Genomic DNA, 288,358 nt, shown 5'->3' with positions numbered 1-288,358 from the left:
ACACAGCTAGTAGCCTTCGCTTTGGTTCACACCTGTGTAAACCAAACTGCTCCCTCCCAACAGCTGAGAGGAATGCTTAGTATGAGTTAGTTGTGTTTGTTACCCATCTATTTCTGTCATACTCATAATTATGTAAATTACACAAATTGATAAAAGTTGAGTCTGCAAAGAAAAGGAATTGTTTCTAAGAAAACCAAAAATGCTCTGGAAAGACTGGATAAAGATGAATGCTAATAAAAAAATAACTATTGAATTGGGTGTAGGCAAGGTGGTTATGAGAGACTAGAAAGACTTTTTTTTTAAATGTTTATTTTGAGAGCGAGACCATGAGTAGAGGAGGGGCAGAAAGGGAGAGACAGAGACTCCCAAGTAAGCTCCACACTGTCCGTGCAGAGCCCAACACGTGGCTCGAACTCACAGACTGTGAGATCATGACCTGAGCCGAAACCAAGGAACCAAACACTCTACTGACTGAGCCACCAACGAGCCCCTAGAAAGACTTTGTAAAGCCCCAGGTCTAGTAGGAGTCTGCATTTGATTTGATTCACAAGTCTTTAACTTGTCTCTGCTTTGAACATAATGAAACTGAAAATCAAATGCAAAGAACTAGGCATATAGTTTGTGTAAGAAAGAGGACCCAGAATTCCAATCAGACAGACTGTACTCAAGAGAAAGGCCTTGGAGAATGACAAGGGAATATGTATCTAGGTAAAGATAAAATTCTTAAGGCATATATATTGACAAGGATACAGGTTAGGCTTCTTGTGACCGGTACCCAAAATCATAGTGGTTTACTCCAGAGAAAAGTTGTTCTTTCTTTCCCATAAAAGTCTTAATTAGCATGGTTGTCTGTGGTCACAAACCCCCAAATTATAATGACTCCAACACAGTAGAAATTCATTTATCACAAACAGTTCAAATGGATGATCCTGGTCATTGAGTAGCCTTCCTCTGTATGGTGATTCAGGGATCCAGGTTTTTCCGTCTTGAAGCTCTGCTGTTTTCATAACTTCCTGTGTTTTGTCTAGAGGAATGGGAAGGGGAATGGAACCTGCATAGCCACATGTTAAAAGCCTTGGTCTGAAAGTTCCATACGTCATCGCTCACGTTCTGTTGGCTATAACTCTATTACCTGGCCACATCTAACTGTTAGGGAGGCTGGGAAACAGCATGGTAAAAAATAGACTGGAAGTTTATCTGTTCAGTTAAAATCAGAGTTTCTATAGCTGTACTAGTTAACTATTGCTTTGTAACAAAGCCCCCCAAAATGTAATGGCTTAAAGCGGGAAACATTTGCCTCACAGTTTTTGTGGATCAGGAAGCTGGATGCAGCTTAGTCAAGGTGTTGGCCAAGGCTCTGTTTGGAGAGGATTGCTTCTGGGCTCACTCCATTGGCTGTCAGCATCCTCAGAAGATCCACTTCCAAGCTCAGTCACAAGGCCATTGGCAGCCATCAAGTCCTTGTTGGCTGTTGCCAGAGAAATCGATTTCTTGTCCTATGAGGCCCTGCAGGGGGCAGCTCATAACACACAAGGTGGAACAGAGCAGGAAGGGAAAAAAGCAAGGGAAAGAGCAAGACAGAAGCCAGAATCTTTTGGTAACTTAATCTCAGAAGTGATATTCTTTCTATCACTTTTGCCATATAATTTTTGTTAGAAGCAAGTCACGGGCCCAGCCTACACTCAAGGAGTGGAATTTCACAAGACATGGATACCGGAAAGCAGGGAGTCCTAGGTAGTATTTTAGATGCCCTCGTTAATTACTCAGAGAGAAGGGAAAACAGATCTTGAGATGCAAGCAGCCTATTCCACTGTATTTATCTTTCTCTTTTGTGACTCCACACTTCAGTAAGCTTTTTCGATTAACCAACCAATCCCAAATATGTTGGATAATAATAAAAACTAACACTTTAACAAGCATCAGGCACTATGTTTAGTCCTTTATTTGTATTATCTCCTTAAAATGGTGACACCAACCCTTTGAGGTAAATACATTTATTTTTGAGCAATTTATGGAGCAAGAAATTGAAAGCGCAGAGAATTAAAAACAGCTTTTTAAAAAAACTTTTATTTGTTAGAGACACAGAGACAGAGCACGACCAGATGAGGGACAGAGAGAGAGAGAGAGAGACACACAGAACTCGAAGCAGGCTGCAGGATCTGAGCTGTCAGCACAGAGCCCGACGTGGGGCCAAACCCGCAAACTGAGATCGTGACCTTACCGGAGGCCAGCAGCTTAACCCACTGAACCACCCAGGTGCCCTGAAAGCACAGAGAATTTAAATAACTTGGCCAAGGACACACAACTTACAAGAATTAGAGGAAAAATTAGGAGTTTTTCTGAGCTGGCAGGTAAGTAGATTCACCTGTGTGACTGTTGGGCCCTTTCACACAGTCTGACCCTCTTGGATGGATTTTCTCCCAGGCCTTAGGTCTTGGGTAGCTTCCTTGAAGGTAGGTGCTGATCAGAGCTCACCAAGGACCCTCGGCAGCTCTCTCCTCTCTGGCATTCTGCCCGTGGACTTGAGCTGCCTTGCTTTCTCCACACTCTGTGCTCTGTCTCCTCAGCTCAGGCAGTCCATTGGACCCTACCACGGTTCTATCCCTGCACCACAGCCTAGACACTTTCTCAGGTCAGAAAACTGGGGCGGTCATTGGGCTGATTCATTCGTTTGCCATTTCTCAGGCAATACTATCCTTCATTACTTGACTTCCTCACAGGTGACCTCACTGATGCTGACCAGGGCGTCCCAGGCTGATTGGTTTAAAATTCCACTCCTGGCGGAGGCTGAAACTGCAGCTCACTTGAGTATGAAGCCGTGGTGGGGACTGCTGTTTCTTTTTAGCTCTCCCTTAGATGGATTCCACAGCAGAACAGAACATAGGACCATTCACAGGCATCCATGAGGCACACCCGTAAGTTTTCAGAAATAACACAGGAAGAGACTTTGCTTAAGACAGTATGTGAAGGACCAGTCAGTCCGTGACATTTGAACTGTTAATGTTGAGGTGTTGTCATTCTGAACCATAGGCTGGCGGTGCCTGAGGAAATTTGAGTTCTAAATAAAAGATATGTTCTGGAATAGACGTGTGCACAGAGAGGGTTTTGACTTTCTCTGAGGAACTCTACGCAGCTTCACAGACTTGAGGGAGAAATAGAAGTTCACCAGTGTCCGGTGACCGGTAGGCCTAGACGGGGAACGGAATCGTCTGTGCCGTGGGGGACAGCATAAAAGACCACAGCATGTTCTGGAATGTGAACATGGAACTATACAGCTTGAGTTGAGGGGCGCCTGGGTGGCTCAGTCATTTGAGCATCTGACTCTTGATTTTTGGAATGATCTCATGGTTCATGGGATCAGGCTCTGTGTTGGGCTCTGGGCCGACAGCACAGAGCCTGCTTGGGATTCTCTCTCTGCCCCTCTCCCACTCTCTTTCTCTCTCAAAATAAATAAACATTAAAAAAAAAACCCACTCAAGTTGAGAATTATCTTATAAACTGGTGTCTAAATGGAGTGTCTCTCAATCAGATGGGGGCCCCCGAATGTGGGGCAATGATCAGGTGGAAGCAGGTAGCACAGGAGGTGAAAAGATTCACCTGAGGCAAGACAAAGGTGACGGAAGTTTATTGAATACCTGGCAAGGGAGCAGTGGGCAGCAGAGGAGGGGCTGTCTGAAACAAGGTAGTGGGAGGGGGCTCTTTTTAAGGGGGGGAAGTGAGGAGGTAGGGCGAGGTACCCTTTGTGGTAACTATGCCTGGTTGTAAGTAGCCCATTGGCCAGTTAGGGCCAATGGTATTTTGAGGTGAGTCTCTTGATGGGCCTGTCTGTATCACGTCTGGTGGCTGCTGTGGGCCCTTTCTACATTCCGTCGCTCAAGCCTGCCTGCCTCAAAGTGACCCCTGCGTACATCTAGAAACTTGGAAGGAGGGGCTGATGATTGGGTTCTATTTGTTGGCATTCTTTGAAGTTTGGGATGAATTTCTCCTTGGGAGGATTTAATTTGCATCTGCTGAGTTTCTGAGGAGTCAGCTAATCCAAGATCGCTCTAAAATTCTCAATTTGAGGTTGTTAATACTACCAAAACAGTAAGAATATGGCCTGTGGTCTGGCTTTCAGTTCTAAAGTTTTGTTGTTGTTGTTTTTTTAAGATTCTATTTTTAAGTTATCTGTACATCCAACATGGGGCTCAAACCCACAACCCTGAGATCGGGAGTCCCATGCTCCATTGACTGAGCCAGCCAGGTGACCCTCAGCTCTAAATTCTTGTCTGTGATTTCCTCCCTTTGCTCAGCACCAACATTTGAATTTATTTACTTCTGTGGTCTCCTGGAGCCAAGGGTGGAAATTTTTTAGTGAAGAAGTTTAACCAGATACTAGGTCACCAAATAATCAGAAACAGAATGAAAACCACCCTTTGAAGGGGCTAGCATTTTATTTACTGGCACCTTATCTGTTAAGAAAACTATTTCCAAATTTCTTTGCTTTATAAAATTTGGGTAAAGGAAAGAACATGGAAATGGCTAGTCCAATGACAGAGAGTGGGACTTAACAAACATTTTTTATCTACGTACGGCTTTACTAACCAGTGGACTTTGAATCCCAGAGCGAATTTAGTCTGGTCCCTAGGTTAGTGACAAGAACAGTAATTTTGAACACTTGCATCCAATGCCAGCATCGTTACACATCAAGTTTGTAACTTTGGGGATTCATTCCTCCTCCATAAAACACAGGATACAACTACATACTGTACCAATTACTTTCTAGGGCTACCGTATCAAAATTCCACAATCTGGGTGGCTTAAAACAACAAATTTATTATCTGACAGCTCTGGAGGACGAAAGTGCAAAAGTTAAGGTGCGAGCAGGGTCATGCTCTCTCTGAAAAATGTATGAAAGAATCCTTCCTTGCCTCTTCATGGTTTGAGGTAATGGCTCTCAGTTCCTTGGCAGTAACCTCACCTCAGTCTCTGCCTCTGTCAGTTATGTGGTGTTCTCCATGTACGTAGGTCCAAATTTCCCAGCTTAGTAAGGACACCAGTTACTGAGAATTAAGAGTTCATACTACTCCAGTAGGACCTCATTTTCATTAACTGATTATTTCTATAACAATTCTATTTCCAAATAAGATTACATCCGAAGCACTGGGAGCTAGGACTCCGTTACTTTTTGTGGAATTCAAACCATCTCATAACTACTATCTTCTAGGTCATTCCCTCCTCTATTCCTTACAACACATCATGGGTACTGTATATACCTTAGTTATAGCACTTCTGGTTTTTTGTTTTTTTTTTTTAAGGCTGCCAACCTTTTTAAAAAATACCAGTATAATTAACGTACAATGTTATATTGGTTTCAGGTGTACAGTATAGTGATTCAACAATTCTAAATGTAGGGGTGCCTGAGTGACTCAGTCGGCTAAGTGTCCAACTTCTGTTCAGGTCATGATCTCATGGTTTGTGAGTTCAACCCCACATCAAGCTCTGTGCTAAGAGCTCAGAGAGACACTCTGTGACTCTCTCACGAAAATAAACAAACATTAAAAAAACAAAAAACAACAATTCTAAACATTACTCAGTGCTCACTAACATAAGTGTACTCCGAATCCACTTTTCCTGTTACCCATCCTCCCACACACCTTCCTTCTGGTAACCATCTGTTTGTTCTCTGTAGTTAAGACCCTGATTTTTGGTTTGTCTCTTTTTAAATTTTTTTGTTTTGTTAAATTTCACATATGAGTGGAATTATATGGTATTTGTCTTTCTCTGACTTACTCCACTTAGCATTATACCCTCTATATCCATCCATGTTGCAAATGGCAGTATTTCATTCCTTTTTTATGGCTGAATAATACCCCACTCTGAGTGTGTGTGTGTGTGTGTGTGTGTGTGTAGACCACATCTTTGTTATCCACTCCTCTATCAGTGGATACTTGGGCTACTTTCATAGTTTGCCTATAGTAAATAATGCAATAAACATAGGGATGCCTATATCTTTTTGATTTGGTGTATTCATATTTTTTGGATAAATACCCACTAGTGGAATTACTGGATCATATGGTAATTCTGTTTTTCATTTTTATTATTTAAAAAAAATTTTAATATTTTATTTATTTCTGAGAGAGAGAGAGAAACAGCATGAGCATGGGAGGGTCAGAGAGAGAGAGGGAGACAAAGAATCTGAAACAGGCTCCAGGCTCTGAGCTGACTGTCAGTAGAGAGCCTGACGCGAGGCTTGCACTTACGAGCTGTGAGATCATGACCTGAGCCAAAGTCGGACACTTAACTGACTAAGCCACCCAGGCACCCCTGTTTTTCATTTTTTTTGTAAAGAACTGCCGCCATACTGCCTCCCACAGTGACTGCACCATTTTGCATTCCCACCAGCAATACACGAGGGTTCCCTTTTTTCTACATTCTTGCCAATTCTTGTTGTTTCTTATGGTTTAGATTTTAGCCATTCTGACAGGTGTGAGGCAACACCTCATTGTATTTCTGATCTGTATTTTCCTAATGATGAGTGATGTTGAACATCTTCCCATGTGTCTGTTGGCCATCTGGATGTCTTCTTTGGAGAAGTGTCTGTTCGTACCTTCTCATTTTTCAACTGGATCATTTTTTTAGTATTGAGTTGTATCCGTTCTTTGTATATTTTGAATACTGATCCTTTATCAGCTATGTCATTTGCAAATATCTTCTGCCATTAGTAGGTTGTCTTTTTGTTTTGTTGATTGTTTCCTTTGCTGTGCAGAAAACAGCATTTATTTTGATGTAGCCCCAGTACTTTATTTTTCCTTTTATTTCCCTTGCCTCAAGAGATATATCTAGAAAGAAGTTGCTACGGCCAATGTCAGAGAAATTACTGCCTATGTTCTCTTCCAGGCTTTTTATGATTTCAGGCCTTATGTCTATCAGGTCTTTAATCCATCTTGAGCTTATTTATTTATTTATTTATTTTTGGTGTAAAAAAGTGGTCCAGTTTCATTCTTTGCATGTAGCTGTCCAGTTTTCCCAACAATGTTTTTTGAAGAGACCATGTTTTTCCCATTGCGTATTTCTTGCCTCCTTTGTCAAAGATTAATTGACCATATAGTTATGGGTTCTCTATTCTTTTATTTTAATCTGTGTGTTTTTGTGCCAATACCATACTGTTTTGATTACCACAGTTTTGGATTATATGTTGATACCTGGGATTGTGCTAACCTGAGTTTTGTTCTTCTTTTGCAAGATTGCTTTGGCTATTTGGGGGTCTTTTGTGATTCTGTACACACTTTAGGATTATTCTAGTTCTGTGAAAGATGATGTTGATATTTTGATAAGAATTGCATTAAGCCTATATATTGCTTTGGGTAGTATGGACATTTTAACAATATTCTCCCAATCTATGACCATGTAATATCTTACCACTTATTTGTGTCCAGTTTCTTTCATCAGTGTTTGATAGTTTACATAGTACAGGTCTTTCACCTCCTTAATTAAGTATAACTCAAGCTATTTTATTAGTTTTGGTGCAGTTGTGAATGGGATTGTTTTCTTCACTTCTTCTACTTCATTAATGTATAGAAATGCAGCAGATTTCTGTATATTGATTTTGTATCCTGCAAATTTCCTGAATTCATTGATCAGTGTTAGTAGTTTTTGGGTGGGGTCTTCAGAATTTTCTATATATGGTATCATGTCATCTGCAAATAGTAAGATTTTTACTTTCTCCTTACAAATTTGGATGACTTTTCTTTCTTTATGTTGTCTAATTGCTGTGACTTGGACTTTCAGTCCTATGTTGACTAGAGGTGGTAAGAAGTGGACATCTGTGTCTTGTTCTTGACCTTAGGGGAAGAGCTCTCAGTTTTCCCCAATGGAGTCAGATGTTAGCTGTCAGGTTTTCATATGTGGCCTTTATGATGTTGAGGTATGCTCCCTCTAAACCTACTTTGTTAAGGTTTTTTTTTTTTTTTTTCCCCATCAGGAATGGATATTGTACCTTGACAAATTGTTATTCTACAGCTACTGAAATGATCATGTTTTTTATCCTTTTTCTTGTTGATGTGATGTATTGTGTTGATTGATATGTAAATATTGATCCATCCTTGTATACCTGGAATAAATCCCACTTGATTGTGGTGAATGATTTTTGTAATGTGTTGGTGGATTTGGTTTGTTAATATTTGGCTGTGGATTTTGCATTTATGTTCGTCAGAGATTGTTGGCCTGTAGTTCTCTTTTTTTGTAGTGTCTTTATCTGGTTTTGGTATCAGGATTAATACTGACCTCATAAAATGAATTTGGAAGGTTTCCTTCCTTTTCTATTTTTTGGAATAGTTTGAGAAGAATAGGTATTAACTCTTCTTTAAATGTTTGGTAGAATTCAGGGTGTGTGAGTGGCTCAGTTGGTTAAATGTTCGACTATGGCTCAGGTCATGATCTGAATTCATGAGTTCGAGCCCCACATCAGGCTCTGTGCTGACAGCTCAGAGCCTGGAGCCTGCTTCGGATTCTGTGCTTCCCTCTCTCTTCCCCTTCACCACTCGCTCTTTGTCTCTCTCTGTCTCTCAAAAATGAATAAACATTAAAAAAATTTTTTTTTAAATGTTTGGTAGAATTCACCTATGAAGCCATCTGGTCCTGGACTTTTGTTAATGTTGAGTTTTTTGATTACTGATTTAGTTTCATTGCTAGTAATTGATCTGTTCAAATTTTCTCTTTCTTACTGATCCAGTTTGGGAAGTTGTATGTTTCTAGAAATCCACTTCTTTTAGGTCGTTCAGTTTGTTGACATAATTTTTCATAATACAGTACTCTCTTATATTCCTTTGTATTTCTGTGATGTGATTTCTCCTCTTTCATTTCTGATTTTGTTTATTTAGGTCCTCTTTCTTTTCCGTTTTTTGATGAGAGTGGCTAGAGGTTTATCATTTTTGTTGACCTTTTCAAAAATCATCTTATGGCTTCATTGATTTATTCTATATTTTTTAAGTTTCTATTTTGTTTATTTCTGCTCTAGTCTTAATATTTCTTTCTACTGGTTTGGGGCTTTGTTTATTCTTATTTTTTCTAGCTCCTTTAGGTGTACGTTTAGGTTGTTTATTTGAGGTTTGTTGGTTTGTTTTGGCTTCTTGAAGTAAGCCTGTATTGCTAAAACTTCCCTCTTAGAATAGCTGTTGCTGCATCCCAAAGATTTTGGACCATCGTGTTTTCATTTTCATTTATCTCCATGTTTCATTAATTTCCATGTATTCATTTTCATTTATCTCCCTGTGTTTAAATATAATTTAATGTCAAGCTAGCTAACATACAGTGTGTACAGTGTGCTTTTGGCTTCGAGAGTAGGTTCCCATGATTCATTTTTACATTTTTTACTCAGTGCTTATTCTAACAAGTGCCCTCCTCAATGCCCATCACCCATTTTCCTCTCTTCTCCTGCCCCCTCCATCAACCCTCAGTTTGTTCTCTGTGTTTAAGAGTCTCTTATGGTTTGCCTTCCTCTCTGTTTGAAACTATTTCCCTTCCTCTCCCCCATGGTGTTCTGTTAAGTTTAACAAATTCCACATATGAGTGAAAACATATGATATCTCTCTTTCTCTGACTGACTTATTTCACTTAGCATAACACCTTCCAGTTCCACCCACATTATTGCAAATGGCAAGATTTCATTCTTTCTCATTCCGTTATATATATAAACCACATCTTCTTTATCCATTCATCAGGTGATGGACATTTGGACTCTTTCAATAATTTGGCTACTGTTGAAAGTGCTGCTGTAAACATTGGGGTACCTATTCCCCTATGAATCAGCACTCCTGTATCCTTTGGATAAATTCCTAGTAGTGCTATTGTTGGGTCGTTGGATAATTCTATTTTTCATTTGTTGAGGACCCTCCTCACTGTTTTCCAGAATGGCTGCACCAGTTTGCATTTCCACCAACAGCACAAGAGGATTCCCATTTACCCACATCCTCGCCAACATCTCTTGTTTCCTTTATTGTTAGTTTTAGTCACTCTGATTGGTGTGAGGTGATATCTCAATGTGGTTTTGATTTGTATTTCCCTGATGATGAGTGATGTTGAGCATTTTTTCATATGTCTTTTGGCCATCTGGATGTCTTCTTTGGAAAAGTGTCTATTCGTGTCTTCTGTCCATTTCTTCACTGGATTATTTGTTTTTGGGAGTGTTGAGTTTGGTAAGTTCTTTATAGATTTTGGATACTAACTCTTTATCTGGTATGTCATTTGAAAATATCTTCTCCCATCCCATTGGTTGCCTTTAGTTTTGCTGATTGTTTCCTTCACTGTGGAGAAGACTTTTATCTTGATGAGGTCCCAGTAGTTCATCTTTGCTTTTATTTCCATTGCCTTCGGAGACATGTCAAGTAAGAAGTTGCTGCTGCCAAGGTCAAAGAGGTTTTTGCTTGTTTTCTCCTCTAGGGTTTTGATGTTTTTTTCTGACATTTAGGTCTTTCGTCCATTTCGAGTTTATTTTTGTATTTGGTATAAGAAAATGATCCAATTTCATTCTTCTGCTTGTTTCTGTCCAGTTCTCCCAGAATCATTTGCTAAAGAGACTGTCTTTTTTCCATTTGATACTCTTTCCTGCTTTGTGAAAGATTAGTTGGCCATACATTTGTGGGTCCAAATCTGGGTTCTTCTATTCTATTCCATTCTATTCTATTCTATGGGTCTGTTTTTGTGCCAATACCACACTGTCTTGACGGTTACACCTTTGTAGTTGAGGCTAAGGTCTGTGATTGTGATGCCTCCCGCTTTGGTTTTCTTTTTCAACATTACTTTGGCTATTGGGGGTCTTTTCTGGTTCCATACAAATTTTAGGATCGTTTGTTCTAGCTCTGAGAAGAACGCTAGTGCAATTTTGATTGGGATTGCATTGAATGTATAGATTGCTTTGGGTAGTATTAACATTTTAAGAATATTTGTTCTTCCAGTCAATGAGCATGGGATGTTTTGACATTCCTTATCTTTTTCAATTTCTTTTGCAAGTTTTCTATAGTCTTCAGCATACAGATCTTTTACATCTTTGGTTAGGTTTATTCCTAGGTATTTTATGGTTCTTGGTGCAGTTACAAATGAGATCGATTTCTTGATTTCTCTTTCTGTTGATTTCTCTTTCTGTTGTTTCATTATTGATGTATAGAAATGCAACCAGTTTCTGTACATTGATTTTGTATCCTACAGCTTTGCTGAATTCATGTATCAGTTCTAGCAGCTTTTGCTGGAGTCTTTCAGGCTTTCCATGTAGAGTACCATGTACTTTGTGAGAAATGAAGGTTTGACTACTTCTTTGCCAATTTGGATGCCTTTTATTTCATTTTGTTGTCTGATTGCTGAGGCTGGGACTTCCAATACTATGTTAAACAGTAGTAGTGAGAGTAGACATCCCTGATCTCAGGAGGAAAGCTCTCTGTTTTTCTCCATTGAGGATGAGACTATTGTGGGCTTTTTGTATGTGGCTTTTATGATGTTAAGGTGTGTTCCTTCTATCCCAACTTTCTTGAGGGTTTTTATTAAGAATGGATGCTGTATTTTGTCAAATGCTTTTTCTGCATCTGTGTCCCAGACTATGAGTCTGGAGTTCCCTCTTGTCCAGCAAGAGAGTAGATGCAGAATTGAATACAAGAGAGGCTAATGTCCAGAAGGAGACAAGAGCCCTAAGCAGGGGTTTTGTGTCCATATTTATTGAGCACTCAAAATCTTCTACATATGGTGAACATGAAGAAAACAATCAGTTGGTAATCATTAACTGGTGTGTGTATGAAGCAAAGGCTCCGGGGGTGGGGGTGGGGGGGCAAGTGGAGTTTGTGATCAAAGTATAATAGTATATTGATGTCAGATGGAAAGTAATTTCCTGCAGGTGATATTACAAGTTACTCGTCATCTCATTACAGTATCTCACTAGCTAATCTCAGGTGCTCTCTACCCATGGTGGTGGATTTTTGCCCTAAGTGTTTTTCTAGCCCATTAAGTAGAACTTATTTCCCCACACATCTATTGACAGGATCATATCGTTCATATCCTTTCTTCTATTAATGTGATGTATCACATTGATTTTGTGAATGTTGAACCAGCCTTGCAGCCTAGGAATGAATCCCACTTGATCATGGTGAATAATTCTTTTAATGTAACTGTTGAATTCTATTTGCAAGTTTCTTGTTGAGAATTTTTGCATCCATGTTCATCAGGAATATTTGCCTGTACCTTTCTTTTTTAGTGGGGTCTCTGTCTGGTTTGGGAATCAAGGTAATGCTAGCTTCATAGAATGAGTCTGGAAACTTTTCTTCTTTTTTATTATTTTTTGGAACAGCTTGAGAAGGATAGTTATTAACTGTGTTTAAAATGTTTGTTAGAATTCCCCTGGGAAACTATCTGGTCCAGTACTCTCATTTGTTGGGAGATTTTTAATAATTGATTTAATTTCTTCACTGGTTATGGGTCTATTTAAATCTTCAGTTTCTTCCCATTTGAGCTTTGGTAGTGTGTGGGTGTCTAGGAATTTGTCCATTTCTTCCAGGTTGTCCAGTTTGTTGGCATATAAATTTTCATAGTATTCTTTAATAATTGTTTGTATTTTGGTGGTGTTGGTTGTGATCTCTCCTCTTTCATTTGTGATTTTATCTTTGGACCCTCTCTTTTATCTTTTTGAGAAGTCTGGCTAGGAGTTTATCAATTTTATTATTTTTTTTGAAGAACAATCTCTTAGATTCACTGTTTGTTTTTTTTAATTCAGTATTGTTTGTTTCTGCTCTGATATTTATTATTTTTTTCTGCTGCTGGCTTTGAGGATTCTTTGCTGTTCTGCTTCTAGTTCCTTTAGGTGTGTGGTTAGGTTTTTTAACTGGGATTTTTCTTGTTTCTTGAAACAAGCCTGGATTGCAAGGTTATTTTCCTCTTTTGTTGTATCCCAAAGGGTTTGGACTGTCATGTTTTCATTTTCATTTGCTTCCGTATATTTTTAAATTTCTTCTTCAATAGTCTGGTTAACCCATTCGTTCTTTAGTAGGATGCTCTTTAACCACCATGCATTTGGAGGTTTTCCAAATTCTTCCTTGTGGTTGATTTCAAGTTTCATAGTCTTGTCATCTGAAAGTATGCATGTTATGATGTCAATCCTTTTATTGGGGGATGTTTTGTGACCTAGTATGTGATCTATCTTGGAGAATGTTCCATGTGCACTTGAGAAGGATATGTATTCTGCTTTTGGATGAAAAGTTCTGAATATATCTGTCAAGTCCATCTGGTCCAGTGTAACATTCAAAGTCATTGTTTCTCTATTGATTTTGTGTCTAAATGATCTGTCCATTGCTGTAAGTGGAGTATTAAAGTCCCCTGCAAGATTGCTTATGTTTGTGATTAATTGATTTATTTATTTGGGTTCCTCCAAGTTCGGGGCATCTACATTTTTCTATTGTTAGCTCTTCTTAATGGATAGACCCCATAATTATGATATAATGCCTTTCTTCATCTCTTGTTACAGCTTTTAGTTTAAAATATTTTTTAATGTTTATTTTTGAGAGAGACAGTGTGAGTGGGGGAGAGGCTGGAGAGAGAGAGTGACAGAGAGAGAGAGAGAATCTGAAGCAAGCTTCAGGCTCTGAGCTGTGAGCACAGAGTCTGATTTGGGACTTAAACCCATGAGTCACAAGATCATGAGCTGAAGTCGGAAGTTTGACTGAGCCACCAGGGCACCCCTACAGCCTTTAGTTTAAAATCTAGTTTGTCTGATATAAGAATGGCTACCCCAGCTTTCTTTTGACTTCTGGTAGCATGATAGATGGTTCTCCATCCCCTCACTTTGAACCTGAAGGTGACCTCGAGTCTAAAATGCATATAGCATATAGACGGATCTTGTTTTTTTATCCATTCTGATACCCTGTGCCTTTTGGGGCATTTAGTCCATTTACATTCAGAGTTACTATTGAAGGATATGGATTTAGTGTCATTGGGTTATCTGTAGGTTTCTTGCTTGTGGTGATGTTTCTGATCCTTTGTAGTCTTTGCAGCATTCCACTCAGAGTCCCCCGTAGGACCTCTCGCAGGCCTAATTTAGTGGTCATGAACTCCTCCAGTTTGTGTTTGTCTGGGAAAGCATTTATCTCTTCTATTCTGAAAGACAGCCTTGCTGGATTCTGGGCTGCATATTTTTCCTATTTAGCACATTCAGTATTTCCTGCCACTCCCTTCTGGCCTGCAGTGGACAGGTCTGCTACTACCTTTATATGTCTACTCTTGGAGGTTAAGGCCTGTTTGTCCCTAGCTGCTTTCAGAATTCTCTCTTTATCTTTGTGTTTTGCCAGTTTCACTATGATATGCCATGGAGAAGGCCTATTCTTACTGAATCTGAAGGGATTTCTCTGTGTCTCTTAGATTTGGATGTCTGCTTCCTTCACCAGATTAGGGAAGTTCTCAACTATATTTTGTTCAAGTAAACCTTCTGCTCCTTTCTCTCTCTTCTTCTTATTCTGGAACTCCTATGATATGTATATAATTATGTTTCATTGAATCACTTAGTTCTATAATTCTCCCCTCATGGTCTAGTATTTTCTTATCTCTCTTTTTCTCAGCTTCATCATTTTCATAATTTTATCTTCTTTTTCACTTACTCTCCCCTCTGCTTCCTCCATCCTTGCTGTCACGGCATCTAGTTTATTTTGTACCTCATTTACAGGATTTCTTAATTTGTCGCGGCTATTAGTTCCTTGATCTCTGCAGCAATAGATTCTCTGCTGTCTTCTATGCTTTTTTCAAGCCCAGCTATTAATCTTATGATTAGTTTTCTAAATTCTTGATCACATATATTGTTTATATGTGATATATCTGTTTTGAGCAGTTCTCTAGCTGTCATTTCTTTCTGTACCTTCTTTTGAGGAAAATTCTTCCGTTTTGTCATTTTGTCTAATTTTCTGTCCTTTATGTGTTTTAATGGCTTGTTATGTGTCCTGCCTCTGCAAGCACTACCACATTAAAAGGGAGTGTGTAACATGCTGTCTGTTGTTACTCTGGTTGCTTTACCTCCCTACTCGTAGTGGTGATTTGGACCTTCCACCAGGTGTGCTTTGATTTGTTCATTGAGGTAACCATGGAAAAAATTTAGAAGGGGGTGGTGGTAGAAAAAGCCTTATCTTATACAAAGAAATGACAGGGGCAGAGAAAAAGAAAAAGAAAAAAGAAAAAAAATTGACCAGTCAGAGAATCAGAGAAACTATATGGCTTAATCCAGAGACAGAGACAGAGACAGAAACAGAGAGAGAGAGAGAGAGAGAAGGCGATACAGAAGAGGTGTGAAAAGAATAGATTAAAAATGTCTGCCAAATAAAATAACAACCAGAATAGAGAAGGGAAGAAATAAGAGGAGGAAAAGAAAGACAGAAAAAATATATATGTATAAAATAAGAATCAACCAAGAATCGAATCCAAAACTGCAAAGCCACCGACTGATACCTGACAGTCCCTTGGAACCAGTGTGTGCTGGTCTGGAGGAGGGGCAGTCTGTTTGGTCAGTGTCAGCCTTGTTCCCTTAGATATGCAATTACCAGGTACGGAGGGGCGGGGTTTGGTGTGGGTAGGTCCCACCTCCACTGTGAGCTTGCTGTCTTGTTCCTTGAAGCCCCACCTTGTTGGTGATGGGGAGACAAATGGTGACCCCCTACTGTCTCCTCCCCTGACTGGGTGTCCCAGACCACTCTATTCAGGCCATCCTCACAGTGCTGCACAGGCATGAGTGGGCTGGCCTGTCTTGCTGCACAATTTCCAGTGCCCCCCAAGCACTTGGCTGGGATCCAAACCCCAATGTCTTAAAGGATCCTGCTCCACGCACCCTGATTCCAGGTCCACCCAGCTGACAAAGGGCCTCTGGCTGATGGGTGCCTGTAAGGTCTTTTGTCCTTAGAGCAGGTATATACCTTCTTCCCAAGCACTCAAGGGAGGGCACTGCTCTCTCCGACTGAGCCTCTGAGCTCGCTACCAAGCCCAGGGATGGCTCCCGTCCCCACTAGGTGTGTGCACAGGGCAGCTGGTCCCAGTCTGGAGGAAGACCCACAATCCTGGATCCTTACCTTTAAGGGTATTTTCAAGTTAGAAATTGGTTCTTTCTCCATTTTTTTTCTGTTCGCTTGTCTGTTCCATGGTCTGGGGAGGTTTTCCTCTTGCCCAGACACAGTCCTACACTTCCACAGCCTCTCTTGCTCTTCCTTTTGTTTCTCCGTGAGAGAGAGACAGGTTCCAAAGGTGTGGTGATGAGAGAATTGAAAAGCAAGGGGTAAGACTCCCCAGGATTGGAAGTACTGGTCTCCTGGTCCAGGCCTCTCTTACTTTGCTATTTGTCTGGTAACAGCAAGCACATACAACATAGCATTTGGCATCTTAGAGCATTGCAGCTCATGCAGTGTATTCCATGCTGGGTCATGAGTACACCTGGTGCCAGACAAAACCTTCTTGCCTGGCCTGGCACCCGTAATGATGTCCTTCTGGAGGGAATGAGCGGTCCCAGTGGCTTTCTGACCTGGGAATGGGACTGTTTTCAGTTCCTTGCTGCTCTGTCCCTTTCCTTCAGGACATTCTCACAGTGCCTCTGGCTTCTTGTTCTCCAGCATCTCCCCCTTTTTGTGTGTATACAATGGACCGTAGGAGAAATTGTATAACCGGACCTGTTGGTCAGTACGTTGACAGGCTTGTGGTCCCCAGTGCCAGACTGCACATGCAAGGACAAATACACTGCATATTAATATAAACAGAATAGCAGTAGAGAAACTAAAATTCTTAATATGTTTTATAGGGTTTAGTTTTCCTAATCTCTTTGATATACTTTCTAAGATCTTAGAACTGGATAATATGTCCAGATCTGTTTTAAAAGTCTCATATTTCTGCTTGCAGCTGTTGAATGTTTTTATGGACATGTTAGATTGCCCGAGCAAACGTCTCTCAACATCATCATTTTATGGAAATTTAGTGTTACTAAACAGTTAAACTACTAAGGGGTTACACATACTGATGTAGCATTCTGGTTACATTTTTAGCCGGCCGGGGCAGCGTCGGCCAATCCTATGGCAGAGTAGAGGAAAAATCACAATAATAGAAACAAGGTGTGACAGTGCACCACAGGAAGGAAACATAAAAATAAGGACAGTTTTTTGTTTCACTGGACTGTCAATTCCTCAAGCTTCTGCTAAGATCAGTCAGCCCCTTCTGGAGGGGCTAAAGTAGGGCTGTCGTCTTCCAGAGCCTCTTCAGTTGCAGATTGTTTCTTCTGTATGGTCAGCTTGCACAGCATTGATGGATCAGGAACGTACTCCCAGTGTCAAGATACTGGCTTCACTCTGCTGCAGTGAATCCAGAGACCCGTTTCAGCTACCTTTACTGCAGTAGGGGTGGACAAAATGACAGTGAATGGGCCCCTTCAGGTATATAAAGGGCAGCAGTTAATTTCCATATATGCTTTTGTAATGGTCTTTATTGTAAATGAGGACTGAGTGCAGAAAATCCTTTACTGTGCCAGACAATTGAGCCGTTAGCAGTGGTGCTGATAGTTTGATTATGAACAAACCCTCACAGATTTTAAGTCAAGCTGAGCCTATAGGGCTTTAATCAATGATGCTCCCATAGGAACTGTTTGAAAGAACTTACCCTGTCTCCCCTCTACATGCGTCCCAAGTCACCCATCCATCCCATTCTAATAATATACGAGTAGCACAAGACGGAAGCATTGGAGGAGTATCATTAATTCTAAGATTGGAGCCAATCAGAGAATGGGCTGATTGAATGACAAATTTGTCCTTTAAAATTATCTCACCTTTAGAAGTGTCAAGGGGATAGCCATATACTTAATGAGAGCCTCCCTCAACTTCTACAGAAAGGCCATTGGGCTCCCATTTTGTGTTTATAAAATAGTGGCTAACTTAGCGTAATTTAAGGGCTAAATCTTAAACTTTCTTAAAAATTTTTTAAACGTGTCTCATTAAGAGTCTGATTTAACAAAAGCATTATATCTTGATTTTTTTAAGGCCCAAAAACAATGAACATAGGGGACTTCTCCCCATTTCCTTTACATTTGTAAAACACATCTGATTGTAGGTTAATATTGTTAGTGATATTTTCCTCTGGCAGCCAGGTTCCCTCTTCCAATTTATATTGGGACCAAGCCTTTATGCAAAAGAAAATGGATCACAATGTATTTCAGTGGAGTAATGGTCTTGGTTGGGGAATTACCCATCTATAAGAATAAGGGAGAAAGTTGTCCCGTATCTCAGTTTTGTATAGTTGGCCAGGAAAAACCTCATCTCCTGGCCTCTCATTTTGGCCGGCTCTGAGACTGGCAGCCAAAAGCCCAGTCAGTCTTGCGAGGTGCTGGGAGTAGTTGTTTTTACCCAGGCTTGACTCTACCTCTGAGAGCTGGCCTCATCTTTCCTGTGTTTTTATGTTTTGTTTTGTTTGTTTTTTATCTCTCCATTTCCCACCTGTAGGACCTGGGGGTGTGGACTGTGACCAAGAAAGACTCTTCTGGTTGTCGTCAGATGCACCAATTTTATTTTGGCTCAGCAGTAACTTACGTATTGATCACTAGCCATTGAAGGAGGGGGTTAAAGGGCCAAAGTCAAGGTCTATTTCCCTGTCTTTTTTAACAGTGTCTGCGTGAATGTTTTCGCCATGTGGATAATCATCTTGGCATACAATGGGCTAAGCTTAATAAAATAGTCCCCTTCATATAGTAAAAGCCCTTCGTAGATCATCCATTCCTCTGCTACACAGGAACAACACAAATGTGAAGTATTTGGAGGCCAGCACTAAGGGTATTGCCATCTTTGTTTTTGTTTTTGTTTTTTGCCTTAGGATCAAAAGAGGAGGAACTTTAATCTTAACCCTGTATATTTTTTAAATACACATTTCTCTTAACCTTAGTCTGTCCTGACCACACATAAAAAAGAATTTTTTTTAAGATTATCCTTTATGAACCTTCTACCACTTTTCTTTTGTATTTAAATTTTGTCCTAAGCCATTTTTTTTGTAAACAGTCTCATTTAGGAAAAAAAAATTATTTTCTTTTACCTTTAATAAAAATATTTTTTATTTTTTATCTTTTTAAATATTTTCTATTTTTTAGAGTTACTTTTCCTATTTTCATCAGTTTTAACTACATGTAGCAGAATTTTAACTCTTAGAAACCTTGATCTCCAGTGAAAACTAAGTAGTAACTGATTGTTAACTCTATGTTATATCAGAATTTTTTAATGGCAAACTTATGAAAACATTAAGCACAAAGAATGTTTTCCCAGCAGTTCCTAATATCCTCAGGTTTTTGTTTTGTTTTTTTTGCAACAAGCTAGAAGCATAAACCTACATCTAGTAAGTAGTGCTTTAGCCTCTTATCTCATTAGCTATCCGATGAATTTAATCTCAATTTATCATGCAAGCCAAACTTTAATGTTTTAGGTTACCAAAGACTTTGAAAGCTATCTTAACAATTACCCATGAAAACTTGGGGGCCGACAAAATAAACCATCACTTTAAGTCACCCTTTGTTAACAAATTGGAATTGAGATAACATAAGCTTATTGGACCTTCAGCAAATCTAGATAGAATAAAAAAAATTTTTTAATGTTGATAAACATTGTCTCAAACCAACAAACTTAAATTAGCTTAAACACTGAATACATTTTACTTGAGTCCATGTAAGACAATTTGCTCTCCATGGTTGGATTTTACCTGGAACGTTGGTCGGGAAATCTGATGTCAGTGGTCTTCACCTCTGGACATCTAGGGTGGGAGGAGGAGCTGATGGTGCCTGAGGCCTTGAGGAGCCAGTTATGTGGGCCGCCCCCCAGGGGGTGCAGATACAGGACGGGGAAAGGGAGGGCAGGAGAGATGAGGTGCCTCCAGAAAGGAAAGGCAGAAGAGACGAGGTGGCCCCAGAAGGCAGAGAAGGAGAATTCCCAGTTGTAAATCTTGTCAGCTCAGACAGAGGAGGTGACTCCAGGTTTCTTTTGTTTTGTTTTCCATGAGTAGAATTAAGCTATCAGTGTCAGTCCAGAGAAGACCAGGAATTTCCTCGAAACAAAAGGAGTTTTGGCAGCTGCTTGGGAATATTTCTTAAAGTCCCCGTTCTGAGGTAGAATAACCAGAGACAGGTGGCTCTAACTATCATGGTCATTGACGCAGAAAATGAGAGATAAGTGCCCGTAATTACGCTGAAGAGGTAAAGGTGACTCAAAGGTGCAGTGACAAGAGAATTGAAAAGCAGAGGGCTAAGACTCCCCAGGAGCCAAAGCGTCAGTCTCCCAGCTCAAGTCTCTCTTGCTAGTTGTCTGATAACAGCAAGCACATACAACGTAGCATTTGGCATCTTTTTTAAAAAAATTTTTTTTAATGTTTTATTTCTGAGAGAGAGAGAGAGAGAGCTTGAGCAGGGGAAGGTCAGAGAGAGAAGGAGACGCAGAATCTGAAACAGGCCCCAGACTCTGAACTGGCTGTCAGCACAGAGCCCGACATGGGGCTTGAACCCATGAACCATGAGATCATGACCTGAGCTGAAGTTGGACACTTAACCGCCTGAGCCACTCAGGCGCCCCTAGCATTTGGCATCTCGACAGCTCATGCACCTGCAGTGTATTCCATGCTGGGCGAGTACACCTGGCACCAGACAAAACCTTCTTGTGCCTGGCCTGGCACCCGTAATGATGTCCTTCTGGAGAGAACAGGCAGTACCAGCAGCTTTCTGACCTGGAATGGGACTGTTTTCAGTTCCTTGCTGCTCTGTCCCTTTCCTTCAGAACATTCTCACAGTGCATCTGGCTTCTTGTTCTCCAGCATCTCCGCAGAAAGGGATCCCTCCCGTCCATGCCTATGCCACCTGTTTTATCTCTCCCAATTCCAAATCACGCACCTATGGCCCACCAGGTTGTTCGTGGGCCTCAGGAGATGTTTCCATCACCCTGTAGCCTTGATTCCTGGAATTCCAACACTTCTGGCCTTAATACTGCTATGTTTGAGGGACGAGGGAAGTTCAGGTCCCTGTACTTTTCCACCATGTTGGCTCCCCTCCATGTATTTTTTAAATTTCCTCTTTGAAATCTTGGTTGAACCATTTGTGGTTTAGTAACATGTTATTTAACCTTCATATACTTGTGTTATTCCAGATTTTTTTCTTGTGGTTGATTTCTAGTTTCATACCCTCGTGGTCAGAGACGATGTATAGTATGAGCTCAGTTTTTGTGGGTTTTTTTTTTTTTAATTTGCTGAGACTTGTTTTATGATCTGTTCTGGAGAATATTCCGTGGGTGCTTGAAAAAGAATGTGAATTTCATTCTTTTAGGATGGAATATTTTGAATATACCCGTTAGATCTATCTGGTCTTATATGTCATTTAAAGCTACTACTTCCTTGTTGATTTTCTGTCTGGATGATCTGTCCATTGATGTCAGTGCAATGTTAAGGTCCCCTATGATTATTGTTTTACTATCCATTGTTTCCTTTATGTTTGTTTTTAGATGCTTTATGTATTTGGGCACTCCTATGTTCAGTGCATAAATATTTACAAATATCATATCTTATTAATTGTTTTGGTTATGCAGTGTCCTTCTTTATCTCTTTTTACTGTCTTTCACTTCCATTTGTATGATAAATGCTTTTTCATTCCTTCACTTTCAATCTTCATGTGTCCTTAGGCCTAAAATGAGGTCCTTGTAAGCAGAATATAGATGGTTTTACTTTTTTTTTAATGTTTTATTTATTTCTAGGAGAGAGAGAGAGAGAGAGAGACAGCGTGAGCAGGGGAGGGTCAGAGAGAGAGGGAGTCACAGACTGAAACAGGCTCCAGGCTCTGAGCTGGCAGTCAGCACAGAGCCCGACGCGGGGCTCGAACCCACGAACCGCGAGATCATGACCTAAGCGAAAGTCGGACGCTTAACCAACTAAGCCACCCAGGTGCCCCTAGATGGTTTTACTTCTTTATCCATTCTGTCACCCTATGATTTTGGTTGGAGCATTTGGTCCATTTACATTCAAAATAATTATTGATAGGTATGTATGTATTGCCTTGTTGCTGCTTGTTTTATGGTTGTTTTTGTAGTTCTCTGTTCCTTTCTTGCTCTCTTGTCTCACAGTTAGTTGGCTTTCTTCAGTGTTACACTCGGATTCCTTTCTCTTTATTTCATTGCATATCTATTAGGAGCTTTCGTTTCATGCTTACCATTAGGTTTATATTTAACATCTTCTGCATATAGCAGTCTATGTTAAGTTGGTGGTCACTTAAGTTTGAGCCTATTCTAAAAGCACCACAGTTCTACTCCTCCCCCCCCCATTTTAGATATATGGTGTCATACTTTACATCCTTTTATTTTGTCAATCCCTTGACTGATTTTTAATAGATATACTTAATTTTACTGCTTTTGTGTTTTCCTTACTCTTACTTATGGTCTTTCCTTTCAACTCTAAGACTTCCTTTTAACATATCATGTTAGGCTAGTTTAGTGGTGATGATGTCCTTCAACCTTTTTGTCTGGGAAACTTAATCTCTCCTTCTATTTTGAACGGTAGCCTTGCCAGATAGATACTCTTGGTTGGAGAGTTTGTTTGTTTTTTTTAATTTACCTTGAATATATCTTGCCACTCCCTTCTGGCTTGCATAGTTTCTGCTGAAAAATCAGCTGATAGCCTTATTGGGTTTCTCTTGTATGTAACTGTTTTCTCTTTGCTGGTTAGAAATTCTCTCTTTATTGCTACTTTTTGCTATGTGTATTGGTGTATACCTCCTTGGTTTGATTCTGTTGGTAGCTCTCTGTGCCTCTTGAATCTGGATTTCTGTTACCTTTCTCAGGCTTGGGTAGTTTTCAGCTATTTTTTATTCAAATACATTTTCTATCCCCATTTCCTCTTTCTTCTCTTTATGGGATTTGCAATATACTGCAAACGTTACTATGCTTGATTGTGTCACTGAGTTCTCTAAGTCTATTTTTTGTTTTGTTTTGTTCTTGTTTCTCTCTCCCATTTAGCTTGATTGCTTTCCATTGCTGTGCTCTCAAGGCCACTGACCCATTGTTCTGCTTTATCTAGTCTATTATTCATTTTTTGTTTATTTAATGTTTTTAATGTTATTTATTTTTAAGAAAGAGAGAGACAGAGACAGAGTGTGAGGGGGAAAGGGGCAGAGAGAAAGGGAGACACAGAATCTGAAGCAGGCCCCAGACTCTGAGCTGTTAGCACAGAGCCCAACGCAGGGCTCAAACTCATGGACTGTGAGATCAAGACCTGAAACAAAGTCAGACACTTAACTGACTAAGTCACCCAGGTGCCCCTCTGTCTAGTGTATTTTTAATTTCAGTTACTGAGTTCTTCACCTATGATTTTTTTTTGTTTGTTTTTTTCTGTATCTTTGTTGAGGGTCTCACTGAGGTCCTTCACTCTTTTGTCAACTGCAATGGTTTTCTTTATGACCATTACTTTATTTTTTTAAATGTTTATTTATTTTGAGGCAGGGGGAGGGGCAGAGAGAGAGAAGGGAATCACAAGTAGGCTCTGTGCTAATAGCACGGGGCTTGATTCCCTGAACTGTGAGATCATGACCTGGGCTGAAATCAAGAGTCAGACACTTACCCAACTGAGCCACTGGGCTCCCTTGACCATGCCTCAATCAGGCATATTGCTTATCTCCATTTGTTTCTCTCTCTTGCTGTGATTTTGACCTGTTCTTTCATTTGGGACATATTCTTCTGTCTCCTTGTTTTGTCAAACTCTCTGTGTCTATTTCTATGTGTTAGGAAACTCACGACTGTCTTCTACTCTTCTTATGAAGAAGAGGTCCTCTGGTACCCTGTAGTGCAATACCCCCTGTTCCCCAAATCTGGCACTTCATGGGAATTTCCTGTGCATGTTGCATGGGCCCTACTGTTGTGGCTGAGCTGCTTTACTAATAGTCTAATCAGCCACAGTGGCTGTCTTTGTTGTGGGGAAGGTTTGGTCCCTGTGTTGTTAGCGGGCCAGTGTGGGACCACCTTGGACTTGAGTTGAGTCAGACCATGTATTTGCCAGACCTACAGTAGCACCAAAGTACAGGGCACTTTCCCTGTGTTGTCTCCTAAGAAGCTTTTGTTGGCACCAGGGCAGGGGTCGGGGGGTGGGGTCTGCAGTCAGACCAGATATTTGGCCCCAGCCCACTGCTAGCATCACAGTCAGACTGATGTACGTGGTTATCTTTCTCTCTCTGGTGCAGGAGTCACTCTAGGATGGTGCTGGCCCCTGCTGGGGCTGTTTGCAAACTGGCAGGCTTGTGGCATCACCTTGGGTAGACTCCCACCAAGGGTGTGTTGGAGCTGGTATACCTGCAGGAGAATGCTGGGACGTGGTGTGCCAGTCCACTGTGGGAGGGGAACTGCAGCCATTGGGAAAATTTCTGCCTGGCTGGGATGGAGGGGATTGGGTCTTCAGGAAAGCACGGGGGCGTGGTTAGCAAGTTGGGTGTAGAATGTTCACTCTGAGCTGATTCCCACAGGTATCCATGTATGTAGGCTGGAGGGTGGAGGAGGAAATGGTGTCCACCAGCTCTTTTGTTCTTGGAGAAGTCTTCCAAAGATCCCGTGTCTGGTGCATATGCTCTGAGATGAGTAAATAAATCTTCCTGTAACCCCCAGGCAGTTTTCAAATTACTGCTTCTCTGCTGTATCTCAGTGGGGCTGTTTGTTGTGCAGTCCCTTTAGGGGTAGGGACTCCATTTCCTGTCATTCTCTCCTAGACCTAAGCTTGATGATTTTTAATGTTCTAGGTATTAAGCCCCACTAGTTGTAAAAAGTCACGAGGTTAGGCCTCTCTGGTTTGGAAAGCCAGATGTTATGGGGATTTGCCTTTCCAGTTATAGGTTCCCCATGCCTGTGGCACCTGGTGGGGGCCTGTTCCTCTCCCCTTTCCACACTCTTGTCTTCCCTCCCTCCTGCAGACAGTTCCATGGGTTAGTTTGGCTCTGGAGCAAGTGTCCGCCCTTCCTACCTTCTTTGATGTGGTCTCTTCTCTACATTTGGCTGTGGAGTCTGTTCTGCCAGTCTTTGAGTTGTTTTCTGGGTTATTTACACTGATGTGGATGCTATCTAGGTGCACTCATGAGGCACGGTGAGCCTTGGATCTTCCTACTCTGCCATCTTCCTTGGGAGTCCAGCATACTTATCATTGTTTAAAATAAACTGTTATTGATATATAGCATACGTACAGGTAAAAACCTACAAATAAGTAGAAGTTCTCTCTTCCTAGGTTGGTCCTTGTACATATTCCCTGTAGGATAGGGAATTAGTAAATTCTGCTCTGTGAGCTACTTGTTTCTGTAAGTAAAGTTTTATCAGAATACAACCATGCCCATGTTTTTTAAACATATTGTTTATATCTGCTTTTGCCCTAAAACAGCAGTGTTGAATAGTGGTGACACAGACTATGTGGCCTGCAAGCCTAAAATGTTTACAGTGTGGCATTGTAAAGGGCACCTGGGTGACTCAGTCAATTGAGCCTCCAGTTTCGGCTCAGGTCATGATCTCACTGCTCTTGGCTTCAACCCCCACATCAGGCTCTGTGCTGACAGCTCAGAGCCTGGAGCCTGCTTCAGATTCTGTGTCTTGTTCTTTCCCTCCCCCTTCCCCACTCACTCCTTCTCTCTCTCTCAAAAATAAACAAATATTAAAAAATAAAACATTAATAAATAAATTTTAAAAATATATGGCTTTTTAAGGGACAAAAATGCCAAACCTGTCCTAGGTTATGATGGGCTATGACTCTAATTATATATCTAGGTGCAATGGGAGATCATGGGGGTGCATTTGAGGAGAGCCCGAATATGCTTTAAGTGAGAAAATTACAGGATCTTTAAGCCTGGGAGGCTAACCTTCAATGGGAAGACGGGCTAACTCCACCAGAAGGGAAGTATACAGATGTTCAAGTGTCTCAGTCATTGAAGTGCATAGAAATGCCACCATTTCATTCAAGATCCCACTTTTTTTTTCAATTAACACCCAAAATCTGATGTAAGAGACTTGACAAGGCTGTGACCACAGTCTGTAGTATAATTTTGTAATAAGTATCGATTTAAATCTGGTTTTGTTTTTGTTTTTCTTGACATGTCAACTCCCAAGACTACAAGGGATAAGAGACTTTCCCAAGGGGTTCTTGGATGTTCTTTGGTGCTCTAAGAGTGCTTTGACCCAAGATTTTAAAGAAATGAGCTTGCCATTTTGCTTCTGTGGATGTTTAATCCGAAACAGCCAGCCTGCCCTTGTAGTTATTGCAGTCCTCATCTCTACCTGAAGGTTCTGCCATTTCAGCTATGAGTTATGATTTTTGTAATGTTTATGTACTTTTGAAAGAGACAGGGCACGAGTTGGGGAGGGTCAGAGGGAGAGGGAGACACAGAGTCTGAAGGAGGCTCTAGGCTGTGGTCTGTCAGCACAGAGCCCAACGTGGGGCTTGAACCCACAAACCATGAGATCATGACCTGAGGCAAAGTTGTACGCTTAACCAGCTGAGCCACCCAGGTGCCCCAGTAATGATTTTTAATAGTTACTTCTCACTGAATTCCATGGATTACTAGTGTTATTTCTACTAGGAAGGTCATCCCTGATTACATGTATAATCAGGAAGGAAAACCAATTCTAGATGCTCAATTCTTAAGGATCTGTTTTTTGGAACCTATACTGACATCAAACTCCTTATTAGTTAGGATTCAGATAGGAAATCAGAAAAGAGATATTTGACAAGAAGAGATTGAATACATGTATTTAGATACCTGAAAAATTACAGGAAGATCTGGATGGAGTAAAGGTCAGGGAGAATGGCTGTGAGCTTCCAGAAAAGTAAAGACTGTGGACTCACAGGATGCAGCCATAGATAATATTAGCTACCTACAGTACTGACACAGGAAATTGACAAAGGGCTCCTGGAAACTACTGCAGACCTTATATCTGTCCTCTGCCCACAAGCTACGTGCCACTTCTGGTGTAAATAATGGCTTCTTCATCTCTTCTGTTCTTCAGGTGTCCCACAACTGCCTTACATTGGCCAAATCTACCCTCCTCCCTGCCCCCAGGAAGAGATTCTTGGGAATGTAATGAATATGCTTCTGAATTTTGCAGGAAAAGTGATGATTCCTCCATCAATAAAGCATATCCAACTACTAGGGAATATTAGAATTAACAACAAGAAGAAAGCTTCTAAAACCCACTGAAAGAAGCCTTTCAGCTGACAACATAAAACCTTGAGGGAAATGGTCCTCAGTTGGCAGCACACTGCATAAATACTTCCCCGAATATTCTATGGGATGTTAGTGCTATGATCCAATCAGTCAGTAAAGGATTTTACAGCCAGATATATTTGAGAAAATCTTAAAACTCCAACTTGTTCTTTTTTTAAAAAAATACTTATTTTTGAGAGAAAGAGAGAGTGTATACAAGCAGGGAAGGCGCAGAGAGAGGTGGGGGGACAAAGAATCCAAACCAGGCTCTGTGCTGACAGCAGACAGCCTGATGCAGGACGCGAACTCACAAACCCTGAGATCATCACCTGAGCAGAAATCAGATGCTCAACTGACTTGAGCCACCCAGGCACCCCAAAACTCTAACTCATTCTTAGAGAATTATATTAAAGAGTCTGAGAAAACCTGCAATAAAGAAACTATCCTTTTTTCTTAATACAGATTATCAACATTGTTAACCACTCTGGTTTCCCCATTAGTGTCTAAGAACATTCTGAAAAACACACTTAGTGAAAGGCCAACAATGAACCATTTCTTTGGTTAGTTTTGTGGGCTTGCGTAGGTCACCATTGACAAGGAATGCTAGAGTGAAATAGGAAATTGCAAATCTCGAAATCCCAAGCCACCGCATTAGAAATAGACTGAAGCAATATTGAGAACCTCTTGTGGAAAGACATTGATCACATTGCAACAATTTGTATCCAGGAAGTAATATAGGGTGTGCGCCTGTCTGCAAGCAAAAGTTGAAGGAACGCTTCACATTCGCTGAGACATAAGAAACACTATAGCACTTTGCATCAGCATTTTGTAGACAAAGTATGTTGTATAAAACAAGGGGAGTATCTGAAAGTGTTCCTCCCGGAACTCTGAGGACAAATAATGAGACTTTGTTCTGCTGATCTAGGGGTGGGTTCAAGTGTATTTCATTACATGCTCCCGAAAAGTAATAGCTAATGCAAAATCAATACTTGAGAGAGGCCGTTGAAAATGACCGTAAAATATGGAACTGAATCTAAGTGAAAGAAGCCAGAAACAAGAGGTCACATAGATTTAATTTACATAAAAAATATAAGTAAAGTTTATATAAAATAAAAGAGTGGGTATATCCACAGAGAGAGAGAGCCGATGAGCAGTTGGTAGGGCCTGCAAGAAGGAGAAAATGAAGAGTGGCTGCTTCATGGATATGAGTTTCCTTTTGGGGTGATGGAAATGTTTTCGAACTAGGTAACAGTGGTGGTTGCACAACATGGTGAATGTACTAAATGTCACCGAATTGTACACTTTAACATGGTTAATCTTACATGAATTTTATACTGATTGTTTAAAAAAGAAAATATGGGGTGCCTGGATGTCTCAGTCAGTTAGATGTCCAATTTTCAGCTCAGATCATGATCTCACAGTTCATGGGTTCGAGCCCCACATCGGGCTCTGTGCCGACAGCTCAGAGCCTAAAGCCTGCTTTGGCTTCAGTGTCTCCCTCTCTCCTTGCATACCCGCACCCGCTTGCACTCTGTTAAAAAATTAAAAATTTTTTTTATGTCTTTATTTTTGAGAGACAGAGAGTGAGTGGGTGAGGGGCAGAGAGAGAGAGACACACACACACAGAATCTGAAGCAGGCTCCAGGCTCTGAGCTGTCCGCACAGAGCCTGACACAGGGCTTGAACCCATGGACTGTGAGATCATGACCTGAGCCGAAGTCGGTAAAAAAAAACTTTTAAAAAAGAATATAAAACTGATTAAGTCAAAGTGGATGAGAGGACTTCAAGGAAGACCCTCCATCCAAGGTGGGAAAGCTTAACAGAACTTGTTCTGTGCCCAGAAAAGAAGTTGGTTAAGACATTGTCCTCTTTTCTTGGTTGTTCTAGACAAGAGGACCCACCAAGCTAGATAGCACTTGGCGATGTGACAGTCAAATAACTTGCTGCTGGAATGCTAGTCTTTCTTTCAGACTATAGTAAAAGCCAAAGAGAGAGCCAGAGCGATTGATTTGTTGAGAAAGTTGCAGACTAAGCATATAGGCAACCACAACACAGGCATGTAACCTAAATAGGGAAAAACCTCTCTGTTCACAGTGATTGATCTGAGGTTGCTGGCTCAGAGTCAGGAAAATGAGGATCTTTTTGAATTTCAGCAGCCAAACTGTGACACCCTAAAATTAGCATGGTGATTATTAGTGAACTATGGGATATTAGTAAACGGGAAAGGGGATCTCCGTGTGTATAGTGATCTATTGCTGCTGTGTATCCACAGCCCCTGAACCCCTACCCCTGCCCACTGCACCCAGCCCCCACCCATCATTCCCTGATGCATTCATTGCTCTACAGCTGGTACAGGACTCTGCCTTCTTTTAATTGAACTGAGTATTGTTTATACCTGTTTGGGGAAATTTTTAGTGGTGTTTTAAAGACTACAATATACATCTTTAGCTTATTACAGCTTATTTTCAAATAGTATTGTACTATTTTGTAAGTAACGTAAGAACCTTACGATATTATTTATCGCCTCCTAGTCACATTGCACTTTTTGTGTGTTTTACTTCTACACCTGCTACAAACAGTACAAAATCTATTGTTTTGCTTTAATTTTTTTTTATTATTTCTGAGAGAGAGATTGAGAGAGAGAGAGAGAGAGAGAGAAAGGCAGTGTGAGCAGGGGAGGGTCAGAGAGAGGGAGACATAGAATCAGAAGCAGGCTCCAGGCTCTGAGCTAGCTGTCAGCACAGAGCCCGACACCGCACAAGCTGTGAGATCATGACCTCACAGCCTCACAAGCTGTGAGCCGAAGTCGGAAGCTTAACCGACTGAGCTACCCAGGCATCCCTGTTTTGCTTTAAATAGTCCATAGTATTGTATTTTTAATTTTAAATTTTTTATGTCTGGTATAGTTAACATACAATGTTATATTAGTTTCAGGTGTACAATATAGTGATTCAGCAATTCCATATATTACTCAGTGCTCATCAGGATAAGTGTAGGGGTGCCTTGGTGACTCAGTCGGTTATGCGTCTGACTCTTGGTTTCGGCTCAGGTCATGATCTCACCGTTTGTGAGATGGAGCCCCACATAGGCTCTCTGCTGTCACTGTGGAGCCTACTTGGGATTCTGTCTCCCCCTCTCTTTTTGCCTGGCTCATGTGCATGTGTGTGCATTCGCTCTCGCTCTCCCTCAAAATAAGTAAACAAGCATATATTTAAAAAAAAAAAAGTATATTCCTCATCCCTTTCACCTATTTACCCCATCCCTCTCACTCACCTTCCCTCCAGTAATCACCTGTTTCTTCTCTATCATTAAGAGTCAGGTTTTTTTTTTTTATCTGTCTCCGTTTTTCCCCCGTTTGCTCATTTGTTTCTTAAATTCCACATATGAGTGAAATTGTATGGCATTTGTCTTTCTTTGAATTATCTCGCTTAGCATTATATTCTCTAACTCCATCCATGTTGTTGCAAAAGGCAAGATTTCGTTATCTTTGTGGCAGAATAATATTCTATTTAGATAGATAGATAGATAGATAGATAGATATCTCACATCTTCTTTATTTTGGACTGATTCTCTAGTTTGGCTATTGTAAATAATACTACAATAAACATAGGAGTGCTTATATCCTTTTGAATTAGTGTTTTAGTATACCTTGGCAGATACCCAGTAGTGGAATTACTGGATCATACAGTAGTTTATCTTTAATTTTTTAAATTTGTTTTTCACAGTGACTGTACCAGTTTACATCCTTGTCAAATATTTCCTCCCATTCAGTAGATTCTTTAGCTGTTGGTTGTTTTCTTTGCTGTGCAGAAGCTTTTTTATTGTGCTGTAGTCCCAGTAGTTTATTTTTGCTTTTGTTTTCCTTGCCTCACGAGACATATCCTGAAAAATGTTGCTATGGCCAATCTCTGAGAAATTACTACCTGTACTACTCTCTTCTAGGATTTTTATGGTTTTAGGACTTGCATTTAGGTCTTTAATACATTTCTAATTTATTTTTGTGTATGATTAAGAAAGTGATCCAGTTTCATTCTTTTGCATGTAACTGTCCAGTTTTCCCACCACCATTTGTGGAAGAGACTATCTTTTTCCCATTGCATATTCTTGCCTCCTTGCTCGAAGATGAGTTAACCATATAATAATGGTTTTATTTCTGGGCTTTTTAAATGTTCCATTGATCTGTGTGCCTGTATTTTGCCAGTTGGCAAACCATACTGTTTTGATTATTACAGCTTTGTAGTACATCTTGAAATCTGGAGTTGTGATACCTACAGCTTTGTTTTTCTTTTTAGTGATTACCTTGGTTATTTCTATACAAATTTTAGGAATATTTATTTTAGTATTTATTGCAATGCAGCTCTTCTGGAGATGAAATCTCTCCATTTTTGTCTATCTCAAAACATACTTTTCATTTGCTTTTGGAGGATGTATTTTGCTGTATACAGAATTTTTTGTTACCTTTTTTGTTCCCCTTCAAGCATATAAAAGTTGTCTTTCCATTGTCTTCTGGCCTACTTGGTTTCCAGTTAGAAGTCAGCAGTATATCTCACTGTTGTTTCCCTGTATGTAATACATGTGGCGGCTTTGAAATTTTATCTTGGTTTTTAGTAGCTTGAGTCTGATGTGCCTAGATGTGCTGGGTACTCTGTGTGTGTGTGTGTGTGTGTGTGTGTGTGTGTGTGTGTGTATATACATGTGGGCATGTGCGCATACACACTTGGAATTTGCTAATTGACCTCTTTAAGCCATTCTGGAAAATGCTCAGCCATTGTCTCTAACAATTATTTCTGCCCCATTCTCTTTTCCATATATATTCCAGTTATATATATGGTTCATAGATTGCAGATATTCATTGCATTTTCTGTCCAACTTCTGTATTTTGGTTTATATGATTTCTACTATCTTTAAGTCATAGGTCATTTTCTTCTGTGTCCAGGCTGCTTCTGATCCCATCGAATGAATTCTTCACTTAGGATATTATGTTTTTCATTTCTAGCACTTCATTTGATCATTTTTATTGTGTTTCAGTCTCTCTTTCGACATTCCCCATATGTTTATGAATGTTGTCCAGCTTTCCTATTAGATCCTTTAACATATTTTCTTTAAATTTTTTGTAATGTTTATTTATTTTTGAAGGAGAGAGACAGAGCATGAGCAGGGGGAAGGGCAAAGTGAGAAGGAGACCCGGAGTCTGAAACAGGCTCCAGGCTCTGAGCTGTCAGCACAAAGCCTGACGTAGGACTTGAACTCATGAACCATGAGATCATGACCTGAGCCAAAGTTGGACGCTTAACTGACTGAGCCACCCAGGAGCCTGTAACATGTTTTCATGGTTATTTTAGAGTCCATTTCTCATTATCCCAGTTTCTGACTCATCTCCTAGTCTGCTTCTTTCCTCTCATGATTGTAGGTTTTATTTTCTTCTTTGTATGTGTCATAATTTTAATTGTACTTGGCACAAAGTATGTAAAAGAATAGCAGAGGCTAAAGGAAATGGTATTTTCCCCCAGAAAATTGCTCAGTCCTTCTGTCAGAATCCCTAGCCCTGCAGAGGCAGCAAGTAAGTACCAGTAAGACCTCAGAAATGTCACTGTTAATTTGCAGCCTAGAACCAGCTTTTTAGAATCATGAGAGAGTTCTCTCTGCTTCACAGCCTGTATTCTAGTGTTTTGAGTCAGTAGACATTTCTATTTGCTCTTTAGTTCCATCTCTTTCTTTATGTACCCAAGAAGAGCTCTCTCTGCACTACTCTTCTGCTTCCAGTCTTCGGCAGTGGCTGCTTTGCACTCAAAAGTGACTGAGAAAGAGTTCTCTCCTCTTTCTGCCTTGCTCGTACACTTCATTGAGCATTCTGTTTACTTAGGAAAGGTCTGAGCACCTTATATGGGATCTCTCTAAGCCCTTCTGTTCCTCTCTCAGCCTTTAGCATATTATCCATGTGCCCTTGGTGAGGGTCTATGGTAAATAGAAGGTAGGCACATACTCTGTGGCTGGGGCTCCTTGGGATTCTAGTTCATCATGGTAGTTCACTTACAGTCATTAAAAATCCATTAAAATATGGCTGGCTTCTCCCTATCACCTACTATGATTTATTCTTTCATCTTTCAGCTTCTCTACTAGGATGAAACAGCTATAGGTCTTTACTCTTAAGGGAAGGACTCTTTCAAGATTTTAGTGTAGTTAGGTTTATTATCTGGCCTCAGGTCTCTGGTAGGTTTAAAAATGGATTTTGTAGCTTATCTGATTTGTTAATATTGTTAAGATAGCAGTAACAATCTTTTGTGAGTCAAAATTGGAAGACCTGGAACTTGGATTTTAATGGCCTCTAGCAGACAAGAGACAAAATCAGGATCCAAAGAAGGGTAGGAGGTAGAACCCAAGATTCTAATATAAGATGGAACTCTAAAAAAGGGTTGATGTAGAAACTAACCACTCAAAGGGGAACTTACCTGTTTAGGCTGGCTATAGGCTGAGTAGGAAAAGAAAAAAAGAATCTACTTGAGAATTTGAACCACAAGCTCACACTCATGCTTTTGGGGACAAAATTCACTCTGCCCTTGTGGTCTGAATACCACCAAGCCAGGTTTCATTTTAAAGTGACCATAGGTTGGTATTGTCCCTATGTGTCTGGCAGGAGAAAAACAAGTCTTCCCTGTGTAAGTAATATAAACCATGGATTTCAGCTCCTTCTGTACCTAGAACAGTCATGACTCATGGTCCTGAAGCATGTAGCAGCTCCAAAGCACGAGATGCGAGACATACTAACTGATGTTTTTGTCCTTTGTGCATCCACTGGGCCCTCATTATTTTACTAAAGAACAGACTCAAGTGTGCTCTGAGAGAAAGCAGACCTACAGGCAGTGGTTCCTCAAGATTGATGGCAGACTGTATCCTGATACACAGGGCACCCTACTAGTTTTATGGATGTCTTCAACATTGACAAGAGTGGTGAGAATTTCCATCGAATCTATAACCCAAGGGTCATGTTGCCATTCATCAATTACGCCTGAGGATGCCAAGTATAAGTTCTGTGAAATGAGAAAAATCTTTGTAGGTACCACTCAGATTGACATCTTCTAGATTGATTTGGAGCTTGGCCACATCAATGAGGCATTTCATCAAGTTCTGCTAGCCTGTGTATGTTGACTGAATGTGCTAACCTGGACACCAACAGGGACAGAGACAAGCTGCTCCTGATGCGGCTCGTGTGAAAGATGGCAATAGCTGTGCCACCAGGCCTTCTAAAATATTCCTCTTTTTTTAATTTTTAAAATGTTTTATTTATTTATGAGAGAGAAAGAGACAGGGTGAGCAGGGGAGGGTAAGAGAGAGAGAGAGACACAGAATCTGAAGCAGGCTCCAGGCTCTGAGCTAGCTGTCAGCACAGAGCCTGACACAGGGCTCAAACCCACAAACCATGAGATCATGACCTGAGCCGAAGACAGATGCTTAACTGACTGAGCCACCCAGGCGCCCCTAAAATACTCCTCTTTGGGGTAGACCGTAAACCATGGATTTCCCTGCCCAAAAGAAAGAGCACTTGCCTCATCATTGCTCCAAACAGAGCAATGGGTGAAATAATTTCCAGTAAGAAAAATGGAGAGCTCCTTGCAGTTAATTAAGGATATATTAGCAAGGGTGTGAAAACAAAACACTATTTTAAGAGAATTTCTGGGGTGCCTGAGTGGCTCAATTGGTTAAGTGTCCAACTTTGGCTCACATCATGATCTTGGGGTTTGTGAGTTTGAACCCCGCGTTGGGCTCTGTGCTGACAGCTCAGAGCCTAGAGCCTGCTTCTGATTCTGTGTATCCCTCTCTCTTGCTGCCCCTCCCCCGCTTGCACACTCACTCTCTCTTTCAAAAATAAACATTAAAAAATTAAAAAAAATAATTTCCATCAAAGAACATACACTCATAATTTTTTAAAAATTATCAAAGACCATGAAGAAACAAGCCCAAGTAGATGAAAGTCAACAGTAAAATAATAATAAATTGAAGGGTCAGATTCCCAAGATTGATATTGGAATTACTAGATATAGATTACATATCAACAATGTTTAGTCTGTCTAAATTTTGTCTGCATAATGAGTATCTTAAAATCATAATGTTGAATGGAAAAAAGGCAAGTCTAAAATCCTTAACACAGATAAACAAATTTTAGTCTCCTCATACAGCACCATATAATAGAGCAGTTTGAAAAAGCATATCCCAACATGGATGAATCTCAGAAATAGAATAAAGAGGGGCGCCTGGGTGGCTCAGTCTGTTAAGGGACCAACTTCAGCTCAGGGCATGATCTCCCGGTTCCTGGGTTCAAGGAACCGTGTCAGGCTCTGTGCTGACAGCTAGCTCAGAGCCTGGAGCCTGTCTTCGGATTCTGTGTCTTCCTCACCTTCTGACCCTCCCCTGCTCATGCTGTCTCTCTCTGTCAAAAATAAATAAAACATTTAAAAAATATTTTTAAAAAAGAAATAGAATGAAGAGTGAGAAAAGCATTTGAAAATACATATAATAGATGTTCTTTTATATAAGTTTCAAGACCTAGAAAAATCAAACATTTTATTGTTTAGTGATACATCATATATTGTAAAACTAAATTTTTTCAACATTTATTTAATTTTGAAAGACAGATAATTTTTTAAAATAGCTGATAATTGGGGCACCTGGGTGGCTCTGTCGAGTAGGCGCCCAATTTCAGTTTAGGTCATAATCTCGCAGTTCATGAGTTCGAGCCCCCTGTCAGGCTCTCTGCTGTCAGCACAGTGCCCGCCTTGTATCCTCTGTCCCCCTCTCTCTCTTTAAAATAAACAAACATTAAAAAATTAGCAGATAATTTATAATTCAGAATGTTGGTTTCATATGAATGGGAAGGAATTGAAGAAGATCAGAGAGGGAGTTCAGCTGACTTAACAGATTTATTTGGTTGTGTTTTATTATTTAAAGTAGGAGGTTTAACACACAGGTATTTGCTTTCATTAATGAGCATATGAATATGTTTCATTCATTGTTTTATATGACTGAATTGTTTTATTTTTTTAACTCAAATCTTGTTTTAAGATCAGTGATCTAAATCCTTGTTAGGAAGACCTCACTGAATATAAAGCAGTTTTTATCTCTGAAGACAAAATATCAAATAGGTCCATCTAGTGGTGGATTAGAGAATCTTAAACAGGGACTAGACAAATAATACATGAGGATGTAAGGCTTTTGCTCGAAAATAGCCCATTCAACAAATAATCCAGCTAAATGATGGGCAGAAGACATGAATAGATATTTCTCAAAGGAGACATCTAGATGACCAACAGACACATGAAAAAGGTGCTTAATATCACTTATCACGGAAATATAAATCAAAACTACAATGAGATACCACTTCACACCTGTCAGAATGGCTAAAATTATCAACACAGGAAACGACGGGTGTTGGGGAGGATGTGGAGAAAGGGAAACCACCTTATACTATTGGTGAGAATGCAAACTAGTGCACTCATTCTAGAAAACAGAATGGCGGTCCCTCAAAAAGTTAAAAATAGAATACTCTACGATCCAACAATTGCACTACTAGATAGGTACCCAAAGGATACAAAAATATTGATTTGAAGGGATATGTGCACTTTGAAGTTTAATAATAGTATTATCAACAAGAGCCAAATTATGGGAAGAGCCCAAATGTCCATTGACTGATGAATGAATGAAGAAGATGTGGTGTATGTATACAATGGACTATTACTCAGCATAAAAACGAATGAAATCTTGCCATTTGCAATGACGTGGCTAGAGCTAGAGAGTATTATGCTAAGTGAAATAAGTCAGAGAAATACAAAAAGCATGATTTCACTCAGATGTGGAATTTAAGAAACAAAATAGATGAGCATGTGGGGGAAGAGATGCAAACCCTTTTACCTGTCATAGGCAGATTTTTTTCCCTGACTTCCAGTGCTGTGGCACTTTCCTCCAGACCTCTTATTCTTTATTGAATCGTCCTTGCCTGAGTATTGGAGAGCTCCTTCCTACCCCCCACCCCCTGCTTTTTTTTTTTTTTTTTTTTTTTTGCCTTAACTCAAATGCAGCCCTCACCTTGACTCGAAGAGATATATTCATGCAGCTGTTCAAGATTTAGGTCACTCTAGATGTGTGAATAAATTGTTGAATGAAAATGCTCAGAGTACAGAACTGTTTGTAGCATATGTTTCCATTTGTATTTTTTTTTAAGTTTGTTTATTTTGAGGGAAGGAGAGTGTGCACACGAGCAGGGGAGGGGCAGAGAGAGAGGGAGAGAGGGGAGAGGAGAATCCCAAGCAGGCTCCATGCTGTTCATGAGGGGGTTAGTGAGTCTCAGTGCGGGATTCGATTCCACAGAGTATGAGATCATGATCTGAGCCAAAATCAAACCAGATATTTAACCAACAGAGTCACCCAGGTGCCCCCATTTGTGTTTTTCAAAAGGATGTGTGTGTGTGTGTGTGTGTGTGTGTGTGTGTGCGTGCGCGCGTTTTCATATATCTAGAATATCTGGGGAAGGTCACACAAGAAACCAATAACCTAGGCCTTTGGAGTGGTGAGGGGAGGATTCTTAGGGAAATTGAGAAAGAGGCTTTGTTTTTCTTTTACTGTTAACTCATTGATGCTCATTGAGTTTTGTTGTGATGTGCATATATTACTTCCTCATACAGATAAAGAGGAAATACTATGTATTCTATACATGTAGATGCCATCACACTGATAAACTTCCTACAGGTAAAGCACATTGATGCTTTCTAACATTTTATATCTTATGCACTGGATATATGTGTATAAACATGTATATGTTTATGTGCTGTGACTGTGGCATAAGACAAACAGGTTGTCAGGAGAAGGGTCTTTCTTGGATTGAAAGGCTCTCTCCTGTGTGTCTTTGGACATACTCATTGCCCTTGATATTTGGCTATGACTTGTAGCTTAAAATGATTTATCATAAAACTGACTCTTTTTTCCAAGTTGAAAAAAGATCAGTTTACCCTTTTTGTTCATGTTTGAGTCTTGATACTTTATAAACCGTGTGAAATGTAACAGCAATCTCAAACTGGCACATAACCTTTGCAAAGATCAACTTCAGACACTAACTGGAAGAAACACTATAATTTCCTTTTATCTTTGCAAACTCCAAAATGAGTGTGCAATCAAGTATCACCAGTGAAAAGGAGTGTTTTCTGAGCAAATCTTTTGTAGTGGATGGAGAGAGCTTGATGCCTCAACATTCGCTCCCCCTTCCCATTGTAAGGCAGCAATGAGCTTCTGGAGCTCCACTGATGGGCCCTGGTTAGGAAGGCAGGACCTAGCCCTACCATTGTTTTTGGGGAAATGTAAATTCGCCCCCAAAGACTGAAGATAAAGACTTCCTTTTGGGGGCTTAGGGAGAGGTAATTTCTCGCATCTGCTGGATGTAAATAAAGGAGTAGGCAAGCCTTATTATAACTGGTAGCTGTCCTACAAGCTGGAGGGAAACCAGACATGGATGGATATAGATGCTGTAGCTATAGAGCAAAGAGAGAGAAAGAAGCTGTGTACTTGATAATACAGTCGAGTCACTCAACCAACCAACCCTGGAGCCTGCCCCGTCTCTGGGCCTCATGTAAATGCCAGCTGGTCGGTCTTTTATTGTTTGAGTCAAATTGCTTTGGTTGGTTTTTCTATTACTTTCAGTTGAAAGCTTCCTGATGCATATTTCATAGAACAGTAAGAAAAACCCTCAGTAAGTAAATGACTAGTATTGAGGCTAGATTTTGAGTACTTTCTCCTATTGAATTAATTGAATATTTTAATTATAAATTATAAAAGTGCAAATCTAGAATCTAGAAACTAACCCTATGATTCAGAAACTACATGTAAGATAGTTGGCTTTTTATCCATGTATCTAGCTACTCTGTTGATTGTACGTTATAAATTCCTAATTCAGTTTTTTTTCATGTTTTTAGGTATATTCAGGTTTTCTATTTTTTTGAGTCAGTTTTAATAAATGCAATTTATATTCATAGGAAATTGTCTATTTTGTCTACATTTTCTGACTTAAGGCAGAAAATTATTTATAATTTTCATTTATTTCTTTTTTTTTTTAATCTTTTTTTTTTAATGTTTTTATTTATTTCTAGGAGAGAGAGAGAGACAGTGTGAGCAGGGGAGGGTCAGAGAGAGAGGGAGTCACAGACTGAAACAGGCTCCAGGCTCTGAGCTGGCAGTCAGCACAGAGCCCGAAGCGGGGCTCGAACCCACGAACCGCAAGATCATGACCTAAGCGAAAGTCGGATGCTTAACCGACTAAGCCACCCAGGCGCCCCATATAATTTTCATTTATTTCTAAAATCCCTGCAGCATGTGTTTGTTACATGCCTTTTATTCCAACTATTTTTAATTTTTTCCGAGTCTTTTTCATTACCAGTCACATCAGGATTACCATCTTGGTAATCCATCTTGATGGTAAATATTCTTAAAACAAGCAAACAAAAAGTAAGGAAAAGGGAATATTTCTTCCACGTGTTAGAATGCCTTTTAAATCTAGAACTGATCCAAAACAGACACTACAAAGACTAGGACAAAGTAGAAAATATGTTAGTATATGAAATTACACATAAAATATACATGAGTGTCATAAATGAGATTAATATGTGTTTACATATGTTTGTGCTTATATATGTATATGCATATCATATATATACTTTGTAAACTTCATCAATAAGGTACATGAACAGTTGAGTCACAGAGAAGGAATATCAGCTAATAAACATTTTAAATCTAATAGTGTTAATCATAACACAAATCTAAATGCTAATAAGATATCACATCTTATAAATAAAAGAAAAAGTAAACAAAGGTAATAATTTAGGTATGTCTTTAGGATAACTGGTTAGCTCAACATTAGTAAGAATTATTCCTTAATTCATTTTGGATCTCTATTGGACGATATGCATTAAACCCATAGAAATTATATCCACATTCATTGTTCTGAGGAGTATCAAAAAGGTTTATTTTAAAATAATTCAAAAGGTAAAACTATATTCATGATAATGTTTAATGCACCATTAATTGTAAAATTGAAAATTGGTAAAACTTTAAATGCTCAACAATCAAGGGAGCAGTCAGGAATAGGATACTCTATAAACTGGGTTAAACATTACATGCTTCTGAAAAATTAAAACTGCATAGTTTGATATGTGTATCACCATTTATTGAGCACTTATTGTGAAGCAGATACTTTATATATATTCCCTCTAAGTCTCACAATCAGTCTGCAAATTAAGTACTTTTCCTTCTCAGTGTAAGGCTTCTAGGTCCAGTGCTTTTTATGAGCTGTGCTGACAGCTCAGAGCCCGACGTGGGGCCTGAACCCACGAACCAAACTGTGAGATCATGACCTGAGCTGAAGTCGGACACTCCACCGACTGAGCCACCCAGGCACCCCTAGATCTGGTGCTTTATGAAATTAAGTCACTTGTTCAGGGCGGCACAGCTAGCAAAGTGGTGGAGTGGGGTTTGAATCCCATGCCAGTGCCGGGCCTGCCACACCTGTGGCCCAGTGAGAGGGGAAAGGCCCTCCTCACAATCCCTGCTGAAGGAACGGCCTTCGGCAGCCACATTCTGTACTTTGTGATTTCTGCACTTTCACCGCAACCACCTTTCCTATTGCCATCAGGGTCGGGGTCTCACTCAAGGGCAGCCAGTCCAAGCTCAGGCTAGTGGCTTCTGATATGGTCTCTGATGGATTGTTCTGCTAGAGAAGAGAGGGATTATCTCCTTTCTTACTCTTTTTGTCCACTTTTAGGAATAATGAGCAAATCAGGCAGTTGTTGGGAACTGAACTGGGAGAATGTGAGATGAGCTTCGAGGGCATTTCATAATGTTCTCGAGAGCACTGCTAACTGGGTGAGACAGAAGTCAACTGCTAGATCACCCATGCCAGAAAGACAGGCGGGTTCAAATCAGGAAGAAAAAAATAATCAAAATACAAAGTAAGGAGAAATGGTTGCCAGTTACACTAAATTCTGCAAATAATGCCTACATCTATAAAATCATGCTCATTACACAATCTCATCCCTTCATGATCTTGTCACTTCTCCAGGCTCCTCTCTCAACTCCTGCTAAGTCAGACAACTCATGTGGCTATAAGCACACTAAGCTGGTTATCAGTATATTGCTTCTCAGCTCCAGATTCGCCCTTCGCCTGAATTAATAAGTGTATCACGCCGTCCTCTCCATAGAATGCATTTTTGTGTGTCTAGCTTATTCCTTTGCATCTTCCTAGACTTGGTTCAAGAGAAACTTGCTTTGAAAGCTTTCTGTGATCTCCATCACACTGAATCCACCTGAGCACAAGTCCATGGAGACCCTCTTGGCTATAACAGCTTCACACCAGGAGTTCATTTGAGTAGCAATCAGAATGGAATAAACAGGAAACAGAAGAGAGGATTAAGTAGCAGCTGTCACAAGCAGGGGCTGAGGAACCAATGTAATGCCAGCTCCTAAAAGTGTTCCCTCAAGAGAGACAAGCAGACACATGAGTTATAATTGTTCATACATCCTTATTTTACTTCCTGAGTTAAAGTAGATATATATTCTATATCTACACACACATGTGTATATAAAATAGTTATTATACTCCAATAGATATGTATATTTGAAAGCTTGAAACGGATAGACTTGTTATCCATTTGTAACTGGGGCAAAACCAATCTGGCTCTACATTAATGGGAATGACACACTATAATCGCAATTTGTGTTACAAACTGTTCTTAAGGCAACCATCTGTACTACACAAATAAATTTGCCTCTGAAACTGCAAGACCACGCTTACCCAGAGTCCTACAGAGAATCCAGATGCAAATTTGCCTGGCTCGCTGCCTTTGCTGTATCTCTTTGGCTTACCAGTTTGTGAGCAAATTTATACATAAAATTTAGAAAGCTGGCTCAGGACTCTGGTGTGAGGCAGAAACATAATAGCAGCAATCTGTATTTATGTAAGTAGAATATTTGTCCCAGATGATCAGATCATTTCAAAATATGCTCTCACTCATTTATACCACATTATCAGCAGTAAATATTTTAAAGCGATTCGAAGTAAGAAGTGCTTGCAGCAGTCTGCATTAGCCTGAACCAGACATGGGTGTTGTAATTTGTGTGTCCTTTAGGAAATGTTCCTTAGGGAATAGCCCTTTCCATCCAGACATTTTGTTTTTCACCAACTGATTGTTTGAAGTCCCATGAGGTTTTATTTCTTCACCTATGATGCCTAACTAAGGTCTACCAAACACTGAGCTCAGAAGTAGAAATAAACAAAATCATAAGACTCAAACTTTGGAACGCATAAAACTTACAGCTTAACTATACTTGTCTTCCCCCAGCTTTGCTGAGATATAATCACCTATAAGGTATATATAAGTTTAAGATGTTACCATTGTGATGGTTTGGTACACATCCCTTTTGCGAAATGTTTACCACAAAAGAGTTAGTCAATACATCCTTTACATCACATAACGCCATTCATTGGTGTTAATATGAGAGCATTCAAAATCTACTCTGTAGCCACTTTTAACATACAGTACAGTGTTGTTAACCATGGTCACTGTGTTGTGATTAGATTCCTGGAACTTATTCCACTTATAACTTGAAGTTTGTACTCTTTGATCAATATCTCAATTCCCATCTCTGGTCCTTTGGAATCCATGGTTCTACTCTTTGACTCTGTGGGTTTACCTTTTTAAAATTCTACACTTAAGAGAGATCATATAGTATTTGTCTTTTCTGTCTGATGGAATTCACTTCGTCTAGTGCCCTCCAGGTCCATCCATGTGATTGCAATGGCAAGATTTCCTTCTTTTTATTTATTTATTTTTAAAAGAATTTTCTTAATGTTTTATTTATTTCTAGGAGAGAGAGAGAGAGCGTGAGCAGGGGAGGGTCAGAGAGAGAGGGAGTCACAGACTCTGAAACAGGCTCCAGGCTCTGAGCTGGCAGTCAGCACAGAGCCCGACGCGGGCTCGAACCCACGGACCGCGAGATCATGACCTAAGCGAAAGTCGGACGCTTAACCGACTAAGCCATCCAGGCGCCCCAAGATTTCCTTCTTTTTAAAGGCTGAATAAACATTCCTGTGTGTGTGTGTGTGTGTGTGTGTGTGTGTGTGTTATTTATTAATCCATCAACAGACACTTTGGTGGTTTTCATGCCGTAGCTATTGTAATTCTGCAGTGAGCACAAGGGTACGGATGCTTCTTCAAGATAGTGATTTCATTTCCTTTGAGTGTACACTCAGCAGTGGAATTGCTGGATCGTAGGATAGTTCCATCTTTTAATTTTTTCCTATTTTTAATGTTTCCTATTTTAATGTCCACACTGTTTTCCATAGTGATTGCCACCAAGTTACATACCCATCAACAATGCACCAAGCATTCCCTTTTCTTCACATTCTCGCTGACACTTGCTTGAAGTTATCTCTTGTTATCTCTTGTCTTTTTGATACTAGCCACCCTACCAGGGGTGAGGTGATCTCTCATTGCAGTTTTGGTTCACATTTCCCTGATGATGAGTGGTGCTGAGCACCTTTTCATGTGCCTACTGGCCACTTGTATGTCTTATGTCTAAAAGTGTCTATTCAGGTCCTTTGCCCATTTTTTAATTGGATTGTATGTGTGTTTGTGTGTGTGTTTTGCTGGTGAGTTGTATGAGCTCCTTTTATATTTTAGATATTAATTTCTTGTCAGAGAGGTGGTTTGCAAATATTTTCTGCCATTCCATAGGTTGCCTGATCATTTTGTTTCTTATTTCTTTTGCTGTGCAGAACTTTATATATTTTTTAAATTTTATTTTATCATAAGTGTACTCTTTCATCTTCATCCCCGCATCCACCCCCCCACCCCCACCCCGGTAGCCATCAGTTTGTTCTCTATAGTTAAGAGTCTATTTCTTGGTTTGTGTCTTTTTCTTTGGTTGTTTGTTTCTTAAGTTTCACACATGAATGAAATCATATGGTATTTGTCTTTCTCTGACTGACTTATTTCGCTTTGCATTATATTCTCTAGCTCCATCCATGTTGTTGCAAATGGCAAGATTTCATTCTTTTTTATGGCTGAATAATATTTCATTGTGTGTGTGTGTGTGTGTGTGTGTGTGTATACACCACATCTTCTTTATCCATTTATGTATTGATGGAGAGTTGGCTGCTTCCATAGTTTGGCTATTTAAATAGTGCTACAATAAACATAAGGGTGCATGTATCCCTTTGAATTAGTGTTTTTGTATTTTGGGAGTAAATACCCAGTAGTGCAATTCCCGGATCATAGGCTAGTTCTATTTTAAATTTGTTGAGGAACTTCCATAATGTCTTCCACAGTGACTGCACCAGTTTACATTTCCACACTGTGCAAGAGGGCTCCTTTTTCTCCACATTCTTGCCAAAACTTTTTGTTTTGTGTGTGTGTGTGTGTGTGTGTGTGTGTGTTTTAATTTTAGCCATTCTGACAGATATGAGGTGATATCTCATTGTAGTTTTGATTTGCATTTCCCTGATGATGACTGATGTGGAGCATCTTTTCATGTGCCTTTTGACCATCTGGATGTCTTTGGAAAAATGTCTGTTCATATCTTCTGCCCATCCTGCCCATCTTTTAATTGGATTATTTATTTGGGGGGTATTAGGTTGTATCAGTTCTTTATATATTTTGGATACTAACCCTTTATTGAATATGTCATTTTTAGATATCTTCTCCTATTCAGTAGGTTGCCTTCGTGCAAAGCTTTTTAGTTTGATGCAGTCCCACGTACTGATTTTTTTTATTGTTGTTGCTTGTGTTTTTGGTATCATATTGAAAAATCCTTGGCAAGACCAATATCAAGATTTATCTTTGTGTTTTCCTCTAGGATTTTTATAGTTTCAGGATTACATTTCAAATTTTAGGATTTGTTTTCTATTTCTATAAAAAATACCTTTGGAGTTTGCCTTCGATATTATGAACACTTTAACAGTATCAGTGCGTCCAGTCCATAAATTGGAATGTCCTTTCATTTATTTGTGTCTTCTTCAAGTGCTATGATCAGTGTCATCATCGTTTTCACTTCCTTGGTCAAATTTATTCCTAAGCACTTATTCTTGTTGAGACTGTTATAAATGGGATTGTTTTCTTTATTTTTCAGATAGTTTGCTGTTAGTGCACAGCAATGCATTTGACTTTTGTATTTTGATTTTGTATCCTGCAACTTTATTGAACTAATTTCTTAGTTCTAACAGTATTTTTGGTGAAATTTTTAGGATTTTTCTATATACAAGATGAAGTCATCAGCAAAAAGAGACGATTTTACTTCTTCCTTTCTGATGTGGATGCCTTTTATTTGTTTTTCTTGCCTAACTACTCCATTAGGACTTCCAGTGCTGTGTTAAATAAGGTCTTGTCTTGTTCCTGATCTTAGAGGGAAAGCTTTCAGCCTTTCACTGTTGAGTGTGATATAACTATGGGCTTGCATGTATGGCCTTTATTATGTTGAGGTACATTCCTTATATATTCACATTATTGAGAATTTTTATCATGAACGAATGTTGAATTTTGACAAATGCTTTTTCCGCAGATAGTCTGCATCATCTGTGCATCATTTTTAAGATGACCTTATGATTTTTATATTCTAGTCTATTAATATGGTGTATCATATTTATTTACTTACATATGGTAAGCCATCCTTGCATCCAGGGATAAATCCCATCTGACATGATGCATAATCCTTTTAATGTGCTGTTGAATTCAGTCTGCTAGTATTTTGTTGAGAATTTTGCATCTGTATCCACTGGGGATATTAGCCTGTAGTTCTCTCGTCCTGTCCTTGTGTTGGTATCAAGGTAATGCTGGCCATTTCAAATGAATCTGTAAGTGTTCTCACATCGTAAGATTTTTGGAAGAGTTTGATACTGACTGATATTAATTCTTTAAATGTTTATAGAATTCATCCATGAAGGCATCTGGTCATGGGCTTTTCTTTGTTGGGAGGTTTCTGATTACTGTTTCAGTCTCCTTGTTCACTCTTGGTCTATTCAGATTTTCTATTTCTTCTGATTCAGTCTTGGTAGGTTGTATGTTTCTGGGAATTTATTCATTTCTTTTAGATTGTCCAGTTTGTTGGCATAATTGTTCATAATTGTCTTATGATCTTTATCTCTCTGTGTATCAGTTGTAATGTCCCCTCTTTCATTTATAGTATTATTTATTTGAGTCGTCTCTTTTTTCCTTGGTAAGTCTAGCTGAAGGTTTATGCATTTTGTTTACCATTTCATAACACCAGCTCCTAATTTTGGTGATCTTTTCTATTATTCTTTTCTTTATTTCTGCTCAGATATTTGCTATTTCCTTCTTTCTGTTAATTTTGAACTCTGGGCTTAGTTCTTTTTCTGGTTCGTTGAGGTATAAAGTTCGGTTGCTTATTTGAGATCTCTCTTTTTTCCCTTAATGTAGGCATTTACCACTATAAGTTTTCCTCTTAGAACTGTTTTTGTTATATCTCAATAAGTTTTGTTTTGTTGCTTCCATTTCTGTTTGAAGATATTTTTTATTTCTCTGTTGATTTCTTCTTTGATCCAATGGTTATTCAGAAGCATGTTGTTTAATTTCCACATCGTTATGAATTTCCTAGTTTTCCTTTTTAAAAAAATTGATTTCTAGTTTCATACCACTGTGGTTGAAAAGGTTACTTGGTATGATTTCAGTATTTTTTAAATTGCTAAGACTCGTTTTGTGGTCTAGCATATGATCTATCTGGAGAATGTTCCAGGTGCATTTGAGAAGAATCTGTATTCTGCTCTTGGATGGAATATTTTGTATATTTCTGTTAGATCCATTTGGTTTAAAATATAGTTCAAGTCCAGTGTTTCCTTACTAGCTTTCTGTCTGGATGCTCTGTCCATTGTTGAAAATGGGGTATTGAGTTCCCTACCTTAACTGTATTGCTGTCTATTTCTCCCTTTATATCTATTGATATATATTTAATACATTTATATATATAACTTTATATATAATTATAGGTAACTATATATATATAACTTTGTATATATATAATTTTTTTTTGTATATATATATAATTTATGATATTTCTTTGGTGGTGGCATGTTTCCCTGATTCTTCACCATCCCTCTAGACTAATATAGATATCTGTACATTTGAAGACACAATCACCTCTTCCAGACTTTATGGACTGTCTTTGGTTAGGAAAGACCACTCTCCCTATGGGTGGGGACAAGCTGGAGCATGTTGGAACCCTGGCTCTAGTGGTACAGAGCACCACATGTAGGGGCTTGTCCAGATCCAGTGGTTGTGATGTCCATCTTCTCCGTCCACGACAACAACTACATGATTCTAGACAAGGACTGCAGAGGGATTGCATGGCTACAAGGCCTGTTGGAGTCTGCAGCGGCGCCTTCAGGTCCAGTGGCTAGGGACCAGCGTAGGCAGCAGTGGTGCCCAGAGCTGGTGATGTGCAGATACTCAGTTGTGGGGAGCACCTACAAATGCCTTGTAGTGGCAGGGGTTGGACCAGACACAGTGGCGGTGGCCTTAGCCAGCAGCAAGGTACCATAGCCAACTGCAAATACACTAGCAGCCACAGGGGCTCCAGCTGTCCGCATGTGCTCCATAGCTGCGGAGTCCCCTGTAGGCACAGCAAAGCAGGATACAAGCCAGTGATGGGAGTTAGCCTGGGGACACGCACATGCATAGTTAGAGGGGCTGGCTGCAGGGGAGCCCGGCAGTGCAGGCCAGTGCCAGGAGACAGGGCTGGATCCAGGCCCATCAGCAGCTGCAAGGGCCCTGGCTGTTGGCGTTCACTCTAGTGACTGCGGGATCTCTCTGTGGGTACCAGCATGTGCTGGCAGAGGCTGGCAGGGGAAATCAGGCCAGCAGCATGTAGGTGCACAGGTGGAGGGGAGCCAGTGTGGTGAGGGTCATCCTCCAGCATCCAGGCTGGCGTCTTGTACTCTCACAGCCACAGAGGCCAGGGCTGGCTGCTGGCACGGATGGTAGTTCTGGAAGGGATTGGGATTGGGGACAGTAATGGGGGCATTCGGTAGCTGGTCTCCGTGATTGGGGAAACCTTTTGGGGAACCCTCAGTGGTGAACTCTGTAGGGGTCCGCAGTGGCTGTGTCAGTCACTGGTTTCTTCAGTGGCAAAAGCTGCTGCTGTCCTCTGCAAAGCAGGTCACTGGGAACCACAGTCACCTCTGCTGTGTGGCTACTCCAGGTAGCTCTGCTTTCTTGTTCCTAGCCACCTCTATATGTCTCAGCCTTTTCAGTCTCTGTGGCATGAGACCAAACTGGGTCCTTTGTGCAATGCCCCAAAAGACTAGGGGAGCTAGTCATAGTTCCTGCTCTCCCTTGGCCTGTGAGAGAACCCTTGATGCTGGGCCCCCAACTCTGTGTGGTTGTTCTCACGTTTTTTGTTCCATTGTGTTGCTTGCTGAAGTTTAAGTGGACCCTGAACTCTATGAGAGCCATTTCTGTTTGTGGACAGCTAATTGTTGATCTTTATGGGTGGATGGAGGGTGGGGTCTCCGACTCTGCCACAGTGGTGAGGACACTCAGCTTCATTTTTAAAATTTTTTTTAAGACAAGCTCAGGCTAGTTTTATTAAAGAAAAATTTTGTGTGATTTACTTTTCACCATTCTGTTCTGGCATGTTTCTAATGCTATCAGAATCACCTGGATCAATGAGAGCCAGTGTGCATATTCTGTAGTATTTCCCACATGCCTTGCCCAACTCAGTATTATTGCCACTGTAGTGATGGACACCAGTTTTGGCCAACATGGCGGAGGGGTCTATTTCAGATCTCAAGGCTGGGCGGTTGCAGGTGAGGATGACCAGTTTCGCTTTGCCATGTCTGACCATTTTCAGAGTCTGCTTGTACCCCAGCATGTACTTTCCACTTTTCATAACGAGTTGGAGCCTAGAATTGATCAACTCCAGTAACTTTTTTGTCTTCTTTGTGGCCACCATCTTCCTGCCTTAGGTGTGGAGTGGCCCCAATCTAGAACATACAGAGGACAGGACAGGAAGCTTAGGATTGGAGCTCAAAATGGTAACTTGCTGGGCTCCCCATGCCGCCTAGCCTCAGCCCTGCAGAACCCATCACCAAGCCGGCTTATTCTTAACAGTAACTTGGCTCCTCTTCTAAAAATAAGACATTTGTTGGGGAGCCTGGGTGACTCAGTTGGTTAAGTGTCTAACTTTAGCTCAGGTCATGATCTCATGGTTTGTGGGTTTGAGCCCTGCGTCAGGCTCTGTGCTGACAGCTTAGAACCTGGATCCACCTTTAGACTCTGTCTCCCTTGCTCTCTGCCCCTCCCTCACTCATGCACTGTTTCTGTCTCAATAAGCATCAAAAAATAAGACATTTGTTTTCTAGCATGCTTTTAAAATCATCTTATTATAGAATTAATACAGACTAATTATAAAAAATGGAATGTATAGAAAAACAAAGGGAAGAAAATGAAGCTATCTGTAAGCTAAAATTTGGGAATAGCTACTGTTAAATGTGGTACATTTTTCTCTCAAAGTGCTCCTGTTAAAATATAAATTTTATGTAGTTTATACAGATCTTGTTTCCCAAATGAAACATAATGTGAATTTTTTAAAGTGGCAAAATATTCTTTATAAAGTCTATTAAACATTTTTTAATGTTAATTTTTGAGGCAGAGAGAGAGAGCACGAGTGAGCACAAGCAGGGGAGAGGTAGAGAGAGAGGGAGACACAGAATCCGAAGCAGGCTTAAACCCCTTAAATCCTGACTCTCTGCTTAAACCCACGAATTGTGAGATCATTGTCTGAGCCAAAGTCAGACGCTCAACTGACAGAGTCACCCAGGCACCCCCACAAACTCTATTTTAATGACTGCATGGGAATTTATGTACACAACCATTAAATACTTCTTACACATCTTATTATGTCAATTTCTAATTGTTCACAGGTTTAAGTACAAACTTGGCGTGGCTTCCAGGACTGTTCTTAAAAATTACCTTGCCTCACTGCCGGAGGCCCGCTCCAGCAGGTCCAGGGGTCCCTGAAGGATGGACGGTGTCGGCGAGAGAGAGTAAGAGAGAGCCCTGAGATTCTTTCTGATCACCAGGCAGGTGTCTCTGTCCTGTCGGTTTTGGTGTCTTTATTTAAAGGTCCAATGACAACATGAGATCAGAAAAAGGAATGTTTACAATGGAAAGCTCTTTGTGATAAAATATTTTGAAAAGTATATAAGAACAAGTTTTTCAGAAATATTCTTGCAGAATTACTCAATCACAGTGAGGTTGAGTAAATCTTACAACTAAGGAAATAGCAGGATGTTCTTAGTGAAAAACAGGATGACATACATATTTGTTCTAAGTTAATAATGCTAAGGTTAGGACATAGGTTAAGTTGTATATAGATAGGCTTGGAATCATTTTGTCTGACTCACAAGAGGATGAATGTTTTTGAGCTGGTTAATAAGTTGTTTGTGGAAACCTTTTTGACTTGATGCTGAATGTGTAAACACCATGGAAGCCCTAAATGTGTCAGCCCTTGTTTGTGGGTTATGTTTTAGCTACTCTTATCTATCCTTATCCCAGCCGCCAGTGTAAGGAAGGGTGTTTGCAGAAAGAAGGCGTTAGGGAAGGGACTGCCATCCATCACCAGTTAGAAAAGGTGTAGGTATGAACTTAAGTTCTGCCCTTATCTGTTCCTTAACTTAAATTAGGCTCTTTGTCTCGGGGCCAGGCTCAATTGTAACTCCTGTGCTCTTAGCCCCCTTTATTATCTAAGTCTGATCGGCAAGGCCCATACGAAGAGCCTTTTGACAATCATCCACAGTGCTTTCATCTAAAATCTCTTTTGAAAAGACAAGAATATGCTTTTCCTTATGAGGAATCTGTGTGGGGAATTTTCGGTCTGATCTGGAATATTGTAAGGCCTGGTCAAGACCCGCAGGCTTATTTCCAACACGAGCCAGTAGTAGCAGAAGGAGACACCAGTTTTCGTTTCTGATGGCAGGAGCTGTGCAAACACTGCCATCTCCTCGCTGTGACTGTCATCCAGTGAGGCTAGTGCAGCTCCCAGCACCTCACCTCGTGCTTTTCTCCTTCACATTCTAGACTTCAGCTATATGTAGTTCCCATGCATTGTATTCTCTCTTATCTCCTGGGCTCTGCCACTGCTCATCATCCCGAGACATTTTTATTCTTTTTCCTCTCCATTCCCTCTCTCTACTTCTCCCACTCTTTTTTTCTAATTAACACCCACTAATCTTTGATGAAGGGAGGGTGTGTAGATAGAAAAATAGAGGGAGGCCTAGGATGAAGTCCTTGATACCTCATTTATAAAAGCAGAATACCAGGAGAAGGATGTTAAAAAAAAATGAGAACTGGCCCAAAACCAGGAGAATATAGCATCACAGAAAGCAAGGAAATGTCAATATTTATAGACCAACAGAACAGAATCGAGTCCATAAATAGACCTATGCATATACTGCCGATTGATTTTGACAAAAGAAATAAGGTAACTGAGGGGGGAAAAACTCTTTTCAACAAAGAGGGGCTGGAATAACCAAATATCCATATAGAAAGGAAGAACCTTAACTTTGACCTCACACCACATATAAAAACTCAAATAAATCATGGACCAAAATGTAAGCATTAAACTACAAAACTTCTAGATGAAAACACAGAATATAATCTTTGAGATTCCAGAGTGGGCAAATAATTCTTAAGACACAAAAGCATGAATCATAAGAGAAAACATTTCATAAAATGAGCTTCATCAGAATTAAAACTTCTTGAACTCCATTAAGAAAATGAAAAGAGAAGCCATAAAGTGGGGGAAAAAACAGATACATATATGCAGCCCAGGATTTATTTGGAATGTAGAGAACACTTGCATCTCAATAAGACAAACAGCCCATAAAAAATAAGCAAAAGATTTGAACACTTTATTCAAAAGAGATGCAAATGTTTAATGAGCACACAAGATATTCAGTGTCATTAGTCATCAGGGAAATGAAAACTATAGCCACAAGATACCACAAAACATCTATTCGACTAAAAAAAGACAAGCATTGGTGAGGTATGGAGTAACTGGAACTGTCATCATTGCTAGTAAGAATGTAAAATGGTACAGCCATTTTGGAAACAGGTTGACATTTCTTATACATTTAAACATACATTTGACTTTATGATCCAGCAGTTCCATTCTAAGTATTTATCTAAATGAAATGAAAACATATGCCCACACAAAGACTAATACATGAACATTCATAGCAGCTTTATTTGTAAAGGCCCCAGACCAGAAACATCCTAAATGTCTATCAACAGGTAGATGGATAAACAAATTGTAGCTTGTCTATACAATTTCCATACCACTCCCTAATAAAAAGGAATGAACCAATGATATACGCAATAACGGAAATCTCAAAAACATGCTGAGCAAAATAAGTTAAAAAAAAAGAATACATCATATATGATTCCATTAATATGAAACTCAGAAAAATCTAAACTATACTAACAGTGTGTCCTAGGGTCAGGACGATTGTGGGATTAGATTGGAAGGGGCAAAAGGGTACCCTTTAGGGTGATGGAAATGTTCTAAAATTTGATTGTGGTAGCGGTTGGCACAGAGATGTGTATCAAATTATACTCTTAATATGTGTACATTTTATTGGAAATTATACATCAGTAAACTTGATTTTTAAAAATTGTTTCAATTGCTATTGAGACTTTAGGTAAGTTAAAAACAGAGAAGGGATTTTGGAAATGGCAATATTAGAAGTCATGGGTGACTTCATTAAGAACACTTTCAATTAAGGAGGGATGAAGACCAAAACCTGATTGAGGTGGATTTATTTTGTTTAATATTTCTTTTTATTAAGCTTTTAATTTCAGTATCATTAACATAGTGTTGTATTAGTTTCAGGTGTACAATATAGTCATTCAACACTTCTGTACATTTCTCGGTGCACCTCATGATAAATGTACTATGTAATCCCATCACCTAGTTCACCCATTTCCCCCACCCTCTGGTAACCATCAGTTTGTTCTCTATAGTTAAGTCTGTTTCTTGGTTTGTCTCTCTGTTTCCCCTTTGCTTATTTGTTTTGTTTCTTAAATTCCACATATGCATGAAGTCATATGGTATTTGTCTTTCCTGACTTATTTCACTTAGCGTTATACTCTCCAGCTCAATGTTGTTGCAAATGGCAAATTTTCATTTTTTATGGCTGAATAATACTCCATTGTATATATGTATCACATGTATATCCATTCTTCTTTATCCATTCATCTGTCAATGGACACTTGGGCTGCTGCCATAATTTAGCTATTCTAAATAATGCTGCAGTAAACATAGGGGTGCACGTTTCCCTTTGAAGTAGTGTTTTTGTATTCTTTGGGTAAATATGCAGCAGTGCGATTACTAGATTGGAGGGTAGTTCCATTTTTAACTTTTTGAGGAAACTCCATGCTGTTTTCTAGAGTGGCTGTACCAGTTTGAATTCCAATCAACAATGCACAAGACTTCCTTTTTCCCACATCCTTACCAACACTTGTTTCTTGTGTTTATATTGCCATTCTGACAGATGTGAGTTAATATCTCATTGAACCTTTTTTTTTATGATGGTTTTTGAGAGAGAGGGAGTGCACACAAGTGGGGGAGGGGCAGAGGTGGGCACAGAGGATCCAAAACAGGCTGTGTGCTGACAGCAGCGAGCCCCATGTAGGGCTGAAATTCGTCAACCACAAGACCATGACCTGAGCTGAAATTGGACCAACTGACTAAGCCACCCAGGTGCCCTGATCTCATTGTACTTTTGATTTTAAATTCCCTGATGAATGATGTTGAGCATCTTTTCATATGTCTGTTGGCCATCTGTAGGTCATCTGTGGAGAAATGCCTGTTTGTTTTCTCACCCTTTTTAATTGGATTATTTGGTTTTTGGGGTGTTGTATAAATTCCCTATATATTTTGGATACTAAGCCTTGATCAGATGTGTCATTTGCAAATATCTTTTCCCTTTCAGTAGATTGCCTTTCAGTTTTGTTTCCTTTGCTGTGCAGAAGCTTTTTATTTTGATGTATTACCAATAGTTTATTTCTGCTTTTATTTTTCTTGCCTCAGAGACATATCTAGAAAAATGTTGCTAATGGCAGAGAAATTACTGCTTATGTTCTTTTCCCATATTTTTATAATTTCAGGTTTCACATTAATCCATTTTGAGTATATTTTTGGGTATGGTGTAAGAAAGTGGTCCAATTTCACTCCTTTGCATGTTGCTGTCCAGTTTTCCCAACATTATTTGCTGAAGAGACTTTTTTGCATTGCATGTTCTTGCCTCCTTTGTTGTAGATTAATTGACCATGTAACTGTGGGATTTTTTTCTGGGCTTTCTATTATGTTCTATTGATCTATGTGTCTGTTTTTGTGCCAGTACCATACTGTTTTGATTAGTACAGCTTTGTAATATAATTTGATGTCTGGGATTCTGATACCTCCAGTTTTGTTTTAATTTTCCAAGGTTGCTTTGGCTATTCAGGGTTTTTGTGGTCCCATACAAATTTTAGGATTATTCCAGTTCTGTGAAAAATGGTGTTGGTATGTGATAAAATTTGCATTAAGCCCATAGATTACTTATGGTAGTATGGACATTTTAACAATATTTTTTCTCCCAACCATGAGCATGGAATAACTTTCCATTTGTTTGTGTTGTCTCAATTTCTTTAATCTTTATGGTTCTCAGAGTACAGGTCTTTCACCTCTTAAGTTTAGTCCTAAGTATTTTATTGTTTTTGGAGCATTACAAATGGGATTGTTTTCTCTTTCTTTTTTTAACTTTTATTTATTTTTGAGAGAGAGACAGAGCATTAATGGAGGAGCAGAGAGAAGGAGACACAGAATCTGAAGCAGGCTTCAGGCTCTGAGCTATCATCACAGAGCCCAAAGTGGGTCTTGAACGCACAAACTGTGAGATCATGACTTGAGCCAAAGTCCAATGCTTAACCGACTGAATCACCCAGGTGTCCCTGGGATTGTTTTCTTAATTTCACTTTCTGATGCTTCCTTATGAGTTATAGGAATGGAACAGATTTCTATACATTGAATTTGTATCTTGCAACTTTATTGAATTCACTTGTCAGTTCTAGTTTTTTGGTGGAGTCTTTATGGTTTTTTACGTACAGTATCATGTGAAAGTTTTACTTCTTATCAATTTGGATGCCTCTTATCTCTTTTTGTTGTCTCACTACAGTGGCTAGGACTTCCAGTATTATGTTGAATAAAAGTAGTGAGAGTGCACATCCCTGTCTTGTTCCTACCTAATCTTAGAGGAAAAGCTCTCAGTATTTTCCCCTGGTTAGCTGTGAGTTTTTCATTTAAGGCCCTTGTTGTTGAGATATGTTCCCTCTAGACCAACTTCGTTGAGGGTTTTTACATGAATGGATGTTGTATTTTGTCAAATGCTTTTTCTATAACTACCAAAAGGATCATATGGTTTTTGTCCTTTCTCTTACTGATGTGATGTGTGATGTTGTTGTGAATATTGAACCATCCTTGCATGCTGGAAATAAATCTCACTTGATTGTGGTGAGTGATTTTTTAACGTGTATTGTCAGATTCAGCTTGCTAGTATTTTGTTGAGGGTTTTTGCATCTATGTTCATCAGAGATAATGGCCTTTAGTTGTCTGTGTGGCTGTGTGTATGGTGTCTTTATCTGGTTTTGGTTATCAGGGTATTACTGGTCTCATAGAATGTATTTGGAAGTGTTTTTTCCTCTTCTATTTTTTTGGAATAGTTTGAGAAGAGGTTCAGTTCTTCTTTAAATATTTGGTAGAATTCATCTATGAAGATACCTGGTCCTGGACTTTTGTTTGTTGGGAGTTTTTTGATTACTGATTCACTTCATTGCTGGTAATTGGTCTGTTCAAATTTTCTATTTCTTCCTGTTTGTTTTAGTAGGCTAGATGTTTCTAGGAATTTGTTTCTTCTAGGCTGTCCAATTTGTTGGTATGTAGTTTTTTATAATCTCGTACAATTGCTTGTATTTCTTTGTTGGTTGTTATTCTCTCTCATTTGTGATTTTATTTGGGTCTTTTTTCTTTTGATGAGTCTGGTTAGAGGTTTATCCATTTTGTTGATCTTTTCAAGGAACCAGCCCCTGGTTTCATTGATCTGTTGTATTTTTGGTTTCTGTATCCTTTATTTCAGCTCTAATCTTCATTATTTCCTTCCTTCTACTGACTTTGGGTTTTGTTCTTTTCCTGCCTCCTTTTGGAGTAAGGTTAAGAGATTCTTCTTCTTGAAGTAGGCCTCTATTACAATAAAATCCTTGTAGAACACCTTTTCTGCATCCCAGAGATTTTGAAGTGATGTATTTTCATTTGTCTCCACTTTGATTTCTTGGTTGACCCATTCATTGTTTAGTAGCAAGTTATTTAACATGCATGTATTTGTGCTCTTTCCAGCTTTTCTCTTGTGGTTGATTTCTAGTTTTATAACATTGTGATCAGAAAAGATGCATAGTATGACTTCAGTCTTTTTCTCAAATTTGTTGAGACTTATTTCGTGGTCTAACCTGTGATCTCTTCTGGAGAATGTGGGTTTTTTCTTTTTTTAATGTTCATTTTTGAATGAGTGAGCAAGTGCGTGCACGGGAGGGGCAAAGAGAGGAGGAGACAGAATCCCAAGCAGGCCCCAGACCCACAGTCATGAGATCATGACCTGAACTGAAACCAAGACTAGGATGCTTAACTGACCCAGGCACCCCTAAATTTTTTTTAATGTTTATTTTTGAGAGGGAGAGAGAACGTGCATGCAAGTCTGAAGTGGGCTCCGTGCTAATAGCAGAAAGCCCAACGTGGGGCTTGACCTCACAAAACACAAGATCATGACCTGAGCCAAAGTGGGGTACTTAACCAACTGAGCCACCCAGGTGACCCCATCCCTTCCTTCTCAATCTGCCTGTGTCTTTAGGTCTGAAATTATAGACAGGTCTTGCTTTTTGTCCATTCCATCATCATATGTCCTGATGAGGACATTTAGTCCATTTACAGAAAAATGGGCATTTTAATAACATAATGTAGCTATTCTGGAAAGCAGACTTGCCTCATTCTCAGGATTTGTTGTTGCTTTTTGTCTGGGGTTTTTCTGAATGAAATATGTAGTCTATAATCTCTTTGTGTGGCTGAAGTGTCTGCTTGATTAGCTTATTGGTGAGCTAATAATTGGACATAGATTTCTTTAGATGCCAGAACCATTAAGTCTTCCAGTCCTTGCAAAAGGGCTGTGTGTGTTTATTGGGCATGCCTTTACCATTCAGCCAGGCATTTATAACTCTGTTTTTCCTTTAGCCTTGAGGCTCTATTCAAGCAGAATGTAGCCAGAAGTGACAATTTAGGGCCTTCTCAGCAATTTCCTGAGCATGTACATGGCTCTGGCTGTGCACACAACCTTATGCATCTGCGTGGACTTCTAGAGTCCCAGGAATAAGTCAGAGCATTTCAGAGCTCCGTATAGATGTCTTACTTCTCAGTTTTTCTTTTACCCCAAAGCTTTTTGGTCATCCTATTTTTTGAACACCAGCTCCTTTCTGCTACTTCCAGTGGTTGCCAGGCCACTTGGTTTTCATGGCCACCATAGATGTGGGATGGGAATAGGGCAAGTTACAGTGTCATAGGGCTCATTGTTCTTGCCAAGATTCAGCCAGATTTTGTCTTGAAAAAGTTTCCCAATTGCTTAAATCTTTGATTAGTTTCCAGAGCTCTAGTTGACTGACAGTTTTTGCCAGTGTCTTCATAGCTTTTATAGAGTTTTTAGAGGTCCTTACTGTGTCATTTTCACTGATATTACCCATATCTTCTTAAACTTAGACCTCTTAAAACACTTGACAATATTATTTTCAGCTTAAAAATCTATTTATAAAGAACATTGATATAGATCTTCCAATAGGCAAATATTTTATTGTGAAATAAGATGTTGGGGAACAAAGGGAATGATGAATTTAATTTATATCCTAATCCTATAAGTGCTCTGACTAGGAGGTGTGTGTAAATATCAGCTTGGAATGAAGTTTCTGTATTAAAGTAGATTAAATAGCCATATTCCTATGATTAAGAGAAAATTGGGAATGTTATTAGAAATTAAAGTGGCCTCTGGCTATGTTAAACACTGCCTATTTTTAAGAGCCTAAGCTTTGGGGCATTTGATCTTAAAAAGGTGTACTGGGTCATACTATCATCTGGCTGGTAGGCAATTAAAATAAATGCAGAACTGCAATGTCTACCCTCTAAAGTAATGATCAGCTCTGAGACTTTGGCTGCCAGGACATGCTTGATATGATTCTCTCATGTGGGAAACACTCTCAAGGGCACGATCATATTTTGCAAACAGCTCCCAAATTTGGAAGTCATGCACTGTGATAACTTGTAATCATCAGAACAGTTTAACTGCCCATCTATAGTGGTGGCTCTTTGTGATGTATTGCAGAGATGAACTTAGGCTGTGGGGCAGGATGGTTCTCAGCATTCTGGCTATAATGCCATTCTGCTACATCCCAGTATTCATAGCTGTGTATATATTTCTAATTTCAGCACTTTGGGCTCAGAAGGCTTCTAGAAGAGGACATCTACTCAAAAACTCATTCTCACCTAGAAGACAATCTGGGAAATATTTGGTAAGTTTTCTCTTAAATCTAGTCTTGTCGTTGAGTCTAAAATTCGTTTGTCTTTTTGTATTTACTATTCAGAGAACTAAGACAAGTTTCTGGTGAAGCGTGACCCTTTGTATAAGCAGATGTGGAAAGGGGAATTCTTGTTTTCCACACTTGAGAAGCAAGAACATAAATAGAAGTTCCTGTCAATGGTTTTCATTTCTGTTCCTTTTAAAGCATAATTAGAATGGCTCGTCTATCATGTAGGTTACAGTGTTTGCTAGTAAACAAGTTATTCATACGTTCCCTCTGAAATGATAAGAGTTATGAAAATGCATGAGACTTTTCTGGAATGAATCATTCAAGCATCATTTTTGATGATGGGAACTGAATTAGAAAAGTGAATACTTGCCCAAGTTACATTTCAGTGTAAAATGAAAGGACAGATTTCCCCAGTGGGGGGATGATGTCCTATTATTATCATCGAGGGATCCCCAAATTCACTGCGGGTGGGCAGTAAACATTAAACTTGTATTTATATTAATATTTTTAGCTAGCAAGTTAGACTTCACTAATAATGAAAATTAGGTAGAAGTGACACCCTTACTTGATTTGTAAGTCAAACGCTTACCTGTGATATGGTGAACCTGAGTGTTTAGAGGAAAGAGAATTATGTATGCCACAGGATAGCCAAGGCATTCTGATAGAAACTGTCAGGGAACAAGAAGTCCTGTCCCCTTGGAGGTCCTAGGTGGACTAAGAATCAAATTGACCAGAGAAAACTCTAATTTAATAGTGTACCTTCCCAGACCTGGAAATTCCAGAGACAGGCAAAATGAGGTCATTCTGAACTAAAGAGAAAAGGATAGGAATCTGGGATTTCAGAGGAAAAGATTGCACTTCAGAAGAGCAGTTCAGTTAATTAGATGTTTGCCCTGCCGTATCAATGGCTCACTCAGACAAAATTCATCTCTGCTAATCACCCTTGTTCTGGGAAGACTGCCCATTTAGACTCATGTAGTTAAGGGAGGAGCAAAGATTTCTCCTGAGCCCGCAGGGTCTTATTTGGCCTAAAAGGTTAGTCTGAGCTGAATGCAAAGTGGTTCATCTTGGGACAGCCTGCCCTGGACCTTTTACCTCCTCTGAAACTTCCCTGCTCGCAGACGCACCTAGGTCAAAGCCACATCTGTGTACCTAGTCCAGAAAATCATAAAGAGGCCACACTGAAAATGGTAGGAAGGGTGGAGATGCAGGCAGGAACCAAACTCATCTGTGAACCTAACAACAAATGGAAGGGATATCACAAGCATGGAGCAGACCCCACACCAGGCACCCCGGCCACAGGGGTACCTGCACTGGGAAGGCAAGTCCTCATTTGGTTTTAAAAACCAGAGGGACTTAACTTCGTCAATGTTTAACAGTAAGTGGGGCTTAGCATCATGAACTTTAAAGAAAAATAGGCTCGACTCGGAGACCTGGAGAGCAATAGGAAATGGAGTCTCCACGCTTAAGGAGACAGCATAATAACCCTTCCCAGGTACAGGATAGAAGCAGCAGTTTGAAAAGAGCCTGAGGTATATGGGAAGGATCTTTGGGAGACATCAAGAACAAAAGAGCTAACAGGGTCTTTCTCTCTTCTGCCCCCAGGCACGGACCTGTAGGAACCAGTGAGGAACACTTAGCACCCAGCTTGCTAACAACTTGCCTTGCACCTAAGTTCTGCTGTAGACTGCCCCACTCCACAGGAGTTCCTCCAAAGCAAATCCACAGGGTCTCATTGCACAAGCAGCCTCAACAGGGGCCAGTACCACTCCAAAGTGACTCTTGCCCTGGGAAGAGAAGATAACCACACACAGCAGTTCAAGGACAGGCAGCAGGCATCCAATCTGACTGACTGCCCCACTAACCAACAGAAACCTCACAGGGGGCAGCACAAAGAGAACCCAGCTAGTTCAGGGTCACTGCAATCACTGCAACCCCAACAGAAGACTGGGATAGACATCTGCTCTGATTGCCGACCCTGCCCACCCCTGAAAGCCTCGTGGGGACAACATAGGGAGAGCCCTGTAGTTCGGTGTAACCACAGTTTCATTAAATGGGCTGAAGGCAAGGATCCAGTTTAACCCAACTCAGGCCCAACGTGGCTCAGACTGGCTCTTTAACAGCACAGAGACCAAACCCTGATGACCTCTGCAGCCAACTGGACTGAAGGCACATGCAACACATACAGGAGACACCTCAGAAGCCCCAGGTCCTAGTGAAGAGAAGACCCTGCACTGCAGGGCTTTTCAGGGTCTCTTCATAAGGCCACTACTTTCAGATCAGGAGACATAGCTGACTTTCCTAATACACAGAAACAGAATTAGACAAAATGAGCAGGTAGGAATTATGCCCCAAATAAAACAACAGGAAAAAAAACAGAATTCAAAGTAATTGTCCTAAAGATACTTACTGGAAGATTGAAAGATCTCTATTAGGCCTCCATCAAAGGTAGAAAATATTAAAAAAAGATGAAGAATCTTGAAATTAAAAATACACTGAAGTGAATAAACAGTAGACTGGAGGAAGCAGAACAACAGATAAGCAAGCTAGAAGCCAGTAATGGAGAGCAACCGAGCTGAACAGGAAAAAGAAAAAAAATGAATAAGCTAAGAGAACCCTCAGCAGGACCGTCAAGTGTAATAACATTCACAGGGATCCCAGAAGGAGGAGAGAGAAAAAAGGGGGCAATAATTTTGAATAAGTGTCTGAAAACTTCGCTAATCTGGGGAATTAATCAGAAATCTAGATCCAGGAGGCACAGAGAGCCACCAAATACCAACCCAAGGAGGTCCACATCAAGACAATTAATTAAAATGGCAAAAAAAAGTAGTGATAATTTTTAAAGCAGCAGGAGAAAAACAATTACATACAAGGGAAATATAGGGGGTACCTGCGTGGCCCAGCTGGTGGAGCATCCGACTCTTCATCTCAGGTCTTGATCTCGGGTTGTTAGTTCAAGCCCCTCACTGAGTGTAGAGCCTGCACACGCACAGGAAATTCCATAAAGCAGTCAGATTTTTCAGCAGAAACTTTGGTCAGAAGGGTGTGGCAGGATATATTCAAAGTGCTGAAAGAAGAAAACCTGCCGCCAAGAATACTCTAGTCAGCAAGACTATCAATCAGAAAAGGAGGAGAGATAAAGAGTTTCTCAAATAAAATCTACAGGAGTTCATGACTGCTAAATGAGCCCTACAGGAAACACTCAAGAGAATGCTTTGAGTAGAAAAGCAGGCCATAATCTTTTTCTTTGGAAAGGAATAGATTTCTCAGGTACATGCAAACATAATAATTTTATAAGGTATTAATCTACTTCTAATACTGAGGTTAAAGCACAAAAACATTAAAATCAGATCTATAAAAAAATCAATAAAGGGATTCACAAAGAATGTAAAGTATGACTGACATAAAGCATGGGCGGAGGGAGTAAAAATGTAGTGCTTTTAGAATATATTCAGTTGATGGTTGTGTAAGTTTGAACCAGACTGCTGTATGCATAGGATGTTATATATAAACCTAATGGTAACCACAGTTCAAAAACTGATTTGCTTGGATTCTTTTCTGTTTTTTTGTTTGTTTTTGTTTTTTGCAAATCACTAAAGAAAGGCATCAAACCACCACCAGAGAGCAAGAGAAGAAAGGAACAGAGAAGAACTGCAAAATGACCCTAAAACAAGTAACAAAATAGCAATAAGTACATACCCATCAATGATTACTTTGAATGTAAATGGACGAATTACTCCAATCAAAAGACATAGAGTGACTGAATGGATAACGAAGGCCCATCTATATGCTGTCTATGAGACTCCTTTCAGATCTAAAGACAGATTGAAAGTGATGAAAAAGAAGATGAAGATGGGTATGAAAAGAAAACTAGGGTAACAGTACTTAGACAAAATAGACTTTAAAACAAAGACTGTAACATGAGACAAAGAAGGACACTATATAATAAGAGGAACAATCCAACAAGAAAGTATAACAGTTGTAAATATTTATGTACCCAATATAGGAGTACCCAAATACATAAGGCAACTATTAACAGACACAAGGAAGAAATTAATAGTAATACAATAATATTAGGGGACTCTAACACCCTGCTTACATCAATGGACAGATCATCCAGACAGGAATATCAACAAGGAATCAGTAGCTCTTAATGCCTGGACCAGATGAATCTAACAGATATACTCAGAACATTCCATCCTAAAACAGGGGAATACACATTCTTTTCAAATGCACACGGAACATTTTCCAGAATAGATTACATGTTAGGCCACAAGTATCCACAAATTCAAGATGATTAAAGTCATAGAATGCATCTTTTCCAGCCACAATGGCATCAAACCAAAAATGAATCACAAGAGAAAACCTGGAAAGAACACAAATATATGGAGATTAAATAACATGTTAGTAAACACTGAATGGGTCAACCAAGAAATCAAAAATGCACGGAGACAAATGAAAATGAAAACATAACAGTCCAAAATCTTTGGGATGTAGCAGAAAGAGGGAAGATGATAATAATTCAGGCCTACCTTCAAGAAGCAAGAAAAATCTCAACCTAACCTCAGACGTAAAAGGAGCTAGAAGAACGAAAAGATTAGGGCAGAAATGAAATAGACTTAAACAATAGAACAGATCAACAAAACCAGGAACTTTTTCTTTGAAAAGATCAACAAAATGGATAAATCTTTAGACAGTTTCATTAAAGAAAAAAAACAGAAAGGACTTAAATTCAGGAACAAAAGAACTACCAACACCACAGAAATACAAAGGATTTTAAGTATTATGAAAAAATTGTATGGCAAATTGGACAACCTAGAAGAAATAGGTAAATTCCTCGAAACAGAACCTCTCAAAACTGAAACAGGAATAGAAAATTTACCGGTTACTGACAGTGATTGAATCGGTAAACAAAAAGCTCCCAAAAGTCCAGGACCAGATGTCTTCCCAGATGAATTCTACCAAACATTTAAAGAAAAGTTAATACCTATTCTTCTTAAACTATTCCAAAAAATAGAAGAGGAAGGATAACTTCTGAGTTCATTCTATAAGGCCAGCATTATTCTGATACCAAAACCAGATAAAGATGCCACAAAAAAAGAACTATAGGCCAATATCTCTGATGAACTTAGATACAGAAACCTTCAACCAACCATTAGCAAACCAAATATATTTAAAAAATTCACCACAATCAAGTAGGATTTATTCCAGAGATGGAACGTGGTCCATTATTCACAAATCAATGTGATATATCACATCAACAAAAGATAAAAGCCATGTGATTGTTTCAGTGTAGAAAAAGCATTTGACCAACTACAACAGCTGTAAAAAAAAAAAAAAAAATCAAAGATTTAGAGGGAATATACCTCAACATAATAAAGGTCATTTATGGAAAAACCCACAGCTAACATCCTACCCCCTGATGACAAACTGAAACTTTTCCCTCTAAGAAAGAAAGGTGTCCATTCTCACCACTTTTATTCAACATAGTACTGGAAGTCCTAGCCACAACAGTCAGACCAGAAAATAAATGGAATTAGAATCAGTATAGAAGTAAAACTTTCACTAGTTGCAGAAGACATGATATTATATATAGAAAATTCTAAACAATTCACCAGCAAAATGCTAGACCTGATCATTCGGTCAGGTCACAGGATACAGAAATCTCTTGTGTTTCTGTATACTAATAATTAACCAGAATAAAAATTAAGAAAATGATCCTATTTACTGTTTCACCAAAAACAGAATACGTAGTAATAAACTTAACCAAAGAGCTGAAAGACCTGTACTTTGATAACTATAAAACATTTATGAAACAAATTGAAGATAATAAAAACAAAAGGAAATATATATTCCATGCTCATGGGGAGAATAGTATTTAAATGTCCACGATACCCATAGCAATGTGTACATTTACTACAATCCCTATCAAAATACCAATAGCATCTACCAAAGAACTAAAACAAATAATCCTAAAATTTGTACAGAACCATAACCACAAAAGACCCTGAATAGCCAAAGCAATCTTGAAAAAGCAAAAACAAGACTGGAGGTATCACAATTCCAGATTTCAAGATCTACTACAAAGCTACAGTTATCAAAACAGTATGCAACTCAATGGGACAGAATAGACAGCCCCCAAATAAACCCACAATTATGTGGCCAATTAATCTGCAACAAAGGAGGCAGGAATATATAAAGGGAAGTCTCTTCAAATGATATTGGGAAAACTGGACAGCTACATGCAGAAGAATGAAACTAGACCACTTTATTACACTATACACAAAAACCCAAGATGAATTAAGGATCTAAATGTGAGACCTGAAGCCATAAAAATCATAGAAGAGAACACAGGCAGTAATTTCTCTTCTGTCAGCTATAACATTTTTCTAGATAGGTCTGGAAGCAAGAGAAATGAAAGCAAAAATAAATTATTGGGATTACATTTTTAAAAATATACTTCTGCACAGTGAAGGAAAACTAAAAGGTGAACTATTGAAAGGCAGAAGATACTTGCAAGTGACATATCCCATAAAAGGTTGGCATCCAAAATATATAAAAGAGCTGATACAACTCAACACACCCAAAACAACTAATCCAATTTAAAAATGTCAAAAATGGATAGAAGACATGGACATTTCTCCAAAGAAGACATCCAGATGCCCAAAAGACTTATGAAAAGATGCTCAAAAATCAATCATCAGGGAATTACAAATCAAAACCCCAATGAGATATCACCTCACACCTGTAAGAGTGGCTACAATCAACAATACAAGAAACACCCAAGTGTTGCCAAGGATATGGAGGAAAAGGAACCCTCTTGTACTATTGGTGGGAATGCAACTGGTGCAGCCACGGTGCCTAACAGTATGAAGAGTATTCAAAATAATTAAAAATAGTAGTGGAATTACTGATTATATGGCAATTCTGGGTACCCACAGAAAACTAAAACACTAAATTGAAAAGATATATGCATCCTTATGTTTAATGCAACATTATTTACAATAGCCAAGATATAGAAGCAATCCAAGTGTCCATCCATAGATGAGTGGATAAAGAAGATGTGGTATATATACAATGGAATATTACTCTGCCATTAAAAGAATGAGATCTTGCCATTTGCAACATGGTTAGATCTAGAGGGTATAGTTCTAAACCAAGTCAGAGAAAGACAGATCCTATGATTTCACTGATAGGTGGAATTTCAGAAAGGAACAGAAAAACAAAGAAACAACAAAAAAAATACTCTTAACTATGAAGAACAAATGGATGGTTACTGGAGGGGAAATGAGGAAGTGAAATTGGTGATGGGGATTAAGAGTACACTTATCATGACGAGCACTGAGTAATGTATAGAATTTTTGAATTGTATTGTACACCTGAATATTATGTTAATTACCTTTGGATTTAAAATAAAAAATTAAAGATACAATGAGCTGGTAAGTGGTTTCAACTCACTGAATCAGTCTCTTGGTCCTGACAAGAAGCCAAACTCCTTTCAGGAGGCAGTAAAGCAGGTGTATTCTGGTTCAAGTAATCAGATATTAAATACAAGGCATTTCTATTTTCTATGTATGAGGTACTATGGTGATTTCTCTGAAATTTGCATCAAGTCATTTATACTTAGTTCACAGGGCTTCAAGACAAAGGACAGTTTTAGTTCTCAAATGATTTGAGGTCAGAAAAGTGGGAGAAAAATAAAAATGTTAGCTTGAAGAATTGTAGCCAGACATTGGAGGATATTTGAAGGAATCAGGACCTAGTCCAGTTTACAATGAGTAGCCTTAAAATCTAATATCTACAAAGATGTGTTATCAAAGTATTTTCTCTTTCTAACCACCTCCCCCCCCCCACCCCTTTTTTTACACAAAAGATAGCCAGGTTAACACTAGTTTGCAAAATAAGTCTAGTTTCCAAAAAAGCCCCAAACAAACTAGCTGGCTCAGTCAGTAAACCATATGACTCTTTTCTTTTTAAGTTTACTTATTTGAGGGGCAGGGAGAGAGGAAGAGGGAGAATCCCAAGGAGGCTCCACACTTGGTATCAAGAGTCAGATGCTTAACTGACTGAGCCAGCTAGCCCAGGCACCCTGAGCATATGGCTCTTGATCCCAAGGTCATGTGTTTCTGTGCCCAATGTGGGGCTCAGATTACTTAAAAATAAAATCTTAACAACAACAAACTTGGTCTGAATGTTTACATAAATGTAGCAAGAATAGTGGTTGACCATACAGACTTTTTAAACCTTGCTTTACTGGAATTTTTCATAAGGAATCTCTAGACTGAACTTTTAACAGTATCTCATGTCTAGAAGCCAAGCCAAATACTTCCCATCAGAATTTGCCTATAATACCTGTGGATTTGGGTAAATTCACCTCTTAGAGGTCCCTCAAATATCGTGAGGTTTCTGCACCTGCCAGGAGGGGACCTTCTTTATTCACCTGATTAAATTGCTAGGAACTCTGTAGTGAAAGGTACCAGGCTAATATTTCCAAGGGGCTCCATTGGCTCCATAAATCTTAGTTTTTTAAAGCTGTCTGGTGATATCTAAATCTATGTGTGTCTCTCTTAAATAGGACACTCCAGTCAAAGCCTTCTTTCCAACTATGTCCTGTCATAAGGACAACATGCTCTTATTCAGGTTATGCAAATAAATATATGGCCATGAAAATAAAGGAATACTTGAGAGTCTGAGGTATTGAGAGTTCAGTTAGGGAGAAAAGATCAGTGTGTTAGTTTGTTCAAAGATGTATTTTATCAAATCACTATAAGCCAGATAGCTTAAGAGAAACAGTTCACTTAAATCAGGAGAAAAAGATTGCTGGGAAGATGGCACAGTAGGAGGACTCGAAACTCACTTTGTTCCATGGATACAACCGTGTAACACCCATGTTAGTGTAAATAACACAGAAAACGACATGGATGCTGGGAGAACAAACTCCACCACTAAATACAGAGACACCACATTTAAGAGGAAACAAAGGGCAGAGTCATGGTAGGGAGCTAAAAGGACCAGGGGCCGCCTAGGGGAGGGAGGGACTCATGGATGCAGAGTGGGGAGAGACCATTACACTGGGGGAGCCCACAAGGAGAGAAGACGAATTGCCATCACGTTTGGCTTTTAAACACCAGAGGGGCTGAATTTCATGACTTCTTACAACCAACATGACTTTAAGGCCTGGGATTTTACAAATGAGCAGGCTGTTCTGAAAGAGTCCAGGGAGCGGTAGAAAGCTGAGTCCCCACCCTTAAAAAGACAATACAACAAACAGAGTTTGGAGACCGCATAGAAGCAGCAGTTTTGAAAATGCCTGGGACATTCGGGAGGGAGGGTACTCATTTTGGAGCATGTCCCAGAGGAGCAGAGACTGCTGAGAGAATTCACCAGGATCAAAGGAGCTGGCAGGTGCCGTCTCCCTCCCCTGACTACCAGCATAAACACGCTGCTGCCTATAGGAACCCAGAGCAGTGTCGACAGTTACTACCCAAGTTGCTTACACCAAGGCCTGCACCCTGCACTTTGGCAGATCCGCCCTTTCCAGTTATGTCTGCCTCCAGCCCAGCGCTGTGGGTTCCCTCCCACTGGTGCAAACACTGGTGCAATCCTTGCCAACACCCGACGTATTTTGTGGGGCCTCAGTCCTGACAGCAGGCCCTGCAGAAGCTGGAGGCATAGCTTGTTAACATTGCATGCCTCACCCATGCACGCTTTGCAGATTTTTCCAGGCTGGCCCTGGTCCTGGTTGTGGCAGTAGGTCTCACTTCACAAGCAGAACAAGCACACACCTTGCTAAAACTACAACTACACCCCAGCTGGGGACCAAGCACAGCCCACAACAGGCAAAGAGCACTTCTGCAGGTTAGTGGACTGAAGGGCAAAGTGGCCAGGACATAACAACAGGGCACAAACACAAATAGACAACCTCTGACGTGCCCAATTCTGGGGAAGAGGGGGCGCTGCACCGCAGGGCACTACAGGACCTCTTCTTCATAAAGCTCTTATTTCAAGAGCAGGAAACGTAGTGGACTTTTCTAACACAGAGAAACAGACACAGAGTGAGACAAGATGAGGAGACAGAGGAATCTTTCCCAAATGAAAGAATAGGACCAAATCACAGCAAGAGGCAAAATAGACATAAGAGGCCTGATAGAGAATTTAAAGTAATGATCATAAAGATGCTAACTGGACCTGAGAATATAGGATATCAATGAGACTCTTAAAAGAGACTAAAAAAAAAAAAAAAAAAAAAAGGACCGAGGCACCTGGGTGGCTCAGTCATTTACATATCCAACTTCTGCTATGGTCATGATCTTGCAGTTTATGAATTTGAGCCCCAATTGGGCTCTGTGCTGACAGCTCAGAACCTGGAGCCTGTTTTAGATTCCGTATCTCCCTCTCTCTCTGTCCCTCCCCTGGCTGCTGTCTGTCTCTCAAAAATAAGCATTTTTTAAAAATGAAAAATAAAGAACCAATCAGAGGTGAACACAATAAACTAAATTAAAAACACAATAGATGAAATAAATAGGGTAGAGAAGCAGAGGAATGAATTAGCACCTTGGAGGACAGAGTACTGGAAAGTCATGAAGCTGAACAAGTAAGAGGGGAAAAATTATGCAAATTGAGAACAGACTTAGGGAACTCAGTGACTCCATCAAGTGTAATGACATTCACATTATAGGGATCCCAGAAGGAGGAGAGAGAAAAGGGAAAGGGGTCAGAAAATTTGATTGAAATAATAACTGAAAGCTTCCTTAATCCAGGAAGGAAACCAATCCAGATCCAGGAGGCAGAGACATCGCCCAACAAAATCAACCTAAAGAGGTCTACACCAACATACATTGTAATTAAGATGGCAAAAAGTAGTGATAAAGAGAATTTTTAAATATTTTTGAGACAGAGCAAGACCGGGGGAGGGGCAGAGAGAGACGGAGACCCAGAATATTAAGCAGCCTCCAGGGCTTGAACTCCCGAATCATGAGATCATGACCTAAGCCAAAGTTGGACACTAAACCGACTGAGCCACACAGGAGCCCTGATAAAGAGAGAATTTTAAAAGCAGCAAGAGAAAAGGTGAGTGTTACATATAAGGGGATCCCTCTAAGGCTGTGAGCAGACTTCTCAGCAGAACATTTGCAGGCCAGAAGGGAGTGGTAGGGTATATTCAAATTGTTGAAAGAAGAAAAAAACAAAACAAAACAAAATAAACTTCAGACAAGAATACTCTACCCAATAACACTATCATTCAGAATGGAACGAGAAATAAAGAGTTACTCAGATGAATAAAAAGTAAAGGAGTTCATGACCACTAAACCAGCCCTACAAGAAAAGTTAAAGGGGACTCATGGAGTGGACAAGAAAGACCACAAATAAGAACAAGAAAAGTAGGAAACACAAAAGCAGTAAAAATAAGTATATGTGTAAAAATCAGTCAAGGGGCTCACAAAATAAAGTATGTAAAGTATGGCGCCATATACCTAAAATGTGGGGTTGGGGGTTGGAGAGAAAGAATGCATTCAAACTTAAGCAACGAACTAAATATAGACTGCTATATGCAGAAGATGTTACAGGAAAGCATAATGGTGACCAAAAATCAAAAAACCAATAATAGATGTGCCAAGAATAAAGAAAAAGATTTCCAAGTACATCACTAAGGACAGCCAGCACACTGAGAGAGAGCGCAGGAAAATAAAGGATCATAGAAAAAGTATAAAAACCACAAAACAAATAACAAAATGGCAATACATGCGTACATTATATATACATATAAATACATATATAATTACCTCATATATGTGCATTAAATGCATTAAAAGACATCCAGTGATAGAATGGATTAAAAAACAAGTCCCACTCTAGAAAACAGTGTGGAGATTCCTCAAAAAATTAACAATAGAACTCCCCTATGACCCAGCAATAGCACTGCTAGGAATTTACCCAAGGGATACAGGAGTGCTGAGGCATACGGGCACATGTACCCCAACGTTCATAGCCACACTTTCAACAATAGACAAATCATGGAAAGAGCCTAAATGTCCATCAACTGACAAATGGATCAAGAAGATGTGGTTTATCTATACAATGGAATACTCCATGGCAATGAGAAAGAATGAAATCTGGCCATGTGTAGCAATGTGGATGGAACTCGAGGGTATTATGCTAAGTGAAATAAGTCAGGCAGAGAAGGACAGATACCATATGTTTTCACTCATGTGCAGAACAGGAGAAATGTAACAGAGGAACATAGGGGAGGGGAAGGGGAAAAAAGAGTTAAGGAGGGAAAGGGAGGCAAACCATAAGAGACTCTTAAATACTGAAAACAAACTGAAGGTTGATGGGGGGTGGAGGAGAGGGGAAAATGGGTGATGGACATGGAGGAGGGCACTTGTTGGATAAGCACTGGGTGTTATATGGAAACCAGCTTGACAAACTATAATTTAAAAAAATTTTTAATAAAATAAAAGACAAATCCCATTTATATTCTGCCTCCAAGAGACTCATTTCAGACCAAAGACCCCTGCAGATTGAAAGTGAGGGAATAGAGAAACATTTATCATGCAAATGGATGTCAAAAGAAAGCTGAGGTCTCAATACTTCTATTGAACAAAACAGACTTTAACACTAAGACTATAATGAGAGATAAAGGAGGACACTATGTAATAAATAATAATAATAATAATAATAATAAAAGGGACAATTGAACAAGATCTAACAGTTGTAAATATTTATTCACCCAAACCTGGAAACACCCAAATACATAAAACAGTAACATGAAGGAACTAATCAATAATAACATGATAACGAAAGGGAACTTGAACACCCCTCATACATCAATGACAGATCATCCAAACATAAAAATCAACGGGGAAACAGTGGCTTTGAAGGACACGCTGGATCCATTGGATTCAACAGGTATCATACTAAAACAGTGGCACACACATTCTTCTCAAGAACACACAGACTATTCTCTAGAATAGAGCACAGGTTAGGCCACAAAACAAGTCTCAACAAATTCAAGAAGACTGAAGTCATACCATGCAACTTTTCCAACCATGGTAGTATGAGACTAGAAATCAACCGCAGGAATAAAAAAATCTGGAAAAAACACAAATACAGGGAAATTAAGTAAAATGGTAGGAAACAATGAATGGGTCAACCAAGAAATCAAAGAAGAAATAAAAAATGACAGAAATGAAAATGAAAACACAATGGTCCAAAATCTTTGGGCTGCAGCAAAAGTTAAGAAGGACATTTATAATAATACAGGCCCACCTCAAGCATCATAGCAAATACTCGGTGCACAGGAAGAGACAAGCCACACTCACTTGCACTGGGGGAATCAGGAAAAGACTATTGTGCACCAGTGCTGGCCCGGCAGAGTCACCTCCAAAGGCTGAGCCCCAAACCATGGCATAGGCTTCCTTTTATGGCTGGGATGTTAGGTGGTTGAGAGACAAAAGAAAAAGGGGAGGGGTCCTTTATCAGTGGTACTGCGAGCAGTTGGTGGATACAGGAAGCAAAAAAGATGACAGAGGCCAGAAGTATGCAAGGGAGTATCCAGCCTCAGGCATCTGGCTGGCCTCTTTTGCTTTTACTAGCTTTTCTTCTCAGGAGAAGCAAGAAAAATCTCAAACCACCTAACCTTACATCGAAAGGAGCTAGAAAAAGAACAAACAAAACCCAAGACCAGCAGAAGAAAGGAAATAATAAAGACCAGAGCAGAAATAAATGGTATAGAAACTAAAAACAATAACAACAGATTAAGGAAACCAGGATGAACCGCAGAAATAAAAACAACTGTTACAGAATATTATGGAAAATTATGTGCCAAAAGATTGGACAACCTAGAAGAAATGGATAAATTCCTAGAAATATACAATCTACCAAAACAGAATCAGATCTAGAAATTTTGAACAGACTGCTTATCGCCTATGAGATTGAAACTGTAAAAACAAACAAACAAATAAAAAAACAACTCCCAACAATTGAAAGTCTAGGACCAGACTGCTTTGCAGACTATTTCAACCAAACATTAAAGAAGAGTTAATACCTATTCTTCTCAAACTATTCCAAAAAAATAGAAGAAGGAACACTTCCAAATTCATTCTATGAGGCCAGCAACACTGGTACCCAAACCAGATAGACACCACACACACAAACAGCTACAGGCCAATATCTCTGATGTACATAAATGCAAAAATCCTCAACAAAATACTAGCAAACTGAATCCAAGAATACGTTTAAAAAAAATCACCACAGTCACGTGGGATTTATTTCCAGTATGCAAGAGTGGTTCAGTATTCACAAGTCAATCAATATATATCACATCAATAAGAGAAAGGATAAAAACCATATGATCCTTTTAGTAGACGTAGAAAAAGCATTTGACAAAATACAACATTCATTCATGAATAGCCTCAACAAGGTAGGTCTAGAGGGAACATACTTCAACATACTAAAGGCCTTATATGAAAGACCCATAACAAACATCATACTCAATGAGGAAAACTGTTAGCTTTCCCTCTAAGGTCAAGAACAAGACAAAGATGTCCTTTCTCACTACTTTTATTCAGGCACAGAATTCGAAGTCCTAGCACAGCAATGAGACAACAAAAAGCAAAGGCATTCAAATTGGTAAGGAAGGAGGAAGTAAAACTTTACTACTTGTAGGTGACATGATACTATATAGAAAACCCTAAGACTCCATAAAGAACTACTAGAATTGAGAGCTCGACCTGGAGTGGCCGCACGGCGGCTGCTCCTTTGTGCTTCTGGCTCGGCTGGATCCCTAGAGGGGAGGCAAAGGGCTTAAAACTGGGAGATTTGCCTGCGAGTTCATGTTTCGGGTGACGACACACAGAGGGACCTGGTTTCCCGCTCTCCAGCTGACCCTAGGCGGGACGCACTCAGGCAACCCCCGGATGAAACTGCTCTGCGATCACCAACCCGACCTGGAGGAGACGGGGAGCAGCGGCTTCTGGCTCGATCCCCAGGGGGAAGGCAAGAGGCTTGGGGCTTCCCTGAGGGGCTCACCAGCGAGTCTGTGTTTCCAGCAATTTCGGTGAGGTGCGCGGACTGAGATCTGGAAACGAGGCCTGGCCTGGGATATAGAGCACGGCCCACCTTGGCTGCACCCCCAACACAGGGAGTTTAGACACAGAAAAATGTGAGTGGCAATGCTTGGTTCAAGAAGGGACTGGGGCGCCGCCACTCTTCTCCCCACACCGCCAAGGCAGACTCCCATGGGACCCATTGGATCAAACCACGCCCATCACTACATGAGAGCTGCCCCCCCCCTTTTTTTTTTTTTTTTACCAGAGCCGGGGCAACACCAAGATGGATGCACTGCCCTGATTAGTTCTGGTCACTGGCTTGCGTAAACAGTCACATTTAATCCATTCTCTAGATGTAACTTCTACACCTACCTACCTTTTCATCTCTTTCTCTCTCAGGTAATCAGACTATATAGTTTTTTGGATAGCATCATCGCCATTTCTTTCACCTCTTCCCCAACCATATCCCACTTTCGCTCTTTGAAAAAAGCTTCTTATTCCTTCTGCCTGCTCATTTCATTTCCAATTTCACCTCATCTCCCCCCTGTCATTTCTCTCTCGTTCTCTATGATCTTCCACGAGCACTGCATACACCCGGCTATTTATTTGTAGCTGGGAAATTCGGTAATGTGCTTTAAACTGTTCTTTGTCTATTGGGTTGTTTCTTTTTTCCTTTTCTTCTTTTTTCTTTTTTATGTATTTTTATCTCTGATTATTTGCCTTCCCTCCTCCTTCTTTTCTCTTTTTCGTTTTCCCTTTCGGTTTGCGTGTTTGTTGGATTTGTCTGTGTGTTTGTGTGCCTTCGTTCCCTGTGTGTTTGTCTGTTATCTTCTCCAGGGCTACCTCAAGAAACAAGCCAAAGTACACATGGTGGAGAGTCACAAATACCACTACAAGTAGGAAAATAAAATAACCAAGGTCTCAACAAGAGAGACCAAGAGATACCATTCAAAGATCACTTTCTGTACAGATAGTCCTTTGACAGTTAAAGAGCCTTCTTTGGTACAGCAGCGCTCACAGGTGCAGAGTGCATAACAAGCTTTTAAAACTAACAAGAGATAGAAAGCTAACCAAAATGATGAAACGAAAGAGCTCTCCTTCAAAGAAATTCCAGGAAGAATTGACAGCTAAAGAACTGCTCAAAACAGATATAAACAACATAATGGAACAAGAATTTAGAACAATAATCATAAAATTAATCTCTGGGCTTGAAAAAAGCATGGAGGACATCAGAGAAACTATGGCTACAAACACCATGGAGCTTAAAAATAGTTATGATGAATTTAAAAATGTGAAAAATGAGATACATAATAAACTGGAGGCGTCCAATGCACGGGTTGAAGAGGCAGAAAGGAGAATAAGTGATTTAGAAGACACAATTATAAAAAAAGAAGAAACCGAGAAGAAAAGAGATAAACTGATCCAGGCCCATGAAAGAAGAGTTCGAGAACTCAGCGATTCAATCAAATGGAACAATATCCATATAATAGGAATCCCAGAAGAGGAAGAGAGAGGGAAAGGTGCTGAAGGAGTCCTGGAACAAATTATAGCAGAGAACTTCCCCAACCTGGGGAGGGAAGTAGATGTTGAAATTCAAGAGGCACAGAGAACTCCCCTCAGACATAATTTGAATCGATCTTCTGCATGACATATCATAGTGAAACTGGCAAAATATAAGGACAAAGAGAGAATTCTGAAAGCTGCTAGGGAGAAAAGGGCCCTAACCATACAAAGGGAAACCTATCAAAGTGGTGACAGACCTATCTACTGAAACGTGGCAGGCCAGAAAGGAATGACAGGAGATCTTCAATGTGATGAACAGAAAAAATATGCAGCCAAGAATCCTCTATCCAGCAAGCCTGTCATTCAGAATAGAAGGAGAGTTAAAAGTCTTTCCAAATAAACAAAAATTGAAAGAATTTGTCACCACTAAACCAGCCCTACAAGAAATCCTGAGGGGGACGCTCTGAGGGAAATGTTGCAGGGAATGCAAGATGCTAGAGACACACCACAAGCATGAATCCCACAAAAGACACAATGGCTCTAAACCCATATATTTCAATAATAACACTGAATGTAAACGGACTAAATGCCCCAGTCAAAAGATATAGGGTAGCAGAATGGATAAAAAACCCAAAATCCATCTATTTGCTGTCTACAAGAAACTCGTTTTTGACAGGAGGACAACCTCAGATTGAAAGTAAGGGGATGGAGAAATATCTATCATGCTACAGGAAGTCATAAAAAAGCTGGAGTAGCTATACTTATATCAGACAAACTGGACTTTAAAGACAGTAACAAGAGATGAAGAAGGGAATTATATAATAATTACAGGGTTTATCCATCAGGAAGAGCTAACAATTATAAATGTCTACACACCAAATATGGGAGCACCTAAATACATAAAACAATCACAAACAGAAACAGTCTTATCGATAAGAACGTGCTAATAGCAGGGGACTTTAATACTCCACCTACAGCAATGGACAGATCAATTAGACAGAAAATCAAGAAAGACACAGCGGACTTAAATGACACATTGGACCAGATGGATTTGACAGATATAATTAGAACTCTACATCCTGAGGCTATGGAATTCACATTCTTCTCAAGTGCACATGGCATATTCTCCAAGATAGATCACATACTGGGACATAAAGCAGCCCTCAATAAATATAAAAGAATTGAGATCATACCATGCACACTTTCATATCACAATGCTATGAAACTTGAAATCAATCACAGGAAGAAGTCTGGAAAACCCCCAAAAACATGGAGGTTAAAGAACACCCTACTAAAGAACGAATGGGCCAATCAGGCAATTAGAGAAGAAATTAAAAAATATATGGAAACAAACGAAAATGAGAATACAACAATCCAAACTCTATGGCATGCAGCGAAAGCAGTCCTAAGAGGAAAGTACATTGCACTCCAGGCCTATTTCAAGAAATTAGAAAAAGTGCAAGTGCAAAATCTAACAGCGCACCTAAAGCAACTAGAGAGAGAACAAGAGCACCCCAAACCCAGTAGAAGAGGAGAAATCATAAAAATCAGGGCAGAAATGAACACTATAGAAACTGAAGAAACAGTTGAACTGATCAAAGAAACCAAGACTTGGTTTTCTGAAAAAATAAACAAAATTGACAAACCTCTAGCCAGGCTTCTCAAAAAGAAAAGAGAGAACACTCAAATAGACAAAATCATGAATGAAAATGGACTGATTACAACCAACCCCTCAGAAATACAAGCAATTATCAGGGAACTATGAAAAATTATATGCCAACAAACTGGACAACTTAGAAGAAATGGACAAATTCCTAAACACACACTCACTACCAAATTCACACCGGAAGAGATAGAGAACCTGAACAGACACATAACTAGTGAGGAAATCGAATCAGTTATCCAAAATCTCCCAAAAAATAAGAGCCCTGGGCCAGATGGCTTCCCTGGGGAATTCTACCAGACATTTAAAACAATATTAATACCATTCTTCTCAAACTATTCCAAATAATAGAAATGGAAGGAAAACTTCCGGACTCATTTTATGAAGCCAACATCACTTTGATTCCCAAGCCAGACAGAGACCCAGCAAAAAGGAGAACTACAGGCCAATATCCTTGATGAATACAGAGGCAAAAATCCTCAACAAGATACCTGCAATCTAATCCAACAGCACACAAAAAGAATTATCCACCAAGATCAAGTGGGATTCATTCCTGGGTTACAGGGCTGGTTCAATATTCGCAAATCAATCCATGTGATACATCACATCAACAAATGAAAAGATAAAAATCATATGATCCTGTCAATAGATGCAGACAAAGCAGTTGACAAAATACAGCATCCCTTCTTAATAAAGACCCTCGAAGAGTTGGGATAGAAGGAACTTATTTAAACATCATAAAAGCCTTCTATGAGAAGCCCTCAGCTAACATCATCCTCAACAGGGAAAAACTGAGAGCTTTCCCCCTGAGATCAAGAACACGACGGGGATGTCCACTCTCACCACTGTTGTTTAACATAGTGCTGGAAGTCCTAGCATCAGCCATCAGATAACAAAAGTAAATAAAAGGCATCAGAATTGGCCAAGAAGAAGTCAAACTTTCACTCTTCGCAGATGACATGATACTCTACATAGAAAACCAGGAAGACTCCACCAGAAGCCTACTAGAACTAATCCAGGAATTCAGCAAAGTTGCAGGGTACAGAATCAATGTACAGAAATCGGTTGCATTTTTATACACCAATAATGAACAGAAAGAGACTCAAGAAACTGATCCCATTCATAATAGCACAAAAAAACCATAAAATACCTAGGAATAAACCTAACCATGGATATAAGAGATCTGTATGATGAAAACTGTAGAAAACTTATGAAGGAAATTGAAGACGACACAAAGAAATGGAAAAACATTCCATGCTCATGGATTGGAAGAATATAGTTAAAATGTCATTACTACCCAAGGCAATCTACACATTCAATGCAATCCCAATCAAAATTATACCAGCATACTTCTCAAAACTAGAACAAACTATCCTAAAATTTGTATGGAACCATAAGGACCCGAATAGCCAAAGTAATATTGAAGAAGAAAACCAAAACGGGAGGCTTCACCATCCCAGACTTTAGCCTCTACTACATATCTGTCATCATCAAGACAGTATGGTCTTGGCACAAAAACAGACACATAGACCAATGGAATAGAATTGAGAACTCAGAGTTGGACCCAAAAGTATACAGCCAACTAATCTTTGACAAAGCAGGAAAGAGTATCCAATGGAAAAAAGACAGCCTCTAACAGATGGTGTTGGGAGAACTGGACAGCAACATCCAGAAGAATGAAACTAGATCATTTTCTCACACCATACACAAAAATAAACTCAAAATGGATAAAGGACCTGAATGTGAGACAGGTCAAAATCCTAGAAGCGAAAGCAGGAAACAACCTCCTTGACCTCCACCGCAGCAATTTCTTACTGAACACATCCCCAAAGGCAAGGGAATCAAGAGCAAAAATAAACTATTAGGACCTCATCAAGATGAAAAGCTTCTGCACGGCAAAGGAAACAATCCATAAAACTAATAGGCAACCGACAGAATGGGAAAAGATAGTTGCAAATGACATATCAGATAAAGGGTTAATATCCAAAATCTATAAGGAACTCACCAAACTCCACACCCGAAAAACAATACAGTAAAGAAATGGGCAGAAGATATGAACAGACACTTCTCCAAAGAGGACATCCAGATGGCCAACAGACACATGAAACGATGCTCAGCATCCCTCCTCATCAGGGAAATACAAATCAAAACCACGCTGAGATACCACCTCGCACCAGCAAGAGTGGCTAAAATGAACAAATCAGAGGACTCCAGATGCTGGCAAGGATGTAGAGAAACGGGTACCCTCCTACATTGTTGGTTGGAATGTAAATTGGTGCAGCCCCTCTGGAAAACAGTGTGGAGATTCCTCAGGAAACTAACAATAGAACTCCCCTATGACCCAGCAATAGCACTGTTAGGAATTTACCCAAGGGATATAGGAGTGCTGATGCATAGGAGCACATGTACCCCAAGGTTAAGGGCAGCACTCTCAACAATAGCCAAAACATGGAAAAAGCCTAAGTGTCCATCACTGACGAATGGATCAAGAAGATGTGGTTTATCTATACGATGGAATACTCCATGGCAATGAGAAAGAATGAAATCTGGCCATGTGTAGCAACATGGATGGAACTTGAGGGTGTTATGCTGAGCGAAATAAGTCAGGCAGAGAAGGACTAATATCATATGTTTGCACGTATAGGACAGATTGATGCAATTCCTATCAAATACCAACATTTTTCACAGAACTGGAACAAACAACCCTAAAATTTGTATAGAACCAGAAAAGACCCTCATGGCCAAAGCAATCTTGAAAAATTAAAAAACTGGAGGTATCACCATTCCAGACTTCAATCTATATTACAAAGCTGTTGTAATCAAAACAGTATGGTGTTGGCACAGAAATGTAGAACAGACTAGAAAGCCCAGAAATAAACTCAAGATTATATAGTCAATTAGTCTTTGTCCAAGGAGATAAGAATACACAATGGGAAAAAGACCGTCTCTTCAGCAAATGGTGTTGGGAAAACTGGACAGTGACACGCAAAGGAATGAAACTTTCATAGACCATACAACAAAATGGATGAAGGACCCTAACATGAGACCTGAAAAAATTAAAAATCCTAGAAGAGAGCACAGATAGTAATTTCTCTGATATTGGTTGTAGCAATACTTTCCTAGATATGTTTTCTGAGGCAAAGGAAACGAGCAAAAATAAACTATTGGGACTACATCAAAATAAAAAGCTTCTGTACAGCAAAGGAACAAAACTGAAAGCCAGCCTATTAAATGGGAGAAGATATAAGCTGATAAAGGCTTAGTATCCAAAATATATAGGGAATTTATACAACACCCAAAAAACAAAAGATCCAATTAAAAGTGGGCAGAAGACATGAACAGACCTTTCTTCAAAGACGACCTACAGACACACGAAAAGATGCTCAACATCACTCATCAACAGGGAAATGCAAATCAGAAGTACAATGAGCTATTACTTCTCACCTGTAAGAGTGGCAAAATAAACACAAGAAACTAGTACTGGCAAGGATGTGGATTTAAAAAGGAACTTTTTGTGCGTTGTTGGTGGGAATGCAATCTGGTGCAACCACTGTGGGAAGCAGTATGGTGGTAACTGAAAAAGTTAAAATAGAGCTACCCTATGATCCAGTACATTGCGCTATTGGATATTTACCCAAAGAATACAAAAATGCTAATTCAAAGGGATACATGCACCTTTATGTTTATTGCATCTTTGCAATAGCCCAATTATGGAAGCAGCCCTGGTGTTTATCAATAGCTGAATGGATAAAGAAGATGTGGAATACATAAACAATGGAATATTATTCAGGCAAAAGAATGAAATCCACAACATGGATGGATCTGGAGAGTATCTAGAGCAAAATAATCAAAGAGGTCAAAATAAGTAAATAACAAAATAAGCAAATAAGCAAAGTAAGGCAGAGAAAAAGAAATTCCATATGATCACTCATATGTGGAATTTAACAAACAAATGAACAAAGGGAAAAAAAAACACAAACCAAAATGCTTAAAAAATATATTAGGGGCCACCTCAGTGGCTTAGTCGGTTAAATGTCCAACTTCAGTTCAGATCACGATCTTCTGGTCTGTGGGTTCCAGCCCCGCGTCAGGCTCTCTGCTGACAGCTCAGAGCTTGGAACCTGCTTCAGGTTTGTGTCTTCTCTCTCTCTGCACCTCCCTGCTCATGCTCTCTCTCTCTCAATGATAGACATTGAAAAAAAAATTATTAAATATTTTTAATTTAAATTCATTAACATACAATGTAAGTATTGTTTTCAGGAATAGAACCCAGTGACTCATCATTTACATAGAACACCCAGTGTTCATCCCAACAAGTGCCCTCCAATGCCCATCACCCATCTAGACCATTCCTGCACCCAGCTCCCCTCTAGCAACCCCAAGTTTGTTGGTTGTATTTCTCTCATATGGTTTGCCTTCCTGATTTTATCTTTTCCTTCCCGTCTCCTATGTTCATCTGTTTTGTTTCTTAAATTCCACCTATGAGTGAAATCATATGATATTTGTCTTTCTCTGCCTGACTTCTTTTGCTTGCCCTAAATTCCATCCATGTTGTTGCAAATGAAAAGATTCCATTCTTTTTGACCACCAAATAGTATTCCATTGTGCATATATGCCACATCTTTATCCATTCATCAGTTGATGAATATTTGGGCTCTTCCCATAACTTGGCTATTGTTGCTAGCACTGTCCCTTTGAATCAGCACTTTTGTATCTTTGCATAAATACCTACTACTGCGATTGCTGGGTCGTAGGGTAGTTCTATTTTTAATTTTTTAAGGAACCTCCATAATGTTTTTCAGAGTGGCTGCACAAGTTTGCATTCCCACCAGCAGTGCAAAAGAGATCCTCTTTCTCTGCATCCTCACCGACATGTTGTTTCCCGAGTTGTTCATTTTAGCCATTCTGACAGGGGTGAGGTGGCATCTCATTGTGGTTTTTAAAACATTTTTTGAATGTTTATTTTTGAGAAAGAGACAGAGTGCAGGTAGGGGAGAGATAAGAGAGAGAGGGACACAGAATCTGAAGCAGGCTCCAGGCTCTGAGCTGTCAGCACAGAACCTGATGTGGGGCTCAAACTCACAGACTGAGATCACGACCTGAGCCAAAGTCAGACTCGTAACCAACTGAGCCACCCAGGTGCCCCTGATTTGCATTTCCCTGATTATGAGTGATGTCTTTTCATGTGTTTGTTAGCCACCTGGATGTGTTCTTTGGAGAAATGTCTCTCATGTCTTCTGCCCATTTATAATTGGATTATTTGTTTTTGGGGGGTTGATGTTGGTAAGTTCTTTATAGATTTTGGATACTAACCCTTTGTCTAATAAGTCATTTGCAAATATCTTCTCCCATTCTGTCAGTTGCCTTTAGTTTTGTTGATTGTTTACTTCATTGTGCAAAAGCTTTTTATCTTGATAAGATCCCAATAGTTTGGTTTCACTTTTTTCTTGTCTCCTGAGATGTGTCTAATAAGAAGTTGCTGCAGCTGAGGTCAAAAAGGTCGTTGCCTGTTTTCTCTACTAGAATTTTGATGGTTTCCTGTCCCACATTTTGAGTTTATTTTTGTGTATTGTGTAAGAAAGTTGTCCACTTTCATTCTCTTACATGTTGCTGTCCAGTTTTCTCAGCACTATTTGCTGAAGAAACTTTTTCCATTGGATACTCTTTCCTGCTTTGTCGAAAATTAGCTGGCCATACATTTGTGGGTCCATTTCTGGGCTCCCTATTCTGTTCCATTAATCTCTGTGTGTGTTTTGTGCCAGTCCCATACTGTATTGATGATTACAGCTTTGTAATACAGCCTAAACTCTGGAACTGTGATGCCTTCAGCTTTGGTTTTCTTTTTCCACATTACTTTTCTGGCTCTACACAAATTTTAGAATTGTTTGTTCCAGCTCTGTGAAGAAAGCTGGTGTTATTTTGATAGGGACTGCATCGAATGTGTGGACTGCTCAAAAAGCAAAGAGAGGACCCAAAGAGAAAATCACGAATGAAAGAATAGAGATCACAATAGCACAGAGATAAAAACAATTACAAGAGAATACTATGAATAATACATGCCAACAAACAGGATAATCTAGAAGAAAGGGACAAATTCCTAGACACCCACACACTACCAGTACTCAAACAGGAAGAAGTGTTTATTTTTGAGAGCGCAAGTAGGGGAGGGGCAGAGAGAGGGACAGAATGTGAAGCAGGCTGGAACCCAAGAACCGTGAGATCATGACCTGAGCAGAAGTCTGACGATCAACCGAATGAAGCACGCCGGGGCCCCTAGCTATTTTACTCTTAAGCTTCAGTTTTCTTGGGGCGCCTGGGTGGCTCAGTCGGTTGAGCATCTGACTTCAGCTCCGGTCTTGATTGCACGGCTCATGAGTTCGAGGCCTGCGGCAGGCTCTGTGCAGACAGCTTGGAGCCTACACCCTGCTTCAGATTCTGCCTTCTCTGCCCCTACCCTACTGGTACTCTGTCTCTCTAAAATGAATAAATGTTAAATAAAATGCTTAAAAAAAGACTCAGTCTCAAGTAATCAAAGATCTGATAAATACAGCAAATTATGGCCAACAGAATCATTGTATTTTAGGTAGATAAAAAAGTAAAGAAAAACTTGTTTATTATGGTTTCCTTTTTTAAAAATGTTTTATTTCTGAGACAGAGACAGAGACAGAGACAGAGAGAGAGACAGAGAGAGAGACAGAGAGAGAGACAGAGAGAGAGACAGAGAGAGAGACAGAGAGAGAGACAGAGAGAGAGCGTGAGCAGGGGAGGGTCAGAGAGAGAAAGAGAGGGAGACACAGAATCTGAAACAGGCTCCAGGCTCTGAGTTGTCAGCACAGAGCCCGAAGCAGGGCTCGAACCCATGAACTACAAGATCATGACCTGAGTCGAAGTCAGACACTTAACCAACTGAGCTACCCAGGCGCCCCTATTATGGTTTCTTAAGAGCAGACAGTAGTTCAAGAAAACTTTGTATTTTAACAAAGAGAAAACAAAAACTTTGCATCAGTGTACTTTTGATATTAAAACTCCTTTACTTAAATTTAGTCTAATCTTAGCCAATACTGACCACACACAAAATTTCTTCCCAAAGATTCATGCTATATAAAGCATTTCAATTTTTTTTTCCAATATTCAGCTTTTGTGCTCCATTTTCCCCTCTTTCAACAACCAGTCTCCCTTTAGGAAAATATTTTCTTTTCCTAACAAATACATTTTATTCTTCAGACTTGTTCTCAAAAAGCAAAGAACATCTTACTTACCAGAATTGTTTCCCTCATTAGCAGTAGTCTTACATTTTTTAGAAAAATTTTTAATGTTTATTTATTAATTTTTGAGAGAGTATGAGCTGGAGAGGGGCAGAGAGAGAGGGAGCCACAGAATCCAAAACAGGCTCCAGGCCATGAGCTGTCAGCACAGAGCCGAACACGGAGCTTGAACTCATGAATGCTGACATCATGACCTGAGCTGAAGTCAGATGCTTAACCAACTGAGCCACCCAGGTGCCCTAATTTTTAGAATTCTTAATGCTTAGTAACCTTAATCTCTAATGGAAACTAAACAGTAAGTGACTGTGAGTGCCAATGTAAAGAGTTCTGGTGTAACCAAATTTATGAATATATTTCACAATTTTTAGAAATATTTTTTTATCTTTCAGTAAAGCATGTTTACTAACAGACTCAATTTAGATTGACTAGAGAATCTAAAGCTATATATAGAGAAAAAGTAGATAAAATCATGCAACATTACTGAACACACTTCATCTTATTTAGAAATGACCTCAATGAGCTATGAAATTTACTCATCATTTAACTTAACAAAAAATATAAGGTTACCAAAGACTATGTAAAAGTTTCTACAAAGCTTTTTGGTTTACATCTATTTAATTTTTTTTTTAATTCAAGTTAGTTAACGTATAGTGTAGTCTTGGCCTCAGGAGTAAGGGGTCATATAGTAAGAGGTGAATCACTGGGTTCTACTCCTGAAGTTGTTAGCTTTAATACCAAATGTTTTCCCAAATCACATGAAATTGAGAAACATTTGGGTTAGTTTCTATCCTTCTGAGTTTTTGAATGCCCAATTCTTACAAGTGCTTGCCTTTAAACCAACTAAAGAAAGCTTATTTACAAATTTTAGCAGTACCACCTGGAGGTAGAGAAAATCTCATTTAGAACATACATGGACACACAAAAATACAAGGTGCAAACAAATCTTAATTTTGTTTCTACTGATATTTATAAAGAGAACATTACAGGTGTAATTTTTAAATACTTCCCTCTTTTTCTTCAGCCTTAGGATACTGTGAGCTGGGTTTATATTCCAAGGACATAAGATTTATCATGTTAATGGACAAAGAAGGTTAAAAAGAAAAGAATTTCTAGAGTTTCAGGGTAATTGTTATTTGAACTTTACTTTAAAATACAATTTATTGTTAAATTTGCTTCCATATAACACTCAGTTCTCATCCTGAAAAGTGCCCTCCTCAATGCCCATCAACCCCCTTTCCCCTCTCACTCATACCCCATCAACCCTCAGATTGCTCTCTGTATTTGAGAGTCTCTTATGGTTTGCCTCCCTCTCTAACATTTTTCCCTCTTCCCTTCCCCCATGGTCTTCTGTTAAATTTCCCAAGATCCACATAGGAGTGAAAACATATGGTATCTGTCTTTCTTTGACAGATTTCACTTAGCATAATACTCTCCAGTTCCATCCACGTTATTGCAAATGACAAGATTTCATTCTTTCTCATTGCCAAGTAGTATTTTACTGTCTACATAAACCACATCTTCTTTATCCATTCTCTCAGTTGATGGACATTTGGGCTCTTTCCATGTTTTGGCTATTGTTGAGAGTGCTGCTATGAACATTGGGGTACACGTGCCCCTATGCATCAGCACTCCTGTATCCCTTGGGTAAATTCCTAGCAGCGCTATTGCTGGGCCATAGGGGAGTTCTGTTAATTTTTTGAGGAACCTCCACACTGTTTTCCAGAGGGGCTGCACCAGTTTACATTCCCACCAGCAGTGTAAGAAGGTTCCCGTTTGAATTTACTTTTAAGCCATAGTGTAATGGTTAGCACTCTGGGTTCTGAAATTTACTTTTAAGTACAATTTTGTTCCAATATCCTGATCTTTTATCACATTTATAAACGTTCCGAGAGGAATATTTAAGGTTTGGAGGTTGGTAGGGATAGGCAGGCTCTAACTTGTTTCTAGAACTGTAGTTTTAGTTTGTAGATATTTATAAAATAAAGACAGCTGTTCCTAACTCCAATGACTGGATCATAGCCTGCATATCGAAGGATTGGCCCATCTTTTAAACTGAAGTTGCCTCTTTTATTATCAGGAAGAAATTTAAAGTGGGAACCAAAAGACTTAGGCCTTTATGAAGTCTGTATAAAGCATTTTAACAAAATGCCTTTTTTCTGGGTACTTAATTTTGGCTAGTAGTCCTTGAATACTGGCCTTTTGCACATCAACTGTAGGAGACCTTAGGAGGAATTTTGGTCATTTGTTTCCTCTGCAAAGGGAAAGTTGTAAATATGATCAAATAATTTTTCTAGTTACTCTCTAAATTTAGTAGGATATTTTCAAAGTAGAGGGCTTTATAGAATTTAAAAGCTCTGCTGCTGTCCAGGGATGCAAATTCCTTTGCAGGGGGTGGGGGTGGAGTGGGTAGGATACACCTGTAAGGAATGTTGGTTACAAATGGCCAAGGCTTGGGGCGCCTGGGAGGCTCAGTTGGTTAAGCGTCTGACTTCAGCCCAGGTCATGATCTCACGGTTCGTGGATTCAAGCCCCGTGGCAGGCTCTGTGCTGACAGCTAGCTCAGAGCCTGGAGCCTGCTTCAGATTCTGTGTCTCCCTCTCTCTCTGACCCTCCCTTGCTCACACTGTCTCTCTCTCTCAGAAATAAGTTTAAAAAAAACATTAAAAAAATTTTTTTAATAAAAAAAAAATGGCCGAGGCTTGGCAGAGCCTGATTACAGAGCCCTCCCTGGAAGGTCCAGCACTTTAAAATTTATTTTCTAGCTTTCAGCAGTTACACATGCAACTTAGCACTTTGAACCTAGAGATTAGGCCAGAGTGATCTCTATTAATCTAGTAGGGAAAGGGAAGTTAAAACAGGCAGATGAGGCCAGATTTTAAGGGGAATTTACGTTGGATGGGGACATTTCTTTCTGTCTTAGGTCTAATTTGTTCTTTTATCTACCTAAGGGCATCCCCAAGGTTACACTAATAAGAAAATGAAGACCTCTGTATTTTAAATATAGCCAGTTTAGGGGCTCCTGGGTGGCTCAGTCAGTTGAGCATTGACTCTTGATTTCAGCTCATGATCCCAGTGTTGTGGGATCGAGCCCCGTATCCGGCTCCGTATTGAATATGGAGTCTGCTTAAGATTCATTTTCTCTCTCTCTCTCTCTCTCTCTCTCTCTCTCTCTCTCCCCCTTCTCGTGCATTCTCTCACTCTCTAAAAAAAAAAAAATAAAGACTATTTAAAAGACTCATCATCTGACCATTGACAAGTAGATCTATTAATACCAACTCAAAACAATTAGCCTTTTAATGGTTTAACCCAAGAAACAAAAGGCATCCAGACAAGGCATAAATGATGTAGCTCCATGATCCAAAAGTTTACTCCTGAAATTAGCCTAAGAAAGCAAAGACCTTTGTTGCACAGGCTCTAAGGATGATGTAGTAAAAATGAGATCTCTGGTTTCCCATGAAAATGTAGGACACCTCCAGTCATAGACCTGCTCACCTATGACACAGGCAAATGCTTCTGCAATGAAATTTTCCCTGCACTAACCAGCAATGAAGGCTGAGATGACAAAGGTCCCTATAGGCCGAAACCTCTCAGGATAAACATGCCTGAGAGTTGGCATGACCATCCAGGGAGATAGACCCCAATCCATAGTCTATAAAAGTACCAAGGTGCTCCCCAGTGAATGCAGTGGTGGAGACCAAAGAGCATATTCTCACTGGTCAAGAAACCAAGCTCTGAGGTCATAGATCTTTTCTTTCATCTTATTCTAACAGCTTTATTTAAGCCTTGGGTCTCTTGGAGCCAGAGCAGAGATGTGCAGCAGGGTTGAGAATTGTGTGTTATTTTACAACATATCCCATGGCACGCAGGTTTTCTTCATGTTGGCGGGTGACCTAGAGTCACTCTAACCCCTTCTGTGATCAACTTAGTCCATCACTGGGGTCTTCTTGAGGTGGTGAGCACTCTTACAGTTTTTAAGTGCTTGACCCATGCCTGCCAATTCTGTGGCTTTTGCTTACCAAGATGTCCCCTTAGCAACAGATGACAAACAACCCAAGACACAGAGTGAAAAAAGACCATCTTCAGGAGGAAATGCATTGGTAACCAAAGAGCTCTCTACCAAATTTAAACAGAGTCACTAAGCCCAAGGAACTAGTTCCACGAACATTTTCTCCTGCTAATCTAAATACAGAAAGAGAAAAAGGACTCTCACCACTCTTGCTCCATCGGACTCTGCAGACAGATTGTGGGAGGCTATCATGGGAAGAAACCTTACCTTCTGCTGGCTGTGGGTCCTATTTCCCAAGACCTCTCAGCTGCAGCCGAGTCAGGCAAGTGGCATCCAGCAAGTTCAAGGGTCTTGCTGACTATGCCAGCTGTCAGGGAGCAAGAATTACTACTTCCCACCCCCCAGAGGTCTTTCTAGCTGGACTAGGAAATGGACATGAAACAAATTCACAGGGGAAAGCCAAAGTTAATAGCATACATATGGGGAATCCACACAGACATGAAAATTCCAAAGATAGTCAAGCAAAGTTAGGTCATCCTGAACTAAGGAGAAGGAGGTAGGAGTCTGGGACCTCAATTGAAAGGAATCAAATTCTCAGGGTGTTAAGAGCAGTTGCCCTGCTATACAGATTTGTCACTCAGATAAAATGTATCTCTGCTAATAATGCTTATTTAGGGGAAATCTGCCAGTTTAGATTCATCTATGTACTTAAAGGCAAAATTTCTCTTGAGCATAGAAGGTCTCAGTTGACTTCAGCTCAAAATAACCTTCATACCAAAGTGGTTCATCTTGCAGTGGCCTGCCTTCAGCCCCTAGAAAATGGAAGGAGCTGTCCTTCTAAGTGTCAGGGTTATAAAGCCATAGTAATTAAGACTATGTGGTTTTAGGGCAGGGACAAAGAAATAGGCCAATGGATAAAAGAGTTCATAGAAAGCAGGCATCACCAAAACATTGTTTAAGAAGGTGGAGGTGAGTCAGTGAAGTATCCTCCAACCTGAGAAGTCACCTTAAGACTGAAGAACAAAGCAAGCTACTCCATACCGTCTACAGGGTTTTAGTCAGGGTGACTTACTGACAGGTGGGTTCAGGCAGACAGACAATCCAGGTAGTACTCATTCTCTGCCCAGTCCAGACCTTAATCCCCAGTGTGTATGGAGCGAGGGGCATGGTGGTCTGTGCACCAGTCAGCTCTACCAGTTACCAAAAGTGAAGCCTTCTGTGTGGTACCTTAGGGAAGATCAAAACAAGCCTTCTCCCTTTCTGATTAGGGAATACGTCAACCTCCACGTAACCTGGAACACATAACACCAAGGGAAATGATCTCCTAGGCATGAACATGACAGAGGGCCAAAGATGGGGTCGGTGTCATCAGCACTCCTATACTCCACCCATGACATCTTTATGGCCATGCAATCTTTTTTTTTTTTTTTTTTTTTAGTTTTTTTTATTTTATTTCTAGGAGAGAGAGAGAGACAGCGTGATCAGGGGAGGGTCAGAGAGAGAGGGAGATACAGACTCTGAAGACAGGCTCCAGGCTCTGAGCTGGCAGTCAGCACAGAGCCTGACACAGGGCTCAAACCCACGAACCACGAGATCATGACCTAAGCGAAAGTCGGACGCTTAATCGACTAAGCCACCCAGGCGCCCCTGGCCATGCAATCTTTTACGTACCATCCTTCCACGATGACCCTAGAGCCAAATACTGGGAAGGGACATGCATCCTTACACAACAGCAGCAATAAAAACAGCAACAGGAGATTAACCAGTACCACTCCTGTTTTCTCACCGTTCATCATTCTTGAGAAATAGGGGTGACATTCACTTTAGCTGCTTCTTGCTGGACAGGGGCATAGATCAGGATTTGAGAAATTAAACTGCCTTGCATCCCATTACAGATATTCCCGAGTACAAAGTTGAGCCCCCATCTTTGGAAACTCATTATTTTGGCGCTCTCATGTTTAATTTTAGCATCTTATTCTGCATTTCATTACCAGCTTGATTAGGTCGTTTCAGTTCAACAGTGGCCTTGTTTCAGAAGGTGGTCCTGCCAGTGAGCTTTCAAAGTCAGGTCTACTGTATGCAAGCAGTCAGGTAAAAAGTTAGCCAGATATCCTGGGAAGCCAGAATTTAGGATCCAGCCTGGTTTTATGGGTAAACAATAAACATACAAGGACAATTACTCAGTACTAGAATCTATATAAAGGTGTTACTGAAATCATTTTTTCCTCTAAAGTCACCTTCATCTCTAGACATTTATAAAACAAGTCCAGTTTTAACATACATGGCCTATTTATATAAGGGCAGCAAGAAAAGGGACTGGTGGTTCAGATTCTTTTAAGTCTCAAAAGAAATTTCAGATCGAGTCTCTAACAGCCTTTGAAGACTGACAGACAGACACTCACCAGCAGACACAACTTCAAAACCTATAGATTTGGGTTACTTCCTCTCTCTAAAATATCCTGAGGTCCCTAAGCCTCCCAGGACCTTCCCTTCCTTACTTACCTGGAAAGGCTCCTGGGAACTCTAAGCAAGTTACCAGGGTGATATTTTCCCCAGGGAGCTTCATTGTCACCATGAAAAAAAAATTAAAAAAATAAGTAAATCAACCTTAGTTCCTTCAAGCCATCTGGTCATATCTGAACCTATGACCATCTCTCTCAACTAGGACATTCCAGTCAAAGCTTGGGTAATATGACCAATGTTTCCAATGGTGTCTTAATAATAAGAACATGTTCTTATTGAACTTCTGCCAATAACCAGAATTTATTTCCCATTTAGCCATTGCCAGAAACCCCGGCCAAACTTTCCTGGATATGAACTTACATCCAATTCACAACTGTTATCTGGCATTAATACCCCCAGGGCCTCTCTTGATTTACTACCATTTTGCCTTTAAGAGCTTCTTTCTGGCTAGCACCCCAATCCCATTGGCTTCCTTTCTTTACCAAGATTTGTTTATTTTTTTAAATGTTTATTAGAGAGAGGGGGAGAGGGGGAGAGGGGGAGAGAGAGAATCCCAAGCAGGCTCTGTGCCACCAGCACAGAGCCTGGTGTGGAGCTCAAACTTACAAACTGCAAGATTATAATCTGAGCTGAAACCAACAGTGCAATGCTTAACTGACTGAGCCACCCAGGCACCCCTCTTAACCAAGGTTTACAGAGGTCTTGCTATCTGTGCTAGATGATGAATAAAAGGTCTCCAGTAGCCCAATAAACAAAAGCCTATGAATTCTTTACCATTTTAGGGATTGAGAAGGCTTATATTTTATCAGTGACCATGCCCGGCATCACTTTGATCTTGTCCATCCAGATGACACCCAGGATCTTTACCTATTGACCCAGTTCTTGGATCTTATTGGTATTTATTTCCCATCCTAATGACTAAGCACACCTGTAATGATACAGCTGTTGAGACAGGGAGAAGTCACCAGTTAACATAAAGTCACCTATACCACAATAAAGCACCATGTCCACTGGCAACATTTGTTCAATTCGCTGGCTACCATGCTGTGACACACAAATTGTGGGACTAAGGAGATACCCTGAGGCAGTGCCTGAAAGGTCCATGCTCTCCTGTTCCACATAAAGGTGAACTGGTCTTGGGATTCAAGTCCTAAAGAATTACTGAAAAAGGCATTACATAGATAGACCCAATACAAATGACCCAGACTTAATGGATACCATGGTTTTTTCTTTTTTAAGTTTAAGGTTTTATTTATTTTTGAGAGAGAGATAGAGACAACGTGAGCAGCGGAGGGTCAGAGAGAGAGGGAGACACAGAATCTGAAGACAAGCTCAGGCTCTGAACTAGCTGTCAGCATGGAGCACGATGCTGGGCTCAAGCCCACAAACCATGAGATCATGACTGGAGCTGAAGTCAGACACTTAACCAACTGAGCCACCCAGGTGCCCCAAACAAGAAGTCCATATTAGGTTGCTTGGAGGGATGCAGTAAATTTGTGGTTTCATATAATCTGTTGTCATTCACCAGGTCCCAATAGATTTAAAAAAATTTTTTTTAATTTTTTTAATTTTTGAGACAGAGATACAGAGCATGAGTGTGGGAGAAGCAGAGAGAGAGAGACAGACAGACAGACAGACAGACAGACAGAATCGGAAGCAGGCTCCAGGCTCTGAGCTATCAGCACAGAGCCTGATGCGGGGCTTGAATCCACAAGCTGTGAGATCATGAGCCTGCATTAGACAGACACTTAACTGACTGAGCCACCCAGATGCCCCCTAATAGGTTTCTTTATAGAATGAACCAGATTACTGAAGGACTTTGAACAGGACTGATTACCCCTGCCTTTTCTAGTTCTGTCATGGTGGTAATCTTGTTATGCACACCAGTCCGTAGGTAGAGACTAGTTGGTCTGACTTTGATAGTTTGTCCCCTATAACCATCAGTAGCCTTTATTTCTCCCTGAAATGTTTTTTTTTTAATTTTTTAACATTTTATTTATTTTTGAGACAGAGAGAGACACAGAGTATGAGCAGGGGAGGGACAGAGAGAGAGAGGGAGACACAGAATCTGAAGCAAGATCCAGGCTCTGCAATGCAGGGCTCAAACCCCACCAATTGTGAGATCATAACCTGAGCTGAAGTCAGATGCTTAACCAACTGAGCCACCGAGGTGCCCCTTCTCCCCTGAAATGTTGAGTAGTGTCCATAGATAAGTGAGCTCTGGTGTCTATAAGAGCAGTAGAGTTCGTTTGTTATTGTGACACCAATAAATGGTTAATTCCACATAGGGCCTCAGGTGGCCCCCTACCGGACACACTAGAAGGCAAAGTTGTCCTAGCCCCTAGCTTTGAGGGGTAGGGATGTCCACCCCTGAAATTCCTTCATTAGAGGAGGGGCACTCAGTGACACAGCTGGCTTTTTTGAGCTTTCTTTCAAGGGAGAAAACTGTTTTCCTTTGGGCAAGGTCTTCCAGTCTTAGCAAGACTGAACTTGGTTGTTGGTCGAGATTTCCTCTTGGGGCCCCAAATGACATTAGATCATGCCACAGTTGCTTACAAGACGCCGTGATGGGCCCCCTTTTCACCATTTTGTTGTCGGCAGGACTCTGTTTTTCTCTGCTTTCCAACCTATTTCCCGTATGATGGATTCTTTTGGTTTCACTTAAGTCAACCACCACAGCAGCCATTGTCACATGGGCCAGTTAGCCACAGGGATAAGGACAGACACTCAAGTCCTGAACCATGCCCCCAGGGCTGACTGAGACTCTGTCTTTCCTACCAGAGGAAACCAATTCTTTGTCTGGACTTCTATAATGTTGGGTGTAAACGGTAGCTTTCATCCCCAGTTCATGCACAATTGCATGTGGTTCTTCCATAACAGAGGGGAGGGACCATCCCTTCCTTGTGTCAGGTTATCTTCATGCCAGCATTTATCCAATCAATCACATTAGCTAAGCGCCAACGACTCTCACCCATGCCTTCCACAAGGCAGGTGGAATAGTGACCGAGGCTGTCTCTGACATCCCTAACCCATTGAGCACAATCCCATCTCTTCCAGAGCTCCCCTGGTCTCAACAGCCAAGCTGCCACCCCCTCCTGGGCCCCTATCCCCACTTAAAGCAGCTGGTTAGCTCCACCAATTCAGCGGCAGAACGTTCCCTGTCTAAAGCCTACACTTGTCCATCCAAATGCTCTCCTTACAGCTCCCAGGCTGTGGGGACTCGCAACACACAGATCAATGGCCAGGCTACACCCAGAAGAGCTTATTCAGTTCCCTTCTCCATTTCTTTCCCCCCTCCTGTTTAGGAGAAAGTAACAGCCCCCCATGTGTCCTAGGTGTCCTGAGGGCATCCTCTACTCGCGCGTTGGTTTCAAACACTCCAGGGACCTGGCTGTCGCCCCACTTAGCTGTGACCACCCAACGGCAGCCTCTCCCCCAATTGGCCCCCCTACCCATGCTGTTCCCATTTGGCTCTTCTTCCTGACCCGCCAATTGCTAGAAGGTGGAGGGGGACCAGGAAAGTATCCTCCAACTTGAGAAGGCACTTTAAGACCAAAGAATGGACCAAGCAACTCCATACCACTACTGCAGTACTGTGCAGGGTAACTTACTGTCAGGAGAGTCAGAAGGGCAATGATTCAGAGAGGCAGCCTTCCTCCGCAGCTCTTCTCCACCCTGACTGTAATTCCCAGCTTCATGGAGGAGGTGCATGGTGGTGAGGTCACAGAGTGGTTATCCAAATGGGCACCACCTGTGCACCAGAGGCCCCAGGCTCATCACCTAAAGTGAGGCCTTCCGTGTGCCACTGTAGGGAAGATCAGAATAAGCCTTCCCTCATTCCAGTCAGGGCACACGTGAGCCTCCTTGGGGCCTGGAACCTGTAGTCCCTAGGTGGGGGGTGGGTCATCTCAGGGACATGAATGAAACGGTGGGTCAAGGATGGAGTCAGTGTTGTGAGGCCTCCTATAGATGGAGAAAGGATAATTCTATAAATGGTGCTCGGACTATTTGTTACACAATGGGAAGTAAAAGTAAACTTATCACAATCTCACACAAAAATAAACCCGAGTAGATTAAAACTTAAATATATAACTTGAAATTTTGAAACGTTTAGAAGAGCTTTATGAACTTGAGGTAAGAAAAGATTTATTTTGAAGTTTATTTATTTATGTTGAGAGTGGGAGGAGAGGCAGAGAGAGAGAATCCCAAGCAGGCTCTGTGCTGTTAGCTGATCCCATCAACTGTGAGATCATGACTTGAGCTGAAATCAAGAGCAGGGCGCTTAACTGCCTGAGCCACCCAGGTGCCCCAAATGAAGATTTCTTAAAATACACACAGATGTGGGGCACCTGGGTAGCTCAGTTGGTAAAACGTCTGACTTTGGCTGAGGTCATGATCTCACGGCTCGTGAGTTTGAACCCTGTGATGGGCTCTGTGCTGACAGCTCCAAGCCTGGAGCCTGCTTCAGATTCCGTGTCTCCCTCTCTCTCTCCACCCCTCCCCTGTTCACTCTCTGTCTCTCAAAAAGAAATAAAAACATTAAAAAAAATACACACAGATGCTGTTAACCATTGATTAGTAAATCAATTACATTAAAATTAAGAATGTATAGTCCTCGCAAAAATATATAGGGTAAAAACAGTTCACATTGGGAGAAGATACTTTCAACCTATGTAATCATAAAAATTACAGTCCAAAATAAAAGCAGAATCTATGAATTAACAAAAATGACAATTTATTGGAAAAATGAGCAAAAGACAGCCACAGATGGCATAGAAGGAGAAACACAACTGAGTCATAAATTTATGTAAAGATACTTAACCTTAATAGTAATCAAGAAAATTTAAACTAAAAACACAAGATACTGTTTCACACTCAACAGATTGGCAAAATTAAAAAGGCTTTTCGAAACCAGGTGTGGGCGAGGATTCTGGTCAATGGCAACTCTCATGCGTTGTCATTAAGGGAAGAGTTGGATACAATCACTCAGGGATACTGTTAGCATCATATTGTAAAATTGAACACCCCCTATGGGTGAGCCCATCCACTCCTGGATATATACCTTGAGAAACAAAAAACTGCATTCTAGCACTGTTTGTAGTAGTAGTAATAATAATAACAACCATAATGGTAATAATAGAAATCTGAATGCAATTAAAATGTTCTTTCAAGGGGCGCCTGGGTGGCTCAGTAAGTTAAGCGTCTGACTTTGGCTAAGGGCATAATCTCACGGTTGGTAAGTTCGAGACCCTCATTGGGCTCTCTGCTGTCAGTGCAGAGCCTGGAGCCTGCTTTGGATTCTGTATCTCCCTCTCTCTCTGCCCCTTCCCCACTCATGCTTTGTCTCTTCCTCTCTCAAAAATAAACATTTTTGAAAAATGTCCTTTTATAATAGAATGGTACATAGGTTGTGGGTTATTTCTCTAAAGAAGCAGTGTGCAGAAGAGCGAATGAACTGGAGTGCCACCTGTTAGCATGGAGTATTCTCACAATTATGATTTGAGTGAAAAAAGCAAGTCAGTAAGTGCATATAGTATGATCTATTTTATATAAGGGTGAACACAAAAAAAAGGAAGTACATTATTTGGGGATACAAACCACCACTACATAATGGTAAAAATATAAGGAAAAAAGAATGAGTGATTAACAAGATAATAGCTACATACAGAGGAGGGTTAAGTGCATAGGTTTAATTGGGGAGGGCCATGCAAAGAGGGTTTGAGCTATTAGCAATGTTCATTTTGTGACCTTCATGGTTGGTGGAGCCTTTGGTTTATTAGAATTCTTTTTAAAAAAATTATTATTATTATTATTTTGAGAGATAAAGAGCAAGTAGGGGAAGGGCAGAGAGAGAGGGAGAGAGAGATCCCAAGCAGGCTCTAGGCTGTCAGCGCAGAGTGTGATGCATGAACCACAAGATGGTGACTTGAGCCAGAATTAAGGGGTGGACACTTACCCGATGGAGCCACCCAGGGGCCCCTATTATAGCTCTTTATTTATCTTTATTCATTAATATATATAATAGATATTATTAAATATGTATAATATATTTCACAACAAAAAATGTAATTAAACATTTATAATTCTGCAAAGTGCACATTTGGGTATTCTTTGCAAACATGCATCTCAAAGCTTTTTAATAAATTACAAGTCACATTCAAAAGCAAGAAGAACATGAATAGTAGAGAATCTTATTCCTTTGCTGGTATTTGCCTGCTGATTCTAGAATTCCTGGGTAACTACCTAAACTTTTCAAAGATCATGAACCTTAGGGGCACCTGGGTGGCTCAGTCAGTTAAGCCGCCAACTCATGGTTCGTGGGATCAAGCCCTGCATCAGGCTCTGCACTGATGGTGTGGAGCCTGCTTGGGATTCTCTCTCTCCCTCCTTCTCTGTCTCTCTCTCTCTCTCTCACTCTCTTCTCTCCCTCTCTCTCAAAGTAAATAATAATAATAATAATAATAGTGAAACTTATTCTATCACTTTGCTTCTACTCAGATATTACTACTACATAAAGCCTCATCCTGTAAAACTTTATGTGTGCTTTATAATATACATAAGAGTAAGCTAGTACTGAGATCTCATTTGTCCACCCAAACCTCAATACTAAATTGAAGGGGCATGCCCCCCAAATGGCTCACTGGTTGGGCAATCAAAACATTTAGAGACCACTGTTCCAGAAACAAGCAGTGTTTCTCTAACTGCAGGTGCCTAAGAGTCTCCTGTGCACCTGTTTAAAATGCCGTCTCCTGGACAAAACCTCCAAGATTCTGGCTAAGTTGGTATGAAGAGAGCCCTCAGAACATGAATTTTTAAATTTCTTTTTTAAATGTTTATTTACTTTTGAGAGAGAGAAAGAGAGAAAAGGAGAGAGAGTGCAAGTGGTGGAGGGCAAAGAGAGGAGACGCAGAATCTGAAGCAGGCTCCAGGCTCTGAGCTGGCTGTCAGCACAGAGCCCTACACGGGGCTCGAACCCATGAACCGTGAGATCATGACCTGAGCCGAAGTCAGATGCCTAATCGACTGAGCCACCCAGGCGCCCCAGGAACATGTATTTTTAATCCACAGTGCGGGCTATTCTGCTGGAAGCAGCTCACCTGCCACAATTCTGTTGTGTTTCGACAACAGCTAAGCCACAGCTTTAAAGAGCTCTGTCCCCAGACTGTGCAGAACTGCTTTTACTGAACTGGACTTCGGCACGATACCACTGACTTGCACTGAGGGGCTCTGTAAGAAAGAAATGGCCCTTTTCACTCTGTGCCAGTACCTGGAATGAAGCTGTAATTGATGTTATAATGCGTGTAGAGGGCAGATCACAGAGCCTAGTGTGGAGTGTGTTTTCAATAAACGGTGGCTTCTTATTGTTATCATTCTGTTTTATGTATTAATTCTTCTGATGAGACCCCTTAGGAGCAAGTTCTTTCTTTTAGTCTAGAAGAATTATGCTATTCTTTGTAACACAGCAATTTGACAGTCTGGTTCAATTTATATTGATACGTGGTTTAAATGGTTGTCAGAGCTGACAAAACGTACCTCCCGCGGATATGTAGATCTTAACAGAGGCAGGGAATCATTGGTTGGGCTTAATAACTATACCTATTTTTTTCTACCTCATTTACCAGTTATTCTAAGCAGTTTGATTTTTTTTTTAACAATAGACGCTCAATGAAGTGACTTTTGCATTGTTTTCTAGGGAGCTTGGAACAAAATTAGTGACTCTTAACCACGTAGGTAGACTTTCCATCATATGCAAAAAAGCATCTAATTTTTCAAACGATTTTACATTCTTACCCTTTTTCCCTCACCTACTCTTTTTTAAAGTTTATTTATTTTGAGATAGAGAGAGAACAAGCAGGGGAGAGGCAGAGAGAGAAGGAGAGAGAGGGGATCCCAAGCAGGCTCGCACTGCCCTCTCAGATCCCATCTTGGGGCTCAGACCCACAAGTAGCAAGATCATGACCTGAGTCTAAGTCAGATGCTCAACCTACTGAGCCACCCAGGTGCCCCTCAGCTACTTCTAAATAATGCTACTTTTTGGTTATTTCGTTGGAAGGCAGCAAGAGGAAGGAAGGAAAGAGAGCATGAAGAGGAACATGGCTGAGAGCAGACATGAGCAGACAGAGGTCAAGCTCATTCAAGCCCCAGCTTGTACATGGTCTCCACCTCCCTCCCCAACCCCCCCGTTGCAATAATCAGAAATCCGGGTCAGAGATCCAATCCATGTTGCAGTCCTTCATGGGATTTCATTTCCTCTCTGATGGACATTTATCCATAAGTCTATATTCATCACATAAATTTAGCCAAATTAATAACCTCTTTTGTGGAGAATTACCTGTTACTTTCGCATATAAAGTGGTCTCCATTGCTTCATAAAAGGTTTTGAGATGCATCATTTTTGATTGGGGGAGATTTCTAAGTGTCCAAAGAGGAGTAGTTCCCACCCATTTCTCTTGGATTCTTTTCGTGAACTTAGAAAAACTAATTTTAATTAATCTTTAAATTTTAATTGCTTGAATTTTCGCAGGCTAAACTAATTGTTATCATTCCAACTAGTCTTAAGAGAACTTTGTGAAGACCACTGTTTTGAAAAGAAGTTTCTATTTTTAAATGCTAGTTCAGAGCACATTGTCATCTCGTATTTCTACCTGCTGGTAACATTCAGCCAAAAATATCCAAGTGCAATAATAATGGATCTGAAAGAATTGTATTTACATAACTTTTAATAAATGAAAGTTACTCATTTTCTTTTCATCAGCATGTCACTGTTTTTAATAGTTTTTAATTTCTCATGTCTTTTTGGAAAGCTTGCATGCTTAATCATTTTCCTTTTTAAATTTTTTTTAACATTTATTTATTTTTGAGAGACAGAGACAGAGCATGAGCAGGGGAGGGGCAGAGAGAGAGAGGGAGACACAGGATGCGAAGCAAGTTCCAGGCTCTGAGTTGTCAGCACTGTCGAGCACCCTACATGAGGCTCGAACTCACGAGCCATGAGATCATGACCTGAGCCGAAGTCAGCCGCTTAACTGACTGAGCTACCCAGGTGCCCCTCCTTTAAAAATTAAAAAAAAAAATTTTTTTTTAGAGAGAGTGTGCATGTGAGTGGTGGAGAGGCACAGAGTGAGAGAATCCAAACGGGCTTCATGCTCAGCACAGAGCTCCACATGGGGCTTGATCCCATGACCCTGGGACCATGACCAGAGCTGAAATTAAGAGTCAGGCCTTCCCTCTACTGAGTCACTCAGGCATCCCAATCATTTTCTTTTTTAGGTAGTACTCCAGCATTCAGAAACATCAGCAAACCTTTGGGAGAATATTCCCCTAAGAGATATCTATATATGAGTGCTTTACAGCAAGTGACCTAGTATTTATTTTTAATTTTTATTTATTTTTGTGACAGAGAGGGAGAGAGAGACAGAGTACAAGTAGGGGAGGAACAGAGAGAGAGGGAGATATAGAATCCAAAGCAGGCTCCAGTCTCTGAGCTGTCAGCACAGAGCCCAATGTGGGGCTCAAACCTGTGAACCGCGAGATCATGACTTGAGCCAAAGTTAGAAGCTTAACTGACTGAGCCACCCAGGTACCCCAGTGGCTTAGTATTTTTAAGATATTAACAACTTCGCTGATTTGGTCTTCCTCAGGTTGCAGTTAAAATTAAGTGGAGGAAAAAAATGACTCATACAGTTTACAGGGCAGCTGAGTAGTATTAGAGAATGTTGGACGAGTAAAACAGGTTTTGAGGTAATTAATGGTATGCGCTCCCACTGACCATGAAAAGTAATTTTATACTACAAGACGACATTTATTCTTCTATCATTTTAGCAGTTGATAAGGTCAGGAAGGAAAGAGAACTAGTAAAAGCCAGTTCATTCTTATAAACACAATTCTCTACCAGCTTCTTTCGGGCACATCCAACAGACAAGGTTAATTGATGACGTTTGATGATAAAGATTGGAAAATCTACTGTGTGCTTACTGTATACAAAGTCTCACGTGAAGTAACTTAGATTGGTCTCTTCACTAAACTCGGAACAACCACAGGGGATAATAGTATTATCCCTATTTTATAGAATCTATAGGTTCTCGGGAAGATTACATGAGTTGCCCAAGATCTTCTTGAACTTGACATAGTTGGTAACCGGGTCCCACTTGAAATACCCTCTTTCCTGGCTGCAGTCATACTTCCTCTTGAATTTTCCTTGGCATTTTCTGGCTATTTCTCAGTTTCCTTTGATAATTTCTCCCTCCCTTCCTAACCTCTAGATGTTGATCCTGTAGATTCCTAGACCCCTTCAGACTGAAGCTCTTCTATTCTCTCTCCATTCTGTCTTAAATTTAAAATGCCATCTAAATGTATATGATTCCTATATATGTTTTATCACCACTCCAGACTAGCCTGACGAGTTCCTGTCATATATCTTACTGCCTACTTGACACCTTTACTTGGATCTCTTACAGACATCTCATGCGCAACATGTACAAAATTCAACACTTGATTTCTTCCTGAGACTATTTCTTACCAAGTTTCTCCTTCTCGGTAAATGACATCATCATCATCCACCCAGTTGTACAAATCAGAAACATTTTTATTTCTATCATTCTCCTGTCTTCAAATCCAATATATGACCTTGTTTCATGACTGGCTCCTCTTAAATGGAGCTCAAAGCCATCCATTTCTTTTCACCTGTTTAGTCCATGGGCTTTTGCCAACGCTCCAGCCCTACACTAATACAGTAGTCTCTTATACATCCTGCTTCCTCTTCTCTCCAAAGCCATTCTCAATATAGTATTTGGAATTTTTTAAGGGGTGGGGGTGGGGGCACAGGGAAAGAGAAAGAAATAGAGAGGGAGGGAGAGAATCTCAAGCAGGCTCCACACCCAATGCCGAGCCTGATGCAGGCTCATGACTGTGAGACTGTGACCTAAGCCAAAATCAAGAGTCGAACGCTCAACTGACTGAGCCACCCAGGTACTTCAGTCTTTGGAATTATTCTTAAAATGTAAATGGGGGGGGGGTGAAGGATAAATAGAGCATGGAGGATTTTTAGGATTAGAGGGTTTTCTATATGACACTCTAGTCGTGGGTACATGTCATTCTACATGCTTCAAATCTGCCCCTTGTCAAAACCCATCGGATGTACAGCACCAAGATTGAGCCCTAATGTAAACTAAGGATTCTGGGTGATGCATTACTGTAGGGCCATGGGTTGTAACAAATGAGCCATTCTGGTGAGGGACATTGATAGTGGGGAGGCTGTGAAAGTGTGTGGGCAGAGGGCATTTGCGAAATCTGTGCACCTTCCACTCAGTTTTGCTGTAAACCTAACACTGCTCTAAAAATATTTTCTTAAAAAATAAATCGGATGATACCACTCTCCTGCTTACACTATTCTAGTGGCTTTTGTCTGCCTTTGAAATAAAATCCAGACACCTTTTTGCTGCTGACAAGACCCCTACCCTTTATTTCCAACCCCAGCTCTGCCAGCCTAGAATTTTCCACCCACCCTCATCTCTGTGAACAGACCACTCTCATGCCTTCAGACCTTGCCCTTCCTTCAGTGTCTCTCTGAAATGCCTTTTTGGACATCCCCTCCTTCATCCTTGTTTCCTTCTTTTTTCCTCAAGTCTGGGTTGAAGTGATGCCGTCTCAGAGGGCTTGCCTGACCACTGGATTGAAATGAGAGCTCCACCTCATTTTTTCTTGTAACGTCCTATTCATTTCTTCACAAGACTTTTCTCCACTGGAAATTCTATCTTCACTCATTTACTTGTTTATTATTGCTCTGTCCCACTAAACTGTAATCTCCATTAAGGGCAGGGGCTACGCCTGTTTTCATTTACCATTGTAGACCTGATGTCTTGTACAAAGTAGGCAAGTGGTAAATAGTTGATGAATGAATGAATGAATGAATGAATGAACATCTGGCTAGTAAGAGGTGAAGATAGGATTCAAACCCAGAATCTGTCTGACTCTAGAACCTGTATTATGAACTATAATGCCAGAGTAAAAGTAATTGTCTTTTGTGGAATTGCAGTGTGAAATTAATTTTATTATAAAATCTAAAATTCTTTTAAAATACAATAATCCAGGGGCACCTGGGTGGCTCAGTCGTTTGGGTGACCAACTTTGGCTCAGGTCATGATCTCACTGTTCATGGGTTTGAGCCCCATGTCAGGCTCTGGCTGACAGCAAGGAGCCTGGAGCCTGCTTCAGATCCTATGTCTCCCTCTCTCTCTGACCCTCCCCTGCTTGCATTTTGTCTCTCAAAAATAAATACACGTTAAAAAAATGTTTTTAGTGCAATAATCCATATGCTAACCCTTCAGTGACAAGAGAGTCGTGCTTGACTGGCCTGTATTCTGCAAACAAATAGAGTTGTTGGATAACATAAGTATGCCATATTTGGCATTTTGCTCATTACTGAGATGCCCAGACAAGGACCCCTGTAATGATTCTATCAACTCTACCAAGTTTTCTGTGAAATCACATCAAATGACTTTGGGAAGTTACTTAGCCTATTTAGACTATTAGTTCTTCATCTACAAAATGGGGAAAGAGCTATTTCATGGGATCATTTAGGAGGACTGAAGGAAATCATAGATGAAAAGTCCTCACCACAGGGTTAGTATATGGCTAGCAATTAGTAACTGTAGTTCTCTCTTTCTCTCTCTTTTTTTAAAGTCTTAATTCTTCAGTTGACTAAAAAACGCTAATCTCTAGGGCTAAGCAACAAGGGTTCCTTTTTAAAACTATTTCTAAGTTCCGACATAGTTCAGAGTTGCTGGATTGACATGCCAAGTCAACGAAGACTAATGATATAGGGAAAGGTAGGAAGGAGGGTCCCCTACCTAGGGGACCTTCGATATCTGGAGGCAGGCTCTAAATCTGGATGAACCGGATTCTAAATCAACACTGAGTTTAAACTTTATGGCCCCAGCAGCTACAGCCCCCGTTTGAAGTCAGTACCATCTCTGGAATTTGCGTTTGGTTCCTAAGTTTACATTTCCCACCAAGGCACAGCTTTGAGGAATGTACGAGAAAACTAGAGGAACCTACCTGTTCTTTTCTAAGTTACTTTTCAAGAGAAGTTTGATGCATTTCATTGATTCTGCCTTGAACAACAACAAAAACAATGTAAGACAAACACTGATATTTAGGGATGGGACATTTTCTTTTCTATTGTCTCATGGGACTTTGTTCTCTAGGATTTGTCGAGTCCCCCATTTCATGTGCTTAATGAAAGTCTTGGGTCTACTGTTGAGATTGATTAGAGAGGATCATACTTCTTTCTTTTTTTATGTTTTTTTTTTAAATTTATTTTTGAGAGAGATAGAGACACCACGAGCAGGGGAGGGAAAGAAAGAGATGGAGACACAGAATCTGAAGACAGGCTCCAGGCTCTGAGTTAGCTGTCAGCACAGAGCCTGGCACAGGGCTCGAACCCACGAACCTCAAGATCATGACCTGAGCTCTCAGTTTTTCCCCGTTGAGGATGATGTTAGCTGAAGGCTTCTCATAGATGGCTTTTATGATGTTTAAGTAAGTTCCTTCTATCCCAACTTTCTGTAGAGTCTTTATTAAGAAGGGATGCTGTATTTTGTCAAATGCTTTTTCTGCATCTATTGACAGGATCATATCTAGGAATTTACCCAAGGGATATAGAAATGCTGAGGCACAGGAGCACATGTACCCCAATGTTCATAGCAGCACTCTCACCAAAAGCCAAAACATGGAAAGAGCCTAAGTATCCATCAACAGACGAATGGATCAAGAAGATGTGGTTTATCTATACCATGGAATACTACATGGCAATGAGAAACAATGAAATCTGGCCATGTGTAGCAACATGGATGGACCTTGAGGGTGTTATGCTGAGCGAAATAAGTCAGGCAGAGAAGGACAAATATCATATGTTTGCACGTATAGGAGGATTAGGAGGAACTTAACAGAGGACCAAGGGGAAGAAGAAGGGGGGACATGGTGGGGGAAAGGGAGAGAGACAAACCATGAGATACTCTTGAATGCTGACAAAAACTGAGAACTGATGATTGTAGAGGGGAGGGGGCATGGGCATGGAGGAGGGCACTCGTGGGGATGAGCACTGGGTGTTATGTGGAAACTAATTTGACAATAAACTATTTGTAAAAAAAAAAAAAAAAAAAAAGATCATGACCTGAGCTGAAGTTGGATGCTCAACTGACTGAGTCCCTCAGGCGCCCCTGCTTTCTTAAGAAAAATGTCAGAATTTCTTTTCTGTGTCTCAGGTTTTGGATGTTATCATGACAAAACTAGACAAGATGGTGGAGGAAGCCACAGAATTTTTAGAGAATCTGGAAATGTAAAAAAAGAAATTGAATGGATTAAAAAAATTTTAACTTGTAATTGAAGTATAGCTGATATATAATATTAAATAAGTTTCAGGTGTACAACATAGCAACTCAACAATTCTATACCTTATGAAATGCTAACCACAGTTGCCGTATTACAGTATCATGGGCTCTATTCCCCATGCCGTACTTTTCATCCTCACAACTTATTTATTTTATAACTGCAAGTTTGTACCTCTTAGCCCCCCTCACCTATTTTGCCCACACATCCCCCCTTTGGCAACCACCAGTTTGTTCTCTGTATTTATGAGTCTGTTTCTCTGCTGTTGTCATTGTTGCTGTTTGTCCCTTTGTTTTGTTTTTCAGATTCCCCATATAAGGGAAATCATATGATATTTGCCTTTTTCTGTCTGACATATTTCACTTAGCATAATATCCTCTAGGTCCATCCATGTTGTTGCAAATGGCAGGATCTCATTCTTTTAGTGGCTGCATAATATTACACCACATATATAATCACTCTTTTTCTTTTTCTAATATATATACACCACATATATATCACTCTATTTATTTTTTTGAGACAGAAAGAGAGCATGGGAGGGGCAGAGAGAGAGGGAGACAGAATCTGAAGCAAGCTCCAGGCTCTGAGCTGTCAGCACAGAGCCCAACACGGGGCTAGAACACACGAATCTAGAGATCATGATCTGAGCTGAAGTCGGATGTTTAACGACTGAGCCACCCAGGCTCCCTGATATATAACTCTTCTGTATCCATTCTACTATAGATGGACACTTGGGTTGCTTCCATATCTCAGCTCTTGTAATAATGCTGCCATAAAGATAAGGATGCAATGTATCTTTTCAAGTTGGTGTTTTCATTTTCCTCAGGTACATATCTAGAAGTAGAATTACCGAATCATATGGCACTTCTATTTGCAGTTTTTTGAGGACATTTTATAGTGGTTTCCATAGTGGCACAATAGATTCCTAGTGCCTTCTGACTCCAGGACAATTAAATAGACTGTGTGCTAAATATTTACTCGTTTTGGAGAAGAAAAACTTAGAGCTAAGTACTACAAACTTTAAGATTTATCATAATGATATTATTTCCTTACAAGCGACCCTGAGGCTTTACACTGTGAGACATACACACACACTGTAAAATTAATGGAGCCTTAGCTTCCCTCATTGACTGGAACCTGGGCAAAGGGGAATGGCCAAGGAAATGGTTTTATAACACCCTAGGGCAAAATTATTGGTGTTTCTGATGTTTCTTATGGATTGGATTTAATATTTATTTACTTATTGTTCAAGGTAATCAATTCCGTTTTTTTGATTTCTAAAATCAGCAACAATTTTCCCAAAGGTAACTGTATCAAAACACTTTGTACTTTTCTTCACATTAGTTTAGTGTCTGTGAGAAATGTCTTATTATATTCAAACTCTCCTCCTCGAGATAATCCTGTTTTTACATTTCATTTTGTGGTTCTGGGCTCCATTCGATTTTTACTCACAGAATTAAATCTGAGGGAGTCATCATTCTGCTTTTTATAGTATTTCTAAGTATCTCAGAAAGACAAGATCATTTTCGCTTACCTTTTAATAAAATCTACAGAGGGGTTTTAGTAAAAGTGAACTTTCCTTTTTTGACATTTTGGAAAGGGGAGAAATGCTTTTTTTTTTTTTTTAATGTTTTTTATTTATTTCTGAGAGAGAGACAGACAGCGTGAGCAGGGGAGGGTCAGAGAGAAGGGGAGACACAGAATCTGAAACAGGCTCCAGGCTCTGAGCTGTCAGCACAGGTCCCGATGTGGGGGTTGAACCCACAAACTGTGAGATCATGACCTGAGCAGAAGCCGGACGTTCAACTGACTGATCCACCCAGGTGCCCCTGGAAAGGGAAGAAATGCTTTTGATGCCATCTACTCAGTCTGGCTCCCTCAGGTTCCCAGGAGAAGTCAAGACCAGCCCTGGCCCCCGAGTGCTCACTGCTGCCCTCACTAGCGTTTTGTTAATGTGCCAGATGGAAACGTTTCCTGTCCTGCCTTCACAAGGCTGAAAGGTTCTGATAGCCTCATTTTTCCAGTCTGGGTGCATTTACACCCTTCTGGTAGGAGAGGAAAACCCCAGAATGGGATTGGAATAAATAATGCGGGGACCGGTGAAAATTCTTTCATTGACAATTGTTTGCTCAAGTAAAACAACCCCAGGATGACTTTGCCAGTTATTGGTGACTCCAGTTCACGTTTTGGGGCAGCATTTAAAGAACTCGCTTTTTTTTTTTTTTTTTGTGTTTATACATTTATTTTGTTTTTTTTTAATAGTTTATTGTCAAGTTAGTTTCCATATAACACCCAGTGCTCATCCTCACAAGTGCCCTCCTCCATGCCCATCTCCCCCTTCCCCTCCCCCCACCCCCATCAGCCCTCAGTGTGTTCTCAGCATTCAAGAGTCTCTCATGGCTTGCCTCCCTCCTTCTCCCCCACTATTTCCCCCTTCTTCTCCCCCCTTCAGTTCTCCCTTCTTCAGTCCTCCGTTAAGTTCCTCCTAATCCTCCTATACATGCAAACATATGGTTTCTGTCCTTCTCTGCCTATTTCGCTCAGCATAACACCCTCAAGGTCCATCCAGGTTGCTACACATGGCCAGATTGCATTCTTTCTCATTGCCATGTAGTATTCCATGGTATAGATAAACCACATCTTCTTGATCCATTTGTCCGTTGATGGACACTTAGGCTCTTTCCATGTTTTGGCTATTGTTGAGAATGCTGCTATGAACATTGAAGTACATGTGGCCTATGCATCAGAATTTCTGTATCCCTTGGGTAAATTCCTAGCAGTGCTATTTCTGGGTCACAGGGGAGTTCTATTGTTAATTTTTTGAGGAACCACCACACTGTTTTCCAGAGGGGCTGTACCAGTTTACATTCCCACCAACAGTGTAGGAGGGTGCCCGTTTCTCCACATCCTCGCCAGCATCTGGAGTTCTCTGATTTGCTCATTTTAGCCACTCTGACTGGCGTGAGGTGGTATCTCAGTGTGGTTTTGATTTGTATTTCCCTGATGAGGAGGGATGCTGAGCATCGTTTCATGTGTCTGTTGGCCCTCTGGAAGTCGTCTTTGGAGAAGTGTCTGTTCATGTCTTCTGCCCATTTCTTCACTGGATTGTTTGTTTTTCGGGTGTGGAGTTTGGTGAGTTCCTTAAAGATTTTGGATACTAGCCCTTTACCTGATATGTCATTTGCAACTATCTTTTCCCATTCTGTCGGTTGCCTATTAGTTTTATGGATTGTTTTCTTTGACGTGCAGAAGCTTTTAATCTTGATGAGGTCCCAATAGTTCATTTTTGCTCTTGATTAAAGAACTCACTTCTAAGATTAGTCTCAAAAAGAAGGAATTTTGTTGTTTCTGTAACAGAGCACCTCAGAATGATACGTTTTGGTAGAAGACTTAGAATTTACACCCACACATCTTGTGACATTTTATGATGAAATTTTAAAAAACACCATCCAGTTTTAAGTTCTATAGTTGCATCCTCCCCTCAAAATATAGAAAACTCAAAAGCAGAGGAAATAGAAAGAGTACTGATGTAGCTGTGAGGTCCTTTGGTTTCTATGAGTCATGGGTGCCTCTTTGGAGATCTACCAGAAAATCTGAGTTTTGATGAATTTGTGTTTCTAGAGTATAATGCCTAGAAATACAACAAGGTCTTCACATGTTATGACTGTTGGAAACTGCTTTTCCTAAAATAAAAAAAATATTTAGGCTAAAATTAACAACTCTTGGAACAACAAATGTGGGTGAGGATGCAGAGAAAGAGGACCCTTCTTGTACTGCTGGTGGGAATGCAAACTGGCGCAGCCACTCTGGAAAACAGTATGGAGGTTCCTCAAAATGTTAAAAATAGAACTGCCTTGCAATCTAGAAATTGCACTACTAGGAATTTATCCAAAGGATACAAAAGTGCTGAGTCGAAGGGGCACTTGCACCCCAATGTTTATAGCAGCACTATCAACAACAGCCATATTATGGAAAGAGCTCACATCTTTCCATATCGGCCAATGAATGGATAAAGAAGATGTGGTATATATGTACAATGGAATATTACTTGGTGATCAAAAAGAATGAAATCTTACCATTTGTAACAATGTGGATGGAACTGGAATGCATTATACTAAGTGAAATAAGTCAACCAGAGAAAGATAAATATCATATGATTTCAGTCATATGTGGAATTTAAGAAACACAATAGATGAACATAGGGGAAAGGAAGGAAAAATAAGATAAAAACAGAGAGGGAGGCAAAAACCATTAAGAGAGTCTTAAACACAGAGAACAAACTGAGGGTTGCTGGCAGGGTGTTGGGTAGGGGGTGGGCTAAATGGGTGATGGGCATTAAGAAGGGCACTTGCTGGGATGAACACTGGATGTTCTATGTAAGTGATGAATCACTAAATTCTACTCCTTAAACAATTGTTACACTATATGTTAACTAACTTGGATTTAAATAAAATTTAAAAATTTTTTAAATAAAAAATAAGAAATATTTTTTCTTGTGTGTTTCCCTATGATTTAGACAGCCTAGGCTTTCAGGACAATTTGCCTAAATAGCGTGCATTTAAACTGATCGCAATCATTGAGTAAATGGTTCACTGTGGTCCACGGGTAAGATTTCCCTCCCTCTGTTGACTTGGTTCTTGGATTCCACTTAACTAATGAAATTAATTGCTTATGAAACGGACCAGGATAAAAGTATGATTTGAAAATGCTAACACGTGGGAGCTGTAAACAAATTCACAGTGGTCGAACATCGCTTGACTCTGCTAATCTTGAATTACTATTCAGAATACTCCTACAGCTCTTCTCTGTTTCATTTTATGCCTTGAATATTCGGATAAAACACCAAGATCTTTCACATTATGTGCTCAATCATTTTGTCCTTGTCGAATTAGTTTGCCAAATTGCTTACTGATTGGGACTCTTCAGGAGAGCAGATTCCCTCCTTGGCGTGGACGCAGATATTCCTTAACAGCATTTTGCTGTCATCAATACAGAGACACATGGAGAAGGGGACTGAATATCCACTTGTAACACCTTGATTTGAATGGTCCATGGAGATATGGACCAGATCAGCCTGTCGCAGTAAGCGTGTTATGGCAGGTAAGAGAAAAATACTGGGAACCACGCATTTTTCTGCCTTTGGTTAATATATAACTAATAGCATATTTCTATGTGAAGATAATCTTTACATCAAAAATTTCCATGAGTTGTGGATAGGCCCAATGCAAGTATTTTCAAGGCCTGAGTAAAAAATTATGTTCCCCATTTTTTTAAATGTTTATTTTTGAGAGAGAGAGAGAGAGACAGAGAGCGAACAGGGGATGGGGGTGCAGAGAGAGAGGGAGACAGAGAATCCAAAGCAGGCTCTAGGCTCTGAGCTGTCAGCACAGAGCCCGATATGGATCTTGAATTCATGAACCGCCAGATCATGACCTGAGCCGAGGTCAGATGCTCAACCAACTGAGCCACTCAGTCTTCCCTGTTCTCCTTTTTGTTAAAAATAGATTTCTGCCCAACCACAATAGGGTAATATCTGTGGAATTTTGTGCCCTTAACTATTCTATGAACAAATTCAAGAGTTAGGGGGAAATTTCAAGACTTCCGAGTTCAGGTTCTTTGTTCCTAAAAAGGCTTCAAAGACAAAAGGCTGCTATCATTCTAATTGTCTCATTACAAGTTGGAAATGATGAGATAAACCTACAGGCATGAGAACACATGTGTGGGTGGGTGGGTTTTTTTCTTCAGTTAGTACTTTAGGCTGACAATTTGTGCCATACGACATCAAGTTAGCACTCTTCCTCCGATCTGTCTGTCAAAACTCGGTATGATTTAGCACTGAACAATATTAAATATACGTAGGAAAGCATCGAAAGTTACGGAAGATGCTACATGGGCGTAAGGTATTGAGATTTCATCTGATGAGTGAATATCTTAGTTTCAAAACCCTTTCGCAATCAGTGTTATACACTAGCAGATAAAACAGTAGCTAACCCAGAGGCTACGTGCAAACAGCAACAACAAAATGTACAGTGAACATTCTTCCTTCATTTGTTTTCCTTAGCAAATAGAATTTTATTGTCAAGTTCTTCACACAACGTTGAGTCTTTTGTGTTTTATTTCTATCTATAGACACAGAGATCTGTCCCTCTGCCATGGAGATGTTGTCTTATATGAGGATTGTATTTCAGCAAACATAATTAAACCATCAGAAAGAGAAACTTCCATTAGTCAGACCAGAATTATCGCTGTTGTCCCTCAGACGCATATGAAAGTATTTCACATGCTGCTGGGGGAAGAGAAAGACCGCTAAATATTTCATGGGTTTTTCTTGATCAGATTGTTTATTTCTCAACATTTTAAAGAGATACTTAATTTTTCCCGACAGCTATTTTTGTCAGCACGTTAGAGAAATAGATATTAAGGGCAAAATTTGCATGGGATGACAAAAGCTGGTATTTTCCTGGAATGATGTTTACTGTGTGCATTAAAATAAATCTCACACTGTTCTCCAGAAAACGTCCTTGGCATTTGATGTGTTCTCTAAAGCTATATTCTGGTAATGTTCTGCATCTAAGGTTTCGAGCAGGGGGAGAAATCATATTTTGATTGGTGCGGTTCAATATACATTTGGGTTTCATGCAAAAAATAAAATGACACTAGAGGGCGCTATTTGATTTTCTTTTTCACTGTGATGTGCCGCACTGCCAGTGCATGGGGGCACTGAAAATGCCCTGTTCTAACCAGGGCTAGATCGCAATGATATACAGGCTACAGAAATCGCCGAGTTCCAGGAGTGAGCCTAGGAGCTTCACAATGGGGTGGAGGCTGAATTCAGAATTAGTAAATAAGTAATTCTTTATTACCCCAAACCTACAGGATTGTCATCTTTAGATAATTAATTCCTTTGGCTGAAAGAAATTATATTAGATTTCAAGCTCTCGCTAAATGTCAAATGGTTCTAAAAATAGTTAGAATATTAGACAATGTAAAACAATTAGTGCTCTCAAGTTTCGCCATCAGGATGTTGAGTAGAGCATGTATCTACTACTAGTTAAGAAACTAATTCTAGAATTCCCAATTGTCAGAAATGCCAGACCCCACGATGTTGTTTCTTTTGATATCAGACAAATACCAAGTTAATGAGATCCCCAATTAACTTCCTTTTTAACCTTTGCTAAGCAAGTGCTTTTCTTCTCTCCCCTTTCTTGAGGCAAATCTTTTTGAGTGGCAGGAAAAGGCAATGTTCTGGAGTTAACCTAAATATATACTGCTGTATGATTTACATTTGTATGGTGTCATTTTCTAATACAAGAATATTTGAAAAGAAGCTTAATATTCTCCTTTTACAGAGAGGAAAATGGAGGTATTACCCTGTCGAATGGTTTGTTTCAAGCAGAGAATTAGTAGAAGTATCAGGATCACCTTCCAGTTCTGCCTTCCTGACAGTCAACTAAGGGGCCTGTTTGGTTTTAGTTCTGTAAAAATATTTCCCTTTAACACAGACGGCAATGATTGACTCACAGATAACATGACAGCTGTCACCCTGCATTTCCAGGTCTTCTGTCCTTCAGGCTCACCGGAAGCTCCTGTTTCCCTGCTCTCAGTTCGTTTACAGCCATGCAAAGTGCTTTGGACAATGAAACAGGAACAGAAATGATTTGGTGTCCTTTCCAGGGTGTGATTCTCCGCATTCTCTCCCCTTGCTTGCTGAACCCCCAAGCCTTGTGTTAAGCTGGCAGCACCAAAAGATGATGAAGCCTCAAGAAATAACAAGTGTTGGTGAGGATGTGGAGAAAAAAGAGTCTTGGTGCATTGTTGGTGGGAATGAAATCAGTGCAGCCACTGTGAAAACAAAATGGTGGTTCCTCAAAAAACGAATACAGGAACTAAAGTACAACCCAGCAATGCCACTTCTGGGTATTTATGCAAAGGAAACAACAATACTAATTTGGAAAGATATCTGCATCCCTATGTTCATTGCAGCATTACTTACAATAGCCAACATATGGAAAAACTTGAGTCCATCAATGGATAAATGGATAAAGAACAAGTGATACACACACACACACACACACACACACACACACAGACGGTGTCACAAAATTCAGTCACAAAATAAAGAAGGAAATTCTGCCATTTGCAATAACATGGATGGACCTTGAGGGCATTATGCTAGATGAAATAAATTAGAGTCAAATACTGCATAACCTCATTTATACATGGATTTCTTTTTAGTTTATTTATTTATTTTGAGAAGGAGAGAGTGTACGCGCATACATGTGAAGAGGGGCAGACAGAGAGGGAGATAGAATCCTAAGCAGGCTCTGCACCACCAGCACAGAGCCTGACACAGGGCTTGAACCCACAAACTGTGAGATTATGACCTGAGCCGAAATCAAGAGTCAGGCATTTAACCAACTGGGCCACCCAGGATTCTTTAAAAAAAAAAAAAAAAAAAGGGAAAAAAGAGCTCATAGATACACAGAATTGCCAGAGGTGGGGAGGGGTGTGGTCAGTGGGCAAAATGAGTGAAGGTGGTCAAAATGTACAAATTTCCGGTCATAAAATAAATAAGTCCTGGGCATGTAATGGACAGCATGGTGACTATAGTTCATAATACTGTGTTGTATATTTGAATATCAGTAAGAGAAGAGATCTTAAAAGTTCTCACCATAAGAAAAAATATTGGTAACTGTGGAAGGTAACAGATGTTAATGAGTCTTCCTGTGGTGATCATTTCACAGTATATACAAATAGCAACTCATGCTGTACACCTGAAACTAATATGTTATATGCCAATTACATCTCAAAAAATTTTAAAGTGTGGTTCTGATGCAGGAACAGAAAAATCAATGGAAGAGAATCAAGAGGTCATAAACAGACCCACAGAGACTAAAACTTGCTATATGGTAAAGGCAGTATCACAGTTCTATGGGGAAAGGATAAATTGTTCAATAACTTCTGTTGAGGAAAAAAAAAAGAAATAATGAAGTCTCCATCAACCTGTCCCAGGGTGAGAGTAAGAACTGGATCCCACTGGCACAGGCAAGAAAGAAACCTTGGTGTGTAAGCCACTTAGATTCTGGGGTATTCTGTTATGCTACCACGACCTACCTTATCTTAATGATGAGACCAGCTAAAGATGTCAACCAAGTAAGAAAACCTAAGACCAAAAAAAAAAAAAAAAAAAAAAAAAAAAAAAAGAAAGGAAGAAAAGAAAACTAAAGTCCAAGAATAAAAGTGTAGCAAGAACAGGTTTAAGGAACTAAAAAACAAAACAAAACAAAACAAAAAACCCTAAACCCAACACACTATAGTTTTAATTTAGAAATTTGGAAGTTTTTCATGACTTTGATAAGAAAATCAATAAATGGAAGTTATTAAATCACTTCCTCATGTGTTTTTAGGTAACATTCATCTCAGGAAATCAAGTAAAAGAATAAACAAGACAAAAACCATAAAATACCTAGAATAAACCTAACCAAGGGTACAAGAGATCTGTATGATGAAAACTATAGAAAACTTATGAAGGAAATTGAAGAAGACACAAAGAAATGGAAAAATATTCCATGCTCATGGATTGGAAGAATAAATACAGTTAAAATGTCATTACTACCCAAAGCAATCTACACATTCACTGCAATCTCAATCAAAATTACACCAGCATACTTCTCAAAACTAGAACAAACTATCCTAAAAAAATGGAACCACAAAAGACTCCGAATACCCAAAGTAATATTGAAGAAGAAAACCAAAACGGGAGGCTTCACCATCCCAGACTTTAGCCTCTACTACATATCTGTCATCATCAAGACAGTATGGTCTTGGCACAAAAACAGACACATAGACCAGTGGAATAGAATTGAGAACTCAGAATTGGACCCAAAAATATACAGCCAACTAATCTTTGACAAAGCAGGAAAGAGTATCCAATGGAAAAAAGACAGCCTCTACCAGATGGTGTTGGGAGAACTGGACAGCAACATCCAGAAGAATAAAACTAGGTCATTTTCTCACACCATACACAAAAATAAACTCAAAATGGATAAAGGACCTGAATGTGAGACAGGAAACCATCAAAACCCTAGAGGAGATAAGAGGAAACAACCTCCTTGACCTCCCACCGCAGCAACTTCTTACTTGACACATCCCCAAAAGCAAGGGAATCAAGAGCAAAAATAAATGATTGGGACCTCATCAAGATTAAAAGCTTCTGCACAGCCAAGGAAACAACCCAGAAAACTAATAGGCAACCAACGGAATGGGAAAAGATAGTTGCAAATGACATATCAGATAAAGGGCTAGTATCCATAATCTATAAGGAACTCACCAAACTCCACACCCGAAAAACAAACAATCCAGTGAAGAAATGGGCAGAAGACATGAACAGACACTTCTCCAAAGAGGACATCCAGAGGGCCAACAGACACATGAAACGATGCTCAGCGTCCCTCCTCATCAGGGAAATACAAATCAAAACGACACTGAGATACCACCTCACGCCAGTCAGAGTGGCTAAAATGAGCAAATCATTTTAAATAAAAATAAATAAAATAAAGTTCTCTTTCAAATAAAAGAGAACTCCAGATGCTGGCAAGGATGTGGAGAAACGGGCACCCTCCTACACTGTTGGTGGGAATATAAACTGGTGCAGCCCCTCTGGAAAACAGTGTGGTGGCTCCTCAAAAAATTAACAACAGGACTCTCCTATGACCCAGCAATAGCACTGCCATGAATTTACCCAAGGGATACAGGAGTGCTGATGCATAGGAGCACATGTACCCCAATGTTCATAGCAGCACTCTCACCAATAGCCAAAACATGGAAAGAGCCGAAGTGTCCATCAACAGACGAATGGATCAAGAAGATGTGGTTTATCTATACAATGGAATACTACATGGCAATGAGAAAGAATGAAATCTGGCCATGTGTAGCAACATGGATGGACCTTGAGGGGTGTTATGCTGAGTGAAATAAGTCAGGCAGAGAAGGACAGAAACCATACGTTTACACGTATAGGGGGATTAGGAGGAACTTAATGGAGGACCGTGGGGGAGAAGAAGGGGGGAAATATTGGGGGAGGGGGAGAGAGGCAAACCATGAGAGACTCTTGAATGCTGATAACAAACTGAGGGCTGATGGGTGTGGGGGAGGAGAGGAGAGGTGGGCATGGAGGAGGGCACTTGTGGGGATGAGCACTGGGTGTTATATGGAAACCAATTTGACAATAAACTATTTGTAAAAAAAAATAATAATAAAACAAGACATTCTTGTGTTCAACTCAGGATCTGTCTGATTGTGAACCCCTAAACCTTCAACTGTGTAAATGACATGGTTTTTCATGTGAAGACAGAACACGCACATAACATCAGTTTCTCTCTTGGTGAGGAAGCACATTGTGTCTCATTTGCACTAAGCGGCTGGGTCCCTTAACCTACCTCAATGCTCAGCACTTTCCTGGAAGACCTCTAGAACTCCAAGTCGAAGCGGATGCACATTTGCCCCGGCCATACCAGATGCCCTCTCAGCCACATGGCATGTGTCACTGGCAAGACAAGCTCGAATTTGTTGACCCTCCCAGAGGGCTGGGAGATCAAAGCACCTCAGCACAGACTGCGTCTACACCCCAGCTTCCTCAACCCAGTGACAGTTGCCTGGTGCATCCAAGGCACTAATCATATCCACACCCACGGTCAAGGACGCTAGGATTTATGCTCCGCTTTTCAGAGCTCCCAGAAAAATACAAAAATACCATCAGCTTCAATCCAAAACAACTTCAAAATAAACTTGAAGTGGGTTTTGCTTTGTTTTTAACCTCAAACAGAGAGGCAGCCTAGGGATATATTTAGCAGGCCCCCCGTTTTACAGTTAATTACAGCAAATGCGAGTTTGTGTACCATGTACAAGAGCGGACGCTCCCTGCTTCTCTTCCACACCGCCCAGGAATGTCCTGCTGATGCTCTGTAAGTCCACACGAACAGCCATATAACAAAAACCCATGAAAGCTCTGGCCAGAAGTATCTACCTGGTCCAACCGCTGCTGATTCGTGGAATCAGAGCACGCTATTTGGCACACAAAGCCCAATATCAGCAAGAATTCTTTCAGTCACCAAGTAACGAGAATATGTGAACACAAAGTTTATTTAAGTGTAAAACACATTAAAAATTATTTGGTTGATTTGTAAGAGAGAAGGGTCTGGGTTTGGGATAGGGAGTGGGATTTCCCAGGTCTGCAAACAATCTCCCAGGCAGCCATGGCAAGGTTGAGGGACACCGGGGTGGGGGGAGGGAAGGAGAAGCTCATCATAGACAGAAGTGAGCAACATGTACGTATCATAGATCAGACACTTCCAAACCTTCGAAAGATTCCTTAGAGAGACTCAAACCTTCCAGTCATTGCTTCCCAGTATTGTTCCAACAGGCCCTTTCTCTGAAAAACTAAGATCCAGAAATGGCACTGGCTTGACAGATTTCTCTGGTTAGATTTCTGGTCAGACTTCTTCAACCAACCAAGATTTTTTTTTTCCCTGTACTGGTTTTTCAAGTGAACCAAAGTTTCTAGTGACAACTGTTTGGAAATTTCAGGCAAGACACAAGCTTTTTCCACAACTAGCTCTTAGAGGCCCTGCTGTGGGCTTTGTAAGTGGAGTTTGGAATGTCACTCATTTCTGGGACTCAGACTATTTGAGGCAAGTGGTAGCACTTTGAGAATTGCTGGACACTTTCAAATAGGTTTTGACTTAAGGGTGCACACCTTTTACCCTACGGGGAGTGGGGGTTGAAGTAAGTAAATTACAGTACGTTACATAGCAACCTTTAGTTAATTATGAGGTCGTGCCTGATTTATAGACAAAATGCCATAGTAAAATCTGGGTCATGATGAGAAGCAGCATCCAAACTTGAAGTTCAATGGAAGAATTAGGTGCTGTGAACAGAGAGGAACATAGTAAGTCCTGTGAAGAAAAATACCTGTTTGACATGAATCAGAAATCGTTGTGGTACTCAACCAAATAAATGAAACCACTTTCGTTATGGCCAAGAACTCGCTTTATCCAAATGGTATTGACTGAGGCAGGAAAGAGGCAGAATTAACTTAACCTCTAGAAGAATCCTGCTAGACTCAGGGAAACCATGGGCTAAGGTGACCACAAGAAATCTTGCTTGTTGGATCTTGGATCCCAGTCCCAGCCACAGCCCAGGTAGACTTGGTGACCTTGATTTAACATCAATATTTGGTCCTTCAATAGTTGGATATCTTTTTTTTTTAATCACCTTCATCTTTTAGATGAAAGAACAGGACCCAAAGGTCAAAAATATATGTATATATCCTAGATGGCGTTACTATTCCTTGGCACTTTCTCCATCTTTCCATCTTAACTTCTGGGATTTAGGCCAGTTGCTGACTGAGTGGAGGTCACATATGAATGTCTCCTACTCAGGGAAAGAGCTCCCAGTGCTCCCCACCACCTGCCTTGAACAGGCGGTTACATTTACCTCGGCAGCTCTTGCCATCCTCCTGAAGGGTTCCCGTCACACAGCTACACAGAGGCCCATCTACCCGGCTCGTGCAAATCTGCTCACACCCTCCGTTGTCCTCACACCAGTCTAGTCCTGAAAAAAGAGCAGCTGGTCACATCAACTTCAGACAGGTCAAATCTTCAACTCCTATTTCAGGGTGAGACTTTAAACAGAGGAGAGGAAGACGAAGAGCCCCAAGTTGTTGTGGGCATTTTAAGAGTCAATGAGAAGACTTCGTTATGGAAGTGAGTTGTCCTCTCCACCTGGTGTCTTCCACTTCCTCATCCACCAGACTCACACTGTAGTTGACACACACCCAAGAGTTAGTCCAAGCCTTCAAATCCCATTGTTTTAATAATGTATAATGTGTTTGGGGGGGACATACTTACTTTTTCTCCTAATAGGTCCCACTGAAATGATCTGTTCTTTACGCTCTTTGGTATAATCTGTAGCAATCCTGGAATTTTGTGGGCAATTCTGAAAGACAGAACACCAGAGGGAAAATTGTACACAATTAAGCTGATAACTTATTCTTCGCCATGTTTCTACCTCTGAAAGACGCAGTGGTCCCAGCCTGGAGCACTATCGCTGCTCGGATTAATTAGAACCAATGCATTCTTGATCATGGAGCCCACTGGGACTCCAGGCTTTATGTTGAGCAGAATTAAATATAGTCCTTGCACAAGAATTAGATTCAAAGACGCTCCCTTCCCAGGAACCAGGATTGTTGTATCACATCGGGGGATGCAGCAGCATCTGTAAGTAGCTCTGACCATAATTCACGGCATGATGCTGCAAACATCGGACAAGCATGAAGCTGGAATATTAAAGGTTAGGGAGCCGATACCACTGCTATAAAATCTTAGGGACACCCGTACTTGGCAGGGGTGTAAGCCTGGCATGGGAGAGATGATTGGCTTGTCACTTCCTTCTAGCAGCACCTCCAGCAACCTCTCCAGAGCCATCGGCCATTGTGGACCCGGATGAGTGGCAGGGAAGTCACTGTCTGAAGAACATCTGGCTGAAGTATCCAGGGGTTTGCCTCTACAGGACAGTGGAGCTGGGTCCGACTGTTCCCATCAGGTTCAGGTAGCCTGACTCTTTGAGTGTCTGGTCTGGTGGTTCTCAAATGGGGCCAGGTTTGCCCCTCCCTCCTCCAGGGGATGTTTGGCAAGGTTGGTAGGCATTTTTGGGGTGTGACAGCTGGGGAGGAGGTGCGATTTGTATCTAGTGGGCAGAGGCCAGGGGCGCTGCTGAACACCCTACAGTAGTGCCCAGAACAGCACCTATGACAAAGAATGATTTGGTCTCAAAGGGCAATAATGCTGAGGTCTGAGAAACCCTGAGCTAAGTGCTCATGGACTCATAGCTCATGGGCTATGCTCATGACTGACTGACATTTCAGAGACAGAGAAGAAGAGGAAATGGATATCACTCTACCACATCCTCTCTCTTATTGTCTCCCCAAAGATGAGCCATGCCTGAGCATCTGGGGATGATTCCAATTTAGCCACGTCCAGGTGCTGTGAATCCCAAAGAACTCTCAGGAGCCACACAGATCCTGGTGTTCACAATCCCCATGTTGGGAAAAGGGAGGCAGTGAGAAATAGGGCCGGGCCAATTCACTTTCATGCTCTCACTTACTATTTTACAGGAGTACTTTTCTGAATCACACAGTGACACTGCACAGTGAAGATGTACTTCATCATAATCCCCAATGAACTTGAAGACGGTGACGTGAAAGCGACAGGTTAGGGAGACACCATTCTCCTCGATGCCAATGGTGTTATCTTTAATGTTCTGACACCTGTTCAGAAGAAAGTGGAATCTTTGCTTCACACATTTGCTTCTATTTCATATAAAACCATCATAATAGGTAAAAACGTCTCTGCCTTTGAGAGTGACCTCTGGACTGTGTGGGTGTCTCATTTACTACCACTCCTATCTATTTTCACAGTTTGTTTTAAAAACATTGAATAACACCTCAATCTAGTATCCTAAGTGCATAAAAACAAAATGACCTCAGGAACTGCCCCCCAACTTCTCTATACCTCAGTTTCTCATTCTGCCCCTCACAGTGTCATGCTTTACCGATATGAACTCAACATGCACATGATCAGTCCTCACTACAGCTGTACTTTCTCTGGTTAATTATCAATCTGTGGAGGGGCCCCTGATCAAAACCCTCTTGGGACATCTTCCTACATATTAAACTAGGTGGGAGCTGGAGAAGAAGGAAGAGCGGTCCAGGATGACCTAAGACTCCTTTTGCTGCAGGTGACTACCTCTTCTCTCCCTCTGCCTCCAACCCTTGTGGTATTGAGCCACCAGCCTCCCTCAGGCACACACCTGCATCCACTACTTAGAGTTCCCCAAATGCATCATAGCCTCCTAGGCCCCACGGTCCTTCCACATGAAGCCTCCCCAATCTGGAAGTCTTCCCATGCATTCTTCCACTCTTTCCCCAACACCAGTCTATAGCTCCCCCTTCTCTACAAATAACCCCTTGTACCGCCCTGACCACATAGGAACATGTGGCTTTTCCTGGATTCCTGGAGCCCAAAAATCAGGTTGTAATCCTCACTGTGTCTCTCTCTAACACACTAGAGGGCACATAGAAAGTATCTAAACATCTCTGTAAATGAATGAATGAGTGAGTGAATGTGCCGCCATCGCTAAGGTTGGCCTATAGGAGCCAAGCAAGAAGTTATCTAAAAATGACAAAGATAAAAAGGGTGACGCCTTTTTTTTTAATTCGTTCTTTCCCTGAACCCACAGGATTCAGTAGCTCAGTGATAAGGAAAATGAAAAACTGAAGTTATCCTTCAGCACCCCCACACCTATTAGGCTTTGTAATTAGCCTTCAAGGCAATCATCTCTTAAATGCCTTGAAATGAAAACTTACTTGCCATACTTTTCCTTGTCACTCTTTTTCATTTCAATAATCTAAATGGGTTCAAAGTTTCTAAAATGTTCACAGCACTCCAGTCTTCACACAGGGCTTCCCTCTTGGCCAGACCACTGCCTCCCAGAGAGATGACTTGATATCTGGGTACCAGAAACACATGGAGCAGAAGGAACAGCTCTGGGGAGGCAGGGACAGGCCATGTGGATACCTGCCTTGGTGTTAGCACACAAGCCAAGCACTAGAATCCTTTGTCCATGATCAGAGGAGCACCTGTCCTTTCCTCTGTCCAGGTGCACAGAGGAAAGAGCAGTGACCTGCATGTTGGGTCTCCTGAATCACTGGGAGATGGTGGTACCATTACTGTCCTTACAGAGCCATGGAGGAACACCAGGTCCCCCCAAAATACTAAAATGAACCCATCTTGCTGCTCATGCTTTCACCCAGATGAGTTCACTGGGAAAACAATAATCACATTCCTCCAAGAAAGGTCAAAGGACTCAAGATTTAAATTCCCTCCTATGATGAAATCAAATAGCCATTTCATCTGAAGGCCTTTTGTTCAGACCCTGGGGGAGGCTGAGATTTACGAACATGCTCACTCACTCACTCGCTCTCCTCTCTAGGTCAAGTCTATTAAACACTATTTTAAAACTGCCAAACACCGGGGCACCTGGGTGGCTAAGTAGGTCAAGCGTTGGATTTTGGCGCAGATCATGATCTCATAGTTCATGAGTTCCAGCTCTGTGTTGAGCCCTGCACTGTTGGTGCAGAGCCTACTTGAGATTCTCTCTCTCTCCTCTTCTCTCTCTGCTCCTCCCCCATGCACACTCTCTGTCTCAAAATAAATAAAATACTTCAAAAAACTAAAATAATGAAACTGCCAAACACCACTGTGTCCTTCAAAGGAGGCACAGACCCTACATCCCGGCTTGCAAATGTACAGGTGCTCAGATTTGAGCTCTTTCCCTTTGGGAAAGGACTATGGTGGGTCTGTGAGCTACCCAGTAGTCACCAAGTCCCTCCCTTTGCCTCGGAGGAGGCTAACAACCAGCTCAGGAAGACAAATCCCTCAGTGACCTCTGTCACAAGCCCCGTCTGGCCACTTAGGATGGTGGTGTGTCCCAATACTTGGGAGGATTGTTCTTCTTCTGTCCCTGGTTAGTTGAGTGGCCTTGGGTAAGCTTTGTACCTAACATCTCTGAATCTGTTTCATCTGCAAAAATAGTGGATATTGAAGGTTAGCCCAGAACCTCACCTTCTTTTGGGAAACTATTCCTTTTCAACCTTAAAGCTAATTACAGTATCCGTAATGCTCCCTAACCACCCCAGGGTAGGCACTGGTCCAGGCTGGAGACAGGATTCTGGAATGCTCCCCCCCTAAGGTGGTGCCCTGGCATATTTAATATTTAAGGTGAGGGAGTTTGAGAAAAGCAGAAGCAGAAAGGTCACTCTGACCTTTCCCGGAATCTTTGCCCCTGAAACAGGTCACAAAGTCCTCATGTGACAGATACTGTTCCTACACCAGAAGGAAAGGAACACCCTTATCTCCAAAGACAGAGGGACAGCAAGGAGAATCCTAACAGGCTTTGCTAAGTTTCTCCCATTATCATACCGACCTCTTCTGCTTTGACCTCTCTTACTTATCTGCGACAGTCTGCTCTTCATCTAACCTAGCATAACATACTTAGGTTCAACCACTTCTTGAGATTCCCATTTCCTCAAGGAAGCTTTCGATGTCCCAGAAAATTTGTATTTAATAAATTTGTAGGCTTCTTCTGTTAGCCTGCCTTTGTCTGTTTTTCATAACCAGCCAGAATTATCATCGCTTGACATTACCCGTATGTGTTTTATAAAAAGAAAAATAGGGGCACCTGGATGACTCAGTTGGTTAAGTGTCCAACTTCGGCTCAGGTTATGATCTCATGGTTGGTGGGTTCGAGCCCTGCAGAGCCTGGAGCCTGCTTCAGATTCTGTGTCTCCCCCTTTCTCTCTGCCCCTCCCCTACTTGTGCTGTCTCTCAAAAATAAACATTTTTTTAAATTTTAATAAATAAATAAAAAAGAAAAATAATTATTATTGGTCTATAGTCTTTTCTTCTTATTCTTCATTCATTCAATAAATTTTGTGGTATAACTACTATGTATCAGGGACTCAGTAGGTGCTGGGCACATAGCGGTGAATAAAGAAAAAGTCATTGATTTTATAAACTATTCTAGTTTACTCTGTGCTTCTGTTTCATCTATTCTACTATACTAGCTCTTTTTAAATTCTGATAGATGTCCTATTCACCAACCTGTAGGTATGGCATTCTTCCACTTGCAGGTGATCCACATTTCTCTCGAACTACAATTCAAAGTAGGCAAGGCAGAATCCCTTCTCTGATCACAGTGAGAAGAAAGCATGTTGTAGTGACTCCTGCAGGACTTGGGGGCCTATCACAAGGTTGCTGTGTGACCTGCAGCAAGTGGCTTGGTCCCCCTAAGCCTCAGCCTGCTCATCTGTAAAGTGAGGCTCACAGTGTCTACCTCACAAATTTGTTTGTAGACTTAAAGTTCATGGACGCACCATGCCAACATTCATTCCCATTCTCTTCTCTAAAGACTGGTACTGGCTAACATTACACTGAAGGCTCTGGGACTGTCCTCTGATAGGAGTCCACTCACCCCCCTTCGATGATGAAGTATCGGAGTTTGTCATTGCTGTCACGGGACGGGGTGGCATAGCATTTGTTCAGAGTCAGGATCAAATGTGTTGAGTCGGCACCAACCACGAAGACCCCAACATACAGCACGTCCCGAGTTGTCAACACCACCTCACCCTGGCGGTAAGGGTGTTTGTAGGAGGCATTTTTGTAGAGTGCCATCTTGGTGATGAAGCTGCCTTCTTGGGTCGGAACTGTGAGGTTAATGACACTAGAAGGGAAACAATCGTGCAGTGAGGAACCCCAGCCATCCTATTTATCCAGTCACTACCAGTTCCAAGCAGAAAATGCAGAGGGAAGGCAAAGCAGATGATAGAAAAGTCTGAGTCCAAAATGGTACTCGCAAGCCACATGTGGCAATTAAAATTAAATTAAATTAAAAATTTAATTCCTCAGCACCTCTGGCCGCATTTCAACTGCTCAATTTCCATATGCAGCTATTTTATTGGATAGCACGGATATAGTACATTTCCATCATTGTAGAAATTTCTATTGCACGGTGTTGGTCCAAGGCATTTAGGTGCAGAAAGGAGGAACTATTTCTTCCCTAGTGCTTCCAAGACAAATGCTAGCAATTTTGATTATGCTAACCTTACCTGTCAAGGAAAAGACAAAGCAATGTGCACAGCCCATGAGATTCTTTACCTTAGCATAGGCTTCACAACAGAATCTAGAGAGATCTTGATATCCAGCTCATAGGCACACGAAAATTCCACATTGATTGTCCGGTCCCTAGTGATGATGTTGCCAGTGTTGTTGGCACTTTCGATCCAGATTGTGTTTTTATACATGATATGAGTGCCATTGGACTGCAGAGCAAAGGAAGGTCAGAAATCATTAAATGTGGGAGTTTGTATGTGACTTGCATTTCAAATCCACAGCCCCAAAAGTAGAGAAATGGCTTCATTCTATACATAACCCAGAGGCTGGTATAAGTCAGTATCAAGCTAGCTTCAGCATTTACTAACAACAACAATAACAACAAAAAATATTGCAACAGATGTCAATAGCACCCTTCAGTCTGATAACCTTGAGTGTCCGTGGAGGGTACATTCATGTACCCTGAATTCTAATTACAACCAACTCCAGTTATCTGTGGGAATGCAAGCTGGAGACAGCATGAAGTATTGCTACCCCAGGGTAATATAAATCTTTTTCAAGTCCGAATTCAAAATCTCTCCTCCACCAGATCTTCTACTGGACCTTCCCACAAGTACCGAAAGAAACAAATGCAGGTTTCACCTGCTCACTCCTTTTACTCCCCGATACGGTGTTAATGGATGCAGTTTTATATATATATATATTTCTAGGAGAGAGAGAGAGAGACAGCGTGAGCAGGGGAGGGTCAGAGAGAGAGGGAGTCATGGACTGAAACAGGCTCCAGGCTCTGAGCTGGCAGTCAGCACAGAGCCCGATGTGGGGCTCAAACCCACGAACCATGAGATCATGACCTAAGCAAAAGTCAGACGCTTAACCGACTAAGCCACCCAGGTGCCCCATATATATTTTTAGAAAGACAGCAGGAAGGAACGGGAAGAAGAGAATCAAGATGGTTTGCCAGCATATAAATTGGATAATCTGACACTGAAAGGTGGGATCTTTCTGTATTTCTTTTTTTTTTTTTTTAATATTTTTATTTATTTCTAGGAGAGAGAGAGAGACAGCGTGAACAGGGGAGGGTCAGAGAGAGAAGAAGACACAGACTCTGAAATAGGCTCCAGGCTCTGAGCTGGCAGTCAGCACAGAGCCCGACGTGGGGCTCGAACCCACGAACCGCGAGATCATGACCTAAGCGAAAGTCGGACGCTTAACCGACTAAGCCACCCAGGCGCCCTGGGATCTTTCTGTATTTCTGCAGCCAACTGTTAAAGGATGTGTGGGACATTCTTGCCACCCCCCCAAAACAGCTGAACCCAGCTGTATTTACCCAGAAGAACAAGAGAAGTAGGGGCAAAGTAACAAAAATTTGTCAACATGCTGGGCAAAGGACGACAGCAGACAGTGCAAATCAAGGACAGGAGCCTGACATGTATCATGATCTTTCAGTTCAATGAACTACGTAGCACCAGACAATTATTCTCCTTGATGTCTTTTTTTTTTTTTTAACATTTATTCATTTATTTTGAGAGAGAGAGAGAGAGAGAGAAAGAGAACATGCATGAGCAGAAGAGGGGCAGAGAGAGAGAGAGAGAGAGAGAGAGAGAGAGAGAGAGAGAGAAGGGGCAGAGAGAGAGAATCCCAAGCAGGCTTCATACTGTGAGCACAGAGCCTGATGTGGGGCTCGAACTCATAAACCAAAATATCATGCCTTGAGCTGAAACCAAGAATGGATGCTTAACTGACTGGGCCACCCAGGTGCCCCTATTCTCCTTGATGTCTTTCATTTTATATATGCCATGTGTTGTTTTCCAGGGAGGATTTTTTTTTTAAGTAGACCACCCTGAGGTTAGCTTTAAGGACAAGCCACGTGCAAACACCCAGAGCTGTCACCACCTCGGCCAAATGTTCTTTCCAGCCCTGGTTTCTCACCTGTACAATGTTGCCACAGTTCCCTTTGGTGTTGTTGATCTGAAAGGAGATAAAGTCTTCCCCCTCAATGTGGGAGCACCGTCTGTCATTGATCCTCACGCCCTCTCTCTCAAAGCCGAGCTGGAAGAGTTTGCACTTAGATATGGACACTTCCATCTGGGCCGCCTTGCACGTCACCTCTGCATCAATAATGTCATGTGAGTCTGTGGGGAACAGTTATTATGAAAGGCCAGTCAGTGGGAGCTGCTCGTGCTCCAGGGGTGGGGGGAGGCGTCACACTACCCTTTCCTTTAGAAGCAGCTAATGATCTTTACACAAATGCTGGGGCATTTCTAATTAAGCTTTGATCCAACCAAATGAGGGTAGGCATTCATTCAAAGCAAAAACTGGGGCATTGTTAAGCTTTTCTTTTTTTTAAAGATGGAAACACTAATAGAGTGTGTTCTGTCTTTTCTTCACAAACTCAGGCTTCGCCCCACTTTGGCGGGAGCTACTTTTGGGTGAGGTCAAGGTGGAGTGTGGCTCCCAAGCGCACCCCCAGGTGGGAGCAGCACTGGGCAGCCCATTCCAAGGCCCCTGCGGATTCCCAGGCTCCCAGATAAGTGCCGGGAGCTCTTGCTTTTTAATGCACCAATTGACATTTTCTCTGAGTACATAAACACAGGCTAATGAGCACTATAGAAACAGGGAAACATTCTATCTGCTCAGGTGAAGCCCTTGAACAGCACCCTCCTATGGAGTCTTCCAGGCAGTGATGATGTTACATTGAGCATGGGCCTCCTGAATTACTTGGTTCAGACAAGGGCAAGGAGCTGGGGGTGCAAAGCAGCCCCCGTTCAGGCCAACATCACGGGTGCGTCTGGGCGGGGACATGGCCACAGCCGCAGGGCTGTGGTTAGGAGCAGGATGCGGGGTCCTCATTATGTGCTGTTGGCTTCAGACACTGCACTTGTTTATTCAGAACCAATTAATCTGCCTTTAAAGCACCTGACACTCTTGCTCTGCGGCTTACATGTTTTCATCAAACAACTCTACTTCCCCGCGAGTCTAAAAGATCAATTTGGATCTCTGTGATGTTGAACATGGCCTCAGATGGAAGTGGCTGATTCTATTCATGTACAAATTTAGGTGTTATAATTTATTGAAGAAAAAGATGTAGCCAGGAGGAAATGAACATTAGCCTACTTTGAAGATGTCAGATTGCTTCCTTGCTCTGCTCCAATGTTTGTGAAAGCTTCGTTATGTGGGTCCCTAACTAGTGCAGGACGCATGGGCTCCACCCCAGGAGTCCTACTCCGGGGCCATCAGACCTCCCGGGTGGGGTCTGTCTAGATGGGGAGGTGGCAGGTGTCACTCACTGTTTCCATAGGGGGGCGGCTCGATGCAGCCACACAGCTCTCCTCCGTTTTCCAGCTCACAGGTCCGGTTGGGACAATCTGCCCCGACACAGGGATCTTCAACCACTCCTGCTAAAAAGGAAACAAACAAAAACACGCACAACTTGCTTTTCACACCCACGCTTGCTAGCGCAAGGCTGTTCTGTGGACTTGCCATTTGCATGGAATTGTTGGTGGTCGGAGGGCAGCTGGGAATTAACAGACAGAGCCACCTTCCAGAAAATGATGACAAGAGCTGGTGGTGGGGCCCCTGCTCCGGGCTTGGCACTGGGCTTCTTGCTTTGGTTGCATTATCTCCTTCAACCTTCATGTGTGCTTTGCAAGCTAAGTATGGTAGCCCTCATTTCACAGCTGAAACTTGCCCAAGGTCTGCACACTGGAAGGTAAGTGGTGAGGATGGAGGGCAGAGACACGTCAACTGCCAAGATCCAGCACGATTAATGTGCTTACTACATTGTTCTACCATTACACGCATTTGTATCTTTATACTTATACAGAGCTGGGTCCAATCATTTATCTCCATACTCCCAGCACCCAGACGCCTTGTAGTTGGGTGTTCAATAAATATCTGTCAAGAATGAAAATGTTAGGGCCAGTAAAGTTCCAGAGAGGTCCTTCAAATAGGACATCCTAGTCTGTTCTGATTCATGGTCTCCTTTTCCCATAAACATGTATGTACTTAATTTTATAAAAACAGACGCACCAAAAACCTACATATAACTCGCCAGCAATGACTTAGATTAATTGTAGTATTTTGCCAACAACGGTAAAACTGTAAGGAAAAAACAAATGTCTGTGGTGTACCATCATCGTCATATTATAAATAATTATTTCTGTAGCAGATGAGTCCACAGACCACCTGCAAGATCGCCAGATCTTCGGTTTGAGAAACACTAATTGAGAATGTCTTCTTTTAGATGCACATTTCTTTATTTAAAGAATCTCTCCCCCTGTCAGATGGAGGAATCCTCCTATTCATCATGGCATGGGAGGGCGAGTGCTTAGAGAAACAACTGTTCAATCCCAGCGTGCGCCAAGTTAGCCTCAAGAATTTAAAAATGAAGCAAAACAAACCCCTGTGTGTCTCAGATGCCTCTCCCTGACCCAGTTGCTTTGCACCTTGGCTAATGGCTTAGCCTCACTCTGTCTTAATTCCCGGAAAGATAACTAAAGGAGAGCCACCAGCATAATTTAAATACGTTCCTTTTTTAATGGCTTCCTTTTATAAAGATCCTTTCATGTGACCAATCCGTGGACCTACACAGTGCTAAGCCCACAGCAGCCAGTCAACAAGTATTATGGGCAATTAACACAACTTGCAAACAACCCAAGAGAATAATAGAAAGAGTGGAGCTTACAGCCTATGAATACGATGGTCCTTATACCAGCTGGCAAATAAGACATGCCCTTAAACAGAGGGAAGGTTTTAAAGTTTCCAAACAGTTCATTTTAAACTCAAAGTATTGCTTATTAACACAACAGGGCAAAATATCAAAGTTATCCAAAAGATTTATGTTTGTTTCCAACAGAGGCTAGTAATTTGCTTTTTAAGAGTTTCTGAAATCATTGGATACACATTTGGAGCCACTATGTTGTGTTTAGGTTCTGAATTAAGCACAACCCTACACTGGATCAGGTGTCGTCTGCAAATTTACTGAAATGCATGCATTTCAACGTGCAACTTGCAACGTGCCAGTTTTCACGGTGGGACCTGTATGCACACCGGGTTGGTGGTGTGCGTCCAGGAACATGCACACATTCTGTTGGCCACAATAGCATGCTGCATTAATGGGACAGGTGACCACTTATGTGTATGGACACAGATATGTATAAGACAAATTTATATACACATTTGCTCCATCTGTTTGATTAACAGTAAGAAAATGGACAAATAGTATATTGGGACATAAATCTCAAAATAGTTTTCTTACTACAGAAAAAATACAAGAATCTAAAGATCTTTATTTTGGGGCATCTGGGTGGCTCAGTCGATGAAGTGTCTGACTTAGGTTTAGGCCATGGTCTCATGGTTCGTGGATTTGAGCCCCACATCGGTCTGTCTCTGTGCTCTTAGCACAGAGCCTGCTTGGGATCCTCTCTCTCTCTCTCTCTGCCCCTCCCACATATACCCTCTCTCTCAAACATAAATAAACATTAAAAACTATATAGATCATTTTTACCACCTAATTTAATATATGTACAATCCTCTTATAAATCCAGCCACAGCTTCCTTTCAAGCCAGGCAGGAAGAGTCAGCTCAATGCCAACTCAGCTCGCCACTCACCACACACCTTCCCTTTCTGAGCTAGGCTCTGACCTACAGTAAAGGATCCAGCAAAGAGCTGAATTTGAGGTCTGACATCAATCAGGATGCCGTACTTTATCCCTCTACCTCATAAGTCACTAAACTGGTGCTCCTCCAACCCACAGAACCTCATCTGCCCATGCCGCTGTCCCACATTCCAGAACTGGACAAGGAACCACAGGCACGTGAGGCTTCCCTGAAATGCCCCCTGTAGAATCTCTGGGGATAGCTCTTAACCTCCCATCCCTGGGGATGAGGGCTGTGGCTAAAGGTGGGGGCCGACCAGCCAGCCCGATAGCCAGCAGTGTCGCCAGCAAAGTTGTGCTTTTAACAGAAAAGAATCCGCAGGAATAAAATAATTCTCTTACAGCAATTCTCCTTCTCAATCCACTCAGTGCTGAGGATCCCGAAGGAGCGACAGGACTCCCCGTAGGCAGCCAGGGAGCCGCACAGCTGGAACTTCTTGTGGTTGTAGCAACCGTCCAGGTAGCAGGACTCGTAGAAAGGGAGGGGGTCGAGAAGCCCATAGCACGGCTGGAAGAAGCCCTTCATGTCCGTGAGTTTCAGGCAGTAGCCGTCGCCCTGCATCATCTGGATCTGCACGTTGTCGCACATGGCCGCATACTGTGAGAACTGCAGCTCGTTACAGCTGGGGGCAACAAGTCTGGTCAGATAGCGTGACACCAAAACCGCCGCCTGAGATCCCCAGTGGAGGGGAAGACCCTACCTGTTACCTCTTCTGCTAACCCAGAAGTGAGTCAAGTATGAGGATTCCAACACTACTTGGCCATGTAATCTTATATAAGCCAGGTAGGACTGGTCTCAGTCTCTCCATCTCGGAAAGCAACACAGTAGTTTCTACTTTTTTGGGGGAGAGGGGAGGGATAGAGAGAGAGGGAGACACAGGATCTGAAGCAGGCTCCAGGCTCTGAGCTGTCAGCACAGAGCCTGATGCTGGGCTCAAACTCACAGACTGTGTCATCATGACCTGAGCCAAAGTCAGACACTTAACTGACTGAGCCACCCAGGTGCTCCAGGAGTTTCTGTTGTTGATATCACCGGAAGTGGGGGTAAACTAAAATAGTAGGTGGGTGGTCAAAGTGTCAGACGAAAGACAGATATTCATACAACTGTTAACCTCTTGTATAACCGATACAATATCCCTGAACAGGTATTGATAAAATAACCACTTACAACCATAATAAGAATGAGAGTTACTATTATTATTAACCAATAATAATAATGATAGTTGGTAGAACTACTTCCAGTATAACTAGCAGAGACCAAAAGCAAAACCTTTGCAAGAAAATTTGGATCCAGGTGAAATAGTTTATAAAGGAAGAAGGAGGAAGGAAGGAAGGAAGGAAGGAAGGAAAGAAGGACGGACGGACGGACAGGAGGGAGGGAGGAACTCAAACAGATTCATAGTTCTTCAGGAGAAGATTTTAGACTTTGCCACTTATGCAGCCCCTCACATAACAAATTCTGCTCTAGCTTCCATTTCACCTAGAAAGGGAGGAGATTGGACTAGATATCGCCTAGGTTTTCTCCCAGCTCTGGGTCCCATCATTCAGGGTAGTCTAATTTATGAGATAGTATTAAGTTTACACCTGCATCATTTCCCCATCATGGTATTTAGCTGATGTTCGGTAGGTTGAAGTATAAGAGATTGAGCCATTATACAAGGAAAGAAATACCATGAAAAAGGAGCATTATCTATAGATCCAGAAATGAATTAACATAATGCAGCAGCTCAGAGGTGACCTGAATTAAAAACCTTTGGAATAGCTTGTGCAGCTCATTCTGTCTCTGCTAGCGAGAGAGGGGTCTCATAATAACCTTGGTGACTTCTGTTTTTACAAAGGCTTTCCTGATCTCCACCAACCTCTAGCTATACTACCTCAATCAAGCCTTCTAGTGAGAGTCACAGGTACACAATGAGACCCTAGCCCTGGGGAGCAAGGGTGTAGGCAGTCCTTCTCCCAATTCCCAGCAGGTGGTTGCTGGCCAAGGCCTCAGTGTTCTAATCCTGGGCACTGTCTTCTCTTTGGCCAGGGGATGGATGCCATGACCATTCAGAATCATATCATCCGAGCCCAATCCCTTCCTCTGCCATTCAAGAAATTACTGAGGCCTCTGAGGTGCCTCTGTGTCTCCTGGAAACTCCGACGATCTGGGGGTCAGCCCTCTGCAGCAGGGAAGAGGGGTTGCTATGGAAAGTGCATCCCTCATCAGCAGCTGTCATGGACGCGGGAGGATTTGCGCCACTGAGTCCAGCAGCTGGAACCCTCACCTCTTCTGCATGCCATTGGTTTTCCAGCTCTGGGCCAGCACCACGCTGCTCACCACTGGCTTCCCCCGCAAGGTCACATAATCATCGGTCAGGTCTCCATTGAAGTTGCCACAGAGGCCACAGACTTTGTTCTGCAGTCTCTCACTGATGCTGATTTTTATGACGTTGAAACCATTGTAGTAGATCTGGATGTCGGGGCTGGTGTCAATCACCAGGAACCCCTCACTGCTGTAGATTTTGGTTGCCAGCCCGGTTATAAATGGAACATTCACCTGTGTGCCATTCACCTATTGGGGGGAAGAAAAGTAAATTACCTTTACAGCAGGGGTTGACAAACTGTTACAATAAAGAGCCACTACAGATGTTTTAGGCTTTGTGGGCTATATCATTTCTAGTGCTTTTCAACTCTGCCATCATGATATGAAAACAGCCACAGAGGATAGATAATTAAATGAATGAGGCTGTGTTCTAATAAAGCTTTACTTAAAAAAACAATAGGCAGCAAGTGGATTTGGTCGAATTCTGTAGTTTGCTGACCAGTACCCTAGAGTGTAAGGGCATTTGCTTATCTTACTGACCACAGTTCCTCCCAAAGAGGCAAAATATGGAGGAAGAAAGATGAAAAAACATTAGAAAAGTATAGTTCCCTACAAATGGCTGGATTTTGTATAAAACTTTCCCCAGCATAAACCAATTACTAAAACGAAATCCCAGTCCTGTGCTAAGGAGTGTCTAACATGGTTAAAATGAATTTGGGGAACATTGTTTATTATTTTCTTGTGTCTAATGTCCAGACTAGAGGTTCCCCCCTCCACCCCAAAAGGTCCCATAGGCACAATATTTTCTGCATTCATCATTTTCCCACTTTCTAACAGTTTCTTTTCTTAGCCCTTAGGACAGAACATAATACGCTTTTTCTGTACAAAATCAATTGAGTTCACCCCCGGAAGTTATTAGTAACTTTTGTTTCTTTAAAAAAAAAAAAAGCAAAACAGAAGCCTGTTTCGAAAATGTGATTCTTTACAATTTTGGCCAGCTTGGAGTATTTTATTCAGCAATAATGTCAGTTTTACTCTCTCAGGTGGTCACTTTCCCTTTCTAGCTCCCGTATTCGGGAGCAATGCAGTTGTGTCTATGTGGGCCAATTTGCAAGAGGAATTGGGAGTGTCAAAAACAGTTGCAGCTTTCACTGACGTTCAAAACCACTATTAAAATCCAGACTCTTCCTTTTAGGCTTGCAAAATACTGCCAGTCTTTTACCTAATGCTGGACACCAAGCTATTCGATGACTCTTCAAATAAAGATACACTCAAAGCATGATTATCTGAGCCAATGGCAGAGAGCAGAATATACACAATAGCACTCAATTCTGAAAAACGTGAACCATGTGTGTCCTGGCTCTCCACCTGTCCCCTCTCGGCTGGAATCACAGCACTGGAGACTGGCTCCATCTTTCAGGTCTGCCTGCTTGTGAGCAGCCTGGTTCAGCTGAGAGGCTGGGGGGTCACTGTCAACGACAGCTCTGTTCATCAGATCAGAGTATTTCTGAAATGGAAGGGGAGCCAACTGATACGGGAGCCTGGTGGGTTGGAAATTCACCTTTGTTTACATGCAAGTCTAAAGTTCACCAGAAACCAGCCAGCCAGGCTCAGAGAAATCCACATACCCAGTCTCCCATTTCCTTTCATTTTGCTATGTCATCACAGAGCCCTCTGATAGAGGGGGGTGCTCGATCAGGTTTTTAGCCAGGCAGTTTTACAGGAAAATGCTCGCCTCTCTTGCCTTATAGAAAGGATAGCAGAGTTAAAAGAGCTTGCCTTGGTACAGCTGAGCTGAGCCAAGAACACTTTTAAAGGCTCTTGAAAACAAACGAGATGTTGTTTTGGAAATTAATCCAGCGCAGGGGCAGATTTATCTACCATTTTATCACCAGGGACTCTATTAGCACCCATGCTGTCATTACTGCCCTGAAACTGAACATTTTCTGCCAGGCCCTCGGAATGGTCAGCGAAGGGCTAGACCAGGGCCATTTCTTATGCCTGCAGAATCTTTCTACCATTCCTTAAAATCTGGCCATCTGTGTAAGGAACCCAGGGAGCAACACCCCGTCATCCCCAAACGTGGTTATCTGGGAAAACCAGAAGGTCCCTTAGCCACGCCCTGGTTCCCCGGGAACTGTTCTCAAGAAGTAACGACAGGCTCGTCACCTTGACGGTGTTGCGGTCGTTGATGAGAATCTGCTCTTCGTTAATGTAGAAGTAGACGGGCGAGATGACCGTGAGGTTGGGCGCCGACCACTTGTCGAAGTTGATGATGAGCTGGAAGGAGATGTCGGGCAGCTTCTGGCAGATGGTGGAGAGCACGAAGGCGCAGTTGGCGGGGAAGCGCAGGAAGGCGCCATCGAAGGTGCGGAAGACTCCGCCTCCGGCCGCCAGGCAGTAGGAGGTCTTGGTGCTGAAGCAGCCGCGCACCCCGTTGCGCAGGGCGCACTCCTCGTCCGACTTGCACTGGCGCGGATCGCACTGGATGAGGTTGCGCCGGAAGCAGCGGCAGCGCCGCGTGCAGTCGCTGTTCCAGAATAGCTGCTTGGGCTGGAAGAGAGGCGCCGCGCGGGCGTTAAAATCCCGGCAGTGGGTGAAGTTGGGGGCCCCAAGGCCTCTCCATCCGGACCCTCTTGTGGGCAGGGCAAGCCTACCTCTAATGGGGCTGGAATTCGCAACAGGGAGCAAGCAAATAGGACATCAGTTCCACGGAAGTCAGATACCAGACAATATGCAATTTAGTCTTTATTAGTTTCAATCAAGAACTAGGAATCTTTACGGCTGGATTGTAGAACTAATCACAGCCAACCTGGGAACGTGCAGCTGTTCGGGGAAGTAGGTGAAGAGGAAAAATATTTGGTAGAAAATGATCCCAGCAAGTACCAGCTCCACTTTGAGGATGAAATTTAAATTTGCACAAGAATGATAAAACTGGCCCTTCATATCTTAAATGGGTTAAAAGAAAGTTATAGCCAATTCCTAGGATGAACCATTTCAACATTTCACTGAACTCACCATTCCAAACTTTTTCCTGATACCTATCTACTTAAAATTTTTTTAAAACATTTATTCACCTATGAGAGACAGAGCATGAGCAGGGAAGGGGCAGAGAGAGGGAGACACAGAATTCGAAGCAGTCTCCAGGCTCGGAGCTGTCACCATAGAGCCAAATGTGGGGCTGGAACTCAGGAGCTATGAGATCATGACCTGAGCCAAAGTTGGTTGCTTAACCGACTGAGTAGCCCAGGCACCCCTGATACCTGCCTACTTCTAATTTACTTCTGTTGCAAGTACCCCCATTCCTACATGCCCCCCACAGTGAGAGATGTAGAGAACGGGGGTTCTGGGTTTCCAGCCCAGCCCTGCCACCCTGCAGGGGCCACCTTGAGGAGCGTCACCAACCTCCCAGAGTGTCTGTTTGCTAAGCTCTAAATTGGAGATTATAATAAAGTCTTGCCAGGTAGCTGTGAAGATTAAATTAAATAAGACGCATAAAGCATGTTTCCTGGCAAAGAGTAAGCACTCAATAAACAGTAGCCGCTGTTATTCCCGGAGAAGAGTCCCTCATTCTCATTTGAGAAGGTGAGAAAATATATACTTATAGAAAATACCTCTAACAATGTATATCCTCCATGGTGGTGGCTATTATTATTTCCTATTCTTCCTCAAACAAGCAATAATCTGTAGACCCAATTCTACTTGGAGTTTGAGCTCTTGAACTTGCACTTGTTCTAGCCTGAGAACTCCAAGGAGTTCTGTTGGAAACTGGCTATGATTGTCCAGGTGGGGCATGATCTCAACAGGCAGACTGCGTCATCCAGATGTAGGCACGGACTCAGTTTACTGGAACAGAGCAGTGCTATCCAGAGGAGCTGTTTTAATGACACAAGAAAGCCTCTGCTCCTGTCTGGTCACCACTCTTCGCTTTATCTGCAGACTTATCAAAATCCTGGCTATCGCATACAGATAAGACTCAGATTCAAAGGTAAACAGCAGGATCTTCAAGGACGAGTTTCATCGGTGCTATGCACTTCAAGATGCCACGGCCGATTCTCTCATTCTCAAAGTGAAGAAGTTCCCGGAACCAAGTCTTCCCTCCTCCTAGACCTGTAAAATATTCTGGGTGCCAGCAGCCTTGCAAATTGACTTCATTTCCCTTATCAGATTTGCAGAATAATTGAGTGGCTGGTCTGGCCTCTCTCTGATAAGAAGACAGACATTACATGGGTGGAAAGAGAAAACTAAGCTGGCATATGTGGAGATGATAAAGGGTAAAGAACTCATCCCACAGGAGAACTTGATCACAAAGCTAGCTCCCCAGTGAAGTCGCTGGGCCCAGCATGGCTTTCTTTACCTTAATTAAACCTGGCAATGACAGCTGGGTGATTACTCTACATGCTAATGGCTAGATGTGTCCTTTCTCCCTTTACTTCTGAGAAATTTGTTGTATAAACAAGCCCCCAAGCTTGTTTGAATTGGGGCAAGTAGATGTGAGTTATTTGTTCTCTGAGTTTGCTGCTTCCCAGATATAAGCAGTTGTCAAAACCTACTGACTGTCTGATGAAAATCAGATTATGTTTATAGCACTAATAGCTGCTGGGAGCTGTACCTGCCCTTCCGAAGAGTTCCAAGGGCTTTCATATGCATCATTTCATTAACACGCCTGGATTTTTTTTATTTACAAAATGCTACTCAAGGAATAAAAACAACAAAAACAATAGCAGCTACCAATTACTGAATGAATAGGTGCCAGCACTAGGTGAGGCATGTGGTGGAGATGATTTATACAACAGCCTCGTGAGCTGGTATTATTACACATCAGATAGAGCACCTGAAGCTGAGGGAAATGACATAGTTTGCTCATGTCACACCACCAGGGGGTGGTTCCATGAGGCTCAAACCCAGGTCCCATTCCATCATGCCACAGACCCTTGGGATCCCTGCTGAGGGTGACCCTGTGGATGGAAACATTTCAGTAAGTCTCTGGACGTGGGAGCCGAGATTTCAAAAGTGCTTTTTCAGCCTTGAGCTTGGTTACCTCTCCTCTGAGACTGTGAGGAAAATGAATATTCTGCTATTTTTTTTCTCACCTGCTTTGTCTTTTCCTTTCAAATAATTGGTATTTCTTTTTTTCAATGTTTATTTATTTTTGAATAATCGGTATTTCTAAACCCACCCCTCCCAAGAAGTCTTCTTTGATTCATTCTAATCTTCTATTCCACTTCTGTCTTTCTACTAGAACACTGAAACAGATTTCCCACTGAACATGAAACTAAGTCCCTTCCACGTGACTTCTCTTTTATTTACTCTCAGCTTGGTTGTTCTTGAACAAGTCAACGCATTTTTACAAAAAGGGAGCCTTTCTCTGTTTTTTGCCTAATTTATTTCCAATCCAGACATTTCAATTAGACTTTTTTCTAATGCTGTGATTCTTTTTCATTTAAAATGGATTAGTTCTGTAGGGTGTTATTTTTCACTTGTTGATACATTATTGTGTAACTGTTCTCGTGTTCTTTTTTTAAAAAAAAATATTTTCTTTTTAGAAAGAGAGAGAGAAAGCAGGGGGAAGGAGCAAGAGGGAGAGAGAGAATCATAAGTAGGCTCCATGGTCAGTGCAGAGCCTGAGGCAGAGCTTGATCCCAGGACCCTTCATGACCTGACTTGAAATCAAGAGTCAGATGCTCAACCGACTGAGCCACCCAAGTGTCTCTTTTTCTTTAAAGTGCATATTTCTCTCTCCTTAAAAGACTTTTAAGATCCTTAAGGTAGGGAACGTGCTTTCTCTTTCTCAGCAGCACCGTGATCTCCAAATAGCAGATACTCGATACTTGACTTGTTCCCTGGCAACTCACCAGTATAAGATCTTCATGTCGTTTAAAGAGACTGGGCTTGAGGCAGAACCACAGACTAAATACTTTCCCCAGGAAGGGCCTTTTCTAGCTTTGTATCATGGCACATAAAGAAGGATTAGAAACTACAAAAAGGAAGAGATCCAGTGATCTATCATATAATGTTTTACTGAGCGGCATCTACAAAGGGCATCTTCATCAGCTCTATGCTGAAGCCCCCATGGAGAGGGGAGGAGAGGCGAGAAGGAGGGGAGGGCACAGTATTAAACAGCCCAGACAGAACTTTCCAGAGATGGTACTGAGTGACGAATGGCACACGAGGAGATGATAGCCTTCACACGCTTTCATGGAGCATCAATAGCCCGAAGAAGAAAGGCCATTCCTCTTGGCCTCGAGTGCCATATTTTCCAGTTAAAAATGTCCTTAACCAAGACAGCTACAAATGTCAGATTCATAGCCACCATATTTCCAAACTATAGCTATGTCAGAAGCTTTCAAACTAAGATTTACAAGAGAGGAAATCAGAAGAGCCTAGAGAAAGGCAAGGTGGGGAGAGTGCAGGAGGCCTTGCTGATGCCAAGGACAGAGGACGGAAGGTGAGGAAGGCCCAAATGGGCATTTCCTCACCAGATACTCAGTGAGCAAGAGCCTTACCTGACCCCTCCTTAACCTCTCTGCCCTGTCCCCGCAGATAAGCACCATCTCCTCATAATGAAGTGGGGACACCAGTCAACTGGGAGTCGGAGAGAAATCTAACAGCGGGCAAGGGCAAGGAGGGCCGGGCAGGGCTGGGCTGCCTACCTCGTAGTATTTGCCATCTGAGTAGCAGCCACAGCTGTGGGGCAGGATGCAGCTCTTGCCATTGAGGACGTAGCCGGCGTCACACTGGCAGCCCTCCACACAGTAGTGGTTGCAGTCACTCTTGAGGCGGATGGCCGCGCAGCGTGGCTGGCAGACGCTCACGCAGCTCTCGTAATGGCTGTTGGGAGGACAGGTGACGGCTGGAAGAGAAGGCGCATGTCAGGCCTCGCACGCTCACAAGGACTGTACTCAAGGTTTCCTTCTGGCCACCGCTTACCCACTCGGGGAGGCAGAGGCCTGACCGGGAGTGAGTTTTGCCATCCTGTCCTCACTATGACCCCCTCTCCTTCTGAAAAGCCTTCACCTGACTCCTTACTGCTTACATCACAGACCCAGAGCAGATGAGGTTACTGGAGTTTCCTCACAGAATCTTTGTCTCCTGCTCGGCCTTGTTTTTTGAGGTGCACTGGAACCTGTTATTTTAGCCTCAGCTCCCAACATGTATCTCGACTTCAGTCAGGCACCCCTCCTGGCTCCCTGGGGCACCTGGCACTTATGCCTGCTTTTAGATCCTCACTCACACTGGGCTTCCTTATGCATGCCCTCCTCATCTGCTTGGCCTACCCAAACCCCCTACTCTTCTAACCCTCGGTGGAGGCCCCTCTTATTGGTAAAGCTTCCCCTCTTATACCAATGGCAACCTGTCTTCATCCTGGAACTTCCACAGAATCTTTTCTAAGCCAGTAGTGCACAAGCAGTGGGCCTCTGGGGCTCCAGATTTCTGAGGAGGCAAGTATGTGCTATGTGTGCACATACATAGGTGTATCAGCTATGTTCTACAGTTTTCAAAAATTTTTTAATGTTTATTTTTGAGAGAGAGAGACAGTGCAAGTCAGGGAGGGGCAGTGAGAGAGAGGGAGACACAGAATCTGAAGCAGGCTCCAGGCTCTGAGCTGTCAGCACAGAGTCTGATGCAGGGTTTGAACTCATGGACCATGAGATCATGACCTGAGCCCAAGTCTGATGCTTAACCGACTGAGCCACCCAGGCGCCCCTGTTCTACAGTTTTCAAATGCATGTGGATGCTGTTACGGAAGGCAGTTAGGGTCCTGGTGAGGAGTGTGACTCTGGAGCCAGCTGTACGAGACTGGAGTCAGTCACATAGCCTCTCTGGGCTCCAGCTCCTTACCTGTAAAATGCAGATACTTATAGCACCTACTTCATGGCTCAGTGGGAGGAATTATGTGAGTCTGCGTGCCTGGAACAGTGCTGAGCACGTATGTGTTCAATGTTAGCCAATCATTAAAGATAGGTTTGCTTAAAAGTTTTATAGAGGCTATTATTTTAATCAATGTATATGAAAAGCATAAGTACTATTATATCAGAACTTCTCTGTACCATATATAGTATATATTTAGGTCACATTTTATTTTTTAAATATCTAATAGTAAGGGGGCACCTGGGTGGCTCAGTTGGTTGAGCATCCAACTCCTGATTTCAGCTCAAGTCATGATCCCAGGGTTGTGGGATTGAGCCCTGCATTGGGTTCCAAGCTGAGCATGGAGTCTGCTTAGGATTCTTTCTTTTTCTCTCTGCCCTTCTCTCTCCTCTCTCTCAAAAATTAAAAAAAAAAAACCCACAATTTTAAATTATTAAATGGTAAAAATAGACTTGTTGGTGCACAGTTCTATGGACTTTAACAGATGTATAATTTATGTGTCCAAAACCACTATCTACTATAGTTTTAAAAACATTCAATTTAAAAGATAGTACCTACATGTGGTAGATACATGTAACAGAAACAGTGCAACAGAAAAGCAACCTCTGGTAACAAATTGTAGTCCAATCTTCCAGAAATCTTCTATGCATATACAAGCACCCATCTATGTGCGTGTGTATACGTGTGTGCACGCACATGCATGTGTGGATTCCATCTCCACTGTTATCACATGAATGGGAGCATAGGATACATATTTTCCTGCTCATTGCTTTTTCATAACACCATTCCTTCCATTACCCTTGAATTATTGTTTCTTCCCTGCTACATGGGTGTGTATTTTCTGTTTATGATGCTGCTGCAGTGAACATCCTTGGACATGTATCTTTGATCATGGATCATGATCATGATCATAACTGGATCAAAGGTTATGTACATTTACCCTAAATAGCCTGTGCCAATTTACCCTCCCACCAAGGCTATATGAGGATGTTTACTTTCCCACATCCTCATAGACTCTTTAGCACCAAACATTCTGATCCTTGGAAGTACCAAAGATTAAATATCATATATGAATATGACATATGTATATCTCCATTATAGATAGGATTACTGATGAGAATATATAGAGAACTCTTAACACTCAACACAACTGCAAAAAAATCCAATTCAAAAAATGGATAAAGGGCTTGAACAGACATTTTTCCAAAGAGAATAACATATGAGTAGCCCAATATATGCTCAACATCACTCATCAGCAGGGATATAAATATTAAAACTATAGTGAAAGGTATACCACCTGACACACATTAGGGTGACTACTGTTTAAAAAACCCAGAAAACTCATTGTTGGCAAAGATGTGGAGAAATAAGAACACATGCAATTTGGCTGGAATGGAAAATGATACAGCTGCTGTGGGAAACAATACGGAAGTTCCTCAAAAAATTAAAAATAGATTTATTATACGACCCAGCAATGCCCCTTCTGGATGCATGCTCAAAAAATTTGAAAGAAGTTTCTCAAAGAGATCTTTATACACTTATGCTCACAGCACCATTTTCCACAATAGCTAAAACATGCAAGCAATCCCAGAGTCCCTGGATGGATTAATGGATAAGCAAAATGTGGTGTATACATGCAGTGGAATATTATTCACCCTTAAAAAAGAAGGAAACTGCAATATAGCACAACATGAATGAATCTTGAGGGCATAATGCTAAGTGAAAAAAAAAAAACACCCACAAAAGGACAGATGCTGTTATGATTCCACTTATAGGAGGTATCCAAATTCTTCAAGTTTATAGTGACAGAAAACAGAACAGTTAATTGCCAGGAGCTGGGGTGGTTAGGGAGCTGGAAAGTTAGTGTTTCATGGGTGTAGAGTTTCAGTTTTGCAAGATAAAAAGAGTTCTGGAGAGGGATGGTGGTGGTGGTTACACAACAATGTGAATACAACAATGTGAGTACTTAATGGCCACTGAACTGTACCCTTACAAATAGTTAAAAGAGTAAATTTTATGTTCTATGTATTTTGCCACAGGAAAAGATTGGAAAAATAATTACTAGACCTATGCTTAGTTTCCATTATTTATGAGGCTGATTATCTTTACATTTGTTTATAATCCATTTATATGTCTTCTTCTGTGAATTACCTTTTCATATCCTTTGCACATTTTGTGTTGTTGAACTTTTTTTCTTATTAAATTGTAAATGCTTTTTAAAAACACTTTTTTAAAATGTTTTATTTATTTCTGAGAGAGAGAGACAGCGTGAGCAGGGGAGGGTCAGAAAGAGAGGGAGATTCAGAATCTGAAGCAGGCTCCAGGCTCTAAGCTAGCTATCAGCACAGAGCCCAACGCGGGGCTTGAACCCACGAACCGTGAGATCATGACCGGAGCTGAAGTTGGACGCTTAACTGACTGAGCCATCCAGGTGCCCCTGTAAATGCTTTTTAAAAATAAAAATAGACTTTTGTCTGTCATGTGTTAGGAAATGTTGACCATTTTGTCTCTTAAGTTGCTTCTTCTTCTTTTTCTCTTTTCCTGTATATGAAAAAGATGCATATCTTTTTCTGTATATGATTATGCTTTTTTTGCCACGGAGAAATTTAAAATTTTAAAGTTGTCAAATTTCTCAGGGTTTTCGTATGGCTTAGAGCATTTTGCTGAAAAAGGTCCTCTCTACTACAAAGGTTAACAAAAACAAAGATGAAAACACCTTTGTCTTCTCTGAGTGCGCTTATAACTTAACATTTTTATGTTTGATCTTGGTTCTGTCCGGATTTTATTTTGGAGTGAGGAGTGAAAGAAAGATTTAGCTATTCCTTCCCTTCTATTTTATCCTTTGTCCCTTTCCTATTTATTGAAGAATACATTTTCCCCCCAGTAATTTGAAATGCCAGTTTTACTGAATACTAATTTTTCTTCAGGGTTTGGGCCTATTTCTGGATTTTCTCAACTTCCCACTGGTTGATCTTACTGTTCATGAGCCAGTGTTAACTTGGTTTTGTTACTGAAGCTCTACAATACATTTTCATATCCGAGAAGATACACTACCAAATTAGCCTATTGTTTGTTGCAAGGATGCTGATCCTATGTCCCCAACAAGACTCTAAACTATTTTATACTTCTGATTCTTCCACGATGTCAAGAACAGCGCTGAGATCAGGGCAGGTGGTTAAGAAACATTTGATTCTTGAAAGCAACCTTTACAATTCCTAATACGGATTGTCTCCACCCACATGATATACCCAAGAGATGCAGGGGGATGATGCCTCTACCCTTGGACTTCTACTGTGATCATCAAGGTGACTCTTGTCCTGGGCAGTGCACTGATTTATTTAGCCTATGTGCCCCAGTTGGGCAGGACACGTGGATTCTCCCTTAAAAGCAATGTAGTACGATACAATGGACAAGGGCCGGGGGATTGGACTGACTGGTTTGAGCCCTGGTTCTGCGACTAACTAGCAGTGTCACCTGTGCTGGGTTGCCTGCACTCTCTAAACTTCTGTTTCCTCCTCTGTAAAATGGAGATAACATTTCCCTCATCCAGTAGTTGTTAAGATAAAATGAGGTGTAATTTGCAAAGCTCTTGGTCCAGTGCCTGGGACCTCAATGACAGCTACTGCTCTCAATGGTGGGGACTGTTGTAGTAGGAGAATTCATTCAACAAGAATGAATTGAATCTGTCGAAAACTGTGTAAGAGAACCGTTAATTACCAGACGTTGGCCCCAGGACACTGGATAAAAGGGAGAATGGAAATGACACTCAGCTCTGACTGAGCGCTCACCAGGTGTCAAGCATGGGGTGGCACAGATCACCAGCCATCATCACATTTAATTCTCACAGTGGCCCCCACAGACCTGATCCTGTAGAGGTCCTCCTGTACACCTGCTATAGCAGCTGGGGGGTCCCCAGTCCCTGGGGCCCCCGATCTGTCAGGGTCGGAGAGGCAGCACTACCCAGATAAAGAGCGCTGCCTGTGGCCACTTCCCTTGGGAAAGTTCCTGCATTTCTCTGAGCTTCACTTTCCTCCTCCAGAAAATGGGACTATTAATAGTACCTGCTTTACAGGGTTGTTGGGAGGAGAACATGAGTGAGGACTCATATGGCACCTAGAATAGTGCCTGGCACACAGTCAGAGCCAAGTCACTGTTATGCATATGATTTTATTCTCCTCCTGCTTACTGCAGACTCATCATCTACAAAGCTAATTTAAGTATCCCATTAGGGGACTGAAGAAATGATAGACTCAGCTGACTGAATGTTAAGGAAAGGTTAGTAATTAAGACAACTGACCTCCCTCTCCCCTTTGTCCAACTTGCACCCAATGCACTTACAAATGTGGTAATTGAGTAATAAATTATCACATTGATAGGAATAGCCAATATCATTAAAAAACAACAGCATTCTACCTTGTCACCAATAAGGGGTAAGTTTAACAGACAATTTCAGACTTTTTTTTCCCCGAAAACACGATTTCTCACATCTCAACATGTGAATGTTGAATTGGATTAATTCTTGCAGGTGGGGGGCAGGGGATGGGAACCCTGCCCTCACTGCTCAGAGGTTAACATCGAGTCAGATATAGTTACTAACAACCCTATTCACGACAGGCTTTCTGTGTTCACCAATCTCTCGGATTGAATGGCTGAGTTAGGACTTCGTCTCCTGCGGCTTTTCTCTGCTTCTGAAATTCAAAATGGAAAACTCAGCTGCCTCCAACTGTGCCCGCCCCCTATCCCCACCCACATACCTCCTTTAAAGTACAATTTTTTTCCTCTTAATTTAGCATTTCTTTTTCCTAGTCGCTACCATCATCCATCTCAACAGAAGCTGTCTTTCGGATCTTTACTCCCCTCCCATCCTGAAATGCCAAGGTAGGGGAAAGTCTACCCCCGTTAATGATGAGGACAGTTGGCCATGAGGCATCCGTCTAAGCCCTGCTGGCAGGCAACTGGTCTTGGCAGAGATGGGGCCGAAGGACAAGGGTAAAACAGGACAGACTCTGCTCTGAGTGCCCATGACTATATATAAAGGAGGCAATCAAAGTCTGTGCAGAACTTTGAGGAGGGGAGAGAAGAGCGTTGCTGGTGGAGAGGCAGAAGTGCAAGAAACAAATGGTCTTTGTATCCTAAAGAGTCTTCTTTTCAAAACCCTTTCCCCATCCTGCAGCCTGCACATTTTTAGCCCTATGGGTTCAGGCTTGATAGATGTAGGAGGGGGAGACTTTCTTCTTCACAGGTAAGGAAGGGGCTTGCTAACTCCATTCCTTTTCCTTCCCATGAGTGACAAAAATGGAGACCCGTAATTTAAGGTGAGAGTCCCTGACATTAGCTTCCTCCAAAAACAGTCATTGCCTATGGTTTTTCTGCATACTGCAGCCAGAAGCAATGGCTTTTGGCAAATACAATGCCCTGGGTGACCGTCCCAGCCACCCCAGCGAGTGGTACAGTCGCCATGACATGGCCACAGGAAAAGAGAGAACTCCCTAGAGCAGGTCTCTAGAGGAAGCAGGTGGTCTCTTTCCCAGAGGAGTTTCTTGATCCTGCCCCGTTTCTAGGCCCCTGAGTCCAAAGCCTGGTTTTCTGAGTTAGGTGAAGACAAGCTCTCGGGCTCTACCATGCCGACCCCAATGAATCCAGGGTAGCTCCGGGGACGTATCCAGACGCTGACTTTTTTACAGGCGTATTTATCTCACTGAAGTTGCCAGAGATCAGTTAGTCTGGATAGTCACTCCCGCTGACATCCTCCCCACCACCTCTCTCTCAGGACTGAGCCTAGATAAAATGGTACTGGCATCTTTTCCCTCCCTCTCCCTACTTCCTCCCATCCTTCCCCCATGTCTGACATCTCATCATGTGGGATATAAACTAGCCGTGTGCGCATCGAACTACAGCACTGTTACTGGGTTTTCATCCAACTCTCCCCTTTCTCAGGATGGAAAGGGGTTTATTCTCTGGGACCCCCACTGGATCACTTATTTAGAGCGTTGAGCATTCAGCATCCATTTATAGCCTTTTCATACAGTTAGGCCCAAAAGAAATTTGCCATAGCTAATGAGATGGAGATGGGAAAATGAACCAAGGCAGACTGGCCAAACCACTGGTGGTTTCTCCTTCCAATCTTTTCTTATTACAATGTGCTAAATGCAGGCAAATTATGTGTTCCAGTACATAGAACACCAGCATCATGTATATGAGTTGAAAGCAAGAGCTTTGGGGTTAGAAGGTCAAATCTTGACTTTGCCACCAAGATCATATGACCTTAGGCAAGTTATTTAACTCCTCTGAGTCTCTGTTCCTCCCTGACTAATTGGGTTATTGAGGAGAATAAACGAGATAATGTTGATAAAGTGGTTAGCACTGGGCTTGGCTCAGAGCAAGCGTTAGTATAACAGCACCACCACTTGGCATGCACGAAGTGTGTTATGCGTACAATTACCTAATTTGATCTTCTGGATATTTCTGTAGCATGAAGGGTGTGGGCAGCAGGTGTTATCACAGCATTATCAGGGGGAAACCAAGAACCAGGGGGGAAAAGCAACATGCTCCAAGGTCACACCAGCCCTTAAGGAAAGAGCAAGGCTAGAATCCAGAGGCTCTAATTCTTCTGCTAGTCCTTTTAACCTTCTGCTGTTACATAAACACAAAGATTGATAGGTGACATATATGAGCCAAACAGAATGGCACAGAGAAAGCATGTAAGTTACCAGCACAGGGAGGAGCCTGTGAGGTTCTAGAACAAACTAACGAACCTCCTCACTACCTCTTCCCCCATTACTCCTTTCTTAAAATTTTGCTGTGCCCTTGCTGAGTCCAAATGCCAAATGTGGTGCTCTGTGCTGTATGCACGTGACTTTATTTCCTCCTCAGAGCGACACATGAAATGGGAGGTAACATTCCCATTTCACAGATAAGGAAATGGAGGCTCTGGGAGGTTACACATCTTGTTTTAGAGGTCACACTCAAGTCTAAATGCGTATCCTTCGATTGCTCAGTAGACTTCTATGGGGCTGGAATACTGGTCCACCCACAGGCAATCAAGACAAGGCGAGAGGGGGAGGGAAGGACTCACAGCAGGATGTGTAATTCCTCCAGCCAGTCACGGTGATCCCCTGCGTCTGGCAGGTGCTGGCGTAGTTCTGCAGCCAGCTGCACGCCGTCTGCACTGCGCCGCCATCGATGCAGGAGTCAAACAGGCAGTTCTTATAGAAGAAGGTGGGGTTGACTTTGCTGTGACACTTGGTGAAGCCGGCATTCTGGTTGGGGATCAGGCTGCAGAGCTGTTGCACCTTGGAGAACCCTTCCACCTTGGCACATGCAGGGCAGCGGTCCCCACAGCCAACCTGGCAGAAAGTGTCCCTCTTCACCCAGCTCTGCCCAAACTCAGTGACACTGGAAGCAAGCAGGCCCATGGGCATCTCCATGTCGTCATCAGGGTTGCTGTTGTAGCGGCCGCACAAGCCGTAGGTGGCGTTCTGCATGCTCCGAGGGACCGTGATGGACAGGAAGGTCTTCCAGTCATACACCACCTTCAGGCCAAACTCAGTTTCCACCACCACGTGGAAGCCAAAGGAAAAGATATTTATTTTCCCTTGTCCCAGCTTCAGGGGCAGATATAAGCGTTCGTTGTTGACCTACAGGAGAGAGAGGGTTGCAATGGAGGAATATAGTCAGCCCAGGGAACGCCCACTTCTCCTAATGATCTGTCTTGAGAGCAGCAGCCCCAGAGGGGGGTCTCAGCGGATTGAATGCAATCTTGGCATGCAGTGTCGTTTATGACAGTCAACTATTATTATTAGGATTTGAACAGACTTAAATGACTATCCTTTGTACACTAATACACCTATTTATTTCGGTGCCTTCTGTTTACATAGCATTATTTCCCCCAGGAGTTCAAACTGTTTTCTCAAGGTAATGAGAGGGTAATAAGAATTCAATTAAAGTTTAGATGAAAAGACCGAAATCTAAAACGCCAGTGTTTCTATTTCCAGCTCTGCTGTGGATTTGTTTTAGGTAAGACCCAGTTTATTAATCCCTTTGGGATTTTTCCCCCTATGACGAATGACTTGACTTTGCTGGTCTCTCTACCTAGGATGCCATTCTTCACCCGTCAGCCTCCCTCTCTCCTCCCAGACCCCGCTCAGATGTCACCTGTCCTATAAAGCAAGACTGTTTGAGCCTGTTGTGAGAATTAATCACCCTCTCATCTGGGCAACCAGAAGGTTATTTATATTCGTATTCTTCTTCACCTTTGGCCAAGATCAAGCACCTGTACACTGCTGTTGAGGTGGCACACATCACAATCTGCCTTATATTCTGGTTAGTTGTCTGCATTTCTGTCTCGCCTACAAGATCATGAGCAACTTGAGGGCAGGATCCACACTTTATTGATCTTTATATCCATCTTCCCCTCGTTACCCGCCAGGTGCCTAGCACAATGCCTCATGCTGAGAGGGACCTTGACACATGTTTCCTCTCTTATATTTTTAATTCATAAAACAAAGAAATCCCTTAACATACAACTCCAGAACTGCACTGCCTTTGGACTGCCCCTTTCTTGATTCAGATGAGCCGAATCCTGTAGCCCTTGGCTGGATAGATGCATAGACATTACTGTGAGGGCGAAGGGGAGAGCTGGTCTTCTCGAGAGAGAGCCAGGTGACTGTTCCTCTGGGGGTGTTCAAAGATAGCTCTCTGACCAGAGACACCTTCCCTTCTGACCTTAATCTCTCCTCTATCTGAAACTCCCCCATCTCCACTGCTACTGCTTTGGTTCAGACTTTTACCAACTTCACCTTGACTAATGAATACTTCCCTTACTTGTCTCCCTGCTCTGGTATTACCCCTTTCCTCCATTCACTCATTACTGCCACTCCACCATTTTTTAATGCAATTGAAAGCCATTAATTCAATACTTCAAACCCTTTTCATGGCTTGAGCAAAATGTCTAAGACACTCAGCATGTTACAAAGGGCTCTCCCAGAGCGGCCCCCATGTCTCTCAGACCCAGTCCACTTACTTCCCCCATTCCAGCAATACCCAACACTTGGCAGTTCCCCAAATGGACCAAGTTGTGCCATTTCACCATGCCAATTCCTTTGCTGCAAGTGTGGTGGTGCTTTCTAGGTCCTGCCTGGGGCCCTCTCCCTCAGCCACTGTGACTGTGGGCTAATGATAACTCACACCTGGTTTGGCCAAATGGAAGCCCAGAAAATTAGGACCTCCACTCTAATGACAAATCATCACAGGGGGCCAACTCTGTATGCAGGTCATGTGCCAGAGCTCGTGGTGGCCCAGGGTGAAGCTGGACAGTACTTCAGACCACATCCTTGCTGAGTCCTCTTAGTGCTTACTTCACTTTCCTAAGAATACCCATGTCAGACTCTGCCTCTAGAGAACCTGACCCAGGCCAGCGATGACATCTTTCCCCTTGCCCTCCCTCTCTGTGGGGCAATGTTCACCCTTCATGTTGTAACTCAGCTATCTCCTCTTCTGTGAATACTTATCTATGCAGAATTCATTCATTCATTTGGCGCTGCTGTGTTTCAGGCACTGTGCTAGATGCACAGGGCCCTGCCCCTAGTTGTTCACAGGTAAGTACCTAAACAGATACTAATAACATCATCTGATAAAAGCAATGATAAAGATAAACAGATGCACAGGCACCAGACTCAGCCTGGGGACAGAACTGATGATGATCTGCACACCTAGTCCTAAAGGAAGACAGTCAGGGAGGAATGAGATGAATAACAAGGAATCCCAAGAAAAGGGCACAGCCCAAGCACAGGCCGACTAGAGAGAAAAAGCCTGATAAATATGAAGATCCACAGCAAGTTAGTGCTGCAAGAGCATAAAATGTGGCCTTGGGTGTGGTGGGAAATGAAGACGGGGAAGGGTGGAGGGGGTCTGGATCATGGAAGACCTTATGTGGAATGTCACTCATGGCAGAGGCCATGAGATCATGCCTAACAAAGACCCATTCATTTTGCAGAAAAGAAGCATTGGTGGCCATAATAAAAGAACTTCAGCAGAGCACGGAGACCAGAAGTCAACACAGTTCAACAGCAAATGGGAGATTCAGAAGCAGGGGTGGCTCTCTCCAAGAAACTGGAAAGGGAGGGAGGAGGGAGACTGAGTAGAAGCTGGAGGTGACTCAGGGTCAAGGTTTGCACTAGAACGAACATGTTAATGGGTTGAAGAGAAGGCCCTAACACAGGAGGGAGAGGTGATGACAAATAGGTGAGATCCTGAGATGGTAAAACAGAGATAGACAGGCAGAGGGGCCTATGGAGGGGAGAGGATGCCTCTTTCTCTACACCCAGAAGAGAGGAGGTGACCCAGGTAATTTCGGGGGCCAAGTACAGGACGGAGATGGCGCCTGGGGAGCATGACTTTGTGAACCAAGAGGCCCAGGGGTATAGACACAGAACACAGGTGTGGAAGGTCACTGAGGGAAGCGGAGGCTACGGGACTCCCACCTGCCTTGAAGCCCCACACTGAAAGCTGTGCACCCAGAGGCTCACCTGTGCCAACTTGCTTTCCCTCCTGAGTCTCCTTGTGTTCTGTATTCTTGGCTACAGAGTGGGTGTCAAGCAGGAGGCAATGTTTTGGGGGAGGCAGTGTAACCAGATTCAAACCAAAGGGCTTGCAAATTCTGTCATGGCCCAGGAGCACCCAGAGAAAGAAACCACCTTCAACTCAGCTGGGCAGGCACAGCCTCTGTCTGCCTCTGAAGCCCCATGAGTGCCACCCCCATTCCCAATGTCACTGCCTCCCCTCCTTAATCTTTCTCCTTCTCTCTCTTTGGGTGACAAATGGAGAGAGAGAGGAAGCAGAGGGAAAGGAGACACAGGAAGGGAGAGGTTGGGTTGGGAGAAGAGTCGGATGGATGAGCAGGAAGATCCAGAGGAAAAAGAGAACAGGGCTTGGGGTGGGGTCAGGAAATCTATTTCAAACACTTAAGCATCAAGAATAAGACCACATACCAGATCTTTAGCAAAGAACTTTCTTTTACACCACTGGCCCCAATTTGCTTCTGTGGCCTCATCAGCTGTCTTGAGGTCCCCCATACTGCACACTTTGCTAGCCCTCTGGGTCTTCACTAATATCTTCCTTTCCTAGAATACTTTTATCTCATTGTCAGCTTGGCTAACATACTCCTTCAAGGCTCAGCTCTGGGTTACCTCTTCCAGAAAGCCTTCCCTTATGCCCCCCAGGTTGGCGCAGGCCATCTGTGCTCACGACTCTCCGCGAGACACATTTTCAGAGCACTTCACATTACATCGACGTAACATACTAGCACGTCTTTGTCTCCTACTAGACTCTGAGTTCTCTTGGGACAGAACTCAGAATTTGACTCATTTTTCTACCCCCTAAAGCTTGGCACAGAATAGGCATCAATATAAGCCCCCCAAAACCAAACTGAGTCAGGGTGATGCTCAAAACCTCACTCTTCCCTGGTGGCCACAGGATTGTCAGTAAGATATAAAGACACTGGCTGTGAGGGTCCTGAAGGCCTTCCCCTTGTCCTAGACCATGAAGCTGTGCTGAAGCCCAGGGCACAGGGCAGAGGAGTTCTGGCTGTGGGTGACTGAGATGTGGGCTGCTGTACTGTCCCCAGGAGTGGCTCACCTTTGGTGGCCCACACCCATAACTCCAGGTGGGATACAGATATCATATTTATTTCTAGCGTCTCTTATCTTAGTGGATTTCCCTATATCCTTCAGTACCACTTTACGCAAAAAGATCAGAGTCACAGAAGAACCCTGTGTCCCAAGGAATCACTTCCATGTCACCTCCATTTCTGAGAGCACCAGCAGTGACCCATGTTTTCCCCACACTTTATTGCACGCTGTCATTGGGATGGCCATTATTCTTTTCTCAGGGAGAGATGGTGACTAATAATAACATCATGGGAAAAACAAATGCAAATCATTGAACAAGCAGATCTTGTAATGCATATTAATAATTCAAAGTAAATGCTAAATCTATCCCTCAGGCCCCCAAAGAAAAGAACCTTCAAGCATCCTGAATTTGATCTTCATGTCAGAGATTTGGAAGCTACATACTCTGAGTTCACAGCTTGGGCACTCAGGACATCTGGGTGACTTAGAAAGTTGGGCCTTGGCAAGGGCTCCTCCTGCCCCGTCCCTCCACCCCTTTAATTGATTCCTCCTTGATGACCATTACTCACTACCCCTTGTTGTGGGTTGAATTGTGTCCCCTCCCCACCCTTCCCAAAAGATAGGCTGAAGTCTTAACCCCTGGTACCTGTGAATGTGACGTTGTTTGGAAATAGGGTCTTTGCAGATGTCATTACATTAAGATGAGATCATACTGGACCGGGGTGGGTTCTAAATCCAATGAGTGGTGTCCTTCAAGGGGGAGAGACTTGTCATAGAGAAACAGAAGGTGCAGAGGGAAGAAGGCCACGTGAAGACGAAGCAGAGAGGACAGTTATGGTGCCACGGGCCAAGGACCACCTATGACCACCAGAAGCTAGGAGCTGATTTTAGATTCTTAGCCCCCAGAACTGTGAGAGAATAACTTTCTGTTGCTCGAAGCCACCTTGTGTGTGATGTTTTGTGATGGTAGCCCCAGGGAATGAATATTTCCTTCCCTCCCCATCTCTTTATGGGGGAAGAGATGAGCTGCCATACTTCCCATGGCTCTTGCCATATCCCATGAGACCAGGGAAGGACATGTGCCTGGAAGGTGAGCTGCTCTGTTAGGGCCTTGGCTCTAGAGCGGGAAGCAAGGGAGAGAGGCTCCCAGTGAGAGCAAGGAATCAGCTACCACGAACGAGAGAAGGGACGGCACAATAAAAAGAGTAAGTGTTCATGAGGCTCCAATGGTGTACGTGGGAAAATAACTGGGTCAGAAAACAGCACGCACGTCTCAGGAGTCCATATACCTAAATGCCGAAGAGCATGTAACACAAGGCAGAATGCAATTTCATCATACACTGGTTGGGACAGGACCTGTGAGTAAGTTCTATTTTTTTTTAAAAAATATTTTTATTTATTTCTGAGAGAGAGAGAGAGACAGCGTGAGCAGGGGAGGGTCAGAGAGAGAGGGAGACACAGACTCTGAAACAGGCTCCAGGCTCTGAGCTGGCAGTCAGCACAGAGCCAGACGCGGGGCTCGAACCCAAGAACCGTGAGATCATGACCTAAGCGAAAGTTGGACGCTCAACCAACTAAGCCACCCAGGCGCCCCGAGCAAGTTCTATTTTAAAAGAAGAAAATAACCCTACAAGGTAGGATGGTAGAAGAATGCTGAATGTCAAGGAGATAAGGAACCGCATGAAAATGTACAAATTTAAGGGTAGAAGTAGATCAGATGAGGAGACAGGGACAAATAGGATGCAAACCACATGGACAAAATGACTGATAGGCTTGTTTTGAGACATATGATGATAACACGGAGGAGAGGGCTGTTATTGCATGGGCAGCTTCAGCAACCTGGACATCTACTGGAAACCTCACACGGCTAAAGGGAAGGCATCTGATGTATTCCTACCTCACCTCTGTGGCCATTTAATCTCACAGATCGATGAAGAAGTGACCGGCAGCAAAATGAAAGTCCTAGGATCCTTAGTAGAGAAGGTTATTACGCCACCTCGTTCATCCATTTGACAAACGTACGGAGCCGTGAGTGGATGCTATGAGTTCATTTAACATAAAGATGAATTCAGTAGGGCTCCTGCCCTCAAGAAGGCCCATGACTAGTGCTGAGCAAGTTAGACAAGAACATCCCCCCAAATTACAGTATGATTCATACCATCATGGATACAGGAACCTACAGTTCTGGGAAACACTGAGGAAAGCAATCAGGGCTTTGGGTATCATATCTAAGGAAGGGAAGAAACATGGGCACAGTGAGACCTCTGCCTTAGATGCTAAGAAGGCACATTTTCAGATAAATGCAAAGGGGCAGACAATTAGGAAGCTCAGAAGCCTCTGTTTGTCAGAGAAGGAGGTTAAGGTGATTCTAAGGAAGGAATGAGATCTGGAAAGTTGCTCAGGAAACTCCCCAGTAACAGTTCAGAATTTTAAAAGAGAATGTATACAAGATGAAAAGGAGTCCCCTTAGAGATAAATGATGCTGCAAATCAGCGGGGATAATGGTAAAAGGCTCACACCCCATATCGGCTCCTCCAAAACCCCAAAGCGAAGCTGCTGGCCAGCTCGTTAATGCTCCCAGTTGTGCCCAGAGCAGAACCTTGGTCTGTTGCCGGGGTGGTGTCCTCAGGCTGGATGATAAGCACACAGAGCTCCTCACCCCCCACTTGCCCCTGTCCTTATCAAGGGAGGGGAGGGCAAAAGGAGGAAATGGACACCCAACTGAGTAGGGAGATTGTAGGAGAGCCCCTGACGGGCTCCGACTGTGTGCAAGACTCCTGAAGTCCCGGATCCTATGAAGGGCCAACAGGGAGACTGGAAGAGGTGGGAGGCCAGAGAAGGGAAATACCATCCTGATCTCAACAAAGGGGGAGGTAGTTTGGGCAGTAGGATCACTTATAGACGCCTAGCCCTTGCTAGACATGTGTTCTCTTTTACAGATGGAGTGACTGCCCGAGGACACACAGCCCTAGCCAAGCTGGGATTCGAATCTAGGTCCGTGCTGCCTCCAATACACTCTGCGACATTACGAAGGATACCATTTCAGTTCCCAATTTGGTGCCTGTATTTGGGCAGAATGTTTTTCTGAGGCTCAGTGCCCTTATCTGTAAGATAAAGCGACAGAAAATCTCCAGGGCCCCTCTCTGCTCCAACATCCCATGCTTCTCCTGGGATTCTAGGCCAGCCTGATTCAGCTGCAGTCTGGCCCATGGACCCAGGATCCTCATCCTCACACCCCCTTGCCCACTGTCCGGCCCATGACTACTCACCAGCACCGTGTGCTTGTAGGCCCTGTGAATCACAATGCTGTAGCCAAACACAGTCACATCCACCTGCTTGACCCACAGGGCCAGCGACGGGTCCCGGTCCTCGTTCTTGGCTATGACGACGAACTTGGGGAAAGTGTCAGAGCTTGGCCTGTTCCCTGTGGTGCACAGGATGAATGGGCAGCTGGTTTGGAAGTCAAAGGGGTAGCCATCAAAGGTCAGATAGTGGCCGTAGCCTGAGACGATGCAGGAGGCATCAGTGCGGGGCTGGCAGTAGTACAAGCCACCTTCCTCCATGCAGAACTCATCATCCCTGCACGGGATGCTCTCGCAGTGGACGCTGTTGTCTGTGCCGTTGCAGTAGCAGAAGATCTGGCAGTCCAGGTCCACCCAGAAGGTCTCATTGGTGGCAAGCTGGTGCCCCTCGAAGTTGCAGCCACACTCGCTCCGGGTGACACACTGGCTGCCTTGTAGGGCATAGCCCTCATCACACTGACATGCCTCAGAGCAGGTGTCCACACAGATGGGGCCCAGGGCCAGGGTCTCACACGTCTCTGTGCACGTCACACACTCCTCGAAATGACTGTTCTCCGGGCATTCCAGAGCTGAGGGTGGCCAAGAAAAAGACAGGCTTGAGAAAGGGACAGAGGTCAGGGAGAGTATGTGTGCCCTCGCTTGATGCATGGGAGTGTGTGCACGCTGTACGTGTACTCTTATTCGTACAGCAGAGTGAGCTCGATGAATGCTGGGTGCTCAGCACTCCTGTCATCCTCATTTGGGGAGACCAAAGGTTCAGTGTACCCCTTGTGCCTCTGTGCTCCTGGTGCACTTAGCTCTCTGTATAGAAGATTCAGAGATGCTGAGCCTTAGCAAGCAGCCCCTACGTGTCAGGCACCATTGTTGACAGTTTGGCATAACTTTGCTCAACAACCCGGGAGGTAAGCAAAATCTTATCATCCCTATCTTACAGACAACTCAAGTTCAGTGACTTAACTTAATCCAGCCCATAAGTACCAGAGAGATTCAAATCTGGATCTCCCAGTGCTAAGTCCCCTGACTCAAGGACTCTGGAGAGAGACAGTGTTCTGGAAAGAATTTACACTTGGGGACCATAGAGACTGTGGATACTATCTGTGAGGACAATACTTACCTAGTACAGTCATTCTGAGGGTTAAAGACCTAATATACAAAGTCTATAATACAGTCTCATTAAATAGTATGCCCTTCCCCTCTTCACTCTCCCTTCTTTTAGGATTCACATTATGTAGGCATTTTTACTCTACAACTTGGCTCTCTCTTTGCCTTTCATTTCTCTGCTCTTTGTGCCCTCTGACTTCCTCTACCTCCTCTGCCCTCCTCTACCTCCTCTGCCCTCCTCTACCTCCTCTGCCCTCCTCTACCTCCTCTGCCCATGATCACTGCCACCTTCTTTGCTCACATTCTTTCCCTTGCCTGGATGGACCTCAAAAAGCCAAATCCTACCCATTTATCAAGATGCATTTCAACTTGCCCCTCTGTCCAGAAGCCTTCCCTGATAGATCAAGTCTCTGAGTCACAAAGTACAGCACACAGAATGCTCACAGTATGTGCTGCTCACCACCATGAACACCAGAGCAAGCTCTGGGCAACCTTTCCATGTCTCTTTATTATTTTAGTCTGTCAGAATTTGACCTGGCCCGGGCATGGATGAATCCAGGAGCCAGAAGGAATTCTACCTACATGTCTGTGTAGTCTAAAGATCTGTTAAGGTTCCCATCATCACCTGGGAGAATAGGATCTTGCCTTTTTAAAACTTTCTTTAGCTTCTATGCATACTATCCCTCCTTGATAGTGTTTTACAATCCAAGGACAGAGAGGACAGAGAGGACACTACAGAGAAATAAATTGCATGGTAATGAAAGCTCTGCCCACAAGTACCAACTCCACGATTCTGCACTATGCGCTGAAAGCCAATCCTTTTCCTCTGGGCTAAAGTACCATCTCCACTCCCGTTGACTACAATACCATACGGCTTTGGAGTTGAAGGCTAGTTCAGCACTGATTAAATATGTCTGTATGGAGGGATTTTCACATTTGTCTCTAAATTATGAACATTATAACATTGACTGTAGGTTTATGGTGATAGCAAATAACATGACTTATTTAAATGGCTCTCACTTTATGACTTATTGTGTTGTCTGAATTTGCCTGAAAGTCTGGAACATACAGACGTGAAGTGATAAAACTTCCACTGGCCCCTGGAATGCCTCTGTGAAATTATTTAATTGGGCAGCCTGGCTCTGCCGACAAGAGGGTAGGTTAAAAATATTTGAACACAGAAGCAGTGTTCGTCTGTCTCTGAGTCCAAGGAATACGGTGTTCCTGATTTGCAGCTGTTGCCCGGTCCAATCCCCAGGCTACGAGATCCCAACCAGATTAACCCCTTAGCACCTGAGTCTCCGTTAATCAGATGTGCATGCCCCCATCCTTCTTGCCAGAGCCATGTATGCAAGGTATGGCTGATATGTGCTGGGGGTGTCTCAAGCATGAGCCCTGACCCTCCACCTGAGGAAAGCGTCTTCTCCTTTGCTGCTTCTGTCCACATGACTCTCTCTAAAAAGGCATTTAAAAGAACTCTTCCAGCTCTGCAGAAAGGGGTGCTGAGAAGCTATTCTCGGCAGCCATCACACCAGGAAGAGAGGAAGTCATCCCCATTCTACCGCACTTAGCGCCAATGATGCTACCAAATGGCTCTATGCAGTACGAAAGCAATCCAGGAACACTTCCTGCTGGCTGGAGGACACAGTGTGAAAGGACAGTGGTCATGGCCTGGCAACCAAATGGATTTGGTGTGGGGCATACTCAGTAACCCTGTGCCGGGAATGAACTGCAACCAGAAAGCTGAGGGCAGGAACAGGAACAGAGATCACAGTAGATAAGCTGCAGAGAGGCCAGGAGAGGATGTGGAGGCAGGTTTTTAAAAAGGCTTTGGGGGGGGGGGGGCGCCTGGGTGGCCTAGTCGGTTCAGCGTCTGACTTTGACTTAGGTCATGATCTTGTAGCTGTTGAGTTTGAGCCCTGTATCAGGCTCTGTGCTGACAGCTTGGAGCCTGGAGGCTGTTTCAGATTCTGTGTCTCCTTCTCTCTCTCAAAAATAAATAAACATTAAAAAAATAAACAATTTTTAAAAATTTTAAAAAGGCTTTGGGGACATATTCTAAGGTCCCTCTGGATGTGGTATCAGGGAAAACCCTGGAGCTTTTCTCCCTGTAGGTGACATATGGATGCATCCAGAATTCCAGCTGTAGGATTCACAGCATCTGCTATTAATCCCTTCCCAGTGTGGCTAAGGGTCACCAAGAATATCATAGCCTTTCTCCAGGATGACAGCCACTGAAGTAGCCACATGCTCCTTGGGCGAAAGAGCTCAGAAACTAGAGATTTAAAAAGACAAATAGAGGTGCCTGGGTGTCTCAGTTGGTCGAGCATCTTACTTCAGCTCAGGTCATGTTCTCACACTTCGTGAGTTCGAGCCCCACATCGGGCTCTGTGCTGACAGCTCAGAGCCTGGAGCCTGCTTCAGAGCCCCTCTTTCTGCCCCTCCCCTGCTCATGCTCTGTGTGTCTGTCTCTCAATAAAAAATAAATGTTAAAAATTAAAAAAAAAAGACAAATAAATATGTAATGTTTTTTGCCTATAGGTAGGTATGCAATGTTTATGTGTGTGTTATTTCTTAGCTCTAAGACGTTTCTGTTGAAAGGGCTTAGTGGCAAAGCAGGAATACTCCAATAGCAATGGATAAGCCTCACCCAGATCTTGGTTTCTAGCAACATTCTTCACCCAAGGGAATTAGGGCTTCTTGGAGTAATGGGGCAGAGAAGGCCACAGGATGAATGTGGGGCATCTTGTTACGCCAGAAAGTAAGAAAATGACAAAGGCATGACGAAAGGACACAGAAGGCAACTCGAAGGGCTCCCAGAGGCCAAACATGAAATAATTTTAACATCAAAATCATTAACAAATGTAATAGGAAATATAAATAATTGAAAAAATAGGAATCTGTGCATCCATACTGATAAGATAGATGATTTACATTCAGGTTGCTATGTGTTCATCCATAGCTGAATGGATAAAGAAGTGGTGTGTGTATATCTGTCTATATCTATATCTATATCTATATCTATATCTATATCTATATCTATATCTATAATCTCTTTCTATATACTTACCTATATATAAATATATATACACACAACAGAATATAATTCAGCCATAAAAAAAAGAATGAAATCTTGCCATTTGCATGGATGGGTCTACAGGGCATAATACTAAGTGTAATGAATCAGAGAAAAACAAATACCATATGATCTTCTTCATATGTAGAATTTAAGAAATAAAACAAATACGGGGCACCTAGGTAGCTCAGCTAAGTGTCTGACTCTTGATTTTGGCTCAGGTCATGATCTTGCAGTTCATGAGTTTGAACCCTGTGTCAAGCTCTGTGCTAACAGTGTGCAGCCTGCTTGGGATTCTCTCTTTCTCCCTCTCTCTGCCCTTCCCCTATGTGCTCTCTCTCTCTCTTTCAAAATAAATAAATAAAAACTAAAAAAAAAAAAAAAGAAACAAAACAAATGAACAAAGAAAAAAAAGACAAACCAAAAAGAAACAGACTCATGAATACAGAGAACAAATTGGTGGTTGTCAGGGTGGGTGGAGGGAGGAGCGAAATAGATCAAGAGAATGAGAAGTATTCTTATAGTGATGAGCACTGAGAATCGTATAGAATTGTTGAATCATACTGTATACCTGAAACTAGTATAATAGTGTATGTTAATTATACTTCAATAAAAAAAAAGATGACTAAGATAGATAAGTGGATGGCTGGCTAGATAGATATAAATAGATGGCAAGCAAACACACAGAAGAGATGGAAGGCTCTTACTTATAGTAGAATGACACCTATTGTTTGGTAAAAGTGGACAGAGTGCTGGAGCTGGAAACCATCCATTTGTAATCATCATGCTAAAGATTGATACAAGCAAAGATATCAATGGGCACTAAATTGAGGAGGGGGATTTTGATATCAGCCTACAGTTAGCATTTTTGCCCCATTTGTTTTATCAATCTTTCTCTCTCTCCCTGCAAGACACTTGCACAGTCTTAAAGTGTCTTCCCACAGGGTGCTCATTAGTTGCAAGAGAAAAAACATTGTGCCTGCAGAGTGGAGACATTTGATACCTGCCCAGGGGACTAACGTGCCTATCACCACTGAAAGGAGGCTGGAAAGACACAGCTCCCACATGGGATGTGATACCATGAGAAAACCACACATCACCTCTGCTGGAGTGTGAGAGGGGATGCACAGCAGAACCTAATCATGAGGAAACCTCAAATCCAAATGGGGAGCCTTTCTATTTTAAAAGGTGGGAGGCTGGGGTGTCTGGGTGGCTCAGTCAGTTAAGTGGTTAAGCGTCCGACTTCGGCTCAGGTCATGATCTCATGGTTCGTGGATTCAAGCCCCGCATCAGGCTCTGAGCTGACAGCCGGCTCAGAGCCTGGAGCCTGTTTCCGATTCTGTGACTCCCTCTCTCTCTGACCCTCCCCTGCTCACGCTGTCTCTCTCTCTTTCTCTCAGCAATAAATAAAACATTAATAAATAAATAAATAATAAAAGGTGGGAGGCTGTCATCTTTAAAAATGGTAACAAAAGAGAAAGAAAGTTAAGGAACTCTTCCTGATTAAGGGCGACCAAAGGGATGTGACAGCAGTAACCACAATATGTGGTCCTAGCCTACATTCATATTGAGGGGCAAAAAGCCATAAAGGACATTATGAGACAATTGACAAAATTGAAATATAGATATTAAATAATTATATCAATGTTAAATGTCCTAAGGTCAGTGACTATACTGTTGTTCTGTAAACTACAGTCATTATTGTAAGGAAATACACACTGAAGTATTTAGGGGCCAAGGGGTATGATGTATGTAACTTACTTGCAAATGCAGAGAGAGCACGTGAGAAAGAATGATAAGACAAATGGGGCAAAATGCTAACCATAGGTTAGTCTGGGTAATGGGCACACAGATATTCTTGCAACTTTTTTTGCAACTTTGAAATTACTTCAAAATAAAAAAATTTGAGAAATAAACAAACTTAGAAAGAGACAGAGTAGAAGCAAGATACACAGACGTAGATGATGGAATCTTAATGGTGGCATTGGTTTGGGTTTAGGGCTGATCTTCTTGGTGGGAAAGCCATGGGTGCTGAAGTCCAGGTGGGGTTAGTCCTTGCTCCAGGCATGGGTCCTGCCCTCTCAGCCACTCCTCCTGCCTTTATACATCACTCTTCCCACTGGTCTCCCCCATTGCCCAGGGTGTGAGATGTCAGGTCTTCTCAGCAACTATTCTAATTACTACTAGTACTGCCACTGCCCTGCTGAGAGAGGTCAGGTACTCTGGGCACAAAATGAAAAAACAGCAATGTGGGACTCTCTTCATGGCCATTGTCAGGCTTGCCCCAGGGAGCAGTGCTAATCTCTACTCCATGAAAGGCACCCTGACTGATCACCTTCTGTTGAAAGAATGGAGCCCTTCTTTGCCAAGAAAGAAGACACCGATGGGGCCATCACAAAGACTTCTAGTCTTTGATAGGATGTGTATCCTGCCCTAGATAAAACCAGGAGTCAAGAGGATGGCTAATCCTTCAACAATGAAGAGATACTAATGAAGAGATACTATGTGATTAGAAACAGAAATAAAGGTGAGGAAAAGGTTGGTTTGGGGTGATGGGCCTTCCAAAGGACACATCAGATGAGGAGGGGACACACAGGAATCAGGCTGTCCTGGAGCTCAACTCTCCCACCCCCCAGGTGACCTCCCACATCAGGTAGCCCCGACTTACGGCAGAAGTCATAGGTCCGCCAGGGGCCCACCTCCACATCGGCGTTCTTGCACGCGCTTGCGTACCGGGCCACAGAGTCGCAGAGCTCTGACTCGTTGCCTCCACTCTGACACAGGCGGAAGAGGCAGGTGCGGTAGTAGGCGGTGACGTTGACCACCCCATGGCACTCGAGGAAGGAGCTGTTGGAGGGGTCATTGATGATGCCACACCTGGAGCGGCTCCGGTAAAATTTGAGCAGCTCCGAATCATTGTTGCAGGCCTTCAGCAGGTCCCCACACTCCCCGTTGCAGATCTCTTCGAAGGTCGTCCAGCTTTCCAGGAACACTGCCAGGTTGTCTGTGCACTTGCCGTTGGGCAGACAGAACTCATCACTCGCGTTTGCATTGAAGAAGCCACATAACCCACCGGTGCAATTGAAGTAGGCGGTGGAGAGCCGGATGTACAGCAGTCCAATGTCGGTGTATTGGACTGTCACAACACCCTTCGACTCTATCGTCGTGCTGTTTTTGTTGCGATAAATTTCCAGCTTCCCAGAAGGATGGAAAAATGGTAATTCCACTTCCTGACCATTCAGCTGAAAAAAATCAAATCACCATCATCGATTCCAGATGCACACAGAGTACCCACGATTTCCTAGGCTTTGAAATAAAGACATGGTTCTGCCTGGTGACTTGCCCTTTGAGAAATGTCAAGAATCTGACAGTCTATGGAAACCACACAGACAGACGCAAACTGTGTTCTCATCGGCACCTCTGTTTCTTTCTTTCGACTCTTCTGATTCAACACATTTGCTATTGATTTGTGTATGCATACACCCCTAAGCTGGCCCAAAACAAAAGTGAAACGTGAGCAAAAGTGGTCTTGATATATATGTGGCTTCCTCCTTCTGTGTGATGGCTCCTTTTCACTGACGGTGCCCCTTCTTCCCTACCTTTCTGGCTCCTTCCATTCCTTCAAATTTGACTGTTCCTGTGTCCTAGCCCTTTGGAGGCATACAGTTATTTAGCTGTCCATTCATCTTATCTACCTTTTACATTGTTTTAATAAATTAATCTCTGCCAATGTGTCAATGGGAATGAAAACAGCCTTGTGGATGTGCATTTTATCTTCTTGCACATTACAGCACCACATTGACTTCTGTCTTCTAAATTAGACTTCATGTTGGGCCAAGAGTAGGGAAACCCTCCTTCCATCATGCCAGCTCTGCCACCACTCAGGTGTGAGCTCCCCACCCTCCACTTAGCCCTTTGGGGTCTTCATGTATGAACAAATAGTTGAACTAGATGATTCCTAACTGTCCTCGTACAACTTATGATGTGGATGCCTAATGATGAATCTATTAGACCAGGCCAGAGGGTCAGGAGGTATGACAGCAGGTACCCTTTGCATTACCCCAGTGGGTTCTCATCTATAGGTAGGAGAGTCAGTATAGTACAAGGTAAAGAGCACAGACTTCGAAGCCAACCTGCCTGGGCTCACATATCACTTTATGGCCAGGTGTCCTTGAGGAAGTTACTTAACCTCTCTGAGCCTCAGTTTTCTCATATGTAAAAGGTAAATGAGGATGAAAACATATCCCCCATAGGGTAGGTGTGATACTGCTGAGAATAGTGCTTGGCACACAGTAAGCCTCCAGTAAGCATTGGCTGTTGTGAAGACCTAGTCCTGCTTTAGCCATATCTAATTTGAGAGACTCCAACCTCACTCCATTTCACCCCCCAAGAGACTGATTTGGTGCCGAATGTCAGACAGTGCACCTACTTCAAAGTCACTGCCTTCCTGGAATCCATGCATGGTCAGAGGCAGAAAGGTACACCCAAAGAGCATGGCTCCTTCACTTGGCGAGACGCATCAGAAAACCCCCAGGGGCAGCAGGAGTCTTACCTTGACTTCTGAAGCCCCAACTCCTCCGACCTTGACCTCCTGGTCAGCCACCAGGATGCGAATTCCCCGCAGCCAGGACGGCCCTGCGTCGGGCTTCTTCTTGTTGATGTCAATTTCCAGATATTCAGGCCGCTCGGGGCAGGTCTTGAGGAGGGTGTAGGAGAACTCAGCGGGGAAGGCGTAGGCCACGCCATCGAAGGTGTGCAGCACCTGGTTCTGGCTGAGCAGGCATACAGTCTCCCGCTTGGGGAAGCAGCCCTGGTAGCCGTCCTCCACAGCGCACACCTCGCCACTGTGGCATGTCTTGTTGAAGCAGTAGACATCCCCGCCCTCCTCACATAGGCACTGCACCGTGCAGTTGGCCGTGGCCCAGAAGAACTCCCCCATGGTGTAGTAGTGGCCGTCGAAGTCACAGCCACACTTGTGCAGTGGGACACACTGGCTGGTGCTGAGGACGAAGCCTTCATTGCATTCACAGCCCTCAGTGCAGGGTGTGGCACAGTTCTGGGAGGCTGTAAGGTCGGAGCAGGTGTCTGGGCAGCTGCTGGTACACACAGAGTAGTGGCTGAAGCTCGGGCACTGCACCGTGGACACTGACGTGGGGGAGAAGAGAGAGTGTGACAACAGATGAATGGCCCAGGTGCTGACCGTGGGGAGCCACCACACGTCGGGGGCCCCTGCAGGGAAGGGCACTCATTGGGGAAGAGACTTTGTGGTTGTGCCTGTAGGAATAAGCTCGCTGCTTTGTGACAACTATAGGGCAATGTGATTGAATCATGAACTTTTTTTTTTTTTTTTTTTTTTTGGTCTTTGTTTTACATTTTATTTTTGTATACTTTCTCCACCGTGAGATTCTTAGCATCTTTTTTTTTTTTTTTTTTTACAAATAGTTTATTGTCAAATTAGTTTTTACATAACACTCAGTGCTCATCCCCAAAGTGCCCTCCTTCATGCCCATCCCCCCCTCCCCCCCACATCCATCAGTCCTCAGTTTTTGTCAGCATTCAAGAGTCTCTCATGGTTTGCCTCTCTCCCTTTCCCCCACCATTTCCGCCCTTCTTCTCCCCCTTGGTCCTCCGTCAAGTTCCTCCTAATCCTCCTATACGTGCAAACATATGGTATTTGTCCTTCTCTGCCTGACTTATTTCGCTCAGCATAACACCCTCAAGGTCCATCCATGTTGCTACACATGGCCAGATTTCATTGTTTCTCATTGCCATGTAGTATTCCATGGTATAGATAAACCACATCTTCTTGATCCATTCGTCTGTTGATGGACACTTAGGCTCTTTCCATGTTTTAGCTATTGTGGAGAGTGCTGCTATGAACATTGGGGTACATGTGCTCCTATGCCTCAGCATTTCTGTATCCCTTGGGTAAATTCCTAGCAGTGCTATTGCTGGGTCATAAGCTTTTTGACTCTCCTCTTGACTGAAGTAAATTTCAGGTGGTGATCCTAACTGGACTACACTGATTATTCAACGTTGATTTATTATTGGGTGATCTACAGCCACTAAGATTGCTCTAAGATCTTCAGCTGATGGACACAGAAGTTGATCTGATCTTAAACAGCATAACCTATTCTTAGGAGGAAATAAATCCAGTTGTAAGAGAAACGAAAAGATGAAAAGGTGGGAGGAGCCATTTGAAAACATGACATTTCTGGGGCACCTGGGTGACTCAGTTGGTTAAGCGTCCACCTTTGGCTCAAGTCATGATCTCATGGTTTGTGAGTTCGAGCCCCATGTCGGGCTCTGTGCTGACAGCTCAGAGCCTAGATCCTGCTTCAGATTCTGTGTTTCTCTCTCTCTCTGCCCCTCCCCCACTTGCACACTCTCTCTCTCTCTCAAAAATAAATAAACATTAAAAAAAAAAGAAAACATGAAATTTCTAACAGGGAGGTACTTGAAATACCTAAGTGAAAACTATGGAAGACTATGAAAATGAAAACTCTAGGATCTTAAAAATAAGAAAGGACCTTGGTTACAGGAAAGAATCTGTGTGCCTGCACCTCCAGGAGACTGGGTTGGAGTTAGATGTCTCCTCAAAGCCCATCTTGCCTCAGAAGCCTCTGGTTCTCATTTTAAGAACGTGGGAGTTTACATAAATGCTTGAGTCTGGTTGAATCCAAGAGGCAGGGGCTCGAGGGACTGCTAACCTAGCTGAATTAACCAGAATTCATACCACTAACATGGGGGGAGGGAATGTGGGAGATAGGGCCACTAGGGGAAAAAATAGCCATTATACACAATTTAGTTAGGTAATTTGGATGTCCTTAGATTATACAAGGATTTTTAAAAAAGCCATATTCAATATCAACTTGAGTATGCTTCCAGCATACTTAGAGGCCGGTCAGTCATACAACGAGCAATAAGAAAACACTGTCTCTGAGTAGTTTGATCCATTCTCTAAGAATTGAATCTGATACATGATGATTTCATGAATCCAACCTATACTGAGGGGGACGACAAAGCTCCCTTTGGTCTTGGAACTGAAAGAAGCTTTGAAACCTTCTCACCTGCATGGGAACCTAAAACGCATGGATATACTGCTCTATGTACTCATGCGGAAAAAAACCAAGACCAGGAGAGAAACAGAATTCTGAGAAGCTGGGTTGTTTTGGTTTGTTTGCTTGCTTGCTTGTTTTAAACGTTTATATAATTGTGAAAAGAGAGGTTACACGGGATAGAAGGAGAACACGAGACAACTAAATCGTACAAAATGCTTAATGCAAAAAGGTAATTCAAAAGAAGTTGAATTTCCCCCACGCTGTTGGGGTTTTTCCTAACCACTTAGTGCTTCTGAAAAAGGGCTTTCTTTCCTGTTGTTCTGTGCTCCCTGGCTGTATCCTTTATCCCACTGGCACCAGTGGGTCAGCAGAAATGTGACAGAGCAAGAGACACAGAACCTGGAGGCACTGTGGAAGAAAGAGTCAAGGTGGAGAAGAAAGAGTCAAGGAATGGGCGCTGTTGTTTCCCCTTGGGAGGTGAATTTCTCCCAAAGCTGGTTTTGATTACTCAGACCAGCGTCTGTGTTTACTTGATGGCCACAAAAATAGCCACCCCCACCTCTGAAAACCCCACCTCCTTGCTTAACTTGGGGATAACCATCCTTGGGACAGGGCCTTCCCCCGGCTAAACATTGCCTGCCACTCACTCCATGTTTCTGGGCCATTTATGCTCATCAATGGTTTCTTGTTTTCTGGCTATGGTATCGGGTGGGCAGGAGAAGTGAAGATGATTTTACTGTTGATTCTTCATAATGAGTGGCTATTTTAACCTCACCCTCACTTTTGGGCAATGTGTCTTAACAAGGAGATTTTTGAGGAGGCTGAAACCCTCTCCCTGGCTCCCTGCACGGGCACGGCCTTCCATTTAGATGAAATGCCAGCTTACCACACCCAGTCTGGACCCGCCAGTCTCCGATTGGAATGCCAAGGGCCTGGCACACGAGCGCGTAGGCTTGGATGGCTTGACAGAGGAGTGTCCCGTTGTCCCTCACGCTGCACAGGTCATACACACAGCTGTGTACAAAGGCTGTGGGGTCCACGACGGTGCCACACTCCCATAGGGGGCCGTCCGTCTTGTTGAGGAAGCCACAGTAGTCTGAGCCAAAGAAGAGGGCTTCCGTGGCTGTGTCACACAGGGTGCAGTTGTCGACGCAGCCGGAGTCGCACTTCCAGTCGGCATGGTAAACCCGCCAGCTCTCTCCTAGATCTAGGACAGACATGGCTGGCCTGCCATCAGGGCGGAGGAAGTCGTCCAGTGGGTTTTTATTGTAGTTCCCACAGAGCCCACACGTGGAGTTTATGTAGGAGCCCGGGATGGAAATGGAGGCGTAGTGCTGGCCATCAAATGTCACTAAGAGCCCGAAATCCGTTTCCACGGCAGTAGACATGCCACTCTGGTAGATTTTCACTGCCCCCAAGTCTAAGGTGACCGGCAAGGAAGTCACTAGGTCATTAACCTGCCAACAACAGTAATAGTAAAAGGCAGGTCAACAGGTGCCAGGGCAATGGGTCCAGCAGAAGTCGGGAAAGGGAGGCAAAGCCACTCAGTCTCCAGAGAGAATGGTCCCCCCCAAATGGCCTGGGCTCCAGCAAGCTTGCCTTCTGTTACGCAGAGTCCTGGGGGAACCCACAAAAGCAGGGTGGCGTGGGTCAGCTGAGCACTGTGCGTTTGAGCCATGATAGGCGTGCATTGCCACTACCACTCTAGACTCAACTGGGGACCAGGTCGTTGTTGACCCTTCCTGGCTGGCTCTAGGGCTGGCTTCAAGTCTCTTCGTGAAAGACTAGTGATCCTGTTTTCCTTTTTACTTGTCTAAATTCATTCTTTAAGTCTCAACTGAAGTCACATCTATTCCATGACCTTGTCACTGCTTATAGCACTCCCTGACCCCTCCTTCAAGCTGAAATGTGTACCATGCTGCCCTGGTATTATTCTCTGAATGTGTCACCCTGTCACCTCCTAATACCAGGACTCTGTCATGTAATCATTGAGCAACATGAACAAATGTTAACACCTACTGTGTACCAAGCACTATGCTAGGTGCTAAGGAATAAAGAATAGAGAAAGTAATTGTCCCCACCCCTCATGGAGGTCTCAGTCTACTGAGGAAGAGAGACACAAACAGATATTTATACTGTTTTAAATATGCATTAATGGATCATTCAATGGGAGGATAGCAAATGTCCACTATATCCAGCCTAGGAGCATCATACAAGACTATTTGTAGGCAGAAGTCTGCCCTGGGTCTTTAAAGATGAACAGAAGTGGCCAAAGGAAGATCAGGCACAGGGAATTCCAGGACAAGAGAGTAAAGGCAGGGTGGTTAGAAACAGCTATGTGAATATGGGTATGCTCATCGGGAGGGGTGGCCAGAGGTAGAGCTGGAGACATGGGCAGGGTCCACAGTCCATTCATTCAGCAAATGGCGATTTAAGGCCTCTCTGTGTGCCAAGCACTGTTCTAAGAGTTGAGGATTTGCTTTGAGTGAAATGGACACAAATATCTGCCTCACGAAACTTACATGTTAGTTGAGGAGACCAAAACCAAACAAAATAAATAAGTAAAATATATAGTCATGCCAGGTGAAGTGCTATACATAAAAATAGAGCAGGGAATGGGGAATCAAAAGCACCAGGGAACAGGGTTTTTAACTTGAAAGAGGGTGGTCAGGGAAGGGGATATTTGAGATGAGGAAGCAAGCCATGAGCTTATCTGGAGTGAGAGTGGATCACATAGAGGTGACAGCCAGGCCTGAAGGTGGCGTGTGCCTGGGTGCTCCCCGCATGTCTGGAGCAAAGACAGCGAGGAGGGGGCAGTGGTAGATGATACCAGAAAGATAAGAGCAGCCAGAACAGATGGACCTTTGTCGGCCATTGTAAAGACTTTGGCCTTGACTCTGAGCAAGATGGAGAGCCAAGAGGGTATCTAGGGCAAATGTTGGACATGATCTGACTTCTGTTTTAAAGGAATTCCTCTGGCTTTCTTGTTGGGTTGTAGACCCTGGAGGGCTACTTTTAAGCCACACTTTAAAACAAAACAAATTCCACAAAAACAAAAACAACTTGGGTTTCTATGCTGTAGAGAAAGGCCCAAAAGTTTTGAAGTAAGGGAATGACATAGTCAGATTTGCATTTCAGAAAGCCCACTCTGGCCAACGGGTCAAGATTCGAAGCAGAGAAACTAGATGGGAAACTGATGCAAAAATCCAGGGGGCAGTGGAGCCTAAGGGGCCTAAACTATGCACAGACATGAGAGAGTGGGACGAGCTGATAGAGTCCACTCAGTAGAACCTCGTGTGTTTACAGTGGGAACCAAGAAATGGGGACAGTCAAGAGCAAATCCCAAGCACCTGGCTCACGTGAGCAGGTGGCTCGAGAAGCCTCCAACAAAGAGACCTCATTTTCTTCCTTTTCACATTTAACATGCCCAGTGCCTGTAGACATCATGTTTGGGATGGGAAGGTTATCCTAGATCAGTCGTAGTGGGACACACGGTAAGTGCACAGTCAATACACTGGAGCTATACTGATTTCGGGCACATGGGAAAGAAAAGGGCCTTTACAGCCACCATTGCTGCTAGTTCCTGAGTCTTCTAGGAAGTGAGGCTGTAGCCTGTCCAAGCATATCTCCAAGATTTACCATGGCAGATGCCATGTGCAATCACCTGTGTCTAATAAGAGGAGGGACAAAAAAATAGGCTTGAGAAATAAGCTATCCCACAGAGAGCTACAAGTAGAGAGAACCTAGGGATTGACTGATCAATCCTTATCTCCTAGGTAGCAGTTTAGCCAACAAGGATGAGAAAAGCCATACAATAAGGAAGGTCAGCCAGCAAGAGCCCTGAATGACTACTATGTACTGTCCATGCTGCGATGAAGAATGAAATCTTCCCCAAGGTTAGTATAACTGTAAGTGCGAAATATGCCCATTGCTGAGTACCCTCCTCCACTCTCTCTCATGCTCCTGCTAACAAGGGCAGTCTTTTGTATCTCGAAGCAAATGCCATGTGGTGAACTGTCTCTGGATATTCTGACAGTCCCTGCAGTTTCTCTGTGTCGGATCTTGTTCCACTTAGACCGCCTAGGCTGACCACAGGCACCGCTATTGCCCTGTTTATGCCTTTCTTCTTGGCGTAAGTGTTCATTGCAGGCCTGTTCATTCCCAGCAGAAAATGTGTCTCTGTTTAAACCACCAATTAGAGAGACATTGCGCTTGTCCCCTACAGTGCTCAGGGGAGGAGCTCTTGAGTGATTTCTTATTGCATCCCACCGGCCTCAGCTCTCTACTAGCCAACCATAGATGAACCTCTTCTCTTCACTTCCCTTCTTCTGCCTGAATTCTAGCCACTTCCCTCTCTGATGCTGTCTCTTCCAGGATGTGGGTACTGGGTGGGGGGCGGGCAGTGGTTAGGAGAGAGAGGTAGACATGTAGAAGCATAGGTCTTAGAATTAAAGGGATTTGGGTGGCAGTGGCAACGTGGGAACCAGCTTATATTAGGTGCCCACTGTGTGCCAGGCTGTGTACTAGTCACATGTGTGGCTATTCTAGTTCCTCTTCATGACAAACTTAGAAGGACCTTATCTCCTTCCCCTTTTGCAGATGAGCACATTGAGGTTCAGAGCTCACATGGCCGGTAGGTGGCAGGGCCTAACTCTCGCGAGCTGGGCTCCAAAGCCACTGCTTTCTGCTGCCTTTATCCCAGGGCTGAGGAGAGGCAGCCCATACTGCAGCCATAGAGCCCTGCCTCCTCGACTCTATTATCCCATTTTACAGATGTAAAACAAGGAGCTCAAAGCACACTAGCCACCAGTGTCACACACGGACTGAACAGATCTGACCCCAGAGTCTGAGTTCTTCCTCCCCATATGCCATTTGGCCTTGAAGCTCTTTTCACCAGAGCACCCCAAACTACTTGAGTTTATCTGGGGGGGAAATATGAAAACTGGTAAGTATTAGCTAGAAGGAGACATTTATTATATTATGGAGGTTAGTTGGTTGTCTTTAGCCCCCATGAGTGTATACAATCCTAAATTGTTTGTTTTCTTATTTGAAAACAATCCAGATGGGGGAAATCCATATATAGGCACCAGGCCCCAGCATATGGAGAAAGAGGATCTATAACATCACAAGAACAGATCTTGCTGGTCATTCTGGCCAGGCTGAGTGTGTCTGGAGAAGTCAGCTGTTTCACAGGCATTTCAAAAGCTCCTTCTAGCTTCTATCCCTCTCCCTGCCTGTCCCCACTTGACCCTGGGTGGGTGCTCCCCTGTCCATGGAGTCACACTCCCCACCCTGCCCGCCCTGCCCAGCAGAGCAAGTGTATCCAGAGACGCCTGGAAGCCGGGGGAAGCCGTTTGGCCAAAGGAAAAGGAAGCCATTGTTAGCTCACAGTTGGAGTCACATAACCTTTTCTTTCTGAAACATTTACATTCACGTCCACATCTCCCTGTCGCTACAGAAATTGAGGAAGCCATGCCCTATGCTTGGACGATGGAAAAGAGCCACACAAAATTAGCAGAGCTGCTGAGCCTGAAAGAAATGGCAATGCTCCTCTCCTTCTGAAAAAAAAAAAAAAAAAAGTCTGATGTGAGTGAAAAAAGATTTTTAATCAAAATGGAAAATAGAAATAAAGCATAAACCTTTCTTCCTCAACTACAGATATCATACACATCCATCCCCAAAGTACAGGCAAGCAGGAGAAAGCCGGGGAACATTTTTCTAGCTTGAAATAGTAGCATCTATCTACAAGAATAAGTATTGTGCTCAACAGCACAATAGAAATTTAAAAGGGAAAAACGCCAGACTTCCTTACCCCAACTTTTACCTTGATTTGATAAAACTGTCCCTGGAGAGACTAACCAAGTAACCGGCAAATTGGCACACAAATTTCAGACACAGTAAAAGCTCCCTTTTCTAATTATGACCGTGATAAGCTGCACAGACCTAGGCCGGGCAGAGCCAGAAAAAGTGGAATTAGTTCCTCAGTCCTGCCTTTGTTGGACATGCTGAGTCAATTAAAACTACAACACATATTTTTTTTTAAAAAGAAAGAGATCCCCACACTGGCATCAGTTCTGGTTTGTAATCTCTGTAATGACCTCTGTGCATGGGGATTAAGGATGGCATGGGGTGGCGGTAATCAACCCCTTGTGGTCTGGGTTATTATTGCGTGAATAAATACATGGTGGCAACAAGTTTTTCATTAACGTGAAAATTGGGGCCTCCACAAATTGAGTAATTGCTAGTGGCTTCCTGCTCTCCCTCCTTTGTAGATGTACTTGACATCCAGGTGGGCAGAGATGGGAATCATTTGCATATGCTAATTAGACCAGGAGAGATGCACCTTCCTCGCTCTTATTCCAGGCAGGAGTGGGAGTCTGTTAGAGGGTGTTTGGGCAAAGCCTTCTCAGAACCTTCCCACCCAGCCTCATGAAAGAGCTCAGCAAGCCTACACCGGGGACCCTCCTGGGCTGTGCCTCTGGAAACATCAAGCAATTTGGAACTTTTTCCAACAATGAAGCAACAGCTTTGAGGCAAACAGGATGGGGGATGGGTGGGGACGGTTAAGGAAAAGGCACACTGAGTTATGGGTATAGTGCACTCTGTGTTGGTACCATTTCCAGGGAATGACCACGTGGTTACTGCAACTGCAAGCCGGGTCCCTGAGGAATTCAGCTGACCTCTCTTCCCAGGTACTTCTGAGCTTGGACATGGGTGCACGTAGGTGTGTATGTGAGAGCGTATATGTGGGTACATGTGGGTACACACATGGGTGCATGTGTGTGTGTATGTACCGTGTTTATGAGGTAACTAGGAATATCAGTGGACTTGATGTTATATAGCAGAAAGAAATATCAAGGAGAGAGCTTAGGTTCACTCTTGTACAAATAAAATTTAGCCTAGTAAAAAAACTATTATAAGCTATTTGCAAGGAAAGAAGAACCACGAATCTCTTCTGTACAAACATCAGACAGTACAACTGGTAGATCTGAGGAAGTCTTCCCCCGGCTGAAGATTCTCCAGCTTCTCCATCTTCCCAGGAGGGGTGGAGAGGGCCTCACCTTAACTTTTCCATAGCTTCCTTTGGGGATGAGAATCTTGTAGCCATTCACCTCCACAGAGAGCTCCTTCACCCAGGAGACGGCTGAGCCCCCACGGTGCTCGTTTTTGGCCTCCACACTGAAGAAGGGGAGGCTGGAAGTCTGCAAACACTGTCGGGCCAACAGGTAGGCACAGGAGCCTTGGAAGTGGAAGAGGAAGCCATCAAAGGTGTGGTAGTGCGGCTCCCCAAATACCACGCACGTGCTGGTCTCCACAGCGCTGCAGTAGAAGAATTTGCCTTTGGGTTCACACACTTCATAGGGGCTACAGGAGGCCTCCTGGCAATAGATCTCATTGTTGAAATCCAGACAGCGGCATTTGATGGTACAGTTCAGGTCATCCCAAAATACCTCCCCTCGCCGAAGGAACTGTCCTGGGGAAGAAGGACATTAGAGCCAACATTTACTGAGCAATTACCCTCTGTGCCAGGCATTGGGCTGAATGCTTTCCCTGCATTATACCATGGAATCCACATGAGAACCCTATCTGGCAGGTATTATTGAACTCACTTGGCGAAAGAGGAAACTGAGGCTAAGGGGAAGTTGAGTCATCAATTCAACCAAGAGCGCTCAGCCACTCAGGACCGAAGCTGGGGTTCTAAGCTGAGGCTGTGGGAATCCAGTCTCCCTCTTGGCATCATCGTCTCCACGGCTGGTGAGCACACTCTCATTCAAGGAAAGACACATCATCTTAATCCATGGCAAGGGCTGTGACACACGAGAGTCATAGCCTTCTTTTCAGGAAGGAGAAGGAGAAGAAGGAGAAGAAGGAGAAGAAGAAGAAGGAGAAGGAGAAGAAGAAGAAGAAGAAGAAGAAGAAGAGGAGGAGGAGGAGGAGGAGGAGGAGGAAGAAGAAGAAGAAGAAAAGAAGAAGAAGGTATTCCAGAAACAGGCCCAGCTTTTCCTGGAAACTTAGTAACACAGACTCTTCATGCGCTAATAGTTCACTCATCCATTCATTCAGCAAATACTTGCTGAGGGCCCAGTATGTGCCAGAAGAGATCAATAAGCAAGCATGAATCAGGAGTCAGGCACACAAGTTTAAATCCCAGGCTTCCTGGGAGGGTTCTGGAAAGGGCTGAACTCTGGCTTCAGGGGCTCATAAATTGTGCAGACATCACTTAGGCAGAATGTACATGAAAACAAGTTGTCTTCTCTCTCATCCCACACTCTGTGAGAATCCAGGTCAGGAGGAGAGTGAGGTTGAGGGAGGGATGTCCTTTATGGGATGTGCTAATTTTAATATGTACTGCTATTTATTTGGTAGATAATCAGTCTTTAAAACAATTCCCTAGGGGTGCCTGGGTGGCTCAGTTGGTTAAGTGTCAGATTTCAGCTCAGGTCATGATCTCAGTTTGTGAGTTCGAGCCCCGCATCAGGCTCTGTGCTGACAGCTCGGAGCCTGGAGCCTGCTTTGGATTCTGTGTCTCCCTCACTCTCTGCCCCGCCCCCACTCACACTTTGTCTCTCTCTCTCTCAAAAATAAGTAAACATTAAAAAAAATTAAAAATATATAAATAAAAAATAAAAACAATTTCCTAAATCAATGATCTCTCCCCACCAAAAACTTCTAACTTTGCCAGTTATTAATATCAACCCTCAACTGAAAAGGAAGCATCTCCGGGCTGGGGCTTGTGATCTTCTCCTTGGTTGGGCGTCACAGCCAAGGGACTTAGAAAATGGCCACAACCCCACAAACAATTTCCAAGACCACTGGCTTACTTCTGTCTGCCTCAGTGTTCTAACCTGGGGTGGGGGGTGCAATGCTATTTTCTCATCCCTATCCCGCCGGGAACAGCAATGTTGTAACAAGTCCACACATGTTGATAGAGGTAGAGACATTTATAAATTGAGACAAGTCTGAAAAGGAATGTATCAGAAGCACAACATGAAGAAAATGCAAATAATGCCATACATCAGGAGTTAACTGTTTGGAACTATGGTTTGGAAAGATATGTCAAATTCGTCCAAGCAGAGAGCATGGGTGTGTCAGGAAGAGTCTTTTCTGTATCCATGCAAAACGAACAAGGATGTCTCCACAGGCAATTATGTTTCGTACCTGTTGAGAATAGAGCCCAAATATGGGATAATAGACTTATTCTCATTCCCAGCAGGTCATAAGCATCAGCCCTGAAGACAGGCCCCAAACCTCAATGCTCTTTGGCCCTGGTCCAGGCTGCATATATTTTAACAGTCTCCACTAAGTATGATTTCCAGTCTCTGCTTTCAGGCTTCCAATAAATGGGAGGAAAACGCCTTTGAATAGAGGAGGATTGGACCAAAAGATAGACTCTCTGAGATAATTTTGTTTGCAAAACAATGATATAATAAACCAGCTCTATGCAAATTTACCCCTGAAATCACCCAGGCCAAACCTGATCCTCATTAGATTGATATATATCCAGTGGCACATAAAAATGCACAGCAGTCTGTATAAGGATATTGAATTTGTCTTGTATGGGAAACCCAAACCCATAACTCAGGGGGAAAAGAATGAAGTCAAAGTGGAGACTTTATACACGGCTGGCATCCAACCAACTCCACAGCTCTACAAGCCAATGTTTTCCATTATCGCGGCATTTCATTCCCAGGGCTCAGGCGAGAGGCTGTCGCTGGGCACTCAGGTTGCACGGCCACAGCCAGCCAGCTCTGTGATGTGTGGACATAGGGGCAGAGGCACTGGGTGGATCCCCAGTCCAGGCCGTAAAAGGAAGAGAGAGAACGTGGTATTAGTCTGGTATCTCTCATAAGACCTTATGTGAAGCTGTAGTTACATTCCGTATGGGCGGGGGTGGGAGGGCATGATCTCTGCAAGACTGGTGAGCTCAAGAGCTAGATTCTTTCCCAGCTGGTTTCATACTGGCTTAGCTCCAAATCTTTTATGTGCTAATTTGGAACATTAAGGACTTCATAGAGTCTACAGAGACAAGGATGTCCAGGCAGGCCATCTTTACAAAGGACCTTTTCATTAGAGCTAAGTCAGGAGGTTTGATAAAGCCTGACCATGGTGCGGGGAATGGGCAGGGGGCGTGGGCATCTCAGAGCAGGTGAATATGGGTCATCTATATATCACACAAATGGAAACTGAGTCAAACGAGAACCCCGAGGGCTCCCAGGCTGCTGAGACAAGTAGGTCCCCAGACCATGTTTTCTATCAGAGGAGGGCAAGAGACCTCCTGAAGACTTCATCCTGGCCCAAACTTTCTTAAACATCTGCCTTTCCTCCCCGGAGTCTTCCTCTGTGTTTCCGCAGCCCCCCCTATTCTCTTGTCCATTACAATGTAGCCTAGACTGAGTCATCACTACCCCCCTGGCTGTCTCCTCTACCACAGCACAGTCACGGGAGCCAGACTCCTTCATTTCCAGCACCTGATGGAGCGGCCAGCACCCTGTTGGGACTTTCAAATGTTCTTTGGAAAGAAGCAATGAATGGCTTGCTGGCTACATGGATAGATGGGTTGACAGTTGGGTGGGCGGACAGAAAGATAGATAGATGGGTGATTTCCTAATTCTAGTTGTAGGAGCCTCCACTCCAGAAGCAGAAATACTAACAGAACTATGGTTTTCTGAATACCTTCACACACCTAAGGAGCAGCAATCTATAAGCCAGGATGTTCTTGTGAGAGTCCCGGGCTGTTTTGCACATCCAAAGAGGTTTGGGATAGTTCAGAAAAGGCCCCACACTTTGGATGCCAACATAAAGGAAGAGAGGCTCAGCTACAGCTTGTCCTCACAGACCCAAAGCCAGCTTGGAGTCTCCCCAAATTCCTGCCTGTTTTGCTGCTGCGGACAGGAGTTTAGGAGACGCTACCCTAAAGACAGTGACACTCCTTCCCCCCTTTCTTTCTCCTCATACTAGGAAGTGCCGATTTAATCCTGGGGGGACCCGGCAACACTCGGATTTCTCCACCTCCTGCAGATCTCCAGGGTGCAGATGGCAAAACAGGAGTGAAGAGGAGAAGAAAAATGGAAGGGGGGGGGTGGTGAATGGCAGCAGCAACAACAAAAATAATGTCAAACAGGAGGGCTCCCTTCTGTCCCTCGGGCTGAGCAATCGCTCAAGGGCCAGGTCCACTTTTGTGGAGTTATTTCGAAGGGGAGGCTGTGTTCACAACCCTAGGCAAGGACTTCGAAAACCGCTGTGGAGCAAATGCAGGGTTTCAGCTCCCGGTGTGATGAATGTGCATGCTAAAATTACCTTGATCTCCATTACCCAGCTGAGAGATGTCTAAAGAGTAAGGCATCAGGAACGAGCCCGCCCCCGTGGCTTAAAAGCCTGCCTGTCAATCTACCCTAAGCAAACCCCGCTTTGCCGTATGGAGACGAGGAAAAGCCTTTACCTCTGGAGGTACAGCCATTGGCTGGGTCAATTTCCTTCCCGTCAACTTTGAACGCCCAGCGGCCTGGAACATTGACGTTTGTGGTCTCCTGGATATTCACAATATCGGGAGTTCTTGACCCCGGGAGGCTGAAGAAATTGGTGAGGTTTCCGCCATTAAATCCTGCCTGGAGCACAAAAGGAAGGCGAGATTTGAACACAAACACCACCCTTGTGGGTTAACTGGCCCCAGTACCTTAATTTCAGAATCCAGCACATTGAGATCCGGAGACCCCTTGTCTTGGAGTCCCCGGGGCCACTATTCCAGGCGGGAAAGCCCTGCCTAATTCATGCCACACCCACATCAAGGTATCACAGATGGGCAAGATTAGCCTCTCGGTCCACCTGCAAAATCAGACATGTTTCTCTAGTTCAAAGCAGTTGGCAGGGTTCCCTCCAGGATTCTGAGCAACCTAAGCAAAGAGAACAGTGCTTTGGAAACATGATGGGCATGAAATGGAAGCCACCTACCTGTGCCATCACTCCCCCCAGGCCAGTCAGGGGGTCACCGCCGCTTGCCGTGCCAGTGGTCCAGTTGATTTCATAATAATTGAAGAGCGTGAATGTATAGGATCCATCAGACACCAGAACAGCCTGGAAGGTGTTCACCTACGGGATGGCAGTGGATGGTCTCATGACTTCCTTCCCAGAAGCTCTTCTCCCCAGCCCCCTCCCTCTCCCCTGTACCCTCCCCACTACCCCCCGGCAGCTCAGAACTGCTCCAATGCCAGCCCTCACACTCTGCCTCCTCTCTGAATTTGTTCTCACCCTCACTGGGAAAAGCAAGACATGTGGAGCATGCACCTGAGAGAGAAATTGCCTGGGGAGAACCTCCGGGCTGACTCAGCACCCCTCTCACAGCTCTGATTCAAACCAGAGAAGTCAGAGGCCCCACTTGGCTTGTGATAATGCGTGAACACCTATAGATGGCAGCATGAGAATGAAGTATAGGAAGTGGTCCAGGCAGGGGAAGGGCCTCAAGCCCCTGTTCCCAGAGCAGGTTGGATGGGGCGCGGAGAGGTGGGGAGCAAAAGCCATCCACTGCCTGTCAGTGTTGAACAAGGGCCAAAGCCTGCCATGTGCTCTCTTGCATCCTGGAAAACACCTGCTGATCTTGGTGAGATGCCTCCCCCCTTTTAAAATGGAAGTTGGGAAGTGATTTTTAAATATTTTTTGGATGCGGCACCTGGGTGGCTCAGTCGGTTAAGCATCCGACTTCGGCTCAGGTCATGATCTCGTGGTTTGTGGGTTCAAGCCCTGTATCAGGCTCTGTGCTGACAGCTCAGAGCCTGGAGCCTGTTTCAGATTCTGTGTTTCCCTCTCTCTCTCTACCCCTTCCCCACTCATGCTGTTTCTGTCTCAATAATAAATTAAAAAAAAAACCATAAATTTTTTTTTGGAAAGTGATTTTTAAAAAGCACTTGGTAGGGGAGAAATTGCTCTTCTAATTGAGCATTTATATATCACATTATGTCTGCAAAAATCTCAACACCCATGCTAAGGTGGGCAGTTTTTTTGGCCCTTTCCCGTCTGATAGCTTAAAACCCGAGGGCTAAGAGAAATGAACTGATGAACATTTTGCAAGGATCCAGCAACAGAAAATGGGATTCAAGCTGGAGTCCCCAGTCTCTCTCTTAGTGCACTGTCATTACACACGTGGTCTTAATTTTAACCTTTTTAGGATAGAGATGTTAAATAAATTCAGACAAGCTTCACAGTTTCCAGAAACAAGCTGTGGCAAACTGTCCTTTACTCTTTCCCTTGGTGAATCCCTACCCCTTGACACGGGTTTTCATGAAATGCAAGTAAAAGTAGGTCTCAAGGAGAGGCTGCTCTGACCTTTTCGATTCAAGCCTCGCACTTTCCCCAGCTGCCTGACACCAGCCTGGCTAACATTCCATCAGACACAGAGGAAGACCCAAATTCTTATCCTGTGTAATCAGACTGGGGTAGAGGATCTTGGAAGCCCCAAATATCCCATCCTAGACAGTCCCGGGGAGGGAGACAAGGTGCAAGTAAAGAAAAGCCCTTTTTGTAAATGGAAAGTCTCTTCTCAAGCTCTGTGCTTGCCACAGCCGATGGTGTTTGTGATAGAGTCGTGCAGGTATATGCCTCTGTTCTTTGGCCCAGCTCAACAAAAGAGTTAAGTGGGGCATCAAGATGCCTGCTCAAGATTTTGCTGTAAGGTCACCACAGGGTCAGGCTCTGGAGACAGGCATAAAGTCAAGGTCATGGGAAGTCTAAAGAGTGACCCTCCTCCAGACCAGGATTCTCCTTCAGGTAGTAAATCTCTGCTTCTGAAATAAAGATGGAAATATCTCTGGTGCAGGCAGGTCTTGAGAACAAGCCAGAAGTCACCCCAAAGCCAACCAAGCACCCTAACCACCCTACAAGGGCTGGCTCATGCTCACTCATGAGCTTTGCTCTCTCACACGTTCTGCCCTGCTCTCACACACCCTACAAGTATGTATCTCCTCAGCATTGGCTCTTAGACTCCTCCAGATCTGTTTTTAGTGAAACTGTTTTTTCAATTCTTGAACAGCCTTCTTATGTTGCAGAGGACTTTCGGTGATGCCTGGAGGAGGCAGCTCGGGAGAAGAGTCCAGGAATTGGAGTTAGGGGACATTAACTTGAACCTTGCTTGGCCTCCTGTGAGGTTCGAATCTCCTCACTTGCCACTTGGGGAGGTCACTTAACTTCCTGGGTGTATTCCCTCTCACCTTTCAGGTGGAACGAGTTCTGCTTACTACATAGCATCCCTGTGGGGGCTAAATGAGATGCACAAATAGCCTGTCACAGCCTGGGCTCACAGTAAGCTCTCAGTAAACATTAGCTTTCCTTCCTTAAAGTAAACAAGCCCCCTTCTCTCTTCCTGGCTATCGAGCAATGGTGCCTTCCACCTCTAAGAGACTTCTCACGCCGTGTGCTTATTTGGCCCAGTAATATGTGTTCCTACAGAGGAGGGGAAACCTGGGGTGATGACAGATGGGAGAGGAGTCAGTTTCAAAGATAGGGATAGATGGACACATCAGAAGGCTTGTACTATCTTTTCTCCAAGGAGAAAAGCACTTAGATGTTATCTCATCCATCCTCATTGAACGAGTTCTTACCTAGCCCCAAAACTTACTCCAAAGTACAAACCAGAAAGTATCTAAATTATCTTGCCATTTTTATGGCCAATGGAAGTTTTTTGGGGTAAAAATGGTGGTCAGCATTTGATGGGCATTTCTTCTCTCCCCCTGCCCCCCACTAAAATGTGTTGATCCCTGGTATCCTGCATTTTAATGTTGTAAGGTATGAAACTTAAAGGACATAAAACATCACTCCAGGAGCTGTTAGCAATCCATAACGTGAGAGAGGCAAATGTATGCTTCTTGAGAGGTTATTTCTAGCCAATGCATCCACTGTTTAAACTTGTGTCTTTCTGTCTTCCAGAACCTCTTAGCGGTAAAGTGTATCTTCATGCCCTGGGGTCGGAAGGTTCTACAACACACCGTGCTTACTGTGGGGCAGCCATGAACAGCTGGCCCAGCACTTTTCTACCTCTGCTGCTAACTCGGCCATTTCTATTCCATCCCTAAACAACTGACTCATTGCCAAGGAAATTGGAAAACAGATGGAATTGGAAATAACGCTAAGAAAGCAGAGGGCAGGTTTTTGAATGTCTTTGCTTCCTGGGAATTATACAATTGGAGACGCGTCTGCTATTTCAAAAATCTCCACTGCCAAAGTCACCCAAACGAGCTACAGACTTTCGTGAAAACTGTGTTCTGTCCCTTTATGTGGAAAGTTGATTATCTCTACGATAATGCCAGTGATAATCTTTCTTATTTGACTTTTATTTGCCTGCTCATTTGGGATTTCAGAGCAGATGTTGAAACTTTATTCATGAAACGCTTTAACTGCCCACTTCAATTAGCATCAAATATGAATAATTCCAGACCTGGTCACAATAAAAAAAAAAAAAAAGGTCATAACATAATAAAATGAACCAGGTCATTTGTACCCAAATCCAGTCCCCTATTTTCCACTTCTTACCAGGCTTTGTGAAAACAGAAAAAAAAAGGGAGAAGGGGGAAGGGAATCAGCTGATGGAAAGAGGCATTTGTGCTCCCGGCAAGAAAAAAGGACTTTTGGGTTTCTGATGGGTCCCTAATCATGTGGCCTGGATGAGGTCACAGGGCCTCAATCACTCTCCTGCAAAATAGGAATGCTACCTTCCACAAGAAAATTATGGAGAGGCTCTTTTTAGATATTCATAATGATAAGTGATAGAGATGACACATGGGAGATATCATTACAGCTGCCTGGACTGCTCAGGTATGATATCTCCCTCTGTTTCCTGGAAAGTGGGTGGCAAGACTCATTAGTTTAACCCAAGAAACTGACACTCCTCAGCTCTAACAATTAGACTCTGTCATAGCAGTGAAGATGGACAAGAATGAGATGTCAGGATATGAAGTGGAAAAGAGAAAATTTGAATGATTACAGGTGTGGTACTGCTCCCTCCATAAAACGTGACTTCCTCCCATGTCACAATGAAAACCCAAGTGGCAGAGAAGGTTGCCATGTCTTTGAAGTACTTCCTGATGTCCTTGGTGGCTCTTTTCAGGATGACAGGGTCCATGGTCTCTCTGTAATAGATCTCTCCCCGGATTCCATTGTGCACATCTGCCCAAAAGGGAGCAATGAAGGCCCTCCCATCCGTCAGGGGAAAGGATTCTGGTGTGAACTGGCTCACTAGCACATTGAAGGAAACTACTCCATTGTTGTTGACCTGCAAAAATAAGAGAGGTTGGCCACAGTGGATCCGCAAAGGTGACGTCAGAGTCACAAACCAGTACAGACATTGGCCTCATCATATGGATGAAAACAACTTTTAAACCACTGAATTGGAACCCCCAAACACCAGCTTCCAGCACTCAACAAGGAGGTCCATTTACTCCCAGACAAATTCATTGCTTTTCTTTCACTTCCAATTTGTGGTCAGCTTCATTTCTTATTAATAATCAGTCTCATTTTCATGTTCTTTATCCTATCTCTATTTACACTTATCAAATGCTACTGGTGTGTATGTGTGTGTGTGTGTGTGTGTGTGTGTGTGTGTGTGTTGGGCCAGGCAGGAGGTAATGTGGACCATAAAGAAGATTCAGCATGACAGATGCAAAATAGAACAGCAGCAACAACAACAATAACAACAAAACCACGGAAGAAACAAGTTAAATGAAAACACTGTTGAGCTGTATATTAGACCTTGATTCCTAGTAGAAGAGAGTCAGTAAAAGACAAATAAAATACTCCATTATTGAACTCCAATCTCAGGATCAACCATATCCTGTTCCAGATGAGGCATTTAAAGGACTCCTATTGATTCGATTGACTTCACAACCACTCTGTACCCACAACAAGGACGAGGTTACAACCTACAGATGCCCAATTCCATGATAGCTCTTGCAGTCTGATGGCTTCTTTGTATGATCTCTGCACAAAAATGGAAATATGAAATCTTTACAGTGTATATGTAAATGGCTATCTTATGGTGATCTCTTCATGATTTGCAAAAGGCTTTGTAAATTACTAAGCCTACTATAAATCACAGCCAATATGTACACTCCTTTGATGCAGGACCTGTACACAATTCAGTCTCTGCCTGTGTCTGCAGCTCAGTGAGACTGATTTAACCTGTGGCTTGTACGATGGCTTCAATAGTAGAAACGTCTGGGATGGGAACATTTGCAGTTCCTGGATACAGAAAACCTGGAGATTACTTTGCTACATTTCAATTGTTGGTTGCATTCCCCTTAATCAGTAATATTATGGACATTAACTGTGACCCGGATCCCAGAGGTAAGTTATCCATGCCTGGGCCAAGGGTGCGTCAACCTGTTTTGGTAGCAACAGTGTGGGTTTAGAAAGGAAAGGGGCACCTGGGTGGCTCAGTCGGTTAAGCATCCTACTTCAGCTCAGGTCATGATCTCACAGTTCGTGGGCTCAATATCTGCATCAGGCTCTGTGCTGACAGCTAGCTCAGAGCCTGGAGCCTGCTTGGGATTCTGTGTCTCCCTCTCTCTCTGACCCTCCCCTGCTCACGCTGTCTCTCTGTCTCTCAGAAATTAAAAAAAAGAAGAAGAAGAAGAAGAGGAAGAAAGGAAGGAAGCCAGAGACTCAGCTACAAGAACGTTACGAGTCTCTTCTCTGCAAGAGATAGTGAACAACCCAGAGCAGAGGCTTGAAAAAGACTGCATGACTCAAAGGACTGGAAACCCAGGGAATATTTTGCCCTAAAATAAGTCTACTCCAAATTAAGGACCCTCCTTTTGTAAGGGCAAGAATTGTTCAGACTCTATGGTACAATAGAGGAGAAAGAGAAGCTTGATGAAACACATTTTTTCTAGAGGTCTGTGAGACTAGGGCTTCCAGAATGGAAATCCTGGACACCTCTCTCATCTCTAAAACCAGCGCAACACATTCTGAACTTATAATCGGCTATTAGAGACTAAGGAGGCTCTGCTGTGAGTGGAGCCCAAAAGGCATTTCAGGATGCCAGAGCAATGCGTTCGCTAGAGACTAACAGCTGTCATTAAAACACAGACTAGCAGATGGAGGTGGTATTGAGTCACATGTGTTTCGCTTATAGTCTGTAGTGAAGATCAGAGGTTCTCAAACTTTTGTGGGTATCAGAATCCCCTGGAGGGCTCGTTAAAACACAGATTACCAGGCTCCCTTCCCAGCTTCTGATTCAGCAGGTTAGGGGAGGGCCCTGAGAAGTGGCATTTCTAACAAGCGCATGCTGCAAGTTCAAGGACCACTGGTTAGATAGTGGACAAAGGAACCGCTTTCTGATAGGTGGCAGTCCTGAGCGGTACATCAAAGTGGGAATACAGAGGTCCCAGATGCAGAGATGGCCAGAGACAGAGGCGTTGGAGTTTCAGTTCTTCCTTCAGGGCAAGACACAGAATAGAATAAGATGTGATGGAATCGACATATGCCTCATCCCATGCTTTAAGGCCAAAGATAAAGACAGGTTCAGTTTCTCTGAACCTTCTCAACGTGCAACCATTCACTAGCAACAAACTCAAAGAGCTCAGAAAACAACCTGAGAACACAGGTACCCAGGAGAGCTCTGACAGCAAATGGTACCATTTTTTCATGCAGTCTTGAAAACGGAACCCCGTGGCATCCCTCAGACCCAACAAGGACGACCAGTTCTGCAAACAACTTATATAGAATAGTTGATTACCCCTTTACTATGCTCTGTCTCTATTCCAAATTGGTAGGAAGCTGAAGAACAGCAGATGCCTAAACTTTTTACACCCCCAGAAGGGAAAGAAAAATGATATTGCCCCCATTGTGGTTCATTGTATCTTTTTATCTTGTCGAGTAGCAGAAATAATGTTCATGGCATTGGGGCCTCTGCTTCACTTCTGTGTTTAATCACCCACAAAAGCAATTTATTGCCCTGTATACTCCTCTACTATGAACATTAGCCATTAAATATACCTTTGACTTTCTTAATCATAAAACCTATCAGCTCATGAAATCTCAGAACTTGTCGTTGCAGCTGGTGATAAATCTTCCATTCCTGGTGCCCTGGACGAAGGTATTTAAAATGGTTTCCTTAATGATAAACAAAGAGCAGAGCCACGGAGCCACAGCCGGGCTCCCCTCCACTTACATAGACGGTGCGGTAAGGAACGCCAAAGAAGAAAATGGGGATGGCCAACTTAATCTCAGACGAGCTTCCATCATCTACTTTCGGGGTTTTCGTGTCATTCTGCCAGAATGGATACATGAGCTCCCTGGGCTGAGCTGTCGAAAGTGACAGTGGTTAGATAGATGGCAGAGCCCTTTTTGCTTGGCAAGCCGCTTCCCTCCCACCCACTAAAGCCAGCTTTTTTCAGGAAGCTTTACAGACTAAACGCAAGCCAGACTGCCTTTTCATTTATCCTAAACCTAAGCCGTACACAATGCATTATCTTCTGCCTCTGGAAAGGGAAGTACGGGAGTAATGCCATTTCTCCTTAGGAGAAATCGCTTCATGCTTCATGTCTATGCTTCTACACGTTCTGGAGAGAACCATGGTTAAAACTGCCTGGAGGGCTGTGACATCACCCCTGCCTGAAGCTCTCAGAGCTCTGAGACAGGGCCTCTCCGTCTGGCATGGCGCAGGAGAGCTTCATCCTTGATTGGAAGGCAAGCTGAGAGAAGGTGGCCTATGGCTATGAGCCTCCCTCCTGGTTTAAGAATTCTACTATCATGTCTTTTCCTGAAAGGAGTCCCCTCCTCCTGCTGCACAGTAGGAGAAGATCCCAGATCCCGGAAGGAAATAAACAGCAGTTGGAGCCAGGACAAAAGTGAGAGGAGAGGGTTTGTAGTAACAGGCCCACAAATGACCTCCATTGAGCCTGGGCCCTGCGAGAGGGCTCTCTGCCCAGTTCCTGTTTACAAAAGACGGACACGGGAGCCTCTGGGACGAGTGAGGCTGGGCCCCAAGAACCCTTTGGAGAGGAGGCACAAGGTTCTTACACATCAGCCTGGTCAAAGGTGAGCGTCATTGCATGAACACACACAGCTCGCCTCTGGTAAACCACATCACCACCCATCCTGGCAACCTGGCTTAGTTCTCAGAAGTGTCTCTTCCAAACTCTTGCAAAGGTGGCCTGGTTCAGCGAGAGAAATTAGACCATTTCCCCAAGGTCTGTGTTACTGATGGTCAGGTCCAAGGGCATCTGTGAAATAATCTACATTTGAGGGTGTATCTTTTCTCTACCTCTGTCCTTTCTTCTCTTGAATGAAAACAGAACAACAGAATATCACCTTTTCTTCCTTTTATTATTGTTAGTTTATTATTGTTAGTCACGGGCAGTAGTAAATCCATCTGGAGCTTCTGGCCATGGATCTGGAGCTACCTGCTTGCGACACCTCATTCTTAGGTGAGGTCCTCTCCTTGGGATAGTCCCTGCTCTGTGCTGATGCTATGTGTGCAGCTGATAGGCGGCGAGCACCTAGGCCAAGGACCGTTCTGCTCCTTCGGGGGCTTTTTAATGAGGATATGACAGCTCATGTAAGGGAGAATGCAGAGTGACCAGAAAGGACTACAGCAGGGCCTGGCCAAGTGCCAGCATGTCTCCTGGAGCAGGGACAGAGAGCTGCCTGGTCGGAGAGCTAATCTATTTCCAATGGCTAACAGAGGAGAACAGAAAACTAGCCCAGTCATTAGTGCATGAGCATTGTTCCTCAGGCCCCGGAAGTCTCCAGGAAGCCAACCAAATGGGAACGTTAAGGGGTGCCATAGCTGGTGTGTAATCGGAGGAGTGCTCAGCCGACGTTCCTTATTTAATGCCACAGTCAGCAAGGAAAAAGCGCTCTTTAAAATCGTATTTCACACACAAGTAACAAATGCCAAATTCCTAGAAGATAGGATCCTTTAAAAAAAAAAAAACTCTTTATAATCCCTATCATAGCATTATACGTAGGCACTTATTAAATTTGAAGGGTGATGCATTTTCTTAAATTAATAATAACAAATCAAACCGCGTCATGGATTTATCTTTCATAGGGAACATTTTAGGAGTCGTGCCAAGTGTGAGAAAGGGCTGAAATTCACGCTGAATCATAATCATTTTAATGAAAGGCTTAATTCAGATTCTGGGAAGCATTGGCCGGTCTGCCTAGGAAAAGGAAAGTCCATAACCTCTCATGGATGGTACAGGAAAGTATGGTCATGGAAGCTCTCTCTAACTTCTTTCCTGGCTCTAAAGGTAGGCAAATTTGCAAGATTCTCCTATTCAAGAGTGAGCCTAACTAGTTCATGATTTTAAACAGGAGAGAATGAACCGTTCAAATTTTTCCATTTTAAGAATACAAATAATAAAGGCACTCAATATGGCCAGTACTCGATAAATACTTGTTGAATGAGAAAAGTGTTTAATAAAGGAAGTAGGTTGAAACCACAGTAGTTTCCACCTTCAAAGCCATCACTATTCTAAAAATATAACTTGTAAACAGCATGGCCTATCATTAGCATCAGAATCAACTAAACAAGATCCCTAACCATGCTGGCTTTAGGCTGAGAATTTCACAGTAAATACATAACTATGCTCGCAGAACGTTTTTCTTTCTCACCAAATAAAACACAACTTTCTTAGAGCAGGTGTAGGAGGCTAGGGTCCACGGGGCTCTCATTATTGTGGGGTTTCACACTATAGTTTGCATATTATCAGTGTTTAAAGGTACCCAACTGTAGCAAAAAGTGTTAGACTACCCATGCAGCATAGGTCTGTTCACTCAGACTTGTAATCATGTATCAGCTGAACCCAACAAATAAAACCAAGAAAAATGCTTTAGAATTTTAGTCATAAAAGTTTCAAATCTATATAGATTTTCCCATCTTTCTTCTCTAAAATACAAAAACAGTAGAAAGAAATGTATGTAGCCTCTCACCTACCCGGGGCTATGCTACCCAGAGAAGATGGAATTACTGAGGGGAATGGTTTTCTTATTTCACTGCAAGTTTTAGATTTTCTTGCCATTGTAAAAGTCCACGCAATATACAAGTCAAAGACATAAATGCCATCGGGAATTCCTGATTTGGGCTAAAACAAGTCTATTTTTTAAATACACTTTAAAACTTGAGCCACCGATTAAATGCCCTCATTGGAATCAATCATCAGGCATGGGGTACACATGGACCTATACCATATACTTGTAATGAAAATTATTTGCATTAAAGATCTACCCCATTAACATGGGGCAACCTAGCATATATACATTGTGTTTGAAGTTAAATAAGAAAAAGTACGAATATAAGTGAGCGTCATTCAAAGTTAATGAATTTTGCCCTTGACCACGGAATGTGATTTACGTTTTTCTTGCTGTATCTGTAGACACATGTACATCTGCCCCGACGATTATGGTTCCAACAAAAGTATCTCTTTATAAATTCAAGAGCAGGCTAATCAAGAGCTTTATGGAATTCTGAAGTACTCACCTTGCTGCCGTACAAGTGCGAAGATGAAAGAGACCCAAATTCTAAGTAATGATGAATAATTCATCCTGGAATTTTAAAAAGAAAAAGAAAAAAAAATCCCCAGCTTTGCCAGAGTAAACAGAACACCAGGTGTGTTTGGTGGCAAATCGCAAGCCACATCACCACCATCATAGAACAAATTCACGTAACAACATCAACAGTTCTGCGTGAGGGTGAAATTCCCTGAGTGCTGCCAGGTCCTCCCAAATTCAACACTTCCTGAACAAATTAGACTCCCCCGTGAGATGCCAGTTGGGAAGTATAATAAGATCATTCAGATTGCAGGAAATTATATGGAATCGACGAAGGTGGCAATGAGTAAAGCAAAAGCGTCTGTAAGCATGAGAAATAGGACCAGAAATAGGACCAGACTCTAAAGAGGCAGATCCCGTGTTCTGTCTCTAGAACCATCTTCTGTGAGACCTGCTCCCCTCAGTTTTAAAACAGCTTTCAATCTGGATCAAATAAGAGTTGAGTAAAGCACAATGTGCTTCTGCGGGTAGGAGAGGAGGATTTAGAGTTTTGCCGTTGCCTTCTCTATAGCAGGGGAGCCAACCCCTCATTTTGAAGTACGGGCCAGATTCACAGGCCATAGAAGACTCTGTCCACTGACTTTCCACGGTGAAAGGAATGATAGACACATTGGTAATAAAAAGGACCCACACCAGGATTACTCCTTGGAATTACAATAAAAATAGAATCCTGTACACAGCAAGTAATTAGTTCCGGCAAATTAATTAAAGGAGGACCATCACAAAAGTGAACTTGTTTTCACCTTAGTTACAATCATTTGCCCTCTGTTAGGAGCGTGGATGGTTTGTGCCACTCCACAGAGCTGAGACTCAGATGTATATGCAAAGCTCCAGGTTAGGCACATACCTGCTTGAGAACCAAATACATAGATAGACTCTGGACTCTGCTCCCGCTAAAGATTCTCAAAAAATTAAAAAAACAAAAACAAAAACAAAAACAAAAAACAACCCTCCTCTTATTAATGGAAACTATTGCAATTTTTCAGCCACATTTTCATGGAAAAGTCAGTGATTTACCTTGGGAGAGCTTTATTGTAAATCTTCAATGCCAGGCATACACATTCAAAGCCCAAGCACACAATAAATATTAGTCCGTTTGCTGAAAATGGTAGTTAAGGCTAACAGAGATCACACGCAGCTTTAAGCAGAGAGAGCTGCCGTGCGAGTTTAAGACTTGAGCCTTTAGGGAAACAGTTCAGAGAGCAGTAAGGAGGATTCATTTAAGTATTTGTATTTATGAAAAATGTCACTAACCTGTTCTGTAGAGACTGGAGGAATTGTCAGAAATATTAAGCCAAATCTTGGGAAACCAGGCAAAAACTAGGTAAGACAAGAATTCATGTCAGTTCTCCCCTACTTGCTGCCAATTATTTCTGATTCCTGAAATGATGTCTGATTCCCCTCCGCAGAAAACCAAAAATTCAGTTAGTCCCTGCGCTAGAGTCAGATAAGTGTTGAGTTGCAATCAAAGGTTTTTTCTATTGATTAAGGAAAAGTAAATCTAAAGATCAGTTTCAGGATTGCGTAGAGAGGTTCTTTTCCTGAAAAACTAGACCTTTCTTTCCCCCTCTTAAAAAAAAAAGTAGATTCAGATGGAAATGTCAGGTACTCAGAGCTGAAACCTTGGTCCTTTCTGATCAGAATCACTTTGCACTGGAAAACACAAAAGAAACCCCCCCTTCTACCTTTGTACCCAAAAAAAAAAGCAACTGTATAATGTTACAGAATTAGCATCCACCAGCATGGGATTAAAACTCCAAACAAAGCTGCTGCCTCTAACATTTAAATGAAGTTGGTTTTCTACTAAAGTCTTCCCCCCACCCCCTCTGGTTTTGAACAGTTACCACAGATAGGCTCTACTCTGTTCTTTTTCACAGGTATGCACGAAGTATTTAAGGGAACTTTCTCAAACTTCTCTAGTTTTTTATTCCTTCCCCTTTCTCTCTGATACGCCGCAAGTGCAGCTTGGTAGGAGGGAAGCAGTACAAATCATGTCCTTTCACTAGGGCAAAACCATACTATGTCCTGAAAATCTCCACGGAGGCCCTTTGAGGGTCCTCAGAGGGAGTGGGGGGTGGGGAGGGGAGACAGACCCCTCCTGTCAAAAGCTTGCAGTAAGCAAATAATTTAAAAAGCATTGTGAGTGAAGCAAAATCGTGCTGCGTTTTATACAGACTGAGAAAAGTTGCCTAAGGCATAAAGTCAGTCAAAATATTTCCAAATTACTCCCAATTTTTTCTGACCAGACATTTAAATGCCCCCACTGTACCGAAAAACGTAATTCCAGCGTTGAGCACGTTGTCCTAAAATGAACGGGAGTGCTTGGGGGAATTTTTTTTAGTCTACTTTATTCAATATTTCCCCCCAAAGCTGTGATAATTTAGTAGGTTTTGCACATTGAGCCTACTCTCTTTATTATGAGTCCTTCACATCGATTTACTTACAGGTGTCAAAGGACTATTTGCGTCTGAAAGGCACACGTGTATAGAACAGAAAATCTAACTGTTGGGGGTGCCGATTTAAAATGAGATTAAACGCAAATCCAAGACGTCCTAGAAAAGCTTTCTCCTTGCCCAGACTCTTTTAAGTCTTCACTCCTACACTCCCCCTAAATGTCTTAGAGCAAAATGGTTGGCTCTATTTGAAAAACTGCCAGTGGCATAATAATTGCTCTGGTTTCTTTCTTCGTGCACTCAGGGATATTTATATCTCAGCCCTTTTGACCCCTATTAAATGCATCCTTCTTGAGGCAGGACTGGGACAAATGCCATCTGGGCATAACCAAATACACAAGATGGTGGCATAAATGAGTCAGAATGACTTTGAGAATCCGGGTGCGACCTAGTGCCAGGTGCTTGAGGAGCGGCTGGCCTGGTTCATCACCGGTGGGGCTGGGAAGCCAGTCAGGGCGTGTGTATTCTGGGCACACGCTCACTGGTCACAGATGGGGCAGGGACAAAAATCTCCTTTCGTGCCGTTGTTGGCAGAAGGGCTTATTTTGTTGAAGGTGTGAAGTGAGCAAAGATTTTTGACAAGATTTAGACCAAGGGTGGTGTAGGGGTGGCTTGGTGTTAGGAACTCAAGGTGCGTGTGCTTTGTGAAGGTGGCGTGGACGGATGCTGCTTGTGACACAGGAGGCAGGGCGCCTCCAATAAAACCAGCAAATGGAATTCCCTAAAAGCAAGCAGAAGGAGCCTTACGTGCTGTTTTTGCTTTGCTTTACTTTTTTACTTTTTATTTTTTTGCTATTTTTTTAGTTTATTGTCCAGTTGGTTTACATATAACACCCAGTGCTCATCCCAACAAGTGCCCTCCTCCATGCCCATTACCACCCTTCCCCTCACCCCCACCCCTCCTCAGCCCTCAGTTTGTTCTCAGCATTCAAGAGTCTCTCAGGGTTTGCCTCCCTCCCTTTCCCCAACTATTTTTCCCCTTCTTCTCCCGCTTCGTCCTCTGTTAACTTTCTCCTAATCCATCTATATGTGCAAACATATGGTATCTGTCCTTCTCTGCCTGACTTATTTCGCTCAGCATAACACCTTCTAGTTCCATCCACGTTGCTACACATGGCCAGATTTCATTCTTTCTCATTGCCATGTAGTATTCCATTGTATAGATAAACCACATCTTCTTGATCCATTCATCAGGTGATGGACACTTAGGTTCTTTCCATGTTTTGGCTATTTGTGAGAACATTGGGGTACATGTGCCCCTATGCATCAGCACTCCTGTATCCTTGGGTAAATTCCTAGCAGAGCTACTGCTGGGTCATAGGGGGAGTGCTATTGTTAATTTTTTGAGGAACCTCCACACAGTTTTCCAGAGGAGCTGCACCAGCTTACATTCCCACCAACAGTGCAGGAGGGTGCCCATTTCTCCACATCCTCGCCAGCATCTAGAGTCCTCTGATTTACTCATTTTAGCCACTCTGACCGGTGTGAGGTGGTATCTCAGTGTGGTTTTGATTTGTATTTCCCTGGTGAGGAGGGACGCTGAGCATCGTTTCATGTGTCTGTTGGCCATCTGGATGTCCTCTTTGGAGAAGTGTCTGTTCATGTCTTCTGGCCATTTCTTCACTTGATTATGTTTTTTGGGTGTGGAGTTTGATGAGTTCCTTATATATTTTGGATACTAGCCCTTTATCTGATATGTCATTTGCAACTGTCTTTTCCCATTCCATCAGTTGCCTATTAGTTTTATGGATTGTTTCCTTTGCCGTGCAGAAGCTTTTCATCTTGATGAGGTCCCAATAGTTCATTTTTGCTCTTGATTCCCTTGCCTTTGGTGATGTGTCCAGGAAGAAATTGCTGCAGTTGAGGTAAAGGAGTTTTTTTTGTTTCCTGTCTCACATTCAGGTCCTTTATCCATTTTGAGTTTATTTTTGTGTATGGTGAGAAAATGATCTAGTTTTATTCTTCTGAATGTTGCTGTCCAGTTCTCCCAGCACCATGTGTTAAAGAGGCTGTCTTTTTTCCATTGGATGCTCTTGCCCACTTTGTCAAAGTTTAGTGGGCCATACATTTGTGGGTCCAATTCTGAGTTCTCTATTCTATTCCATTGGTCTATGTGGCTGTTTTTGTGCCAATACCACACTGTCTTGATGATGACAGCTTTGTAGTAGAGGCTAAAGTCTGAGATGGTGATGTCTCCCGTTTTGGTTTTCTTCTTCAATATTACTTTGGCTATTCAGGGTCTTTTGTGGTTCCATACAAATTTTAGGATAGTTTGTTCTAGTTTTGAGAAAAATGCTGGTGCAATTTTGATTGAGATTGCATTGAATGTGTAGATTGCTTTGAGTAGTAATGACATTTTAACAATATTTATTCTTCCGACCCATGAGCATGGAATGTTTTTCCATTTCTTTGTGTCGTCTTCAATTTCCTTCATAAGTTTTCTATAGTTTTCATCATACAGATCTCTTGTATCCTTGGTTAGGTTTATTCCTAGGTATTTTATGTTTTTTTTGTGCAATTGTGAATGAGATCAGTTTCTTGATTTCTGTTGCTTCATTATTGGTGTATAAAAATTCAACCGATTTCTGTACGTTGATTTTATACCCTGCAACTTTGCTGAATTCTTAGATCAGTTCTAGTAGGCTTCTGGTGGAGTCTGGGTTTTCTATGTAGAGTATCATGTCATCTGCGAAGAGTGAAAGTTTGACTTCTTCTTGGCCAATTCTGATGCCTTTTATTTACTTTTGTTATCTGATGGCTGAAGCTAGGACTTCCAGCACTATGTTAAACAACAGTGGTGAGAGTGGACATCCCTGTCGTGTTCTTGATCTCAGGGGGAAAGCTCTCAGTTTTTCCCTGTTGAGGATGATGTTAGCTGAGGGCTTCTCATAGATGAGTTTCATGATGTTTAGGTAAGTTCCTTCTATCCCGACTTTCTTGAGGGTCTTTATTAAGAAGGGATGCTGTATCTTGTCGAATGCTTTTTCTACATCTATCGACAGGATCATATGGTTTTTATCTTTTCTTTTGTTAATGTGATGTATCACATTGATTGATTTGCGAATATTGAACCAGACCTGTAACCCAGGAATGAATCCCACTTGATCTTGGTGGATAATTCTTTTTATGTGCTGTTGGATTCAATTTGCAAGTATCTTGTTGAGAATTTTTGCATCCGTATTCATCAAGGATATTGGCCTGTAGTTCTCTTTTTTTGCTGGGTCTCTGTCTGACTTGGGAATCAAAGTGATGCTGGCTTCGAAAAATGAGTCTGGAAGTTTTCCTTCGACTTCTATTTTTTGGGATAGCTTGAGAAGAATGGGTATTAATTCTGTTTTAAATGTCTGGTAGAATTCTCAGGGAAGGCATCTGGCCCAGGGCTTTTATTTTTTGGGAGATTTTGGATAACTGATTCGATTTCCTCACTAGCTATGGGTCTGTTCAGATTTTCTATCTCTTCCCGTGTGAATTTTGGTAGTGAGTTTGTGTTTAGGAATTTGTCCATTTCTTCTAAGTTGTCTATTTTGTTAGCATATAATTTTTCATAGTATTCCCTGATAATTGCTTGTATTTCTGAGGGGTTGGTTATAATAAGTCCATTTTCATTCATGATTTTGCCTAGTTGAGTGCTCTCTCTTTTCTTTTTGAGAAGCCTGGCTAGAGGTCTGTCAATTTTGTTTATTGTTTCAAAATGGTTTGCTTTATTTTCTTAGGTTTCCCGTACTTTTTCTGTGACAGAGATGGGCAGATCTGAACCAGTGGGAATTGATGCAGTGAGAAGTACCTTTGGCCATCAGCCTCCAGTGGGACCTCCTTCAGGTTCAGTCTCATCATAGGAGCCAAGGGCATGGTCTTCCTGGGGTGGCCCCCAGCCTGTTACTGGACAGGTGGTGGGACCAGGGTCCAGCACTTTTCACCAAAAGCAAGCCTTTTATAATGGGCAGTTTTGCTCTGGAGAGCCTAGTGGAACTGACAGACTATGTCACATGCTCAATTGAAATAGCTCTATTATGCCAAAATCAGGGCCTATTTGGAAAAAGCTTGTATATGTACATTTAATGTTATATACACACACACACACACACACACACACAGACACACACACACACGTGTATGTGTGTATGTGAGTGTGATGGCATTATCTGGGTAGACACTCCCAAAGATTTTTACTCTTCAGGTTTCACAAAATTTCTGAGCCTTCAGATACATCTCAGTCTTCCTCATTAAGCGCTAAAATTTCTCCCAGCAGAGGAAGACAGTAGAGAGGATTCCTTTCCCTTCAGAAGCTGCTTGCATCTCCTCTCCTGACTGCTAGGTCTATAATCAAGGTCAAGTGGCAGCATGACCCAGCCAAGGACATGCTGGGCCTCATGAGGGAGGAAAGGACCACATCCCAAAGGAGCTGTAGGACCTACTGACACATCCTGGTAAGGGATTGGATTGTGAGGGTGCTCTCAGCCAAGGAGACTGGGCCATAGCACAGAATAAGGGAAGGTTTTAGGACTTGGGGGCACTCTCTAATAATACAGGCTTTAACATGCAAGGACCCCAAGGGGTGGAGCAAAACCACTGCTAGGGCATCTCTTGGAAGTTTGGAAAAGAGTGATGGCCCACATGGAGCTATGCTGAAATGCCTGAATTACTGTGGAAGATGGGAGAAAGGATTAAAGGCTCAGGGAAGTGAACATACTGGATCAGATATATTGTGTGAGTCTGGAAGACCCACTAAATTGTCATGTTCGATGGGAAGGCCTGGAGGACAGACACAGCCTCCACCACAGCCAGCAGGAATCTGCTGGTGAGGGAAGCACTGGCATCACTAAGAGACTCCATGGTGGCTTCCCTCTGCAGGCCAGCTAGCAGGAGAGGGGTCATAGAACTTAGCTACCTGATGCCACTGGAGAAGATGGGCCCCTGAAATGATAGAAACTCCACTGCCTGAAGCCAAGGAGGCCATAATCTTCATAATGACCAATCAGATCAGAGTGATAGCCAAAGGGCCTGATCCATAGAGAGTTAAGGAGATGATTCAAAGAGCATGGCATTACAGGGCAAAGTAGATCAACAGCTGACAAAGGGGACTGTTTACTATATATAATTTCAAAAGAGCAAAAATTGGTTGATCAAGAGGCTGAAGGCAGTTGCCCCCCACCCCCCGCCCCAGCCAAATCTTGATCACTTGTTCCATTTGTGGCTCAGAGTCAGTTTTCTAATTTGGCTCCTGTAGACTAAAAAGGTAACCAGGTCCCCAAAGAGAAGGACCTTGCGACACTATGACAAGTATTACGATAACGATTCTCCCACTCCTTCCCCCAAGGACCTAGGGCCATTTACTCTAGGGGAGAAAGAGAGAAGGAGAATGCCTACACACTTTGAGGATGGTTGGATAAGGGTTTTGAGATAACATTGATACCCAAAGACCTTGGTAGAGTGAGAACACAGAGGGGCCAGGTAATAAAAGGGGTTCTGGCCAGCTCAGGTTTATAGTGGATCCAAAGGGTCTACAGACCCACCTGCATGTCATTTTCCAAGTCCCAATATAAAATTGGGATTGATGTACTTGACCCACTGGGTTGTTTGTCTTCACTGTAAGAGGTATCACAGCAAGGAAGGAAATGGATCTCCCCACTCCAGGTAAGGTAGCAAATATAAGAGTACTATGTCTGGGGTCAGATGAGGATTGGAAAGATGAACTCATTCTTACAGAGCAAAGGCAGTGGACCCTTTAATACCTCCATTTAGGTCGCTAGGATGGATTGTGAAGAATGTTGACTATCACAAGCTCAACCAAGCAGTAGCCTCAATTTATGGCTGGTAATACAGTATTTTTGCTCGAGCTGATTAACATGGCTTCAGGTACATGGAATATGGCCATCATTTGGCAAATACACTTTCCCCCTGTCTAGATGAGGAACAAGGATCAAAAATCATTCACATTCATATGGAACAGGTAACAATATACATTTATGGTATTGCCCTGAGGCTGAGATATGGACCATTTGGATCCTACAGAACATCACCTTGATTCGTTACTTTGATAACATCAAGCTGACTGGACGTGATGAGCAAGAGGTGGCTAGCAGCCTCCAGGCTTTAGGAAGACACATGTGCTCCAAAATATGGTAAATAAATCCTTCAAAGATTCAGGGCTAATACCTCAGTAAAATTATTAGCAACCCAGTAGTCAAGGGCATGCTGGGACCTCCCCTCCAAAGTAAAAGACAGATCACTGCATTTTGCAACCTGTCTACAAAGAAATTCTTCCTTGTTGTTTTCTTTGGGTCCTGGAGGCCACACCTTCCATACCTAGGAAAACAGCTCCCCTATTCCAAGTGATAAGGAATTCAGCCACCTTTGACTTAGCCTGAGAGCAAAAGAACTTTGTAATAGCTCTAGGATGAAATGCAAGTAACCTTGACACTTGGATCATAATTCAGTTGACCCTTTGTTAGAGGTGTCAGAAGTAGAAAAAGATAAGATGTGGGGTTTATTACAAACCCTAGTGGGAGAATCACAACACAGGTACCTGGAGTTTTAGAGCAAGTTCATGCCACCTGCAGCAGAGAATAACCACGCCTCCTGAAAACCAGCTCCTGGCATGTGACTGGGCCCTGTGATGGAACAGTTGACCAAGATACAAGTGACCATTTGTCCAGAGCTCCAATCATGACCTATTGAATCCATCAAGTCATAAAGTCAGGTGGACTCAGTAGCAACCTATCATGAGTTGGAAATGGCATATCTGGGACTGGCAATGCTGACCTGCCTGCCCAGGAAGCTCAGACTCCATGTCATGTGCCATGGTTGCACCAGCACTCCCTAAACCCAAATTGCACATATGGCCACATGTAGGGTGGGGGGTGCATACACTAAGCTGGAAGAAGAGGAAAAAGCCTAAGCTGGACGTGTGGATGATTAAGCTTGGTGTGTGTATGCAAACCTAAAGCAGATAGTGGCTATTACAGCCTCACTCAGGGGTAGCTTTGAAATACAATGATAAGAGGACATCTTTCCAATGTGTGGAACTTTAGGCAATATAGTTTGTCATGTATCTTATGTCAAAGGAGAAGTGTCCTGAGGTTGGAACATGTACAAACTTGTAGGCAGTAATGAATCACAGACAATCACAGCTAGACAATGACCTGGAAGGAAAAAAGCTTGGGAAATCAGCGACAAGGAGGCCTGGAGTAGACATGTGTGGATAGACAGATGGGAATGTACATCAAGTATGAAGATCTTTGTATCATATGTTAACATCCACACACACAAAAAAATCCACTACAGAAGAGCCACTAAATAGCCATGTAGACAAAAAGACTTCACCGAATGATGTAAGGCCGACTTTGTCGGTGTTGGGGCAATGGGTACATGTATGAAGTGGCCACAATAGCAGAGATGGAAGTTACCAATAGGCTCAGTAGCATGAACTCCCATTTAGTAAGGCTGACCTAGCTTCCGATGCCTGTGAACGTTCAATCCACTACTAACAAGAGACTAAAGCTAAGCCCTCAGTGTGTCACTGCTCCTTGGAGAGACCAACTGGCTGCGTGGAGGCGAAATGACTACATCGGAAGGACCAGTGGTTCCTTCTCACAGGAGTAGACCTCTACTGTGGGTATCGGTAGCCTTTCCTGCCCACAGGGCCTCAGCCAGTACCAGTAATAAGAGGCTTACAGAATGCCTGATCCATTGGCCTGGAATCTCATGCAAAATAACATCTGACTAGGGAAGCTACTTTACAAAAAGGAGATGTGGGACTGGGCCATGACTATAGGATTCCACTGGCTGGAGCACAAATACCATGACACAAAAGATGCCAGCCTGATCAAGCACTGAAATGAATGGCTGAAGAAGCAGAGTCAGCACCACCTTGGAGATAATATCGAGAGATTGGGGTATGGGTATTACCCTCAAGGAGACTGCATATGCATTGGCTCAGAGACCTGTGTAAGATGCAGTGTTCCCAGGAGGAAGAATACCTCTGGATCCAGGAACCAACGTGTGGAAGCAGAGGTGGCCCCGCTTGCCATTACTCCCATTGATTACAGAGAGACTTTGTGCTTCCCAACCCTTCATCTCTGGGTTGTGCAGTTTGATATCCTGGTCCCCAAGAGGGCACACCCTCACCAGGGAACATGGCAAGAATCCCACTGAACCATAAACTATGGCTGTGACATTGCCTGGACACTTGGGCTCTGTGTTCAGAGAGCAGCAAGAAAGAAGATGAGCTCTCATCCAGTTAGGAGCCGTGGACCCTAATGAGCAGGAGGGGATGGGGCTGCTGTCACATGATGGATTCAAAGGATAATGTGTGGGGAAGTCGGGTAACCCATTTTGGTGGCTTTTGGTACTCCTTTGCCCAACTGTGACTGCGATGGGCAAGTATAGCAACCCGAGTCTGAGCAGCATATGGTTACGAGGGTCTCAGACTGTTCAGGAATCAGGGCTTGGGAGAAACCAGTAGGTAAATGCTGAGACCAGCACACGTGATATCTAAAGTGCTGAGATGGACAGTGGAAAAGGGTGACAGTGCGTACCAGTTGTGATCTGGAAATCAATTGCCATGACGGGCTGCAGTTCATTCCCTAACCTCCCTCTTCTCAGGTTCCCCTCAAGAAGAGGGGGCCATTGGAGCCTGAGAGGAGCTGGCCCTGATCATAGAGAACTGGATCTACAAATTGCATGGGGTGGTCCATGGTAGATATGAAGGTGCGCCACTCAGATCCACCTTCACGAAAGGATTGCTTTCCTGCTACAAGGCGTGTGATTAGCTGACATCTTCTAGCTGTTGGCTCCTTCATTGTGGGCATCAGTGTTCAAGCTGAGGTTATGTTCTTATTGTGTTCCCCACTTGATGGCTGAGAAAAGTATGGGTCAAAGACCCCAGGCAGGACTCCTCTTTGCTCCAGGGCATCTTACGGGGCTGGCAGACTGTCAGGTCTACAGCTTGGTCTGCAGTCCCTCCTGACCAATCCTCCCCCCCCCCCCCCCCCACTTTGCTTTCACAGGGGTTATTCCCCAGTAAGCCTTTTAAACTCCTAACTCTGAGTGTCTGCTTCCCAGATAACTGAATCTGGGACACTTATGTCTTGAATGACTTTACAAGCATTGTAAAGTCCCTCTACAACTTTGTTCTGCTTTGTTTTATAATCTGCCATGGAGGTTTTGGATGTATCTGTAGTGCACTTGTTTCTACCGCTGAGCCACTGATTCAGTGATGTTCAACCTCCTAAATCTAGTTCAATAAGGTGATTGCATCTAAGGCCATACTTACATTCTCCCGGAAAAATGGTAGTTATCTGTAGCAGAATCCTTGAAATGGATGATGTAGAGGAAGCAGTTATCCTCCTGAAGACTTCTCCTAAACAGTAAAGACATTCAGAATGAAGTGATTCTGAAGAGCATCTCATCTGGATGTTTCCTTCTCTCACTGTCTCCACAAGCCTCATTCTTGGACATCTAGATTAACTTTTGTAAGATGGCATACTCATGTAGTCTGTTGCGTTTTCATTTTTTTTTAATTAAAAAGTTTTTAAATTTAATTGAAGTATAGTTAACATACAATATTAAATTAGTTTCAGGTGTACAACATTGTGAGTCAACTCTTATATACACTACAAAATGCTCACCATGATAAGTGTATTATAATATTCTTGATTATATTCCCTAGGTTGTACTTTTAATCCCTGTGACTTATTTATTTTATAATTGAAAGTGTAGGGGCACCTGGGTGGCTCAGTTGGTTGTGTCTGACTCTTGACCTCGGCTCAGGCAGGTCATGAGCTCACAGTTTGTGAGATCAAGCCTCATGCCAGGCTCCGTGCTGTCAGCATGTAAGTCTGCTTGGGATTCTCTCTCCCGACTCTCTCTCTGTCCCTCCTCCTGCTCATGCACGCACTCTATCTCTCAAAATAAACATTTAAAAAAATAATTGAAAATGTATACCTCTTAATCACCTTCACCCATTTCACCCACCCTCCTCCCCTTTAGCAACCACCAGTTTGTTCTCTGTATTTATGAGTCTTTCCGTTGTTGCTTGCCTAGATTCCACCTAATATAAGTGAAATCATATCGTATTTGCCTTTCTCTGCCTTATTTCACTTAGCTTAACACCTTCTAAGTCAGGCCACGTTGTCATGAATGGCAAGTGTCCCCTTTTTAAGGTTCAGTAATATCCCACTGTGTACACATACCTTTATTCATTCATCTATCAATGGGCATTGAGGTTGCTGCCGTATCTTGGCTATTGTAAATAATCCTGCAATAAACATAGGGGTGCATATACCTTTTCGAATTAATGTTTTGGTTTTCTTTGGGCAAATACCCAGAAATGGAATTACTGGATCCCATGGTACTTCTATATTTAGTTTTCTGAGGGACTTCAATATTTTCCATAGTGGCTGCATCGCATTACATTCCAACCAACAGTGCACAGGAAGATTCTCTTTTCTCCACACCCTCATCGCTGCTTGTTATTTCTTGTCTTTTTGATACAAGCTATTCACTAGATTTATTCCTTAAAAGCAAAATGTTTACAAACCTGATGTAAAACTTACTTCTAAATTTTTTCATATGTACTGGCATCATGGCAAACTGAAAACATCAGTTCAAATTGGAGCACAAATGGTCTGGAACCAGTTTTTTAAAAGAATTAATATTAGTTGCCTTTAAGTTTCATTTCTTTCTGTGCTGGCCTTACTCATTCTAGACACTGAGCTTGAACTAAGCTAAGAAATATGGCTTAATTACGAGAAAAATGGCATTGGCACTTTGAAAACCACATTGAATGATACTTATTGATGTTTATTAACTAATCAGGAAGCCTTTCTAGACCTAAGATCTAGTAAGAGATGTTCACCTTTGAAATTTAAATAAGGACTCAAAGATATTTTCTGAAAGCTACTTTAGTACTGCATCTAGCCAAGGAGTTTTGGATAGCTAATTCTAAGGAGACCAATAGTACCCAAGAAAAGCTCACAATTGGCCTTATTCTAACATCCTTGACAGCACATTAGCAAGAAAGCTGGAAAAAGGGTAGAGGGCGGACACACTATATTCCTTATTTGCCAGGTAGTAGTTCCTCTAGAAGAATTTGACTGGTAAGCAGCAGCTCTGATCAAAGCTTCCTGTAGACATTAGCAAAGGGTTTTAGGACTATTAATCCATCACTTTTCAAGAGCACTCAGCTGAAACAAACAAACATTGTTAAGGATAAATAATACATATACCTTCTCCTGCAGAGGTGAAATCTCACCAATGATTAAACATTAGATTCCAGAGGAAAGATGGCTCATAAGATAGCCAGTGTGCATGGCAAATGCAAGTCTGTAATGTGTTGAGTTCAAGTGCCTAGCTTTGCAGGCCTAATTGGGAACAACCGTATCTTAGTTGCACAAACCAGTAATCATATGTCAAGAACAAGATCAGTAAAGTCTTTGACTTTGCAGGGATGTACCACACAATAAAACCGGGGTGGGGGGTGTGGGGGGGAGTTATTTTTATGTATCTCTAATGGAGAGCAATTTGGCAATGTCTACCAAAATTACAAACACTTTGACCTTTTGATCCAGCAATCCCTCTTCTAAAAATGTATTCTACATATTTCAAATATGTGAAAGAACATATGCTGTTTATTGCAGCAGACTGAAAACAGTAAATACAAGAGAGGGAGGTTAGGATGGAAGGAGAGAGAGGGAAGGAGGAAAAAATGTTTATCAATAAGGTATGAGTCAAGCGATGATAAATTATGTCTATATAAATATTACATATCAAACTGAAAAAAAAGCACAAGGTGATTCCCTATGTACTGCTATAGAGATCTGAGATCTCCAAGATACATTTTAAGTGAAGGAAAGCAAGGTGCATGATAGTACATAATATGCTAACTTGCTGTGTAAAAGGGGAACAAAAAGTATGTTCTTATTTGCTGTTATTTGTATAAACTCTGGAAAGACACAGAAGAAACTGATAAACGAAGTACAGGGGGTTATAGAATGGGATTTTTCCAGTGTATACCATCTTTACATTGTTTCATTTTCAAACCATGTGAATGTTTGCTATTTAGAAAATAAATTTAAATGATTTTTGAAAAAGACTTCTTTTTGTAAACAAATCGAAATTTGAACCAAAGAAAAATTTAACACAGCCAAAGCAATGTTAATTCGTAATGTCCTATTTATAGTCTTTAATAGTGGAGTAAGGCTCACATCTGCCCTCAAATATATCAGGTATCTCAGAAAACATGTTTTTAGTATGCATTTTTAAATGTCTGCCTCATCATATTCTCATTTAACACCTTAATTGTATTGCTTATAGTGACTAGGAATTCTTCAAGGATGGAGAGTCTGTGTAAGACTTGACAAACTGAAATTGCAGTGTAATTTTTTGGTAGATCTAAATCTTGCAGACCTATAATAGATATCTATAATATATAGAATTTCTCCTCTATTTTGCAAGCAATATTTATATTCTTCACAAGGCTCTCACTTAAAATTTTAAAGGGGAACAATAGCAGTGACAGCCTCATCCTTTCCTGCAACGAAACCTTTGAAACAGGTTGCATTCAATTATAAAACTTTTCTTCCTCTATAAATATCCATTATAGGTTCACTTAAACACTGATGACTCTTTGATGAAAGTCTGAGATTGAACTGAGTGACCTCTCTCACCTTTGACTGTTTTCTGAAAGTTCTGAGGCTCTAGAGTGTTCTCAGGTTGAAAGCCAAATTATCTGTTTTCTTGAATCGTTATTTGTTCTCCTCAACAGCCCCCATCACAAGTGTCCAAGTGGCATTTCAGAGGGGCAGGGAGGACAACAACTACACATCAACTGCCATCTAACAATTTTGGAAATGGCATGAGGACAAATTCCAATTTGGATTTAGAGCTGTCAGCCACGTCAGTGATTTTGTTACAGAGCAAATCAATTTAGCAAATGGGTATTGAGGAGCATATCGTTTTAATGAAAAAAGACTGATGGTGAAGAGGGGTGTGTGTGTGTGTGTGTGTGTGTGTGTGTGTGTGTTGGGGTCAGGGGAGGGTTAAGGAGAACTTCAGCAGCAAGTACTACCTAATAGTTGTCAAATGCATGGATTCCACAGTCAAATTCCGCGGGTTTGAATCTGGGCTCTGCTGCCATTAGCCAACGGTGTGACTTTTCGCAAGTTACTTAACCTATCTGTGCCTCAATCTCTTCACTAGTAGGATGATGGGGATAGCACCAGGGCTAAACTCATAGGGATGCCATGAAGACCAACAGGTTTAATATGGATAGTGCATCTAGAATGGGTTCCAGTTGGTAATAAATGCTCATTAGTAGTGTTTAGAAGAAACATGAGAAACAAACATTTTAAGCCTGGACGCCTGGCAATGATTCACACAGCTGGCAACTCTATCCAGGTGTGGCTCTCCTTCCTCCTGGGTTAGGAGTTTGTTACTCCCCTCTTAATATCCATACCTTCCAACAGAGTGTAAGCGGGTTAGGAGTTTGTTACTCCCCTCTTAATATCCATACCTTCCAACAGAGTGTAAGCAAATTATGCAGGTGCCTAAACCACATTGAAGAAAAGCGTAAGACAAAACATTCAACAGCCAACAACAGCTACTAGCAAGTCTTGTTTTACCTGTTTAAATAACGGTTTCCTTTACATATAGGCAAATATGTGTATTTGAGCATTTTAATAGATGTTTGTTAAACCAAAATTGCTAGAGATTTCCAGGGTTATTCTCCAATTTTTGAAGGAAAGGAATCAGAAATTCATCATATTTTGAGGAGATACAATATGGTGTGCTCGTGGATTAGCTCAGTTCCTAAATCTTGGTTACATTAAAAGGTTACAAGTAGATGGAATGACCTACACAAGTTTTAAAAGTTATCTGGCCAAATGTGAACTCTGAATTTCTAAGTTGGAGACCACAGATAACTAACTTCCTTTCCAGAGGAGAGTTGGAAAGAGAAACGTGACTTCAAAGGTTAACCTTCTTGTTTTACATGCATCTAACTGGTAACTGGTCGGAGTCACACTATCGTTTAGTCCAGTGGGTACTGGATGCCTTGAAATGTCTACTTTGCCAGTATTCTCAGAGACCCTCACAATAAAAACTGCCTAAATATCATTTAGCATAGAAGGTAAAATTGTATTCTTTGAAATTTGAATAAGAGGTAGACATATTTAAACAGATCATGATACTCATATGCTTCTGGAACACAGAGAGAAGTTAATGGACTCTGTTTTCTCAGTACAGAAATACAGTACAGTTCTGGACCTTCATTCTTGACAGGTTAACTCATTACAGCCTACCCACAAATTAGTGATAAGTGGGTAGGGTTCAAGTGTCCAAAACTGTAATTCTTAAAGAAAATTATTTTCTAAAGGGAAAGAGTATCACTTGAAAAAAAGTGTCATACATTTTTTTTAATGCATCAAAATGAGGTTTTCATTCTTAGAGGATGCCAAATATCCTCAAGGGAGGTCTTTATAGTATCAAAAACATGTTAGAAGTATAAACATTTGCTAACACAAAAGCAGTAACACGCTTCCTATGAATCTCCGTTTTGCAGTTTCTATTTACAACTGGCAAAATTCCAATGAGATCTGTTAAAATGGTCCAATTCTTCGCAGCTTTGGCCATTTCCCCAGAGGATTCAACCACAGCCATGATGTCAATTTTTAGCTATATAAAAACAAACACGTATATTGACCCCAGAACTCCAGAAAAAATCAGAACACAAAGAGAAAGTAGACTTGAATTTTTAATTTTTTTAAAGATTATCTCTATATATATGTATTAATAAAAAGTGCAAAGAATAGACCTTCATGTTTAAATTATATTCTAAAATAAAATATTTATTTCCATTAGCTGCAGGAGACAACTGGCAAGTGAGGAGGCTGAGAGAGCCCAGTCCCTCTCCGTCACTGCAACGGACATATTATATTATGGAAGCACCTATGAAAAATAGAGTGTTCACAACATATCTGGTAACACAGATAGCTTCTGGGTGTACTTGAAAGCAGTTTGTTTGCGTCTTCAATCTAACATGAAATGAAGGGAAAAATCAAATTCATAAACAGCAATGACATCGCTTACAACAGCCTATTATTTTGTATTCCCGTTTTCTGTGCCCTCAAGCCTAGCACTTCGCATGGGGCAAGTCACACTCACACGTGCATTGGTAAAAGCTATCGCCAGTGAGCCTCGAATGGGAATCAGTTCCTTGTGCAACAGACTGAAACGTCTGGTGACGTTTCATTTTGTTAAGGGAACAAAATTTTGAAGCGTAGCATCGTCACACTCAGCTGTGTAACATATAGCTCACGTTTCGGGCTTATTTTCACCAAAAGGTCTTAAAGAAACAAGGCATTGTAGGGTTTCTGTTGCTTTCTTATGTATTTATGGGCATGGTGGCCATGGGTTGCAGGAACAATAGAAATTTTAATAATAAAAAAAAAGACACAGGACTCAACTTTTTTTTCTCCTTTAAAGCAATCTGGGATGGTTCAACAATTCAATTAAAAAAAAAACTGATTTCTGTTGTGGTTTCAGCAGCTACATGTGCGCATGGAGGATCCCTCAGTTTTGATCTGGCTTTCTTCTCTCTCTCCTTTCTCTTTTCAAGGCTGAAAAGGAGTTCTGGTTTAGAATAGATATGTCCTAAACACTGGGCTTGCAGCAACAGAGCTGTAATACTGGCTCTGACAGCATCTTGCCTCATAAATGCCAATAATATGTTCTCACTGCATGTGGATGAAGTCAGTATTAAAATACATAAGCTGCAGCAATCAGTTATGCATAACTTTTAGACTCAAAGGTCCATGGTCTCTTGTTTCCTTCTTTCTGGCCTGTTATAAAAATAATTTTGGTTACAAGGGTCTACACAGCACCAATTGTATTTCAAAAGCAGCATCTTTACTCAGCCATCCAAATAACTCTACAAGTACACATGCTCAAATAGCTTTTCTCTTTTACTTCCATGGCTGAAAAAGACCAGTAATTGCGGTAGATTTTGTCTCAATCAAAAATTATTCGGCAATTATTAAAACCATCAATTACAACGCCCTAAAAATACCCACATCCACTGCATTAGATGAGAAGCTCCCCTGACATGCAACTGTATAATAGGGGAATTTTGCCTGCAGTTGACGGACCCTGTGTTCTGTCATAGCAGAAGAAACAGGTCTCTAACAGTAAAAAAGCATTTCATAAAACTTTGTCATATATAAAATATCTTATTATTGTGACCATTCCACTTATGATTAAAGCGTAACCTAAGTGTTTGCTCCGCCTCCTGCTGTGGGACGGTCAGGGGTCATATAACCTCAAAAAAGTAAGAGCACATCTGTCTCCCAGGCTGACGAGAGCAGTGGGCTCCATTACACGGTTTCTCTTTCAAACTCGCCGGCACGCATGCGCACATACACAAAGCACCCACGGCTTTTATCTTCAGGACACTTTTTTTTCCCACTTCCAAGCACCTCTCATCAGGAAAACCGCGATTGCAAAATAATTATTCCTGTCTATACCCAGCCCGGATCTCCACTGCTCATTCTTCTGATTTTGAAAGACAGAGTCTGCAACAGGAGAATGGGCTTCATTCATCTTTCTCAAACCCTTTGGTTTCCACCTTTACTGTTACAGTGAACGTCGACTTGACTCAGTAGGCCTGGGTCAAAGGCTTCATAGATACTGACGCTGAAGTGTGTTAAGAGACTAAACACCTGCTATTATGGCATAGGAAAAAATCTAGAAGTAGCAATAATAATCACAACTCTGCAGATGTGAAGGATTTTATAAGAGCCATCTAAAAATTTTCTTAAGAAATTAAAGAATTTGTAGGAGCAGTGGAATCCTATAACAAAGGTCAAAAAGTCGAATGCAATCAGATAATGATTACATTCTTTGACAAAGAATTTACCTTCTCACTCATGTGCACATCTCCCGCCTTTAGTTATGCTGAGTCTTCCTCAAGTCTCCCGTGTGCAAACATGGCGGACCGAGAAAGGCATATACTAAAGAAAGGGAGTACACTGATTAACAAAGGACTACAGGAATAAAGATTTCAGAGCAGATAAGGAATGAGCTTTTAAAGAAAAGTGCTTTACATAGGCTTCTGCAAAAAATATGACTTGGAGGCAATTCTGGAGTTTTGACACTTAGACTTTACTCAGAGATTAGGCAGAGTTGTTCTTCGGGAGGGGCAACTCAATTGAAATGTAAGACAAAAAGAATTGTTCAGTTATGACATCACATAATCCCAGGGAAGAACTGGGAATCAAAACTCCATTTGATTAAAACTTCCCACTTCTAATGCAAAGTGCAAGAGCAAGGGCTTCAAATGACGACACAGGCAGGAAAGTCACAACACCCTCTCCTATACGACTGGGCTTTTCTCCTACAATACTCCCTCACGCACGCCACAGACCTCCTGTTAGCTAACTCTCAACTCTCTGGGCACCTGGATCCATTACTTTTCTGGATCCTTTCTAAAGTCAGGCCGCTGGTCCCAACAATTTAAGGTAATGAAAAAGATACCTAGATATGAGGAAATACATTTGATAAGCAAAAATGAAAGAACTTGGGAATGTGACATATTTCATACTATGGATTGAAGGTTGATACAATATGTGCGAATGCGGACGTGGACACTGTTACATACAGAGACCAGGCTGCTCTGCCTGTGTGGCCAAACAGCAAGTTTTCCTGGAGTTTTAACTCTCCGTCTGCTCCTCCTCCAGATCCTGACAGAGTTATAGGTGCTAACTGAGTACCTGAGATCAGAATCAGGTTAAAAAATGCTTAAAACACTAAATGATTTCAAAAGGGAGAAATGAAGGAAAAACCCGTCCCCTCCCCCCTTGAGAAATGAGAAGTTACGTATGGACAGAATGAAGCTGCTAAGTAAACATGTGCTGACACCAGTCAAAATGAAAAAACGGAACCACAACGGGAAAGGAGGGAGAACGAGAGAACCCGGAAGGACGGGGGAGAGAAGTGCTGGCCCTCCCTGGAAAGGTCTCTGCTCCTGATTTAAATACTCAGGTTACCTTCCTGCAGAGGACACAGTGTCTCTCTTCACAAGCATCCCGAAATGGCCAGGACGGCCACGCACAGACATGTCCCAGTGAACACGTACGGAGTCGGGGGCTTCCTGGTCACCTCTCATGAGGGAGGGCTCATGGACTGGAGATGTGGCCAATTCTGCTGGCTGAGCTGAAGAAATCTGTGGTAGAAAATACCAAAAATGGCCCCCTACCCATCCTAGGGGGAAAAAATATACAAAACCCCCCCTGAAACTGAAACAGAACAAAACGAAAACAACCTTCTCCCTCCTAAAGAAAACCACATTGGAAACCAATGCCCTGCGAGAAGTCCTCATGTATATGCTTTGACAAGGCTCGTAGAGGTTATTTTGTTTTGGATTCCACAATAATTTTATCTCCATCCCTAATGCCGAAAGAATGCAATGCACGAGAGCTGTACTTCATTTCCTCTGGGCCAAAGGGCGCTTCATGGTCAAAATAGTAGAGAAGCATGTTGCTTGTGGGTAACTGCACGAGAGTTTTTAATTGTTTCTTTAGTTCTGCAACTGTTTGGTCCAGACGAATGCTCATTTCTTCCACCTGATCATTAAAGTGGACTTCTACTTTCGCACTGCTCTGGGGTCTTAGGTCCACTTCTGCCAAGGGCTCCAACTTCCCATATTTTGTAATCAGTTCATGATATCTAGAAGGAAAAAAAAACAGTGTCAGCTTAAGCCACTAGCATATGGACTATGGGCTTTTTCAGAACTATAGGCAAATGACACTGCTACCACCCTATTCTAATATTATCTCCATCTAGCTACTTGGCGAATTATTTATGTAACCAGTGATCTGACAGTTGCCCTTTTCAGGCCACAGTAAAGCCACATCCTTGTGGATAGAAGAACTTGTCCTAAAGATGGTCACCATGCTTGCTGTTAATCACTATATAAGAATAGGCTTCGAGAGGAAAGGAGAACCGACAAAGGTAGACACTAGCAGGATGTCAGAGAGAGGTCTAATCACTCTGTAGAAGTTCCTTTTTGGATGCCATCATCAAGAAGGGCAGATATAGAAGCACACGTGCCTTGGTGAGAGATGGAAAGACAGAAGCAGGGAACGCAACGTACAAACAACAACAACAAAAGTCTAGTTGTATGTGAGGTATTAATCCAGCTTTTCCAGTGATGCCTTGTTTGAGCGTTCCGGCCTGATCTTGTTGGCTGCAGTACAAAGATTTCATGGAAGACTCCAGAACACATTCTCATGAAAAAATGGCCCAATGTTCATAGCAGCACTCTCTACAATAGCTAAAACATGGAAAGAGCCTAAGTGTCCATCAACAGATGAATGGATCAAGAAGATGTGGTTTATCTATACCATGGAATACTACATGGCAATGAGAAAGAATGAAATCTGGCCATGTGTAGCAACATGGATGGACCTTGAGGGTGTTATNCAGAGAAGGACAAATACCATATGTTTGCACGTATAGGAGGATTAGGAGGAACTTGACGGAGGACCAAGGGGGAGAAGAAGGGCGGAAATGGTGGGGGAAAGGGAGAGAGGCAAACCATGAGAGACTCTTGAATGCTGACAAAAACTGAGGACTGATGGATGTGGGGGGGAGGGGGGGATGGGCATGAAGGAGGGCACTTTGGGGATGAGCACTGAGTGTTATGTAGAAACTAATTTGACAATAAACTATTTGTAAAAAAAAAAAAAAAAATGGCAAATGGCAAATGAGGAATATGAGTTCCTTGATCAAGGCGGGAATAAAGAGCAAAAGATACTACAAGAAAGGCGAGTTACAGAGGACAGAGGTGAGAGTAGGGCCCACAAAGTCAAGTTTCCCATGTGGAAGATCCTGTCTCTACTGCCAGCCTGGGAATCTGGGTCTGATTTTACTGAGGAAGCTGAGCAGTTCCTACAAACCAGAGAAGGAAAAAATGATGGAAAAAACCTGATCTCAGCTTTATTATAACCAAGACACACGGACGTTAATTCAGGATCCAAGTACAGTGGTCATGTATGACTATTCCCCCACCTCCCTGTTCCTACTTCTGGCTTTAACTCCATTACATCAATGTTATAAGGTCGGTAGAAACATTAAAGATACAGACGTCTGTGGTTAGGGATGAAGGTAATCTTTTTCATCAAAGGGAAAAACAGGTTATGGTAAAATAGTACTGGCTTTGGAGTCAGAAGACCTGACTTCAGAATCCTGACTCCATCTCATAATTAGCTATGTGACTTATCGACTCAATCCCTTTGAATCTCAGTTTCTGCATTAGTAAAACTGGGATTAAAAAGTCTGCCCTTCCTACGTTATAAAAGTCAAGAGAATTATATAAAATAATAGATGAGTAAGTACTTTGTAAATTCTAAGTTTATATGCCAATAGAAAATGTCGACATTACCTTCCTATTCTGGAATTTACAGTATTAAAACACACATACCCTTTGGAAAATAAATAATTGACATCTATTTAGAACTTCTTGGAAAAGATGGTGGCATGATGATATACAGAATCTTCTTCTCCCAGAACTTTTGTCAAAAATGGTTATTTTTTAAAAAGGGTAAGAATATCACCAGCAACAACTAACAAAAGAAGAGAGGGAGTAACATTATTGTGATAGCCTTTTAGAAAGGAACCAGTGCTATGTACTATGTAGTTCTGCTAGCAAAGATTCCAACCCAACCCCCAGGGTCCATTATGGAGAAAGAAGATAAAGACCAAACCCTGAGCGCACTAACACTTTCCAATTTACAGAAAATTGGGCTTAAGGGATAAGGAGCTAGCCAGGAGAAAGACTGAAGAAACACCATGGGGACTAGAAGCCTCTACATACCACTGCCAGGATGTCAAGATCTTAGCAAAGGAAAACAGAACAAAACAGAGTAAGTTCAAACAAACAAAAAGCGAATCTACCAGGACTTGAAATTTTCCAAAGCTCCAAACTGAAAAAGTGAAATGATTCAAACTCTACCTCCATCTCCTCATATATGACTTCAAACAAGTGAAACTAGGCTATGGTAATTTAACAAAATCTCAGAAAAGACAGCAGAACCCAAGAGGCCAGATAAAAGCTAACCCAACTCCAGAGATGTTTCTTTCCCCTTCAGACTACAGAAAAGTAGAATTATAGCACCTCAGCTCTTACTCTCAAACTCTGCCCAGCAGGGACAGAAGAAACATTGGTGAAGGGGTCAAGGAGAGTTTACTTACACTATGTTTTAGTAAAGAGATGGTCTGGAGAGAGGTATCCACTTTCAAGGCTAAGCGAGAAGGCACAAAATGGCAACTAAGCATATCCCACAGCAAAAGGAAGAAAAGAAACATAAAGTAAAAGGCAGAGGCGGAACTCCATGTGAAAGAAAACATAATCCAAGGAAAGTGGCCTTGAATTTAGTGCATGAATATGATAAAACAAGAACTCAAAGATGAATGCCAGCAGAATGAGATGAAAAGAAAAACTACAGAGCCAAATGACACAAATGGAGAACTCGCAACACAACACCAATGCTTACCAACTAAATAAATCAGAAAGTATGACCTGGGAATATTATACCTTGCCAAGTTTTGTTCAGAAACATATTTAAAAGGCAATTACTCTGGGGTGCTTGGGTGGCTCAGTCAGTTAAGCATCCCACTCTTGATTTAGGCTCAGGTCATGATCTCACGGTTGGTGAGTTCAAGCCTTGCGTTGGGCTCTGTGCTGACAACACAGAGTTTGCTTTGGTTTCTCTCAGCCCCTCCCCTGCTCTCTCTCTCTCTCTTTCTTTCAAAAATAAATAAATAACATTAAAAAAAAAGAATCAATTATTCAGTAACAAGAACTTAGGGAATAGGGGCACCCATGAGTCCTTCTGAAAAAGAAAAACACTGCTCAACAATGAGAATAAAGAACTAGTGGTAAGCTCTAAATGTATTTAAATATTAAAACTAAAACTTAAAATAATAATTATATAATCTTAGACTTATTTATACCTGACACTATGGCCAACTGAATTAATCTCAACCATAAACATATTTGTACACAAAATTATGACTTACTGGCAGAAACTAGCCTACTTGCTACAACTGGCCAAGTCTATCTACAAATTAAATGACCTGTAAGTTTAGACACTCTAAGGTCCTACAGTTTTCTCAATATCAGCATATCCAGAAATAATTCATTGCCACCCCGTAAGCATCTTTTCTTTTGGTCTTTCTTATGTCAGTAAATGGCACCAGAAAGTATCCACTCATCCTAGCCAGTAACTGGACAGTCATCCTGATTCCTTCCTATCCCTCTTCCCCACCTCTCCAGTTCCATCAATAGCCATGATCCACCAGTTCTATTCCTAAACGTTTCATGAATCTATCTGCATCTCCTTTGCCCACTTGCCTTGTAAATTCGAGCCACTGTCCTTAATAACCTGGATTGCTGGAGCTTTCTGTGGATGAGCTTCCTCAACATCTGCTTCAACCTCCTCTAGAATGCCTTCTTCCTGGATTTCCAAGACTGGAAAGCTGAAAACTACATTTCCCACACTTCTTTGCAGGTGAGCTTCAGTTTCTACTAGTTACATTCAACAGTCCTGGGGACAGATATAATGGATCTAGCAGATGGTGTGGGAACAGGTTGGGCACAGGCTCCCTAATTACCAAATGGCAGTTCAAACACTGCATTCCCAGGGTCGATACCCCTGGCAGCAGTCTGCTGATCCCCAGATCAGCTAAGATGCCGTGCTCCACCACCAACGACAGCAAGCAGCTTCACGAGCTCCTTATCTGCTGACTCTAGGAGAGCCTGCGGTGCCACTGGGGGGCCAGTCTGCAGCACCGTTCTAAAGGTAATCCTAGGGACACAGCCATTCCAAAAATGTCTGTTAGCACCTTTCCCCCTGCGTTAAGTCCCTTCCTTGTGAACATGGCTAGTGTGATTTCCGTTATCTGTAAAACCAAATCCCAAATCATACGCCTTCAAATTGTTTCCCATAACTTCAGGGTGGCCCCAAATGGACTCTTGTCTACATTATAGCCACGATGATTGTTATAAAACACAAATGTGACCACATCACTCCTCAACTGAAAATCACGTAAAGCCCTCAAGAAAAAAGCCTGAACTCTACGACTGTGGAAGGCACAATTTGGGTCCCCATGATATTCAGCCCCTGGTGCTATTCTCAAGATTATAGTGTGTCATATGGCACTGTTGACCTTCAGACAGAGAGATTCACTCGCTGAGCCTAACCTAAGCATATGAGCTCTTAAAAGCAGCAAAGTTTCTCCAGGCAGCAGCAGAGCTGGAAATCAAGAGAGATTCCAAGCATGAGCGAGGCTGATATATCATTGCTGGCTTGAAGATGAAGGTGGCCACAGGGGAGGCAGAAGAAGGAACAGAATTCTGCCGGTGTTCTGAATGAGCCAGAAAGGGGCTTCTTCTCCAGAGCTTCCCGTAACACACAGAGCCCTGCCAGCCCCTTGATTTTGGCCTTGTGAGACCCTAAGCAGAGAGCCCGGTTAGGCCACACTGTGCCCACACCTCTGACGCACAGGAACTGTGACATAACACACTGTGACATAACACACTGATAGTGTTATAAGGCACTAAGTTAAGGGTAAATTGGTACAGCAGCAGTAGAAAACTGAGTGACTATAAAAGGCTCCTCATTATTTGGTTGCTTCATAAGTCTCCAAACTTATTTTGTACCATCAACATCACCACTTCTGCACCTTCATTGCCACTTGTTTAAACCTTAAAATTAATGTTTATTTATTAATTTGCAGGTAAAACCAATAGGCTTTTGCATATAGATGGAAATTTTGATATGGGTTCTAACCAATATTCACTCTTTATTCTATAAAAATGAAGGAAAAGTGTCAGAGTTGTGAATCAGTACACACCCTCAATACACTCCTCTAAAGATTACATATATAAAAAGTGTGATTTTAAGAGAGTATGTTTAATCCCCATTTTCTTATTTTGGATTATCTTTAAGCAGGGCAAATCAGTAAATATAAAGAAATCATGATTTTCCAAAATGCCCAGTAAATTTCAGATCCCAGTTTTTTCCTGGTCTTCCAGTTTAGGTATTTTATTCACTATTCAACAGTCCATCCAAACTGAACTATAGCTACAAACTCGGTATTATCTGAGCTTTTCTCAGCATTGGCCCCACAGCTACAGTTTTAAAAGGTAAATGGTTTCTGATGACTAAGTATTCTTCAAAACAAATAATCTCTATTTATATTAGTATTCTCAATCAATCAGTACTTTATAGGTCTCACTTCTGAAGTGGGCAAAACGCCACAAACCCACCTTGAAAATTACTGACAAGGGTGTATTGCAATAATCAAATGCTAAAATATAATATATACTATATTTCTGTTCAGAAGTTCTTTTTAAAACAAATGTTTATTTATTTTGAGAGAGAGCAAGAGAGATGGTGGGGGAGGGGCAGAGAGAGAAAAGGAGATAGAGAATCTCAAGCAAGCCCCAGGCAGTCAGTGGAGAGCCCAGTGTGGGGCTTGATCCTACACACGTGTGAGATTATGACCTGAGTCGAAATCAAGAATCAAGATGCCTAACCAACTGAGCCACCCAGGTGTCCCTGGAATCTTTATTTTAAATATGGCTATCCTGGGGCGCTTGCGTGGCTTAGTCAGTTAAGTGTCTGACTGGCTCAGATCATGATCTCATGATCCATGGGTTCGAGCCCCATGTCGGGCTCTGTGCTGACAGCTCAGAGCCTGGAACCTGTTTCAGATTCTGTGTCTCCCCCTCTCTCTGTCCCTCTCCCATTCACACACTCTCTCTCTCTCACTCACTCAAAAATGAATAAATGTTAAATAAATAAATAAATAAGGCTATCTTACTGTAAAATAAATCCCTAATACATACATCTCTTTAAGGAAATGTGACAAATAAAACATGAAAAATCTCTGATGGTTTGTTTGGGTGAACCAAATCACTTAATAACTAAAATAAAAACATTAATTTTGTTTACTTTGTTTCCCCAGCCATTCTGAAGGACTCAAAATAAATTCCAAACATGTGACTGCTGGCATTTAATCTCTCTTGTTATCCTATGCTTTCTCTCATTTTATTATGGTATCATACCATGGCATATGAAAGAAATCTGAATTCTACAACTGGGCTTTCATACACCACTAAAACAGTTTTCTCAAGGTCACTGATACTCTCTTTATTAAACACATCTTAGACACAGAAAGGATCTCAGAGATCTACACATTTTACAGATACAGTAATTAGGGCCAGTTTGTGAACCCACAGTCTAATAGCTCTGATGGAAGGTAGAAGGTAGTGCTCAGGTCTTGTTCTCAGATTGTCATTCTGTCTTAATTCTCATCACTTTTATGGTTTGCTAGAGTACTGAATACTGTTCTGGAAATTCTCTTCTCCCTTCCATATTTCAAATGCCCCTCTTCAATCTCTTTTTAGGGGTTCTCATTGCTCTTTTGACCATCTACACTTGGGTAGTTCTCAAGGTTCCTTCCTGGAATCTCTTCCCTTTTCTGTTTATGATCTTCCATCACAGATCTCATTCTCTTACTTAGCGTGAGCCATAGATGTTTACTCACTGGTTTTCTTCAAGCTTCTATATTTTACTTACCTCCAGGAATATTTATTCTCACCCCTCACATATAGCAAAGTACTTGAACTGAACTTACTATTTTTCATATAGTTTTTCATCAAGGCTTAAGTCATAGAATTTGTTTCAAGTCACTATTTCTTAAACTCAAGTGCTATTAAATTACCTAGTGAATGGATAAACAGAGTGTGGCCTATCCATACAATACAATACAATAAAGCAGTGAAAAGAATTACTATGATCTACATTTATCAACATGTTAAGGACTTTGATCAAAATGACTCCATAAATTCACATTTTAATATACTTCTGCTTCAAACACAGAGATTTAAAATGGATAAAATATGATAGCTTGAATTCCAAAGAGGCAGTCTGGCCTCAGAAATAATAGACATTTCTATGGACCAGACACAGAAAAGAAATACAAAGCATATAAGTAAACTGCAGGACCACTGGACTCCAAAGCCAAAGCAAGTGGTGGAGGTCAGGAGCTAAAGTCCTGTTAGTCAAAGGAGATTAAAAGTACTCTATGGGAGAGGGAGGAACTCAAGCCAGGTTCATTGCATGAAGCAGGGATAGAGTTGGAGGCATGTAAGGCTGGACAGAAAACAAGAATGCAAAAAACTGCTGCAGATTCAATGTTCTTCAGAGCACAGGGTCTAAATAAAAGAATAAAAAAGACAGCTCTAGTGCCAGGAATTGAATAAAATCACCTGCTGCCTAGGTGACTAGACATGTACTAACTATAATTACTGTGGGACAGGAGTCTGGGAAGCTAGTTAGAGAGACGGCAAAACCATTAGCTAGGTAGAGGTAAACTCGAACAGGAAGACATAACAATCTTCAGTGTGTATGTACCTAACAAAACAACTTCAAGATGGACAAAAATGGATAGAACTGAAGGTACAAATAAACAAATCCATGATTACAGTTGGAGACTACAACACTCCTTTCTCAATAACTGATAGAATAAGCAGACAGAATATTATTAAAAACATTAAAGATATGACTACTACTAAAAATTTGATCTGACATTTATAAAACATACTTCCTAACATTAGACCACACATGTTTTTCTGGTACATGTGGAGTACTGACCAAAACAGACCCTGTTCTGGGCCAAAAATACATCTCAACTGGTTTAAAAGAATCAGAATAATGCAAAGTATGTTATCTTACTGCAATGAAATTAAACTAGAAATCATTAACAGAAAGATAGTTGAAAAATCCCCACATATTTGGAAAATACACAACATATATGTAAATAATCTATGGATAAAAAAGAAAGTCACTAGAGAAAATTAGAAAATATCTAACTTCAGTGAAAATGAAAATACAATATATTAAAAAAGTATAGAATGTAGCTAACACAGTGCATAGAAGAAAATTTACATAATTAAATGTCTGTAAGAGAAAGAAGGTCTCAAATCAGTGACATAAACTTTTACCTTATGAAGCTAGAAAAAGATGATCAAATTAAACCCAAAGCTAGAAGTAATTATTAAAAAGGTATTAGCAGAAATCAGTGAAATAGAATGCGGAAAAACAAAAAAGAAAACCAATAAAACCCAAATCTGGATCTTAAGGTGAGCAAATTAGAGAAACCACTAGCCAAACTGAACAAGAAAAGAAGATATCAGTATCAGGATTGAACAAAGGGACATCACTATAGACCCTACAGACATTAAAGGTTTATAATAAGTGAATATTATGAACAGATTTATGCCCATAAATTCAATAACTAAGATGAAATGGATTTTTTCAAAGACGCAAATTACCAAATCTCATTCAAGAAGGAACAGATAACTTGAATCAAGTTATAGCTCTTAAATAAAGTTAATCATAGTTTAAACTTCCAGCAAAGAACACCAGGCACAGATGGCTTCACTGACAAAATTCTACAAAATATTTAAGAAAGAAATAATATTAATACTACAGAAACTCTTTTAGAAAAGAGGAGAGAAAACCCACAAATTCATTTTATGAGGCAAATGCCATCCCAATATTAAATGACACAAAGACATTACAAGAAAAGACAATTACAAATCAATATCCCTCATGAACAGATGCAAAAGTCATCAACTAAATATGAAAATGAAATCCACCAGCATATAAAGGAGAGAATACATAACCAAGTGAGATTTATCCTAGAAATTTAAGGCTGGTTAAACATTTACAGCCAATGTTACATCACTATATTGACATGCTAACTGAGAAAAACTATAAATTTTTCAACAGATGAAGAAAACGTGTAAGAAAAAAAATAAAAAAATAAAAATGTTTAGAGTTATATAGATTGGAAAAGAAAACACACATTGTACTTCATAGACAACATGATTGTCTACAATAAATTTATAATAAGTCTACAATAAAAGAACTAGTAGAATCAATATGTTTAGCAGGGTTGTAGAATACAAAGTCAATATACAAAAATCACATGTATTTCTTTTTTTTACATTTTTTAATGCCTTTATTTTATTTTTTTTTAACGTTTATTTATTTTTGAGACAGACAGAGCATGAGCAGGGGAAGGGCAGAGAGAGAGGGAGACACAGAATCTGAAGCAGGCTCCAGGCTCTGAGCTGTCAGCACAGAGCCCGATATGGGGCTCGAACCCACAGACCGTGAGATCAGGGGAGAGAGAGAGAGAGAGCGAGCGAGCAGGGGAGGGGTAGAGAGAGAGGGAGACACAGAATCTGAAGCAGGCTCTAGGCTCTGAGCTGTCAGCACAGAGCCCAATGTGGGGCTCAAACTCACAGACGGTGAGATCATGACCTGAACCACCCAGGTGCCCCAAAAATCACATGTATTTCTATATCTAGCAAATGAACAATTGAAAATTGAACATATAAAAAGTACTATTTTTAACAGGGCTAAAACACATGAAATCCTTATGTATAAATGTAACAAAATATGAGCAGGATCAAATGTGGAAAAATACAGGACACTAATTTCTGAAAGGAATCAAATAAGACATAAATACATGGAGAAATATACTGGTTCATGAACAGGAAGACTCAATATTATTAAGATGTCAATCCTGCTCAAACTGTCCTACAAGATTCCACATACCTGCAATCAAAATCCCAGAAGAATTTTTTTTTTAGAATTCAACAAGCTTATCCTAACATTTATATTAAAAGGCACAGGAACTAAGGTAGCCAAAATAACTTTGAAAAGAAGATCAAAGTTGAAGGACCAACACAACCTGAATTTCAAGACTTACTATAAAGTGACAGGAATCAAGACAATGTGATACTAGCAAAAAGGGTAGACACACAGATTAATGGAAAAGAACAGAGAATCCAGAAGTAGCGTCTACTTATATGGTTAACTGATTTTCAACAAAAGTATAAAATCAATTCAATAGAGAAGGGACAGTCATATCAATAACTACTGCTAGAACAATTGACACTCATATGCCAAAGTTTTAACAAAACAAAAAAAACTCATGCCCTACCCCATATACAAAAATTAGCTCAAATGAATCAAAAGCTTAAATCTAAAACTTAATACTATAAAGTGTCTAGAAAACATATGAAAATCTCTGTGATCCTGAGTTAGTAAAAAATTTCTTAGATATCACACCAAAAGCATGATCAATAAAGGGAAAAAGAACAGTGAGTTGAATGTCTTCAAAATTTTCTTTACTGCTTTTGAAAGAAAGTGTTAGAAGAATGCAGTGGCAGGGGCGCCTGGGTGGCTCAGTTAAGCATCTGACTTCAGCTCAGGTCATAACAACACGGTTCGTGAGTTCAAGCTTCACATCAGGCTCTGTGCTGACAGCTCAGAGCCTGGAGCCTGCTTTGGATTCTTTGTCTCCCTCTTTCTCTGGTCTTCCCCAACTCATGCTCGCTTTCTCTCTCTCTCTCTCTCTCTCTCTCTCTCAAAAATAAATAAAACATTAAAAACTTTTTTTAAAAAGAAGGCAATGACAAGCCAGACTGAGAGAAAAAAATGTAACAAACACACACGTGGTAAGGAATATATATCTGGTGTATATAAAGAACTCTCAAAATCCAATAATAAGAAAACAAATAGCCTACTACAAAAATGGGCAAAAGATTTTAACAGACACTTCACCAAAGAAGGTATCTGGATGGCAAAGAAGCTCCTAAGAGTATGCTCAACATTACTGGTCATTAGGGAAATGCAAATTAAAGCCGCAATGAGTTACCACTATACATCTATTAGAATGACTAAAATTGAAGAAACAAAAGGAAACAAAAAACAGAACAAAAACAAAACAGGAATAAGAAATTGAAAATTCCGAGTGGTGATGAGGATGTGGAGCGACAGGAACTCTCACGTGTTGCGAGCGGGAAAGCAAAATGGTGTACCGCTTTAGAGAACAGCTTAGCAGGTTAAACATACACTTTCCATGTGACTCAGCAATTCCACTTCTGGGTATATATGCAAGAGAAATGAGAAGTGTATTCACACAGAAACCTGTAACTATTTATCACAGCTTTCTTAAAAAGTTGCCAAAAAAAAAAAAAAAAAAAAAGAAAACACCCCAAATGTAGTTTAGCTGACAAATGGCTAAACTGTGTTACATCTGTATGTAAGGACACTACTGAGCAGTAAAAAGGATCTCACTGGTGATATACACAGGATAGAGGAATATCAAATGCATCATGTTAAGTAAAAGAGACGAGGCTCAAAGGGCTGCCTGCATCTCTTTTCAGAAAATGACAGAAGTACTAGACAGACAATGAGCAAGAACAGGGATTTGCACAAAACAGTCAATCATTAGTATCCAATTGACATATACAGAATTCTACACCCAACAATAGCAGAATACACATTTTTGAAGTACATGAAATAATCACCAAGATAGGCCATAAAGTTAACTTTAATAAATTTAAGAGAACTGACATTACCTAGTATATGTTCTCAGACCATAAGAGAACCAAAGTAGAAATCAGTGACAGAAAGGTCACAATTTAGGAAAGGTCCTAAATACTTGGAAATTAAACCTCTAAATAATCTACAGTTCAAAGAGGAAGGCTCCAATAATTTTTTAAAAACAAAGAGCGGAATGAAAATTAAAATATAACATATCAAAACATGTGGGATGGCAATAGTGCTATGAGTGAAATTTCGAGCACTAAATGTTTATTAGGAAAGATCTCAAATCAATTGTCTACATTCCTACCTCAAAAGCTAGAAAAAAAAGAGAAAATCAAGCAAAAGGAAGGAAATAATAAAGACAGCAGAAATCAAAATGACATTTTTAAAAAAAGGAAAACAAGTAAACACTGAAAACTCTAAAACATTGCTGAAATAAAGACAAATAAATGAAAAAAATTCCATGTTCATAGATTAAAATATTTAATATTATTAAGAAGTTATACTAATCAAAGTAATATTTGATTAGTAATCAAAGTAATACAGTAATCAAAGTAATACAGATTCCATGCAATCTCTATCAAAATTCTGATAGCATTTTTTGCAGAAAAAGAAAAAATCATCCTCAAATTCATATGGAATATCAAAAGACGCTATATAGCCAAAATAATTTTGAAAAGGAAGAATGAACTTGGAGGACTCACACTGCCTTACTTCGAAACATTACAAAGCTATAGTAATCAAAACAGCTTGGTACTGGGCATAAAGACACACATATAGGCCAATACAAGAGAATAAACAGGCCAAAAATAAAACAACATGTATGTGGTAAATGATCTTCAATAAAGGTGTCAAGACTACTCAATACAGAAAGAACAGTGCTTCAAAAATTGAATATCCACATGCAAAAAAAGTGAAAGTAGACACTCATCTTTTTTTATTAAAAAATTTTTTTTAATGTTTTATTTCTGAGAAAGAGAGAGAGAGAGAGCATGAGCAGGGGAGGGTCAGAGAGAGAGGGAGATACAGAATCTGAAGCAGGCTCCAGGCTCTGAGCTAGTTGTCAGTACAGAGCCTGACATGGGGCTCGAACCCACGAACCGTGAGATTATGACCTGAGCTGAAGGCGGACACTTAACCGACTGAGCCACCCAGGCGCCCCAAGAGTAGACACTCATCTTAACTGTATACAAAAATTAAGTCAAAATGCATTAAAGACCTAAATGTACAACCCAAAACTATAAAACTGCTAGAAGAAAACATAGGGGAAAAGTTTCATTGACATTGGATTCGGCAATAATTTCTTGGATATTATACCAAAAGCACAGGCAACAAAAGCAAAAATAGACAAATGGGATTACATCAAACTTAAAAACTTGTGTGCATCAAAGGATACAATGAGCAGACAAAAGGCTAATTTGCATAATTGGATAAATTATTTACAAATCATGTATCTGATAAGGGATTACTATCCAAAATATATAAAGAATTCCTTCAGCTCAATAACAAAAATCTTTAAAAAACAGATTTAAAAATAGGCAAAGGACTTGAACAGACATTTTTTCCAAAAATGGCATACAAATGGCCAACAAGCATATGAAAAGATGTTCAGCATCACTAGTAATTAAAGAAATACAAATCAAAACAACAGTGAAATTCCACCTCACACTCATCAGGATGGCTACTTCCAAAACAAACAAACAAACAAACAAACAAACTACATACATATACACAAAATAATAAGTGCTGGTTGGTGGAGAAGTTGGAACTGTTGTGCACTCTTGGGGTGGTTGTAAAATGATACAATCACTATGGAAATAAACACTATGGTGGTTCTTCAAAAATTAAAAAGTGATTTACCACAGGATCTAGCTATCCCACTTCTGGGATTTGAAGAATTAAAAAGCTGGGTCTTGAAGAGAAATCTGTACATCCATGTTCACAGCAGCATTATTCGTAATAGCCTGAGGTGGAACTAACCCAAATGTCTACTGAGGGATGAATAGTTAAATAAAATGTGTATATACATACAATAAAATATTATACAGCCTTAAAAAAAAGGAAATCCTGCCACACGCTACAACATGGATGAACCTTGAGGACATTATGCTAAGTGAAATCAGTCACAAAAAACATACTGTATGGTTTCACTTATAGAAGGTAGCTAGAATGGTCAAATTCATAGAGACAGAAAGAATAATAATTGACAGGTGACTGCAAGTGGTTAAGAGTGGGTAATGAGAAGGTGATGTCTAATGGGTATGAAGTTTCAGTTATACAAGATGGAAAATGTTCTGGAGATGTGCTGTGCAACAATAGAAGTGTACTTAATAAAACCAAACTGTGCACTTAAAAGTGGTTTAGGTAGTAAATTTTATGTTATGTACATTTTACCATAATTAAAAGACAGTTAAGATGGTAACTTTTGTTATATGTATTTTACTACAGTGAAAATATAAAAAAATTTTTAAATGACAAAAAAAGTAACATCAATTGTACACAACTTTTCCAGAATACAGAAGAGAAGGGGACACTTACCAACTTATTTTATGAAGCCAGTGTTACCCTGATACCAAAAGCACATAAAATACATTTAAAAAAAAAAAAGAATACTACATACTGATATCTCTTATGACCTTAAACACAAAAATCCTCAACAAAATATTAGCAAACCAAATCCAACAATGTAAAAAAAGAAACATACACTATGATAAAGAGGAATTTATTCTAGGTATCTAATGTCAGTTCAACATTTGAAAATCAATCAGTATAGCTCCCATATCAATAAGCTGACCAAGAGAAAGATTAATTGACACAGAAAAAGCATTTGAAAAGAACTGATATCCATTTATGACAAAAACTTTCAGCATTTTAGAATAGAGGGGAACTACTTAAACTTGATAAAGAGCATCACTGAAAAATCCATAGCTAACATTATACTTAGTGGTAAAAGACTGCTTTTCCCTAAGACTGGGATCAAAGCAAGGATGTCCACTCTTACCACTCGTATGCAACACAGTACTGGAAGTTCTAGCCACTGCAATAAGGCAAGAAAAAGAAAAAGGTCATACAGATTGGAAAGGCATAAATAAAATTTTTGTATTTGCAAATGACATGAAATACTCAGGTTGTAAGTCTAACAAAAGATTCATAAGACTTGTATGTAGAAATTATAAAATGCTGATGGAAGAAATTATAAAGGCCTAAATAAATGAAGAGACATACTGTGTTCATGCATTGGAAGATCCAATATATTAAATGTGTCAATCTTCCCCAAACCGATCTATAGGTTTGATAAAATTCCTATCAAAACCTCTGCAAGGTTTTTTGTAGACAGAGACAAACTTAGTCTAAAATTTGTATACAAAGGCAAAGGTCCTAGAATAACTAAAATATTCTTGAAGAATAAAGTGGGAAGAAGCTTATTATATAGCTACAAGACAATGTGGTCCTTGTGGAATAATAGACACATAAATCAGTGGAACAGAATAGAAAACCCAGATATATACCCACAGAAATACACTCTCCCGATTTTTTTTTTAAAGTTGCAAAATAATGCAATGGGGCAAGCAGCCTTTTCAACAAATGGTGCTGGAAAACTGAACAAGAGGTTAAAAAAAAATGAGCCTCAGCTTAAACTTCCCACTCTGTCAATTACACCTCAATAAACCTGACTTTAAACAAAGGAAACTACTAAAAAAAATAATCATTTAGCAGGACCAATGAAAAAAAGAGAGAGAGAAAAGCAGAAATAAACACTATTTGGAATGAAAAAGGAGATGACTATTGATATAGAACTTTTCTTTGATCACAAAAGATCAACTATACAAAGGGGGTATATATATGTATATGTATGCAAATATGTAACAAGGGCATTATAGAATGTCATTAAAGATTTACTGTTAAGTAAAAAAAGCAAGACTATGTACAAAAATTATGCACTAAATAGCAATGGTAACTGTAACAAGAAAACAGTGCCAATAGTTGCCTAGGGACCAAATATCTGATTAGCTGCTAAGGATAAAAGTGGGAAGAGGGGCACCTGGGTGGCTCAGTTGGTTAAGCATCTGACTCTTGATTTTGGCTCAGGTCATGATCTCATGATTTGTGAAGCTGAGTCTTGTGTTGGGCTCTGTGTCAACAGCACGGAGCCTACTTGGGAGTCTCTCTTGCCCACACTCTGCCCTCCCCTGCTCATGTGCTCTTGCTCTCTCTCAAAATAAATAAATAAACATTAAAAAAAATGGGAAGAAGACTTGGTTTACGGTCTATACCATTTCAGAAATTTTCAGTTGTGTCCCGTGTGGAAGTATTACCTAGTCCAAATGAGAATTAAATAGGATAAAGTAATTTAAAAACATAAACACCTACTCCCAAATCATAAAAATATTATGAATGACTATAAAAAGTAAAACTAAGTGAAAAAGTTACTTTAATGGAAAAACATAAAATTACCAAGCCAATTCATTTTATGAAGCTAATAATATAACCTTCAATAACAAAACCAGAAAAGAACAGTAGGAAAGAAAATTATAAACCAATATGAAATATTTAAATATGAAAATAGATGGAAACATCCCAAATAACATCATAAAATTAAATTCTGCAGTGTTGTAAAAGAACACTTAATATTTTACAACCAGGTTGAATATTGCAGGAATGCAAAGATGGCTCACCATCTGAAAAATGTATCACTAAAAATCAGATTAACATATCAAAACAACATGTTCACCTCAATACAGGAAGAACATTCTGTAAGATATCAATACTTGTTGGTATTAAAAGAAACTCTTAGAAAAACAGAGGCAGTAACTACCTTGACCTGATATGAAGGACAACTATGAAAAACAGATAGCAAAAGTCGTATTCTATATCAAGATACTTCACACTGAAACTTTGGAGGTCGTCCCTTTAAAGTGAGAAACAAGATAAAGATGCCATCTTTTACTGATAACATCACACTGGAGGACTGCCAATATAGAAACCCAAAAGAAAGTAAAGACTAACCATGTTATGCAACAGCAAGATCGATGGATCCATGACCAACATGCACAAATACACAACATTCTTCTACACCAACAATACGCAATTAGAAAGCAGTAACAGAAAAATGGTTTCATTTAAAATAGCAACAAAATGCATAAGACGTCTAGAAACAAAATTGAATATGCACGAGGCCTTTGAGAGGAAATTAGAAGTGCTGCTGAAGGATGTAAAAGATGCTCTGCATTAAATGGGAAGATTTCCTACGTTCACAGGTAAGAAGACAAAATAGTATCAAGCTGTCAATTCTCCCAAATTGGTCAGTGAGTTCACGGCAATCAGAATCCAAACTACAGCAGGATTTTTGTGGTTCTTGATAAGCCGATCCAAAAATTTATTAGGGAAATGGGGCTACAATCTCAAAGGTAATGTGAAAAACAATTAGGCGTAGAGACTTGCCCTTTCTGGGAACTCAGACCTAGCAATGTGATTTCGTGATTTTGTAATGGTACAGGAATGGACATACATACCCGTGGAGGCAGAACCATGCATGCATATAAAAAATGAGATCTATGACAGAGGTGGCATTAAAGATCAGTGGGGAATACCAATTACCCACATGAGGGCAAAAACCAAACCCTCAGCTCTCTACTTGATGTCATCTGCAAAAATAGATGCCAGGTGGATCAAAGATACACGTGTGAAAACACATTTAGAAAAAAAGCCAGGAGAGTATCTTAAGTGATGTTTGGAAAAGAAAAGATTTTGTTAAAGAAGACAGAATACAAATAAACCACAGAGTGAAAGACACATTTAATAGTAAACTTTTGACATTTCTTTTCAACAAAGTACAAAGTGAAAAGATCAGACTGAAAAGCAACAGGCTGAGAGAGGAAACTGCAGTGCATATTAACAAAGAGTTATAAAATCCCACTTTGTATTTTAATGGATATATATAATATAGTAATAGACACCAGGGATACACATCAAATTCTTGCCAGGGGTTACTTCTTGGCAGAAGCAAGACTGAGAACAGGGGCAGAAAACTACTCTAATTTCATCTATGATCCTATTACTTTTAATTAAAAAAAATAAGCTTGTAGTAAATACTAAAATATTAGTGATCACCAGTGCTGAGTAATGTGAACATGAGTATTTATTTTATCGCTCTCAATATTTTTTTTTTAATCCTAAAAAGCAAACAGAAACAAAAAAAGATAAAAGTGGCCCCTGCCCTGGCAGGGCAAAACAAAAGCTGAGATGCCAAAGACAATTTCCCTTAAGACCATGATGTGGGCATGATTCTTAATCTCCCTTTCCTTTGCAGGTATAGGCAAATTCTCATATATAACTCCAATCAAGATTAGGAAGGCAGCCTATCTTCTGCTGGGCTGGGAAAGTGGCAAGAAGTCAAAATGAAGTCCAAGGTAATTGGAATGACAAAGGCTGTAAGCTACGACGGGAAAGCTAACATTTCAGGGGCTCTCAGCAGTGTGCCAAGGAGAAAGCCCCTTTTGTTTCTCATCAGACTGGAAGCTGAATGTGAGGAGTGCTGTGTCATGGCCCTTGTCAGAGGATGATGGAGCCTGGCAATATGGAGAACCCCAGGAGACTCCTGTCCAATGTAGGAATGTTCCTTCACAACAGCAGGTCCTCTGTTTGGAAGGGATATGAGGTAACAGACGCAGTACACTAGGATTTCTCCAGCATCCAGCACAAAGTGAGCCTTCATTGAGGTGGTGTCTGAATACAAGCTGCTGCCCTGCTCTCACAATAACACGAAGATACAATCAGCTGTATTTAGAAAAGCCATTAGTCTTAAGGAGGAAAAAAAAATACTCTCCATATTTTAAAAAGCATACCACTAATGACAAGCCGATAAGCATTTGAGGAATGCCTAATATAATCCTTGACATCATAAATAAGGATTTCCCAGGGCACAGCGTAGGGACTCCTTAGGACAACATGAGGTATCGAAGGAGAGTAAAAGAAAAGCAAAGCCTTTAAAGAAATCCTATTTCTGGCTTTGCCACTGTCCCTGACAACAGCATTTCTTCCCAGCAAATCATTGTTCACTGGAGCTATGCCTCTTCTAACTCTTTATGAAAAACAAAAAAAGTACGGGGCGCCTGGGTGGCTTAGTCGGTTAAGCGTCCGACTTTCGCTTAGGTCATGATCTTGCGGTTCGTGGGTTCGAGCCCCGCGTCGGGCTCTGTGCTGACTGCCAGCTCAGAGCCTGGAGCCTGTTTCAGTCTGTGACTCCCTCTCTCTCTGACCCTCCCCTGCTCAAGCTGTCTCTCTCTATCTCTCCTAGAAATAAATAAAACATTAAAAAAAAAAAAAAAAAAAGAAAAACAAAAAAAGTCCAAAAAAAAGAGATACCCCAAATCAGGGAATTTACTTCCTCCCCACTATCATCAGAAACAAAAAGAAACATCTTCAACACTTGGTGTTTAGAAAACTGGACAGTGACATGCAAAAGAATGAAACTGGACCACTTTCTTACAGAATATACAAAAATAAATTCAAAATGGATGGAAGACCTACATGTGAGACACGAAACCGTAAAAATCCTTGAAGAGAGCCCAGGCAATAATATCTCTGACATCAGCCATAGATAGGTTCCCTGAGGCGATGGAAACAAAAGCAAAAATAAACTACCGGGACAACGTTAAAACAAAAAGCTTCTGTACAGTGAAGGAAACAAAACTAAAAGGAAACCTACTGAGTAGGAGAAGATATTTGCAAATGACATATCCAACAAAGGGTTAGTTCCAAAATATATCAAGAACTTATAAAATGCATCACCCCAAAAGCAAATAATCCAGTTAAAAATGGGCAGAAGGCATGAACAGATATTTCTCCAAAGAAGACATTCAGATGCCCAAAAGACACATGAAAAGATGCTCACCACTTATCATCAGGGAAATACAAATCAAAACTACAATGAGATCACACTCCACACCTGACAGAATGGCTAAACTCAAAACCGGAAGAAACCACAGATTTTGGCAAGGATCTGGAGTAAAAGGAACCCTTTTGCACTGCTGGTGGGAATGCAAACTGGTGCAGCTACTCTGGAAAACATATGGAGGTTCCTCAAAAAGTTAAAAATAGAACTGCACTATGATCCAGCAATCACCCTACTGGTATTTACCCAAAGAATACAAAAATACTAATCAAAAACACTGTATCAAAGGGAAACATACATCCTATGTTTATAGCAGCATTATTTACAATAGCCAAGATATAGAAGCAGCCCAAATGTCCATTGACTGATGAATGGATAAAAAAGATGTGGTATATATATACAATGGAATATTATTCAGCCACAAAAAAAGAATGAAATCTTGCTAATTGCAACAACATGGATGGAACTACAGAGTATAATGCTAAGGGAAATAAGTCCGTCAGAGAAAGACAAATATCATATGATTTCATTCAAATGTGGAATTTAAGAAACAAAACAAAGGAGCAAAAGGAAAAAAGAGAGACAAACCAATAAACAGACTCTGACCTATGAGAACAAACTGATCATTACCAGAGGGAAGGGGTGGGGAGGGGTGAAATAGGTGATGGGGATTAAGGAGGGCACGTGTGTGATGAGCATCAGGTGATTAAAATAAAAACTTAAAAAAAAACACTAACTCCCTCCCCAAAGAAACAGATGAACCGTAAAAGACACATGGTATGTTGATTTTTTTTTCTTTTTTTTCTTTTTTAATTTACATCCAAGTTAGTTAGTATATAGTACATTAATGATTTAAGGAATAGAATCCTGTGATTCATCCCCTAAGTATAACACCCAGTGCTCATCCCAACAAGTGTCTTCCTTAATGCCCCTCAACCCATCTAAAACCCCTCCAGCAACCCTCAGTGTGTTCTCTGTATTTAAGAGTTTCTTATGTTCTGTCCCCTTCCTTGTTTTTATATTATTTTTGCTTCCCTTCCCTTATGTTCACATGATGTGTTGATCTCTGGAAGAAAAGTTACGAGTTTTCTTTTTGTCTCTCTTTAAAACTTAACAGAGGAAGACTGGTATTAGTTCCGTACTAAATAAGCAATTTAAATTCACTCAGAGGAAACTGAGATAAAGCAAACAACCTAAAGGAAAAACTGATAAATACAGGCAATGTGGACAGACATTTGATAAATGGCGAGGCAAAAATGATAGTAGGCTTTAACTTGTACGGATTCATAAACGTGGAGGTTTCTTTCTCCCTAAAAATGACATTCTTATACCCAGATAAACCAGGGCTATACATACCAGAAAACAAGTAGAACTTCACTGTGTGTTTTCATAGGACTATGTCAAATTCTACAATGAAGTTCAGTCCTAACGTGTCCCTGCATCAGGACAGAAGCCACCCCCAGTGCACATTTGCTTTACCGAAGTATCGGTTATCAATTAGTTCTCTCTCAGCTTCTCCCTCTAAATATAAACCATCTGCCCAAGGAGCTTCCCCACTTGAAATGCCTCAGTGATGTCCCACTGCACGCAAGAAGGAGTCCTAGTGTCCCCGCACGGCACTCCCAGGTCTTCAGAGGCCCGCCCTGGCTCCTACCTTCCCGTGTGGCACTGTCTGCCGCTACTTCTCACCAAGTCATTTCAAACTACTGCAGATCACTACACATTTGCCTCTCTTCCCTTCTGTCTGGAACATTCTCCCCTCCCCCTCCCCAGGTTACTCAGCCAGGTTGACTTCCTGTCTAGGAAGCACTGCCTCTTCCAGCAGAGCAGGGTAGCCCTGCTTCCTGCTCCTGAGCATGTGTGGAGACTGGGCCATTTTACTCAACAGCTGTGCTTTGTCAGGCACCACGCTAGGCATTGAGGGCAAGGCCAAGTACAAAACCGAAGTTCCTGCCTTTACAGAACTTACAGTACAGTGTGGGGGAGGCCAGGAGGGTATAAGAAATGCAAGTTAGGTGGTGCTAAATAAGAAAAATAAAAGTAGGTTACGAGAACTGTAGGAGACAGAGCAGAGTTGCACTATTTGAGATCGGCTGGTCAGGGAGGAGTCTCTGATAAGGTATCCTGGAGAGGGAGAGAGCCATGCAGTTAACCTGGCACATTCCAAAGAGGAAAAAATGTACAAAGGCCTGAGGTGGGAGTGTGCTTGATGTGTTTCAGGAACAGCACAGAAGGTTGTTTTTTTTGTTTGTTTGTTTTGTTTTTTTTTAAATAAACTCGAGTTCTGATATACTGGCTCCCATGTGGAGAATAAGCCATAGGGGGCAAAGGCAAAGTGAGGGAGACCATATAGGAGGCTGCTATAACAGTACAGGTAAGACGTGATGGAAGCCTGAACTAAAGTGAATGGTAAGAAATAGCCAGATTGTCTATATATTTTTGGAAGTGGTACTGAAAGAAAAGAACCTAGTGGACTAGCTGTGGTGAATGGGAGCAGGAAATAAGGGACAACTCTGAGGTCTAGACCCTAGCAACTGGAAAAATGAGTGATGGAAAACTTGCAGAGGAGCAGATGTAGCAGCAGGGCCGGGGAAGGGGGGTATCAGAAGTTTGGTTTGGGACACAGGCTTAAACATCCAGGTGGAGATGTCAAGTGGGCCTTTGGAAATACTAGGCTGGAACTCAGGGGCAGATCAGAGCTGGGGGTATGAATTTGGTAGTTACTAGAATAGAGGAGGCACGCAAAGCCACAGGACTTGTTGAAAGTACCTAAGGATGAGTACAAAACAGAAGAGGTCCAAGGACCAAATCCTACAGTGTCTTTATTTTTAGAGGTTGAGAACATGAAGAGGAACCAGCAAAGGGGACACGTCTCTAGCTTAGCCCAGATGGCAAGCTTCCTGAGAGTAGACACTGCTTTTTTTTTTCTTTTTTCTTTTTGTCTCGTTGCCTCCTGCTTCTGGCCCAGAGCCTCTGGGTGCACAGTGAGTGTTCAGTAAATAAATTAAACGAACTGTCCTTTGAGACCCAGCTAGAATCCAGAGTTACTTCCTCGAAGCTCCTCTGGTAAAATCTAAGAGTCCAATAAATGAAACAGACCCAGCCCAGTGAGGACATCTCTTCAAGCACCTGCGGCGGACACTGAACTGATTTTGAAATAGCACACCACTGCTACACAAGCCACGAGGAGACAGGGCATAGATGAAGGCTTTAAAAGAAAGAGTCCATTGATTGGAAAAGCAAAACACTATGACGTTTAAAGGCCAAGAATCAGGAACAGAGATTTTCTGCCTTCTATTATTTCACAAAGTAAATAAACACGAAACATAAAAGCGACTGCTCGTTTTTTTGTTAGTCCACTAATGACCATGAACATCTATGGTAGAGGCTAGGCTTCCAGCTCCACCCATCAGGAGAAAACCATAAAAAGGTAATTGAGCACCTGTAAGAAATTATAAAACTCTTAATTAAGTGTATCTCCCTTTTGTCCTCTAAACATTTTATCTGTTCTTCATAAAACATTGAGATCGTTCAGATAACTGAAGCTTGTGTTTTAGTCTGAGGCAGAAAAACAGAATATGTAAATTTCTGGATCATCTTTAAAGTCTTCTGTTGCTAAAACGAGTAATCACATGGAAACAGATGTGTGTGAGTAATACAACTGACTCACAAAATAACTTTGCTACCATAAAGGACTTTCAACTGATCATAATGGCTTTTTTATTCAAGCCCTCGAAAGACATACTGGCTGACTTTTCCTATGTCTTAAGTTGAGTAGAAGTATTACATGCTTAATGGAAAGAGAAGGAAAAGCTCGGGGAACCTGACAACTGGCAAAGGATGTTGGTAGAAGTTGGGATTTATAGGAAAATCAAGTTAAGCACTGGTTTTAAAAATCCATGGCCAAATGGATTTTATTTCTCCAAAAATAAATGGATACCTCCATCCTACCTGGAAACTAAAGTTTGAACATGATTCTGTATGAGATATTGAATTATCGAGAGTCAAAATTTCACCTTTTACTACCTATACACTATGCTATTCACTGTTCATCGGTATTTTAGGGAGAGATTATGCATATAATTTGGAAGACAGTTAAAAAGATGATAGGTATAGTAAACACCTTGTTTATAGATTGGTATTCTTAATTCATAATAAATGCACTGTAATACAGATTTCTCTGTGCTTATCCACCATTCCATCTTGGTATCAGGATGGTGCTCGCTTCGGCAGCAAATATACTAAAATTGATATCAGGATGAATGATATTATAGTTCTTTTTTAATTGTCTAACCCAGTTCCTAGCACATTACAATGGCTCAAAAAATATTTGCTGAGTAAACAGGTCATTCTATCAGAGGATTTATTAAAAAACAAACATATTAGGAAATAGGTACTATAGTGGATAGGTGTCACCTTTGGCTGTCCAGAATCTAAATGCCCCTCTGATTTGAGGCAAACCCAAGATAGATCAGAAGTAGGAACTACTTTCCACTACAGAAGCTAAAGAGGAGTAAATAGTCTCTTCTTTCCCTGAAAGCAAAACACGGGAAGGTAACAAACTTACCTAATTGTAACTGGAAATGCAAAGACCAAAGATCTAACAGAGATTATTCACAGCAGATCTAGAAGAATCAAGAATTCAAAAGCACGACTGTAAATGGGGGTGAGGGTGGGGGGAAGGGGCAGTGAAGTCTGGCAGCATGTGGATGACTGACTGACCAGAGTCTACAGAGGGAGATATGGAAATCTTGGCTGTGCCTGCCTTTCCATCAATCTTGCCTAAGCCTGATCTTCCTATCTTCTTGTCAATTCTGTGAGCTACGCAATATTCATTATTCTTTTAACTAAATTCATACCCTACTAAAGTTGGCCACAGTTGATTTCTGTTGTGTGCACTCAGAAACTAGCACCAGGAAGATTACCAGCAAGAGCTCCACAGGTAATGACAGGCAATATGAAATTGGTTTCTGGCCTAGCAGGGCCCAGTGAACGTCATCTTAGTGTTCATGGAAAGGATTCGGCAAAGGCCTTGCCATGCCGTTGTGAAGTAACTAATTACCACTTGTGGCCCTTGTGGCCCCATGGAAAGCTCTAGGTGATTCAGGGTGCTGCCACGAATAAAACAATGTGCAGGTAGGGAGAATTCAAGACTATGAAGTAGAGCATCTGCTATTCTAACAGCACAAGATAACCTGAATCAAGAGAATATTAAGGTTGAATCCCTATGAACTAGGCTCAAAGCAGACCAAAACCCAGGTACGTTTAAGAAAAGGATCTTTTCTCTCTTACAACAAGCTGAGGCAGCTATTAAAAACAAATGCACACAGTTTGATGCTCCAGGTTGCTGAATTGTAGGCCAGTAATATTTGTATCTATATTGGGACCGTTCTATGAAAGCTGAAGCACGGACTGGAAAAAGAGTGGGGGTGGGGAGAGAAGGAACTGGGGTGGAGATATACGGGAAGACTCTGAGGGCTTGGGAACATCCTGAATCCCGAAGCCTCACTCAGGCTCCCTGGCTAGCGGATCTAATGAGACTGTTCCTCTCATGCTTGAGAAGACAGGAAAATCCTCCCGCCTAAGGGAATTGCCTTGCAAGGGTGAACGAACTCCTATTTGCCTCCTCCTTCAACACATACACTCTGTTCCACTACCATTGGAGCCACCACACTGTGCTCTGTGGGGCTGATTACAAAAACATCAAAGGAATTACAAGAATTTGGTCATTTACGTAGACAAAATACAGGAAATCAGTACAGGAATAGATTCTGAGTGTGCTGACCAAGGAAGGAGAAGCAATTTTAGATCTAGCTGCTTCTGTTCAGTACAGTCTAGCTGATTTTATGAGTACAGTACCAGAGGTTCTGAAAAGTGGTTCTAAAGTTTTGTCTAGCTGGCTGGCCAGAAATTGGACCCACGGTGGTCCTTACTAAAGAAAGCTGAGATGCCACAAATTTGGGGGACAATGTGGAAGGAGGAAATAAAACACATGAGGACACAGGAATGATGGAAACTACTGCCACCCACGTTACCCCTTCACCCATTCCTCATCTATGAACCAAAGGACCTAGAAGACACTTCCTTTTCCAAGGCCTTGAAAAATACATTAGTGAGTAGAACACTCACACCTTTGAAAGATATTTTATAGTCCAAGAAGACACTGAAGTCAGTTTGCCCATTTCAATTTCAAGAAGAATGGGAGAGACTAAGCAGTGACCTTTAGCCACTAGTGCATGGGAAAGCAGGCATACTTAGGCAGCAGGGCAGAGTGGGAATTAAAAGAGCTTGAATCGTTTACAGTAGCTAATTGGTCACAGTCTTTAGAATAAATAGGTTATCTCATCTCAGGGAGAAAGAAATGTGTTTTCATTTGTACGAGGACTACATTAGGACAGGTAGAATATTTTTTATATGTATAGCTATGCGGAAAAGGTATTGGCATACATGTCGGAGAGTCAAAATGGCAGACTATAATAGATGTTCTTTTGGCTGAATTGTTCCTGTTTGGGGAAAACTCCCAAGATCAGGCAAAGCAGGATTCTATCTGTCACTGCAGAAGCCAAAGTGGAACAGACAGTCCCTCTTCCTATCTCTCTGAAGACAGAATGTGAGCACATACCCTAAACACAGCCAATCTACTGGTCAGACCCAGAGGCAAAGGTCAGGGAGAGATTATTTCAGCACAGTCCGTGCATGGCCTCACGAAGTCCAGCACTGTGGTGTGTAGGTAGGACGGTGCCAGCAGAGACACAGAAGGCCAACCACCGGGCGATACCTTGGCTGCCCCTGCTGCCCCTAGCTCCTGTCTATGCCTGATTCCTCCGCTTCCTAACAATTCTCACAGTTTCTCAATATCCTTCTAATAAATTCCTCCTGTGACTGAAGATGATTTCCACGACCTGAATTCAAGAACACGGACTAGAGCAGAGGCATATATGCACTTTAGGAAAATGATGCCATCAAGACAGAAAACAATGGACTGCCTGTATGTACGCTACTTCCTGTAGCAGGCTGGAAATTCAACAAACCATAACGGTGAGCTTATGCTCAAAGCCCAGTTATTTGCTTCTCCTGTTAATAAGTGAGAGCGAGGGGCGCCTGGGTGGCTTAGTCGGTTAAGCGTCCGACTTTCGCTTGGGTCATGATCTCGCGGTTGTGGGTTCGAGCCCCACGTCGGGCTCTGTGCTGACTGCCAGCTCAGAGCCTGGAGCCTGTTTCAGAGTCTGTGACTCCCTCTCTCTCTGACCCTCCCCTGCTCACGCTGTCTCTCTCTCTCCTAGAAATAAATAAAACATTAAAAAAAAATTTAAAAAAAAAAAAAAGTGAGAGCGAATCAAGTGAAACTATAGATAGTAGGTCATGTTTTACCAAAATAAATTCATGCTACTTAACCCACTGTTTCCAGGTTGTATTAAAAGGCACAGTCATATTTATTTCTCCCCATTTGGCTGTCCTTAGCTACTTATAGAAGGCAATCTTCAAAACTCTTAATTTGTCTAATATTTTTTTAATTTAAAGTACTACTTTAAATTACTTTAAAGTACTACTTTAAAGTACTACTAACAAAACCACAAAATCTTTTTATACAGTACCAGGTAAGTCTTATAGAATGTCAGCCCCCTCAAAGCCTATAAAGAATAGAAGACTCTGGGGAAAATTAGATATATTTAGTAAGGATGAATTAGAACCACAGAAATTTATAACCAGAAGGATCAACTGACTTGACTCCCATTCAGTCCTAACTTGCATCCTGCTTGTCTAATGTGACGTTGTGTTATTTGTTAAGGTCATTGAGGAAAGGATATAACATTTTTGGTTCGTGGTTCTAGTTGCCAACACCTAGAAACCAGTTTTTCTGTGTGTGGGGGGGAGGAGGTATTTTCTTCTTGTATGTTTGCCTGTATCATACCTGCTACAATTCCTCTTACATTTACAGAACATTACATGTCGCCCCTTCCCAGCCCTCATGCACTGTGGTGGGAATGCAGACTGGTGTAGCCATTGTGGAAAAACAGTGTGGAGGCCCCTCAAGAAATTAAGACTTGAACTACTGGGGCGCCTGGGTGGCTTAGTCGGTTAAGCGTCCGACTTTCGCTTAGGTCATGATCTCGTGGTTTGTGGGTTCGAGCCCCACGTCGGGCTCTGTGCTGACTGCCAGCTCAGAGCCTGGAGCCTGTTTCAGTCTGTCACTCCCTCTCTCTCTCTGACCCTCCCCTGCTCACGCTGTCTCTCTCTCTCCTAGAAATAAATAAAACATTAAAAAAAAAATTAAAAAAAAAAAAAAAAAAGACTTGAACTACCACATGATCCAGCTATTTCACGTTGGGGTATTTATCCAAAGAATACAAAAAACATTAATCCAAAAAGTTACGTGCACCCCTATGTTTACTACAGCATTATTTACAATAGCCGAGATATGGAAGCAACTCGAGTGTCCAGCGACAGATGAGTGGATAAAGATGTGGCGTGAAGGCGCACACCGGAGCGTGGGCACACGTGCACATGCACACACACGGAAATATTACTCAGCCATAAAAAAGGATGAGATTTTTGCCATTTGTGACAACATGGATGTACTCAGAGGATATTAAACTAAGTGAAATAAATAAGATAAAGACAAATGCCATGTGATTTCACTTATGTGTGGAATCTAAAAACCAAAACAAACAAAGCTAAAACCAGAATCAGACCTATGAAGACAGAGAACATACTGGTGGTTGCCAGAAGGAGGGGGATGGGGAATGAGCAAAATGGGCGCAGGGGAGTGGGGGAGACGGGCTCCCAGTGATGGCATGAGTGAAAGGCACAGCGCACGGAATACAATGGACAGTACTGTGATAGTGCTGTATGGTGACAGATGGTAGCCACGCTCGTGGGGAGCGCAGCACAACACACAGACTTGCTGAATTTCTCTGCTGCACACTTGAAACTAATGTGACATTCTGTGCCAACTACACTCAAATTTTTATTTTTTTATTTTTATTTAATAAGCAAATATAACAAAAGGTAGTTTCTCCTCAAACTATGTATATTAACTCTTCATATACTTAACGGTAATTACTAATTCAGCCTTCAGCATTTCTCTTGATACTCAACCATCCAAATTCCTTCAGTATTTCCTTAAGAGTCTGTTTCCTAGCCCTTTTCTCGTATTCTCTAAACCTAATGCATATTTGCCAAATCTTCCAAACTGCAGAACCTAGTATATCCTGAAAGCAGATCAATGTGAAAGAAGAGACTAGCTTTTGAGTGGGTGAAGATGTGCCCCTGGAGAAGAGGGTCAAACAGGAATCAATGACATGGAGTATGGGGTGGATGTAGTCAAGTACTTACCCAACCATTCTTAATACAAGTGCAAGGCTAGAAGAAACACACTGTGGAAAACGAGATAAAATGGGTTTGCTTGATGTTTCTTCCTTTTTCTTTTTTTTTTTTAACCTACCACCAAAATCCTCTAAGAGGGTCGAGTAACAAAATATTAGATTTGCTCTAAAACAGTAGTTCTTAAATTGCCTCACTACTTGCTAAAATGTAGCTAAACTGATGAGTGGCTTTTACCTGAATGGCACTTCTTCCTGTGGAACATCCACATGGTAACGGATAAAAAATCTCTCAGAATCTTCTCGCTCACCATCAGTAACAACACTGCCATTAAGTTTGGAGACGGATGGCAATCTGTAAGTAAAAACCAAAATAAAGACATTTTAAGATACTAAGAATATTTAGCTTTAGAAATAAAATCATTGGTTTGAGGCCCAGTCTTATTCTCTCGAAAGGACACATTTGATGTAACTCTGCTTATGCACAACTACCTACATGAACTAAAGTGGTATAGAATAAAAGGAGAAAAAAATGTCTGAAGTCTCATGAAAAAAATTTTTAAGTTTATTTATTTTGAGAGAAAGAGAGACAGAGAGAGAGAGAGCAGGAGAGAACACGAGCAGGGGAGGGTCAGAGTGTGGAGAGAGGGAGAAACCCAAGCAGGCTCTGTGCTGTCAGCACAGAGCCCAAACTTGGGGCTTGATCGCATGAACTGTGAGATCATGACCTGAGTCGAAATCAAGTGTCAAACACTTAGCTGACTGAGCCAGTGGGCATCCCTTTAGTAGCCATATTTATTTACTTATTTATGTTTCTGAAATTATTTTCCTTTTTTTTTTTTTTAACGTTTTCTTTATTTCTGAGAGAGAGAGACAGAGTGAGCAGGAGAGGGTCAGAGAGAGAGGGAGACACAGAATCTGAAACAGGCTTCCGGCTCTGAGCTAGCTGTCAGCACAGAGCCCGATGCGGGGCTCTAATCCATGAACTGTGAGATCATGACCTGAGCCGAAGTCAGCCACCTAACCGACTGAGCCACCCAGGCGCCCCACAGTAGCCATATTTAAAAAGATAAAAATGCAACAGGTGAAATTAATTTTAATAATATATCTATTTAACCCAATATATCCAGGATTTAATCATTTCAACCTACAATCTACAACCTAAAAAATAAATAATAGGACACTTAGTGTTCTCTTTTTCATATAAAGTGTTTGAAATCCAGTGTCTATTTTTACACTTACAGCACACTGCAATTCAGACTAGTCATAGTTCAAGTGTTCAAAAGTCACATATGGCTAATGGCACCATACTGGGCAGCACAGGTCTACAGAGTAGTCAGCACAAAGGGTGATATCATTCTGGAATTAATTTACTATATTTACAACAAAATTATGTGGAGAAAATAAAGTATAAGGCCTACTACAAGACTTAGTCGCTTGAGAAGAAAAGTATGCTGAAAGGTGTTTCTTCAGTGAGATATTAATGTGTATGTTAAAAAGCAGTAAGGATCTGCTAGGTGTTAGCCGTGTGGAAAGAGCAATACCCTGTTTTGCTTAAAGTATTAGAGTATTAAAGAATACTCTTTTTTTTCTCTTTCAAGTTTTTATTTAAATTCCAGTTAGTTCACATGAGTGTAATATCAGTTTCAGGAGCAGAATTTGGGGAGTCCCCCCTTATATACAACACCTGGTGCTCATCACAAGTGCCCTCTTTAATACCCATCACCTATTTCCCCCAACACCTTGCCCACTTCCCCTCCAGCAACCCTCTCTACAGTTAAGAGTGTTTTCTGGTTCTGGTTTGCCCCCTTCATTTTTTCTTCTTCACCCCCTATGCTCATCTGTTTTGAAGAACCATTCTTCTTTAGGGAACTTCAAGCCCCTTTCAAAACCACTTTGTATAGTGCACAAAGAGACAAATGAAAGCTTCACGGCCCTTTTATATCTCAGCCAAAATCTTACTGCTGCTTTAGGCTTATACAAAAATAAACGCTCATTTCAGCAGTCTGGGAGAGGCAGAGACTGAGACACGAGAGGCAGAGGAACCAGAGGAAGAACATAACCATGTGGTCGTCATGTTTAAGTCAATCTATATTCAAGGAGAAAACACAGATGGCTGCTCTCTTAAGTTTCATAGTAATGAAACAGTCCCATTTTTAGGTATTTACGCTTTAAATGACCACTATGTTTGCAGAGAAGAGAAAGACAACTAAAACAGAACTCATTCCCTATTCTACCTACTTTTTCTTCATAATCCAACACAGGGCTTCAAATATTGCAAGTATTAAAAAGTGTAAAAACAGAAGAGATCTGTGAGGGAATGTTCCAGGACTCTTGGCATGCCAATTACCTTTCACATTTTTCTCATCACATCGTGTTCCTTTTCTTCCGGGATTTGGAGCTACGGACGCAGCTCCTTCCAGCACTGTCTGTTCAGGAGATGGGTAAACTTACAGTGCACTCCCCCCCCTAATAGTGCATTATCCCTTTAATGAAGCGAGGCCCCAGGAGAAGCAAGCAGAGTCATCCGGACAACAGACCTGGCTATCACCAATTTCCTCCGCTCCTCGGTGGTATATGGCTGCAGGAGAGGAATTCCTAACAATCTCACTTCTTCAAGTTTGGGGAATGAATTTAGTTTGTCAATGTCTTCCCAGGACTGCAAACCTAATTTGAGAAATATATTGTTTAAGTAAATCCAGAAGGGCACACAAATGAGATGAACATGGAAAAAATTACTTCAATTAATTTCTGAAATGTTAAAATGATCACAAACTAGTTAGAGATCCTGAAAATCTTATATCCAAGGAGAAAATAGAATACAACACCATGAAAACTTCCCTAGAGCCTCTCATATCCCTATGATTCCAGCGGTCAAGGAGAAGAGACCTTCATTCTCCAACATCCCACTAATGTACTGATTCTCCACCCAAATGGCTTTGTAAAAGGGTCACTGATGGTTTCCATAAGCACGATGTATGCCATGATTACATTAAAAGGGGGCATGGTCAACTCTTTCATCAAATACAGACTCAAAGAACATAACTATTGATCAGAGCTGATACTGTCAGATGCAAATTTTTACCTAACAAATTCTAAGATGGGGCAAGGTCAATAGAGCCAGGAACTAAATATTACCTTTCTTACCTACTGCCCGCATCTTGGGGACAGGGAAAACAGATTTTAAAAGCAAAACAAACAAAAGCAAAAACAGACAACTTGAACCATTGGGGAATGAGAACATGTAATAAATTAAGATTATTTATTGCTAAAATAAAAGTCTTCCTACAGCCGTGAGCAAATATATCATCCAAGTCAATACTTGGCACTGCTAAGAAAAATATGCCTGTAATAATGAAAGTGATCAATTTTATAACACGTGAAGTCTATTTCAGAGAACAACATAGTCCCTTCCTATTTCTATCCACCCGCAGCAAGGGTAAGCAGAGAAGCGATATAGGAGGGCTCTGGTGCATACCATCCCAAGTCCCAACAGTTCTCGTCCCTTGCAGGGAATGGCATTCCCATGCAGCAGGAAGAACAGAGTTAGCTCAAGGGTGTTGAGTTGGGTAAGAAGCAGCTTCCTTATGCAAAATACTGGTTTTTAAATCCTAATTCTATGGCAAATTAAACTGTTTTGTTTTTTCAATTATAGATTAGAGTTGTTTTTAGTCGTGTAGGTTTTAAGAAACAGGCTGAAAGACAATGTCAAGAGAATGGGAAGAAAAGCCACAGACTGGAAGAAGAGATTGGTTAAAGACACAGCTGATAAAGGATTGTTATCCAAAAGATACAAAGAAATCTTAAAACCCAACAAAAAGAAAATAGACAACCTGAATTTAAAAATGAACAAAAGACCACAACAGACACCTCACTAAGACAGCAAATAAGCATCTGAAAAGATGCTCGACATCATAGGTCATTACAGAATTGCAAATTAAAACAAGATTCCACTACACATCTAGAATGGCCAAAATCCAAAACATTCACAGCACCAAATGCTGATGAAGATGTAGAGCAATGGAGCTCTCATTCATGGCTGGTGGGAATGCCAAATGGTGCAGCCACATTGGAAGACAGTAGGCAGTATCTTATAAAACAAGACATATTCCTACCATATGATCTAGCAATTGCATGCCTTGGCATTTACCCAAATGAAATGAACACTTAGTGTCCACACAAAACCCCACACTCAGAGGTTTACAGCAGCTTTATTAATAAGTGCCAAAACTCTGAAGCAACCATGATGTCCTTCAGTTTGTGAACGGATAAATAAACGGTGGTGTATCCAGACAATAGAATATTATTCAGCATTAAAACAAAATGAGTGATCAAGCTATAAGAAGATGTAAGGAAAGTTAAATGCATATTACTAAGTGAAAGAAGCTCATCTGAAAAGGCTACACACTATATAATTCCAACCATACTACACTCTGGAAAAGGCAAAACTATAGAGACAGTAAAAGGATCAGTGTTTGCCAGGGATTGGGTGTATGGAGAGATGAACAGGCAGACCCCAAGTGGATTGTTGGTGCAGTGAAACTATTATGTATGAGACTAGAGTGGGGGATACGTGTCATTATACATTTGTCCAAACCCACAAAATGTACAGCACCACGAGTGAGCCCTCGTGTGAAATATGAACTTTGGCTGATGACGTGAAAACGTAGGCTCAATGAACAAATGTATCACTTTGGTGCTGGAATGTTGATAGCGGAGAAGTTGTGCCCGTGCGGGGTGCAGACTATGTGGGAACTTGGTACTTCCTGCTCAATTCTGCTATGAACTTAAAACTGTTCTAAGATGTAGTTTATAATTTAAAAAATAGGCTAAAAATATTAGGTCCTATGAGACACAGAATCAAGTGGCAGCAAACTGGCTATCAATCATATATAATACTATACGCTAATACTATATACTAATATATACACTATAGAATACTATAGAGTACTAGAAAAGTAAGCATTTCAGGATATAGTCGGTTGAAATTCCTTACTCTGAATCCAGACAAAATGGGCTAGTTTGTAATTCCCCATACTCTTCTTACTCCACCTTTTGCTGTCTAATTCATCAATTCTGTCTCACCCCTTCCATGGCATGACCTTTTTATCATATAAAACATAAATAGCTAATAAGATGCTATTGCACTTGATATTTATCAGAGCGTTTATGAAAATGGATGCCCTAAATTTAGCTAATCAATTGGCATCTGCATGTCACTCTTGAAAACCCATCCTTTAAGAAGGCAGAGCCATGACTGAAAGAAATACACTTTTCATTTATTTCATGCATAAGCTCAGATCAATTTGCATGTATGGAGAGAACAAGGCTGTACCTCACCTGACTTGTGGAGGCTGATGGATCGTAGATTAGGAAACAACCTGGCCAATGAATCATCAGGCTCCTCAATAGCATTCAAATGATTGTTAGCCAGGACGAGGGTATCCAGAGAAGGAAACATAACTCCTAACTTTCGTATTTCAGTCCAGTCTTGGAGGTTATTGTCTGTTATATGTAGTAGCTTAAGAGAATGACAGCAAATAGAAGGACAAGACACTGTTTCATAGTCATTAAGGCACAGGAAGAGCTCCTCCAAACTGCAGAGAAAAAAGGAGATATTTCATTGTTTAAAGCAGTTATGTTTCTACTTTGCACCTACTTTCATTTATTCAATAAATAAATAAGTGCCTACTATGTGTGAGGCTCTGGTAGGTATTGCGGAGAAAACATAAAGAGGTCTTTCTAAAGCTTAAAATATAGCTGGGGAGACAGAGCCTAAAACACATAAAACAGCAGAGGATGATATAATCCAGGATTATAACCCACTAAATTAATTTTGTGCTTAAACAACTAAAGGCTAAATAAGGCAGTACTCACTCTAAGATAGCAGTTCCCAAAGGAGCGGAATTAAAACTGTAGTTAGAATAATCAGGGAAGACTGCATGGCCTTGAAGGAAGGGTAGACTTGCAAAAGTTGAGAGGAGATAGAGGAAAATTCCAGAAACAATGTGAACACAATGTTTGGAAACAGAAAGATTAACTATCATTTACTAAATCCCTACCCTGAGTCAGGCCCTGTTCCAAGTGCTTTACAGACTATACTGCTATTTCTCCCTGGTAGATACAATTATGCCCATTTTATAGGCAAGGAAACAGAGTCCATTGGCTTCTTGAAGGTCATACGGTTGGTAGGTGGAAGTGGGCTTTCAAAGCTCATTCTCTGCCATGCTAGGTGCTGTGTGCAGTGACTGGAAACCAGTCTCAGTAGAGGGACAGTGAGACACTCAGGTGGAATAAGTGGGGTGAGACCAGATTCAAATAACTTTGTTAACTTCCATATTTAGACAAAGAAACTACAGTTTCACATATTTCTTTAAGCTACTTCCTTTGGATTCTCGTGTGCTTATTTAAAGCTACATACAAATAAATACAAGAAAGCATTTCTAAACTGACAAACCAAAGTATAATTTCTTGTCTAAATTATTGAAAAGAGTTCCATTTTCCCATCAGGCCAGATAGGCACTTAATCATCTGAGTGTTAATATACTTTATAGATTGTATGATTTTTTTTTTCTTCCCAAAGAAAAGCGCTAGGGCAAAATTCTGAAATCAGGTAATCAGAAGATTAAAATGGAGAAAGGGTGGGTTGATCTAGAAATGATAAGTGCTTCTCAGGGATATTTTCTTGCCAAAGGATGACATATCCTATGTCTTGGTGCTACTCAACACTAAACAAGTATTCCAGTGAAAATGCTACTAAATTACCCTCCTTCTAAGTACTTCATTTTTCTAGCTCACTCTCCATCCAGTCTGCTATTCTAGTGTTTCTGAGAATGGGAGGCCAGCAGTGACTCTCTGTCCTAACAAAGATGGCAGCGCAGCCCCGTCTCCCCCGCGCTCTCTGGGCTTACTCTGGTAACTCCTGCAGTATTGTGTGGACCGTCTCCCAAGAAGCTTTGCTGTTGTTGAGGACAAGTTTGCGAACCCCAGAGAAGGACCCAGCACATGTTCTTTCTAAAACCGACAAATTCAGAGGGTTGGAACTCAGGTTTAGAAACTTCAACTGGGGGACATTTGACACAATTTTACTGACCTGGGGAGAAAAAAAGAAATGTGTATCAGGCAGTCATCAGAGTTTTAAACAGCAATCATGCTCATAAAGCTTAAGTGAGTGGGGCTCCAGGCAAAGGGCCACTCACTTTAGGGAGTCCTGTGTCAGTGACGGTACCTACAGAGGGGCGTAAGGAATTTCAACAAATCTTGGCAAATAATTTAATCTTTCTATGAAATAGTGACATAGTTGAAAGTTAATGGTACAAAAGAAAGACTTTCCATGTTGCCTTTGGCAAGGTTTTTGATTCTGTTCTATATGATATTCTCTTTGATAAATGGAGAAAAGATAGTTTGGATGACATTTTAGGCTGCACGTTTCTAAAGAGCTGAGACCGGGTCATGTAATTCTCTTTGAATTTCTCCTTCCTTTTGTCCTCAGTACAATATTAAGGCCAATTTAAAGGTTTATTGAAGAACACATGGTAAAAGCTCAAAACCATTCAAAACTGACATAATCACAATCACTTAGAAGCAGTTTCATCTTGTGGCGCCTGGGCGGCTCAGTCAGTTAAGTGTCTGACTTTAGCTCAGGTCATGGTCTCGCGATTCATAAGTTCTAGCCCGGTGCTGGGCTCTGTGCTAATAGCTCGGAGCCTGGAGATTGCTTCAGATTCTCTGTCTCCCTCTCTCTCTCTGCTCCTCCCCTGCTCACACTCTTTCTCTCAAAAATAAGTAATAAACATTAAAAATTTTTTTTAAAAAAAAGAAAGAGTTTCAACTTGGTTGAAAGATGACCAAATTTGGGGCACCTGAGTAGCTCACTCAGCTGAGTGACTTCAGTTCAGGTCATGATCCTGTGGTTTCATGAGCTTATGGTTTGAGTTCAAGCCCCACATCAGGCCATCTGCTGTCAGCGCAGAGCCCACTTCAGATCCTCTGTCCCTCTCTGTCCCTCCCCCACCTGCACTCTCTCTGAAAAAAATAAAATTAAGAAAGATGACCAAACTTTATATGTACTAAAAGAAAAAGCATCCATAACAAAAGAGAAAACATGATCATCAATTTAACAATTTAGCTAGAAACTTGGTAGGAAAGAAGATTAAAAAAAAATAAAAAGGATATCAGCATTACTGACCTTAACTATTTGCTCTATATAGTACTAGTCTGTTTAATAAAGCTATTTCACTCAAATCTCAAAACAACTTGCAAGATAACTATTTTCATTTTAACAAATGAATGAAGTCAGGCTCAGAAATGTTAAATAATTTGACTAAGGTCCCAGTATCACAAAAACCCAATCTAATATTTAAAAATCAAAGCCATGGTTCTTCCAACATACTGCAACTAGCAGGTTATAAATATAACCAGAAAAAAAAAAATGAGCTTAAACAAGTATGAAGTAAATGTTTGAAGCCCAGTAAATGCAGTCAGCATCAAATAGCTAGGAAATGTGTTGATTAAATGTTACGAGAAATAGGACTGTTTTCAGAGTCAAAAAAGCTGGGTTTGAACCGGGTTCCAAAACAGACTTCCTAGCTGTGTGGTCTGACAAGTTACTTTACCTCCCCAACTTTCCATGTCCTCATTTGTAACACAGAGACAATAGGACCCGCCTATTCCACAGGACTGTTGATGGGATTAAATGAGATACATGCGTAAGGCACTGAACACAGTGTAGAAACTTTCCTTACCTATTCCCCAATGGGATGTAAGTTCCATGAAAGCAGGGCTAGTTCACTACTGCATAGTGGGTACTTAATGTTTGCTGAACCAATTAATGGCACAAAATTACTCAATAAATGTAACTATTCCTAACACAGTAGATCTAGGATGAACCAATATGTCAACCATGTACATCGTACGGAATATCCTAAAAAGACAAAATTGGACGATAGTCTAATAATCCAGATAGGAAAAATATTATATGTTACAAATAAAAATAGTCTTTGAAAGGTTAAAGCTAAAAAGGATCTTTGAGTAACCTAATGATAAGTACACTAATGATAAGATTTTAGAAAATATTTTAATTACACAGGCAAATGTACTTATAGAAATGTCCTAGTAGCAAAGGCTGAGCGAGTTTCTAGAGCACTACACTGACTTACCTTCTTTAAACCCTAAGGAAAGAGACAAAAGACTCTTCTAGCTAGAGTGACACAGCTGACCCGTGGACAATGCAGAGGTGAGGGACACCAACATCTCACAAAGGTTTGACTTCGCTGAAACTTTACTAATAGCCTACTGTTGACAGAACGCCTTACCGGTCATGTAAACAGGAAACAACTTATTTGTATGCTGTATGTATTATAGACTATTCTTACAATAAAGTGAGCTAGAGAAAATATTTTTTTGTTTTGCTTTTGTTTTAGTAATACGTGTTTTGCTTTCATATAGAGAAATACCAAGAAAACTTTAAAAAGGCCCCAAATTCAACAGCCTGGTATTCCTTATTGAAGTCAAAACAGAACAATAACAAAATGTTCACAGTTATGAAATTCAAACAGAACAAATTCTTGTGATTCTTCCCAGGAGAAAAAAAAAAATGCATGCATATCCCAACATATACACTTACATCTGTAGCTACTTTAAGAATTTTAACAAAAGAGATGCTCTTTTACACTTGATCTTTTTTCTTTTCTTTTTCCTTTTTTTCCCCCTGTACGTTTCAAGTTTTTATTTAAATTCTAGTTAGTTAACATAAAATTAGTGTAAAATTACTTTCGGGAGAAGAATTTAGTGCTTGGTCACTTACATACAACAGCCAGGGCTCATCACAAGTGCTCTCTGTAATACCCAACACTCATTTAGCCCATCCCCCCCCCCCCCAGAGGACATATTCTTAAGAAAACCATAAGGAAGAGAAAATATATTTACAGTACTGTCCTGTAAGAAGTCTGCATGTGAATGGACCCCCACAGTTCAAACCTGTACCATTCATGTGCTTCAACATGGAGGTGTGCTTATATGACCTCCTAGGTCTCCACAATTCTGTGATTTAATAGAGGAGCCCCTACTCTGGCTTCTAAAAATGAAGAAACTAACGATTTAAGAAAAGTGGGGAAAGGGTTGTAAGATAACAATCTGTAACTTATACCCAAGCTATTCTCTGCCTCACCTGAGGGGCTAACGCCTCCCTCTTCTCAACTACTTGGGTTAATTTCTTCTATAAAATGGGTTTGATAAGAAAGAGAAGAAAAAGAGAGGCCTTGGGAAATTCAAGTCAAAAGCTAAAAAATGCATCTTTTTTCCCACATGGATGCCCCATTTTCGAAGGACAGGGACAAATCTTTGCCTCCGCTCACAGTACTACACTTCTCACTCAGATCTCTCTCTCTCTCTCTCTCTGGGTATACAGTAGACCCGTAGTTTAAGCTACAAAAGAAGTTACTTATAACATTAGTGAACATTCAAAACACTAAAAGAAGAAACTATATTATTCTGTTCCACACTGCTATCTCAAAAACTGGCCAAAATAAACTTACTTAATGGCCAGGGATGAATTATCTCTTTGGAGGTCAGTTACACAGGTTGTAATGAGGTCGAAATGTAATGTCTCAAAACTGTGACCCATGAGGCATTTGTAGCCTGGCCGAGTTTAATCAATCCTAAAAAAAGCAATATTCTTCTGCAGTCAGTGTTTCTCCCATCTCTCTGAGCTCCGACAGATATTCTAGAAGATTGGCATCAACTACAGTTAAAACAAAGGACACAATATAAAGGAATGATGAAAATAAAAATAAATTGGAAAAATGGAAGCCCGAACAAGAGCAGCAACAAAGGTTTCTTTGAGAACTGCCCGGATGTTGACTCAGAGAGGACACGTAAGAATATACAAACAGAGCACAAATGGACATATGACCCTCTGGCCATACATACTAACATGGCCTGGGAAATACTGAGTGTAGACCTTTCTCTAAGCAGAGAACAGGCTGAATTGCCAGGGGTAAACTCTGTGTTCTGATCCACACTGGCCTAGATTGTTCTTCTGGGGCACCAGCTATATCACTGTTAAACTGTTCCCACCACATGGCGAAAGCTTATATACGTGGTTGAAGCACAAAGCACAAAACCTTTGTGAAATTTTACACTCCCAAAGAAACACGCTTAAGGGAATCAGCCTGTGAACACAGGAGGTGAAAGGATTCAGAGGAAACTGCAGTCTGGCTTGTCACCCATGCAGGTTAAAAACTCTCCCCGGAGGCAGTTCAGCAGGGGATTGCGGTGGGAATCCCGGAGAAGGAGGGTGAACCACGCAGTTCTCACTGCCTCTGTGTGATGTGGACAGAGCACGCATGTCGAGGCCTCTCAGAGGACCAAGGAGGCACAGACTGTAATTGGTTGAACAGTGAACTATACTAGTTGTTTAGCTAAATGAATTAATAAATAAATACGTGGACAAACAGATTATTTCTTGGAACATAAATCTGCATATATATTAACAAGTCACTTAAAAATCAAAGGACATGCATGCATCTCAAAGAATTTGGTAAACATCTTGATAAAAATAGTAAAATATAGCCAGAAGCACAGTTAGCAGAGTAAGCAAGACTATGAAACAGATAAATAATAAGAAAAGCTGAAGAAAACCAGGTTACAGACAGGTTTCTCTTAAACAAAAAAGCTGTCTTGGAATTTGTATGGCATTTAATATCCACAAAGCACCTCAAGGATTAGCTTTATCTGCAGCCTCGTCTTAGAGAGGAGCAAAGCGAAGCACCGAAGGACTGAGTGAGTTTCTGAAGATCGCAGGAAAAGTTGGAGCAAGTGGTCTTGATCAATCCTTAAGATATGATCATTTTTTTCATTAATGCATTCAACAAACATCTGAATACCTAGTATGACACTCTGGTAATAGAGACAAAAATCTCTACTTTGAATAAACTCACAGTCTTGTAGGAAAACTGTCAAGTATGCAAGTGACTGCACTACACTGTGATAAATGATCACATTTATCAGAGCAGCATGACACAGGTGCTGGTATAATGTGCCTCTGCCTGAATGAGAGCCAGGGAAAGTTTTATAGAAGAATAGCGACTTGGGCCAAGTCTTAAAAGATACATAGGAAGAGGCCAGGAAGACAGGGAAAAACAGCAGAAGGCAGAGAATGAATAAAAGCAAGGAAGTTTTTCATGTCAAGAGTTTATCATGAGCTGCAAGAAAAAGCACGTGGCTAAAGATGGAGCTAAAGCTCTGAAAGTAGCAGAGGGCCATATGGTGGAAGGCTACATTTAGAGAGTTCAGACCTTAACAACTACAGGACTTTAAGCAGGAGAGTGTCATAATCTTATTCCATTTATTAAAAGGAGTCAAGTTGCACTACAGAAGACAGCTTACAGGAAGCAGAATAAAACCAGAAGCAGGAAAATCATCAGGAAACTTTCTCCACAATCTAAGCAAGAAAGAAGATCCTAAATTAAGGCAGGAGAATGAATTAAGTAGCAAGAACTGTTTTTCCCGAATTCGTTTTTATTTTTTCATTTGAGAGAGAGAGAGAGAAACTTAAGCAGGCTCCCCACTCAGCACTGAGCCTGATGTAGGGCTCAATCCCACAACCCTGGGATCATGACCTGAGCCAAAATCAAGAGTCAGATGCTCAACTGAGCCACCCAGGTGCCCCTTCTCTAATTCTTTTATTTTTTCTTAAAAATTTTTAATGTTTTATTTATTTCTGAGAGAGAGAGACACAGCATGGGCAGGGAGGGTCAGAGAGAGAGGGAGGTACCGAATCTGAAACAGGATCCAGGCTCTGAGCTGGCAGCCAGCATAGAGCCCTACGTGGGGCTCGAACCCACAAACTATGAGATCACAACCTGAGCTGAAGACAGACACTTAACCGACTGAGCCACCCAGGCACTCCTCCTTCTTCTCTAATTCTTACGAGTAGCTTCCACGAGGTAATGTTATCATCAGGTAGGCAATGTCATGTTGTCAATGCTTTTATTTGTGCAGTCGGTTTGACTTAACTCTGAGGTCAAAAGACATCAGTTCTGTCAAACCACCTACAAGACTTAATAAGGAAAAGTTCTAAAATACTTGGAGTAAATTTCAGTAATAAAAATAAACATTTTCACAATCTTAGTTTCAAGCTCCAGCAACTTTGATGAGAATTTATAGTAATAAACGGTGAAGGAGTGGTACAGAATGAACACAGGATATGGAAACAAGTGAAACAGTAGAAACTCCAGGACACTGTTGGCTGTCTACACCTCTGTAGTCTTATTAACCTTAATTGAAAAAAAAAATACAAAGAACAGCTGAAGTAGTCACTTATTTGAGACACGGAGACAAGAATCTCAAGTGAGAACCAGAATTTAGCAGAATTCACCACAATGCAGCAACATAAAAACTTTACCTCGTGCCAGTCTTCGAGTTTGTTGTCAGAAAGATCTAGTTCCGAAACATGAGCACAGAAGGCAGCAATTTCTTTCTCATCTCCTGCACATGTTATTCCGCAGCTATTCAACACCAGTACACTTGGGAGGTTGAGGCGATCTGAATTGAGGGCGGGGGACACAACACTTTCTAAATCAGCCTGATTCTGGTCTACATACATTCAGCCCCCAGTAATCAAAACCAAACAACTTAAAATTACCCAAGGACTTGGAAAATACAGAATATGACAGGATCAAAGGGTAATGAATTCAAGGGGAAAAAGTCAAATATGGTCCAGGAGGAGAACAAAAGTACTGGATTAGTACCACCTTCCCCTCTGCAGCAGGACTGCCCATCTCAACTACAAACCACACAGCTATCGTGCTTACTATGATCTTATCACCTGAACACTACAAGCTGTGATTCATCTCCATCATTGTCTTCTAATGGCCTCAATTCTTTCTTTTTTAAAATTTAGTTCAAAAGTATCATTCTGGATAGCTCTTTTCTCTCTATCTGATGTGTATTTCCACCAGTTGCTGCCCTTGAAATTTATCTTAAATCATTAGTCAGTCTACTGTGAAATCACTCCTATTCTTTAAATTGCTATCATTGAAGAAATTCTCTTCACTTAAGTGGATTCATTAAAAATCTACGTCTCTTTCTCTCATACTTATCTATCAATCATTTCTGTTTCATGCCCAAGTAGAATGTGTCCTTTATGAAAATTAGACTTTTAAAAATATGTAATTGTAATGGGAGAAAGTATTTCAGGGTCTTAAACTATTTAATGAATTTGGTCAAACTGAAGTGGTCAAACCTCTGCCTGGTTCAAAAATGTATGTGTCAATAAAACCATGTTTCTGGCCCTAGTAAAAAGAACAGATCTCAGAATTCAGCATCTTTCTCTATTTGGTACAAAATAAGGATTCACAAAGGAAATATTTGATTCATGGAGGCCTCAAATCATAAAACTGTCAGTTCAGTCCTTTTCAGTATCAAAATTTTCAGCCTGGAAATGGAGCCTGAAAAAAATGACTAAGTAAGAAATTGACCTCTTTCTGCCATTCCAATTGATATGGAGTGATAAGACAATTGTATGGAGGAACATAGGAACTAAAACACTGTCAATATTGATCTCCCACACTCACCAAGAACTACATCCAAGAACTATTAAATACGCATGAGGCTAAGATGTAAGCAAGAGACACATCTTGCATGTTTCTAAATGCTGTAGATCTCTGCTCACACCATAACCCCTCTCCTAGATCTATGTCTTTATCTCCTCTCTAACCGATTTCTACATTCTTAAACAGTTCAAGTCTCATAGCTTTGAACCCTTTCCTGATCGTATTAATTAATTTTCACTCCTTAATTTGTTTCCCAATCACTGTGCTAATCATTTGGCTCAACCTGAACTGCACGTAACTGTGGTATATGCTTGAAAATGTGAATCCAATTAGGATTGTGAGGTCTTTGAGGACACAGGCCAGTCCTGGGCTATCTCACATCCTCTAAAGCTCCTTGTTAAAATATATATTTGAAACATCACCACCCAGATACTGTTGGTGCCTTATGAGTGCAACTAAGACAGCTTCCAGCCAATCTGGAGGAAAAGAGATCCCTTCTGGGTTTTTCAAGCAAGGGAGAAAGACTATGCAACTCTAATTCCAAAATAAACGAAACCATTTGCAAACAAGGCAATATTCTGGTTTGATATCCTAAGTACTAAGCTCCAGTAAATAAGTGCTTTTTATTTATGTTTTTTATTTATTAAATAAATATCTTTCTTACCTTTCATAGGAGAGCCCTGAGGTGTGGCTGGGACATGGACTCCCATCCCAGGACCACGACGGTAAGGGAAGTTTTCAGGACTATATTTTTCACATAATACTTGCATAAAACTCCTTCCACTAGGTTGATCCATCTTCCTTTCCTAAAATTCTATGAGAAACCAAGAAATCATCCAAGTTACTCATTTGCTGTATAAGAAATGTGTATAGCAAGCCAATTATTTAGGATGCACTAGCCCAGGCAGTACAGACATAGAAGACATGGTCAATGTTCCCAGGAATTCACACTGCGGTGAGACCTTATGATGTCGGGAAGCTATCTATGTAGACAAATGACAGCAATGCAGTCCAGTATATAATAATTGCAATCCAGATGAACAGTGCCACAAGATGTAGATGAGGAGACAGTCATTTCCAGCCAAGGGTAATAGGAAGACTCTGGGCCGGTACGTGGAGTTTATGTGGTAAGCTAGAGGAAAAAGGACTAAAAAGAAAGGTGTAGACCCAACATCAGACTAAAGAGTTTAGATGAATCCACTGATATTTATACCTCAAAACCCATTCTCCTCTTCTTCCACCCTAAAAGAATTTTTAATTGTATACATAGGACTCAGAGATGAGTATATGACTAAGTTCTAGCTGATGGGATAGAAATGGTCTATGGCAGACAGCCAGAGTATGCCCTTTGCCTCCTTCCTGATCTCTGGCTCCGTTCTGTTGCCTAGAAAACAAATACCACCTTGCACTATGGGACCAAAGAGCACACGCCGAGAAAGGAAAACAAAGAGCTGAAAACAACCTAAGTCCCTGAGGACTTCATGGAACTGGGCTGCCATACTGGACTCCATGATCTCTGGAAATTTCTGTGAAAGATACATAACCTTTTCTTTTATGTAAGCCAGTGTTCAGTTTTTCAATTACTTAGAAATGGACCTAATCCTATCTAAAACAGAATGTCATTTCTTTTGGTTTTGAGTTTGGGTAGAGTCAGCTGAAGGTCCAAACATACAATAACTCTAGCATTCTCCTAGTACTCATGCAGAGGTTAAAACAGGTAATATTAAAAACATGCTAGGGGTGCCCGGGTGGCTCAGTTGGTTGAGTGTTTGACTCTTGATTTTGGCTATGGTCATGAAACCAGGGTCATGGCATTGAGCCCCGAGTCAGGCTCTGTGCTGAGAGTAGAGCCTGCCTGAGATTCTCTTTCTGTCTCCCTCTGCTCCCTCCCCTGCTTGTGCACTCTCTCTAAAGTAAATAAATGAATAAACAAAACAAAACAAAGTAAATGCTAAGTTCTGACAGCCTGCTAACCCACTATCTTGAGGGGCTGGCCTAGGAGCTGTATTAAATATATACCAAAATGTAAGCAACTAATGACCTCGGTAGTTCCAACTATCAGATATCAAGCTTTTTACTAAAATAATCAGAAAAAGGAAGATGAATAAAGTACTCTAAGATGAAGGGATAACATGTAAAAAGGGATAGCACTAAGAATGCACAATGATGGGGCGCCTGGGTGGCTTAGTCGGTTAAGCGTCCGACTTTTGCTTAGGTCATGATCTCGCGGTTCGTGGGTTCGAGCCCCATGTCGGGCTCTGTGCTGACTGCCAGCTCAGAGCCTCTGGAGCCTATTTCGGAGTCTGTGTCTCTCTCTCTCTCTGACCCGCCCCTGCTCACGCTGTCTCTCTCTCTCTCCTAGAAATAAATTAAAAAAAAAAAAAAAAAGAATGCACAATGGTCTAAAAGAAAACAGCATAAGGAGTAACTAAAAAGGCACCTCAGGGGAAATTGTATGTGCTACCTTAAGAAGCTGAACTTTATTCCATAGAAAACAAGAAGAAATTAATAGGTTTTAAGGAAGGGAATATAACATTTAAAATTTTTGGAAAGTTCTTTTTACCTCTTTTTGGCTGATTCATCAAGTAGCTGATGAATAAGAGGGAATACATACTGAAGGCAGGGAGAAGAGCTAGAAGGATACCACAAAAATATAGAAGAGACCTCAGGCAAGGAAAAGAAAAGCAAAAATAAAGTATTGGGACCACATCAAAATAAAAAACTTTTGCCCAGCAAAGGAAACCATTTTTTGCTCAACAGAGCAAAAGGCAATCTACAAATAGGAAGATACTTGTAAATGATATATCTGAAAAGGGTTAATATTCAAAACATATAAAGAACTTATATAACTCAACACTAAAAAAAAATCCAATTAAAATATGGGCAGAGGACCTGAACAGACACTTTTCCAAAGAAGATGTATAGATCGCCAGTAGGCCCATGAAAAGCTCAAGCATCACTAATCATCAGGAAAATGCAAATCAAAACCACAAAAAAATAACACCTCACATCAGTCGGAATGGCAAGTATCAAAAAGACAAGAAATAAGTGTTGGAGAGGATGTGGAGTTAAGAGAGCCCTCACGCACCATTGATGGGAATGGTGCAACCACTGTGGAAAACAGTATTGAGGTTCTCCTAAAAGTTAAAAATCTCTATGGTATCTCTATACCATATAATCCAGTTCTTCCACTATTGAGTATTTACCCAAAGAAAATGAAAATACTAATTTGAAAAGGTAGATGCACCCCTATGTTCATTGTAGCATTACTGACAAAAGCCAAGATATGGAAGCAATCCAAGTACCCATAGACAGATGAATGGATAAAGATGTGGTATGTGTGTATACATACATACATACATATGTACGTACATACATACATAAAATGGAATATTATTCAGCCATAAAAAAGAATGAGATCTTGCCATCTGGGACAACATGGATGAACCTAGAGGGCATTATGCTAAATGAAATGAGTCAGAGAGAGAAAAACAAATACCATATGATTTCACTTATCTATGGAATTTAAAAAACAAAACAAATAAACAGATCTTTAAATAAAAAGAAAAACTGATGGTTGATAGAGGGAACACATGTTGGGAGATGGGCAAAATAGATTAAAAAGAGGGAAAGGGGGTCAGGGGTGCCTGGGTGGCTCAGTCGGTTAAGCATTCAACTTTAGCTCAGGTTGAGATCTCAAGGCTCATTTGTTCAAGCCAGGCGTCAGGCTCTGTGCTGACAGCTCAGAGCCTGGAGCCTGCTTTGGATTCTGTGTCTCCCTCTCTCTCTGACCCTCCCCTGCTCACACTCTGTTTTTCTCTCAAAAATAAACATTAAAAAATAGATAAAAATGATTAAGAAGGGAAGCCTGGGTGGCTCAGTCGGTTAAGCATCCGACTTCGGCTCAGGTCATGATCTCATGGTCCATGGGTTTGAGCCCTGTGTCAGGCTCTGTGCTGACAGCTAGCTCAGATCCTGGAGCCTGTTTCAGATTCTGTGTCTCCCTCTCTCTCTGACCCTCCCCTGCTCACGCTGTCTCTGTCTCTCAGAAATAAATAAAACATTAAAAAAATTTTTAAAAAATGATTAAGAAATACAGACGTTCAGTTATAAAAACAAGTCATGAAGATAAAAAGTACAGCATAGGGAATATAGTCAATACTATTGTAATCATGTTTTATGGTGACAATGTCAACTACGTTTATTGTGATGAGAACTGAGTGATGCACAGGATTGTTGTATCAATACGTTCCACGTGTGAAACTAATATAATATTGTATGTTAGTTACGCTTCAATTAAAAATAAAGAGCAATGTTCTTAAAATGTTAAAAAAAAAAAAAAAAACACCAGAAACCAAAACAGGAGAGAGATGACAAGGGCTTGACCAAGTACAGTGGTAGTATAAAGAGAAAGCAGGGGCAGATTCAAGGTCAATTTAGAAAGCAAGCTTTTCCGTCCAGTTTCCAAGTTAAAAAAAAAAATGTGTGTGTGTGTGTGTGTGTGTGTATTAAAAAGCAAGCAAGCTTTTCAGAATTACAGGAGCTGAGGAGAAGATATAGTCAAGACGGATCCCCAGGTTGCTAGTACAGGTGACCAGGTGACTGATGATGCCATTAAGCAAAAAGAAAATATGAAGAGATTTCATTTTGTGGAAGAAAATGATGAATTCCATTTTAAACACGTCCAGTCTGAGGCATCTGTGGACTATCAGAGGAAACAGTCTGCAGTTGGCGAGAAATGTGAGCTAGAGGGGAGGATTTCTATCTGCATCCTCAGGACACAGGCAATACTACTGCTAAGAACAGCAAGACAAAAGAGCTCTCAGGGACACTGCTGTTGAAGGGCAGGCAGAGGGGGCAGAGTCATGAAGAAAAGGAATAACCACAGAGTAGGGTGTACAGTCAACAACTCTGAGTTTTAATTAGGAGGAGGATGAAACGGGCTGACAAATTAGGCAGGAACAAGAAAGAGTAGAGAATCGGGGGCAACTGTCAAGGTTTTTCCTCTTAGAAGGATGAACATGATTATAGATTACAGAGAAGCAGCAAGTAGAGCTAAAGAGGCTGACAATGACGACTAGTATGTGGTCCTAAAAGAAACCAGCAGGTACAAGCATTGAAAATCGAAAAACTTCTCCGAAGGCTATAGGATACGAGCCAGATAATGGTCCAAACTACTTGCCATTGGAAGGGACGTATTCCCTTCACTGTGTTACACTAGTTTACTTTTACTTATACAGTTTATTATGCTGAGTGTTAGGTATTTTTCTCATGTGACTGTATGAACTCCATCATTACATTATAAAAGGGAGCGGAGTGGTGCTATTTTATTTCTCCAGTATTAATTCACAGCATCTGGCACAGCTCACTACGCAGGGCTCAATAAATGTTGCAGAGTCCTAAAATCATTTGCCTCCAGTGTCTGAGCAGAAAGACCAGAGGCTTAAGGATGGGGAGTAGGTGTAAGCCCCACTCAGTTCTACCACTTAATAGTTTTGTGTCTTCAGGCAAAACGCTATTTCTCTAGGACTCAAATGTCTTTGTCTGTAATACTATATGAATATCTAGACTATGGGGATTTCAGGGTTGCTGTAGAGCTCTAAAATATACAAGTGCACTCATCGGGATTACAGGGCTGCTGTAAAGCTCTAAAATATACAGATGTTACTAATTACATATTACAAGAAGTTGCAGTATGGTAGAAAGCACGTGAATGTAGAAAACTCAGGCTCTATCATTTACTAGTTGGGAAGAACATAAGCTAGCTATGTAACCTCTCTCTAATTTTCTCACCTATAGATGGGCTAAAATGTTCTTCTCAGGTTTACAGTAAGAATTTGAAAAAAGCATCAATATAAAAGTGGTCTTGAACCTTGGCCCATTCCCTAAATTGCTACAAGGGCCATGTCTACTGTACTCTGTAAAATCAATTCACAAATGCCTAGAACAAAGTGGATACTGACCAAGCACATGGCCATCTACTGAACAAAAGTTTCATTTACCAAGGTTTAGACTATGAAGTACATTTCATAATGAGGATATCACAAGTCATCTTGAAAATTCAGGACTGCCCTCTGTCAGGATCCTCATTCATGAGCTCAAAGACAGACTTGTTTTAGTGCAAGGCAGTTTGTTCTTTCCATCTATGCGGGTGACAAATACTGAGGTCCTCTATCTCAGTGCTGATTGTTGTTGCAAAACTGAAGTGTGTGTGTTCATCTAAGACTTCAGGAGCCTTCGGGTGGAAGGTTCTTTTACAATGTAAACTTATCACCAATAGCAGACAACACAGGGTACGTGCTATGTCACTAGGGACAAACACCACAGTTCTTATCAAAGACCTGTCTCAAGCAGAATGCCAACAGAATTTTTGGAAATGTTTAACAAAAGTCAAAGAAGTTATACTGTTATCTTCTATTTACTTAGCAGCTCAATGGGGCATCAGGGTGAGTCGCTTGGGTATGTGTCCGACTCTTAATTTCAGCTCAGGTCATGATCTCATCTCACGGTTAGTGAGTTCTTAGTGAATTTGAGCCCCATGTCAGGCCCTGTGCTGACAGCATGGAGCCTGCTTGTAATTCTTTGTCTCCTCTCTTTCTCTCTCTGCACCTCCCCTGCTCATGCTCTCTCTCTCTCTAAAATAAATAAACACTGGGGCGCCTGGGTGGCTCAGTAGGCTAAGCGTCCGACTTTGGCTCAGGTCATGATCTCACGGTTCGTGGGTTGGACCCCCATGTCAGGCTCTGTGCTGGCAGCTAGCTCAGAGCCTGGAGCCTGCTTCAGATTCTGTGTCTCCTCTCTCTGGCCCTCCCCTGCTTACGCTGTCTCTCTCTCTCTCAGAAAATAAAAAAACATTAATAAAAACAGTCTTAAAAATAAAATAAACATTAAAAAACAATAAAAGGTGTGTGAGGAAGGTGCTAAACTGTCACTGTCTGTCAAAATAATATTTGCCAAGTTTAAATAGCATCTTTAAGCTGGAAGCTTTAGAACTATTTAAACTCAAACCAATTCAAGGGCAATAATGTAATACACACTTCAAATATAGGGAAACTGAGGGATGGCAACATAAGAGACATACTCAAATTAAAATAAGTGCTAGTAAGCCAGCAATCATGGGAGCTTAACAAGTTATTCCTCATGGCCCTATGCTTTAACAACTCTTCCAAACAGTCTGAGGTTTCTTTTATATTCTTTTTTTCCTACAGACTTAAAAGCAATGCCAGGCACCTGTACCGGTCATTTTCCAGGATACTCTACTGGAATAGCTCTCCAGGAATGTAGATAGTGTGCACATGAATACACGAGCTTTGAATTAGAACATTAAGATTGTAAAATTGATGGGTAACATAAACCTATTCAAAATCTGTTGGGGCAAGTTTTAGGAGGAACAGTAGGTGGGAAAGGAAAACTGGAAACCAAACAGGCTGAAAAATGAGGAAATACAGGATGGAACAAGATCTTTAACTGGAGCCTTTTAAAAGATTTTTTGGGGGTGGAGGGGGTAATCTATGACTTTGGAGAGAACAGGTGTCAAATTACATCTGACCACCTCTCCAGTTGTCAGAGTTCTAACGCATTGGTGAAAGAATTCTGAATTGGTTCTGGAAGCCAGGGAGCCAGGAGTCTTGGGTGATGTTGCTTGGTTCCGTTCCCAAGTCGTGGAGCGCGCCTGTGAAAATCTCAACCACTTTGTGCCTCAAATCCGAACTGTAACGTGCTCTTGTAAGAGTGCGGGGACAAAGTCAGGATGAAGTGCAAACTGGAGGATAATGTGCTCAGTATGTTTTTGCCAAAGAGATTATAGTCTAAGAACAGAATGTCCAGTCACCGAAAACTCCCCACAGCTGTCAAACTATTTGTACTTGATGTTGCCGGCAAAGGGTCAGGTCAAAGCCAGTACGAAACTCAACGCAACTGAAAACAGAACACTTCTGACCGCTAGCACTGGAAGGTACACAAGATATATCTTGATGCTGGTGTGCAAGATCAATATGCCCTTCACAAAAATACTTTATGGTGGAGTAGCACACTTCATCAAGTGTGAATACCAATAGCACTAGCCTCACTCACAACTTTAGGAAAAAAAAAAACCAGAGGGAGAAAATAAAGAATAAGGGTAGAAAGGAGATTTGCTTTTCCGCTGCACCTACTTGAACCACCTGAACTCCCTGTATGCACACATCTTTTCCTTTCATATACTGTATTACCTTTTTGAAATATAAACATTTTCAAGTGACCTATCTGGGAATAACTGAATAGTCTACCAAATGTCTTTTTAACTCCTCATTGTTATCAATCGCCTGTGAAAAAAATTCCAAATTAGGATTTGGAATTCCATGTGAAATATATAGTATTAATAATAATTTTTTTTTTTTTTATTTCTAGGAGAGAGAGAGAGAGAGACAGCGTGAGCAGAGGAGGGTCAGAGAGAGAGAGAGTCACAGACTCTGAAACAGGCTCCAGGCTCTGAGCTGGCAGTCAGCACAGAGCCCGACGCGGGGCTCAAACCCACGAACCGTGAGATCATAACCTGAGCGAAAGTTGGATGCTTAACCGACTAAGCCACCCGGGCGGCCCAGTATTAATAATAATTTTTAAAGGAACTAGGGAATGAGGAAGGAAAGAGAAATAGAATGATGGCCAAAAGGAAATAAATACTTTTGTAAAACAGCAACTGGGAAAGAAAAAGAAAGGATGAAACCCACCAGAGCCACAGAATGAGACTAAATGAGAGGTGGGGGTAAGACAGAGCCAGAGTGCACAGGCTCCCCTTGGCCTTAACAAAGGTGAAGCAGAAGTCCATTTTGACATGGACAGAAGGGCTGGATGAATGCCCTCAGGGCTGCAGGGTCATTTCCTTTGCTAGCCAAGTTAAATGTGTCAATAAAAGTTAACTAAATATTTCATATAAATTACCTAAACTATCAAAACTACTGTGGCTTTGGAACCACAAGGACTCCGGGAGGCAGGGGTTATGGGGCTGTAACCCCAGGGATGCTCCGGGAGCTCTGGGCTTCCCAGGCCACCTGTCACTGTGGAGACTACCAGAAAGAGTATTTCCTACAGCAGGAAGCTGATTGTGCAGGATGCACACTACTGCAATGGTAAATAGCTGGGAACAGATTCACAGGTTTGTTTGTTTTTAATGTTTATTTTTGTGAGAGAGAGAGAGAGAGAGAGAGAGACAGAGTGTGAGCAGGGTAGCGGTAGAGAGAGAGGGAGACAGAATCCAAAGCAGGCTCCAGGCTCTGAGCTACCAGCACAGAGCCAAATGCAGGGCTCGAACTCACGAACCATGAGATCATGACCTGAAACGAAATCGGACGCTTAACCGGCTGAGCCACCCAGGAGACCCCAGATTCACAGTTCTAAAAAATAAATCATAATAATTCCAAATATGCACTAATTTAAGAGGCTTAATATCCAGGAAGAGTTTTCAGAGCATTAAAATAATGGAGATGAGGGAGGCACTCCGAGGGAGTTTAAAATTATTTTCAGCCACCTGGCATAGGACTCGCTCTTGTACAACTGGCCCATCTTCTCTATCCATTGGAGAAGGGCAGAAAAACCCCACTCTAAAAGCTCTCTGCTGGTAGTTTGCTACCAAATATTTGAAAACAAAACTTAAACTAAACATTTTGGCAGATTCATTTTTAGTTTCCTTTGGTCAGAGAACACTTTGTTCCCGTCATCTTTCTGCACTTAGGTACCTATTTCCTTTACAAGACAATCTAAGAATAACAATCTCTTGATGACTTGTTTAATAAAATTGGGGACAACAAATATTTTAGTTTTCTCTGCTATCTCTTTATTTGCACTTTATCAAGTGGTTCCCATTGGGCTTATTTGCCCATCCGTTTGTTCATAAAAATGTGTGCCTTCACAAAGCTTAGTCTCACTTAGTTTTGTTCAACAAAGATTAACCAAAAAACAACAAAAACCCCAAAAACAAAAACAAAGATGAACTGGACACCAGATCTATGCCAAATGTTGCACTAAACACTAAAGAAAGTGAGAGTGAATAAAATCCAAACTCTGTCCTCAGAGCATCCACAATCCAGAAGGAAATTCATGGAGATGACACATACCTGAAATAAGCCACATAGAAACAGTGCATTCAAACAGAACTTTTGGAAGCATGATCAAGGAGGCTACAGGTAAATCGTGAGTGATTTTGAAAGATGATGAAGACTAGGTTAACAGGGTGGGGAAGAGCATTGCAGGCATGCAAAACAGAACAAGAACAGGCACAAGAGACATGGAACATGGCTATGAATTGACACTGCTAACACAGAAGAGATGTGGGGGGAGCACATGAGGCAGGAGGTCTGACTATTGGGGGGACCATGGTTAGCTCATGATTGACCTTGCTCAGGTTAGCTTCCTCTTACACGGAAAAAAGAAAACTTGATAGATCACTGTGAACACAAGAGGTCAAAAGTGATGAGAATTTTTAAAAAATTTTTTTTCTTGATTTTTGAGAGAGAGAGAGAGAGAGAGTTTGAGCAGGGGAGGGTCAGAGAGAGAGGGAAACACAGAATCTGAAGACAGACTCTAGGCTCTGAGCTAGCTACCAGGACAGAGCCTGATGCGGGGCCCGAACCCATGAACCATGAGATCATGACCTGAGCCGAAGTTGGACATTTAACTGACTGAGCCACCCAGGCACCCCAAGAATTTTTTAATCCTTAAAGGACTGGGCAATTGGGAGTTTGTTTACCTTAAGGGGAAGTACTTTCAGTACAGAGAGGGGCTAGAAACCATAACATAGAGAATTAAGGAAATAACTGAAGACTGAGTATAGGCCATGCCTTTGAGAAGCTCAGATGAAAGCAGAAAAGACAGGACAGGTGATGAAGCAACACCAAGTGCTCAGAAAGAGAGTTTTGGATCTTGTTCTTTTTTAAAAAGGACAAAAGAGAAATGGATGGGCTGAATTTGGGGGTGAGGTAGGTGGAGGAAGTTAACAATATACCAACAAAACAAGTCTAAAAGGAAAAGCTCCTGAATAGCTTCAAAGAATCCCTTAGGATTACTAGCTTTCTCAATTTTTGCAAGTTTGTTTATTTTTTATCTTTTTTTTTTTTTTTTTGAGAAGAGAGAGCAGGGGAGGGGCAGAGGGAGAGGGAGAAGGAGAAGCAGAAGGTGGGGGGGAGAGGGGAAGAGGGGAGAGGGAGGGAGAGGGGGGGGGAGAGAGAGAGAGAGAGAGAGAGAGAGAGAGAGAGAGAGAATGAATCTCAAGCAGGCTCCATGCCCAGGTCAGAGATCAATATCCATGCGGGGCTCAATCTTATGACTGTGAGATTATGACCTGAGCCAAAATCAAGAATCAAATACTTAACTGAGCCACCCAGGTGCCATTGTTTGTTTTTTTAAAGCCCATTTAACTTCTGCTTTGTGGACTCCTCTAACATCATCACCAGAAAGCTTCTTTTTTAGAGAAATCCCCACTGGGGCGCCTGGGTGGCTCAGTCGGTTAAGCGTCCGACTTCAGCTCAGGTCATGATCTCATGGTTTGTGGGTTCGGGCCCCGCGTCGGACTCTGTGCTGACTGCCAGCTCAGAGCCTGGAGCCTGCTTCTAATTCTGTGTCTCCCTCTCTCTCTCTGACCCTTCCCTGTTCACGTGGTCTCTATCTCTCTCTCAAAAATAAATAAAACATTAAAAAATTTTAAAAAAAAGAAAGAAAAATCCCCACTATACCCAAATCCTGCCAGATTCTTAGCCATCTTAGGTAGCTGGGACTTTAGTATGTTTTATTTTCTAAATCTTTCTGATCTTCAGCATAAGTGTACCCCAATAAAACATAATTACTCTGGGAAAGTATATAAGTGTGTTATACATAATTTTCCCTCCAGGAATGATTAAATAAATGAATCAGTGAAGGTCTATTAATAAGCTTCTTTCTAAAGAATTGTTATTTAAAAATACAAGTGATAGGCATTCTGAATTTTTAAAAATTTCCAGCTGAAAATCAGCAAGAAACCTGTAATCCCATGTAGTTTCCATGTAGAAGCATTTTCCTGTTTTATTTGGTAAGCTAGCATGTAAACAGATGTTACCAAAAGCTTTTCATATCTGAAACACATCATATTGGGGCACCTGGGTGGCTTAGTTGGTTAAGTGTCTGACTTCGGCTCAGGTCATGAGCTCATGGTTCATGGGTTCAGACCCCGCGTCAGGCTCTGTGCTGGCAGCTAGCTCAGAGCCTGGAGCCTGTTTCAGATTCTGTGTCTCCCTCTCTCTCTGACCCTTCCCTGCTCATGCTGTCTCTCTTTCTCTCTCTCAGAAAAAATAAAAAGAAAAAAGAAACACATCATATCATATTAGAGCCACAGCCATAGGGGGAAGCTGTGGCCAACAGATTTAGCAAGTAGGTTAAGCCTGAGGGTGCACCTAACGGTGTTTATTTTTTCTGGGCCATTTTCCCATGCTATGTAGATAGATAATTTTTTAACAAAATTTAATTACTTCTAGGTAGTTGTATAACCTGCCTTTTTGCTAAATACCTCATGAAAACTTTCTGTACCAATAAATTCATATCTACATAATAATCATTTTTAAGGTTTGTAAAGTATTCTATTAAGCAAGCTTTTGCCGCTGAAGTCATGAACGACAGCTATCTCACCCACAAAACATGTCAGGGACATTGTCCAAGGGAATATCATCAAGCTAGACAGTCTCATCTCCTATGGCATATCTAATTTCATTTATCACAAGGTATGCATACCTGCAATTTTATCTCACTTCACCTCCCCTGACCATTATGTAATGTACCTTAGTGGATGCCTTCTTGGGAGGAAGAGTAAGGAAAATAAATGAAAAAATTTCAGAACAGGTCTGTGGAATTATGGTTTGCCAGTTCATCAATTTAAGCACTCCGAGTGCAAACCTTGACTGCAGCTGATAAGTCCATTATCATAACACACCATGCCACAGTTTCACAGCCTACCATGAACCACCCTATTTCTCTGTCTCTCGACTGCATACTAAACTACACCCAAGTGGGGCTCCTGGGTGGCTCAGTCAGTTAAGCGTCCAGCTTTCAGGTAATGATCTCACGGTTCGTGGGTTCAAGCCCTGTGTTGGGCTCTGTGCTGACAACTCGGAGCGTGGAGCCTGCTTTGGATTCTGCATCTCCCTCTCTCTCTGCCCTTCCCCTGCTCGTGCTCTGTCTCTCTGTCTCAAAAACAAATGAACATTAAAAAAAAAAAATTGTTTTTAACTACACCCAAGTGTAATTATGTGGCATATCAACTCTTTTTGGTAGAAGATTTTTTAAAAAATCCAACACTGCCAAGTGAAATGTGAATTCAGACTCCTCGTCAGTCCTTGGATCATGCTTTTAGTGGGGCACTGCTTCCCCCTTCACTTACCACAGCACTTTGCTTCACCTTAAGAGCATGACAGACATTAAAATATCTAACCCAACTTCTTTACTTCGTTATAGTGACACCAAAGATGTCTAAAACTGTGGCTCCATGTTACCAGTGAGTACAGCCTCAGAGCTGTCTATACTGTCTATTAAAGTACTATATTGCATATGAGGCACGTTTAATGTTGGACAAAGCATTCATTTTCTCATCCACAGCCAAAGAGTAGCAAATATGGCCGCCCCTCCTGCACATGGCCTACTGGACATAAACACAGCACCAGATAGTTCAGATCTAAATGCTCTAGCCCAAGAATTTTATGATTTTGATGAAAAAATATTTAAGAAAAAAATTAAGAACATACTACTATTTAAAAAAAAGCAAACATACACACATACACAAAAAGAAAACACTGCTATTTAGACTTAAGTACCTCTTTATGTGAAAATATTTCTAAGCACTTCTTCCTTGATTTGCACAGCTTCTTGCCATCCACAAATGTTGGCTTAAGCCAGTTGTTTATATCCTATGAAATCAGGCATTCTGAAATATATATATATTAAGAAAAGTACTTTCCATGCACTTTCAGCAATCACGAGAACAATGAAAAAAAGCCCAACATTTACTATACCCTTTACTTCAATAGCTTCCAGAGAGAGTTCCATTTTTACTCCCCCTCTCAACTCCTTCACAAACAAATTTGCATCCACCCCTACCTTTCCATGTGGCCAGATTCTATTTGGAAAGATCTCAAGGCTTTAATGTCACACTCACTCAAAATTCGGGAAGTAGATACATTTGCTCTTGAGTTGATGTTCCCCAAAAGCAAGTCTTCCCACGCTGGGATTAACAATCTTCTAAAGCCTAGTAACCACCCTCTGAAATAGACATACTGACACTTATCTCTGTTTACAGGACATGAAACTGAGGTGACTCGCTTGAGTTTCCATGGCCCAACATGCCAAGTCATATTTACCGTACCCCCAATCTGTTGAGTCATGCTATCTTTACTGAAAAATGTGTATACTTCATGTCAACAGTATATGACATCATGCACAAATCATAGAATTACAACTTACTAAAGTAATCAAAAATGATTACAGCCAAAACGTGCCTTGTAACCACATCCAGGTAATTGAACCACAAAACTAAGCAGCAGGGCTGGTCTAGTCACCAAAGGGGCAAAAATAGCTTTTAACTTCTTCTCACCAAAAAGCAATGGATATTGGTCTCTTGACCAGACTAGTTTTCATCAGAAGAAAATCATATATGCATGCTATCTTTCAACTGTGAATACATAAGTTTAAGGTCGTTACTCAGCTGTTTTCAGAACAGATTACTCCATTCTCTCTCCTCCTGAACCCTACAAAAGCTATCAAGTGAAAGGAAGGCCTCACTATGAACAAACTACTAGTTCATCAATCTGCAAGCAGCCTTATAGCAGAATTCACGAACCATTTTGGCACATAACCAGGGATTTCCAGAATGTTAAACATCAGCTACACAGAAAAGCTGCAAAGTTTCCAGGTCACGAGCCTCTTCCTCATTCAGTGCTTACGGTGGTATCGCCCAGCAGTAACATGTGCCGGTTTCTAAAACCAAACTGCCTGGAGGTAAATCAGAATTGACACTGCTACTCTGTGTGACTGTGGGCAAGTTACTTTGGTTCTCTGGGTCTCCACTGCCTCATCCATAAAAAGGAGTAATACAGAGCCCCCAACTCCCAGCTCATAGGGCTGCTAACAAATGGAGACAATGTGGGTAATAAGTGTTTAGCACAGTGCCTGGCACCTAGAAAGCACTTAGTAAATATCCATTTACTATAGCTTCTACTGCCACCGCTACTACTACTACCATCACCACCCAGGGAGCACGGTAGCATTAAGTACAGCAGGTTGACTTGCTTTTAACTTTGTTAAGTAGATTTGATCTCATTGTTTTTGGTCCCAGGACTATCCCAACTAATGCCAATTAATGATTCAGGCAGTAAAAATGTCTGACACTTCTAATGCCATTCCTCCTTAACTGGAAGGTCTTTCCCTTTCTTCTCCACCTGTCTAAATTTTATGTATTCTTCAACATCTTGCTCAGAATATACTTCACAGATACCTCCTGCCATAATGGTCCATTTCGTTTGAGCTGAGCTCATAGTATCTATTGCCTAAAATTTCCAGTGGGCAATTAATCACTCACATGTTAGCATGGTAACATTTTTGTCCCACATGCCATTATTATTTAACTTTGGCCCAGTAATGTGATTTTCATATGTTTATATCTCATGGCCTTAGATCGTATAGCTCTTAAGGGTAAGGACCATATCATAATGTTTTGTTGTCTCTATCAAGGACTGGACCTTTGCATATAATCGGCACTCTATTAATGTGCTAATCAATGAGTTTTCTAATCACTTTTGATTGTGCATATCAAATGGATTTTACAAAATAAAAAAACCCACTTTAATTAATAAACTGAAATCAGAATACTTGTGAACAAATATGCTTCATAGCTACCACTGAAATGCGTAATTATGTCTACCTCTCCATGGAGATTCTCAAAATAAGAGATGAAATGATAGAGCAACGAATCAGGAGCAGTCAGAATTATCTGCTACCTAACACAAGTTAAATTCTTATGCAAAAACTATTGCCACAACAAATATAATGCTTAGTATTTTAGTATTCGTATTAATACCTCACATTTTATACGCAAGAGCTAATAATTTATGCCATGCTTCAGAACAACAGGCAGTTTAGTAATGAAAGATGAATATACGTGCCTTTCTGGTGAGAATGTAAATGGTACAGCTGCTGTGGAAAACAGTTCCTCAAAACATTAAACTTATAATTTACCATATGATCCAGCAATCCTTTTGGGGATATATAAAAAAAGAACTGGAAGCTTGGACTTGAAAAGATATTGGTGTATCAGTGTTTGTAGCAGTATTATTCACAATAGCCAAAAGATGGAAATGACCCCAATATCCATGGATGGATGAATGGCAAAGCAAGAGGTGGTGTATATACAGATAATGAAATATTACTCAGCTTCGAAAAGGAAGGAAATTCTGACACGTGCTACCACATGGGTGGACTCTGAAGACATAATGTTAAGTGAAAGAAGCCAGATACAAAAGGACACATACCACATGATTATTACACTTATATGAGGGATCTAGAGCAGCCGAAATCACAGAGAAAAGAAAGTAGGATGATAGTTGTCAGGGCCTGGGGAGAGTGAAGCATGAAGTTTCCTGATTTATGGGGACAGAGTTTCAGTTTGGGAACATGAAAAAGTCCCAGAGATGGATGGTGCTAATGGCTGTACAATGATGTGGATGTACCACTGAACTATATACTTTAAAATGGTTAAAACTGCACTTTATGTTATATTTTACCACAATATAAAATATTTCAAAAAATTATGGGATAAAATATATGCCACACATATATAAAGATGAACATAGGGCAAGTCCCAAATTTCTGCTTATTTTCTGAGCGTGTTGCTCAGCACAGTTACCAAATTAGTGCCAACAATTCACTTAAGAATGGAAACAGTGAGTAAAGGATAAACTAGCCAAGTCTCAATAAATCCATTTTCTGAGAGGTTTGATTTATGAAGTACACAACCTTCATTTATCTCTTTCTTGGATTTCTTTACTAATAACGTTCGTGTGGAGAAATAGCACTAACGGATAAGGGACTAATAGAGTTAGCATTTTAAAAGCCTCCAAAGGGCACTTACCTTTAATTACTTATGCCTTAAAAACTTATGCCTTAAATTACTAACAGTGCCTAGGAGAAAATACAGCCCTCGCACAAGAGTCACAAGAATAAGGATTTAGTAATTTACATTTGTTTTCAACATTTTAAGAGCTGAAAGTGTACAATTCTCTCCTAAAATTCTTTGCCCATTTAACTACGAACTAAATAACAATACTGTGATAATTAAGTACAAACCTCAAATACGAAGTGTTTTTACTGAGATGGTGGCATCTGACAACCAGAACTTAGTACCTGAGAGACCCTTTGTATTATGTTATTCTCTTAAAATGTTACGAAGACACGTGCAGGCATGGGCGAGAAGATAAAGGACTGAAGGTAAGGGTTTCTTGAAAAACTGCGTCTCTCACAAGATTTCATAGCACAGTCAAGCGTCATTACCATAGAACTCATTATTGGCAAATTCACCTACTCAATAAAGTTTGTTGTAGCCCCCAATCCATACTTGCCACTCGCTCACAATCACATGCAGACACTAATCTGAATCGCCCACCGTGCACGTTTCCAGCTGAGACAGAACAGGGTAGCGCTCTACCATCCTGTTTCAGCTCTCACACCGTAAATGGGCCCTTTGTGCAATTTCTTTGTGCGATCTAGCTCCATGTTTTTCATATTCTTCTGTTTTCACTAGCAAGATGGCTCTAAGTGTCCTGCGGAAGTTCTGTCTGGTGTTCCTACCCAGTAACCTGTGATGTGCCTTATGGAGAAAATATGTGTTAGACCAGATTTATTCAAGCGTCAACTGTACTGCTATCCACTCTGAACTCAAAGTTAATAGATCAACAATATATGCTGAATAAAGTGTCTTTAAACAGACACACATATAAAACAAGGTTATGTATGGATCGGTTGACAAAAATGTGATCAGAACTGGTAGGAACCTAACCCCATATCTCCTGTAGGAGCAATGCTTCTACATTCATTCATTCAGTATTCATGGCAACTCTATATAAGTACCATAAATAACAAGAATCAAGTGTACTTTGTTAAAGAAAACAGCTGGGGTGGGGGGGTTGGGGAAGTGGCCGGGAGGGAGGGGGATGGAGATCAATGGAATAGTAAAGAAGGTCTAGAAACAGGCCCACGTAAATACAGCAGAAAATGGCAAGGAGATCAGTAAGAAAACGTGAAACTTGAGTAACTGGTCCTGGGACAAGTGATTATCAATATGAGAAAGGGAAAATGAATTTTTACGTCACAACATAGAAAAAGTCAACTCAAGCTTTATCTTTATGAAAAGAAAAGTTATTTTTTCTAATAGGAGAAGAACTTAAAAATCCTCATTTAGGGAAATATTTCATAAACATAGAGAACCCATAAAGGAAAAGTTGGCCAGTAAAAGAAAAAGCTTTTGATCATCGGGAGACATTAAATATGAAAAAACACAAGCCAGAAACTGGAAAAAGATGCTTCCAACACATGTAATTAGTATGGAGAACTCCTGAAAATAATGAGAAAAACAATCCAATAGAAAAATGATAGAAGATATGAACACGTTATTTAACGGAAGATAAAATTCCAATGACTAATACATATATGTAAAAGACGTTCAAACTTAATAATATTCAGAAACAAACATTAAAATCTCCATGGAATACTATTTTATATAAATTAGCAAAACTTAAAAACTTTGACACCATCAAAGTATTAGAGAAAATGTGGAAGAATAGAATCTCTTCCCTTGGTAACAAGAGTGCAAATACCTTAACAAAAACTGGTACAAATACCCTGGAAAACACTTTATCACCATCTAGTTAAGTCAAAGATGCACACACCCTGTGATACAGCAATTCTACTTCTCAGTGTAAATTCTATAGGAACTTGTACCAGTGTACCAGAAGACAAGCATGAGAGTGTTCACAATAATGGGTGAAATTCTGAAAACCCTGACCAAATAAAGGCCTTTACACCCAAGAACAAGCTTGGATAAATCAGGCTATATTCATAAAATGCAATGTTACACAGCAGTGGAAACTAATTAATTGATAGTTCTCTATGGTTTTCTCATCAACATGAATGACTTTGAAAATCAAGAAACTGAAGACACAAATAAGTGGAAACATATTCCATGCACATGGATTAAAAGAATGAATAATATTAAACTGTTCATACTACCCAAAGGAATACAGCTTCAATGAACTACCTATCAAAATTCCAATGGCCTACTTCACACAACAAATAATTCTGAAATTTGTATGGAACTACAAAAAACCTGCAATAGCCAAAGCAACCTTGAGAAAGAAGAAGAAAGCTGGAAATAGCATGCTACCTGATTTCAAACTAGATTACAAAGCTACAGAGATCAAAACAGTATGGTAGAGATAAAGGGGATTAAGAGTACACTTATCCTTATGGGCACTGAGAAATGTACAGAATTGTAGAATCATTATGTTGTACATGTGAAACTACCATAACACTGTATGTTAATTATACTTCAATTTTTAAAAAATAATTTGAATTTGGTACAAAAACAGATACACAGATCAGTGGGACAGAACTGAGAGACCAGAAATAAACTCACACATACAAGGACAATTAATCCATGACAAAGAAGCAAACAACAGAGGACAGCCCTCAATAAATGGTGCTGGGAAAACTGGACAGCTACATGCAAAAGCAAGAAACTATATCACTATCTTATTATTCAAAATGGATTAAAGGTTTGATTGTAAGCCCTGAAACCACAAAATGCCTAGAAGAAAACATAGATGGTAAGCTCCCTGACTTAGTCTTAGCGATGTCTTTGTGGATCTGACTCCAAAGGCAAGGGAAACAAAAGGAAAAATAAGCAAATGGGACTATGTCAAACTAAAAAGCTTATGCACAGTCAAGGAACTCATCATCAAAACGAAAAGGCAAGCTCCTGAATGAGAGAAGATATTTGCAAACACACATATGACGACGGATTAATACCCAAAATATTCAAAGAATTCACACAACTCAACAACAACAAAAAATCCAATAACCCGATCAAAAAACGGGCAGAAGAGTAAATAAACATTTCTCCAAAGAAGACATACCATATGGCCAACAGGCACATGAATGCTCATCATTACTATTAGAGAAATGTAAACAAATCAAAACCACAATGAGATATCATTTAACACCTGTTAGAATGACTATTATCTCAAAAGGAAAAGAAACAAGTGTTGAAGAGGATGTGGAGAGAAAGGAGCCCTCATACACTGTTGGTGGGATTGTAAATTATTGCAGCCACATGGAAAACAGTCTGGAGGTTCCTCAAAATATTAAGAAAAGGACCACCATATGATTCAGTGATCCCACTTTTGGGTATTTATCCAAAGAATACAAATACACTAATTTGAAAATATATGTACCCTTATGCTCAGTGCAGCATTATTTTCTATAGCCAGTATGTGGGAACTACCTAAGTGTCCATCGACAGATAAATGGATAAAGATGTGGTATTATGTATACAATGGAATACTATTTAGCATAAAAAAGAATGAAGTCTTGTCATCTGCGAGAACATGAATAGACTTAAGGGTATTACGTTAAGTGAAATAAACCAAACACTGTATGATTTCACTCAAATGTGGAATCTAAAAAAGAAAACAAAACAAAAATAAATTTATAGATACAGAGGATTGTGTTTACCTGAGAGGGGTTGGGAGGGATGAGTGAAGGGGGTCAACTGATTTGTGATGGATGGTAACTAGACTCATGGTAGTGACCACTCTGTAGTGAATGCAGATGAAAACTACAAAGCTGTATACCGGAAACTTATATTTAAAACAAAACAAAACAAAGCCAAAAAACTCTGTTGAAAGGATAGATAATTATAAAAATATTTACAGTAAATTCCACTTCTACAAAATTCAAAACCATGGAATTAATTGTATTGTTTAGGGTCACATAATTATGAAATAAAAACGGTCAAGAAATTAAAAAATAACAAACACAAAATTCAGGGTTGGGGCATCCTTGGGGGGAGGGATGTATCATCGGAGAGGGGCACACAGGGGGCAAAAACAGAACTCTCAGTTCTTTCCTAACTTGCTCTTCCTCCACCAGCCCCCACCTCTGGAGCTCTATTTCTCTCTTCCTCTCACATTCCCAAGAAATTAATCAGCAAGGTCTCTCAACAGTCCAAAGAGTCCAATTTCATTCAATTCTTTCTGTCTCCATTACTTTACTCTGGTTTAAGCCTCCATCAACCACTCACTAGTCTTGCTGCAATATCTTCCTTCCTGACCTCCCACGACTGATACAATCCCTTCTCTACAAGGAAGCCAAGCCATCTTTTCAAAATTTAAGTCAAATCATGTCCCTTAAATTCTCCAAAGGCAAATCCAATCTCTTTATCATGGTCTTCAGGGCTTCCTTTAATCTGTTCTCTGCTCACCTTGCTCACCATACCTCCTCCCACCCACTAGGTTTCAGCCAGCCTGGCTTTCTGCTTCTCAGAACTGCCCAGCTGATTCCTTCTTAAGGCATTCACAGGAACGCCTTTTACCTGGCTCTTGGCTTTGCTGGCTTCATCTCGGCATCCAAGCCTCAAACAAATTTAAACACAAATGTTACCTTCTCCATGAGCTGCCTCTGACCAACCCATCAAAAATAGACCATTGCTGCCATTAATCACTTACTACTTCAGCCTCTTCCATTCTTTATAACACTTATTACTACATGCTAATTTAGTGCTTAAGCCCCTCTCCTAAGTCCCACAAAAGTTGAGATTTGCCAGTCTGGCTCAGTGTTATGCAGAGGAGTACCTGGCACAGGGCAACAGGTATTTGTTGAATGAATGAAAAAGTGAATTTTATTTTGATTAAACACGATGTAATATCTTCTAGCAATGAAATGAAAATCAAGTATACCAGGGATGAGTATGACAGAATCAAAAGAAATTTTGAAAATCACTAGAAAAGCATTAACCTCAGAAGAACTTTGAATAATCCTTTTCTTGGGGCACCTGGGTGGCTCAGTTGGTTAAGTGTCCGACTTTGGCTCATGGTTCATAGGTTCAAGCCCCGTGTTGGGCTCTGTGCTGACAGCTTGGAGCCTGGAGCCTGCTTTGGATTCTGTGTCTCCCTCTCTTTCTGCACCTCCCCTGCTTGTGCTCTCTCTCTCTCTCCCTCAAAAATAAACATTAAAAGATTTTTTAAAATAAAATAAATAATCCTTTTCTTAACAGTGCTAGTAACAGATCACATTCCTAAGGCCCATTAATGAATTATTAGAAGTTTCACACAGCCAGTTTTGGAAGTGTGTCATCTTGCTTACATCTGTGTCTAGAAGAGCACTGTGATCAAGAGCATGGGGCTTCAGTTCGGCCTGAGTTCAATTATGAATCAGCACTGGAATTTGCACAAGTTACTTACCTCCTTATGCTTTCTCATTTGTAAAATGGAAATATTAATAGCTGTTCTGTGGTCATTAGAGTCACTGTGAGGATTAAATCGAAGTTTTTAAAGCATCTGGTTGTGTCTGGCATGTAGTAAGTGGTCAACAGACCATCGTCATGATTATGGATGCCGAGAATAGGAAAGTCCAGACAAATGGGACAGCTCAGAAGAGTCAAATACCTCCAAACAGTCTTCGCCTCTGGCACAGGTGGGCTAACTACACACGATGCCTCTGGAACACATGTCAGGACTCCATCCGTCCCCTCCAAAAGAAGTCAAATGTACACAAAGGTAGGTGTAAGGCGGGGAAAAGCACTCCGAGAACACCAAAGGAGTGACTCCCTTCCCCGAGCTTGGCCACACATGAAACCAAGTCTTAAGACAGTCACAGGAATCCCCAGATGAAAAACAAGGGGAAAGCATGTGGCAAGGCCCAAGTATGTCAAAGTGAGAAACTGTGTTGGCTGGGTGGGTGTGGCAGGGCTAGAAGATGGTGCTGGGCGGGCAGGACCAGATGGAATGGCATATGGGGCTAAGGCCCTCTGTTTAAAAGTTTGCATCTTTCTTTAGGCAAAGGGGAGGTTAACGGGAAAAAAACTTAACATGCCAAGTGGATACCAAGCCTTCCAGAGAAGGCAAAACACCTTTATGACTTTAAACACCATACAGGTCCACTGTTAGTCTAAAATGGAAAATAAATGTTTCACTACTTCCATAACCACTGATACCATGCTGATCATTATGACCACAGCAGATAGAATCTATTGAGTTTACTATCTGCCTTGCACTGTGTTGTTTTACACTTACCTCGTTCGGTTCTCACTTTCCCTTATGAATGATACTATTATTATTGCCATTTTATAGATCGGAAGACCAAAGCAAAGTTATGTTCAGATGGCTAGTGAGTGAAGGCAACAGAATTCAAATCTAGGTTGCCTGACTGCTAAGCCCTAAAGTTAAACCAATCCCGGGGCGCCTGGGTGGCTTAGTCGGTTAAGCGTCCGACTTTCGCTTAGGTCATGATCTCGCAGTTCGTGGGTTCGAGCCCCACATCGGGCTCTGTGCTGACAGCCAGCTCAGAGCCTGGAACCTGTTTCAATCTGTGACCCCCTCTCTCTCTGACCCTCCCCTGCTCACGCTGTCTCTCTCTCTCTCTCCTATAAATAAATAAAAATAAATAAATGTAAAAAAAAATTAAACCAATCTATTCAGTTCATTTACATCATTTGCTCAAAAATGTGTTACCTACTATAAAGCATCAAACTGGATGCTTTATATCTATATATATAAAGAATATATATATACATGTATATTCGATATATATAAAGAATCACGTGATTCTCAAATTTTACTATACAGAAAACTCACCTAGGCAAGTCCCAAGATTCTGATTCAGCAAGTCTAGTGTGGAATTTTCGGAGACCTGCAATTTTAATCATAAATTCAGTCAATTCTGATTCACTTGGTGCATGAACTCTGATAAACCCTGTGCTAGGTATCCTAGAGATTCGAGGATATTTGAGCCTCCTGAATTTATAATCTAAAAGGGGTTAAAAAAAAAACCAACACAAATAATACAAAGCAATGTAGGAAAAGTAGTACAGACAATACAGGCAAGAAAGACTTCAAGGAAGAAGGGTCATCTGTAATAAAATGATGAGTAGGAATTTATGAAGAACACATTTCCCAGACTTTTAGGAATAATGTTAAGCAAGAAAGTACAATGAGTAGACAGCTTGGCAGGAACAAAGGATCTGCATTTAGGAATGGAAAAACAGTGGCAGGATAAAAGTAGAGGCTCCCGAGTACCGTCAATGTCAACTCGAAACAGTATAGGCTTTATTCGGTGCTGGCACTAGGAAGTTCATGGTTTTTGAGGAGAGCAGTGATAAATTAGGGCATTGTTCTTTGCAAGAGTACTTTGATGAAGCTATGTGAGATCAAGTAGAATGAGAATAAAAGACAATGGGAAGAGTGAGGCTGTTAGCATTCTAATCTCAAGGAAATCAAAGTCAGGAGAGGGTAATGAAAAAGATTTAAAGGGAGAGGAATGGCAACTCTTAATGACTCATTGCATGTAGGGAAAAGGCAACAATCACGGCTGATTTCTTCACTCCTGAGGTCCTCACGTATCATTGACAGTTTCATGTTTCTTGATGGAACTTCTTATATAGCTGACTAGACTAAATCTATAAAGAGTTCACTTACTTAAAACACAGGCCACAATTAAGAGGTCAATAAATAGGCCTCTGACTGGCCAAAATACATGTCATAGTTCATATGCTAAAAAAAAAATTAGTATACATACAATATATATACATATATAATTGAAAGAACATTATTCAGAGCTGCACAGTCCTATTTTACACAAAATTTTAACAAATGTAAGCATCTAATTTCCAAACCCACAGCAGTTTGGAAACAAAAATTAGAAGGGGAAAGGAGCCTGCTATAGGTGGACACGCCAAAGAGTCTGAGGTTCAAGAGGAAAAATGAAAACTATAAAAAAGCACACACAATCACTCAGGGTAAATTCTCCACAACTGTTTATTGACAGGTACACATGATTCCCAGGAAAACAAAATTAATGAGACTCTTCCTTCATGTTCCAACCAACTACCACAGAAAGAAAACTTTTAAACATTCTTTAAAGCCCAAGATTTCAAAACAAATATTTACCTGATGAAAAGATCGTTTGTAAGGAATATCTGATACATGCCAACATAGACCCTCTCACCAGTACCCAAGATATGATCAATCAATCAATCAAGATATAATTTATAACACACAAAGTGTGAAGCTGATTAAGAATGCTTTCAGAAGGCTTCTCATCAAGAATATGGCCCCAAGGATGAAGTTTAATTTGGGCAATTCTTTTCTGATGGCTGTGACTTGGAATTCCAAGTTCCAAATAATATGAAGGCATCCTCAACAAAAATTAACACCAATAAACCGGTCTTAAATACAAACCCTCTCAATTTACCTACTGAAAGCAGGCAATATTATTCGACAGTCATCATCCTGTAACAACAGAATGGGTGACAACCTTTAAGAAGACTTTTAAACAGAGCAACACATGAAGGTCTCTCTGTTCACCAATACTCATCAATGTTCATTATGATACTTTTCCTATGAAGACCTCATCTATTTTAGAAACAGGTGAAAACATTTTCATGGGAAGAATTAAGATGTTAACTCATCCAAAGTTAAACTCAGATTTACGACTTAAGTTTAAAGTACATACTAAAGCCATGCACCTCAACCTTTAATTATGTAAAACTATTATACCACATATTATTGAAGTAAGAAGAGTTCAGGTTTCATCTTGAGATTTTTTAACTATGGCAGAAAAGCAAACCAGGATATCTTTTCAACACTATAACATTAAGTGTGTTGTAGGGATAAATCAATTCAATGGGATTAGGCCTCTTACTTTGTTTGATATAGCGAAGGACAGAGAAAACTAAAGCATACATTTAACTTCAGAAATTTCATAAAATGATCAGGCCACAGTAAGCTATCAAAGATTAAGATTATGGTTCAAAACATCAAATATGCTACATGTTATAAACATGTAAACAAATGGAGCAGTCAGTTGCACCTGGTTAGTTTGACCCTGCCCCCTCCCCATCCACCTACCCAAACCCATCTCCTTATAATCATCCTAGCTCTCCAGAACCAAACAACATGAGGGCACTAACTGAAGCCAAAGAACTGTGCCTTGGGACAGTGTTCTTCAAGCGGCAGCTTGTGACCCATAAATCAATTTGGTGGATTTCGGTCAGCTTATTTTCACGAAAGTGAGTGGAACAGAAGGGGAATAGAAATTATCAGACTGTAACACATGTAATAAGGGTAGACAGTGCTCTGTGAAACTCTGTATTCATATACAGGTATGTAATAGATCCTAATGTAAAAAGTACTTAATAGAGGGCATGATGTAAAAAAAAAAAAAAAAGTTTGAAAGCTCTTACCCTACAGATGTAGCTCTAATGCCTCAAGACCCACAGGCTGAGTGTTTTCATTAGTCCTCAGCACCTACAAAGAATCACTTTCCTCAAAATGGACTCTTGGAAACCAATGTAAGGGCTCCAGGGCAACATAAATAGAATGGGGACAGCCCCAGCTAAGCCAGTATCTGGACCTGAAACCAACTTCCCCAAACAACCCTAGGTGGGGCCTACAAACTCCCTGTAACCTAGCAACCTTCAGCAGAGAGCTCCTCCTCCTTCCTCCGCTGGCTGTCAACCATTCAACTCTTCCAACCAACTTTCCTCAACTACAACTTCCAGGATCACTGTGCCTGCCAAGGGAAGCGACGATGCCATCTTCTCGCCTCACCAGTTCCCAGAGTGTCTTCCCAGAACTCTGTACTCCCCGTTCTCAACAAAGAACGAAGCTCCCCCATATATCCTTACACGGGCCCCCTCCCAGATCCCAGGGTCGGGTACCCTCCTCCCAGGCCCCATCTCACTCCAATTCCCTCACTCTCAAAGTCTCCCAATTTGAGGGCCAAACGATTCCCCCCAAAGCCCTTATTAAACTACCGCGTCCTTTCATCAGTCCCTAGAAGGGGCAGGCCTAGTATCCCAGGGGCCTGGAGATGCCCGCCTGCTCGTTCCTCCACCAAACCTCCCTGGGGACACGTCCTCTACTTTTTTTTTTTTTTTTTTTTCCCGGGATACAGTGGTTCGGAGACAAAGTTTCCTATTTCCCCAGCATCCCCAGGGTCTTCCATCCCCTACCAGTCTGGGGGCATCGTTCCAACCCCCACGCCCCTGGGGCACGGTAAGGAGCCGGGGGCCTCCCAGGAACTCAGACTCCCCGCCCTCCGCCCCCCCCCCACCCCCTACCCCCCCACTCCCAGCCCTCCGCCTCCTCCCAGCCCAGGGCCTTCCCCGCACCTCCCCAGCCAGGCCTGGCCCCATCCTCCCTCCAGCCGCGGGCAGGTGGCCCAGCCCTCCGCCCCCTTCCCCCGCCCAGGCAGGCCTCGTCCAGCTCCCAGTTCTTGCCGGCGTCTCCCCACGCTGCGCCCCAGCAGGAACGGCCCCTCCGCGCCTCGGCCCCGGAGGGGAGCGCCTGGGGCCTCGGGAAGCCGGCACCGCCGGCGGGCCCGGGCTCCACTCACCCCTCAGCCCGGGAGGCGGGGGAGCTGCTGCGGCGGCTCCTCGGGCTGCGCCTCTCCTCCCCCCTCCCGGCCGCCGCCGCCGCCGCCGCCGCCGCTCGGCCTCCGGCCTGGTCCCGGCCGGCCCCGGCCCGGCTCCTCTTCACCTCGTCCCCCACTCTGGCTGCCGGAGCCCAGTGTCCTGCATTGACCCGGAAGCAGCTTTCGCGGCCCAACAACAACATGTGACCCTGCCGCACGTGTCACGTCCGCTGCGTGGATGGGAGGGGGCGCCGTGGAGCTGGTCCTCCGCTACCGAGCTCGGGTTGCCATGGCGACAGGGCGGTCTGTGCCGGCCTGGTAGTCGCTACAAACACACTGCACCTGCTTTTTCTCTTGGCCCTCTTGAGGAGACACCCTAGGTGCCAAGGAAGAGCAAATTGTCACATCAGAGCGAGGTAGGGGCGGGTCAGAGCAGAACCTGGGCAGCTGGGAGGCTGCTGCCTTGCAGAGAGGAGCACTGCGCTGAACCTTTCCAGACTGACCTGGAATTTTGTCCTGGCTCTGTCACCAGGTTTTTATGTGACCCTGATGAACTCACTTCCTGCCTCTGGCTTCAGGTTCCTCACGAGGCGAGTTCAAGGCTGGAATCTAATAAAATCCCAGGATGCTTTTGCATAAGGATGTGGTAGCACTCCGGCCTTTATTCTGTGTCCTCTTTGCAAGGCTTGTGACATCCTGAGCTTTTCACTGCTCCCAGCACCCAATGGAAAGACCCCAGTTTCCATTCATTGAGCACCTTCTAGGCACTGTACGCAGGCGATTTCTCATGTTTACAGTCGGCAAAAGTAGGCATTTCGTAGAACTGGGAAGTTGACACAGGTTAAGCGATCTGCCCAAGACCACCCAGTTAGGAAAAGTGGTTTGAATCCAGGTCAGTCTGGCGCCAGAGTAAAAGTCCATGCACTTCAGGGGCGCCTGGGTGGCTTAGTCGGTTAAGCGTCCGACTTTCGCTTAGGTCATGATCTCGCGGTTCGTGGGTTCGAGCCCCGCGTCGGGCTCTGTGCTGACTGCCAGCTCAGAGCCTGGAGCCTATTTCGGAGTCTGTATCTCCCTCTCTCTCTGACCCTCTCCTGCTCACGCTGTCCCTCTTTCCTAGAAATAAATTTAAAAAATAATTTTAAAAAAGTCCATGCACTTCAAATTATGACATGTTATTGCTCCAGCTCCATACATCTTATCTGTGGCTCTTGGGCTGTGATTACTCATGCACTTCTTTGTCCATTTCTTCTGCAGGGACATACATGGAATAGGGATGGTGTTGGCTGATCTTGAAGAGAATTCAGCCTTGTATGGATATGGCAGCTGATGTACTAGGAGTCGCAAAGGTCTATGTGCTACACACATGTGTGTGCTTTTATGTGTTGTGTGTCAGGGAGCTGGTGAGGGAGTGTGATATGTATATATGTATGTATGTGTATGTGTATATGTATATGTATATTGGTTCCTAGGGTTGGGGGTGAGGACCCAGTGCTGGCTTATCAGCATCAGCTTCTTGGTACTTAGTTCTCTCATTTGTTTTGTCTTAGCTCATAGGTAGAGCTTAGAGAAGTTGGGGTTGGGGTGGGGGGCGGAGCCCAAAAGAGCTGGTTAAAGAAAATGCTTTGAGGACCAAGGGGAGGGTGAGCCAAGCAGTGTGGCCTAGGCTACTGAGATGGGGACATTCCTCCTCCTTCTGCAAAGAACAGAGCAGCGTCCTCAGAGTACCTCAAAGTAGCCTCAGTGGCAAGGACCGGAGAAGGACAAAGTGATAAATACACAGAGGAGGAAGAACAAAGTGGGTGGTGGGTGCCTGGATGTTTTGTTGATAGACTTCCTTGTGAGCTCAGGTATCACCGGGGACACATAAGAAATACTATGGAGGCTAAGATGTCCTGTGCGCATCTTACCAGAAAAAGGCAAGAAATGTGGATCATTCGTGGACAATGTCTATAAATATATATATGAGTGATGTCTTTGACTGGGTGTGATTAGTTATCTATGTCTTTGTCTCTTTGAGGTATCTTTGAGTCATTTTGCTTTTGTTCCCATCTCTCCCCTCAACTCGTAAAGACAGGATCAACTTCTCCACCCTCCTCCTGTCTATCTGCATAAGGCAGCCAAAATTATGTTTCTAAAACTCCTATCTCATCATGTTATACCCTGGAATGTAAAATCCTTCTGAGGTTAAAATCACACTTATTAACATGCTCCTCAAGGCTTTTTATGGTCTGAAACCCTGCTGACTTCTCCAGGCTCATCTTTTTCCCCTTTTTTTCCCCTTTTGCTTTATGTTCTCTGTTCAACCTGGTAGCTGCTAGCCACATGGGGCTATTTAAATTTAAATTAATTAAAATTAAGTTAAATTATGGGGCAACTGGGTGGCTCAGTTCGTTGGACTTCCGACTTCAGCTCCGGTCATGATCTCGCAGTTCATGGGTTCGAGCTCTGCGTTGGATTCTGTGCTGACAGCTAGCTCAGAGCCTGGAGCCTGCTTCGGTTTCTGTGTCACCTTCTTTCTCTGACCCTCCCTTGCTCACGCTCTCTCTCTCTCTCTGTCTCTGTCTCTCAGAAATAAATAAAACATTAAACAAATTAAGCTAAGTTAAAATCACATTTCCTGAGTGACATGACACTAGCCACATTTCAAGTGCTCAGTAACCTTAGGTGACTAGTGGCTATCATATCGGACAGCACCAATACAGATTATTTTTATCATCACAAAAAATTCTTTTGGGAGTGCTGCTCTATACTTTCAATTCCTCATGTGTGATACATTCTGTGGGAATTCGCTCAGCTAAGCCCTTTGCTTGAGACATTCTTCTTCCAGCTCCTCGAATCTGAAAATTATACACAACTGTATATTTTATTGATTCCTTAATAAGCATGTAAGCCCCAATGAAGGCAGGAGCTAGGTCTGTCTTGTTCCCCATTGATTCTCCATTATCTCTAAAACATTGTCCTGTAGAAGGAGAGAGGAGATGTTGAATGAAAGTGAGAGGCAAGTCTAGAAAGACAAATTTCTGGTCTTTTTATTTTTTTATTTTAATTTTTTAAAAATTTCTGAGAGAGAGAGACACAGCATGAGCAGGGGAGGGTCAGAGAGAGAGGGAGACACAGAATCTGAAACAGGCTCTAGGCTCTGAGCTAGCTGTCAGCACAGAGCCTGATGCAGGGCTCGAACCCACGAACTATGAGATCATGACCTGAGCTGAAGTCAGACGCTTAACTGACTGAGCCACCCAGACACCCCCTGGTTTTTTAAACACTGTGTTGATAATTTAATTGTTTGACCTAGAAACAGCAATTTTGTATGACTCAGCCTAATAGTAAGGAAGAACTTTGGAAGAATTGGAGCTACTTCAGTTGGTTCTAATGAGTTCCCTGTCATGGGGATACATTAACAAAAGAAGAATCTGTTAGAACAATCCGTGAATAATTCCTGGATTGGGTAGACATGTTGACCAGTATAATTCTAAGAATCTAAATCTTTGTTTCTCCACCTGAGTCTTTAATTCAAGGGTTGAGTATGTCCTAACAACAATCACAGCTAACTGAAATCTATGTACCAGTTGGAAAGAGCCTAAGTGTCCATCAATGGACGAATGGATCAAGAAGATGTGGTTTATCTATACCATGGAATACTACATGGCAATGAGAAACAATGAAATCTGGCCATGTGTAGCAACCTGGATGGACCTTGAGGGTGTTATGCTGAGCGAAATAAGTCAGGCAGAGAAGGACAAATATCATATGTTTGCACGTATAGGAGGATTAGGAGGAACTTAACGGAGGAACAAGGGGGAGAAGAAGCGGGGAAATGGTGGGGGAAAGGGAGAGAGGCAAACCATGAGAGACTCTTGAATGCTGAGAAACAAACTGAGGACTGATGGATGTCGGGGGGAGGGGGGAGATGGGCATGGAGGAGGGCACTTGTGGGGATGAGCACTGGGTGTTATGTGGAAACTAATTTGACAATAAACTATTTGTAAAAAAAAAAAAAAAAAAAAAAAATCTATGTACCAGATACTGCTCAAGAGATTTCACCTGGATTATTTCCTCAATCCTCACAGGGATTGGATAAAGTCCGTTTGGTACCATCACATTTACCAAGTGAGACTTTGTTCAAGTAATATACCCAGAACACAGAGCTAGTAAATAAATAGCAGAGGCTGAATTCATATTTAGGCCTGTCTCACACCAAAATCTAAGCTCATAATAACACTGTAATTATGGGATATCGTTCTATCATGAAGTCATATATTTGCATGTCCTTTTAATGCAACAAACGTTGGTTTTATAATGGATATATTCCTTGCACTTAGCAAGGTGGTTTGGGGGAAACAGACAGATAAGGCATGGTTCCTACAGTGTGGTCAGGAAGACAATGCGTATCCTCAAATACAGTGATACAGAGCAGTTTATAGTATATTATTTTAAAAAGGGGAGTCATCTTCTTAGCTAAAAGCATCTCTCAAGCAATCAAAAGGGTAAGGACAGAATTATACAAGAATTCAATCATATATGAGAACAGTAACATATACATATATATCACATGTATATATATATAATACTTTGTGGGTACACAGGAGAAAGGAAAACTGCTTCACTTGAAAGAATAATGACTGGTGTGGAAATTAAGAGTCTGCAGTATTGGTCCTGGTTTTTCCACTAACCAGCCATGTTACTTGATCTCTTTCTTCTTTAGAGCGTTTTCGACCAAATCACCTGGATTGGACAAACTACCATGGTGGGCCAACTGAACTTATGTGTAAAACATTACGCATATACAATGTAAAACATTGTACATGCATGCATTTTCAAGAGGAAGTGCCCTCAATTCCATTGAATTCACAAAGAAATCCCGCCCCCCAAAAAAAGGTTAGACCTCAATGTCCCTTTAAATTCTGCAATTCTGAGATTCTTTATTTTATTTTTGTCAACATTATTGACATATCTGTCAGGAAATGGACTGCCATGCCAAGCTTACTGACCAAGCAAAGGGCAGAGATATTTTTATTTTAAACTGGAGCGTCATACCTAGAACTATTTAGAAAATGGCCAGATTTCCTTACTGGGCAGAATATGGTCTTAAAAAACAACTCTTCATTTGCTTTTCTGCAATTTACATAAATGGATCCGTCAATGAGGACCTCAATTTTCAAAAAGACCTTGCATTTATTAAAAGCACTTGCGGGGCGCCTGGGTGGCTTAGTCGGTTAAGCGTCAGACTTTCGCTTAGGTCATGATCTCGCGGTTCGTGGGTTCCAGCCCCGCGTCAGGCTCTGTGCTGACTGCCAGCTCAGAGCCTGGAGCCTGTTTCAGTCTGTGACTCCCTCTCTCTCTGACCCTCCCCTGCTCACGCTGTCTCTCTCTCTCCTAGAAATAAATAAAAAAACATTAAAAAAAATTTAAAAAAAAAGCACTTGCAACAAATTGATATAAGCCTCACTAGCCCCTCTTAGTTTTATTTTTATTGTGAAAGATAACAACATACAGATTACTGCACGTACGAATGTACATAAATGTACAGCCCAATGAGTCAAAGCAAAACCCAAAGTAACATTAGCCTACCAAGTCACAGAACATTACCAGTTTCCGAAAGCCTCCTCCCAATCACTACAGCTATTATTCTCCCCAAACTAGTATCCTGGCTTATACTGTAGCTTAGTTTCCCATTTTTAAGCTTTATACATGGAATAAAATGAGATGATTTAGCAGTTAACTCTGTGAGAGGCATCCAGGTGGTTGCATACAACTATAGTTTACTGGTTTTTGTTGCTAAATTGTATTTCACATTGTAATCACACCCCATTTACTTATCCATTCCACTGTTGAAGGGCATTTGGGTTATTTCCAATTTTTTGTTATCGTGCATAATGCCGCTATAAACATTCTTGTGCTTAACTTTTACTGTATGTACATACACATCTCTGTTGGGGATATACCCAGAAATTAAAAAAAAAAAGAATGAATCTTATTAGCTTTAGATCAGCACTGTCCTAGAAATATAGTACAATTCAAGGCATATATGTAATTTAAAATTTTCTGGTAGCCACATTAAAAAGGGCTTTAAAAAGCTAAATTAATATTCAGCATGCATTTTATTAATACAGCACATCCAAAATATTATTTCAACATGTCATCAACTGGGGTGCCTGGGTGGCTCAGTCAGTTAAGCGTCTGACTTCAGCTCAGGTCATGATCTCACGATTTGTGGATTCAAGTCCCGCATCGGTCTCTGAGCTTACAGCTCAGAGCCTGGAGCCTGCTTCTGATTCTGTGTCTGCCTCTCTCTCTGCCCCTCCCATGCTCATGCTCTGTCTCTCTCTATATCAAAAATAATTTTAAAAAAATTCAGCATGTCATCAATATGAAAATCATTAATCAGATATTTTTACATTGTTTTTTTTACATATGAAATCTTCAAAGTCCAATGCGTGTTCTGCATTTATAGCAATTTGGACTAGCCACAGTTCAAGTGTCCAGTAGCCAATGTGGT

General features: G+C 41.5%; 2 protein-coding genes across 4 annotated transcripts; both read right to left on the bottom strand.

Annotated features, from left to right (window-relative positions):
• Nucleotides 1–48,841: 48,841 nt before the first annotated feature.
• LOC120229579 (60S ribosomal protein L30-like) lies at nt 48,842–49,186 on the bottom strand. The gene has a single exon (XM_039228682.1). The coding sequence runs from the start codon at nt 49,184–49,186 to the stop codon at nt 48,842–48,844; it is 345 nt and encodes a 114-aa protein (XP_039084613.1).
• A 68,609-nt stretch (nt 49,187–117,795) lies between these two features.
• Nucleotides 117,796–282,210, bottom strand: LOC120229614 (tubulin-specific chaperone cofactor E-like protein). Of its 3 annotated transcripts, XM_039228733.1 has the most exons (32): nt 281,842–282,210; nt 280,688–280,751; nt 278,082–278,136; nt 254,855–255,004; nt 253,041–253,180; nt 246,547–246,728; nt 244,976–245,232; nt 242,176–242,302; nt 239,874–239,990; nt 189,425–189,489; nt 186,110–186,243; nt 182,924–183,211; nt 178,906–179,043; nt 178,397–178,562; nt 174,018–174,430; nt 167,843–168,413; nt 164,448–165,040; nt 162,564–163,137; nt 155,686–156,287; nt 147,865–148,426; nt 139,571–139,770; nt 135,087–135,470; nt 132,880–133,166; nt 130,955–131,235; nt 128,243–128,353; nt 126,885–127,087; nt 125,001–125,164; nt 124,318–124,566; nt 120,391–120,553; nt 119,136–119,223; nt 118,723–118,839; nt 117,796–118,153 (listed from the first exon to the last, which is right to left on the bottom strand). In XM_039228733.1, the coding sequence occupies exons 4-32, from the start codon at nt 254,985–254,987 to the stop codon at nt 118,053–118,055; spliced, it is 7,410 nt and encodes a 2,469-aa protein (XP_039084664.1). In that variant the 5' UTR covers nt 254,988–255,004; nt 278,082–278,136; nt 280,688–280,751; nt 281,842–282,210; the 3' UTR covers nt 117,796–118,052. The 3 variants fall into 3 exon arrangements, with proteins under 3 accessions (XP_039084664.1, XP_039084665.1, XP_039084666.1); XM_039228734.1 differs by lacking the exons at nt 239,874–239,990; nt 242,176–242,302; nt 244,976–245,232; ... (4 more) ...; nt 280,688–280,751; nt 281,842–282,210 and having other exon boundaries at nt 130,955–131,250; nt 189,425–189,488; XM_039228735.1 differs by lacking the exons at nt 117,796–118,153; nt 118,723–118,839; nt 119,136–119,223; ... (18 more) ...; nt 186,110–186,243; nt 189,425–189,489 and adding an exon at nt 209,085–210,668.
• Between the last annotated feature and the right edge of the window lie 6,148 nt (nt 282,211–288,358).

Source organism: Hyaena hyaena, unplaced genomic scaffold (genome assembly GCF_003009895.1).
Source record: "Hyaena hyaena isolate Hyena2069 unplaced genomic scaffold, ASM300989v1 scaffold_34, whole genome shotgun sequence".
Classification (NCBI taxonomy): domain Eukaryota; kingdom Metazoa; phylum Chordata; class Mammalia; order Carnivora; family Hyaenidae; genus Hyaena; species Hyaena hyaena.
This window is presented reverse-complemented; position numbering and strand designations above follow the sequence as displayed.

Bases quoted from the DNA above. Each gene is read 5' to 3' on its own strand.
- LOC120229614 (XM_039228733.1), bottom strand. From the start codon at position 254,987: ATGGATCAACCTAGTGGAAGGAGTTTTATGCAAGTATTATGTGAAAAA. The intron at 183,212-186,109 runs GTAAGTGGAGGG...TTATTTTTGCAG, and splicing joins TTCCTTACCGCACCGTCTAT to GTCAACAACAATGGAGTAGT. The intron at 168,414-174,017 runs GTGAGGCCCTCT...TGTTGTTGGCAG, and splicing joins GAAGCTATGGAAAAGTTAAG to GTTAATGACCTAGTGACTTC.
- LOC120229579 (XM_039228682.1), bottom strand. From the start codon at position 49,186: ATGGTGGCCACAAAGAAGACAAAAAAGTTACTGGAGTTGATCAATTCT.